At 38.6% G+C, this 276,894-nt stretch overlaps 1 protein-coding gene, 2 long non-coding RNA genes and 1 pseudogene across 4 annotated transcripts; 3 read left to right on the plus strand and 1 right to left on the minus strand.

Annotated features, from left to right (window-relative positions):
- The first annotated feature begins 3,517 nt into the window (after positions 1 to 3,517).
- LOC131424280 (uncharacterized) lies at positions 3,518 to 142,950 on the plus strand. 2 transcript variants are annotated; one of them, XR_009227046.1, is made up of 6 exons: positions 3,518 to 3,984; positions 14,599 to 14,679; positions 60,929 to 61,072; positions 69,874 to 69,957; positions 117,602 to 117,731; positions 142,060 to 142,950. It is a non-coding gene; the product is annotated as an uncharacterized LOC131424280 (long non-coding RNA). The 2 variants fall into 2 exon arrangements; XR_009227045.1 differs by lacking the exon at positions 142,060 to 142,950 and adding an exon at positions 120,057 to 123,417.
- A 28,328-nt stretch (positions 142,951 to 171,278) lies between these two features.
- LOC124094567 (uncharacterized) lies at positions 171,279 to 204,788 on the minus strand. The gene is made up of 3 exons (XR_006852274.2): positions 204,654 to 204,788; positions 174,088 to 174,235; positions 171,279 to 171,429 (listed from the first exon to the last, which is right to left on the minus strand). It is a non-coding gene; the product is annotated as an uncharacterized LOC124094567 (long non-coding RNA).
- Positions 204,789 to 218,501: 13,713 nt separating this feature from the next.
- Nabp1 (nucleic acid binding protein 1) lies at positions 218,502 to 226,443 on the plus strand. Its single transcript, XM_046447432.2, has 6 exons — positions 218,502 to 219,271; positions 219,567 to 219,705; positions 221,826 to 221,897; positions 223,523 to 223,598; positions 224,038 to 224,104; positions 225,084 to 226,443. The coding sequence occupies exons 1-6, from the start codon at positions 219,181 to 219,183 to the stop codon at positions 225,251 to 225,253; spliced, it is 615 nt and encodes a 204-aa protein (XP_046303388.1). The 5' UTR covers positions 218,502 to 219,180; the 3' UTR covers positions 225,254 to 226,443.
- A 17,721-nt stretch (positions 226,444 to 244,164) lies between these two features.
- LOC124094649 (large ribosomal subunit protein uL16-like) lies at positions 244,165 to 244,805 on the plus strand (annotated as a pseudogene).
- Positions 244,806 to 276,894: the final 32,089 nt, after the last annotated feature.

The following is a 276,894-nucleotide window of genomic DNA, read 5'->3' on the forward strand; positions in this document are numbered from 1 at the left end:
GATTGTTCTTGATTTTACTGAGATGCCTCCTTCCTCTAACAATTTACTTAACACTCTTTCAGTTTGTTTTTTACTAATTTCTGATCCCGTATTTCTACTATAATACAACCCAACAAGATAACGCCTAACAAAACTGAAACTGAGTGAAACAAAATTGGAACAACACAAAATCATTATAATAGCCTCCTGAAATGTCCATCCGTCCTTTCTCCCTATCTGTTCCTCAGATGTGAGCGGTTTTTCTTCCATCTTACACATCTCCAGGGACAGGCAACTTAAAACAAAAGTGAAACAAAATAACAAAAGAAGAATCTTAAAATGGCTACCCATCCTCTCGCCCTGCCCTCAGGGGAGAGCAGTTCACTTACCCTCAGTTGCTCCCTGTGCGAGCCACCAAATGCCGCAGTCTGGCTGGGCACAATCAGGAGCCACTTGTCAAAAGAAACTGACTTTATTTTTAGAACCACACACGCCAAACAAAACAGCCTCTCAGGAAAAACCCTCAGAGCCTCAACTGCCACCACCCGCTTTCCACAAGCCTCTCTCTCCCACACAAGCTTCTCTCCACCTCCCACAATCCTCCTGCTCTTGAGGCCGATTGGCTGGGTCACGTGGGCAGAGCCAAAAAAGTCCCCCAATGAGCAGCTCCGTGGTCTGAAAGGGCAGGGAAACAGCCCAATGAGCATCAACGCAGAGGAGCCAATCAGCTAGATGTTGCTGGGGCCGCTGTGAGCCAATCATCAGCCGGCAGCTGGAAGTTTGCTGGCAGCTGGAAGTTTGCTGGGGCCCCTTCGGCTGTGGCTCTCAACAGTTCAGAGCTCCACCCAGTACTGTGTGCAGCAAACTTTTATAGGCTGGCACAGAAGCCAAATAGAGAAATCTCCTGATTGGCTTCTGCTAACCTCTGTCTTGTCTGAACAGCCGCGCCATTGGTTATTTTCCGTATTTGGGCACGGTGATAGGCTGAAATCCACGTGCCTGTGATAGGCTGAGATTCTGCTCTTTACAATATGCTTGTAAGTTTCCCTTTGTACAGAGACAACTTTGGGCTAAGGGTCTCCTGCTTATTTAATTTCACACATGTAGAAAAGTGGTTTGTGAACCAAGCTGGACCTTGGTTCATGTGGCCCTTTCCTGAATTCAGGGATTTTTCAGACAAGGTGAGGCTGTGCTCTTCTAATTTCTCCCAAAGCAAAGAAGAGAGAATAGATACCTCCAGCTACCTGAAAAGACATATGGCATTTAGATATTTCAGCTCTTAGAGGAAAATTGTTATTTTAAATTGGTAGTGCCCATGTATCAAAGCAATAAATAGTATTTAAGCCTGTATGAAAACTAGATATTTCATGACATTGTTTTATTTTAGGACAGTTGTGGCACCTTGCCACACATACCATTTATTTTTTTAAAAATATTTTTAGTTATAAAAACGGACACAATACCTTTATTTTATTTATTTATTTTTATGTGGTGTTGAGGATGGAACCCAGTTGCTGGGAGCCTTTAGCCAAGTAGGTATGACAATTTCCTTGCCAGCGTACCCCATGTTGCTTAGTGGAAGGACTCGTGGAAATAGGACATTTTGCAGTGACATTGCAGTTAGGTGACCTTGCTCAAGGACCAGGGCGGATCCGGGATTAGGGGTGTTCCCGGTTTAGGATAATCGGGTTTAGGGCGTTCCAGGTTTAAGATTATTCCTGCTGGGAATAGGGCGTATCCTGCTGCCTGAGTTCCCCTTGAGTTCTCACGGGATTCAGACAGTATTTTTTGGGAGACAGAAGCCCAGCGGGAGTGGATTTGGGCAGAGAACGTGGATTTCCCCAGAACGTGATTGTAGACGGCTGGTGTGAGTTCGGGAATAAAGAGTTGCTGTTTGAATCTACAAGCTGTGTGGTGGCTCGTGATTGTGTGCCCAGCCAGACTGCGGCACCCAGTGCCTCACACATGCCATCAAGCGCTCTACCACTAAGCTATAACCCCAGTCCCCATATCAGTCATTTAATAGGAAGGTCAGGAGAAACAGATTGAGTATTGTGAAGCTGGCAAAGGTCAATGCCAGCTACCCCCATGAGCAAAACAACGAGGTGGTACTTGTTTGGATTTGTCCAAATTTAATAGCCCCAATATCTTTCATCTTTTAAGGAGAGAATTTTAGAATAGATTGGAGGTTCCTTCCATTAGATCCTGATCCTTATTGTAAACACACACACCTCAGACTTTCCACAGCACACCCACAGGTAGACATGGTTTGTTCTTCAAGGACAAACCTTAACTGACATTCACTCTGCCCTGTTGTTCCTCTCACTTGTTTCAACTTCTTAATCCCTTTGTGTCTTTTTGCCTGCCTCCTGCTCCATCTCAGAATAAGTACAAAGTAGGAGCCCAAGTTATTGGCATTATGTCTAACCCTGAAGTGATCAGATATTTGACGGAGATCAGGCATGCTTCTCAGGAAAAACTAGTAACTGAAAATTAAATTGTTAGAGATTAAAATGGCACACAGTGAATTGTGTTACCAATGAAAATTTGAAGAACTACTATATGAAAACTACAACTGTAACTTGCACCTTGGTTCTCTTCTGAAGAACTCTGGAGTCGCCTTCTGTCCTCAACATTGCAACAGGATTATGTCCCCCTTCAGAAAAGGGTGGGTTTGATACCTTCGTTTCTTTACCCATGTGTGGTGTGAATTCCTGCCCTGGCCAGCCTGCCACCCTCAAGGTAGTCAGTGTGCCTCTGAAGATGCAGCCTCCAGAATTAAACATGGTGCTCACCAAGGTCCCAGCCTTGCATTCTTCTCTATTTCTCGAGAAGCTGACAAGTTTGAAGCCACTTCCAGTTACAGAAAAATTAAAAACAAGCTATTGGAGGACAAAGCAAAATGATGACAAATAAAATTCACAAAAATGCTAAACTTTCAGAACATGCCTTAAGTTATGTTTGTATGATCCCATGGGATAGATCTTGTTGATGAGTCTATCCTGTATAGAATGTAGGGGTGGAGGAGTTAAGCAGGCTATTAATTTTTCATGGCCTTTTTCCTATTTTCTAGATACTTTAATAAAACAATTCTGTCACACAGAAGACGTCAGAGTAATATGATCAGGTTTGGTGTGTCCAACCAAAAATGGCTACTGCCTAGAAAACATTGTTTCAATAACTGGAGTTTAGAGTCAGAGCAGTGGGTTTAGCATCTTGGGCATGTCCTTCAGCACTTGGTGGGAATGACAGCTAAACAGAGAAGAGACAGACGGGCAAGCTGTTGCCTGAGCTCCAAATGGCTCTTGAACTTACACAGCTGGTACTTTGGATAGTAAAGAGAATAATTGCATCCACAGAGTTTTATTTACGCTTCATTTAAGATTTGTAAGGGAATGGTTTACTACTGTTCCCTGCAAAGCCTGGGAGCTCAGATGCTGAAGAAGCCAACTGCATAGACTCTCACTCCTTCTATTTCTGGTGCTTGTTTAACATGGAAAGCCTGGTTTGCATTTAAATATTAGATATGAGGTTTTTCTTGACTTAGCAGTACTATTCATAAGATTTCCATCCCATAGACATTTAAAAATAAATATATTTTCCTCTTTTAGAATGATATGCTTCGGTCTCTTTTGTGGCTCTTGTTTTCCAAAATAGTGTCCAGAATCCTCAGCTCTGAGGATGTCAAATGTGCGTGTGCACACATGCGTATGCACACGGTATACACAGAAAAATCCTAGCTATGTGCTCATTTCCTTGAACTTTAACCTCATCTTGCTAATGGGCAGATCTCCTCATCTGTGATGCATCTAACCAGGAAGTACTGGAGATATTTTTGTAACTATTTTGCAATATATTGTTGCATCTTTCTTCCTTACAAACAATGTTGTGAACTTTAAATATCATACAATTTTTTTAAAAAGCCAAAGAAGAAACTGGAATTTCATGATCCCAGATTGGATTGTAGCTGCCATCCTCAACCAAGCAAAGGCCCAGATACTGGAGGTCAGTATTAATTCCTTCCCTGCTATTGGAAAAATGTAGCTTCCTTTCTTGCCATCAGAAAGATACTCCCTTGCTCTCCCCAAAATAGAGTGGAGTTAGCCCAGGAGGCTCTAGGTCACTCAGACAGGTGGACGGCAAGGCCACAAGAGAAATGAGATATCATTCTGGAGAAAGGAAAGTGGCCAAGCTTATGAACAGGGCAGTGGGCAAAGCAGGGCTAATGAGGGTTTTGGAGTAGAGATATTATAAGTGGTTGGCTCATTCTACAAAGGCAAGAGGGCTGTTGGAGTTGGACACCTTAACATGCTCTGCAATTAATAGTGTTCAATTGTATCCTTGCACTTATCCTCCCATTAGTCTTCTAGAACTCAATTATAAAAACAATTAAAAGTTTTTTTGTCTAAATCATAAAATTAGCTTTTCAAAAAGACTCGATGTGGGATCTTTCTAGATCATGAAACATCCGTATATCTGAATGGAGCTGTGTTCTGCCTCCCCCCACCCTCCAGCCTCTCCCACTCTGGACATTGATGCTGCAGGCCTTGCCAGGGCATCTCTTCACTCCTTCCACCCTCGCTCCACCTGGGGGTGTTGCCCTAGACTCTGCTTGGTACTTCACTTGTCTTTCCCTCAGCTCAGTTTGCTGCCTCTCTGGAAAGTTCCTTCCCTTCTGGGTGCACATACACATCTTCCTTCCCTCTTGCCCCTTGGCCTCTCAGTTTTCTCAGGAGAATTTATTTCTTCTTCACTGCATTTTGAGCCAAAAATTTGTACTAATCATGGCGAAGTAACTCTTTCCTTTGGAGCATGTAGATAACTATTTATATTGTGAAATTCTTTTATGCGTTTCCCCTGCAATACAGTAACTCTATAAAAGCGAAGTCTTTGGTTTTTCTCAACTTACTTTTTTTCTATTCCCAGCCTCTCTATAGTGGCAGGCACTCAGCAATTATTTGCTGAATTATTGAATAACGTAGCAGTAAGTATTTGTTGAGCACCTATTATATGTCAGTTGCTATTCTAGGTGCCAGGGATATAATGACAAATAAAACTGGCAAGTCCCTAGGCTCCTGGAGCTAACATCACAATTGATGAACAGATCCAATTATTTCTACTTAAAATTTTTAAAAGCATTTCGATTGAAAATAGATATCATCAAGAATCTGTCCAATTAACCTCTAAAATCCTGAAAATATACATCAGGTCTGTCTCCTTATTTTTTTCTAGTTAAAACTTCTCCTAAAGTGCTAGCTTACAAATGGAAATATTTCTTACATACTTTATTTCTTTTCTCTCTCTGTGACTCATTTATAAGAGTATTCTTTCCAACTACTTGTCATTGCTAACATGAGGCATGTCAGCCATAGTATAACATGAATAGGCTTTGGGAATGAGTGTAGAAACCCACCCATCCTTTAGAACAAGTTTCATGGGAAAAGATGTTCATAGTCTCTAACAATGAACTAAATTACCTCTTGAAATACAGTCTGTGTGCTTAGAGAGGATTTCAGCACAGGTAAAACCTAATGCATTGCAGAGTGTTAATTATTATTTTTTTTAAAATATAAATATTTTATCTACTCAGTTGCCCAACAACATCATTTTCAGGAGGGTCAAACTTGATCATGACTCTGCAACATATCAGTGTTGTCTGCCTTACACAGGCTTCACCAAACATCTCTTGCCCCCAAGTGGTGGGGGAGATTATTTACCAACTAGAAAAAGTAGGCAACCTTTTCCACAAGTAACGTGGATTCTCACTAGGCACTAAAAAAGCATATTGTGAGAACTTCCTCCCCATAAAACTACTCTATTGCTTGTGCAGAATTCCTTTTATGTTCTCTCTTTTATCACTTGTATATTCATTCATTTATTCATTCATCCATCAAATAGTCACAGAAAGGAATATTATGAAAACTATGTCATAACAGCATAAAAGTGTATAATACTCCCTCAGAAAGCCTGGAAATCAAAATTGTTCCTTATGTACAAAATATGCACATATGCTACATGTCATATTGTCATTGTTGTTAAAAGACTGAAATTAACATTATAGAGGCAATGACTCTAAATTAGACTTGCATTGAAACTTTCACTATCTTCTTTCTCATTTCTTTTTGTACAACGAGTATGTCGAAAAGCAACACTAATGCTTGTCAAACACATTAATTTTTAATATAATGAAGAATAGCATATGTTCAATCAAAGACATTTAACCTTAAATTTTTTATTCATATCAATTCTGCTTAAATATTTTCAAATATTTTGATAAAGAACCTTTTAAAGACAAAATTTGTTTCCTGCTGAGGCAAACGCTTTCTTTTGAGTCTTGTTATCTTTGCTAAGAATCCTGGGGTGTGCATACAGTACGCCTGTGTAAATTAGCACAGTGTCTACTTACTAAATATGGGTATGCCAATGTCAAACAGCACTTACTACCTTGAAAACAGTGCTATTCTGAAGATTCCACTTCATTTATGAACTGGACCTTTCTATGTGTGTCCCTCATTTAAAGAAAACTGTTTTTGAAATTCTTTCTTAAAATATATATTTTTGTGTTATAGTTGTAGGTGGACACAATGCCTTTATTTTATTTATTTATTTTTATGTGGTGCTGAGGATCGAATCCAGTGCCTCCCACATGCTAGGCAAGTGCTCTGCCGCTGAGCTACAACCCCAGCCCTTGAGACTCTGACTTAATATAGTTTAGGAATAGTTTTTGTTCCACTCAAGATCTCTTCACTTTAGGAAAGAATTTCCCGTGAAGATTGCGTAGGTAGCCAACAACAGTGGATCTTTAATACTCAATTTCCAACTTTTCAGAAAGACTGAAACTGCTGAAAGGGGAGGAGACCCTCCTGGGCCCTTCAGGTGATTCTCACATCCCACTGGATCACCCTGGTTCAGCGTCTCATTGCTTTGGTGCCCCTGGCTGGGAAAGCCCGTGGGCTTTCCCTCATCAGGTGATGGTCCTGTGCTCTGAAGAATGCAAACTTGCCACTCTGTGCTTGGTGCTCGGGGCAGGTACTATGATCTGTTCAGCTGGGAGGTGCTGGCTGATTTTCCTGGAGACCAAAGCTTTCTTTTCAACCTGTAATTGGGCACGTGCCACATAAATCATCAGTCAGTGAGACCCAGGGAATGCAGCACACGCCTCCAGCAGAAATGGGATGTAAGCTGGACACAGTCCTGCCTGAGGCCGGCCTCCCCAGGACAGTTTTCACCGCACTCTCTCCCACTGTCCGGGGTATGACAAGCCTGTTAGGAGCACAGGAATCAAAGTCAGGCTGCGGGCACCGCCCCACGTGGAGGACGACTCCAGCCCGCCAGATGTTCCGAGTCACATTGGGGGAAGTGTTTGTGGTAGGATTCTGTTTGAAACTGATTGTTGATACTCTCATGAGACAGCTTGTGACAAATTGTATAATAAAAATGTTAAAAATAGCATATTTATTCCCTGGAAAAGCTGAGTTCCCACAATTCTGTGAGCTGGGAAAATTGCTAAACTTTTTGGACAAAAAGTAAATGCTGATTCTCTTATAACCCTTTCATTGCACATATGATTTTTCATTTTAATTTTTTCCCCTGAACTCCTAACAGTGCTCTAGCTAATTCTTTAAAAAACAAATAAATCAAATCATAATTTTGAAAAAAATTAAACAGCTAATAAACTGTACATATATTAATAAGTTAATTACGAAAAGTGAATTTTTCTAAAAATTCTACATTTGTACTAGTCCAGTCCACTAGAAATAATGTGATCTACAAACATAATTCACATATGTAATTTTGAATGGTCTAGTAGCCACACTGGAAAAAATAAAAAGAATCAAGTAAGATCAATTATGATATGCATAAATAATTTCATTTGATCCAAAGTATCCAAAATTATTTCAACATGAAAGCAGTGTAAAAAAAAGATATTTTACATTCCTTTTTCTGGCATAAAGGTTTAAAAATTCTCTATGTATTTTAAATTTACAGCACATTCTCAATTCAAATTAGCCCAATGCCACCTATTGCTAGTGGCTACATACTATACATCCAACCACGGCAAACATTTGAATGAAAATGAGGTAAAAATATCCTATCAAAACTTTATAAACCTTTATGAGGGTTTCCTGGGGACTTTGATATACAGAGCAGAGGTAGGATTTTCAGAGGCATAGATCTAGGCTGAGAATGTGGGATGAGGCATGAAGACACAGCAGGGAAATGCTTTATGTGGTTGTGACTGAGAAGGATTAGGATGATCAATGTTTGGAACATCTGGGTACTTTTGTTACTGTGAGCATGTCCAGTTGGGATCTAGGTCCTTGGTGAACTGAACAAAGAATTGAGCAAGACACACTGAAGTAACAGATAAAATACAGATTGATTGAAGGTGAGGTAGAGCAGAGTGGGCCCAGTGAGAAAAAGATGGAGGTAAAGATAGAGAGAGAGAGAGAGAAGCTCAAGCCCTGATGTCTGGAAATTCTTGTTTTACATGCTGAGTTGTGAGGCATTCTCTTCCCTAAACGGACCTGATTGAAGACCTTACCCAATTTTCCCCCACTGATTACTTTAAGAAACCTAATTAGAATACTGCCCACTTTACCCCCATTGGTCATTCTAAAATACCAAACCTGTGGCAGGAGTTGTCATGGTGATAAGTCCTCAGTAGCAGGAGTTGTCACGATAATGAAACTTATTGTAAACAGAGACAGAACTTGTCTCTTTGTCTTGTCTTCCAGCGGCTTCTTTCTATTACCCTGTCTCTACCTCTCTGTCCATGAACTCTCACCTAACACTTTCAGAGATTTCTAAAAGCACTTTTTACCAAAAGTGCTTTTGGCTGCAAGTAACACAAACTTAAGTTATAGAGAATTTCATGTGTCAGCTTGGCCGGGCCATGGTGCACAGATACTTGTTCAAACATTGTTGTGGATGTTCCCATGGAACATTTTTGAATGAGATTAATATTTAAATCAATAAACTTTGAATAAAGCACACTGCCTTCCAGATGTGGGCAAGACTCATCCAACCAGTTGAAGGTCTTAATAGACCAATGACTGACTGCCCCTAAACAAAAGACAATTATTTGTTATTATCATGATTCTCAACCCATATTAACTGTTCAAATTAAGAGGATTCACATGGTATTTTCATATGTGCATAGATCATGATTACTTACTCTTCTACTACCATCCCCTCCTTACTCCTCTCTCTCTCTCTCTCTCTCTCTCTCTCTCTCTCTCATGTCCCTGCCCCCTGCTGAGTCACTAACAGTCCTTCCTCTGCTTTCAGGTCAACTTTTTTTGTTTTTGATTGGTTCCAAGAATTTTTGGTCTTCAGAGAGAGATAAAAATCTCAAAGTCATTTAGAGATTATTTGCAGCAGGGAGCTATAGTGCAGGGTTCAAGGACAAGCAGCAGGGCTTAGTAAGAGCATTGACAATACCCACCACACAGATTTCCTGGAAGAGGGGGTGAATGGTATTGGGCATAGCACCTGGCACCAAGTAAGCCCTCCACACATTTTCTCCAGGTATTACGTGAGGTCACAGGTCTCTGAACCTTATTACACCTCCTCTTTGTGCTCAAGGCCCTGTGAGAATATGGGTACCTAAGCTATTCCAATCTACAAATTTCAGCCTTTCTCAGAGTGATATTTTCTGATACGAAGACATATTAACTCACTCTTGCCTTTTTTTATTGTTTTTCTTAATAAGAGTATAAAAATCATTATCCTCTATTAATTAAAGTCCAGATCCAAAGTCCTGGCATCAGGGTGGCTCCAGAATGTTCACCCAGGATATTTGGAGGCAACAATTCAACAAGAGGATTGGAAATTGTCTTGTTACTTGGGTTGCACTTTACATATCAAAAAAAGTAGCAAAGTTAACAACAACAAAACAGCTAATATCAGGTATCTCAGAATGGACATACCTGGGACCATTTGAGTAGCAAAATAAATAATGATGGCAATAAATTTTTAAAAAAGAGAATGCATTAGTTCTTACTACTATAAACATTTAATTGAATGAAGAAATAAATGGAGGGAAAAGGAAAACTCTTAAAGTAGAAGTAAAAATAATAAATGTAGGAGGAAATGTTGGCAAACTATAATAATAATTGCTTCAGGAAAAAATCACCAATGGATTCCAAAATTAGTAGGTGAATATACAATGAGAAGCAGAATATTTGTATAATTATACTTGACACATGTTATTAATAAAGGGGAAATATCACATTTATAATAAGGAAATCTGGCAGAATCACCTTAACCAAGTAATTACAGTTAACATTACCAGTAATAGTGCTAATTATGCCTCCTGATATGGTGTTATCAGAAGGACACACATACTGCTTCTATATTATCTTTGCCAAAAATAGATAACCTAAATCAGTGCTTCTTACTGGATTGATTTCCCTCCTATATCAAGGAAACATCCAAAAACTTCTGGAGACATTTTTTTTATTTATGCTTTAATGTTTTTAAATTTATTTGTAATTGGTGCATTATATTTATATGTAAAAGTGGAATTCATTGTGATGTGCTCATATATGCACACGAAATAATTTGGTTAATTTCCTTCTGAGTTCCTCCCCTTTCCCATCCCTCCTCCATCCCCTTTGTTCACCTTCCTCTACTCCACTGTTCCCCCTTCTATTTTCATAAGACTTACCTGCCCCCAGATTTTTTAAAAAATTCCTTCTCTCCACATATAAGCGAATTGAACATTCAACCCTTGACTTTTTGCATCTGCTTATTTTACTCAGCATGATGTTCTCCAGTTCCACCCATTTACCAGTAAATGACATAATTTCATTCTTTATGGTTGAGTAAAACTCCGTTGTGTATATATTTTCTTTACTCACCTATTGGGGGACACTGGGCTGATGCTATAACTTGCCTATTGTGAACTGTGCTTCTGTGAACATTGGCATGCAAGTTTCACTCTAGAATGCTGATTTTAGGGGTTTGTTGGTTTGTTTTTTATAAATACCAAGGAGTGGGATAGCTGGGTTCATTCCTTGTCTTCTGAGGAATCTCCAAAGTGCTTTCCAAGGTGGTTGTACTAATTCACTGTCCCAGCAACAATGTATAAGTGTACCTTTCCCCTCATATCCTTGCCAATATTTATCATTACTTATATTTTTGATTGCCATTCTAACTGGAATGAGAGATGAAATCTCAGTGTAATTCTGATTTGCATTTCTATGATTGCTAAGGATGTTGAATATTTTTTCACATATTTATTGGCCACTTACATTTCTTTTGAGAAATGTGTGTTTAGTTCATTTGCCCATTTATTGACTGGGTTATTTATGAGGTTTTTGTTGTTAAGTGTGTTGAGTTCTCTACATATTCTGGTTACTTGCTGGAAGAGTAGCTGGTGAAGATTTTTTCCCATTCTGCAGGCTCTTTCTTTATCCTCTTAATAGTTTCCTTTCCTTTAAAAGTTGTGCACAAGATTTTAACTTAAAGCCATCTCACTTATTGATTCTTGGTTTTGTTTCTTCAGCATCAGGAGTCTTATTAAAGTCAGTATCTGATCCAGTATGTTGGAGAGTAGGTTCTATGTTGTCTTCTAGTGATTGCAGTGGTTCTTGCTTAATTCCTAGGTCTTTGATCTATTTTGAGTTGATTTTTGTGCAGGGTGAGAGAGAGGGATCAAGTTTCATTTTTCTACATATGGATATACAGTTTTCCTAGCATCATTTTTTTTTAAATACTCTTTCTGGAGATATTCTTGATTCTCAAGACTGGAGTACATAAATGCCAAGGATGCTGTTGGCATGCAGTCAATGACATGCAGAGGACATCCTCCTACCACAAAGAATTATTTGACCAAAATATAAATAGTGCTGAAATTGAGAGGCTCTGCCTTAGATTTAATCCTGAGGAAACATCAGATCAGCTCAAATTGAGGGACAGTGTACATTTCAACTGATCAACCCTTTTAAAAAATATAGATGATAAAGAAAGACAGAAGAGCTGTTCAAGCTAAAGAAGACCACAGCGGCCACTGAATAAATGGCCACTGAATAAATGCAGTGTGTGATATTGGCTGGAGCCTGGATGCGGAAAAGAACTGTAGTGGAACAACTGACAAAATTTGAATAAGGTTCTGGAGACTAGATAATAAAGTTATAACAGTGTTAATTTCCTGACTTTGATCATTGTACTATGAAGATGTAAGATGTTAACATTTGGGGAAACTGGGTGAACAGTAGAAAAGTGTTCTTTGTACTAGTTTTTGTAATTTATTTGACAGCCTGAAATTATTTAAAAATTAAAAAAATAATGAACAGAAAATATTTTTAAAATAAAGGAGTGAAAGGAAATAAATAGACAAAGGACTTGAGAGAACATGACAAGATAGTCAAATAAGACAGAACATAATATGAGAACTTTCCTAAAATTAAAAACAAAAACAGATTTGAATTTAGATATTGAATGAACACCTATCCTGAGAATGTTGATTCTAGGGTATCAATATTCTAGAATATATCCAAGATGTAATCTAGAAAACTCATTCAAATTTAAAGAAAAAGAAGATATTCCTTGAAAATATAGAGGAGAGGAATGTGTGATCTACAAGGTTAGGGAAATTAAATTATTATAATTTTTGACATTAATGTTCTTTGAAAGAAAACTGTGGAGTAACATATCTAAGATTGCCAAGGAAACAAGTGTAAACCAAAGATTTTTTTAAATTTTTTTATATATTTTATTTTTTAGTTATTGGTGGACACAACATCTTTGTTTGTATGTGGTGCTGAGGCTCGAACCCGGGCCACATGCATGCCAGGAGAGCACGCTACCGCTTGAGCCACATCCCCAGCCCCAAACCAAAGATTTTATATCCAGCATAATCTTCGAGTTACATGGGCACAGAGAGAACCCAGGGAATATTGTGTTCATGAATCCCTCCTGAGAAATCTGTAAAGTGAGTTTCATATGAAAAAGCAATGATGCAAATATTGACTGATATAATGATTGTTGCAAGCATCAAGCATGTCAGCTCCCTAGAAGTAAGAAAGAATGCTTGTGGCTGTGCCCTCTGATAGTATAACTACTGAGTAATTGTTTAAAGTGGAGAGGGGGAATAATTTCATTGATCCTATTAGAATTGGTCTTAATATTGTTCTTCTGTTATGTGTATTATATGGAACAGAATAAATAAATCATTATGAGATATTCAATTCTATCCTTCCCTTTGTTCTTGTGAATCCGGATTCTTTATAGGGAAGAAGGTGACACTGAAGTAATAAAAGATAAAAATCAAAACTGAATGGAATTAATACAAACCCATGAGGTACTTTATCTTATTTTATTTAAAGACATATCTACTGCAAAGACCTAGAAATAACCTACACAATAGCAATGAGCATTACTAGCATCCACATTGTGGTCTTGCGATCCCATTCATCACCACAAGGGGCCAGGTCTTGTAGTGACGCCAGGCGTAAGACAGGCAATGAACAAGACCCTGGAATGTCTGTCACACAGATGGCAAAGACACTGTTAACAACTACTAGAATTATGCCTAAAGGATTCAGGAATCAACTTTAAGAGGTGCTCCCTGGCCCAAGATGGAAAATTTTGAGTTAGTAGGATAATTGCAATGAAATAAAATTCATCAAATATGTTTAAGTCCATGGTTTCATAACAATATGAACAGTAATGACTAATTTGGGAGGATGATGAGAAACCAAATCATTATCCTAAAGAATCAAGCATTTATCCTCCCTTAGTTATATGAATTGTTCCATTGTATAACCAAATATTGAACAAGGAGACAAGTCTGTATGAAAGTAATCCAAGCAATAAATGAAAAAGAAATGATAGAATTAGAATGTCACCACTTTGCAACATCCAATGAGTGACTATAGGCATAAGCATCAAAAGTTTCTAAAATCACAAGAAGAGAGGCAACTAGATATTATGTGCCTCTATTGTCTTTAAAAACACCTCCTATAGATTTGAGAAGGGGATGGAACCAGAGTCTGACCTCATCTCTAGATGTAGTTTCCAACTTGCAGGAAATATAAAGACTAGAGAGACAAGTCCGGTTCCTTAAGAGGAAGAGAAGGGTTGGGATTGTTTTGGGGCATCTGGGGTGACTGGTGATTGAAGTTCTGTTAATGACCCTGGAGGGCTTGACTTTATAATAATTCACTAAGCTATACATTGTTTTGTGTGGTTTTCTGTATTAGTGTTTTATCTTACAACAAAATTAAAAAGAAAAGATAAAGAAGACAAAACAACCACAAATTCAAGTAAATATTTCCATAACTGTTCAGTTTGGGAAAGCAATGCTTCACAGAAGCCCTGGGTTGATTTAACAGAAAATTCACTTCCAGGGACTTGGGGTTAAATTTCCTCCAATTTATTGTAACCTTTCATGAGCAGTAGGGTTATTTTTAAAAAATAAGTAAACAAAACTGTGATAAGCTTTGTCCCTTGGCCTTGCAGAAGTGGTGAGAAAATAAAGTTATGTGTTTTCTCTTGCAAAGGCATTGCTTAATATTACCTAAAACATCTGTAATGTATCAGGGCAATGGTTTCTATGATACATGACTCTGGATTGTTTATTTATGGTACCTATTATTTTATATCACCTAGGTGGAATCTTTTGGACATATGGATGCTTGTATATGGATGCTTGCGCCATAGTACATGGAGATGGTGCCTTGCATACAGAAGGTATTCAATAAATGCTGGTCTTTTGAAATGTAGGTGAATAAATCAGACTGGGACATATTGAATTGCTCCATGAATATGCAAACATCTAAGTCTATACAGTGGGTTTCATGCTGTTAATATATTTAGAGAGAAAGGTCTTCATCAAAAAGTCAAAAATGCTCAAAATGTCAGTCTTCTATATTAATTTCCTATGTCATCATGGCTTTATTACTTTTTAAAAATTTTTTTAGTTGTAGATGGACACAATACCTTTATTTTATTTGTTTATTTTTATGTGGTGCCGGGGATCGAATCCAGTGCCTCACACATGCCAGGCAAGTGCTCTACTACTGAGCCACAACCCCAGCCCCTCATCATGGCTTTAAATAAACAGATAACTACCAAGTTTATATCTGCTGTCCAGATTTCTCATCCTTAAACTCCACATATATATTCGGCCTGCTGGACAGCTCTGCTTGGATAGCTAATATACTTTTCTAACTTCTTAAGTTCCAAAAAAAAATTCCTGATGTCCACCTCTACAAACTTTCTCCACCCACAGTTTTTTTTTTTTTTAATTTTAATATTTATTTATTTATTTATTTTTAGTTTTCGGCAGACACAACATCTTTGTTTGTATGTGGTGCTGAGGATCGAACCCGGGCCGCATGCATGCCAGGCAACCGCGCTACTGCTTGAGCCACATCCCCAGCCCTCCACCCACAGTTTCCCCATCTTAATAAATGCTTACTTCTTCCTTCCAATTGCTTTGATCTCCAATCTTGGATCCTCTTGTAGGCTCTCTACTTTCTCAAGCCATTGCCAATCCATCAGCAAATTCTTTTGTTTCTACTTTCAAAATATATTCAGAAATCTGACTGTTTCTTATGACATAAACCACTACCACTGTGGTTCAAGCTGCCATCATTTTCTTTTATTTCAGTGTAACTTCAAACGTATAAAGTTTCCATAATAATGCAAAGAACCTCCAAATCCCCCTTACCCAGATGCATCAATGTGTTACATTTTCCTCTAATTGCTTTATCATTCTCTCTCATATTTTTTTCTTCTCTCAAATACTTACGCAAACACACCCACACAAACACACTCAAATACATGCACACACATTTTCTACTGAACCTTGATCACTTGATTAAAGTAGTAGCTATGTGATTTTTCAATGTTATTTCTCTCCCCTTATAATCAGTATATTCTTTATGGGGAGATGTTTTAAAACTATATAAATACGTTTTTCCTCACTAAATTTCAAGCAATGATTTTAGTTCCCATTGATGACTTTCTAATTCCACCATTCCTTCTACCTGTATTAGTTGCCAGTATTCTATATAGAAGAGCTTTCTCTTCTCCGTCATTTATTAATAAATTATGTAATTATTTATATCAGTATGAACTCGTGGACTCTTATCTTATTCAATATCTTATAAGATACCTTATAAGATATAAGATATATAATTAATTACAAATTAATTTTTGTGTGTGGTATGAGTTCAAGTTCCAACTTGTTCCCTTCTTCACCGGCTTTGGGTTTTTGACTCCAGTATCACCTTCACAGTGAGGCCTTCCCCTAATATTTTGTATAAAATTCAGAATGTTGCTCAGTGGTAGCGCACTTGCCTGGCAAGCAAAAGGCCCTAAGTTCAGTTGCTAGTGCCACAAAATTTTTTTAAAAAAGCAGAAACAATACAACCTCCTTCTCTCTCAGTATTACCGCTGGCACCCTCCCCATCTCCCTTTCTTGCTTTAGTTGTCTTGATAACAATTACCACCACCTATTATCAGTTGAATATTATTTTATATATTGTCTACCTATTTCCACTGGGAAAAAAAATAAATGCATAAAGGCAAGAGTTTTTGTGCTTTGTCCATTGCTCTCTCCCCAGTGTGAGAAGAGGGCCTAGCAGTCAGAAGATGCTTGTTACACATCTGTGTGAAGATGATTGAATAAATATGGGTCATTCCTCTTGCTTGGCAGGTCTATATTTAAGCCACAGATACAAATTCAATGATGGAACTAACTTCTCCTAATTAGAGATCAGGCAATAAGATAGGTTTCCCACACTCCTACAGTGAGTCCTTTTGAACCTATGTCCTTTTGTCCCCCAAATGGACAACAGTTGTAATAAGCTTCATTCTACTGTCCAGCTCTAAATTTATATGGTAATTTAAACACAGTTATACTACAAAGTGCATGGGCTGTGGCATTTGGCAAAAAAAAAAACTTCCTATGTTAACTACTCTGTTTTTTGTTTTGTTTTGTTTTTTAAAAACAATTCTGAGCCTCAATTTTCTTGTCTAGAGAAGATGATAAGGGCCATTATCCAGACTTATTATTTAAGACTAGATAAAGCTGAGAGTGACAGAAAAATTCTAAATCATGTAAGTTCAAACAGATGAGAATTTTGTTTATCTTATGTAGGGATTTTTTAATTTTTAATTTTGTTTATCTTAGGGAGGGAGTTTGGTGCATGCCGCAGTCTGGCTGGGCACAAAATAACCGAGCCACCACACAAACTTGTAGATTCCAACAGTAACTCTTTATTCCCGACTATCACCTGCTCTACACGCACGTTCTGGGAAAAAATACACTCCCTCCACAGGGCTCTGCGTACCAATTCTCTCAGAACCCCGGGAGAACTCAATGGGAACTCAAGGAGAGGGCACCTGAGGCAGCAGGATACGCCCTATTCCCAGCTGATCCACCCTAAACCTGGAGCCACCCTAATCCCTGAGCAGGGTCATCTTTCTGAACAATTTCACCCCAAAAATGCCACGCGTCATTTCCAACTTGGCTATGACTCTCAGCAGGTGCAGTGGGTTGGCATGCTATGCCTGTAGGGAGCAAAGCTCCTTTCATCTTGGGATTCTGTTCTTAGTATCCTTCGTTCCCAATGTCACCTGAAATTCCAATAAAGTTGCTCCTGTTCCAGCTGCTATTCTATCCTCCAGTCAGCAGCAAGGAGAAAAGAAGCAGAGAAAAAAATGTCCCAAAGTCAAGGACCAAAAAGGAAGTCATGAATGTGTAGGAGAGACCATTGGTGTAGAGGGAGGGGAAGAGAAAAAGGGAGTAGAATTGACCCAATCATGTTACATGTGGGTTTGAATAGGCTACAGTGAAACCCACTGTTCTGTATAGTTAATAGGCCTCAATAAAGAAAGTCTCAAAGTCCACTCCAAAAATTTTATCTCAATAACCAGAACTTAGGTAAAAGACTTCATACAAGGTGGCTAGAAAATGTAGTGTTTATTCTTCATGGCTATCGATCCAGCTTAAAATTTCATTACCATAGAAGAAAAGAGAACAAATAATATTTGGGGCTAAACAGTAGCTTTCTACTCTAGCTATAAATGTTCAATGTTTATGGGATTCATGATGTCTAAAATTAAACAGTTAGCTATCTTCCTCCTTTTTCTGAATTAAATCATCTCTTGTTCTTTCCCTTTGATAAAAACAAGTCAACATTCTTTAATCCATTTCTTTTGGCTCTTATTTCTTACACATTTCTGCTGTATTTTACTAAATCTTTTCAGTCTTCCCCAGCTATTATAGGTGGGGATGAAATCTAAACCTACAAATCTAAACTGAGCTGTTGTTGGTGATGCTAAGCTATTGATACCTGTTCTTAAGTGGCCTGTCATCAGGACAGGGGTATCCTAATATAAAAACCATCTGGATAGCTGATTTTAAATTGTATTGCTTAAATCAACACAATTCCTTGAGATAAGATGTAATACAGTGAATGTACAGTATTTGATTTGTATCTGTTCTTATACCTCTAGCTCTTTGCTCACTGTTGAATATAAATTAGGGTTCTAGGATGTCACTAACTGTCCCTAAAAGATAAAAAATTTAATGTTTTAATTTTTAATTTTTTTTTGTAGATGGACACAATACCTTTATTTTATTTATTTATCTTTACATGGTGCTGAGGATCGAACCCAGGGCCTCACCCATGCTAGGTGAACGCTTTACCACTGAGCCACAATACCAGCCCCTCAATATTTTAATTTTAACTGGAGAAGTTCTTTTTAAAATAAATTCTTATAAATATATCTCAAAAAGATTCTAACACAATTGTAGTTTGTGTGTGTTTGTGTGTGGGGCTGTTTATAAACGAATGGTCTACATCATCCTTCAGTCGTTGAGAATCAATTAGGAGGAGATGAGTGTTATTGATTATGAAAGGGGTTGGCAAACACTTCAGTAATTCCAGCTATATATCAGGGTCTGGTTGCCTAGCAACTCAACCCAAACCAGGACAAGCTCTGCCAGTATTTCCCCAAGAATCTGCAACTAAAAGAAGCAGAGCTAATGATTAAAAGTCAAGAAACCAATGTGCAGATTTATAAATAAAACATAAGTGAGCAAACTGCCATCAGACCCTCAACATGTTGGGAGCCCTGAGGGCAGAGGGGGCAGAACTGACAAGGAGGTGAGATCACTGGGTCTGCTTCCAGGACAAGACAGTGGGTTTGATTTCGCAACCACTGCCCCCACACAGCCATGCCTTTCCCACTTCACTGTTGCTATTGTCTTTGCATTTCACCTTCTTTTCCCTGGCTTTCCCCTCAGTTCCTGTTTTAAAAATAGTTTTTCCTGCATTTTATTAAAAATTCCATTCTTACTTCCACCTTGATGTACCTCTCCTGCTGCAGTGGTTCTCAGATGGGGGCCATGCTTGCCCCCCAGGAGACAACTGGCAATGTCTGGAGATATTTTTGATCATCCCGGCTGGCTGGGGATAGTGCTACCAGGATCTAGTGAGTAGAGACCAGGGGTACTCTATTCAGCTTGGCACAAACGTCACACTATGTGTATGAGTCAGCTCCCAATGACAAAAATTTATCTGGCCCTAGATATCAACAGTTCCAGGATTGGCAAACCCTGGTCTAATACATGTATTCCCAACAAGGACAGTAAGTTAAAAATTAAACGGTCTGTGGCTGGACCCTAATTGATAAAATCTTATTCCTTAGTTCCTTCGTGCTTAATTTCCTGGGGAAGAGTAGTGGCAATTAGGGGGAAAAAGTCTAAAAGGTCTTCTTATGGGAGCAATAATGGAAAAAAAATAAAAAGGTTGAGAAGCACTGATCTGATGCTAGAAACCTTTTAGAGTGAAGAGTCAGTTGTGTTAAACTCTTGTAAAAATGCACGGTTGCAATTCAGCAAAAGTTGGTTCTTGGCATTGATAAACAACCAAGCTCCAGAATTAAACATGAGTTCAAAATAGTTTAATCCTGATTTTCCTGAGGAGAAGGGCAGAGGGGCCAACCATTATTCAGTGATCTGATCATTCTTTGAGAAAAGCATGCACTCTTTCAGAGCCCCAAAAGCACTTTAAGATGTCTTGGGCCAATATCTTAATGATACCCAGTGACTTAGAAGAATTAATGTGCCTTTAAATGATGAGTTTTTATGTTCTCCCCAAAGGCCCTAATTTGTTTGGTAGTTGAGTACTGTAATGTTTGAAACAAAGGCAACATTTAAGGCAACATTTTGAAATCATCCCATTCCCATCACTGAAAATAAAAAAGGTCTTCTTTCTTAACTTGGCAGGTTTCTTTTTATTTAAGGGTATGTCTCCTATTCAAAGGTTTAAAGTCACATATCTTTCTGGGACATTTAATTCTACCCTGGGTTTTAGAAAACTCTTGTTATAAAATGTGCATATATGTTATATAACACACACACAAACACACACACATATTCACAACTCCAGACTCTAGATCAATAACTTCTGTTTGCTCTAACCAGTTAACATGTTTTTATTATTAATACAAATTTTTATCAAACCTGGTTGGAATCCCTTGAGATATTAAAGTTTTACTAAGGGAACATGGTGGATGGCAAGAATGTGCAAAACTTGGCAGGCTTTCAGCTTGATATTCTTTCTTGGAGGCTGTTTGGTTTCACCCAGCTCTCCCACTCTGTGCCTGGGAACAGTCTCAAGGGACAGTTTACTCCAGGAGAGAAAACTTCAAGATTCCTCAGGAGGTGGAGCCCATAGCCTCTACTGGCCTCTAATTGGTGAGAGGTCAAAACTTAAAATCAGAAAATACTCTTGCAACATTGAGGACAAAGTGTGGGGCCTTGTTGGTCAGAGTAATTAAGTGGAGGTCGTTCCAAGAATGTGGCCCCCTGGATCCACACAGCTGCAGAAGGCTTGGGAAGAGAGGCACTTCACTTCCTGTAACTGTGGGCTGCTCCATTGGGACTTCCTGTCACAGGCTGTCCTGAAGGATCCAACAATTTCCCCCACCCCCGCTAATGTTTCCTCTTACCAGTTTGCATTATCTTTAAACAAAAGAATAAGGGGAGAGTGAGCTCACTTGACATTGATGCCAAAAAAGATACTACAGAACTATTTTCTAAATGAAATCACATGTTTCAGAAAATTTTATTAAGTAACTTTGGTTATAGCATTAAAAATAAAATGAGGCAGGAACGGGAAAGAGAGAAAGAACTTTATGAAGCCAAAATAGAAGTTTTATTGGTTTCAGTTCCAAAAATAAAATCTCTAGATGCAGTTCTATGGATATGGTTCAACTTATTGTGACAATGTAGCTTGTTTTTAAGAGCATACAGTATTATCATTTTAAACTTGTTCTAGTGTTCCAACAGAGGAAATTATTTTGATATTGTGAAAGCTGGCTTTTCTGAGTCCTTTGAAAACAACTTGCTAGAGATGAAGTTTTTTAAACTTTAATGTCACAAACATTAATGTTTATTTAATAGTACATGGAATATGTATAGTCTTTCCTGAACAAATACATGATCTAAGGGTCTAGAATGGCAATCTCATAAGCCAATTGTAATGGCATAAATAAAGTGGATGTGTAATTTTGTAGTCTTATCTCTTCTTGCTTCCCAGTTAAAGTGCAACCAAGAGAAATTTCATATTTTATATTGGCAATGTGAATCATGCACAAAAAGAAGTTTTCTGGCCCAAAAGCTCAAAGTTATTTATAATGCCTTAAATGTATGGCATGTTGTAAGTTTTCAAACACTTTCTTCACATGTATTGTCTCATTGATTTTCTCAACAATCCATCATGTAGACCTGACAAAGATTATATAATAGATCTGGATCTCATACACAGTTTTGGGTGGAAGAACAAAACTTGCCTATAAATTCCATTAATTTCTGACTCTGAGTTTGTGGAAGTAATTAACTTTCTGGCCTCTGCTAGCATATAATTTTCAAAAAGCATCTCTTCTAGGTATAGAATCACAGCGTACCTTGGGTAAGAAAACTACACAAAGCCTCTTCCTCTAAGTGCAAGACTTGGGGTGCAGGTCACAACCAACAAGGCTGTTTACAATCCTCCTGTCGACCTGGGCATCTCCCTCATCTTGCCAGAGTAGGTGTCAGGGTACTTGAATACTCTGAAGTTCCAAGACTTCAGGAAAGGTGGGAGAGCAGGCACACAGCTTCTGCATGTCCACAAACATTGCCATAGTTGAGGTCCTTTGTTCTCATCTGTGTATCTCCTGAAAGCCTGGTGGCTTTCTACTATTTCTGTGACATCCTTGGGGAACAGGGACGCTAGCTCAGAAACATGTGATTCCTTCCCCCAGATGCACCATGCAGCCACTTTCCCTCAGAGCTTCCAGAAAGAGTTGTATAGGTGGCTCTCATATTCTTAGACCTCAGCTCCATCTCTCACCCTCACCTGATTTCTCTCTTCTTTTTCTACCCACATGTAGGACAGGAATCTATTCCGGGGAGGGAGATAGAGAGGGGAGAAACACTTTCCCAGACAAAGCAGACCTGCTTCTGTGCCCCTTCTGTTTCAGCCTGCTACAAATTGACAGGGGACCATGAGAAGAGGGTTGACCACTTTCTTGAAGAAAGAGAAGAAAAAAAAGAAAAAAGGAAAGAATACAATGTGGAGAAAATCAGCCACCCACCATTGCTCGTTTTTTTTTTTTTTTAATAAAAAATAAACTGCTATAAAAGTTGGAATCAGTATAAGCCTGAGCGCAGATTCTGCTGGCTCTTTTACATCACAGCATGATAAAGCAAGATAGGAATTAAATTACCAGAAAAAAAGGACAGGCCAAGTCTGGCCCCGGTTTTGAATGGACTATCAGATCAACGCAGTGAAAGAGAATGAAGTTGCTTCATTTTCCATTCTCAACTCTATCAGATAAAAGATTTTCTCTTGGGAGCCATGGAATCCAACACTTCCAATGATCTCTGACAGACTGTCAGGCAGATTGTCAGGCAGTGAAGCTCTCTGGGAAAGTGAAGCTAGATAGCTAACCTGGGTGCGTATACCTGGCTATCTCACGGCTCTTTTCCCATATGCTGAGCTTACTGAAGGCCTGGCATTCTCAGAAGAGCTGTTTGATGTATTCCCTTCCTAAAGGAGAGTGATATGTGCTTTGGAATACATAGGAAGGCTTTCTATCCTGATGGAGGAGGAATAGTGCTCTTGGGAGGGGGTCAGGGAAAATGACCTCTCCAGGAAAGAAGTGCCACCTATGGTGACACCTGAAGGCTGAATAGCAGTTAACAGGGAGAAGAGTTTGAGGGAGAAAGTAAAGAATCTACAAAAGGCCAATGGGTGAGAAGACTTGGCTTGTTGAGTGGAAGGTAGTTTGCTATTGCTGGAGCAGAAAGTGCAAGGGAGACAAGGTATAGGATTGGGGAAAGGGGTTGAAAAATGAAGGTAGAGAGGTGAGCACCAGTTGTGTTGGCTGTTCATAACAGAAAATCCAAAAAATAGGATTAAAACAAGACAGGCATTAGTGTTTCACTCATCATAAGTAAGAAGTGGCCAGATACTTGCTGGCATTGACTGGGTAGATCAATGTCATCGAGGCCAAGATCTTAGTAAGTCTCTTGGCCCTTCTTTCGTGGCTCAGGTCAGCCCTTCCATTTTTTTCAGAAAGAGAAAAAATGACACATACTTGTTGAGTTTGACTTTTAGGGAGTTTTCCTGGAAGCTTCACTCTAAAACTTCATGGCCCAGTAAGCTGTCACAATGGAGGACTATTTTTCTCCCAGGCATCTAGGGATTCACTTTGCTTGGATAAATTTTACACAAATTTCTACTGTCCTAGGTCAATATCTGTGGCCAATGCACTGACTGGCACAATCCAGGCCCTTGTTATGATTCCTCAACTACAGCAGGAATCTCTGATGTAATGCCATCCCGCCAGGCCTTTGTTAAGAGACTTCCAAGACTTTCTGTTACTTGAAGGCTGGCATTAGGGATTGTCCTCCAATATGCCTCCAATTAAACTCAACAACAAAAAATTATATTAAGTACCTACCATATGAATCCAAATTAATCACTAACAACTCCCCCTTTCAAGCTCTGTGTTCAGACAGACTGGACTAGTTGATGTTCCCCAAATAAACATGGTCATTTCCATCCCTGTTCTTGTCCCCCCTGATTCTTTCATTTATCCTATGCACCTTACCTTCTTGATTCTAGTGTGCCCTCAGGACCCTGCTCAATTCCATACTTTCCCTGGGTGATGTAATGCACATTAACTTATGAGGACTCCTTCCTCCTTTAAATTTGCAACACTCATTGTCCAACAACTCTCAAATAGCAACTAGAAATGAGCCGCCTTTTTGCTACTTGTTAATAATGTCATTGAACTTTTGTTCTCAGTTTCCACATGAGCATTTTCTATTTCATCTTTGCGTCTTCCACATAAAACCTTCAGATATGTTTGATGTTGAAGGAAGAAAACCAACAAATGAGTGAGAGATCAAAACTTAACTGCTTTGGATAGGTTCAACTGCAAATTTAAGATCATTGAGAAGCTTCCTTGAGTTGAACTTGTTCATTGTCTGCAGAACTATGCGGTCAACTTTCCACTGAGATACAAATTCAAACACATTGGAAAGAGTTAGACTCTAACACTTCCAGATCTTCTGTATATTTGTTACAATCACTTTCTTCTGCAGATGAAGAAATTTTCATAGAACCTTAAACAAATATTATTCAGGGTACTAAATAGGTGTTAATAACATGAGAGTCTCAGCAGGTTGCATCTGTTCAAGTAAATGGAGCATATGCAATTGCTAAATTACTTATTGAAATAGAAGAAATTCAGATTACACAGTTTCTATTTAATTCTGATACATAGCAAGTGGATGTCTTCAGAAAAATAATGGTTGATTGCCAAGTATAATTACACCTAAGTAGTAGTCAAATTGTCTAAGCAAATAAAACTCATAAAACTCTGGAGAGTTAATCTTGAATATAGAAAACATTCAAGTTAGACTTCTGTTGTACAAGTGCTCAATCAAGCTTTATGGCATAATTCTCAAAAAAAAAATTCTCAAAATATACAAAGCAGGCCTTTGACTTTTAGTAAAAAGCAATGAGGATCCAAAGCCTGTGATAGTATTTGCTTTAGGAGACAACAATTAAGTGCGAGGTGGATATGCAAGATTTGCTTTTGAGATGTGGTATTTGAAGAGAAATTAAAATTCTTTCCTAGGCCTGTTGGCATTTAATATATATGGACTTGTTTTTAAGTACAGAAAAATTTCTGTCATGAATCATGCCTGGAATAATTTTTTGAAAATAGAGAATATTTTGCTTTCCTACTTCAAATAATTTTGTTCAACAAGACTAGCACACACGCTACAAACTAATGTCAAAATCTTTCACAATGTGAATTAACCTCAGCATCTCTACTCTTCCTGGAACTGGGTCAAAATTTACCTTGAGGCTTTTTATCCTGCCTCTGGATAGCAGCTTGAGGCCCAGAGTTATCCAAGCCCTGTTAGCAGCACAAAATGGAGCTGACAGCAAAATGTGTCTCCCCTGGGATCAGTGGTCACCTCCCCTGCTGCTTTCTGTTTGCTTGACTCAAGAATCCTAACTCTGGACTGTTCTTTGTCCCGTTCCACCTCCTGTGACTACCTACCATCTCTGGAAATACTTGTCCTCCTGCTCCAACTAAACTCCTTCAAACTGTTCTCTTTTCTGTTTTGATCTACAAGGATGTCAAGGACCCCCTCATTACCTATGTAAGCTGGACTTCTGGCTCATCTTGACCCAAGTCTCTCCTTCCCATCCAACATGTGCCCTCATGTGACATTTAATTAATGAGCCCTCCAATGTCCACCTTTCCCTCCTAGTGAATTTGAAACACAGGATTATTAAACATAGATGTGGAATCATATTTATCCTATGGAATCAGGATTGGAAATTGGTAGGTAAACTGAAAAGTTAATTAAAGCATAAAATCATAAAAATCATATTGTATATCCTAAACCTTTTATTTTAACTAAAAGCATTTTAGCATATAGAGGAAGGGCCAAGTTCTTTTTAGGAAGGCCCAAGTTCTCTCTGATTAGACTTCTGAGTGTGTTTATAGTGTATTATCTATATTTTCTAGGTTTGGTTTCTTTATAGTAGAGGGAGAATTTGCAGATGCTTTTAAATCTAAATTATCATGATTTTTTAATCTTTTAAAGTATTCTTGCCTATACTTAAATTGATTGCAACTTAAGTCTGTGTAATACTTTGCTTTTATCAAGTCTTTCCAAAGTATTTGACTTGGTTTTTATAGGCACAGCTCTCTTTATACACTCATACATCATCAATTTATATAACACACATAATGGCATACAATTATTGTAAATAACAAAACTATAAACAGGTTTAGGAACAAATGCAATTGATTCTTGGTAAATGCATAACTCAACTGGTAGGAGTTAAGATTAAAAAAGAGAGAGAGAGAGAGTACCCTTTGTACTTACCTATGCATACCTGTGCCTCTCTTCTCTGCCCTCCCCCTTGTCACTATGAATCAATCAACAATTCACACCCCTGTCTGTAGCCAACCGCCCACTTGGATCCTGAATCCCATCTATTTTTGTCACACACAGAAAGATGGCTTGCCTGCCATTATTTCCTTTCCCTGGGATATCATCAGTTTTCCCCTTTACCCTTACCATTTCCATCAGCATTCAAGACTACTGGACTTTTTCCCATCTTGAGGAAAAAAATCTCTTTTGATGCCATACCTCATAACAGCAATTTCCCAAGTTTCCACTCCTCTTGATGAAGTTATCTGTACTTGTTGCCTCCCATTTCTTTCTTGAACCTTCTGCAATCAAGCTTTTGCTCCTATATTCCACCCAAACTTTTATTTTCAAGGCGACCAGTGACTTCTGCATGACTATTAATTCCTGTTCTCATCTTGTTTATCAGCATCATTTAACAAAGCTGTTACTGCCTTTCTCCTGCTTTGTTTCTAGAACAATCTTTAGTTTTACTGTCATATCAGAGGTTGATATTTCTTAGGTTCCTTTGTTAATGGCGTCTTACCTCTCTGACCCCTACATGTTGGGATGGCATAGTCTGAGGTACCTATACTTTATACTCAATCCTGGGATGATTCCATGAATTTAAATGTATGTATATAAACTGATGGCTTCTTGGTTTGTATCTCCAGCTTTGATTCTCTTCCTTGTATTCTAGAAAAATGCCTCTAAATTTACTTACACAACAAAGGGCATCTCAAGCTCAATATAGTCAGTTCTGCCACAACAGTTTGTTTGCAATTGTGAATTTGTTCCAACATGGTGAACACAACAGTGAATACTTTGGGCATTGCACAAATTTCACTTTTGCTACAAGCAGTTTCACCTGTGAGAGACATTAGGTGAATGCAGAAGACTTCACCCAGGTGAGCCATGTAGGAAAACACAAAATTTTCACATGCATACATCCACCAAATATCTCAGTTTATGTTTATGTTGGGATTCCTACAAAGCTGTGTGATTCTGGGATTCTAGGTCTCTCCTGAGCATGATATTCTCAAGGTTAAAGAGTTTCTGTTTCCTCAACTGTACCTCATATAGGATGTTTTCCAAGACCCTTAATCACACATGTGCCTTGTTTCACATGGATTCTGTTTTGTCAAAGCCCACTTAAAAATGTGATACAGTGGACTGTCCAGTACAATGTCCAGAATGAAGGTAATACTCCAGATATGGTGCTTTCAGAGCAGAGATCTGAAGCAAGGCCTCCTTTTACTTCCATGTTGTATTCCAATGGTGCAGCCTAGTAAGCTATTTTCCTGTTTCAGTATTAGTTCAAGGCTTTTTCACATGAATGCCTAATTAATTCATCCGTGAATCATGTATTCTGAGTTACACAATTGATTAAACCTAAATATAGGATTTGACATTTATTTATGTTCAATTTATCTTAGCATTCCCCAAAGCATCTAGCATAGTCAATAAATATTATTGAGTTGATTTTCACTTTGCTTTAGGCTGTCAACAAAACTTAACAAAAAAATTTTACATTCTATAATAACTTGAACTGTCCTTTAAAAAGTGATTTGAGATGAGAATCTTGATTCCACATTTCCTCTCACCTGTGTGCTTTCTATATATCAGGCAAATATCCTAGTTCTGTATCCAGGAAATGATATCAATCTGGTATTTGCCACTAGCTTTCTCCACTAGTGCGTAAAAGGTGCCCTGTTAACAATAGTGCTGATCAAGTAAAGATCATGGACCACACTAAAAACAAAAATGGGGTCTTTAATGTGTAGTTTCTAAAACCATTACAAATAATAACATAGTCCTTCCATGGAAAGATAGCTGATGCAAACCCTCCCTGGAGTAGGAGATGCCAAATTCCTGAAGTACTTTATCAGTTACTATCTGGTCTAGGACTCTATTAATTTGAAGTGCAGAGTTGAAATCTCAAGTTTCAATTAGGGCTATTTTGCTTTTTTTAAAAGAATTTTAAACTGGGCACTTTAGTGAACACCTGTAATCCCAGTGGCTCTGGAGGCTGAGGCAGGAGGGTAGTGAGTTCAAAGCCAGTCTCAGAGAAAGCGAGGTGCTAAGCAACTCAGTGAGACTCTGTCTCTAGATAAAATACAAATAGGGTTGGGGATATGACTCAGTGGTCAAGTGCCCCTGAGTTCAATCTCCTGTACCTCCCCCTGCAAAAAAATTAAAATTAAATTGTTAATTTAAAAAATGTAAGAAAGAATTTCTAAATTAAATTTTTCAAGGCTATTTCGGTGATCCCACAAGGGAAAGACCCTTGGCTAAAGGAACACACTCCAAGAGCCAGAAGCCAGTGTGCTTCCTTGTCACTGATTGTCCTTTTCACTCTGGAAGCCACACCCAGTCCTGGGAGGCTGGGGAAATCCTTCCACAGGTGACTCAGCGCCTCCCCTCCCCCTCAGCAGATGGAGGATGAGGAAGGAGGTGGAGCCAGGAGGGAAATGGGGCTCCAATGATTGTATTTTCCAGCATTTTTTTTTCCTTTTGATTCTGTGCTTTTGAAAAACTGTAGGAGCGGCTGCATGTAAATAAACCTAATAGATGTCTGGTTGCCATTGACTCTGCAAATTTAATCCATTAAGTGCCTTCTATAGAAAAAGTACACAATGCCCCACAATGAAGAGGGTCCACCTTAACAAATAAAATACAACCTGAGTGGGGCAGTGCAAGAGAAGAAATCAGAACCACCTCAGATGGCAAAAGGCTCTTTGTTGTTTGTTTTTATTTATTTATTTTTCCATAAAGGAAGCTAAATCAGCAGGCTGATGCTTGTGCTAATCTTTTTCTTTCGTTTTTTTTTTTTTTTTTCCCTCCTCCCTCAGGAAGAAAGCCATTCAGGCGACAAGCAGGCTCTTATCCAGGGCTCCTTATCATCAACCAGAGGAGCCTGGGCTGGAAATGAGATTCAGAGCCACAACCAGAAAAGGCTGTTTCCTTAATTGAGCGTCTCCCTTTTGAAGTCCTGTCTCCCCATGGAGCCTGGAGCTGGCTGGGTCCCCCTGGCCAACATCACTGGTGTGTAATCTCTCACACACCAGAAACAGATGCTCAATGGCATGGAGCTTTTTCGAAAGGCTTTTAATAGGATTTTTCAATCTTCCACATGTTGGGCAGGCAGAGGGAGGGACAGTTTTCAGAAAAGCCTGATCAAAGGGTTCAGGATTTTGCCACTCTGGGGTTTTCCTGCCAGATACACCTCAGTCAGGATTCTGCAGTTTGAGGGGGATTCTCAGTGTCCTGAGACCATGCTATCCCTTCTTCTGCCATCACTCTGCCTGGCTCATGAGCCTTAGGGCTACTTCTCTTTCCAGTTCCTCCAGCTCATAGAAATTAAAACCAATATTCTTTGCTTATTTTCTTGATGACTTTGGGTTGAGACACATGATTAGGTTAGGAACTCTGATTGAATATTCAAAAGATGAAGCAAACATCTCCTTTGAAGTTGATTTTGGGGAAGGGGCTATTTATAAAACAGCTAATCTCATATGCTATCTCTACGCCAAATATCCTTTGTAAGTACAGGTAATACCAAACATAAAAACAAGATTGTCTTGAGAATTAAATGATATAAAACAAGAGAAGCCCCTGGCACAAATATCCTGAAGAGCTCAGAAATGTTTATTATTTGATTGTTAAATTCAGCATAACCCTGAGGATGCTTCAGTACTTAAAACCTTATGTGGCCAAGTGTAACCTGGCTCAGTACATAGACTAACTGGAAGGGTAACTTAGAAGTGTGCTCTTGTGTTAAGTTGCTGATTCTTAGTCAGTCATAGCAACTGAACATCAGTCAGTCACTGGCTACCAGATGATTCAAAGAAAAACCATTGAGCTGGAACCAATGTGGCTGTCTCTATACTTCATGTGGTTGATCATGTTGTACCACTGAAGTTCTTTGAATTTCTGGTTCTGAAGCTGTCTGTGGCTAGAATCATGATTAAAAGCCAATTAAGATATTTACTCTAAATTTATTGCAATTTTGTTTTATGATGAGTTTATTATTTAGTTATCCACGTGAGCTGGAAAGCTCTTAGTTATCTGAGACTGAGCCTAATATAAAGAATAACAACACTAAAATACAAAGCAAGTCAAGGTTTCATGGGCTGCAGTGTTATAAGTGTACCTGGGAGATGGAACTCTGTACTGTGGTTTGGATATGGTTTGTGTTGCCCAAGGATTCTTGAATTGGAAGTTGGGTCCCTAGTACAGCAATGTTGAGAGGTAATAGCCCCTTTAAGAGGTGGGGCCTAGCTGGTGACATCAGGTCATTGAGGGTGTGCCCTTGAAAGGGATTAGAAATAGTTCTGTGAGACCTCTGTTTCATCAGATGGTCTCTCCTTCTTGCTTGCACCCTTTCTTTTCGTGATGACTTCTGTCATGAGTTCCTCACCAGAGGCAAACTGAGGTCAGTGTCATGAGCCTGATTCTCTATAACTGTAATCTAAATAAGCATCTTTTCTTTATAAAGAATCTAGCCGCTGGTATTTTGTTATTATACCAGAAAAAAGGCTACTAGTCTCTAGATTTCTTTCATCAAGTAAGTGCTATTCCCGTTAAGTCAAATGTGGCCCCTTTATACCTCCTCTCCCATTTCCTACTAACTCTTTCCTACCTTCTTCCTCTTTCTCCTTGGACATATTTTCTCCCCAAACTCAACAAAGCCCCAAAACATATCAATATAATATGTGAATTTTTTCTCTTCTGCCCTGGCTACTGAGCTATACAGAGAAAAACCCTGTCCAGATTTGCATCACTAAAATGTCATTTCCAACATGAACTGGGAATACCCCTGTACGACCATAGCCCATATGACAAAAGGGACATGCTCCTCTAGCCCTACTCACCTCCTCCCCACTTTGTCTCTGCAGATGACATGGTCTCTCTGGTGATGGGGAATGGAGGCCTCCCAGCAGAGGTCACGTGATGTGCTACTGCTCTGTCTCCACACTGACCTGGACCCAGAATCATTTCTGCCTCCTTCAGTTACACAACAGTAAAACAAGCTGTGCTCTCTCTGTTAGCACTCTGGATATATCCTTTTCTCTTGTCCTCAGGTTGCATCTTTGACTCTTACTCTTTCCTGGGGTTCCTAAATTCCTTAACTGTCTTTGTCTCGGTCTCTTTCTCACACACCCATACCCACACATATGCATGTATATCTGCCTCCATATTTCTTTCATTCTAGCTTCTACCCTTACCCTCTCATCTTCCCTTAATGGTCAGGTTTCCTGAGAGGCCTACCTATTACCTCCTGAAGTCTGTCCTCCACTGAATCTACATTGTTTCTGGGTCACATATGCTCTTTCTAGGCCTTGTGCTGTGAGATCTATCTATGTCACATTTCCTGTTAACTCCTCAGTAGTTCTTCCACCTCTTTGGTCACTCCTCAGGCTCCTTTGTGGGTGACTCTTTTGTAATTTACCTGTTCCTTTATATATCCAGTCCTGCCTGGATTCTTCTAGCTTGACACATTTTCCCTGGTTATTGTAGCTGTAGCTTTTGTCTTGTTCTATCCACGATCACTCTGCCAGGCTTTAAACACACATAACAACTGCCTATGCCTTTACCCTAACATGCCAAGGCAGCTCAAAATCATGATCTTATTAGTCAGTCCTTATCCTCTTAATGAAACCCACTCTCATCTCCCAATATCGAACCAATCACCAAAGTCAATTTACCCTAGCTCTTAATTTTCTTGAAATCCCTGTCATAGTTTGGATCTTGAATGTCCCCAAAAGACCTAGGTGTTAAAGGCTTAGCTCCCATAGTTTTACTATTGGGTCAGGGGAAGGAGTCTTTAAGATGTGGGGCCTAGTGAGAGGTCTTTAGATCATTGGTTGAGTGCCCTTGAAGGGGAGTTCAGGATGTTGACCCCTTCTCTTGCTCTTTTGCTCCTGGCCATGAGGTGAACAGGTTTGCTCTCCTATGTGCTTGTGTCCTGATGTGCTGCTTCACCACAGGCCCCAAAACAAAGAGGGCAATTAGTCATGGACTAGAACTGCCTCAACTGTGAGCTGAAATAAACCTTTTATCATCGTAAGTTAATTATCTCAAATGCTTTTTTATTGTAAGAAAGGCTAATAGTCCCCAGCCTTTAAGTAGATCAGGACCCTGTCTCTTCTTGCCTAGATCACTGTAACAGCCAGTTCATTGCTGTCTATAGTCCCATCGCAACAGAATTGCCCCCACCCTGCACTTACTTGTAGAGTCTTCAAAACTAGATTTAATAGACCCAGCTGGGTTCTTAATGACCTCCTTATCTGAAAACCCAAAGGAGTGGCTTCCTGCAACTATGATATCACTGTATGATCTCAACTTTCCCTGGCTACAGGTGACTGGATTGAAAGACACCCACGATCCAAGCTAAAACAATCAGACTCTTCTGAGAAATTACATTGAGGACTTACAAGATTTTAGGCAGTCTTAGTAGCAGTTAAGCTAAATGAGTATTCTCTAGATGATTTTTACTTTGTTCCTTTTCTTTTTTTTTTTTTGTCTTTACTAAACTAAAATAAATCAATATATTTGCAAGAAGAAAATTTAGGAGCTTTTTAAAAATTTTTAAAATAAAAACTCTTAAGATGTGGTCCCTACACTCTCAAGTCAATTCTTATTTGATTGCTGGCTTATGCTAATCATAAATGAATTGACCAGAGGCAATCCTATTCGCTGATGTCAAAGCATGCTGAGGTCAAGAGGCCTTCTTCCTGTTCTTTTTATTTTTTTCTTTTTCCTTTCTTCTCTCTTCCTGGTGGGCCTTCTGTTTAACTTCTGCGCTCCCAAGCAGGTAATCAAAGTAGTGGCTGGTTAAAAGCCTGGGCTTTGGAACCAAACCAATGTGATAAAAATCCTAGTTTTACCACCAACTGGATGCAGTTTCTTAACCTCTTCATCTCTCAGTGTATTCTTGTTTAAAAAAAGGGTAATCATATACAACCCCTCATAGGGTGTGGTCCAGTTTAAATGGTGGTGTGTAAACAGAGGAAATTACATAGATTAAGTGTGAAGTAACTAATATCACAGTACGTACTTCTCTCTGTTGGCATGCTGGGGTCATATTCTCTGCAGGTTATTGTTGACCTCTAGCCCATGGATAAGCATCTCCCCACATGGATCTGGCATCCCACCTTTGCTGTATAGGTCCTTGGTTTCAAGAACAATGGTTCCAAGGCTTGAGTTCATAAATTGCCCTTCCTTCACTGGATAAATAGGGACTGGATAGGGAATAAGGTAGGTTGAATATTTCATGAAGTGGCCAGTGTCTAGTGGCCTTAGACTGACCTCCTAGGGAGAGACAGGTACACCAAGATGGCTCTACATCATGGAGGCTCCTTCAACCCAAGCAACTCCATTTCCCACATTTTTCCTATTGGTTTACTGCTCTCCAGTCACACTGTCCTTTGCTTTTCTGTAGACCCACCATGAACATTCTTTCCTCAAGGCCTTTTCTCTGTTGCTTTTCCCTTCCTGGAAAGTCTTTCTTCATAGTCTTACCTCACTGGCTTCCTGCCAGATAGTTTCTGCTCACATATCAGCAGAATCCCCCTGAACATCATCCTAAATTGCTTTCCTCTTCCATGTAATCTTTATAACTGTGCTTTCTATTCTATATAGTGCCAATTCCTATCTAAAATTATACTACTTATTTGATTACTTTATATAAGCTAATGTGGGTAGGCTTATAGGTCTCTGTCTTGATTTTTGTCAGTGCCTAGTGTAACACCTGAAACATAAGAGCCACTTGGACATTTAAAGAAAATGGTAGCTGCTGGAGTGTAGCTCAATAGTAGATCACTAGCACTTGTGAGACCCTGGCCTTCATCCTCAGCAACACATACTCACATACACAGAAGCACGCACACACACACACACACACACACACACCCTACCAAAAATTGTGTAACTCATATGAACAATTAAACAAAAATACACAGACTTGGGAGAAATGATAGGTTTGTGCTGAAAAGAAGAAATTAGAAGGGTTGTCCTGAAATAGGAAATGTTAGGGGAAAGGCATGGATCAGAATAGCAAAGGCAAGTTTACGTGACGGTGTGGAAACTGAGCTGGTTGGAGCATACTCCTTTGAAGAAGACAAAGGGTGAGCAATGTGGTGTTGGTAGTAGTTGTGGTGGTAAACTCAAGACCACCACGGAGAGCTGAGCAGATCATATGCCACACAAAAGCATCACTTCCTAAGTGAGGTCATTCACGTTGTCATATTTTTAAGCTGTTATTTCTTCCAATACCTTTTCTGTTCCTTGCTCTCTACTTTTTTTTTCCCTGGCATGTTTATTATATGTATTTGGTGCACTTTAAGATATCTCACATTTTTCTGAGGCTCTGTTCATTTTTCTTCACTCAACTTTCTCTCTGTTCTTTGGATCGCATAATCTCTATCCAGCTATCTTCAAGTTTGCTAATTTACCAGCTCAAAGCTGCTGAGCCCATCAAGGAAATTTTTCATTTCAGTTATTCCACTTTTATTGAAGTGTTCCATTTAGTTCTTTTTATAACTTCTATCTCTTTATTAATATTTCCTATCTGATAAGATGTTGTCATCATATCTTCCTTGACTTCTTTAGGCATGATTTCCTTTAGTTCTTTGAACATCTCTATAATGGTGGCTTTGAAGTCTGCCTATTAAATCCAACATCTGGGCTCTGTCACAGGAAGTTCCTGTTGCCTTTCTCCCCACCCCCATGGCTGGGTCCCACTTTTCTCTTCCTTTGCCTGGCTTGTAATTTGTTGTTGTTGTTGTTGTTGTTGCTGCTAAAGATGAGTTTAGGCAATATATTGTAGCACTTCTGAATATTGATTCCCCTCCCTTATATCTGGAGCTTGCTTTAGTGTTTGCTCATTTGTTCAGTTACTTGGAGAGAGCACTTTAGTGAAGTCTATTTTCTCCTACAATGTGAAGCCCCTGGTGGTGCTCCTCAGAAGGCCCAACCTTGGGTGTGAACACAGTCACCCTGGGATTGCAGCAGGTTGAGCAGAACTCTATGCGACTCCCCTTCCTTGATCTATCAGTTAAGTTTTCTGTCTCAAACTCTGCTGTTAAATTCAGTTATTGGCTAATTGCTCGATTGTTTTATGAAATGCTGTGATACACAAGTTGCTATGTAGTCTGATCTAATTAAATGTAGAGCCATATTCAATGGTAGTTTTTGAGGTTCTTTATTATGACCCCATAAGAGGTCTTCTTAGCTGTTTCTCTCTTAGTCCTCTCTGCTAAATGAGGTGGTCTATGGTTTCGTTTATTACTTTTAATTAAAAGAAGCTATTATTATCAAGAGCACCATTCTATTCAAGCTTCCCTATATGTTGTTATAAAATAAGCCCCCTTTCTTTGGGGGAAAGCATTAGAGCTCCCTTTTATTATGGGTTCCTCTCTGCCTGGTCAGAATCTCTAAGCAGTTATTTTGGGTGCTGGGTGTGGTCATTACCTCTGGTCTTTTTTTTTTCTTTTCTTTTCTTTCTGGGGGTAGTGGGGATTGAACTCAAGAATCTGTGAAAGTGCTTTACCACTGAGCTATATCCCCAGGCTTTTTTCAGTTTGATTTTTAAGACAGGATCTCACTAAGTTGCCCAGGCTGGCCTTTAACCTGTGATCCTCCTGATTCAGATTTCCAAGTTGCTGAGATTACAGGTGTGCACCAAAGTGCCAGGTGTACCTCTGTTCTTCTTGGTGTCCCTTCCCCTGAGTAGAACCTCTGCTCTATCGGAAGAACTAGGCAAAGGTGGTCAGGTCTCAATATTCTTGGTCTTCCATGCCTGGGGTCTCTGTCTTATGAGTGGTGGCTGGATAACAGGAGAGAGCCCATAACCTCTCTGTCCACTAACAAGAGATTTAGGCTCTTTAACTTAGAATTGCCTGGTTAAGAAATGTTAGTGGTCTGCCCCTTCTGGTGAGGTATGGAAACGCTTGGCTGGTTGTAGAGAGGAGATCACACACCTAGCCTGAATAGAATTTTCATTAAGCTGAGCTGCAAGAAGGAGAAGATAAGAACAAGCTGATCATGGCCCAAATGTTATAGAATGTTCCGTTCTTGGAATCAAATTTTAGTAGATATTCTTAAGATTTTTCCTTATTTGCTAAAAGCTTCTAGGATAATTTCTAGACTTTAAATGTTGTTTTTAGCAGTGCTTATGCTGCCATCCAAAAGTCATGGGCCTCATTCACATTGTAGCTGTAGTAGATTTCTATCTTGATAATAAAAAACACTTTCTGGTGTACGGTTGTAAGATGTCTTATTCAAACATACTATGTTCCAATAATTTTTCAGAAGACAAAAGTGAAGTGTTTTTCCAGGCATCAGGGCACATGCCTATAATCCTAGCAACTCAGGAGGCTGAGACAGGGCATGAGGACAGCTGGGGCAATTTAGTGAGACCCTGTCTAAAAATAAAAAATAAAAAGAACTAGGAATATAGCTCAGAGGTACAGTGCCCGTGGGTTCAAAGTCAAGCGTCTTGAGGAAGGGGTGCCTTTTTCTAACTTGCATAAATTTCCTTTGGGTCAGGCATCCAGCTATGGTGATGAAGGTCAGGGGTTGGAGTGTGACAGTGATTGGAGATAGAGGTGATCATGATTAGAGTTTGATGGCAGGGCTGCTGTATTTGATTGTATATATATTGCTCATTGTACAAATGTGGGATCATCATAGATTTATATTTATTATTATAGTTATAATTATGCTGAGTGTTTCCTATTTAGTTCTCCTGATCCACCCCTTTGGCTTGTCTCCTTTTCTGTGGCCCAGGAAGTTGCCTGAATGAACTATCTCAATGGGCTGCCTTGCTGTCTGGCTTCAGGCTGAATTCGGAGAAGATCAGAGGGCAAAAGGAATGTGAGGAGGAAATATTTCTTACCCTAATTCTGTCTTTGCTGGGTTACCACGGGTTACCAACATCCCTCTACTGAAGGTCATAGTTCCTGTCAAACAGCCTTTTGCATTCAACCACCATTCTCTGGTTTGTGGTACTATGCTCTGCCCTTGAACTCTCATGCCCAGTGGGTGATAATGGCTTCCAACTGTTAGGAGTCCTGAGGTACTATTATTTGTTTCCCTAAATCCTGCCCATAACTTTGTAAATAGTTCTTTCATTAAGCTGTCCTTAAGTTACCCAATTTGAACACACCATCTGCTTCCTGATGGGACCCTGGCTGATAGCAACAATTTCCCTGCAGATGGCAGTCAAATATCATTAGAACTGGGTGCCTTTCTCTACCTTGCACCTGAGCTGGCATCCTGGGGTGTAGGATATTGGTGATGGGATTGGGTGAACAGAGCTAATGAGATGATCTCAAATGACAAAATAAAACTAAAAAAAGAAATGTGCAACTGAAATCACAGACTCTTGAACATGTGGCCAATGTTGTATAAAAATGATCATTCTGGCAGTTTGTGAGAAACAGACTGGGATGAGGGGTAGTTTGAGAAAGACAGGTGAATTTGAAAGCTGCAATTCTATCCTTGGAACAAAGAGTAAGGGCCTAGAGTAGAAAAGGAAGCCTAAGAAAGAAGAGAAGTATTGGGAAGACCCAATGCAAGGACGCAGTAGAGCTTCCTGGAAACTAGGGGTGCCGCAGTCTGGCTGGGCACAAATGCCGCAGTCTGGCTGGGCACCCAATCACGAGCCACCACACAGCTTGTAGATTCAAACAGCGACTCTTTATTCCCGAACTCACACCAGCCGTCTACAATCACGTTCTGGGGAAATCCACGTTCTCTGCCCAAATCCACGTTCTGTGCCCAAATTCACCTCCACTGGGCTTCTATCCCCCCCAAAATACTGTCTGAATTCCGTGAGAACTCAAGGGGAACTCAGGCAGCAGGATACACCCTATTCCCAGCAGGAATAATCTTAAACCTGGAACGCCCTAAACCTGATTATCCTAAACCGGGAACACCCTAATCCCGGATCCGCCCTGGTCCTTGAGCAAGGTCACCTAACTGCAATGTCACTGCAAAATGTCCTATTTCCATGAGTCCTTCCACTAAGCAACATGGGGTACGCTGGCAAGGAAATTGTCATACCTACTTGGCTAATGGCTCCCAGCATAGGGGATAGAAGGAAAGACAAAGAGCAAGAATAAAACATTACCATGGCACACATAGGTAGACTGGAGAGTTGAGGAATATTCTAGAAATGGCATTAATGAGGAGAAATAACTGCATATTAGACTTACTCAATGCTTCCTGAGTTTTGACAGAGGGTTCTAAGAGCCTAACAAATATTAACTCTCTGAATCCTCTCTTTGATTTTGTGAAGTAGATGTTATTTTGTAAATGAGGAAATAGAGGCACAGAGAGCTCCAGCTAAGCAAGTTGGTGAGCAACTGAGAAGAACCAACTCCAGAGCTGAGCTCTGCTGCCTCTCAAGATATGTAGGCAATGCTGGCGATATAGCTCAGTTGGTAGAGTGCTTACCTTGCATGCACGAGGCCCTGGGTTCAATACCCAGCACCACACACACACACACACACACACAAAAAAAAAAAAATACGTAGGAAATGGCTGAGTGGTCAGGGCACAGCTGCCCCCAATTCAACTGTCTGACTTCATCTCGACCTGAGGAGTCCACCAAGATGGTGGGAGTCTGCTTCTTGCAGTTTCCATACTTACTGAATTCTTTCTGACTGGAATGTCTTTACCCTTCTTGCCCACCTGCATCTGTTGAACATTTCTTATGTGCTGTCCCTGTTTTGTGTGGTTGACATGTATTCACTCTTTAATCTTCATGATGAGGTGGATATTGTTATTATCATTGGCTAGAAGTTAAGCTACAGGGAGAAGGGTTTTCTGTTGGTTTTTGTCACCATAAAGCTGCCTTGTACAGTGTAAAACTCCACAAAGATTTGTTGAATGAATGAGCTTTACAGATAGGAAAACTGAGGCACAGCTGGGCCTAAGATGACATTAAGCTGTGGGGCTATGCATGGGCCTCAGAATCTGGCTTCACAGCCTGCGTGGTTTCATGAACTCACTCCAGGTCAGCCTTTTAGATCCGTTCACATGTGAGCTCCCATGGGAAGTTAGAAGGGAAGTGGCTCTTCTGAAAAAACCTTCCCATTCCTTCCTGCTTCCCATGGGATGTCTTAGAAGAAACAGTATGTCCCAGGCTTCAAGCAAGAGCATCACACAGCATCTTGCTTAATCTTTGAATTGATGGTGCTTCCTTGTGTTCCTCCTCTTGTCTCTCTGTTTTCCTCTCTTGTTCTTTTCTGTGGTTCTATTCTCTGCTATAGTCATTTTGGATTCCCAAGATCATACTCCCACCCTTGGTCTCGCCTTTTTTCTCCCTTGGTCAAACTATGATATCGACACCATCTATGCAGTCACTCTCTTCCCCCAATTCCCTGGGGCCCATTGTGTTCGCTCTACAGAAGACAGCATTTGGGTTTCCATTTCTATCCAACCTTTGATCCCCCTAAAGCTCTTTTTATAGTTTGCAAATTGCAGTTCCTGCTTCCTCTCAAGCTTTGAAATTAGGCAGTGTGTAGTGCTCTATCTAAAGTAGTGCTGGGTGTAGTGCTCTATCTAAAGTAGGGTTGGTCTCAGGTTCTCCCTGACTACTCATCGCAGCAACAGGGAGAGAACTAGTAGAAGCCTAGCAAGGAGCTAAGGTGAGTGTGCCTGTGGGTGTGAAGCATGGCCCTTAGAGGTCTGCTGTTATTGCAAAGCCTTGTTTTGAGACCTTGCCAAAAGGACAAGTAGCCTCATCAGACTTCCCAGATAGGAGCAGATTGTATCCGTGATTGGATTGTGTTCAGCACTGAATTTGTTGTGACCTCATGCTCCATGAAGGAGCTGTGGACCTGAAAACTAAAGCTAAACATCTAGAATTTTCCAATTAGAGGACTGGGAATTTGTTTCTAAGACTATGAGTTTATGAGGAAATACTATGTGATATTTCATAAACCACAAATACTATTTTCTCTTTTAGGAAGAACCCTGTTCTTAGGAAGCTAGTTATGGAAGGCAAATTGCCTGTCGTGGTCTTGTTTCAATTCCTGGCTCTCAGAGTTTGTGACTCATAACCACAGAGACTTCAGCCTGAGCCCAGGCTGCAGCGTGGAGCTGGGAAAGGAGGTTATTGCTGTAGGTGACTGAACAACATCCAGCTGAGGTAGCGGAATCTGGTACTGCTAATGAGAAAAGATGACTACTGCCTTTTCTTTTCCACACATTGGAGGTTTTCTTTGGCAGATTTGCATTCTCTACATGAAATGGCTGACTTGTCTTTCCAGACATAAAGTTTCCACAGATGTAAAACTGTGGAATGGTCAAACTAGAAAGTTCTTGTGGATCATCTCTTCAGTCTGTTTAAGTTAGACACAAGGAAACCAAGACAGAGTGACCAAGTAACTTACTGGAGGTGATGTAATATGCTAAGCAAGGCCTGGACTGATGGCTCTGAGTCTAGGGTTTTTGCCGTGAGTGCTACAAGTCTACCTCCAGGGACCATCTGATTGTCTGGGAGCAGTGTCCTCTGAAATATATGGATGCACAAAGACCAATGGGTAGAGAGAGCTTGTGCAGCCATAGAGCTGACCTGGATTGGCCATGTTGGCCAGCGGGGGCTTCTTGCATATGGCATGTTTCAGCCTGTCAAGTACACATACTCTGTGTGGTGGATTGTTCTGTGTCAACTTATCAAAGCTGAGAATGTTTTTTTTTTTTTTTTTTTTCCAAAAATGTCCTTCCTTTATAAGGCTAGAGTTCCTGTTAAGTTAGAGAGATTTGAAAGGTGGAAGAAAGACAGCGATTGTTAATTACCTTCTGAAGTTCTTTTCAGGATCACATGTGGTGATGGGGGAACAAAGCCTTCTCTCACCCTCCTCTGCATCTGTGACTAACAGCAGCTCCAGGCACATGGCGAGACACCAGCTACAGATCCACAGAGGTAGCAGAGGCAAGAGGTTCTCACAGACCTCTCCAGGAATCCCCCCCCCCCAATGTCCCCCTTCATTCACTGGAATGTGACTAACTCCTCCATGTGACTGGTTGGTGACTCCTTTTCTCATCCTCCAACTCACCGTGCACACATTCACTCACTCAGCTCCTCTCCCACCTGTGGAAGATCTAATTTCTTACAGAAGTCCTTCCTGCTATTGCACACAGTGTGACTGTGCTTCCCTGATGGAACCTGAGTGATTCACGCTCAATCTTCAATTTGCTTGACTCTCCCTGCGTTTGGCAATCCACAATGAAGCTTAAGTGGCAGAGGAGGAACCAGGAAGTTCTCTTACCATGTTCAGGCAAATATATTCTGTCAGCACCTCCCTGTAAGACTCCTGAGGTAGAGGAAGAATGTTCCTGTGAAAATGAATCAAAATGGAGTCATTTGAGTTAAGCGCTAATGAATAATAAAGCTGAGAGAATAGGAAGGAGGGGATCTCATGCACCTGTGTCTTCTAACAAGAACTAGCATGAAAAACTGTCAGAACCACAGCCTTGCACAAAGGCCATCACAACCTAACACACAAAAAAATAATACTTCTGCAAGGACATTTACCCAGCAACTCTCTATACAACCTTGGACAGATGCCACCCTTTTTATTTATCTTTATACCTGAGAATTGTTATATCAAAACAACTTGTGTAATTGTCCTCATTTTGCCTTTAAAAACTTCCTCTTGGCCAACCTCCTTGAATATTCACACACTTTACTATTTCACGCCTATTCCCATTGCAATGCTATTCCTGAAAATCCTCAACACTCTTAATTCCTTATCTTTGGAGAATTTGTTTCTTTAAACATTTTTTATCAGTGCGTGATAATGATATGTAATAGTATTCACATCTGCAAACAAGATAATTTGTTCCATTTAATTTCCCAGTACCTCCCCTTAACCTCTCCTCTGCCCTTCCCATGATCCCCTTCCTCTGTTTTACTGGTCTCCATTCTGCTTTTATGAGGATCCCCTGCCCTCTGATTTTTTGCTTTCTAGATTCCACATATGAGAGAAAACATATGTCCTTTGACTTTCTGAGTCTGGCTTATTTCACTTCACATGGTCCTATCCAACTTTCACACAAATGACATAATTTTGTTCTTCTTTAAGGGTGAGTTAAACTCTACCATGTATAGATACCATACTTTCTTTATCTCTTCATCTGTTGTTGGGTGCTTGGGCTAGTTCTATAACTTAACTACTGTGAACTATGCTTCTATAAACTTTGGTGTGCACTAATCACTCTCATACGCTGACTGGTTCTTTTGGATAAATATGAGGAATGGTATTGCTGGGTTACATGGTGGTTCCATTCCTAGTCTTGTGAAAGCTTCAAAGGTGTATATGCAGCATCTTCACCAGCACTTATTATTATTTGTATTCTTGATGATTGCCATTCTAACTGCAGTGAGCTGAAATGTCAGTGTAGCTTTGATTTGTACTTCCCCGATGGCTAAAGATGTTTTTCCTATATTTGTTGGCCATTTGTACCTCCTCTCTTGAGAAATGTCTGTTTAGCTCATTTGCCTATTTATTTATTGAGATGTTGGGGATTTAGTCCTTAAGTTTTTTGAATTCTTTATGTATTCTGAATATTAATCTCCTGTCAGAAGAATAGATGGTGAAGGCTTTCTCCCATTTCATAGACTCTCACCTCACACTCTTAATTTTTTCCTTTTCAGAAGCTTTTAGATTAGATTCTTGGTTTTACTTCCTGAACCTCAGGAGTTCTATTGAAGAAGTTATTGCCTGTGCATAGACAATATAATATTGACCTGTGCATAGATAATATAATATTGACCTGAAGTTTTTTTTTTTTTTTTCTAGCAGTTGAAAAATTTCTGGTCTAATTTCTAGGTCTTTGATCTACTTTGACTTTTGTGCAGGGTGAGATGTAGGGATCTAGTCTCATTCTTCTACATATGGATAACCAGTTTCCTCAGCACCATTTTTAAAACAGGCTGTCTTTTCTCCAACATGTTTTTAGCGCCTTTGTCAAGCATCAGATGGCTTTATCTATGTGGGTTTGTCTCCATGTCAGTCTATTCTATTCCACTTATCCGTTTGTCTGTTTTTTATGTCAGTACCATGCTGTTTTGTTACAATAGCTCTGTAGTATAATTTGAAGTTAGGTATTGTGATACCTCCTGCATTGCTCATAATGGCTTTGGCTATTCTGGGTCTTTGTTCTTCCAAGTGAATTTTAGGACTTTTTTTTTTTTTCTAGTTTGGTGAAGATTTTAAGTGGTATTTTGATGGGGGGTGCATTGAATCTGTAGATTATTTTTGATGATGTGATCATTTTAGCAATATTAGTTGGAGAATCTGTTTCTTGTGTAGGTTGACATTTCTAACTCTGAGAGCAAAAGACAGTCATGGGGAGAAGTCTGGGAGTCACATATCCTAACGGCATGCCTACAGAACAGTGCATCCATCATCATCCAAAAGTGTTTTTAGAACATTTGTAACTTCTCTAAGCTTCTTTTTCTCCTCCCTACCTCTAAAATAACTAAGTTGTACTATGGGACTTTTGATATCCTCATCTAATTGATTCACAAAGCTGAAGATGGGCTTCCTTAATCTATTTCGACAGTTTCTATTCTTCTGGGAGCAGATAAGTTGTGAAAAATCAATCTTCTTCATTTCCAATTTTTATTTTTGTGAGACTGAGGATTGAACCCCAGAGCATTCTACGCTGAATTAAATCCTCAACCCTTTTTATTTTTTTAATTTTGAGGTAGGGTCTCACTAAATTGCCCCAGTTGCCCTCACACTTGTGATCCTCCTGCCTCAGCCTCCTAGATCACTGGGATTACAACCTGCACAACACCTGGCATGAAAATTAATCTTAAAAGAACTAGGATTAGCTGAATTTTTCCAGCCCCTATAAAATATATAATTTGTGCACGTTTTTTTCCCTGGTCATTTAGAAATATGAAATGAAGTGGTAAGAAGTCAGAATATCATTTGAATGAATGTTCTGATGTGTGGGGGGGAGCCCCCAAATTCAAAACTTTTAAATTCGCCATATTCTAGCTGATCTCTAAATGGTGAAGGAAGGATAAGACTGCATCTGACATTTTAATAAGAGATTCCCTGTTTTCTTCTTTTTGGGCAATGCAAACTTTCCTTTAAATTGTGCATTGATTTTGTTTTTTTTTTTTTCCTCCAATAGCTAACTCAGCAATTCCTGAGAACACTGATTTGCAGGCTGTTAAACAGATGTTACAGTGAGAAAGTGTTCTCTGCTCATATAAAGTGTGGGAAATACTGACTTCACTCAAAAAGTTAAGCGAGTGCCTTCCTGTCACTGGAACTGTGGGGGCACTGAGCAAAACAGACCTAATTCCAGCCCACATGGGGCTCATGTTCTACTACAATACAGTCAAACGAGCTTTCTTACTGGAAGATTCTGGTGGTGTCCAGGATGCTGATGTGCATGGTGAACACCAAGGGAAAATGCTGGGCCATTTTCCAAACCAATTTGACCAAACTTCTTCTTCTCTGTTTATTTATATTTGTTTGCTTTTTTATAGTACTGGAATTGAACTCAGGAGCACTCCATCACTGAGCTACATCCTTAGAACTTTTTATTGACTATTTTGAGACAGGGCCTTGCTGAGTTGCCCAGTCTGATCTCAAGCTTGCTTCAGCCTCCCAAGTTGCTGGGACTGTAGGCACACACCACTGTGTCTGGCTTCTCTCTCTTTTTAAACTTACAGAGGAAAACAAGTTAATTTTAAGGTACCTGTTTTTGAAAAGTGGACCTAAATCAAATAAAATCCTGACTATAGGTAATTTGTAAGAAACTACGTTCTACAGAGCAGTGCTAGAACTCTTGTCCAAGCTGAATCTTATACCATTTAAACAAATATAAGGAACACATGTTATTCACTTCCCATAAAGTGAACTAATAGCATTGAGATCATATTTGTTAGTAAGCCATGCAGAGATTTGACATTCCTGTACTTTCAGTGGAACAAGTGTTTAATATATCTCTTGTAGTAATGATAATTCATAAAACAAACAAACATACAAAAAACCAGTGGATTTTTTTTCTAATCTTTTATACATGACATTAGAATGCACTTAAAAAAAAGCAAAACTTGGGGCTGGGGATGTGGCTCAAGCGGTAGCGCGCTCGCCTAGCATGCGCAGGGCACTGGGTTCAATCCTCAGCACCACATAAAAATAAAATAAAGATGTTGTGTCTGCTGAGAACTAAAAAATAAATATTGAAAAATTCTCTCTCTCTCTCACTCTCTCTCTCTCTCTTTAAAAAAAAAAAAACTTTATACTTATTATTTTGGTACTGAGGATTCAACCCAAGGGTGCTTAACCACTGAGCCACATCTGCAGCCTTAAATGTTTTTGTACTGTAGACAGACAGAATGCGCTTACTTTATTTGTTACTTTTATGTGGTGCTAAGGATCAAATCCAGTGCTTCACACAGGCTAGGCAAAGTGTTCTGCCACTGAGCTACAACCCCAGCCCTCTAATGAACTTTGATGCATCATACATAGATGGAGTATAATTTCTCATTCTTCTGGTTGTACACGGTATAGAATCTCACCAGTCGTATAGTTATATATGTGCTTAGGGTAATAATGTCTGATTCATTTGATTATCCTTCCTACCTCCATACCCCTCCCCTCCCTTCAGTCCTCTCTACCTAATCTAAAGTAACTCAATTCTTCCCTAACCCCTTCCACTTTGTTGGTGTTCAGCAATTCATCAAACACTTGGGCTGCATTCCTCTTAATGTGTGCAGTATACCCTGGGTCCCCTCCTTGCTCTGTCTTGAGCCAGTGCGTATACCCATCTCTTTGGATGTACCTGTCCTCAAATTTTGGATTAGCTGCTTTCCATGTGACTTCAGCTGGGTTCAGGAAAATTATGATTTTTGGACCTTACTCAGCTTTTTCTTGTAGGAAGGGAGGTGATGGTGCTCTTCCCAGCTCTCTAGGAATGAGGCAGAAGTGTCCTCTTCCTGCCTTCTGTGACCTGACACTCCTCTCACTTTTTCAGCTCTCTCATTTCTCCCTTGTTCCAAGCTGTCAGCAGAAATGCCAAGTCCTAATTCCATTAGGCAGAGAAACCCAGCTCTCTGTCCTATTCTCACACATCCAAGCCATGCATACGGTTCCTTACTTTTCTCAGTCAAAAACAAAAGAGTACATGAAGATCTTTAATAGGACTAAAGAACTAAGTGCAACTTACAACTTCATGTGTTCAACTAAAAGTACCAGAAAATATACCAACAATTTACTAAATCTCTATGACTCTTGATTTTCGTGTTGTGAGAGGTCTGAAGGTCATGAATCTCAGGGTTGATCTGATAACTTACATTGTCCTCAGTGACACTAACCTCAGGGTCTTAATCTTCTTCAAGCACATTATGTTACCTCATGGCTACAAGATGCTGCTACAACGCTGGTATTACATCTTTACCAAACAGCACTCAAAGGAGAAAAGTAGTTGGGAGAGAAAAAAAAAAAAAAAGCCTGTGTCAGTGACATTTCTTGAAGTAGACATCTAAATTTACTCTAGTTAATTTAAGAAGAAAAGGATGTCTTCAAGTATAGTAAATAGTTGACAGAGTGTCTTAGAAAGCCAGAAAAATCATTTTTTCTAACAGAGTTGGGTACAATGCCATTAGGGACAATGCCCAGGCAAAGCACAGGGCTGCTGTGGATGAAACATAAACCTGAGATATGCCACCTACCTTCTGGCTTCTGCAGCTGAGTTACACCAGAAGCCCCTACAGCTGGTCCTGAGGTAGCAGAGCATTTCATCCCCCTCAGCCTGGTGATCATTCATAGAGCCCAACTCCTTTACATCTGCCAGATCAAACCAAGGTAGATTGACATCCCAGCTGCATCTGTCTGTGAAATGGAATCTTTAAATTCCCAAAGTGGGGCCACGTGCACACTATGAGTGATGAATAAGGAATGTCTTTCATCCATCCTCTAGGACTAGTTTATTCTCTCCATCAAAACTGAGTTTTGCTGGGCATGGCAGCATATTCCTATAACCCCAGAGACTCAGGAGGCTGAGGCAGAAGGATCCAGAGAGGATCTGAAGTTCCAGCCTTAACATCTTAGTAAAACCCTCAGCAACTTAGTGAGTACCTCTCTCAAAATTAAAAAAAAAAAATCAAAAGAACTGGGGATACAACCCAGTGGTAAAGCATGCCGGGGTTCTATCCTAGTACCCAAAACAAACAAGAACCTGAAGATTTTTTTTTCTTAGAAAGAGATGAGAGGAAATGCCCAAATAGATGGGATGCTAAATTTATGCCAGATGCTGTTCTAGTTGCCTGAGATACATCAGAAAATAAATAAAAAATTATTCCTGCCCATAGGAGCTTATATTTCATCAAGGGAGATGGGCATTATTAATTAAATACATAGTATTAAGATATATCATGCTGAAATATGATTAATGATGAGGAAAAGAGAGAAATTAGAGCAGGGGTCTGGGAGTATACAGTTAGGACAGAGCAGGAGTCAAATTGTCTTTGAGTAGGTGCTTAGAATGGGCTTCTTGGAAAAGTGAGATCTTGCCAAACACTTGAGGGAGGAGAGAAGGAGCCATGTGACTATCTGGGGATCAGCTCTCATGCTGTTTTGAAGGCCCCAAAGCAGGATTCTCCTGGAATGTGCAGAGGAAGCAGGGAGGCCAGTGTGGCTGAAGAGGACCGTGTCGGGGAGGAGCAGAGGAAATGAGCTCCTGGAATGAACAGGGAACTAGATCATGTGGGCCAGTGGTCATGTTAAGGACTCTGGCTCACCCCTTCCTTCCTTCCTTCCTTCCTTCCTTCCTTCCTTCCTTCCTTCCTCCCTCCCTCCCTCCCTCCCTTCCTTCTTTCCTTTCTTTCCTCTTTTTTAGAGACAGGTTCTCACTATGTTACCCAGGCTGGTCCCCAGCTCCTGGGCTCAAGTGATCCTCCTGCCTCAGCCTCCCGAGTAGCTGGGATCACAGGTGTGCACTGCTACCAGGACTCCAGTTTTTAGACCAAACGCAATGGAATGCCATTGTAGGCTTTTGAGCAGAGGAAACACAAGATTTGGATTTTAAGAGGATCCCAGACTGCTGTGTTATGAGTAGACAAATGGTCAAAAAACAAAACAGGGGCCAGAGTCAAAGGTGAGGGGAGCTGAGCAGTACAGTGGAGAGCCTGAGCTTGAGGGTGCTTTCATATTGTGAAGGCAGAGCCATCCTGGTTGGCTGAGGAGATAGCTATGAGCTGGGAGAGAGCGTAGGGAAAATGATTCCTCGGTTTTTTGATCTGAGCAACTGGAAGGATGGAGCTGTCATCAACTGGGTTGGGAAGGCTGGGGGTGGAACAGATTTGGGGGAGGTGGTGACTGAAGTTCAGTTTTGCAGAGGCAAGATCGAGATGCCTTTGGGACATCAAGAAGAGCTATGTCATAGGCAGTTGGGTGTGTAAGGTTACACTGTGTGTGAGAAGTATGGGCTGCAGATATAAACGATCTGGAAGCAGCACCAGCTGGCACCAGCTTTTGTTTCCAATAGGAGAGTATTTATTTCCTTCTGATATAGGGGCTCCAGATTAATAAAATCCTTTGATGTTTTCCAAAGGCAAATGTGCTTTTAGACTTTGAAACACATTTTTATTTTCTTGGGAGATTTAATCAAGATAAAATAACTAAGTTAAAACAAAGAATCTGTAACAGCATTAAGGATCCTTACTGCATTGGTTCATTGTTCTTCTGTCTTCTGGCTGAGTTCTGAGGGAACGGGGGACATTCTAGCATGAAGATAGGCCAGGGTTTGAGTCCGGGTTCCATCACTTATTAACTGTGTGTCCTGGGGAAATTATTTAACCTCCATGAACTCCAAAGTCAGGAGAAATTATGGCACCCATTATCATTACAGTGTGTGTGTGTGTGTGTGTGTGTGTATACGCGTGCATGGTGTACTGGGGATTGATCTCAGAGTCATCCTACCACTAAGCCACAACCTCAGCCCTTTTTGAGATAGGATCTTGCTATGTTACCCAGGCTAGCCTCACACTTGGCCATCTTCCTGCCTCAGCCTTCTGAGTACCCTGGATTGTAGGTGTGCAGTATGTGCCTGACAGTAACACTCTTCACCAACTTTTTTTTTTTTTACAAATTTTATAATTTTAAAAATAACCATTTACCTAGCGCCTATCAGAGTGCCAGGAAGTTCATTTTGTCATTCAGCAGCAAATGTGCCTACCTATTATGTGCCAGGCACTGTGCTGGGTAATGAGTATATGACTATGAATAATACTGGTTGTACTTGCCTTTCTGGAAATTACAGTATAGGAAGTAAGTGAGTTATCAAAGGAGAATCTAGACTATCTGGTAAACTTGTGAAAACATGCTTAATCTCATTAATTGAGGAGAAATGCAGATTAACCTCATAATGAGATATTATTTCATACTCATTAGTCTGGTGGAAAAATTTTTTAAAAATAGTTTGGTAATGGTAGGGCAGAAATGAGAGATCTTTTTCAGTGAAGATGGGAATTCAGACTGTATACTTTGGAGATCAACTTGACAATCTCCAATGGAGAGGAAAATGTGCATCTCCTACAACCAGAAGTTCCATGTCAGGACTGTGCACCAGAATAACTTATACGAATACCAGGTGACATGCCTAGGGTATTCTCTGCCACAGTGGCAGTAATAGACAAAAAGTGGAAGCAACCTAAAGATTGATTTAGTGAGGGATTCAAATGATGGAATAAGACTCTGGAGTTAAAAATTAATGGCTTAAAAGGCTGAATGTTTTCTCTGATATGCGATTCTAATCTACAATAAGGGAGGAGGGGAAAATAGAGGTATTTTGGACTAGACAGAGGGGAGTGAAAGGAGGGGAGCAGGTATGTGGGTAGGAATGATAGTAGAATGAATCAGATATTATTACCCTATGTGCTATGACTTGTGTAATTCTACATCATGTACAATCAGAAGAATGAGAAGTTATCCTCCATTTATGTATAATGTGTCAAAATGCATTCTACCGTCATGTATAACTAATTAGAACAATTTAAAAAAATGAATGGATTACATAGGTCGATGTGGAAGAAGCTTCAAAAATGTCGGGATCCAAACACTTTATCCTTTGCCTGATTTAAATATCACATAAAAACTATTATATGTTATTATATAGTAAAATGCTAAAATATAATGGGAAGGAGGAGAGAGAGGGAGTGAAATGGATAGAGTGAGTAGAGAAGGTGTAGCTGCATCTGGGATGATTTACTTCCTAAAATTAAATAAATAAATAAATAAATGGCAAGAAAGAAAGAAAAAGGAAAAGAAGCCAGGAGCGATGGAGCATGCCTATAATCCCAGCAACTCAGGAGGTGAAGACAGGGGAATCACAAGTCTGAGGACAGCCGGGGCAATCTAGTGAGACCCTGTCTCAAAAAGAAAGAAAAAAAGAAAGACAAAAGGCTGGGGATGTAGTTCAGTAATAGAGTGCTCCTGGGTTCAATCCCAGGACTTAAAAACAAACAAAAAAGGAGGAGGAGGAGGAGGAGGGAGAAGAGCAGGAAGGGGAGGAAGGAGGAGGAGGAAAAGGAGAAGGATAAAAAGAGAAGGAGGAAGACGGAATCGTGGCAAACTGTAAGCATTAGTTAAACCCAGGAGTTTACACAAGTGGCTGTTAAAATTATGAACTGTTTTGTATGTTTGAAATATTTCATAATTAAATATTAAAAATGTATTTTGGTAAAATACATATAACATAAAGTTTGCCATTTTAGTCACTTTTAAATGTATGGTTCACATCATTGTGCAGCTATCACCATCATCCATTTCCAGAATGTTCACCATCTTCCTAAACTGCAACTGCAACAATTAAACACTAACATCCCATTCTTCCCCCGCTCAGACCCTAGCAACCACCATCTACTTTCTGTCTCTTATAAATCTGATGACTCTAGGACTGAATATAAGTGGAATCATCCTGTATGTGTTCTTTTGTTTCTGCCTTATTCTCTTAGCATAATGTCTTCAAGGTTCATCCATTCTGTACCATGTCAGATTTCCTTCTTTTTAAAAGATGAACAATATCCCATTGCATGTATTTATCCCATTTTGTTCATCCATTCATCCGTTGATGGACACCTTGGTTTGTTTATGCTTTTTGGCTATTGTGATGTATTTTTAAGTCAAATTTAAATAAACCACAGAAAACTTACAAATAGAAGAGGCAAAAAATAAAACAAATTGCTACTCAATAAGAATAGGGTAGGTTTTACTGTACTAAGTCGTACCCACTGATCTAGACACTCTCCTGGTAACATGTGGCATATATGAGTGCCATGTCTTCTTTGTCATTCACATGGCACAGTGGCATCCACCATTCACACCAGCTGGCTGTATGCACTTTCAGAATCAGGGCTGGCTGTGGGGGGCAGCTGCCCTTTGCACTTGCGAGGGCTTCTGCATCTGCCCTTCCTTATGCTGCCGCCGCCACTACTTGTGATATTCTGGCTCAACCCTAACAGCTTCCTTCTAGTTGAAGCTGGCAGAAGCCAAGAAAGAACAGTCTCAGGAGATTGGCAAATGCTGACTATTGAGAAGTATTTAGAGCCTCTGTGCTAGCCAGGCGAGTGCAGTCGAGGCAGCCCCTGACCCACCCAATACTTGCTCACAGTCCCTGTGCCTTTTGGGCATAATGCCCCATCTCTGCTGCTTGTCTGAGTGTTTACAGATGCCCTCTGTCAGGGGTTTCTCAGATTGTCAGAAAGCAGCAGGCCCTCCCTAATGTTTCCTAGCTTGACATTATATTATAAAACACAGATGAAAGTAGAGCTGCCCTTAGGGGTGGGGGCAGTGTGGGCATGATACTGGGGGACCTAAACCTCAGTGCAGCTTTGGGGAAGCCCGGTTTAAAAATGGCGCATAAGATTAGTGGTTAGAAACCTCAGCCCTAAAGCACATGGATAGGGAACACATGAAGAAGAGGAGGATACTCAGGCAGAGAGGGTCAAGCTCTTCTGTGCAAGGCCAACCAGCTATTCATTCTGATTGAAGTATGTGTGTGTGTGTGTGTGTGTGTGTGTGAAAGAGAGAGAGAGAGAGAGAGAGAGAGAGAGAGAGAGAGGTATCTGCTTCCTGGATCCCCCCTCCACATTTCCATAGTGGTCTCTTAGATATGTCCTCCAGACCCTCAGGCTCCTCAAGGCATAATTTAAAATTCACTAACTTGCCTGACCTTGTTTAATCCTATGATGCTCTGCAGATTGTTATCATGCCCACATAACAGACAGTGAGACTGAGGCAAAGTCCCACGGGTAGGAAGTGGTCAGGAAGATTCTTCCTGGAGACACGATCTTGTTCTTCTGTAGAGAGAGGCATACGCTGCAGTGGCTTGTAGCAGGCAGCTTTCTGGGAACTGTGGGAATGAACCAAAAACAGATCCTTCCCCATGTTGGGGAGGCCCACTCTGACATGCAGAAACAAAGCAACTTTCAGCTGTTGGGGAGACAGGCCAAACGTGGGAGCCACGACTGGTGTCACTGCTCATCTCCTGGCATTCGAGTCTCTCCTCCACCTCCCATGCTCTGGGTCTCCTCATTCGTTTTGCCAGTTGGGAGCCCACAGTGAGTGGTGGAAAACACACACAAGAGAAGACCTGAAGAATGGGTGGTGACAGAGAGGACTGGAAGCTGGTTGCCAGCCAAAAGAGTAGATTGAAGGGACTAGGGGAGTCACAGGCCATGTTGGAAGATGGCTGTGGTCTTTGGTAAAAGGTCTACTTGGGAGCCAGGTGCAATTTCTGTGTTCATCTACACAGAACCCTTTCCTCTAACGGCCCATGAGAAGGTGAGATGTAAAGGAAAAGAAAACAAACTAACCTCCTTTACAAAACGACTCACCTTAAAAATGTCTTTGGAAATTTCAAGAAGTCCTTGAACAGAATCTTAGTTTTATTTTTATTCTGGTTTTTCTTTTTTGGCTTTTCCCGAGGAAATTCAGCATGAACCTGTCTCCCCCTTGTGGAATTAATTTCATCTCTAGGTTGGACAGTATTTAGGAGAGAGTGAAACTGTGGGAACTTCTGGTTTCCTTGTCTCTCCATTGTCTTTCTTGGCACAAGAAAAGGAAGCATTGTTGAAACTATCAAAGAAAATGCTTGCTTTAATTTTCTGAATCCGGCAAGTATTTTGACATAACCTTTTAATCTAAAGCTTTATCGTATGAAAATTCTGTCTTGCCAAATCTAGTGCTTAGAGACTAAGCATGAGTTTTAATTTAGTTCTTCAACACGAGGATGAATTTCATCTTTATGTTATGGTTAAGTAAGGTAAAGGAGACTATGACAAAACCAAATTTATGTTTCGTTTGCCAAACTTTTGCAGAATTGTTAGTGACAATGACTTATCACACAATAGTTAACATTTATTGATCACTTGCTTCTTGCCAAACGTTAAGCCAACTTCACTTACTGCACCTTATCTCACCGACCCTTGGCAATAAAATTATCTAATTTTACTAGGATATCAAGGCTTAAAGAGCTTAAGTTGCTTGCTTAAGTTCACACCACCAGTTGCTGAGCCTTAAATTGGATTAATGCCAATGATTTGAAATGGAGACCTAGGAACAAAGAATAACAGGACACACATTAAAATTGCTCTCCCAAATTTTGGCCTTTGGAAGATGAGCTGAGAGATATGTAAATAATCCATAAGATTGTTTTCTTCTGTATATTTGGGAGGATAATGGCTTATAAATAATGTGGGTGAATCATATTTTTTCATTATTTGTAAGTGAAAATTAAACTTTAAAACATACAATATTTTTGATTAATAGTAAAGAGACGACATGGCTCATGCCACAAGAGAGAGGTTGGGACCCAGCTGTTGTGAGGCAGAGAAGGCTGCCTTCTGTCACTGTGACTCCATGATGGGGGCTTCTAGCCACACCCACCCCATGGTTGCTAGAGAGATAGATATTATAAACCAGCATGAACATGACACGACAAAGCTGCGTTACTCAGCCGGAAACCCCTGGGGCTGTACAGCAAGAACGGGTGGTAATAGAGGCTCTTTTGAAACAATTCAGTCTTTTATGTATGTACCATGGCCTATTTGTCAATTTTGTATAAAATGTCCTTCTGTTATATTCAACCCAAATTTAGATCATCATACAGGAGACAGAATAAACAAAGGCTGCTAGTGACCTTCATCTAACTGTGGACTCCTGATTGCCTTGGAGTTTCCTTTCCCCATAAATTCACTTCTGGGTGAAGAGGAGCCATCCGGGTGATGTGACCTCCTTATCACAGATATAGACCCTTCTGCTTCCCAAGACTCTTTGGTATAATGAAGAAAAAACAAATCAAAACCATAGTGTCCAGTACTAATTTTTTTTTCTGAGCAGAAATAGCTGCTATTAATTGCCAGAAAGGCAATATAAACACAGAGCTATGGTTGTGAATGAGGCTATGTGTCTTTAAGCACATAGATGGAAATGAGACCCTCTGAGATAGTGACTTGCACTGCAAAAGTGTGAAACAGTGTTTAAAGAGGTTGAGTGTTAGTCAGTGGGCTTGAACACAGCATATCAGGATGACTTTGGCAGGAGAACCCCCCCCCCAAAAAAAAAAAGAAAAGAAAAGAAAGAAAGAAAATCCAAACTCAACTGGCTTAAAGAAAACAATTATTTTCTCTTAGAAAAAAATAAGTGCCGAGGTTGGTCAACTCAGAAGTAAACGAATGTCATCCAGGATGCAGAAGTTTTTGTTTCCATGTTGCCATTTTGCCCTGTCAGTTTCAACCTCTAGCTTGCTGTACTCTTAGTCACAAGAAGGCTGCTGCATCTCCAGGTGTCATGTGCAGACATGAAAACATCCAGCAGAGGAAAGGCTCTCTCTTCTTTGGGCTCTTTTTCTCTTCAAAGTAAAAGAACCACTTTCCAAGACCCTGAGCAGATATTTCCTCATGGTTTCTTGGCTAGTACCAGATTGCTGACCCATGCTGAACTGCACTGGCAAGGAAAATTGTACCACATTGAATCATGTGGAAGAGGCATACCCTCAGGATTGAAGCAGGGCTCTGCTGTCATCTCTTAAAAAGTGGGAGGGAAAATGGCTGATGTGTGAGTAACCAAAAGTGCCTATGACATATGGTTTGGAATATGTGAGAACATGTGCATGGGTTTTCTTTTTTGAAAGCCATTTCTTTGAAGGATCCTATTTTTAGTCCAGACCCCATCTCAACCATTTGGAATGTAATTTGGCAGAAATAACCACATCTAACACCTTTAGGAACTTTGAGTAAAATACCTCTGAAGGAGAAGAAAGAAACCTGTAAGAGTTCAGTCCTCTTGACATTAGGGAATTATGGCAAATAACCAGTGTTTATTACTGTCATTTTACATTCAGTCTAATAATGGCCCTTCCCCAAGCAATTTTGCCAACAGTTTCCAGAGCACTGAAGAGAAAAAAGCCCATGAAGCCTTTATTGCAAAATATGCACTTTAAATAATGTTCTCTGACTATGAAAGTAAGTTTATATAATAAGACAACTTTAATATTTACCAGACTATCTGTGCATGTATACATCTCACACACCCACACACACCCACACACACCCACACACACAGAGAGAATGAAATTGTAGTGGTAGTTATTTAAGAAAGTGCTTAGTAAGTCTCTCATCCAGAAGACAATAAGGCTCCAGGGTACATTTAGAATGAAGACAGTGAAATTGTCCTCCTTGTGAAATGAGCAGGACTGTTGGCTGGTATGGTTTGGATATGACCTGTCCCCCAAAAGCTTATATGTGAGACAGTGCAAGAAGGTTCAGAGGGGAGATGATTGGATGGTGAGAACCTTTACCCAATTAATGAATTAATCTTTGGATGGGATTAACTGAGTGGTAACTTGAGGCAGGTGGGTGTGGATAGAGGAAGTGGGTCATTGAGGGCATGGCTTTGGGGTATATATTTTGTAGCTGGTGAGTGGAGTCTCTCTCCGCTTCCTGATCATCATGAGAAGCTGCTTCCCTCTGCTACACTCTTCTGCCTTGTTGTTCTTTCTCACCTCAGGCTCCGAGGAATACAGCCTGCTGTCATAGACTGAGACCTCTGAAACCGTGAGCCCTCAAAAAAGCTTTCCTCCTCTACAATTGTTCTGGTCAAGTCTTTTCATCACATGGGGGAGGGGGAGCTGACTGAAACAGCAGCTTTGGGAAGAGAAGAGAGGGGAGAAAAGAGAGTAAATGAGAAAAGAGCACAACTGCAGGGCAGTTAAATATAAGAACTTCCTATAGCAGGACAGTCAAAGGACTTCCATAAACAACTTCATTTGAACTTGTGTTGTTGATACATAAGCCCTCTGGTCACTCCAAATCCGTGTTGTCTTCCCTCCCACCCTAATGCATCAAGTGAGTGTTTGGAGAAAATAGAAATGGCTGAATTCCACATCAGGCTCAGTGTGGGGAAGGAAGGAACCACAGGTGGTGACCTTTGTGTGAGATTGTGTTTAACAGAAGAGGAAATCTGTCATCAAAAGTGACTGTGGCAAAGTACACCCCAGAATGAGCAGAAACTGTGAAGATGGCTTCAAACTCCTTATGGGATTTGGAAAGGAGCAAAAACAATTTTATCTAAATCTTAAGGCTAAGAGGTATCAGCTGACACCCGGTTTACCATGATATAACCAAAAGTAAATGCAATGATGCTGAGCATAGTTTTATGTGTTTATTTCCATGTTTTTGAAAATGTATTCTATTTAAAGTTGAATTCTTAAAATTGTTTTTATGAGTTATATCCTATTCCTGTTTAAAAAAAAAACATGACGAAATTTTATAGGCTCTCTACTTTGGGTGATTATGGAAGATATTTATACAGTTTGTTTCATTCATTTGAGTAGGTTTGGACAAGTATTGAATTTTTATTGTCTGTCTACAAATGGCTACCTGCTGAAATAGCCATATTTCACCTTTTGAATTTTAAATAGTAAAATTGCAAGAAATGAGCTAAAACCTCAAAAAACATGTATTGATCTGTTTTTTTTTTTTCTTTTTAATGTGGACAAATAAAACAGAGGTGTGGTTTACCTTCTTCAAACTCTGCTTTTTTCTATCTTCTGATTGCTCCTTGGCTTTTGGAAGGAAGAGTGAAGACATGGGTTAAGAGTTTGCCTTATGCTGTGAGACTAGTTTATTTCTTTTCCTATGTTTCTTTTTTTTTCTTTTTAAAGTTGGTTATAGATGAATTTTTCTAGTGAATGAAAATTCTAGTTTTTTTTTTTTTTTTTTTGTACTACATTGGTCTTGAATATCACCTGTTAACACAAACAGAAGCCTGGGCTCTGATGACATACAGGGCCACAGCAATGGAGCACTCGACTGAGCACGGCTAAACGTCTACTTCCCCTTTTCCTTCTTTCACAGGACCTTTATGTCAAACATATGCAATTTGAAATGGCAACTTCTAACTCTGAGGCTTGTGGAATTTGCTTAAACATCACATAAACCAAGATCACTGACAAATCCATACCTACCTTCTATACTAAGGGACTGATGTCTCCGTGGTTCTAATATATGAAGAAATGTTAATACCCGCTTCTCTGTACTGACACCTAGTACATCCCTCCCAGATGAGTTTTAAAACTAAATCTTTTCCACCTGTGGGCTGAAGACCCCCACAGAGTCTCTGTGACTTTACAGACTGTGAGGGAATTTTATGGGTACTGAAATTGTTCCATGTATATTATGACTGATGGTCAATGTGTTGATGCTATTGTGATCAATAAAATACAAATCCATTGAAAAGCATTACCAAATTAATAGTAGTTTTTGCTTCTAGAAATCTCTTCTGTCAATGAACTACTACAAATATGACTATTATATAGATGTTTGATCACTTCTTTTTATGTTTAGGAAAGGATTTGTACCAAGAAAATAACCCAATCAATAAATGGGCAAAATAACTAGACAATTCTCAAATGAAGAAGCACAAATGGCCCACAAATATTTGAAAAAATGTTCAACATCCTTAGCAATCAGGGAAATGCAAATCAAAACTTCACTGAGATTTCATTTCACTGCAGTCAGAATGGCAATTATCAAGAATTCAGATAATAATAAATGCTAGTGAGGATGTGGGGGAAAAGGAACTCTGTTACATTGTTGGTGGGACTGAAAATTAGCACAGCCACTGTGGAAAATGGTATGGAGACTTCTCAAAGAACTAGGAATGGAACTACCATATGACCCAACTATCCCACTCCACAGTATTTATCTAAAAGAAATAAAATCAGCATACTCTACTGATATAGCCACATCAATGTTTATAGCAATGCAACTCTCTATAGTCAGGATATGAAACCAGTTCAGGTGACCACCCATAGATGAATGGAATATGAAAATGTGTACTATTACACAATGGAGTTTTGTTCAACCATAAGAAAAGAAATTATGCCATTTGCCAGTAAGTGGATGGAACTGGAGAATATCATGGCAAGTGAAGTAAGCCAGACTCAGAAAGTTAAGGGTTGAATTCTCTCTCTCATATGCAGAACTAGAATAAAGTAGGGGGGAAAAGACAGTGGAGGGGATTGATATCATAAAGATATAGGGAAGATCAATGGAGTAGAAGGAGATTGAGAGGGAGGAGAGGAGGGCACGGAAGCAGAGGAAATGCAGAATGAAAACTACACTTATGTATGTGCATGCAAAAACACAACACAGTGAAATCCTCCCTTATGTGTATCTATAAAGCACTAATTAAAAATAAATGAGAGGGCTGGGGATGTGGCTCAAGTGGTAGCGGCTTGCCTGGCATGCATGCGGCCCGGATTCGATCCTTAGCACCACATACAAACAAAGATGTTGTGTCCGATGAAAACTAAAAAAAAAAAAAATTAAAAAAATTCTCTCTCTCTCTCTCTCTCTCTCTTTAAAAAATAAAATAAAAAAAATAAATGAGTGAAAGGAAGACCAGTAGAATAAAGGAAAGTGGAGTCGGGAAAGGGGGCGGGGCACTGAGGACTGAAATGAAGTAAATTAAACTCGTATGATATATATAACTGTTATGCTCCAATAAAAGCAAAATGAACAAAAAACTTTGCATTCAAAAGAAAAAAAGAAAGTATTTGCATAATAGCAAAAATAACTGAAAAAATCTAAAAGTCCAATGTTACGAGACAGATTGAATAAAAGACAGTACAGGGCTGGGGATGTATCTCAGTGGCAGAATGCTTACCTAGCATACAAGAGGACCTGGGTTCAATCCCCAGCACTGCCCCCTCCCCACAATGAAATAAAGAAGACAGTATACTCTTAAAGTGAAATACTAGATAGCCATTAGAATTATGTTGTAAGAAAAACAAATAATGTTATATAATGTTGTAGAGTCAAATGTTGAACAACATGGAACATGTATTGGCAGAATATTATAATGAGGAAAAATGAGATTATAGGCCAGTATCACAATCAACAAACATAAATACACACACTCTTACACACATATGCAAACACAAACACACACGCATATACACAGATATAAAAACAAATAATATAGGATAAAGACCATCATTCTAAGGGTATTATTATTTATCTCTGGGTAATGAAATTACAGTGTTTGTTTTTTTTTTTTTTAATTTTCTGAGGGCTCTATAACTTCAAGACAAAATTTGAATATATTTTAGGGGTCCTCTTATTAAAGGGTTGCTATTATCCCACAAATAAATCAGTGTTGTGACCCTTGCCTTTTCAAACCCCTGGGGCTGCTGAGGTTGTTTAATATTTTGGATGTGTGAGACAACTCGGTTGAGCTTTTGCTGGAAGCCCTCCTGCTCACTCCACCGTCTGTGGCATCCTGCTAATGATGTGACTTGATGTGTTGTCACCAGACCCTGGGGAGGAAGCGCAGCTGGGCACTTCTTTCTCAGGAACAGGCTTTCCCTAATGGCTGCGAGAAGATGTGGAGCATTTAAAAGAAGTGTTGCGATTATAAAACATTCTTTCTTAGCTTGAAACCAAAATGGTGCCCCCATGGGTGTAAGCAGCATATATATGTAGATGGTGTCTTTCAATAAGGGAAAGTCATAATTAAAGCTAAGTGTGGCTCTGGGCTAGAGTGAACCATTACTGCCCCCTTTTCCGAGCTTGCAGATGGACAGAATTATGTTGCCTTAATGATGAGACTCTTAAGTGCCAGCTGTCATCCAGCTCTGCAGCCCTCCATGCTAACAAAGCCCTCATTAAATGGTTTGCTTGGAATAATTTGCCTCTTCTCCTTGCCTTGCTAGCAACTGACAACTTGGCCCATCTACCCCTCCCTCCAGACCTTCCACGGACACCCTTAATCACTGAATGAGAAGCCTGGGCTGAGTTTGATGGGATGGTAATTTTTTAATCCTATATGTCTTCATATTATTTTTTTGCCCTGTTTCAAAAGTTTTTAAACGAGGTTGGTAACTAACATCCTATGCTATCATTCATTCTGTGGCAAAATAATAATTGCTAATTTTCTTCTTCAGAGAACCAGAGCTTTTATCAGGAATAACATTATGCAAATGACTATGCAAATGTCAACCAGAGGAGTAACTGGGAAAGAAGTTCAGATAAAACCTTCAGAACATTATCCAAAGTTGGCTGAAAAAAATAACTGCACATTTTAAATGGTAAGGTCACCATGGTAGCAAAGGGAATTTATTACTAGTCAGAATTTTGCCAGAAAGCTCTGCACTCTTAAAATAAAAGAGGCAGGGTATATACATTAGTATTTATTCTAGCTTAATTTATTTATGACACCATGGCCTGTCCTTGCCCATTGTTAAGTCCCCTGGGGTGATTCTCTTCATCCTTTGTATGTCTAACAGTTCAAAATGCTTAATGTCCAACCTCCTTAGCCTTAAGAATCATTTCTTTATTTTCTCTATATATTTCTTTATATTTTTCTTCTATAAATTTTTCTGATCATCAGGAGTTTAGCCTCCTCGTGTTGAATATTATAGGAAGGATGTTCAAAGAAATATGCTCAATTTGTTCAAAACACAACCTGTACAGCATTGGTAAAGAAATTGTGACTTTAAAATTCTATGTCATCCTAAGAGAAATACCTGGAAAATAAGCCTGATTTAAATCAACAGCACAACTAGATGAACTCCAGCACTTTTTATGTCACATGTGTGATGTATGAATATATTCAATGACCAAAAAGGAGAAAATTGTGGTTTAGTAAGTTTTGTGGCAGTAAATCTGAGGTTTTAATTTTGTTCTTTTTTTTTTTTAAGAGCAAGTCTTTAAATTTAACACAAGAGTATTGGAAAGACCTTTGCTTTAAAGTCTATATAAATAAAATCTCTACATAAATTCTGCCTACATAATAGCAGAAGATGAAAACAAAACCTTTCAGTTCTATAATATCTCATTTACCCTGGCCCAAAATTTCCACTTGAAAAAAACCTCCCCATGATGTAAACCTATTGCCAGGGGACAGTGACACACTGGAACAAGAGTAAATACAGCTAAATACCTTCATCTGAATCATGCTTACTGAAAATACAGACCCCTGGTTCTCGCCCAGCTCTACCCACCAGAACCACTATGTCTGGGGCTTACGATTTGCATTTTCAGCAGCTGAGACCAGCATTCTAAAGTACTATATTAGACTATGAAAAACCACAAGGGATAATGTTAGCTCCCTTATAACCACCCCCCACCCCCAGGGAAGGAGATAAAGGAGAGGCTTATGATGGGAGGGTTGAGGGAGAGTAGAAAGGGGAGATGGGTCTCAATGAGAATTCAGAGACAGAAAGGGAATAAAGAATGGGAAATAAGAAGAAGGTAGTTCTTGAGGAAAATCTGCATGTTACTCATGCTCAACACCACGCAGCCACTGAAGTTTCTGGGTTAATAGAGCTCTATAGCAGCCAGGAGCCAAGACTTGGAGTCCTGTGGCTGGGGAGAACCCCAGCTACTAGCTGTATTAGTGACTATCTTTGAACCTCAGTTCCCTCATCTGTGAACTGGGTAGGAAAGTGGAGTTGTTATAATGACTAAAACCCGATGAAGAATGCAGATAATGGAACACAATGGTCAAGGGTGTAGCTGTTAGAGTCGGGCTTCCAGGTTGTGTTCCAGCTCCATTATTTACCTGGTGTGCCCTTGGCAGGTTATAGAACCTGTCTGCACCCTAGTTTCCTCATGTTAAAGAATTAGAATCTACCCCTTAGGGTAGTTGAGGGTTTGGTTAGGGAAATATACGTAATGAATCCATAATAGTACCTAGCATATAATAAGCAACTCATTAAATGTTACCTCTCATCATTATTTCATATATAAAGCAGCTGGCACCTGGTGGGAGTTTAATAAATGATAGCAATCATAAGTAGTAATAATCACTCTTGGCTTCAAGACAGGCCAGAACTCTATTGCCAAAACCCACTTACACAATCCTGGCTGGCCCCCGCCCCCTGCTGTGCCTTGTCCCCAGTCTGTCATAATAGCACCATTGAGGTTATTTGAGGTGCCATCTGGTTAGGACAGTTACTGTGCAGAGGTATATGCACATATAATTGAGCAGAGAATTCTGAATGTTTTATGAAAGTGTGTGGGTGGAGGGACCATGGCCTGGAGCAAGCTTCAGAGATCCTTTTCTGCGTGGAGAACCCCACAGCTGTGTCAATAACAAAGGCAGTGGGAGCCCAGAAGGTAAGGGACTCACCGCAAAAGAGAGATTTGAAAATCTAAAGATTGTACTCATTTGACTGAAAGTCTACAATCCTTCAGGAATCTGTCCTGTTGGTCCCCTGAGTCAAGCTACCCAATACTCACCATAACAATGGCAATCTCTTTTTCAAGGCCTGATACAATTGCAATAATTTTTTTCCCTCTAGGATACTGTTTTTAATCTCTTGTTCTCAAAATTCACAAACTTAGATTGTTGTTTCGTTTATTATACCTTCTTACCACACAAGCCCTGTAATCTCTGTAGAAAAATAAGAACACTGGAGAGTGTCTGAACTTTGCTTCCTGCTGGGCATGATGGGATTGGTAGTTGCATGGAATTGGAGTGGTGTGGCACTAACTGGTGACAGACAGAGGGAACAGGGAAGAAGGGAGGAAGGGTAACCAACAGAAGGAGGTGGGGTGGGGGAGATCACAGGCTACTACCAGAACCTCAGGCTGTGGTTTCACTTTGAATAAATAGGACACCAGTAATCCTTTGTGAAAAGCACTAAAAGGCACACAGACGGAGAAATCTCTCGTGTAAACATTTCAAGCCTGCTGGCCATGGGTCTACTAACCCGATTTTGCTGAAGTGACATGACTAGATGCTAGTTAACTTCTGTCTATTACACTTAAGCCTTTCAAAAATGTCATGGATAATATTGGCTAGAGACTCTTAAGAAAACTGGGGTAAATTCCTATTGCAGCTCAAGTCCTGTATTGCAGTAGGCAGAAGCAGATCGCCCAGGGACCCACAAGCAGGTCTCTGTGCTCGTACTGCCTATCATTGGTATAATGGGGGCCAGGGCTGGGTGAGGTGCTCTAAAATCCTCCCATGCAGAGTTCTTTTTTTTTTAAAAAAAAATTAAAACAGATAGGCTGCTTGTTTTCCTGGAATGTACAAAACAGACAATAATGTGAAAATTCACAGCATAAAGAATGGGAAATAAGAAGAAGTTAGTTCTTGAGGAAAACCTCAAGGATATTTTAAACCACCATGATATTTTAATTAATGAGACATATTGAAAGAGGAAAGATAAAGGGTCATTCTGTCCATATAAATAACATAAAAATAGTTATTTGCTCGGAGAGTTGTTACATGCATGTAATCCCAGCAGCTCAGGAAGCTGAGGTAGGAGGATCATGATTTCAAAGCCAGCCTCAGCAACAGGTGAGGCCCTAAGCAATTCAGTGAGACCCTGTCTCTAAATAAAATACAAAAAAGGGTTGGGGGTGTGGTTAAGTGCACCTGGATTCAATCCTTGGTACCAAAAAATAAAAACAAATAAACAACCACCACCAACAACAAACCCAGTTATTTCTTAGATTGGGGGGTTAATACTGATGTTCACTACTAAGATTTCAGACATCTTTATATTTTGGTTTAACAATAATTTGTGGACCAACTACTGTGTGTTGGACACTACCTTGGGAACAGAGCAATTGAACAAAGGCATTACAAAAACAAGCAAGCAAGCAAACAAACAAACAAACAAAAAAACAGCTCTGCAGGATCTATAACGCAGGAGCACATGGCACCTGATCGTTGTTGCTTTGTAGGCTAACTACTAGTAGTTACAGAAAAGGTAAGGTATTTTTCAAAAATTGTTGATCAAGGAGATCATTTGGAAGACTGCATCTGAGGTGAACCTTAAAGGAAGCCTAACACTTCCAAAGACGTGGAGGCAAAGTTCTCCAATCAGGCTCAGTGATGGTGGGTAGCTTTCCTTGGATTGCAGGGTCTGTGTGTAGAAGAATGAGATATCAGCTGGAGTCACATTTGGGAGTTTGGATTTTATGAAGAATCAGCAAACCATCATTTTTTTCAGTAGGGACATGATGTAGTTGAGGCAAGTCATCCTGAAAACTCAATTCGATGGAGTTGGACAGGAAGTATTGTGTCAGAAAGGCTCTGGACGCTGCAGATCAAACAGAGAGGGGAAGCCTGAGGCCAAGTGGAAAGGGATCTAGTCCAGAGCTAGGGTATAATCCATTGCAGTAGAAAAGAAAGAAATCTTACACGGTCCAATTTTATGGGTTAGGAACTAATCAATAAATGAAAAAAGGATTTGTTTACCAGCTAAGCAGCACCCAAGTAACTTTACTAGAGTCTGAGACTACAAAAAAGTTACTTCAATCAACTCAGTAAAAAAAAACTACATGCCCAACATTTTTACGGTTCTCCTTGTTTCTTTGTGACAGTTTCTAGGGACAGTGTAAATTAATACATGAATGCATACACATGCATGTTTTTTTTTTTTGTGTGTGTGTGTATACATTCATAATTTCTGAGTGGGAAGGGGGAAAAAAAACCCTGGTAATGAATTCTGTGGCAGATAAGGATTGGCAAATTGTTTTTTATAATTCCTGCCACATGTGCTGTTCTTTGTGATCAATATGATCACAGAGTAAGAGCTTTGCTTAATTCTCCCAAAGCAAGCATAAAAATCGAAAGTAAATTTTGACATATTAGCTTTAATTTATGATAATAATCAGTATTCAGAGTGAAAAAGAAAAAATTTTGAGATGTGTAGAAGGGGGATTAGGTTAAGTACATAAGACAGGCTACTTAAATATATTTCATTCCTTATTCAGTGATATCGTCTCCCCCCCCTCCTTTTTTTCTTTTTTAACCACAAAGAGTTACAAACAAGAGAAAAGAAGAGTTGACAAGAAATGCTTATCTCTTTGGTCATAATCCACTGTGGGAGCATATGCTCCATACAATATTTATAAAGGATGATCTTTGTAATTGGTGAGAAAGTGGTCTAAGATCCTGCTATGAATTAGAAGATATACATGATTATGGATCTATTTCCCTGAGCAATTATCACTTTATAGGTAAAGGTCCTGTTTGTAACCTAAGATAACTAGTCCTTAAATATGATGTATCTAAAGAAGCCACTGGTTTCTAGAGCTTTTGCTTCTCAAAGAGGCTCCATCTTGAATCCCTCAGTTTAAATATGACTCCCCTCCTACTGCACTGTCTTTACCAAGACAGCTGTAATTTATACTATACTATTTATATTGTTTATTTGCATTACTTATACTATATTATTTGCTTACTACCCTCCTCCTCCCATTAGTTGACAAGTTTCATGAGGACCTTTATCTAGCTATCCAGCTCTGACCTCTTCTTTGAGCTTCAGATTCCCATACTGGCTACTAATTTAACTTTTTACTTGTGTATTTAATGATTTCTTCACATTTTCTGTGACCAATTGCTCACCCTGAGCAAACCTGGTTCTCAATCAAACCTCTCCATCACCAGGTTTCTCAGCCAAAAGCCTAGAATTCATTTTATTTTTAAAATTTTCATGGTACTAGGGATAAACCCAGGGCCTCATGCATATAATGCAAGTGCTTTACCACTTAACTATATCCTCAACCCTTTTTATTTTGTTTTATTTGAGACGGGGTCTCTTAAAGTTGCCCAGGTGACCTCAAACCTGCCATCCTTCCTTCTGTCCCAGCCCCCCAAGTCACTGGGATTGCAGGGATGTGCCACTGGGCCCAGCTAGAAGCCCTTCTGATGCTGTTCTTTTACTCACACCCTACAACTAAGAAGTCCCTGTCAGCTTTAAACCATCAAATACATCCTAAGTCTGTCTGCTTCATATCATTTCTACTGCCACAGCCTCAGTCCAGCCACCTCCCGTCTCTTCATTAACCTCTAATCTTGCCTCCTTGTCAGTGATACGGGTAATCAAGTCAAACCATTCCCCTGCTTAAAACCTTCTAGTGACTTTCTGTTGTAGTTACAGTACATTCCAAGCTTCTTACCTGCTCTGCCAAGACCTGTGATATCTGAATACGTTTATCATTTTCTTCTTTACTCCCTTGAGGGAGTCAACTCTACTAGGCTTCATTCAGAGTTATAGACGTCAAATATTATAATCAGGGTTATCATCAAGACCCGAACAAATCCAGATTACCTGGAAAACTTAGCAAAATGGAAGAAGGAAATGTAGAAAACAAGGTCAGATCTTTTACCTAAAAAAAAAAAGTTTTGAATAAAGTATCCTTTCAATATATTATAGGAAAACATTGTATTTTAGAGATCACATCAAAAAACTGAAGTTATTTTCATAATTCTTTAATTAGAATATGGAAATATTCCATAAAACAAAAAGAAGTAATGTTTGAGAGTATGTTCCAAGTCCATTCGGTTTTTGCATAGATGACTAACAATAGCAAGTGTTTTGCATATGAGTTTGAATATGGGAAAAGTCTAGAGACACTGCAAATGATAAATAGAGCTATTCAGTTAAATTTTGAATGTAAACTGTAGTCACTGGCAAGAGCATGCAAGACCACTTCTAAATCAAGCCCCAAATCAGATGCATATTAGTTTAAATGTTGGACAATAAAATAATATACTGGCTTTGTATCCCTTATTCAAAACATCTGGGACCAGAAGTGTTTTGGATTTCAGATATTTTTAAACTTTAAAATATTTGCATATACATAATGAGATGTCTTGAGGATGAGATCCAAGTCTAAACAACAAGCTTCATTAATGTTTCATATACACTGTATACATAAAGCCTGAGGGGAATTTCATACATTTTTAGTGCACCTGCATTTATACTTGGACCTATGATATGAAGCAGGTGTGGAATTTTCCACTCGTGGCATTGTATCAACTCTCAAAAATTTTGGATTTTGGAACATTTAGGACTTCAGAGTTTTAGATTAGGGATACTCAATCTGTAATTAATCCTCCACCTTAGGCCATCTCTTTGTCAGGAGTATAATTCTCCACTCTTGTGCAAAAAGCTGACAATTGACATCTTCTGACAATTGACATGGTCCATGGTTGAAGGAAAGTTACCAATGAGCAAATCTATTTGTTGCATAATTCAACTTTTCCTCTTGCCCATTTAAAAACACATATGAAAAACCTCTATAAAGAAACATTTTGGCTTTTCTTCCCTCAGGATTGCTATTAATAAGCACACCAAAGCAAGAAAGAGTTGAGCTATTTTAAAATATGTAACCCATATTAATGAATTAATTATCATATAATACTTAAAGCTTTGATTATTCGTACAAGAGAGCTTCCATTATTAATGATTGCTTATGAAATTAATCTTTCTAATTTCCATTATGATTCAAATTAACTTGATTAGTTGGTCTCATGATTCGCATTTCTATCAACCACTACTTTTAGTTTCTGAAGCATGCAATGACATAAAATGTCTTTGGGGGAAAAGCACTTAAAATTAAGATTTTACTTTGATTCACTAAGTAAATGAATTGAATTAGATGAATAGCAATGGAACTTCGTTTTCTTTCACACACTGTCCTCTGGTGTTTGAATGTCTGCATTGCATGTTAAAATGCAAAATTAAATGTAAAAAGGTAATAACTTCTTACACTTGAGAAAGTACATTTATATTTATGTTTGGCCTAATCATTATCTACCTTATCAAGACTGTGAGTAAATGGATAGAAATTCAAATGAAGTGATAAAAATTAAATACTTTCTCATAATACAAACTAAAGGCTTGTAGAACTCGTATTTGTTCTGACAGGATAGAGACTATCTTTTAAAGTGCCCCTGGAGATTTCTTTTAAAGTGAAATCACAGTTTGTTTAACCCCACCCCCGGATTTTCTTACTTAAGACTCTTTGCTAGAGGTTTTGATAATGTGGAATTTAGAGATGGTCTAGCGTGGGCAGGAGGAGCAATTAGGCTTATCTTGGAATTCTGTGATCCTAACAAATATCTGCCAATTGCTTTAATTGAGCATTTTTTTCAACCTCTTCTCTCCCTTGATTGAACTTAAATTAAGAGTTAAAATTTTCTAAGTGCTATTTCTTTAATTTAGTTAATGATTTACATATGAATTATTTTAAGTATCATTTAGATTGGATAGAGGCTGGATTTATGGATTTGTTTTTGTTGCTTTTCAATTTTTTTTTTGAGTAGTCTTTCATCTCATTTTCTTTCAAATGATGATCATAATCACGCTGCATTTTCAAATGTCATAGATCTAATTGTATTTGCTTAGTGGAGTTGACCGAGGAAGCCCAGTGAGGTCTGTGACCATAGTACAGGAAATGATAAATGCCAGCCCTAGGGAATTTATCATTTTATGACAATATGTTCACTAAGGGCAAGTCATTCCAAGTAATTAGTGTGATGCCATCTGGGAAAATCTATTTTTTTTAAAGAAAGATGTGTTTTTGCAGGTACAGGTATTTCTCTGAAGCTGGAAGAACACTTCTCAGACATACTAATGGGAGCATTCCCACATTGGAAGCGAGAGTGGCCTAGATGACCTGTTAAGTGATTGTCAGAACTAAGAGTCTGTGACCCAGAATGTCCTTTCATAAATTTCCTGCTGCAGGGCAGTGATGAATGGCATCTGGCAAAAACCTGAATACATGATCTCCAAAATGTGGGGAATGATTTATACCCTGGAGGGTTAGGTCTAGCGATCATTTGATGCTAGTTCTTGGAGGAACATAAGGGATTTATATAGTGGGAGAGGAATGCATCGTATGGGTCACCTACATAGATATATTATAGCCCTGTGGCTAATATCCTGGACAATCTCTCTGTGTTTGAAGGCTCGTGCTTGGCCTTGCGAACTTCTGAATCCTCTGCATTTAGTAAAATGTCTGGCATGTAATGAGCATTCAATAAATATTTGTTGATGAGGGAAAGTTGCCATGGTAACCCCAAAGCATTCAAATTATATTCTTGCCCCCCCCCCCACTTTTTTTTTTTCTTTTTTCTGAGATGGGCGTTCTCTATGTTGTCCAGCCTGGCCTTGAACTCACTTGAAGCTTCCTGCCTCAGCCTCTCAAGTTGCTGGGATTACAGGTATGTGCCACCAATGCCTGGCATTCACTATTGATTTTCTTTCTTTCTTTCTTTCTACCTATCTATCATCTATCTATCTATCTATCTATCTATCTATCTATCTATCTATCTATCTGGTAATAGCATCGTTCATCCATTTATTCAATTTTATACCTAGAAATAAACTTACCTTAAATTTACAATGGACTAATATTAGTGGCTTTATTTTAAAAAATATAAAAGCTTTTTAAAGTCCTTAGCTAATGACTTGACAAAGATGTCTAAGAGAGAGAGGTACCTGCTGACTGATTGGCATGACATGGTGAAATCACTATGGCTTGAGGTCTGGCCCTGAGCTAGGCAGATTCAGAACCTAGATTTTGGGGTTCAATCATATAATGATATTATTACCTCAAAAATTGCTATTGCCACCAATAATTACTATAATGTTTTATTGATTAGTTTTTTTGTGTTCAGTGTTTGAAATAACTTACCTCATTTTATCCTTATAGAAATTCCTGAGGTGAACACTATCATTGTTCCCATTTTTTATAGATGACATGGAGCTTCAGAGTGGTTAAGTGATTTGCTCTAAATCAGACTATTGAAATAAAAACAATAATGCATTTTTAAGAATAAAACAAGTATTGCAATAATGATAACATTGATAATTGCAATAATGATAATGAGGAGGAAAAAAGATGCCAATTCATGATTACAAAAATTGAGATTTAGCTTTAATATTCAATCTTGTCATACATCTTTGTGACTACAAACCAAACCCAACTTTGTGCAAGTGAAACCCCAGTCCAATGCCTTCTCCTTTCTTCCCATGTGTTCTTGACTGGCGTTGGATGTGAATTTGTTTGAGAAGGGACAGCCCTGAATCATTTTTCCCCACAGGAAGGTCCCTGGTGGTTGCCCTCTCATTGCTCTGACTTACTTGTCTTTTATTCTGGTCTGAGGAGGTATGGAGCTTGGGCTTTGATTAGCTTTAGCAATGCTGAGAAGAGTAGCATGAATTGGAGAATGTGGCTTGCCAGATACTGATTGCATGCTTCAGCTTGGAGTGGTCAGTAGAAATATGGAGAGAATGGAATCTGGGCCTGCCTCTTTGTAAAACTGTCTTTAACCTCTGTCATTCAAGAATATTCTAAGCACACTCATCCCTTGTTTATTGCATTAGAATCTCCACAGGTTTGGAGACATTATCCTTTTAAACAAGTTCCTCCATGTCAACTAGACATAGTTTTGAAATCCAAACCTGAAAGAGTGAAGTCAAGGGAGAGAGTGGGGGCTCCCCCACAGTACCCCCACTCCTACCTAAGACATCTCCAGTTTCCTGACAGACGCCTTCCTCTTGCTGTGATGACTGACATCAGTGGGCTACCTCCCGTAGGGGAGGCTGGTGCACCCAGACCTAAAATAATCTTCGTTCAGTACAACACCGTTAACATGATGATTTCTTTAGTAATATTAATGATAATAGTAATAATAATAGTCACCAAGCACTTTTTATGAGCCAGCAGAGTCTAAGTGCTTACAGGTATTATCTCAAATAATATATTATATATGTGTACATATATTAGATATTTATACAGAGATATGAAGATTATGTAGGTATAACAACTTAGGTCAGGATAGGAATTTGCATAGGGAGAAAAGTCATTTTGAGACACTAAATAATGAAAAAGAATGCTGTCTACTTGTTTGTGTCCTTCTTTGTTTTGTGTCCCTCCACGCACAGGTCTTCAGGAACCATGAGCTCAGGGATCACATCTGTCTTATTGACTCTTCTGCCCATGTGTGTATTTTAGTGGGTGGCACATCAGAACCTCCTAATTTTTTTTAAATCAAAGACATAAGAGAAAGAGGACTGAAATGCTGACTGCCACTAATAAAAAGTATGTTTTCTGTAAGAAACTCTAAATGGGAAGGCAAGTCACAATCAAATTCAGAGTTATTTGGAAGATACTGTTTATTGACTGGTGACACATGCTAAAATGGTATCTATCCCTTTGATTTTCTCTACTAAGAAGAATCATGATCAGGATACCCTCTTCCCTGAACAGAAATGTTTTGATTTGTTTTGTTTTTAAATAGCAGTTTTATTAAGTTGTAATTTACATACCATAAATTTAACTTTTTAAGGTATAACATTCAATGGCTTTTAAGATTCTCACAAAGTGGGGTAGCCATTGTTGCTTGAATTCCAAAGTAGTCCCATCATTCCTAGAAGAAACCCTCTACCCAGTCACTCCCTGTAATGGTTAATCTGAATTGTCAACTTGATTGGATTAAGAGATGCTGAGGATTAAGAGGTTTACAGGTGTGTCAATGGGGGGTTGTCTAGGAATGATTGGCATGTGGAATAACCAACTGAAATAGTGCTGCCCATGCTTAGGGAGACCTCCCTAAGCATGGGCAGCACTATCCAATACGATAATGGCTTGAATGGAATAAAAGTTGGAAGAACAAGGAAGCAGCAGCAGATGTAAGCTCAATTCTTCTTGGACAGGTCCTTGATTGCTGCTGAGGATACTGGACTCTCGCTTCTTACCTCTTCCAAAGTGGATTCTGCCAGTGATTCTCCAGAAACCTTAGGTCCCAGATTAGAGTAGCACCATTGATTCCTCTTGTTCTGGGGCTTCAGCCTCTTGGACTGCACAGCTACTGGTTCTTCCAGCTCTCCAGCCTGCAGACAGCCATTATGGATTATTCAGCTTCTGGTCACATAAGCTAACCTAATAAGTCCCGGTTTTATAATTATACTTCCTGTTGATTCTGTTCCTCTAGAGAACCCTGACTAACAATACACTCTCCATTCCTCCTTCCCCTCAGCCCCTGGCAACTATGAATCTACTTTCTATCTCCAAGGATTTACCTGTGTTTTACATTACTTATCAATGGAATAATATTACATGTATTCTTTTCTGTCTGGCTTCTTTCACTTAGATGGTGATTTCAGAGTACACCCATGTAATAGCATGAACCAGTACTTCTTTCCTTCTAATTCCCATATAATAATCCATAATGTGAATATTCTGCATGTTGCTTGTACATTCTTTCCTTATTATGATTTTATTAGTACATTATAGGTATACATACTGGTGAGGTTCACTGTGACATTCATAAATGCATGTAATAATTTGCTCCATTTCATTACCCTGTTGTTCATCCATTCTTGAGTTGATGGACATTTGAGGTGCTTTCACTTTTCGGTTGTTATGAATAGTTCTGCTATGAACATTCATGTAGGAATTTTTGTGTGAATATATATTTTCATTATTCTTGGGTATATACCAAGGAGTGGAATTGCTGGGTCATATGATAACTATTTTTTACTTTTTGAGGAATTATGACACTGTTTTCCAAAGTGCCTGTACATTTTAAAGATGATACCAAGGAAGAGGTGTGTCCCAATTTTCTCCACATACTCTCCAACACTTCTTAGTGGTCTATTTATTGTTTCTACAGTGCTGGGGACCAATCCCAGGACCTTACACATGCTAAACAAACATTCTACTGCTAAGCCATATACCCAGCCCTATCTTTCTAATTTTATCCATCCTAGTGGACATAAAGTGGTATCTCCTGGTTTTAATTTGCATTTTCCTAATGACTAATGAATTGGACAAATTTTCACGAGATTGTTGGGCATTTATATATTGTTTTGAAGAAATATCTATTAAATTATTTATCCTTTTTTTTAGTTGAGTCATTTGTCTTTATTGTTGAATTTTAAGTATTCTTTGTATATTCTGAATGCAAGTCCATTATTGCATATATAGTTGCAAATATTTTTCTCATTTTCTCATTTTTTTTTCATTTTCTTTGTGGTATCCCTTAAAGCATAAACATTTTTAGTTTAAAAAAAGAGTATTACTTATAACAAAACACTACACGAACCATAACTATATCTCTAAGTTTGTAAATGTCATAGAATAAACATAAAAATAAAGTAATTGTTATATAGTTGTTAAAAAAAGATTTTTAGTTTTAATGATGTCCAATTAATCATGATTTGTTTGTGCCTTGATGCCGTATCATGTTTAAAAAACCAGGGCCTAATCCAAGGTCACAAAATGTATGCTTATGCTTTCTTTGAAGAGTTTTATAGTTTTAGCTGGTACATTTAGGTCTATGATTAATTTTGAGTGAATTCTTCCATGTGATGTGGATTCTTTCTTTCTGAACCTTCTCTGCTCAAAGCAGACCATTCTTTCAGTTTGCATGGTCTTCCTTCATGTATGGAGTAGACTGCAAACCTCTTTTATATCAAACCCTCATTGTTCATTTTCTGGTTCCTGCATTTCTGGAGCATTGATCAGATGAGTAGGCTGTGTTTTAAGATAATTTTTATAGATTGACAATCCTGTTTGACACGTGTAGAGTCTTTAAGAGAAAATGTGATTTCAGGTTCCTTGAGGAATGGGTAAAGTAATCTAAAAGTAGTTTCCTAAGTGCTGACCAAACAGAATAGATTGTTTTAAACTTTTGGGCATGGTAAGAGTTTGTAAGAAAAAGTAAAAGATATAGCTTTGCCTGAACTAAAGGGAAAATTGTGACCCGGAAAATAAATATCTGGGTAGCTCTTCACTTTCTGGTATCTTAGAAGAAAATTTTTCTTCAGGTAAATTCGAATTTGTAGCTGAGATAGTTGGGGGTTTAAGAAGACAACTTGCAGGAATGTATGTGCTTTCTAACTAGGTTACAAATTTACTCTTGCAGATAATTCAAGGTGATCTAGGCAATTAGCTGGTGAAGACTTACAGGGCTGGGCTTCCCAGGGCCCCCTGTTGGTGAAGACGAGCCATGTGTTCCTGTTAATTGCTCCCAGGGTTATAATCTGAAGTTAGAAGTTTGACTAGTTCTCTGCAGACAATTCTCATATGGCAACTGAGTTTTCCCAGATCAACAAAACATAAGGTCACTATCTCTCAGGAGATGAGAAAAGGCACATCTTTTTAATTAAGTCTTATTTGTTGGGAGTGACTAGAGATCAAGGACCAAATGAAAAATTTCTTTCTTTCATTTCACATGACTTTATTTTCTAATTACTATACTTGGCTGATTTACACACACAAAGGCATGGTGGTTTTCATTCTTCTAACAATCAACAAGAAGAATAACATTTTTCTTCAACTAGTATTAAAATAAGCTTCCTAAATTTATGACATCCAATTTTATATTTGTGTTTTCATTTAAAAAATCTTGTTGTCCTCTGTCATATAAGCAGAAAGTATACATATTTAAAATGGAAACATGCAACATGATACATGGTTCAGAAAATAGGAACTTGAACATATAGTTTTGATGCATCATTCCTCTATCTGGATATAGATAACTGATGAATTATTGAGTTGGAGCTCAATTACTAATTGATCAATTATTATCAAGCAGGATTATACCTAGAAACCCCTCAACCTTTCTTTCAATTACTCACCGATTTAAAAAAGTTTTGGCTTGTATGTGGATTTGCCATAAAAATCAATGAAGCTTAAATTTTATCGTCTTTCATTTGCCAGAACTCTTTCTAGGCCAGGTATCCAGTTTTATTTTTGAAATAATTTATTTGTTTTCATAAAACATTCTCTAAAATGTATAGATTTCAGGTTTCACAAACCTAGAGTCACCTGTCTGAGCTAGCTAAATCTCCTTTATTTATGTAGGCTGTTTTTAAAATCATAAAACCGGGTGATTAAATGCAAATGATTCCCCAAATAAAGTATTACTTCAAGTTACGTAAAGAGATGGTAGAGGAGAAAACTTTGGGTTCCTATATAATCCATCTTTAAAAAGTATATCAAATTATCCATTGGCTGTTTATCTTCCTGAGCTTTAAATCTACAGCGTATCATTGAAGGAGCTGCTGAGGTCTAAGGTGTTCAGTGGCCAGAAATTTTGGTTTTCTTCATGACTAGAGAAGACTCTTGAAGATAACACTCAACTGTTCTTGGTGGCTTCACATACTGTGCCATCTAGATTCATCTCACCCTAATGCCACATCCTGCCTGGGTTGTAGTCTCTGAATGTTTAAAACTGGCATAAATGGCTTTCCTACTTCAGAAATGTCAAGTGAATGTCAATGAAACAGGTCCTCTTAGGAAAACAAGATGGTTTAAACATGAAGTAAATGATCTGTAAGCTCTTCAAGGATTGGACTGTATCTATTTATCTTTTAGTCCTCAAACTTAATATAAGGCCTGGTATATAGTAGGCTCTCAGTAAATACTTGCAGCATGAATAATTAAAATATTAGCCTTTAATCTCTTCCATTGCCCTCATGTATTAGTTGAGGTCTTGCTAGCTGTAGTAATAGTAACCTCTGAAAACTTAATAGCACTGCAGAAAATGAGTTTATTGCTTATAGAAAATCCAAAGATGGGAGTAAGGAAGACAAAAGGGAATCATTGAGGGCATCAGTCTGACAGAGGCTTGGCCATCTTAAACAGATGGCTTCTGAGGTCATCATCCCCAGGGTCTGAGACAGAAAGCAAGAGCTTGGAGGGTTGCAGAGAAGCTCTAATGGACCAGGTCTGATGGCACAGTTCACCCTTCCCTCACATTCCAATGGGAACTCAGTCAGCTCCAAGCTAGGAAGGCTAGGAAGTGAAGCCTCTGGCTGGCTAGCTGCCTCCCAGGGACACTTTCATGGCAGCACACAGGTGGGCTCTCTGCTGCCTAACTGGACCTCACTGGAGAGAGAGGACAGGTGATCCAAGGCAGAAATGACGTGGCATGTGACGAGAGAGAAACAAGGACCAAAAGAATTTCCAGAATATCAGTTAGAGGGGTGAATGGGAACACAATATGGATGCAAAGTAAAAATAGAAGCAATTACTGTGGGAAATGTCCTTTGATCCTTTTGTACAATAGCAGAGCAGCATGCTTAAAACCCTTCTCTGCGTATCTCTTGCCCACATTTTTCTCTCTGGACAAACCTTTTATTCATTTTCCATGCTTCAGTCTGCCAGAGAGACTGTGAAAGCCTTTCAAAAGCTGTTTTCAGTCTTCACTTTGAGTAAGAATGCTACATAATACTAAATCTTCAACATTCGACTTATTCCAGTTTCACCTTAGTGATGTTACTCTGAGAAATTTCATGGGTGTGAAAAAAAAATGCAAGTACCACATACCTAAAAAAAAAAAAATGGCTGTCACCCATTAGCAATAGATTTTTTTTTTTTTTAAGTGCTACTCTGACAGTGACCTGGGAGTCTTCCAAATAGAATGGATTTCTAAAGAGGGAGTCCTCACACAGGGGAGGCAGAAGTCTACTTCTAGAAACAAAATTGTACTAGAATACTTGTAAGCGAGTCAATCTCAATGCGAACAAATTGCTTGAACAATAGACTTAATTAACTCGTGTTTATGTCTTCCATCACAGCAAGTGCCAAGTCCCAGGGCACCTGCTGATACACCTGAGCTCAAGCCCAGAATGGCTTCCAGAAGAGTGTGAAAAATGACTGGAGCGTTAAATAAGGCCATGGCGGTACAGTAGCTCACAGGGAAACCACCAAAGGGAAGAGAAATATAGGACTGAGTCTCCTGGAGCTTTGTCTACTGTATTTCTTTTAACTTCAAAAGAGCATTTAGTACTAATGGAAGTGCAGTTTGGTTTGGCTTGTAACCAAGGCTGTCTCCATTAGCAGATGCATGCAGCTTCTAGATGATAAAGGGGAGTGTCAGAAAGGTGAGGTCTAACTGGCATGCCTGGGGACCCTTTCTCATGTCTAACCCGAGGGAGAGAAATCCCTTGCTTCTACATGGCACACATTTGGGAAAATGCTGAAAGAGCTTTATCTCAGATTTAGTTCTCCAGTTAAATAGCATTGAACACTTCTCTCTTTGGAAATTCTTGTCCTAAGTTGGACTTGCCTTCACTAAAAGCTCTTTCTTCTTAGACTTTTTTAGTGTTTATGGTAATGTGCATTAAATATGGAAATAAAATGCCTAGGGAAAGAGTACAGAGCACAGACATAACTTCTTGTCTAGTTGTGTTTTCAAGCTTGGTTTCATTCACTAATGATTGGGTTATGAAATTCACTTGGGTTTCCTATACATTAGAAAAAAATCCAATCTACTTATTATTAATCTTACTGATGAGACCAACTGCATTCAATGTTAATGAAGCAATGCTCACTTGGTAGAGAAATAGCTCCCTCTTCCAAATTCTTTTTTTCTGCCAAAAGACTGTTACCAATTTATGACCTGGTTTTGGAGAGGAAACTATATCTAGTAGGTAGAACTTTTTGAAGATTTAGATGAATTCTAGGAGAAGAGAATAATGGAACATAGTAGTGAGGCCTTACTTTCATTTAAGACTCTGATTAAAATGCTGACCTATAATTTGATGTATTTATTCCTCAAATATCAGCAAATGGTCAAAAAAAATTGAGTATTTTCTCCATGACCAGCAGTGTACTGGGGGCTGCTCATTCAAAGATGGACAGCTACAATAAGATTAGAGGGGAAGATGATCTTACTTAGTAAATGGTCTCTCCTATCATTTTTGTAATATGTTGATTCAATGTGACTTTGGGAATAGATTTCATGAAGTTCTCTTACACTGTCCCAGGTAATAGTCAGCCTTTACAAAGTTGACCCTTTTAGCCTTTGAAGCAAATATAATACTTACACAAACTCATTCCATAAAATATTGAGACACTACTTTGCTCTAGAAGTAGTGATAGGGTGTTAAGGAATACATGGGCTTCTGCAGGAGTTACTTGGGCTTTTGGAGGGAGAGAGACATGTAAACAGTAAGTTCAGTGGGAATAGCTTAAATGTAAAGCATGAAGGAAGCACAGAGGAAGTTAGGTGATTTGTGCTACCTGGAGAGAGCTATGAAGGTGAGGAGATATTTGAAGTGAACCTTAGAAGCTGAGTGTAAATGAAGAAGAGAGACATGAGCGAGCAGGTGGAGGGGATAATAAAAAGAAAAGACTTGAAGTGAGAAAAGGCTTGGATTGCTTAGAAAAGAGTGAGAGACCCTGTGTGACCAAAGTACTGATTTCATGGCCCAGAATGTTTGTTGGGCATGAGGGCAAAGAAGCAGACTTGGGCCAGGGTGGGAATGTTGCCGTAAGGAATATTCAGAAGTATTTTAAGTTGCCTTGAACAGAAGGAAAAATCTGGTGGAGGTGGTAAGGGCTACTGATAGCAAGATTTTACAGCTCTCCAGGAAAGAGGTGCTGGGAGCCCAGGTTGGAGAACGAAAATCAAAGATGATGCAGACAGGGAAGTGGTCAGGGCTTGATGAACATAAACTTGTTAACCACATGAGTAGAGTGGCAAGGCTCTAGGAGATTACAAAGGCATTAATGACAAAGGATCAAAGTACTTGAGGAGGCCAAGGTGGGTTAGTCATATGGAACCAGTTAGTTTGGGGGAGGAGTTGATTCAATAAAGTGAGTGGAATGATAAGCTATGGAAGTTATTTAGTGGCAGTTGAGAACATTGCTTAAAATAAATTTTCTTGCTGATGCTATGTCCACTGTCAGACACAAAGGTGAATATCTGTCAAAATGGCCTGCTTTGGCCTGCCTATTTAACATTATAGAGATTGCCTGTTCATTTCTTTGAAATTTCCATCTCCTTACACATTTCACACCCCAGCTGGACTAAGGGGTACCAGATATACGTTCCCTGACAGTTCTAATATCAGAGACAATATCTTGAGAAAGCAAACTTTTGATTACTGTTCAATGCAATGCTCCCTATCATATGTATCTTGTATGTCAATTCTTCCTTGATGCTCAAAATGAACACATGGTTTACATCCTGTCTAGAAGCTGGGCTTAGGAGCCATAAGGAGCACTACATTTTAGAGTATTTGCTAACAGAAAACCCTTCTTAGAACTATTTTTTCCTCTTAATTATAATGAAAATTGGATTCTCAATTCTACTCATTTTCTAAATTTATACTGATTAGCAACCAAAGCAATCCACTTGTCTTGGCATAATGGTATGGCTGTTTTGACCGAAAGTGACAGTAATACAATTCCAAATAGTTTAAACCTTTTTTTTTAAATAGGGAATTTATTTCCCAGAAGAATTTGAAGTTAGGAGGTCTGTTGCAGGATGGTTTCTTCCATAACCAGATGCATAGAAGGAATTAGGAGTATAAGAGTATGATTGGTTGCCACACTGATGAAAGGGGAAGGAAGGAAGCAGGCTTAGACCAGGGAAGAGCTGTCAGTCTGCAGATCTGACAAAGTCTCTGCCACCCAATGGGTTATTCTGGAAGAGTCCTGCATGGAGGGGGAATGGCTAAGACCCTGGTTCCTGAATTATGCAGAGACTTTCTAGTTTATAATCGTGAGCATATTGGGCACTGTTTTTGATTTTCTAGAAAAACATAGAAATATATGTTTGACACTATACAAACTATTCCTGTTAACTTATTTGGACCTACCTAGTCAATAGAGGAACCTGTAGGCATTTCTTTTGGCTTAGTGGGTACCACACAATATTGCAGAGATACTAAGGGTGCCATGAACTGAGAAAGTTGGAAGGTCTCTGTTCTAGGACCTCTGTACCTTAAGACTCTGGAGAGGAATGTGAACTTGGCTATCACTGTTTGGCTTAGGCATTGGCTGGGGCTTCCTCAGAAGAGTGTGACCTCAGTCTGAAGGCTGGTAGGCCTTGGTGAAGCCATGAGCTGGAGGCTGTGAACACTAATCACAATCAGCCACATGCTCACAGATAACTGGTCCCTCTTGAAAACCAGCTGAGGGTTCACCTCCACACTTGCCACAGGTGGGTCTGGACTCAGATGCAGCTGCATCTAGAGACTCGCTCTTTTTGGCTTCATTCTCTCTGACTGGAGATGGGCTTTCTCCATCCGAAGGACAGAGTGAGTTTTTTCGACAAGGAGTATAGGGAGGTTTCCCCCAAAGGATGTGGAGGTTTTAGATGGAAAAAACACAATAACAGACAGCTGATTGTTCCAGGTTGGGAGACAATATTGTTTTTCTGTCTGGCCCAGCACCTTTTCCACCAGCCCAGCCATTCAAATTGCTTCAGTTCTTCATTGTAAGTAGACATGATCCTCGGTGGAATTATTAAGAGAGCTGCAATTGGTAATTCCCAACAATTTCACGGAGACTGAGGAGCTGTTATGCAGTTCTAATATACGTGATCCCCCAGAGCCCTCCTATTCTTTGACAACTCATTTCCAACTTCGAATGTGTCCCATGGTCTTAGTGTGACTATTAAGTCACTAGGCCAGGATTATGCATAAGCTTTTTTTGTGTGTGTGTGTCAAGCCTTGTATCTCACTTGCAAATTGCTTCTTATCTAGATGATTAAAAGCAATTTCAGTAGCACTTAACTTAATTGGCTTGTGACCAGAGAAGGACTCTGGGCCCTACTTATAGAGCTGTGGCAATTCTAGAAAGTTCTCATCTTGTAAATTTACTCTCCACCTTCAATCTCCCATTATTTCTGAGCTGAAAGTGGGCAGATTCTCTGCACATTAAACAAGGTTTGTGGAACCTAATCTTTCCAGTCACTGAAAGTAAGCTTTAGGCTCTCTGCTGTTGTTGAGCTTTCTTTGAAAACTGTGCTAAGTTTCTGATCTGGCCAACCTCTTCACATATTTTCACCCCTCCCACCTCCTTTATGGAGCTACATGTATTCATGATCACATTTGCATACTCCAGTTTGTGTTTACATATTTAAAAAGTATTATTCTTTTTTTGAAAAAAAGAGTCATGTTTATTTCACTGCCCACTTTGTCTGGGTAGATTTCATTTTTTCTTTACTTTTGCAAGCTGGGTTGTGATTCAAAGAGTGCGTGCACACATCACATCAACTTTGCCAAAATTTGCTACACAGTCTTGGTAGGTTCATTTCCTCCTTGTCTCCATTTCTTCACCTACAAAATGAGGAGGAAGCTTCTGTGAATTCATGCATCCCAGTATCCTAAGTTTCATGGGTGTATTTCCTGCTCCGAGGGAACATTTTCCTGCCACTCCCTGGTGTATGTGGTCCCCTTCCCCTTTCCTAGGCTTCCCCCCCCCCCCCTGTCCTCTGTATCTCCATCCTCATATCTGGCCTCTAAAAGACACTGCTCTGGAAGCTACTAGGGCAACAGTAGGGAGAAAATTTGCCTGTCTCTCCCCCATGAGGAGTTTCTATTGTCCCTGTGGGAAGTGCCTGGGACAAATGCAAAACAGGTACAAGGTCCCTCTGCCCAGCTGTAGCAGCAGACCCTATTTTTTGATGACTCTAGCCAATAGTACTCATGCTGCCTATGGGGAAAAATATAATCTACTTTCACGTGATCTGATGGACAGTAAATCCTATGCCTGGTTCCCAATAGCTCAGGGGCAAGAGAACCCTGCTGCTTAATAGGAAAGTCTGACCTGGGGGCACAGTCCAGCCCCCTGAGAGGAATAACCCACAAGAAGAAGGGCAGGCAGATTTGTGACTTCAGCTTTCACATGAACGGGAGGCTGATTAACATAAAATTAATTTTATTGTGGCTAGCAACCAGCCCTGAGTTTATTCACTGTAAAAGAATTATAGTAATTAGTGCATCCAGACAGCACAACAATACAAATATTCTGTGGCATTTGTGATTTCCAGCAGTGCATTTGCTACCTGGGCAATTCTCCTTCTGAGTATCTGTTTCTCAAGAACATGGTTCTTAATAGCTTTGACTTGACATTTATATCTTGAGCAAAACTGAAATGGGCAGCTGAAGACTAATTATGCTAAACATTCCAACAAGCATAATTACCAGTGTTCCAGCAGGGGGCACTGAAAGAAACTTCTCAGTGTCTTTTCTTCTTTCTTTCTTTTAAAAAATTTCCCCCTCCTCCTCCTCCTCCTCCTCCTCCTCCTCCTCCTCCTCCTCCTCCTCCTCCTCCTCCTCCTCCTCCTCCTTTTCCTCCTCCTCCTCTTCTCCTTTTTCTTCTCTTCAGCTCCTTATTTTAGGCTTATTTAATGGAAGCTGATCGCCCTATCTTAATGATTCATTTTTTTTTGCATAATCTACACTGTAATAACCTAGAAGCATTTTTATTTCTGCATAATTTAAAATTTTGGTTTCTGCTCTGGTAGATTCTCTCTATTTAGAGATGAAAGTGATCATATTAAAAAATCAAAATGTAGCCTGAGAGCCGGCCGTGGAGGTTTTTTTTAAGAGCTGCGTGTGCCGTGCCGTACAGTGCCCTGCTTGGTGCTGGAGCTGATTTCAGAGAGGAGGAGGGTGCGCACAGGTACTCTTGCAAATTTAGTTTCTATCAAGTCAACAGCAGAATCCAGAAAGGAGCTTTTCACTAGCAAATGCTAATTATAATGAAAAACTCCCAACCATTTACACAGGAGGAAAACAGACATCTAAGTACTGAACTGTAATTTCCTGTGGATCAGTTGGCAGCATTTGATGGCACAAGTCAAGGACCTTATAGGCAAGATTATCTAGAAAATCCCTAGCTTCAGAAGCCAAAATCCTTTAAGTCTTCAGTATTTAAATGCAGCTGTATTGCTGATTAGATGTCAGAACTAGAGCACACTGAAGTGCCCTGTTTAGTGATTAACTCAATGGACCAATTTGGCTTTCAGATACTTCCACAGAGGAAGGAAAAATTTGCATACAGATTTGGAAACAGGACTGTCATCTTTCCTGGTAATGCAGGATGCATTACTAGGGGGATGCAAAATTTGTGGATACCATAAAACCCTTCTTCCCACAATTGTCCTATTTCTCTTAGTGAATTATCTTCATCACCAAGAGTGACATAACCATAGGGAGGTTGCTACGAACAAATCTGTCTTGTTTTTGTGCTTTATTGATTAGTGTATCCCCACTCTCTCTGCTATATGGGAATCAATACTCAGGGCGAACTGTCAACTCTATACTATGGATTATAGTTTTGGGTTCTATGTGAGAGTTTCCTAGTGCAAATTTATGTTTTTTTCTCCTTTCCTTATAATTACCCGATTGTGCCATGTATACTTTGGGTATAATCTGAGAACTCCCTACCAAATAGAGAAATACCTATAAGTCTCAGCTGCCTGAACCCCAGGTATAGGTAGCCAAGGCCTCCTCTGCCATCCCATAGCATTGTGGGCAACTGAGAGCCAAGAAATATGTGTAAATTGTTTTAACTATGAAATTCAGCCTGTTTCAGCCAACAGGGGCATTTGATTGGATTACATGGGACATGTATCTGTCACTTTGGAGGCTCATCCTCAATTTGGAAACTGTATTTCCACTAAAAGGACTGAACAGAATATAGAAAGGACCAAGAGAGAGACAGTTAATCTCTAAATCCCTGAATATATGAAAATCCACAGTAAATGATAAACAGCAGGTGTTTATTAGAGGCATTAGAAGAAAGCAAATGCAGTTAATAGAGACTATAGATTAAATTTGAACTGTGAATACCTGCACACATGGATAATATTCTGCAGAGAGTAAAGAGGGATCTGATACCAGGAAACAATGGTAAGGCACACATTGGTATGGGTCAGAACAGTCCTTTAATATTTGCAGGCCAAAGGCAAGAGTACAAAGAGAGGCTCACCTACTATACGTCCAAATATTTTAATATTAATAATCAGTTTTCCAAAATGATAAATAAAATGTGCTTGTTCTACCTCTTTACTTGACAAACATAATTTCATTAAGATCTGAGAGGTCAAGTTCCAACTGAGAGCCTTCATTTTCCTTAAGCTGAAAAGCTATTGGCTCCATCCTGCATCCTGAGGGTCCTCTTGTTCAGATGATGCTAGATGTTGTAAACAAAGGGCAGATTTGTTGCCAGAGTGCTTTCTAGTATTTCCTCATTTGAATTATCTTTCCCATTCTGCCTGGAAGATTTGAAACCACAGGAGAGGAGGCAGCAGAAGACAGGTTGTTTCCAAAGGCTGAAGGTGCAGTAATGGGCACGGCTGGCTTGTTTCCCTGACTCACATGTCTGATCCATCACTTCTTGGGAGCAGCAAATGGGTGGGGGGTGGGGGGCACTGGGCTTCCTCCTAGAGGACGGAAGTTGCTGTCCCTCTATGGAAGTTTCAGCAATGATCTCTAAGTCACATCTCACTGAATGACTTCAAGGAGGGCTGAATGCGATGAGTTTGCAATGACTTTAAGAACCATGTGTGGGTGCGGTGGTGGTGCAAGCCTGTAATCCCAGCAGCTCAGAGGCTGAGGCAGGCGTATGGAAAGTTCAAAGTCAGCCTCAACAACTTAGTGAGGACTTAAGTAATTTAGTGAGACCCTGTCTCAAAATAAAAAATAAAAAGGGCTGGGGATGTGGCTTGGGAGTTAAACACCCTTGGGTTCAATCCCTGGTACTCAGCAAAAAGAATCATATGTAGTTATGTCTGACTAATTTTGTCTTGTAACTGCAAAAAATATATCTTAAAAATAATCTCTTTCTAATGAGTTGTATTTCTTACTAATATGATTTTAAGCCTTCTTTTTTTTTTTCATGACACTTTCCTTCTGCCTACTTCTCCTGTGGGCTTGATTCCATTTTTTAACAGCAATTTGGAGCCCACCACCTGCTTTCAGCTCTCGTGGCATTTGATCAACAGATAGACTAAAACTATAGACTCATCACATAGGTCTCAACCACGAAACTAAGTATAGCAGGAGTACCAAAATAGAACCTAAAATATCAAATTTGTTTTTCTTCATTTTGAGTTGTTACCTATTGCTTTTTATTAAACTCCAGTGGCCAGCAGTTTTTTTCTATTTCTCTTAAGATTGCATGATATCGGGGCCAGGGATGTGGCTCAAGCGGTAGCGCACTTGCCTGGCATGCGTGCGGCCCGGGTTCGATCCTTAGCACCACATACAAACAAAGATGTTGTGTCCGCCGATAACTAAAAACAAAATAAATATATAAAAAAAATATTGCATGATATCCCTGATTAGGGACTTGGCATGATAGAGGGGAGCATCTTCTCATGACATTTATTTTTTGAGAAAATTCCCTGAGAATTAAAGTGCCCCTGTCCTAGATGCTCACCTCCAGTGTTTGTATACCTCTGTGAATACTTACCCCTCTGAGGCTGCTCTAGTACTTTTCCATAACATACCCAGGAACTGTAGTGTCCTGAAAAGAAATGAATAATCCAGTAGGCAAAAATTCAAGATAAACCATTATGGGATTATAAAAAGTTGAAAAAAGTTGGGAACCTTTTCTATTTCTCATCGTCAAAAAAAAAAAAAAAAAAAAAAAGACCAGAAGAAGAAAAGTTTCCCTCAAGAGTTGACACAGATACATGTTTTTGTTTTTGCCCCAAGTGATCCAATAGTCTGGAGAAGACGAAACAAGCAGGTTCTCGCTGTACACAGGGTGGTTGCAAAGCTGAAGCCCTTGCTTCTGCTTAAACTTGGCTGAGGGCATTGGTGACTCTCTGCTCATTCACACACTCTCAGCTCTTTTCTCCCTCAGATGTTTAGGAATTTTACACCTCATGCAAATATGTACCCAGGAGGGAAGTCGCTCTCTAGTAAATGCTCCTTTATAGTATTGGATTTGGCTTTGGTTCCCATGGAGCAGTTTTTACCAGCTTTACAAACAGATCAAAGCTCTCTAAGCCCATGCTGCAGGCTTTGATTCCTGTGACACCTGCCTGCCTCTCCCACCCAACACACACACCCACTCGACTCCATATGATTGAATGCACGAGATTGCATGCATAGGGTCCCCGGCTGTTGAAGAGCCCCAGGGTCCAGCTATTGGCAAGGTGTGGTGGAAACAGACTTGAACTGAAAAACTCGGTCCTGTTGGTGAGGCGACAGGTTCCAGTAGGCATACGAGAGCCTGGAATTCTGCTTTATTTGCTTTACATTATAAGAGATTTCTAACTCAGAAGACCAAGATGAAAATAGGTCAGTTGAGAGACCTAAGATTTGTCTCATAAGATGGCTTCAGCGGGAGTGGCTAGTTTTCATGAATGCTAAGGCTTGTTTTCTGCCGTGGGCATCTGTTGTTTTTTCCTGTTCCTTTTCTCTTCTCCCTTCTGGTTTATGTTTCTAGTCTTCCTGTTTCCTGAATGGAGACTTCTCTCCCCAGAAGGAAAAAAAATGAGGAGGCACTAATTATCCAACTTCTTCCTTGCTGTGTGACCTTGGGCAAGTTATTCAACTTGTCCAGGTGTCAGATTTTTTATAAGTGTAACGATGCGGTTCCTGGGGTGATAATGAGCGTTAAGTAGGGCGATGTTCATGAAGTACTTGGCATAGAGCCTGGCCCTTGGTAAACACTGAACAAATTAAAGCTCTTATTATAATGAAAATGACATTATAAGCCAGTGAGGTATTGATTTACTCACCTGCTATTTAGTTATTTACCTGCTACAGGTGTCCTGGAAGTCCTTATGAAAGAGGCCATGTGCCTTAGGAACTCGGCCTCATTGGCTCAGGGAGATGGGCTGAGTACAGGTCTCTGCTGTCACTTAAGGGAGTTTGTAGGTTTCTGCTGGAGAATTGCCCCCAGCAGACACCCAAACTGAAGTCCAAGCCTTTAGTATATATACCAGGGCCCGGTGAGGATGAGGACGGCAGCTGACTGATCCATGGGGTATAGTCACCCCCATTTCTCAGTTCTACCCATTGAGTAATCTTTCTTTTTCTGCAATAAGGAAACATCCTCCACGTGCTCCTGTATTCCCTTCCTCCTTTTTTTGGAGACCCAGCCAAGGTTTAAACCTGTTCTAAAGCTGCTTAGGGAAAGGTTGGTTGTTTTTCCTTTCTTTGTCTTACAGTTTGCTGGATGGATGAGACACTTTTTTCATTTCCTTTCCATTAGGTCAGTTCTCAGAGTGTGGTCCCAACCAGCAGGCAGCATCAGCATCAGTAGGGAATTTGGTGAATATCCAAATACTGAGTGTCCCCGCCCCTGTACCATATACTTAGAACAGCAGACCTCTTAGGTGGGGCTCAGCCATCTGGGGTTTAATAAGTCCTGCAAGGATTGCAATGCTCACTGTTCTATTTCAACCCAGACTTTTCTAACACACTTCTCTGTGATTTGTACGATGAAGCCCTGAATGTGACAGACATAAATCAAAAATTGTTGTGTCTGCAAAAGCATTCATTGTTCAAGTCATTCTTGTCTAAAGACTTCTCTAGTGTGGGATGCATAATGCCATCTGGGAGGAGAGCCTATTTGTCAGTATCTGGCCCTGCCTGGACTCTGTTTATTTCTCTCCTAACTGGCTTCTTATCCTCCCTGACATCCTATCCACCCACCTCCTTTCATTTTCCAATCTCCTCTCTCAGGAACTCGGGCATTGCAAAATGAACCTGATGTTGCCTCTAATATGCCACAGGGACCTTTCTGGATTTTCCCAATCAAATCTGTCCAGATTTTTTCTACACATTTGCAACAACTCTCTCAATTATAATTCAATTAAGGATGCCACTTACAACTTTGAGGGTCTTACCAGTGTTTGAGTCTTGAGTTCTTTGCCCCATGAGGGATTACTCTGCCAGCTCTTAAAACGTGGTTTCTCTTCAGGCCTCAGAGAACCCTCTTTCCTGAATGTAAAATGAGACCTGAGAGACATTTCCTATGACTTCATCTGCCTAGTGCATCCTTCAATACTGCATTTGCTGTCTGTGTGGTCCAAGATCTCAATCTTCCCCAGAGAAATCACTGCTCTTTCCCAGCCCTTGGCTCACCTGGCTATGGTTTTTTCCCAGAACACCTGCCATGATAGAATACTGACACCTTTTCCTCAACTTTTAATTTTGGAAAATTTCAAACCCACAGAAAAGTAGATAGAATAGTACCAAAGGAAGATTTTATGCCCTTCTTCTAGATTCAACAATTGTTGACATTTTGCTACCTTTGCTTTATCTTTTCACTCACACACACACTTTTTTCCTAAGACTCATTTGAAAGTCGTCACAGACTCCATGGCACTTTTTTTTTTTTTAGAATTTTAATATTTATTTTTTAGTTATCGGCGGATACAACATCTTTGTTTTGTATGTGGTGCTGAGGATCGAACCCGGGCCGCACGCATGCCAGGCGAGCACACTACCACTTGAGCCACATCCCCAGCCCTCCATGGCACTTTAACCCTAAGCATTTCAACCTGTATTTTCTAAAGACAAAGACATTCTCTGACATAATCACAATATCATTATTACATTATATCATTATGTTACAATGATATTTATTATATTATATTATAATGAGATATATGCTTATACCTATGTTTTCTAACAGTCTCTAGTCAAATCCTGAGTATCCCAATAATTGTCTATGATACCATGTCTCTTTAGTCTCTCTTAATCCAGAATAGAATTAGAATCCAGAAATAGAATTTAGAATTAATCTGGTGCCCATTTTAATCTGAAAACTTAATCTTTTAATCTAGAAATTTAATTTTCCACCCAAATTTCATCTTCCATATACTGGCATTTTTGAAGTGTGCACATTCCAATTGTTTTGTAGAGTCTCACAATTTGGATTTGTCTGATTGGTTTTCTCATGATTTTATACAGATTAAACACTTTTGGCCATAATACTGCATAAGTGATTGTGTTCTTTTCATACTCAAATATTGTTGAGGCCTGTTGAAATTGAGGCCACAGAAACGTAGCAGAATATGTTAGAATCCAGAACCATATGACAGGACAGGATCTCTCCATCTGATCCAATCACCTCACATTGCAAAAGGGCACATCCAATCACAGGAGTCCAGGCTTGGGGCTATTATCTGTGGCCAGCACACTGTCTATTCAACTAAGATGTCAGCACCCACTTCCTTCAGCTTTTTAGGATCCTCATGAGTGTGAGATAAATATGGGCACAGGGGCCAGTTGACATACAGATGCCAGAGTGTTTTATGGCAAAGACTTTTCTTTCCCCCAATTTGAAGTCTGGCTACCCTCCTAGTGACCTCAGAGATACCCAAGAAGGAGCTAATGCTTGTTTTCAACAGGAAAGACAAATTTTATGAAGAGAGTGGCCTTCTACCCAGCTCCAGAAACACTTCTAGGTTAAGAGAAGCAGCGGCCCAGCACTTCTGAGCTATTTATGTCAATTTAAAAGGCAAGTGTCTTTCCACTGACCTGTTTTCAGTGTTATAATCCCATTACCTTGGCACTATCCTCTGGAGTTTTGCTTTGTTTGGGAATTTTAAATTCCTTTATTTGTAACAGATCAAAAGCTATCTGGCACACATGCTGCATTTGAACGTAAGCTCTTTGATGGATCTCGCAGCTTTCCTGAACGCACTTGTCCAAATAGTTCCCAGATAACCACTCAGTCCACCCACTGCCTGGTTTTAAATAGCAATGCTATTCATAGACCTTTAAATCCTCTCCCTACAGATTGATGGTAACTTTGTCAATGAATAGAAAAAATGTGACTTTGAAATGTGTTTTGTGAGACTTACCAGGTGCCTGGTGCTGTCAAGTGAGTGTCTTTATTCAACTCAGATTCCTGCAGAACGCCTTAGTGCCTGGGCATGGTAAGCAGTCTGGGTGGTGGGCTGCACCTCAGAACTTCATCTTTGTGACTTTTTACATGTTAGACAATGGAACAGTGGCTAGGCTGAGAACTATGAAGAACTGGAACGGTTCAGAGCAGGAATCGACAAACTGTGGCCCTGAGAACCAAACATGCCTCCTGTCTCTCTGCAGTCCACCACTCTGTGAAGGCCTTTTGCATTTTAAAATAGTTGAACATATGTGAAAAAGTATTACATGATGTAAAATTTAGGTGAAATTCAGATTTTATTGTTTACAAATAAATTGGAACACACACATGCTTATTCTTCTTGTATTATCTATGACTAATTTTGCATTATAAAGGCAGAGTTGAGAAATTGCTCTAGATATATGGCTCACAGAGCCTATAATAGAAATCATTCATTCATTCATCAAACACTCAAAGGCGCTTAGTGTGACAGGTGCTTAAGCATTGAAGGTTGAAAGATAAGAAAAAAACACAAGCTCTTCTCTTGGAGGGCTCAATTTATCACATAAAACAAGGCAAACAGGAAAAAAATGCATGAGATAAATGCTGTAGTAGAGATGTATGGAAAGTTCCACAAGAACACAGTAGGTGCCCTTTCTTGTGGGTGGGGGAAATGGACAGTCTTGACAGACAAGACCTGACATTTCAGCTGCTGGGAGCGGGGTGGGTGCTTAAGATTCCCACCACCTCACACAGCACTGTTCACCTTTGTGGCATTTCTAACCAACCTCCTTTCTTGTGCAAGCTTTGTAGGTTGTAGAGAAGTTTCCTTTATCCACATGGGACACAGTCCTAGACTCCCAGTGGAGGCCCCAAACTGCCTGTTTTACTGAATCCTAAATATATAGTCATGTGCCAATTAATGACAAGGGGTACATGTTCTGAGACATGTGTTGTGAGGTGATGTTGTCATTGAAAACATCATGGAGTGCACTTAGACAAAGATGGCTCTGTCATCTCTAGGCCATACACTCTTATGCGCCCACCTTTGTATGAGTGCTCTGCATTGACTGAAATGTCTTTATGTGGCACATGACTGCACTACACTGTGCTCCCGGATCTATGATAATGTTTAATTTATAAACTAAGCACAAGACATTAACAATAATAACTACTAACAAAATAGAACAAATGCAATAATATGGTATAATAAAAATTTTTAAAATTTTTAACAATTTTTTTCTGGAATTTTTTAATTTAATATTTTCAGACTGGTTGGTTGCAATATGAAACCACAGAGTGCGACACCACAGATGGGGAGACATAATTTTTTTCCTACGTAGTTGTTACCTGCTATTAGCGGGAGGCAAGATAAGGATGGCGTTAAGTGTCAGTGTTGGGATTAAACTACTTATAAGGTCACTTCACCTATCTTCGCCTCAGTTTCCTCATCTGGAAGATTAAGATCTGAGCAAACGCTGCTTGAGAGGGTTGTTGAGAAGGTTCATTGAAACAAAGCATTAGCACACTTAACACAGGACCTTCTGGGCTTTAACTACTCAGCAAACGCCCACTGGTATAGCCCTACTCCTCACAGCAACCATCGCCTGGCTCTTCTCCTGGGTGCAGGAATCTACCAGGTATGAGGGAAGCAGGGAGAATGGAAGGAATGAGGATGGAGGTCCTGGTAAAGGACCTCAGGAAATAAGGGCACCATGTGCAAGAGCACTGAGGCATTGGATCACATGGTGTCCAACACCTTCAACAGCTTTAACAGGTTCAGTTATTATTCACGTTTTACCTTATTACCAAGTGGTGCAAGTCAGATTGTAAAGATAGGCAAAATATATAACATTATAACTATCTAGAAAGGATGAAGAAATGAAAGATAAAACCTTATAAAGTAGTCAGGGTAAGAACAGTTAACAAGGATTTTTTTTCCCTATTGTATTCCTGATAGCAGCTAGACTTGATGGTATAACAGATGCCCAGTAACTTTTTTGAATGAAAAAAAAATGGTGTTTCAGGTAATGAAAAGAGTTTGGCTCAAGAGCATGAGAAAAATCAGAAAAAGGTACTAATAGATTAGGTTTGAGTTCTGTCATTGGTGAATCTGTGTTTTATGAAAGTTCTACAGTGCCATCTTGCATAGGCAGTGATAAGTCAAAGGAGCTGAATATATTTGACTGTAACAAGAGATTTAAAAAGCATTATGGAAAACCAATAGAAGGGAGAGATTCTGAAATTAAGCAGAAACAGATGCAAAGTTATAGAAATAGCCCAAGTGAAGAATAATTAAATATATAAATAGAAAATGGAAGTACAGATGAAGAAGTTGGATGTGGGAGCTATTTTTTTTTTTTTTTTTTGCCATAGAAGAAACTGGTTTTATGGAGCAAAGTGATACAATCAGTTTGGTTATGTTTTCAACTTGGATTCAGACTAAGCTAGACAGGTGGGTGTGGGCTATTCATCACACATTGGTATGATATTAAACTCAAGTGATGGAGAGGTATCCCTGCAGAGGAAGGATTGAGAACAGAAGCAAAGGACAGAACCTTGCAAATGTCTATTGCATTAAGGGACATGTGAAGAGACAATCAGCACGGAAGAGGTTCAAAAAGCTCCAAAGAATGGTTTCCGACGAATGGAAGGGTCAACAGAACCCAGAGCAGGTGAAGAGTTAATAGAATAAGAAAGAGAGGAAAACACTGCTTCTTCAATTCATTGGGCACCTTTCCAGAGAGTTGTTTCACCAGAATGTTAATATTGTGCTGTTTCAGTGACTGAATGAGTAAGAAGGAACTGAACACGCCATCCAACCTCTCTGATTGTTAGCACTGAGACATGCTAGTTAGCCATGAACTTGGGTTTAATCAGCAACATTCACAGCACCCTCTTCTGCATCCTTGCTGGTCCAGGTACCTGATGCATCACATTCTTGAAAAAGAAATCTGGATGATAATCCTATACAGGAAAACCTATTCTGAGCTATCTCAGATATGCAGAATTAGTCCATCATGTTCCCAACCAGCAGAGGTTAAACCCCGAACTGAAATAAGGAAACAAATACCGTGACTGCTCTAGGTATAATTAAGTTAAGTGTTAGGAGTTAAGTGTCTCTCTGGCTGTACATAAGGCACCACAAGCAAGATATGTTCACAGTACACTACCCCAGAGGCGTTTTTTTTTTATTGGTTGGAACAGCAAGAAATAAAGACTAAGATAAATTTAATATTTAACTCTAAATCTTTAGTCTCCCTCATTAGCTGAATTGCCTGCAGCCACGTTGCTGTGATTAAACAGCCTACGCTGGTATGTTGCCAGAATGCACATCCAGCGAAATGTTAACAGTTCTTGTTCTTATGCCTGATCAAGTTAAAAACAAAAAAGTAATCTGTTTGCCATCGGGAGAGGTCATGACAAAAAAGGGCTAATAAATAAATAAATAAATAGACTGTCACCATATTCTGGAAGTTAGAAACAGAAATCAGGCTTTCTCCTCAGCCCTAAAGTGATCTTTGTGGAAAGCAGTGAATGGAGCTAAAAACGTGAACTCTGCTTCTTTTGATGGGGACCTCATCACAGAAGAGATTCAGGGAAGCTGGCTTATGGCTCGGCAATCAAAATGTTGCCAAATTATCAATACCCAGAGGAATGAAAAATGTCTTCCTGGCAGCGGATGCTGATGAAGATAAAGTAGTGTTTTTGTACAGAATGTTGGAAAGGTCCCAGGGGCTAGATTTCTCAGATGGGGAGTCACTGTGCCAGGTAAGAGGACATCACCCTCATGTGAGTGACTGGCCCATATCTGGTTTAAGGTGGAAATGGGGTTTGGTCCTCTCTCTCATTTGTTCAATTTTTTTTTGATAGAGTAAGTTTTCTTCTGTCCATACTAATGACAGAAAACAGAGTTATGATTCAATGCATATTTATTTATTGAGCAGCACAAACTGTTTTTTACCAGAGAAGAATACAAGAGACAAGGTGCTATCTTTACTTCTAGTGCTTTCCCACATGTGTCAGAACAGTGGCACTGGAGACATGTACATTTTTCCACCTGTCAGCCTCACTTGACATGACTCTTGTGTTGTATCAGTAAACTGGGTTTTCTACACTTTGGCCGCATGCTTGGATCATCTCAGGAGCACTAATATCTCACAGTTCCCTGACCCCACCCCAAAACAAATACGTAATTATCTCTGGGGATGTGATCTAGGCATCAGTATTTTTTAATATTTTCTATATGATTCTGATAAGCAGCCAAGTTTGAGAATTGTTACACTTGTAATACTAGTCACTCATTAGATTCACTTAGGTCACTAGCTCGGACCCAGACCTAGCTTTGGAGAATAAAAATATTCTTAGACAATCCCAAGTAATTCTAATATGCACCTGAGGCTGAGAATCTCTGCCTTTAAACAGATTTTCTCCCAGTGTGATACAAAGCCCGCATTAGGAGCACCCCACATTCTTCTTATGTGTCACTTCCAGGCCCGGCCTATACTTACAGAATCAGAATCCAGAGTCCATCTATTTTTTGCAAGCTTCCCAGGTGAGTCACATCTTTATTAAAGCTTGAGAGCCACTGCTTGAAGCATCCTTTATTTCTGTTTGCATGTTCCTCAGTTTCCATAAAAAGAGCTTTTTTAAAAAAAATCTTTTTTACTGAAGGAAGAAGGAATTTATATTTCTGTAGAAATGCAAGTACCATGACATAATATCCAAGATAGAAGAGAAAAGCAGGATATAAAATAGTTGGTATAGCATTTGCTTTTTTAAAACAATAAAAAGGAATAGTCCTATGCATGTATCTGGGTAACTGGCAGGGTGGGAGTGGAGACTTTGATTTTTATCATATACACATAATTTCTGTTTTAAAAAGAGTAACTAAATATGCACACATCTTAGGGAGAGAAGTCACATTAAACTTTATTAGTATTAAAGGATAAACTGAGGCATATTAAAAATTTAAGTTTATTTGAGTGAACAGCAATTCATGAGTAGGGTAGTACCAGACTGCAAATGGTTTGAGGCTTTGCCAAAAGGGCAGGAGGAGAAGGCTCTCATTTGGTGAATGAGGAAGAAGAGCAAAGAGAATGTTTGATTGGTTAAAGTACAGCAGTAACCTTATTTGTATCATTCCAGTGGAAAGACTTAATAGGAAGCTAATTGGTGGTTTCAAATTGGTATATCTTTTTTAGTTTTCCTAGACTTTGACTATTTATACTCGATTACTTTTTTAGTTTGCTCAGGTAGGAACCCAGGGCACTAGAGCCATCTTAGCCGAATGGCCTTCATTGGCTAAGATGACTGTCCAGTTATACCCTGGACAGTTTTTGATCTGAGGAAGCACATGCAGAGTATATGTCATGAGGACTAGAAGCATCAGGAAAGTAAGGGGAAGAGCGATAGGAAACAATCTCTGATCCTCAAAGCCCTTGCTAAGTTTAATTTTTACTCACTGTCAACTTAACCTTGATTTGTAACCCAAAAGATGGAAACAAAACAGTGTGCATTCCCGCTTCCAGACACCATTGCTTAGAAAATAGAGGTTTCCTGCCTTCATCAGGCTTCCTCTAACCTAGGCTGTGCTGGGGGAGGAGAGTCCTTTATCTTTTTTTTTTTTTTATAGAGAAACAGCATTTATTATTGAACAGGTAACAAATTATTTCTTTCTAGATTAGAATGCTTGCCATTTCTTTTTTTTTATTGGTTGTTCAAAACATTACAAAGCTCATGACATATCATCTTTCATACATTTGACTCAAGTGGGTTATGAACTCCCATTTTTACCCCAAATACAAATTGCAGAATCACGATGTCCTTTATCTTTTGAGGCCTTGGCTGGCAACAAGCATCCATAGAATGTGGCCTCGAATTCTCTTGTGGCCACCAGATGGCAGCAGCGATCCAGTTTCTGGTCCACCCTGCTCATATGAACTAGAATGGCTCTCCTTTAATTAGCATACTGGTCAAAAAATTGTGGACTTTTAGACATGAAAGAACATTTCTTGAAAGTTACTACTGACAACCACAGATGTTCATATGGAAGGAAAAAAACACGTCAAGAACACTTCACAGTCAACACAATAAATTCAATCTATTGAAAGGAAGGAGGTGATAACATTTCCTGAACTACTACCTGCCAAGCACCTTACTTAATTTTGCCTTGTGTACCGTCTCATTGGACCATGGGAGAAGGACTCTAGTATCGGTATTTTACTTTGGATAAACCTAAGTTGGAATTGGCTTAAAAATTTGCCTGAAGTCACAGAGACGCAAGTAACAGAAGCAAGATATGGTCAGGCTAGACACATAAGTACGTGACCATTCCTTATGTTGAACTGGCTCTTGTACTTGGGAGTATCAGGCACCAGTTAAAATGGGCTTTGGGGGATGGCTTGAGCTAATGGAGAGTATTTCCAGCCAAATGGCAGAGTTTTGGTGGTAAGGGGTTAGGATTATTGTCTGAGGATCTTCTGTTTCATGTTTCAGCTCTGTGGTGGCCACAAGATATAAGAGGTCAAGGGTGTTTTATAAATTTGAAACATGGAGATAGGCAGGAGGAACTTCTTAGAATCAGAAGTCCTGAAATGGGGACTTCTTGTGTTGTGAAGAGGGAACAGGATATCTTTTTTTCCTCCCTAAGACAATATGAACCTGGAGTGGTGGATTTTGTCATCTGAAGTGCAGTGGTAGTATTTAATTAGTAAGAGTTTCCTCTATATGTGCTGCCTTCATAACTACATAGTACTCTTATATCTTTAAGTTTTTAGAAATTATTTTTAGTTATAAATGGACACAATACCTTTATTTTATTTGTTTATTTTTTACATGGTGCTAAGGATCAAACCCAGTGCCTCACACATGCTAGGCAAGCACTCTACCACTGAGCCACTACCCTAGCCCCACATCTTTAATTTTTATGAGGGGCTAGGGATTGAATCTGGGGCTTTGCACATGCTAGGCAAGTACTTACCAATTAGCTACGTCCTCAGCTCTTTAATTCTAAAAATATCTCTTTACTCTATTAGGTTAAATGAAGAAATTGACTTCTAATATTTTTCTGCACCCATTTCCTCTATTATTTCCTTATTTTGGTTATTAAAAACTTGTTTTTATACTGTTAAGGGTGGTGATTGGCATTTTGTTCCGGTTGTAAAAAAAAAGAAGCTGTGATATGATTGAAGAGTACTTGCTACAGAATTAAGCAGTGCAATGATTCCTAGAGGAAGGCCTGCAACTCTCTGTGTTATGGTTTGTATGCTTTTGAGGTGTCCCCCAAAAGCTCACATGTGAGAAGTGCAAGAGGGTTCAGAGAGTAAATGATTGAGTTGTGAGAGCCTTAACACAATCAGTGAATTAATCCCCTAGAGATTAACTGAGTGGTAACTGAAGTGGTAGGTTGTGGCTGGAGGAGGTGGGAATTGAGGGCATGGCTTTGGGGTATATATTTGTATCTGACAGGTGGAGATCTCTCTCTGAGTTTTCTGATCATCATGTGAGCCAATTCTCCCTGCCACACTCTTCCGCCATGATGTTCTGATTCACCTCCAGACCCGAGGATTGGAGGAGCCTTCTATGGACTAAGACCTCTGAAACTGTGAGCCCTCAAACTTTTCCTCCTCTAAAGTTTTTCTGGTTGGGTCTTTTAGTCACAGCAACAAAAAGAACTGGCTAAAGCACACTGTGAGTAGCCCTCTGTCTTTTGAGTGTACTCGGCAAGGTCAAACGAATTCTCTAACATGCTCAAAGTCAGACAATGTTTGGTGTATTTGCATATTTGCATCTTTATACTTCTTTCTTGTACACACCTATTTTTAAGGGTTCTTTTGTCTTATTTTTTTTTCATTAGAAAATTATAGGTTTCCTTTGTCAGATCATTTGGATATGGCTCCTTGACCAGACCATTCATCGGATGGCACAGGGCAGATTCTTTCTGGTTTGGCTCTTTACTGTCACTGTGAGCTTGCTCAGTATTGCACTACTTGGCTGGTTTCCCTTTTATTAAACCTCGGTCTCATCCTTCACCAGATTTGATTTTGTGCTTTGATAAAATGCGATCTAAATAATTTCAGAAATAGTGCATCCGAATTACATTTTCCAAGGGTTTGCGTGTCTGGGATGTCACTCCCCACTGATGGAAATTTCATGAGGAAAAAAAATTTCCTGCTGAACGGTTCTTAATCACTCCTATTTTTATAAGTCATTGGAATCTGTATTGGTTGCATCTTATGTAATTTCTATTGAAATCATTTTAGTGTTATCTTAATATTTTTTTTAAACAAAAGAGATAATGTGAGCAAATCATGGTCTTAAGTGAGTCTTTTTGGCTGTTTCCAGTAAAAAGAAACCCTCCCCCATTCCTTTATATCTTTGTAACACCGACTAGACATCTTTTTCTCATATATTCCCATGTTGTCACTATGAAGCCTTCTGGGTTTCAAAAGCAGTATTTCTGTCATCATTTTTTTGAGTCCCATTTTCACAACTCACTGAGAAGCAAAATATTTGATGAGAGACTGTGTGGGGCCTAAAATGAGTGAAACACCAGTCTTCAGGCAAGGTTTAGAAAATAAAGGCTTCCAGTAGATTTAAAGATGAAAAGTCATCTGCATAAAGGAAGACCCCTCCACCTACCGAGAAAAGGCCTACAGCTTCAGAACATTCCTTTTTCCCTCTATAAGAGAGAAAATGGTTAACATTTTAAATTTATGGCCCAACCCATCGCTGTTTATAGCATGGAAACCTGTGGTTCTCTTCTGATAAAACTAATCAGGTTTTTAAATAAAGGGGGAGAAAAATCCTCAGACCCTACATAATATTTGCTATGGTTACCTCTCAATAATGTGTGAGTGAATATATGCTTATTTCTTGGGCCAGATGGGTGGAGGGCCTACCTTCCTTTGTCTGTCCATCCACACGGGGTCAGAATGGTGCTGTGGTTAGCATGTGGCTCCTGGGCCCAGTGACTGTGTTCTAGTCCTATGTCAGCGGCTTCCTAGCTGAGGAACTGGGCCTTGTGGCTTAAACTCCCTAAGTCTTTAGGGGTGTTCCCTTGCTTCAGATGTGCTTTTTCTGTGAATTGAAGATGACAGTATCACTTATGCTCTAAGGGTACTGGGAAAATCAAGTGAGTTATCCTCTGTGGAGAGCTAAAAATACTGCTGGGTCTCTGGCAAGCTTCCTGTCTGCTGGCTTCATTATCATTCGGTTATGAATTAGGTTTACATAAGGCACCCTCAAAGCATGCTAGTGTCCAAAGAAAGATGTGGTCATTTAGAGTTGATGGAGAGGAGCCTCTGGGAGAAATGGGGTCCCTTTTTAAAGCTTTGTAGGGGGTGGAGAAAATGGATCTGAAATGGAAACAAATGCTGTTCACTCGACATGGTCTAAGGGACAATGGAAACAGGACTTTTTTTTTTTTAAACCCATGATTCTACCCTTGTGTGTGATGGATAAAGAGAGGGGACATTCGAGGACAGAAAGGAAATCTTTTGTAGCATTAAAAGGATACAAAGGAAAACAAGAGTAAGCAAACCTTCTAGAAAAGGAAACCTGACTTTACATTGGCACATCAACTATTCTGCCAATGCTTTAAATGGACTGATCTAGTAGGTAATTAAAAGAAAGCATTTAAAGCTGCACCACTGCTTTATCTTCAAAATAAGGCATGAAGAAGATTTCTCAGAGCTTCCGATTTTGAGTTAAGACTGATGAAAGGCAGGTTTGAATAGGTCCATCCTTGAAAGTAAGCCACCTGAAGGGAGGGGCACTCCCTCCCCGTTTTTTTTCTCTCCTCTCTGGGCCTCAGTTTCCCAGACTGTAAATCAGGGATTGGTCTCTGCTCTTCCATTGTGAAATCTGGGGTTATGAGCAGCAGTGGGGCCTTTGCCCCACCTGCTCAGTGTGTTTGAAATATACAAAGATATTTGGGGGCAGAACCAAGGAAGATTGTCCATAGAAAAATTTGTTCCTCTAATTCCAGGTTTAAAGGCTAAATAGAGGAGAAAAAAAAAAGTTTCTCCTAAGAACCTAGACTTAAAACCTGATATTACTTTGTGTTTAAACAATTACTGTGGGGATTATCTTAAATTCACTTGACCATGGGTTTTTGACATCATTAAAGTGGCTAATCAATTACTCATAGACTGCATATAACAGGCAAGTTTTGAGTAATTTCCTCTAAAACAAATAGGTAAGATGATTTCTTATGCTTACTGAGTTTTCTTTCCTGAGCTGAAAGGCACAAGGCTCAGCTGTGTGTCAGCCTAGAGTCATAAAAGTTAGAGATGATGGTTTATCTTGAATGAGATTCCAGCTGCAGGTGCAGGGCCTCTACCTCTCAGCCATGTGCAGGAAGATCTCTATTCAAGTTAGCCATGATTAACATGGGGTCATTGTACTGTAACAACAGAAGGAAAGTTAGGAGGATAAAACTACTTTTCTTGAAAGTAATTATGTCTTTCCAGAGGTTGGGAAATGGGGAATAATTTTAAGACACCTATTTGACAAAACCTGGCCTGAGAAAGGACCATGCCCACAGGGTGGGCCTTTAGCACCCACCTGACAGTATTTTGTCCTTGAAGTAAATCACTCAAATTCTTGTTTATCTACAATTTAACCAACCAGAAAGTTTAGAGTTCTTCTCCTTCATGTTTAAGAGAAAGAGACATCTAAGGTTATGCAATGGAGGGGACCTATCAAAACACAATAGGATTACCTGGGCTTAAAATGATGTCACCATTCTTAAAATTATATCAGTTTTGTATAACATTCCTGGCAGTGTCTCAAAGCACTGCAGAAACTTTGGATACTTGTGCATCCTCAGAGATTAAAGGACACACAGTGTCACTTTTCTAGTTGAATCATACCACTTGTCTGACTCAAACCGTTCTGTATTAATTTAAAGCACTTGTAATGAGCTCCAGATATTTAAAACCATCTTTATGTAGAAGTTTTTCCTGATAAAATATGACTTTTGACTCCTCCTGACTTCTGTTTGGGCATTGATAAGAGAAGACTAGAAAGAGATTGACTGTTGAAGTTCTTCTTCTTAAAGTATCCTTAGTTGTATTTCTATATTTCTTTAAAAATTTCTAGCAGCATCTTGTCTTTAGAGAAGCAAGTCTGATACTCAGAGTAACTGATAAACACATGCTATGATTTGAGAATAATGTGGGGGAATCAATGACATTTCAAGTGCTCGAGTATCATGACACACAGTAGGCATTCGTCTGAAAATGTATTAGATTTGGATTCCCTTTTAAGTCTTCTTTAGATATGTTCAACTCATTCTTTCATCTGTATTCTTTCCCCAAATATGCTTTGATCATAAGCCTAACCAGTCCAATGGTGAATGATAAATCCCTGAACCCACAGAGCAATGAGTCTACTTGACTGACAGTGACATTGCAGAGATGTTTTCCCTGTTAGGAGGGATCCAATGAGGAACTTGGATGAAAAGTGGGACACAGAGTCAGAAAAGGGTTCAAGATAACATGAGAGAGATTTATGGGACCACTCTCCTTGTGGTCCAGAGCTGGCCTTGATACCATCCTTAATGATGGGTCTTGAGACTAAGGTGAGAATAACATCTCCTTATCTCTGGCTAAATCCAGGTGCAGCGATACCTTAGGAACTGCTGCCTGAAAACATGGAAAAAAGAGCAAAACAATAACCATAACAGAATAAAAGCCTTGAAGCTAAAGAAAAACAAAATGTCATGATTTGTGCATTTTTCTACAAAACCGATTTGTTCTGTGGTGGAAGATAGAGTCTGCATTTGATTTCTACAAGATATGCAGTAATGGGTTATGTACTCCAGGGAAAAACTATTCTTAAGGGAGTGAGAACGTGATGGATTCACTTCCTCGCTGAGGTTTATAATATGTGGCAGTTTTAGTGCGAGCAGGTATTTGGTCTATAAACTTGGAGAGCTCGGCATTAGTGGTAGCTCGTTTCTAAATGAAGAAGAATGTGGCTCTCCCTCTCGCCCCGGTTATTAGTCCTTCTGGGGATAAACAGGAAGATGAAGTGTTTTCCTGATGTTGTGTTCGCCTGTCACGGTAATGTGCACACGCCCGGTTGCTAGCACCTGTACGCAGCCCGGCAGACCTGCTGTTTTTGTTGGTGGGGGCTGTTGGTTGCAAGGCCCGGGGCCTCCTTCTGTGCTGAATGGAGTCAGGGTTATTTCCGTTCCTTGTTTCAATGCTCCCTCTCAATTAGATGCTCTACGATTAGCTGCTTTGCAATTAGATGCTGGATCTCTTACTCTGTGAACATCCACATTCTTGGTCCCCAGAGGCCATTTCATGTCCTCACTCCTCCAAGCTGCTGTTCTGCCTGTTTCAGTTTAAATGGTGCTAAAGAGAGGCAGACCCAGCAGCCAGCTGGCTTCCTGGAGGGTCTTAGAGGCGACTGGTCACTGGGGCTTGGAGTCCTGTTAGGTTCTCGGCTGGCCAGCATGGAAACTCACATTGTCGCTTCTCTGAGAAGCACATTCATTCTAGGGGGTTTATTCAAGTTAACTGATCTCGTGAAAGACTGGCAGATAAAATAAAATGCCAATTTATTTATTTACTATTAGAAATGTACTTGCCAAGCCATATATCTGAGTCAGCCGTTCAGTTCCTTTGCTTCACACAATTGAAGTCTATTTGGGCAGTCAAATTATAGATCACGAGGTTTCTTGGCAAAGGGAGAAGAAAAGAAAAAAAAAATAAGACTCCTGTATATACTCACAGGAGTGTAAACTGACACCAAAATTTCTGGAAGGCAATGTTTTACTTTATGGGAACTTGATATTGAACAAGCATCTTAGGTTCTCTATTTGTGTCTCCCAACACTTGCTTAAAATTTTATTTGATGGAGGACGCTTCCCTACCACTGGTTGAGAATTTGGCTGGTCCCCTGACTTTCTGGCCTACTCTCTGGGAAGAAGACTACAGTGCAAACTGTTACTCACACTCCACTGTCCCTCTGTGCCCTTCTGGGACCTCTGATTGATGGACCACTGCATCCACACAGAGGTTTTGGTGCCTTCTCTTGATCCTCTCTTCCCCTCTTTCTACTTGGTAATTGCGTCTTCAGGCCTGGCAGAGGATGGGACATGGAGGAGGGGGAGGCTACTGAGCTGGAGGTGAAGGTCCCCATGCTCCTGTCCCCTGGATGGGGCCTTGCCACACAGACTAGCCAAAGGCATCCTCGTCACAAATCCACTTCTTCCAGGCTCTAGGTCCTTTTAAGTCTTGGCCTGAATGATTCAAAGCAGGAGAACTTCTATCCATTGAATATTTTGTTCAGGTACCTGACTTTGATGTGGAACACTACTGCAGTTAAAATCCAGGTAGATCCAAGTACGTTGGCGCTCTCTCTCTCTCTCTCTCTCTCTCTCTCTCTCTCTCTCTTTGTGTGTGTGTGTGTGTGTTTCCACAGACCACATTCCCAGAGCTGGATTGTTGTGTCCACGAGTCTTAGTATGAACATAGTCAACAGTGTGGGTTCTGGAGTCTATTGTTTTTAAACTCTGGCATCCAAATTTCAGTTTTAACATCCTGTTATATTTTCATTGAGAAGCTTAAAGATCTCTATAACAACAACAACATGCTTATTTAACACTTTCTATACCCTGGAGGCTGTTCTCAGAGCTTTCTTTGTGCTGAATTTAATTTCTTAGCAACTCCTATGAATTATATATTATCATTATCATAATTTCGTGGATAAAGAAACTGAGACAGGGGCTGGGGATGTGGCTCAAGCGGTAACGCACTCACCTGGCATGCGCGAGGCACCGGGTTCGATCCTCAGCACGACATACAAATAAAATAAAGATGTTGTGTCCACCGAAAACTAATATATATATATATATATATATATACATATATATATATATATATATATACACATATATATATATACATATATATATATATATATATATATATATATATATATATATATATATAAATTCTCTCTCTCTTACAAAAAAAAAAAAAGAAACTGAGGCAAAGCAAGACTGACCAACTTGCATGGTCACACCACTAAAAATTGAGACTTCTAGAATTTAATTCTAACAGTCTGACTCCAGCACCTAACTTTTTTATTGTGTGTGTGTGTGTGTGTGTGTGTGTGTGTGTGTTACTGGTGCCTGAACTCTACCACAGAGCCACATCCCCATCCCTATTTTGTACTTTATTTAGAGACAGGGTCTCACTGAGTTGCTTAGTGCCCCCACTAAATTGCTGAGACTGGCTTTGAACTCTTGATCCTCCTGCCTCTGCCTCCCAAGCCACTGGGATTATAGGCGTGTGCTACCACGCCCAGCTCCAGCACCTAAACTCTTAATTGCCATGCTTACCGATACCCGTGAACATGACAATTTTAGTTTTAGGAATTTAGTGTGAGGAAGGAATTAGCAGGTGTGAAAATAAGGTACCTGGATCTTACTTGCAATATTTCTAATAATGTGAAAAAACTGGATACAACCCATATGTTTGATAGAATAAAATTGATTAAACCATGGTGTATTAATATGCTGGAACCCAAAGCCTTTAAACATGTATTTTAGAGGAATATCCACATATAAAAATGTATAACAGCACTAGTAATTGGGAAAGTGAAAATTAAAATGGGAACCAGATACCATTTTTCATCCATCAAACTAGCAAAAATGAGAAGGAGCCATAACATTCATCCCTAGCAAGGCTGCAGGAACAGACCCTGTCCTGCATGATATTGGTGTGAAGCCTTCCAATTGCTTTGCAAAGAATTGGACAGAAACTTAAAAATATTTTAAAATTTAAAATTTGCAAGCCCTTTGGCCAACAATCCTATATATAAGACTCAATATTATAAAAAGTAAACCATACATAAGGCAAAAATTAGGAAATAATTGAATATCCATCAATACCAACTATTGACTAATTATAATTCATCCACTCTATTAGATTAATACAGAGCTTTAAAATATTGAATCAGATCCTGATTTGCTGACCTGAGGAATGTCTATGACATATGGTTTGAGAAAAGTTGCATAATAATGTGTATAGCAACACTCCATTTTTGTGAAAACAGACAAGCACTTTTGTTTATTTGTGTGAAGTTTGTGTAAGTGTGGAGAAAGTTCTGGATGGTTACAAACCAGGGATATTAACTTTGGCTACCTCAAGTGGGGAGCATAGAGGATGTGTGTGTGTGTGTTTGTGTACGTGCCCCTTTATTCATCTTCTGATTGTTTCCTTAGTTAAAGCAAGCATTAATATTTAGAAATTTAAATTTTTTATTAAAGAAGATATTTCTAATTTGTTTTCAAGTGAGAATTTAAAAATCTGTGTCCTGTTTTAAAAAAAAGGTATCCCAATTGTATGTATATGTGTTCATTTATGTAGTTCCAAGAGAAAAAGCCTAGAAGGATTGTAACATTCAAAACATTAACAGTGGGCTGGGCATATAGCTCAGTGGTAGAGCACTTGCCAATATGCATGAGGCCTAGGGTTCAATTCCAAATATCACCAATCAAACAAATGAAAAATTAACAGTGATTGCTTCTGAGATATGGGATTTTGTATTAGCTCCATCTGTATTTTCTGAGTATGAAGCAATTAATATATATTAACTTATAAAGAAAAAATGTTAGAAATAAAATATAGAGAAGACAAAATGAGGAACTGATTTGTAGGGGAAAAAAGTTGACTTTGGAGTGACAAAAAAAAATTTTAAGAGGTTGATTGATCAAATGGACTCAGAGGAAAAAGCTGAATGACCTTAAAGATGGTGCATTTAAGCAGTTAAGCTCCTGAACAGACTTTCTCCATTAGAGGGCGACATCTCCTGCATCATCAGCCAACAATCTTGTCACAATATCTGACCTAAAAAGATGATAGGTAGAGAGGCAATTTAGAGATTTCTTTTGTTGCATAGATGTTACATTTTCTACCTAAAATGCTATGGTTTATTTGAAAGAATGCTGATATTAAAGGGGGGTAGATAAGGAATTTGGAATAGAAGATTAAAAAAGAAGAAGACATTCAGGAAGGTTTATAGATTCATGGCATGAATGGAGTTCGGTTTCATGTGGTACAGTTGAGTACAGAGGAATCCTGCTGCAGGATGCAGTATGGCTTCATGTCCCCGTAGCCAGACACATGAACATATATGTTGGGAACATGAAGGACCAAAGTATGTGTTTTCTGTAAAGATCTGGACTTGGCTCTTCCAGTCAAAGGCAGTTGGTGTTAGTTCCATTTGTCATTTACCATTTTCAGACTTTGGTAAGGTACACTGGAGGGGAACAGGAGTGGGGTTGTATGTGACACTTACCAAACTTCTGTGCAGTAAGAGGGAGGGTGGCTTAGGAAAATCCTCTGCATTTCTTCCTTATCTTGATAATATTCAAACCAAAGCTTCAGTTCTATGGAACCTCAGATCTAGTGTTGTTTCCAAGTAAAGACGTCACATAGCTATAAAGAAATAATTATTATAAAACTAGAGAAATTAGTTTAATGAGTAAATCCTAAGATGTTTTGCCATTTTAAATTGTGTGTAAAATTTCAAGCTCTCATTGGTCAGACTATATCATAAAACTGAAAATATTCTTGCAGTGTTTTAGAGGATCCTGATTAGGAGGAGGACTATCATGTGAAAGGTGTAGACAGCAATTTGTTTTTAACTGTCTATAATGTCATTTGAGCATCTTGAACCCCAGTTGTTGGTCCATTGGTCCAGCAGACAAGAGGTGAAGAGTCTTGGGCAGAGACTACTAAGTGGCTTATTGTGGCTGTTTAGAGGTTGTATTTCCTGGAAAGCTGAGTTAATGGTGAAATGGGATGCCTTTTCCTTTTATGTCCCTTTTTGTGTGATATTTTTGGTTGTTAACTCAAGGTTGAAAGAGACCAAAATAAAAACCTGAAAATAAAAGCTGCAAGTACAACTCCATTTGGCCCATGCCAAACAGAAGAGGAAACCAGACTTCTGGCTTTTCAACACCAATGAGAGTGGGTGCTGGGGAAGATTCTTCTGAGTGGGCACTTCTGGAGAAATTCATGGCACGTAATCAAGGAATACTGTGACCATAAACCTAGACACTGATTTTTAAAAGAAAGCTTCATGGTTTGCATTTTCATTTCTCCTCCTATTTTTAGAAGTAAGTGCTCCTTTAAAAATTCACTCCACCACCTGTTCTTCTGTAGCCCAGCCCTAGCTAATCCTGATCTCTTTTTTTGTACAGTGGGAACTTTCCCTTCTGCCCACAAACACATTCTGATCTACTTCATCCTTTAAAACCAATGACCTACTCAAACCAGAAAACCTCCAGCTCTTCTTACCTCCTAGCTTAAAGTCTAAATTCGCTAAAAGTATAGTCTGAATCTTCTTCTATCGCTTCACTTCTTGTTTTCCCATCAATCATTTGCAAACTAGCTTTCATGTTCATCTCTCATCTGAAGGCAAAACCCACCATGGACCGCTGAGCTTCACTCTCCCTGAGCACTAAGCCATTTGACATCCTGATTTTTCCTCTTTCTTGACGTTCTCATGCCTCAACTTAAGCTTTTTCTCACTCCTTCTTGATGGCTCCATCTTCTGCCCATCCTCAAAAGCTGGTGTTTTCTGGTTCTGTCTCTCCTCTGGCCTTGGCATAAGTAGAGTGATATTTCTTCATTTCTGGTGCTATGCTAAAACCAGGGACAATAGCATGACTAAAACATCACCATGTATTAGGGATCCTCGGGCACATTACTCACATCTCCAAGCCTGATTTCTCATACAAAATGGATATCGGAAATACCTGAGGTCCAGGTCTGCGTCTCCAACTTTCTACGGTACATCCCTAGCTGCAAACCCAACGTGACCAAAAGGAAATGCCCCAACACCCTTTCCTTTTCCCTGCCCCTCTCTCAATTATGCCTCCCATGGTTAGTAGCAGGAACATTCCTCTAGTCTACACTCCAGCTAGACACCTGGGAATCATCTTTTGTTTCCCTTTCCCTCAACTCCTGCATCCAGTAAGTCTCCATGTCTATTGTTTGCCTATCCGAAATCCTGCTTTAGGGCTTGCATGTCTTCACCACCCTGTGATTGCCTCATTTGCCACCTGGCAATTACTACTGTAACCTCTGTTCTCCTTTCCTGTAAGTTCTGTGCCAACCCCAGATCCATCCTCCACAATGCTGCCAGAGGGCCATCTGAAAATACCAACCTGCTCACATCTTACTTGCTCTAAAATAATTCAGTGGTTTACCATTGTCTACAGTACAAAGTCGAAGGTTTGCAAAACACTTGCTATTTGTCCTTAACCTCCTTGTTCCACCTCACACCGCCTCTCATCTCACCAGGCATCTCTCATTTAAGTCACATGGATTATTTGATGTTCCCTGACAGAGGTCTCCATGCCATGGCTTCTGTTGTAGCTTCTGTTTAAGTGCTTTTCTCTTGTTCCCCCACGTGTCAACATCCTCCAGGTTGCAAAACATGTTTCAAAGGCCTCTTCTTCCATGAGGCCTTCTTTGATCTTTCTCAGGAAGAAATAGTCACTCGCTGTTCTCTGGTGTATTCAACAGAACTTTGTTCTCCCTTCTGTTTGCTGCCTTATCAGATTGTATTCATGGATGTTTGAGAGTTATCTTATCAGCTTATTGAGCAAGAACTGCACTCAGGCATTTTGCCATCCCAATAAAGCTATCGACCATGGTCATGTGGCCAGAACTCAACAAATACATGTGGCAAGAAGGTAGTAATTAAAATATATATATATATATATATATATATATATATATATATATATATATATATATACACATACATATATGTAAAAGGAGAAGAGAGAGAGGGAGAGAGTGAGTGAGTTAGAAAATATCACCAGGTCCAGGGTTCTGTGGCATAGCCAGACTTGTGTTGGTGTGAGCGTTGAGGCAATATTTGATCCTGGTCCCCACAGATTTCCCAGAATATCCAGCACTGTAACCAACCTCAAATCCTGTGACCCTCTGCCTAGAGTTCCCATGTGGACAGAGCTGCTGTCCCCCGGGAGTAGCACAGCCACTTTTACAGCCCCATCGTATTACAGGGTCTGGCCAGGTTTCTCACCCCCATTTGCAGCTGGAATGTCAAATCCAGTTTCAAACACAAGAGGTCTCACTTCTCCTTCACCACCTTCTTCTGGGCTATAGAGGGCTTTAATTTTAAGGTGATTAAAACAAACAAACAAATCACGCATAGAGGTTAACCACAAATTGCTTGCTCTGAAGCACTGGAGTAAGTTTAAATCACTCACTGGGTTCCTAGATATTGTGAAGGAACTTCCCCCACAGACATAGCACCAGCATGCACAGAGACGGGCAATGCCTTTTTCTGTAGGTTTCCACAAGTGTAGGACAAGCCCTAAGGGAGATGTATTTCATGTTCCCTGAAGTTTTATTTTGGCTAAAGACAAGAGGGCGATTGCTCCTAGTGTAGCATCGGTATCCCAAGAAGGAAACAAGGAAACTACCTCCTCCATAAGGACTTTCTTTCCAGTACATTCCTACTCTCAAGAACAGGCAGCCACAGCTGTGCCTGGGTAGCATTCCTTCCCACTTGTTTTTAATAATGCTTCTTTGAGAAAAGATTCCCAGCTGAGATTTTTCTTGCTTTCTATCTGTGAAAGTGTTTATAACTAGAAGATTCAACTTTTAGATTCTCTAAAGAAAATTCTTTCCTGGGAAAGGTAAGAGGTTAAAGAAGATGTAGCTAAAATTAGTTTCTTTCTTGGCTCTGCAAAAGTGATTGCAGCAATGGCAATAGTCAGAGGCAATAGCTTAACAAATGGCTTCAGAAATGAGCTCTTCACTGTGATTTGAAAGAGCTCTCCATGAATGCTATTTTATAATTACTGCCTGATTCTTAGGGGGCACTTTAAAGCTTGAGTGTCTCCAGGTTTCATTCCTCAGGTGAGCCTTCTGCTTAACTGTGTTCCAATTTGACGCATTGCACTGAACTCTCACCCTACAGTTTATTTGCTGATGACTATTTAATTACACCTGGCAGTCTTCAGAAATTTCAATGATTAAGAATTAGAATACTTTGTTCTATTAATCTGCCTGGATTCCTTTTCATCTGAGGAAATCAAAATGCTGCTTGTTAATTTTCCATGTATCTGAGGAACTTGGTAGTGAGTGTTAGAAGAAAATAGTTATACTGGTGGTAATTGAGCTCTCCAAGGTCATTCTAAGGCAAAAGCAATTGGGATAAGAATGTGGAGATTTGGGTGGCCTGTTTTGCATAGCCATGGTTAACTTTGACCATGAAACTAAACCACATTGTCTGCTATTACACATGCTCACCTGGTCCTTGCTTGGTGTTGGCATAATATGAGGAAACAGTACGCTACCAAAGTTGACTTTTCCTGTCTTTAAAAGGATGAGTGCACAGGAAACCTGGACCAAAGTTTTTTTTCACCAATTTCTAATTAATCTTTGAGCTCTTCATGCTTTTTAACAAAACAAAACAACAACAACAACAAAAAATCCACCAAGATTAGCAGAAAAAATCTGTGGGCAAGGCCTTTGGAATTTGGAATGTTGTATTTCTACTTTTCCTAAGAGAATCTCCACTGAGACTGCAGGCACTGTTGAAATGGAAGGAAAAGGAGAAGGAATGAGAGGAACAGGAATGATCTAGAGTCTGATTAATATTGCCACCAATTTCTGTATAAGAAGCAGTAATTTTCTATTTTTTGGTAAGTAAAGGTAATAAGATTCTACTAAGTTGATTGTTCTTGGAGTTGGGAAATAGCTGGCAGTAGGAATGGGGAGAAGGAGAAGAAAGGTGAATATGCAAATGCATGCCTCCCCAGGATTGGCCAGATGACACATGCACCTGCTAACTGAGATAAGTATTAGACAATGAGAAAATAAATAGAAGTAAATGCCTTCTAGAGAAATCAGACTCGCAGCCATGGTCAGAACCTGTCTAATATTTGTACTGTAATTAGACCTATGTATAAAATGCAACACCAGTCTTATCCTAGGAAGTGTGAAGATAATATGTATTTTGGGAGAATTTGTTCTATTTTCAGTGCTCTGGAGGATCTCTAAAATTGTTCGGCTAAATTTAGTTTGTGTCTTTTTAATTACCATACCACCATGACCATCCCATTGCTGCCTCTGAATGATGACTTGGTACATTTTTCACTTAAGGGTAATGGACTGCTTTCTTAATCTAGTTCCATCATTCAATTTTGTCCCAAGGAGTTTCTTTATAGACAATTTCCATTTTAATCAGAAGTCAATGGGATTATTGCCTTTAAAGTAGACCAACTGTGGGTTTACTAGAAATTTTTTAGCAACTTTGGTCTTTATCCAATTTAACTCTCTTCTACAGTTTCTTGTAAAGTTCTTTCAAGCCCAAAGAGTGCAGCGCTCAGGGTGTAGGCAATACTCTTGAACTCTCTTTAGGAAGGTAGAGGTGGAGAGCCAGTAAAAAGGGCAAGAGAATATGGACAGAGACTGCAATACTGCTCTCAGTTGACACTGGGGAGCTGGGAATGTTTTTCTGGAATTCTGGAAGAGCCTGGGGCAAATCTTCAATATGATTCCAGTTTGAGATGGTTTGGGTTTGTAAGGTAATATTAAATAAACTACCTCCCCTAATGGTAGTCTCAAAAGCCCTGATGCCACTCTGGGAAAAATGTGATTGGTGTGGAGACAGGTCCCAGGACTACCCAGCTCTACAGAAGGACCAGGAGACAGGTGAGGAGTATCTACAGGGGCATCAGCATCCAGGACCAATGGGTTGGACAGCAGGCAGAGCCTTCCTGCTTCCAGTTGTGCAGACCACAACATGGAGCTTTGCTTTTAGAGCTTCCAGATTATTTTTCTGGCCTTTGAAAGGGAGCAATTTAGGATGACTAGAGATCATTCTGTGTTTAGCGAATGCTCCCTGCTTTCTGTCCAGGGACTCTTGTCCTTCCTGTCCTCTAACCCAGTGGTTTTCCATAGTTCGACTTCCTGTCCAATTATCTTCTTGCATATCCAAACTTCTCCAAGCTCCTATCTATTTCTTTCCTTTTTATCTTTTCAATGACTTTATCAAGGTGAGTCTCTTATAACAAATGGCATAGACTTAGAGTGTAGAATTTCACAAGTTTTAAGATATACATATATATATCATATAAAATTTATATATATATATATATATAATTTACCTAGAGAAATTATCACCTCAATCAAGACAGTGAACATTTCCTTCAACCCCAAAGTTTTTAATGCCACTTTGTAAGCTTTCCCTATTTTTGCCTCTATCCCCAGAAAACCATTGATCTACATTCCATGAATATAGATAACTTTTTATTTTATAGGGTTTTATGTAAATAAAATAGTCTTTTTTTTTTTTTTTTGGTCTTGTTTCTTTCTTGCAGCATATATATTTTCAGATTTGTTCAGGTTATGGCAGGCACCAATGATTCCTTCTTTGTATTATTGAGGAGTAATCTAGTGTGTGGGCATACCATAGTTTATTGGCCTGTTGACCAATCTTTCCTTAGTTTTATAAAATCATGGTATTAAGGTCACCAGGAACTTATAGTTCACTCACCTAAGAATATTATTTATACACAGATAACTGAAACTAGAATACTATTTAAGGTTTTCCTTGGAGATTATTTAAAATTCTGATTCATACCTCATCCTGCCATTTGAATCTAGTGATGGGATGAACCCTGGAATTCTGCCCTTTTAACAACAGCCTCTGGTAATTCTAATCCAAATGTGAGATCTATGACACTTAGGATACTGAAACAAATAATTTGAATTATTTGTTCAGGGTCATAGACATTTCAGAGCAAAGGATGGGCTTAAATCTACAGTTCTTGATCCCTAAGCTCAGGGTTTCTTTCACTACATCATGTCAATACCAATAACACCAGACACATGGGAGCCTGACTGTCTGGTAACATAGATTGTTTTGTCTCCTAATGAAAAGGGAATGCCCCAGCTCTGGGATTCTGAGCTACTCTAATGTGTTTCCAGAAGGGGGCACTGATAGCAAATCCTTTCCTTTAAGCCTGTTACCCCTTCCTCTCCCTCCCTCTCTCTGGCCTTCATTTCTTCCCTCTCTCCCTCCCTCCCTCCATTCCTTCCTTCGTTCCTTCCTTTTGTCTCTTTTCATCTCTCTCTTTGTTACTGTTAAGTTACAAATATGAGAAGCCACAAAGGGAAGCAACCATGGTATGATAAATTATTTTACTGCAACAACAAAGAACCAAGTTCCCCCAGAGAAGTTTCTAGACTCTGTTGTACTTTAATAAATCTTGCCTATAGGTGCTGCCACTTACTGCCTTCTAGTCTTTCATTTTGTGAGTCAGCACTTTCTCACAGTGACCTTCTCAAAAATTTTGACATACATGGGGCTAAGCAGAATAGGCAAAGATACTGAAAATTTAACCAGAGTGGAAGAAACTTTGACCTTTAGGAATAACAATGACAAAAAAAAAAAGTTATTCTGGTTAATATTCTTCCCCATCTCTTTTCCTTGGGAATTTGGTGAAGAAGTTAAGAAGCCCAAGTTTGTATATTTTCCCCTGAGGTTGTCTTCCTCCAAATAGAAAAGACTGAACCCCAACTGCTACATGGTGGCTGAGCATGCTCTATGGTACAGAGAGCTAGCTAAGCATAGATATTAAGATTGCAAAGAGCAAACATAACATATCAGATGAAAGAAAAGAGGATCATGGGTCCAACTCAAGCTGTCGAAAAAACATCATTCCTCTTTGACAGTGTGGCATTTCCCAACAATGCTTTCATGAGGAATCAAGTAATCCAAATGTGCTTGCCGCCCTTGAAGATCTAGAGAAGAAGCAAGCCTTGCCTCAGTTGATGAGATAAAATTAGACAAGGAATTGAGAACTCCAAAGCTTCCTTGGGGTATGAGAAGAAAGTGCACTGAAAGGCCTTCCAGATTCCCCTTTATCAGGGATGGGCATTCCGCTGCTCTCCTTAGTAGATCCTAACAGTGAATTGCACAGACTCTTAAGTAGCCTGTGCAATCTACATTTACATTTCACATTAATTGTGGCATGAAGGGTTTTGTCTTTGAGTTACAATACTTGGTAATGAGACAGAAGATTGGTAATTAGAAGTTTGAATCTGTGTTCATCTACTTAGTGCTTGTGAGCCTCTAGGCAAGTCATTTAACCTTTATGAGCCTATTTCCTCATCTGTAAAACGGTAATGATGATAATAATATACACACTTGTGAGTGGTTGTAGGGGTTAGGGATAATATCTATAAAGTGCCTGGTCCATAAATGGTAGTTAAAGGAATGTCAAGACACGCACACATGAGGCATGTAGGTGATGGAAACTTTTCAACTTTTCCTATTGACATTAGGACTTTTCTAGGCTAATTGAACCTGGATCACCAGAATAGAGAGTGGTAGAGCCTACTGGATTAGAGAGCTTCTAGGTGTTGTGTCCTACTGCTGTGTGTCTACCTAATGCATCTACATGTCCATTATAAAGATGGAGCTTAAGTCTTTGAAGCATTTATGAGAGTCATAAAGCTAACTGGGTGGGTGTTAAATTGAGAAGGGACTCCAATGTACTTGTGAGGCTAGCTATTTAAATGTTGCTATATTTGAAACACAAGTATAGAATATACACATTTACAGAATGACAAATGATTCCCACAAGTTCAACAAGGAAATTAATCTTGTTACTTTATGGTCACACTTCTATGACAATACAATTTTATTTTGCCAAAATGTATATCTGTGTTTACACACCTATGTATGTTCTTTGATGGCTTATTTCTATATCTAACTCAAAATAAATACAGTGAAAAGTGTCTTTTTACAATCCAGTTTGTTATTTCTTACATGTGTTATGACAGAAATGCTCTCTGTGATTTCAGTTCTCGGGTAATGAGAAGCTATGATAGACATTAACAGAAGTGGCTTCAAGTGGAAAGTTCCTCCACATTTTCTCACCGCCTCCCTCCAAATTTGATCTGCTGCAATGTTTTTAGTTTTATTATTATAGCGTTGGGGTGGAGATGTATCATATTGAGAAATAAGAGATGAAGTGCTGGAATCTATAAACGAGTAAACAGCTGTCAAGACAAATTCAGAAGTGTTCTAATGCTTGGGGAAGGTTTAAGGAGTTCATTCTTGGCATTGTTGCCTATAATCAGTAATTAGTAACACACTGAAATGATATTTGTTAAGTTCCTACATTAGAGGAAAGGACTATTGAAATTGCATTAAGCCAGTGGGAAAACATACTGCAGTATTCACTCTATAATAAATTTCAGTTCCTGAAAGTAGGTAGTTTGCCTGAAGCCAATGTCCTGGGAATCAATAACCCCATCAGCCCAAGGAGACTTGACCCCTAGACTTAGTAGAGTGGTACAGTTGCTCAGACATCTGCCCTTGGGCACCCACCTTAGCGGAGGGAGAATATTTTTTGCTGTCTTTAAATTCAGAATAATTCAGAAATCGTCCTGCAGGTGCAGAGCTACTGTTTATCGGCCTTACAGCTGGAATCACTGCTGTTCCTGCCCTGAAGCATGTGTTGAAGCCTCTTTCCAATCAGTCAGCTCAGGTTTAATCTGGTTAATCCCACTAAGCACTGGCGTTCTTTTCCTGCCATAGCTTTTCCTGAGCCCAAGAGAAGGGAGGAATGTTCAGATTCATGAGAGGTCTGTTTTCCAGCACACTGCTGCAATATCAGAAAGATGTGGCAAAAAGGAAGCAATTTGTCTTCTTTCTTCTTTTGATAGAGGAGAAATATCTGCCGTTCCTTGCACTCAGGTGAAATTAGACTGTGTCTGTTTCTGCTGCCTTGTGTAACTCACTGTGAGGTGTGTTATGAAAGTTATTTGATGATGATAATCAGGTATATAATCATTTTTCCATTTCCAAAAGTGCTCAGTTTGGGAAGACACTGGGCCCAAAGCTTTAAATGTGTACAACCAGACACCAGTAAAACTTGTAATAGAAGGTTGACTTTGCCAATACCTGCCAAATTCTTTTTCTATAAATCAAAATATGTGTGAAAATTAATGGCAGTCTGGGTTAGGTCAGTGGCACAAGATAGAGATAAAGGGGTGGATTCATACACATTACCAAGCTAGTTAAGAGGATGTGGGGTCAGTATTAGTTTTATAAGGCTGCCATAACAAATACAAACTTGACTTAAAACAACCGGAGTTTGTTCTTTCATAGTTCTAGAGGCTAGATGTTTAAAATCAAGGTGTTTGCAAAGCCATGCTCCCTCCAAAAATCCCAGATGAGAATCCTTGCCTCTTCAGCTTCCTTCCAAGTGTTCCTTGCTTTGTGACTGAATAACTCCAGCCTTTGCCCATGTCTTCATGTGGACTCCTCCTCTATCTTCTAGGTAAAATTTCCCTCTGCCTTTTTCTTATATATACATTGTCATGGGATTTACAGACCATTCAGATAATCTGAGATGGTCTTATCTGGAAATCCTCAATTATATTTGCAAGGGCTCTTTTCCCAAGTGAGGTCACATTAGCAGATTTGTGAATAGGAGGTGGACTTTTTTTTTTTTTCCCGCTGAGGCCACTAATTAACTCATTACAGTCACTAAATGGACATGCTTGTTTGATTAAGGAGTTTGAGTAGAGATGAATCTCAATCCCTGGCCAGAACAAATGGGAAGATTGTGGTGGTAAATAACTATGGAGGCAACTTTAGAGGGGATGCTGTTTTTGTCACTAAATTTTGAACCCTGAGTTTAAGGTGGGGTATAGAGGAAGTAGATATGTGACTTCATTTTGTCTCATATCAACCTTGCCTTGAGATTTTTCAATCATCATGTTAATGGCTATTCAATGAGCAGTCATGAAAACATATAAAATGCTACAGTTATTGTTAGTTAGTTGGGACTGAGATTATTATATCACCTTTGTAAATTTCTGCCTTAAAAATACTTCAAGATAAATAGTATGATGTGTGAATAAAATTAATTTTTCATTTTTATCCTTGCAACAGTTAGTTAGCATTTGAAGTATCTTGATCAGGAATATACACTCCAGGCATGATTACCAAGCCCTTTAAGTATTTCTATGGAGATTTGCACATGATGATTTGTTACTTAGCATAAGAGATGTAAAAATAATTTTTAATTAATGAAATGAGTGCAGTTTAAGTCCAAGCATCTTTGCATGAAAACTTATGGGAATCTGTCAAGTTCAGCCCAGTGCCTTTGAAGAAGCCCTTAGGTGTAGAGCTCATTTGGCCCTGTGTTTCACACTTCACAGATGCCAATTGCCTGAATGTTGCCTGTTCCAACCGTTAAACATCACAGTACGTCCCTGGAGTGAGCCTCTCGTGTCAAATGCTTGTGGGTGTTTCTGAAGACAGAGTGTGGAACTTTCTTGAACTTTCCAGGTAAGGTTGACTGAAGTTGTGTCTGCTTGCTTGCAAATATTTGAATATTGGCAGAATTTGGCTTCAGACTGATTTACATCTTAGCCTACTACCTACTGAAGAAGATATGGGCAAGCCCCAGAAGACTCATTTACCTCTAATCCCCAGAGGCCACTGATGTTTACCAAAAGCCTTGGGTATTTGTTGAAAGAAGGTATTGGCTTGAGTAAATTTACAATAGAATCCTTCTTTGAGTCCAAATCCCTGCAAAGACTGTTGGCAGTACAACCCTAGGTGTCCAAGGAAAGGGAAGGTTATCCATGGACTTAGGTGGAGGATTGAGCAGAGTGACATTTTCATCCATAACTTGGTCTGCCTGGAACCAGGAGTTGTATAGTCACTTCACAAAATGTGGAGCTGAATGAAGGGATCAGGTCCTCTGAGAGAAGTTCCCAAATTAAAAATGCCTACAGTGGAGTATGGCACTATGTAGCTCCAGGGTTTGAGGAATATGTGTGTATGTAAGACACCTGGGTGAGGGCAGATAGATTTCTGGAACATGAACTCTCTGGAACTTTATAACTGATCAAAATTTGAAGACCAAGTCATGACTACTACTTGATATTTTCTTCTGTAAATCAATAATATTCTTGATAATTCAACTAATAGTTATTACTGGAAAAATAATAGCTTCCATTATTCCATTTGTCAGACCTGCATGATTTGAGAAAGTTACAGCAATACTTCAAGGGATTAGAAACTACAAAAAGGATCAGTTCTAGTGATTTAATGCTGTCATTGTTTCTGTATCTCATTTAGTCACCACTGGGCTTATACTTCTAAAGTTTTCCATATTTTATTGCAACAAGTATAAGAAATTTATTGAAGAGAGACCAATGAAAGTATTATAAATATATATTAAAGTTCTGTAAAACATATTTTGTTTCTAAGATTAAAATGTGCATATGAAAGGAAAAAATGACTTTCATAAATGAGGGAAATATGTCAGTTTTAGGGATGACTACAAAGAAAGTGAGCAATTAAGGTAAGGTAAGGTACCCACTTACCGTAACTTTTAACTGTCTTGCAAATTGATTGATTGATTGATTGACTTTTGCTCTGTTTTGTGAAGGAATTAAAGACTAGGCAGAAACAGGAAATATGCTAAAGCTTTTTATTGGAATTATTTTTCTAAAGAAATTTATGTAATAACGGAAGATAATTATATGGAATTGAAAATTTGTCTAAAAGGGAAGAAGTGAGTGTCTCATAGCTACCTGAGTCTTAACTATATTGAAACTAAATAATGGAAGAGGTTCTTAGCCAGAAAGTTTTACTTGGATGTGAAGTCAAGGGGGAGGAAAATAAAGGAGAGGAGAGGAAACAGGGCAAAAAGAAGAGAACAAACCCAGTGAGAAGATCCAATTACTTTCTTGTTATTATGGGCTCAGAATCTTAGCAGCAGCCGTCCTGAGGAGGTCAGATGGTTCTAGTCCCTCCACCCTCTTGAGCCAGTGGTCCCCAGCCCACTGCCATGTAAGGTGGTATTCAGAGCAGAACTCCCTCCCTTTGGATTTGATGGTTCCTTCTTCTGTCCTCTGGAATATATAAAATATTTCTTCTCCCTCTTTGGCCTGACAGCCTTTCAGATGTTTAAAAACAGCTTCCATCTCCCTTCCCTGTTTTAAAATAAATAGATGACCAGGGACAGTTATGAGTCTGAGGTGTAGTCTGGCAGGAGTGTTCTGGCATGGCCTCTATCCACGCTAACAAAGTGGAATGACCTAACAACCCACAGAGGAATCTCTGAGATACATTTGTCTTCATTTCAGTTTGTTTGATCAAAAAATTTAAGAATAAAAATTCTAATGCTAGGCTGGGCGTGGTGGCGCACTTCTGTAATCCAGTGACTTGGGAGGTGGAGGCAGGATGACTGCAAGTTTGATGCCAGCCTCAGCAACTTAGCTGTGCCCTAAACAACTTAGTGAAACCCTTTCTCAAAATTAAAAAAATAAAAAGGGCTGGGGATGTAGCTCAGTGGTAAAGTGTGCCTGGGTTAAATCCCCAGTACCAAAACAAACAAACAAACAAACAAACAAACAAACAAACAAAAACGAATGCTATTTTCCAATGCCATTTTGTTCTCAAGTGAAAGCTGAATAAAGTCTAATGGGCATACTTTGTAATATGATTTTTATGACTATTTTATTCATTATGAGCCTGATGTTTCACCCTGCCTTTAGGATGCAAATAAGTGAATTTAGTATAACTAAAATATCAACATAGTGGTTTGATAGTGTTTAGACTAAACAACAAGTATTTATTGAATTCTAATTTTTTTTTCAGAATCACAAAGACACAATCTAATAGAAACTTAAAATGGCAGGTGTTGAAGTTACTCAATAAGCGTTTGTACCATCCACAGTCCAGTTGTGCTAAAGCAGTGGATGGGTTGCCAAGAGACCAAAGAAGACACCCAGAGGTGGGATATGAGACATAAGCTTCAGTGAAAAGTGCTTATGTGGAAGATCCAGAGGCAATGGCTGGACAGGTGCACCTCTGTTTCACACAGTGCCTCTAGTGCTTCACCAGAAAATAGCATCTCCATCCCCCACAACACTTTGCTAGGAGGGGTGGATGAATGAGCACTTCCCTATCCATGGTGCTTTGGTCAACACCAGTTAGCACCGGGAATGGGGCTTTCTAGGCTAACAAAAGCAACTTCAGTTTAGCTTGCCTTTTCCCACTGTATGACCAGCATCCCAAGGACCTTGGGTTGCACAGGAGAAAGCAGCTTTGATGTGCATGGGAGAAAGCAGCTTGCTGCAGATAACACTAACTTGCCCTAATTCCCAGCATACCTGGGAGAAAGCCAGTGTCCTTCAAGATAACGTGTGTCTGGACATTTCAGCCGGGATGACTCACTCTCATTGTTCTCTAGGTTCTTGGGAGTAGGGAGGGCACTTCAGGGACGCAGTAACATCCTGTCCTCCTTTTCTCCAAGGATGACAGAACACCATTTGGGACATCTGCTTGTGTTTTCTGTAACTCACTGTTAGGATACCTTAATATAGACAATGACTTCATATCTGTGTACAGTATTGGTGGACAATATGAGCTGCTTACGCTTTGGAGGACCCCCACTAGGAATGCACTGTGGGAGTGGTTATGTGATGTCAGAGAGACACAAGGCAGAGACCCACATTCCCAGAAGCGAGAGCTGCTGCAACACACCAGCAGTTTTCTTAGGTTTTGCTCCATACCAGAGGTTTTCTAAATGGATATATTCTTAGAAATACATTTATGTTTAATAGAAATGATTTATAGATAAAATTGGCAATGATAAAGGTGGTTTTGCAGAGAATATTGCCCAAGTATTCCTGTTTTTGTGCATACTGGTGTAAGGACCTCACAGCCCCATGCCTGACAGCCATCAGAATGGAACCCTGGACTTTTGACTAAACCAGTAGATTCAGATTTGGAAGATTTTAGTCTTTCATTCATGGACTCATCAGAGCTCCTCAAGGGATAGAGATCTGGAACATCGTCAAGCTTACACAAGAGTTTCTATGACAGCTTCTATGGTGCCTTCCTTGTATGTGTGGCAGAATTCCATCTGAGACTTACTCACTAGGTGTCACCACAACTGGTAGCAAGGGTATGGGAGAAAAGACCTAAGCCTCTCACCTCCCTCTAGTTATTGAAATGTATAGGTTGAATTAGTGCTTAAAACTACCATTCCTTGGGGCTGGGATTGTGGCTCAGAGGTAGAGCACTCACCTAGCACGTGCAAGGCGCTGGGTTCGATCCTCAGCACCACATAAAAATAAATAAAATAAAATAATGGTATTCTGTCCAACTACAACTAAGAAAAAAAAATTTTTTATTGGTTGTTCAAAACATTACAAAGCTCTTGACATATCATATTTCATACATTAGAATCAAGTTGGTTATGAACTCCCAATTTTATCCCAAATACAGATTGCAGAATCACATCTGTTACACATCCACATTTTTACATAATGCCCTATTAGTAACTGTTGTATTCTGCTACCTTTTCTATCCTCTACTACCCCCCTCCCCTCCCCTCCCATCTTCTCTCTCTACCCCATCTACTGTAATTCATTTCTCTCCTTGTTTATTTTCCCATTCCCCTCACAACCTCTTATATGTAATTTTGTATAACAATGAGGGTCTCCCTCCATTACCATGCAATTTCCCTTTTCTCTCCCTTTCCCTCCCACCTCATGTATCTGTTTAATGATAATCTTTTCTTCCTGCTCTTCCTCCCTGCTCTGTTCTTAGTTGCTCTCATTATATCAAAGAAGACATTTAGTATTTGTTTTTAGGGATTGGCTAGCTTCACTAAGCATAATCTGCTCTAGTGCCATCCATTTCCCTGCAAATTCCATGATTTTGTCATTTTTTAGTGCTGCGTAATACCCCATGGTGTATAAATGCCACATTTTTTTTATCCATTCATCTATTGAAGGGCATCTGGGTTGGTTCCACAGTCTAGCAATTGTGAATTGTGCTGCTATGAACATAGATGTGGCAGTATCCCTGTAGTACGCTCTTTTAAGGTCTTCAGGGAATAGTCCGAGAAGGGCAATAGCTGGGTCAAATGGTGGTTCCATTCCCAGCTTTCCCAGGAATCTTCATACTGCTTTCCAAATTGGCCACACCAATTTGCAGTCCCACCAGCAATGTACAAGAGTACCCTTTTCCCCACATCCTCTCTAGCACTTGTTGTTGTTTGACTTCATAATGGCTGCCAATCTTACTGGAGTGAGATGGTATCTTAGGGTGGTTTTGATTTGCATTTCTCTGACTGCTAGAGATGGTGAGCATTTTTTCATGTACTTGTTGATTGATTGTATGTCCTCCTCTGATTGGTAGGTTTAAAAAAACCTACCAATCCTTGAGTTTGGGCTGATGTAGGACGTGCTTCAGTAAATGTGATGTTAATGTACATGACAAGACATGCTTGAGATATGCTTGCTCAGTGAGACTCACCCTTTCTATCTTCACTAAGACCCCTACAGAAGCATGTTCTGGGTAGCCCTCTGGGCCCAGAAAGATGAGAAACAGATGGAGCATACCTGGACCTACCTGCTGCTCAGAGTCTTATGTTACACAGCAATGGCTGACTGGTATATATGCTACCAATATTTACTCACCAAACCTGATGACAATGAATGCTGAAACAGACTAGGTACCAGTGACTTTAATAAATAATAAATAATGCTTTTTAAAATTATTATAATGAATTTGGAAGGTAGGCATTACTTTCCCCACTATATATATATAAAGCAGTCAGAGCTAAGGGAGAAAAACAACTTGACCTAAGTCACACAATTAGGAAGCACAGGACTGGAGTTAGCACCAATGCAGATTGTGAAATCCATCTCCTTTGACTTCTACCACATTGCTCACTCTTCCTGATTTGCTTAGAGTGAGCTGAATCTTAGCTAAAGCAGTATCCATGCACACAGCAAGAAAGAAAAACACTGAATCCCACGATCCCAGTAAGGGTCATTTATGTGCACATTTGCCTGTTTGACACATTCAATGAGCACCTATTATATGTCAGTGCATTATGGTATGTCCTGGGGATTTAGTGGTAAGCTTGATAGATACTGTTCCTGTCCTTGTAGGGCTTACATCTTATTATGGCTGTGAGATACACACACACACACACACACACACACACACACACACACACATATATATATATATATATATATATATATGCTTCAGATTTTGTTTGTGGTAATAAAATCTTACCATGTGAATATAAACAATAGCCTTAGACAAAGGAAATGATCTGTCTTTGCATGACTTTTAATGTGGTGACCACCAACTAATTGAACACAAAGAACAACTGCTTTCATAAATGCATTCAACTGCTAAGTAGATCTGAATTGTTCCTCCGTAGAGTGCACCAGTGTATCTCAGGTCAAAGAGTTTAGGATGAATGAAATTATTCCCACTCTTCTACAGGGAAACAAAAAAGCAATGGGATATTATAATTCTTGTTAATAAACATTATTAAACCCAGGCCATCTCTGAATTTTAGAATAAAAATAATTAATCTACTGAAAGAATGGTAAACCAGGAAAGATTAAAAATTATAATTAAAGAATGGGAATGACATTTGGTATCAGAGGCATCTCAGCAGACTATCTGAGCAACACACCAAACAAAGTGAATTATATCTACCATAATAACAGTGTTTACTCTAATACAATGGCATACTGGAGATCTAATTGCAACCTGTCAAGGATTTTTTTAAAAAGCATGGTTATAATGTAAAAATAAGGAAGAATAGATATGATCTGTATTTATAAAAGAACATAGCAATGCTACTATATAGTTCAATTTTCAGATATCAGGATTTAATATAATAAGAAAAGACAGAGAAAATGAAAATTGGGGAGACTTTTGAATAGGTGCTTTAAGAAGGGATTTGCAACCAAATGGAAACAGGCTGATTTTGATTACATTTTAATATGAGATAAAGTAAAGATGGAGTGAATCCAAAGTAAAACACAATTATAAGTTTCTTCATAATCCCTGGAAAAATATTAAAGATTTGATTCCGGAATTGTATTAGTAGGTCCATACAACTTTTACTATTTGAAACTACGCTCTGTACATGTAAGCGTCATCAGAAAACAGATAAAAATATATTCATAAGTCCAAATAATCATGAAGGCATTTAATAAGATACCTGGGATTTAAAGTTTTGCCTTCCTCTTTCTGAAACAGAAAACAAATCATAAATAAAACTTATAATAGAAAGTAATCATGTAAACACAAGTGGGAGTGAGGAGACAGAATGATTAGAATTCATTTCTAAACAGAAAAAAATATTGAGTGAAAAGTACTTTCTGTAGTAAAAAATCATCACCACATCATGCGTTGCACATGATTTCTTCCTACAGTGCCTTTTACATATGAGAAACTTGATGAGCTGGGCACCATGGAACATGCCTGTAATCCCAGCAGCTCAGGAGGCTGAGGCAGGAGGATCACAAGTTCAAGCAATTTAGCAAGGTCCTAAACAACCTAGCAAGGCCCTGTCTCTAAATAAAACATAAAAAGGGCTGGAGATGTGGCTCAGTTGTTAATTACCTCTGAGTTCAAGCACTGGTCCCCAAAACCAACCAACCAGCCAAACAAACAAACAAACAAACAAACAAACAAAAAACCCCTTGATGAGTAACAAGCATCTTGTGCTAGCTGCTAGGGGAAATGTTTCTTTATGGGTTATATGTTGCAGAGAGAGAGAAAAAGAGGGAGAGACTGAGAGATCAAAAGTGAGAGAGAGAAGGAGAAAAAGATCAAACTAGTACATTATAAGATATTTTTCTCCCCCAAAGTAGATCCGATATTTTTCCAATGAAATTAAAAACTAAAAAACAGAAGACATGTAGGTAGGAAAATATAAGTAAAAATTTTATTCCTAGAGGAATGTCATCTTTGAAGAAATTGCATGAGTCTTATCGATCTCAGAGTACTTTTCTGGAATATGTAATTAGATAATATTGTTATTGATTTCTATTTCATTAGGGATAAAGACATGATACTTTATTATGTTATTTTCCTGAATTTATTATTAAAGATGTTGACATTTGAGGTGATTAGAGTACTAGAAGATATAGATATTGCTATGAATTGATTATGTTTTAGAAGAATGTTTATTTTATTTCTGATTATAATGGTATTTTGTAAGGAATTTGTATAATGTAAGCAATTTGAAAAATAAGAATCGTACAAAGAAAAAATTGACAAACCTACAATCCTGCCATACAGGTTATAGACATTATTGCTTTTGTACATTTTCTTCCAGTAATTTTACTGCTCTCTTTTGAAAATATACACATTTTATACATGAAACTTTGTGTCCTACCCCCATCAACATTTTCCTATATGATTGAATTTCTCAATAAACCCCATTTTAATTGCTCTGTAATATTCCTGTACATCCATGGCTGTATTTTTAGTGTTCTGTTTATTTACATATTTATTTTTTTGTGACTTTCAATGACATCAGGATGAACATGACATAATGGTAGACACCAGCTAACTGCCAATCTCATTCAATTTTCCTTCTGGGCATAGAGATGAGCAAATTTCTCAACCTCCCTCACAGCTCTCTGTGATCACAACAATGAATTCTTTTGAAAGGAATGTGGGCAGAGGTGATGAGATGGGTGGAGTACAGTGCTTCAAGGGCTGGGCCAGAGACACCTCTGACCTGATAAGTCTCTCTTGCCTTCTCTGCTGCTGGCCTGAAGACGCAGGGTAAGCTTAGAAGACATTTGTAAAAGATAGCAGAGCACCTTTCACACAATTTCAAAAGGAATCCTGGAGCAGAATATCCCTAATTCCACTGCCTCTAAATGTTTAGATGAACTCTACTATGTTGAGCTACCAAGGTTGGGGGCTCATTCCTCTAGTACTAGCATAACAGGAACAGTGACATCTGAAAGGTGGTACTTCTACTCTCTAATCAAAACCTAAGCTATGTGGAAACCACACTGTGTAGTAAGGAAACTAATATCAGAGGATGGGAAGATAGAAACCCATGTAACACAGCAGTAAAATATACCTAATACTGTCACTAGAGATTGCCTGGAGGCAGATCAGGCACTTAGAGAGCCTGTGGCTTCAGGGAAAGAATGGAAAACAGAATTTTGTGATCCATATTGATTGTTACTGGATTCTATGAGGAGCGTATGAGAAGGAAAAAAATAAGTCTAGACATAGATGGCTGGCTTTCAAGTAGAAATTAAAAGAAATATATACAGGAAGAAATTTATGGCATCAACGACTTTGAAAGTTTTTTTAAAAAGGAAATGAAATGATGGAAAATGTCTTTCAGTGAATGCCCTCTGCTAAAATCAAATCAAGAGCATAACCTTTTCTCAAACTGAATGACTTCAAGGATGCTAGCACTAAACTGTGTGTACGTGGATGATGCGTAAGGGTGAGGAGGGAAGGGAAAAAAATCAGGACTGATAATTACGTTTAAGGAGGAAACTGGTTGGGGTTCCTGGCTTGTGGAACTGAGTAGAAGCTACTGGATTAGAAGCCTACTAGGCAAAAGCATATTTCCCAAAATATCATGAGCCTGGACTGAAAGCCTTTGACTGTTCAAGTCTCAGAATCATCCCTGAGCCCCCAAACTTGACGCCAAATGGTCAGAGAAGCTCTTACCAAAAGCCAGAATAAGGGTTAAGGAATGGCACTTACTTCCTTAAACATTGTCTTTTTTTTTTCTGTTTCCACATTTTTTATTGTTGCATTACAGTTATACACAATGATGGGATTTTGTTGTGATATATTTACATGTACACACAGTGTAATGATATAATTTGGCCCATATCACTTCCCAGCACTTCTTCCCTCACCTCTTCCCACCCCTTAAAGCCTTTTCTGTACTCTACTAATCTCCTTTGGATTTTCATGAGATCCCTGCCCTGACCCTCACCTTTCTTTTCCTTTTTCTTCTCTAACTTCCCCATATAAGAGAAAACATACAACCTTCTGAGTTTGGCTTATTTTGCTTAATATAATGGTCTCTAGTTTCATACATTGTTTTTGCAAATGACATAATTTCATTTTCCTTTTTGACTGAATATACTCCCTTGTGTATATAGACCACATTTTCTTTATCCATTCATCTATTAATGGACATCTAGGCTGGTTATGTAGTTTGGCTATTGTTAATTGTGCTGCAATAAACATGGGTATATATGTATCACTATAGTATGCTGACTTTAATTCTTTAAAAAAAAAATACCAAAGAGTGGTATAGCTGGGTCTTATTGTGGTTCCATCCTAAGCAGTGTCTTTAGAATTCTTTTCCAGGGTGAGTGCTACAGATGAGTGTTCACAATCTTTCCTATTATGAATGGGAAGATTTTTTTTTCCCCTTTTTGGTATTTATTAAGAATACTGTTTGGCAGTAAAAAAGGAATGAGGCACTAATACATGCTTCAACATGGAAGAACTTTGAAAACATGCTGAGTGAAAGAAGTCAGACACCAAAGACACATAGTGTATGATTCCATTTTTATGAAATATCCAATCAAAGCACAGTTTCAGAGGCAGAAGTGGATTAATAGTTGCCAGGCACTGGGCTGGGAGTGAGAAATGATTACAAACGGGCAGGAGGGACCATTTGAGGGTGCTGGAAATGTTCTAATGCTGTAATTTATATTAAAAAATCATTGAATCATATAAATAAAACAAGTAATTTTATGACATCTCAAAAATATTTTTTTAAAAAAAATCAGTGCTGGTAAACATGGAGGAAAACAAGCACTTGAACACACAATAAGTGAAATTTGGCATAATGTTTTGGAGACATTTAGAAACATGTATTCAAATTTCAAATGTTTATATGCTTTGACCTAGCAGTTCCATGTATAGAAATTTATTCTAAGGAAATAATTGGATTCATGCTACAGATTTATTCCTTGCAAAGTCATTCACAATATTAATAATTGAAATGTCTATCAAGCAACAATTAGTTAAGTACATTTGGATATATTTGAACATTGAAATGGCCTACAAGTATGGTCTTTCCATGAAAATTTTGAAAGCCTTTGACAGTATATGTGGAAAACTATCTAACAACAACAGAAACATAATTATAGTGTGGAATTTATGGTATGGAAACATGTGTGTCTGGAAAATCATGGGAGACCCTTTAGTTGGAATGTTTGTGTCCCCCAGCAAATTCATATGTTGAAAATTCATCAGCCACATTAATGGTATTTGGAGATAGGGCCTTCAGAGCTGATTAGGTCACAAGGGTGGGTGGGGTGCTCCTGTATAGGATTAGTGCCCTTATAAAAGAAGCCCCAGAGAACTGTCTTGTCCTTTCTCCTGTAAAGACACAGAAGGAGAAGGTGCCATTCTTGTGATTCTTAACAGGAAGTAAAGACAGAAAGAATGGGTAAATTTCCTTTGTATAAGACAGTAAATATTTAAGGAATTTGGACACCATATAGCCAGGTGACATAAATGTGATTCTAACAGCTATTTCTTATAGTATTTTAGAGACACATTTGCTTAGGAGATTTATGATATTTGTTGATAGATGCTAAAATCCAAAGTAAAGTATCTTTCTGTACATAGATCAATCAAATCTAAGATAAAAATGATGAAATATATCAGATCATGTATCAGAATTTTCTGAATAGATTAGGGTCTCTTTTGGGGGGCATACAACAGAAAAAATATCAATCCTTAAAAGGCAGTTTCACAGAGCTTCTCTGTTGTTGAGCAGCAGGAGAAAAGCTGTATGTTAAAGAGTATTGCCTTGTAGTTAATTTCAAAAAGGGAGCAAAAATAGCATATTGGTAGGGATTCTAAATTCCAGGTCATGTAGACATCCAGAGAAAACTAGGATTTTAAAAGAACCTGAATCGAGAGGTGACTGACAAATGGGTAATTAGACATTATTTAGAACCAATGAATATTCATGGCAATGAAAATACGGAGGTATTTGTGATGAAGAGAGAATGATGCATGTTTGTGAGGAAGAGAGAAACATTTGGATGTGAAGCATGGGACATTAACTGCCTGAAAAATAGGAAATACTGGGGCTATTTGAGAAATAAAGCACCAAACTCTTATTTAATATAAGAAGTTATGGTTCCTTTGAGCCTTTCTGTAAAAAGGAAGATTAAGGGTCTATCTTGCAATTTAATACAAAACTGTTCTAAATTTTTATGCAGACAGTATTTAGAATTGTATTATCATTTTCAACAGGTTACCATTCCCCTCCAGCTTCTGTACCCAACGGGAACGCTCTGTCTTTTGGCTGGGCTGTGTGTTGTAGCAGCCTATTCTTATTCCTTGGGACCAAATTCCATTTTATATTTTTAAAAAATTCTTTTATTTGTTCTTTTTAGTTGCACATGACAATAGAATGTATTTTGACACATTATACATACATGGAGTATTACTTGCTATTCTTGTGATTGTAGATGATATGGAGTTTCACTGGTGGTGTATTCATATGTAAACACAGGAAAGTTATGTCTGATTCATTCCACTGTCTTATTCCCAAACCCTTGCCCGTCCCTTCATTCCCCTTTGTCTAATCTAGTGAACTTCAACTCTTCTCTCCCCGCCACCTATATTGTGTGTTGGCATCTGTGTGTCAGAGAGAACATTCAGCCTTTGGTTTTTTGGGATTATTTCACTTAGCATGAGAATCTCCACTTCCATCCATTTACCAGCAAAAGCCATAATTTCACTCTTCTTTATGACTATAGCAGTAGCTCTGGGTGTCAGCTGTACATTAGCATCACAGGACACTTTTCTTTATGGCTGAGTAATATTCCATTGTGTATATATGTCACATTTTCAGATGCCATTTCAAAGTTTGGACTCTCAAGTAGGAGAAGCATATGTGTGAGAGGGGATCCTAGAGAGGGCTTCAGGAACCACCAAGAGGTTGAAAATCTCAGACCAGGTCACTATCTCTTCTCTGCAGCATTTACTTGCTCTCTTTCACTATTACTTTGGCCTGTAGCACAGTGGTTCACAACCTTGGCTGCATGTTGAGGTCACCTGGGGAATTTGAAAATAGTGTTGCCTGGGTTTCTTCACTGTCAGGAAGTCTAACTTAATTGGCCAGCATGTGGCTTATACCTCGGGGCTTGACCAGGTGCCCAGGTGATGCTAATGGACAGCTGATGTCCAGAGCCACTGCTATAGGCAGCAATTTTCAGAGTGTGTAGCAGAGCTATATTCCTTCAGGAGGCTCTAGGGGAAAACAAGTTTACTTGCCTTTTGTAGACACTGGAGGTTCCCATATTCTTGGCTTATGCGCCCTTCCTGACTTCCAAGACAGTGGTGTAGCATCTTCACAGTTCTCTCTGACTCTGATCTTTTTTTCTGTTGTCACCTCTCTTTTCTGACTCTCCCTCTTATAAGGATCTTTGGGATAATCACCCACTTCAAGATGTTTTTCAATATTATCTGTAAAGTCCTTTTTATCATGTAAGATAATGAAGCCAGAATTAGACAGGCAGTCAGTATAGATAGGTAAATTGAGTCAGGTCCATCAAGTGAGTCTGGGAAGTTGGAGACTGTCCCCTGAAGGATTGAAATGATAATTCCTTCAGAGCCCTTTCTCCACACTTATCGAGAACCTGCTCCAAGCTGTTGCCAAGGTAACCTGTCCCAGAAATTGCCCCTCCCTATAGGGAGCTATAAGGTTGTTACTGTGTCCTTGGCTGCTCCATCCTGCCCTTCCCCCTTCAGCACACCTATTTCCCACCTTTGGGCTATCCCACCAAGCATTCCTGGGCCTAGTCACACAAGCAGGAAGGAGAAAGATAAGGGGGAAAAGGCAGGAGAACAAAGGAAGCCTAGGATATACAAAAAGGGCAGAACACCTCACTTCTTGGGATACCAGGACACCAGCTATGGCCCCCTTCTCCCTCGCAGGAAAAGCCTATGTTACCCCTTTTATAATAAATGCTGCTTTATATTCTTGCCTTCTTGTGCTTCTCTGATGTTCAAATTTCAACATGTGGGGAAGCAAGACTTGTCACCCATAACTGGCGGTATCAACGTATTTACAGATTCTGGGGAATTGGATGTGGACACCTTTAGGGGACCGATACTTATCCTACCACACATGTGAAGAGACAAAAGAAATTGTATTTATATAGTTAGTTTTCTGCCACTACAATTAAATACCTGAGATAATCAGCTTATAAAGACAAAAGTCTTATTTTGGTTCACAGTTTTGGAGATTCTAGTCCACTATACTGACCCTTTGGCAAGGCAGTATATCATGATAGAAGTTCACAAACAGCAAAACTGCTTGCTTCATGGCTAGAAAATGAAAGAAAGGGGAAGAGATTGGGGTTCTGCAATCGCCTTCAAGGAAATCCCCCCAGTTACCTGAAGACCTCTGATCAGGCTCGATCTCTTAAAGGTTCAAACTTCTCCCAATACCACTGAGCTGGGCACCAAGCCTTTACATTATGGACTTTCTGGGGACACTCTAGATTGAAACTGTAGTTATAGGAAACATTATTTGATGAGATCCTGGGGACTAAACTGGAGTATTCAAAAGAAGTTTCATGAGGAGATTCACAGGACAGTAAATTTAAAATTGTTGTATCAGTAACATTCGTGGGGATTTGTAAAATTCCTGAGCCCTGTCTCAAACTGTGATTTAGTAGGTCTGCTTCAGCCTGGGCTCTGCCTTGATGTGTGCACCCTCTCAGCCCTTCACCAGTAGTACTCCTAGCTGGTGGTTCTGGGAAAGTGGTGTTGAGACCACACTTGTAAAAGCTCGTGTGATTAATGCAGTGAGAAACACTGGGCCAGAGCCAGCAGCTTTATCAACTCAGGGTAAACACCACAATTACTGGGAGAACTCTTAATAATACAGCTTCCCTGAGTCCCACTCTTGGATTTGTGGTTCCAGAGGTCTGGGGAGGGCCAAGGCCCATGTTTTTGAAAATCCTCCTGAGTGATTCTGACTAAGTAACTTGTCCCCACCTGCAGGGCACCCTCTGTATCCTCGGAAGTTACCTTTTCCACCTCTGGGCAGGGCAACTGCCTCTTTCAATATCCGTTAGTCCTCCTTACCTATGATTTTGTTTTTCATAGTTTCAGTTACTGGTGGTCAACCGCAGTCCAGAAATATTAGATGGAAAATTCCAGAAATAAACAATTATTAAGGTTGAAATCATGTGCCATTTGGGAGGCATGATAAACTCGCTCATCATCCCACTCCATCCCACCCAGGACATACATTTACACATTTCCATTTTAATATTTGAATACATTCCTTTCAGGAGTAAAACTGTTGGCCAATTTTTCATGGTTCCATTATTATTCCTTTTCTCACTGGTGTTTGGCAAAGACTCTGGTAGCTTTTTGGCTTACTATGAACAGAGGCTTTTAGTAGTGTTGTATTTAGTTGCTATTGTTTATGGATGTAGTTAATATTTTGTGATTATTTGAAAATATGTCTCAATGTTTCTATAGTTAATTGCAATAGATCTATCTTTGGTTCAATTCCTATATTATTGATTCTGGAACCAGCATGTATGTCAATGGAGATTTTTAGAAAATTAGATGCTGATCTCTTCTATATCCATTCACATATTCATCTATTGGAAATTTTGGCAAAATGGTTCTAACCAGCTTTGAAACTTAAGCCAGTGCAATGTTAATTTTTTGGATTCAACTCTTCCCAGATGGGTGAATAAATAAAAGCCAATTTCCTCTACACTCAGGAGTTTAAAGTTGTGTTTAAGGACAACTTTAATTAAATGCTCTTTCCAAATATGATGTAGTCAATGATGGAAGGTATAGAAATATTAAAATTTTAGAATAGATTAAAGAAGACTTTTTTTTTTTTGGTCAAGAAAGGATAATATTGAATCTTTGCAGCAGAGGTAGGGAGGTTTGAGTTGGTTGAGTGATTAGATGAGGAGGTAAAGCATAGACCCCCTAAAGATCACAGTGGTTCTCCCTTATCCCCACTTCTGCTTTTTGTGGTTTCAGTTACCTATGGTCAACTGTGATCTAAAAATATAAAGTGGAAATTTCAGAGATAAACAATTTATAAGTTTTAAATTCTGAGTAGCATGATGAGATGTTGCACAATTCTGCTCCAATATGCCAAGGACACAAGTCATCCCCTTCTCTGGTATATCTTCATTGTATATGTTACCTGCCTATTAGTCACTCAGTGGCCCTCTGGGTTATCAGATCAACGACCACAGGATCACAGTGCTTACGTTCAAGTAACCCTTGTTTTAGTTAATAATGGCCGCAAAGTGCAGGAGGAGTGATGTTGGCAATTTAGATATGCCAAAGAGAAGCTATAAAGTGCTTTCGGTAATTGAAAAGGTGATGGTTCCCAATTTAAGGAAAGAAAAAAAAAACACCATATACTGAGGTTGCTAAGATCTATGGTAAGAACAAATCTTCTGTGAAATTGTGAAAAAGGAAAAAGAAATTCCTGATAGTTTTGCTGTCTCACTTCAAACTGCAAAAGTTACAGCCACAGTTCATGATAAGTGCTTAGCTAAGACGGAAAAGGCATTAAATTTGTGGGTGGAAGACATGAACAGAAAATGTGTTCCAACTGACAGCAACATGTTGTGCCAGAAAGCTCTGAGCCTCTCTGAAGACTTCAGCAAGGGATCCCATGGGACAGAGACACCAAGCCATCTACTGCAAGTAAGGGACAGTTGCACAGATTCAAAAATAGATGTGGATTGAATAGTCTAAAAATTACTGAAGAGGTGAATTGTTATTATTTTCATTCTGTTACTGTGCCTAATTTATAAATTATATTATTTACATGTATATTTGGAAAAGACACCACTTATGTATGGCCCTGTATGATCCTCTATTTTAGGCATCCACTGGGGATCTTGGGACATACTACCTGTGGAGTGTGAGTGAGAGGTGGTGGGATTGGGGGTACTGTATTCAAAAACCTATTGTACCAGCTACCATTCTTTTTCTTTATAGCTGATTAAACTATGGATTATGTCCATTCTTTATTTTTATATCCCCAATTCCTTTTTCAGAGCCTGGCACACAGTGGGTTCCCAGTCAAGGTTTTTGGACTAAATCAGTGATTCTCAGCATTTATTTTGCATCAGAACCATCCAGAGGGCTTGTTAAAATATAAATTTTGGGGATATGCCCCCAGAGGTTCTGACTGGGAGGCCTTAGTGGACCCCAAGAATTTGCATTTCTAAGAAGCTTTCAGGGGCTGCAGGTGCTGTGATGTGGGTACCACTCTTTGAGATCACTGCAATAACTAAAGTTTAAATAGTTAAAGCTATAGCCACCCCCCATGAAAATTTCCATATGTGGTTGAGGGATTTAAAACTTTCCCAGTTTTCTGAGTTGCCCTTACTTTTTCATCATTTCTATTTTTTTTCACTTTAAAATTTTTAACTTCTAGAAATTGAAAAAGAAAATCATATTTCTCCAGTAATAGCTATCCTATAATGTTTTGTTGTTTATTTCTTCTCTACATGTGAATTCTCTAGAGACAGAACACTTGGAAATATTCGGGAAGTTCCTGTTGATAAAAGTAAACCTTCAATTTTTTTTCTTTGGTATTGTGGATACATAATCTAAAAAGTAAATAGAATTTTTTTAACCTGAATCTCACAGTGTTATTTTTGCTTGTTTGGTTAATTTATTTATTTTTGGTCATAGTCCTTAAGGAGGGTAAAATGTTTAAAAAAAAAAGGAGTTGACCACACACATGTTATGAGGCTAGTCACTGCTGGAAAAAGCACAATTAGGAAAGGTAAATATTACTGAGTGACTTGTACCATTTGCCTGAGACTTGGCAGTGGATACTTTTTATTATATAAATAAATATAATTTTCAGGAAGTTAATTTCTCTGGAAGAATAGTTGACTTTACCACCCCCTGTATTTAGAGTATCATACAATCATATTGATAAGGGATTAGTAGCCCTTATATTATTTTCCAAAGACATTACATATAGGGGGATAATGTGGACAGTATTGATACATAGAGATCCTACATAGGGCACTGGCAGCCTTTATATTTATTTTTTTCAACCAAATAAATCCTTCTTAAGATTTAAGACCGCTTTCCTTCCTTATTCATAATTACAACAGTACAGTCTTCTCATAAAACACTCCCTGATGTTTGGATCAGCCTTGCAGACAGCCTTATGCCTTTGAATCTGAATGCAGTTACAGTTTCTGGTGGCAAAGTAGTAAAAGGTATTGATTTTATTTATTGTACTGCTATGAAAAGGTTGTATAACTGGATTGATGGGTTGGAGAATTACTAAAAATATTTTTATAGGGCTGGGAAATTTTAATCTTGTGTACAGTGCTGAATTTGACTATATTGCTAGGCTGAAAAGAGGCATCTTATAAGCTAAGAACTACTCTTTGTAATAAGATCTTGGAATGAACTATTCTTGCATGGCTATTTGTCTTTAATAACATTTAGTGCTTACCATGTGTGCGTGCTGTTAGATCATTTCCTTTCTCCTCCTCCTACTCCTCCTTCTTCTGCCTTTTACACAGGTCTAAAAGATACAAATTGGTATAAGATGGTAAAAACATTTCTGTTCTCATTATCCAAAATAGCCATATTCAAAACCAAACATTTGATAAGGTTTGAGTTGCATACAATGAAATGCATGCATCACAAATGTATAATTAGACCGTCTTGACATAGGACTGCATTCCTGCAATGCATACCCTTTGTCTATTAAGACACAAACATTTTTATCATCTAGAAAGTTCTTTCTGTCAAACCTCTTTCCAATCAATCTCTCCTTCTCTCTCAAATAACCATGATAGAATTTCTTTTGGTACACACTCCCTTGCGTCTGGCTTCTTTCACTCCACCCAATACTTTTGAGGTTCATTCCATTGTGTGTGTTAGCAGTTAGTCCATTTTTATCGCTGAGCAGTATTTCCCATGAACAAGATACAGGCAGATTTGCAATGTCCCAGTGAGATTTTCCCAACTGAGTGAGAGTGGATACAATCTAAGTGCTATCCTTTAGCTATTTCTTCCACTGGTCATACTTAAAACTTAACACTTAAGCCATTTTTTTTTTTCCGTAAAGTACAAATCTTGGCCTTCCTTTATCAGGAAGGGAAGGAAGGACTCCCTATCAGATTTCACAATAGTAAATCAGAATTTAAATATAGAAGACTTGGTATTTCTAGCAAGCTCCCTTTATAGATATTATGAATTGACATTATCACTTTTAGCAAATATTTTGTAAATAAAAGAGTAAAAGAAAGGGCTTGCAGAATGCAAAAGTGCCAAGTTGCTCCCAGTAATTATGTTGATGGATTGCAACAAGCAGAGACGTGAAGCGAAGGGATAAGGTGAGCTGGGGGTCAGACATAATTAATTAAGGGGGAGCTAGGGAATGGGATTTGAGCAAGTTACTTCACTTTTCTATGGTTGAAAAGAGGGGTAGGGGCTAAAACAGAAGAGAGAGAAGAAAGCAAGCTTCTGTCAGTTTGCGATATCTCCAAGAGGGAAGAAGGTTTCCCTTTACGTAAAGCAGAACACAGGCCTTCTTTGCTTTTCTTGATCTCCATCCTCCACCTGCTGCCTCCCCAAGGGCTGCAAACCTCACCTGTGTTTTCCTTGTCGTCGCCTCCCAGCAGAAATGTGAATACAGTTCAAAACTAATAGAGCAGCATATCAGTGCTCCTGACTCACAGGTTGAAAAACATAGCCCAAAGAAATGGGATCTTTTCCCTCACATATGGTGATAAGGTGCTTAAATGCCAATGTGATAAGAACAAGATAAATAATTGCTACAAGTCCTGAGATGCACCCAAAAATATCAGGCTGGCACCACACTCTACCCAGTGAAATGTTTTGGATGGTCTGAGGGTGGGGGAGGGAAGCATATACTTTTCATTTATACAATTTATTCTTTTTAGATGCCAAACTGCCATGAAACATTTCTATCACTGTGGTGAAGCGTCTGGCTATCTCAGGCTTGCAGTTGCTGCTCAAACACTGTGCACAGATAAACATGTGTCTCGTGTTTCATCTGCTTTGTTCGGTGCATCTTTGGGCCTATCTCCTGGGATGCTACCACAGCCCACTCATCCTGGAGGGTGGGGCTCAGAGCTTCCCAGCTGTTCCATGTTACCAGGCTAATGCATCCCCACTCACTACTTGCTGAAGGCCTTTCCCTTCTCTCCTCTCAGGGACTGGGGAGGAGGAGAGATGAGGTGACTGAAGCCAACTTGACCATTGTCCTAGCCACCTGTTTTCTTTCTTTCTTTCTTTCTTTTTTTTTTTTTGGTGGTGGGGCTAGGGATTAGAACCCAGGGCCTTATGTATACAAGGCAAGTACTCTACCTACTGAGCTATATCCCCAGCCCTGTTACATTTTTAATATGCCATATTGATATTCACTTGAAAAATTGTATGTATTATATTTATAAGTAAGACTGTTGAGATTGTTAGGGATCATCATTTTCACCGTAAGAGACAGGAGACACAAGTAAAACATTTTAAAGAAATAGGATACTTTTGATTAAATTGAAACTTGAACTATTTGAATATTTAAAATTTGAAATTGACATTTGATACTGAATAGCAAATATTCGAATATATTTGAATTTTAAATATAGCTATGAATTAATGATGTTTCAAAAATGTTTTTTAAAAAAACCTAGAAGCTATGACAACCCAGTTAACACTGAGAATGGTCCTGGAATACTATTCCCTGATAAATGGTGTAGAGTAGGAAACGACAAATCAAGACTCCATCATATTATTATGCAGAAAAGTAAGGAAGCTGACTACTGGCCAAAGGTGGATGATTTGACTATCGAAACTAATAAAAATGGCCATTGATCAAAACATACTAATTAAATAAAAATCCTGGAATTTACAATGATACTCAAAAGAGAAAGCTAAAGCAAGAAACAACTCATTTTTTTTCCTTCCTGAAGGTAGTGTATCATCTCTGTGCTCTGAAAATTAGTAACTAAGAGAAAAGAATTAAGACTTGATTACTTTTCCTGTTAAAAACTTATTTGCATTACAAAGTAGCCCTGGTTGACAAGGGAAAGCTTTACTTACAGAAGTATTTTTACCTAATAAATGTAGAAAATAATAAAAGTAGTAAAAAAATCACTGTTTTTACAACATGTTATGAAATAATTGATTCAGGAAATAAATATCAATGGATGCTAAAAACTAAGAAATATTAATGAGGAACTGGACATTGTAAGGGAGTTGAAGGGTCTTGCAACAACTACCCACTCCATTGCAAAAGTCACTTCTTGTAGCAAGGGCCATGGGGAGATGACCATGTTAGACAAAGAGAGATTGCCAAGACATGTCAACATTAACAACAGAAACAACCCCCCCCGAAAAAAACCCTTTTAAATATATCTATATCTTGAATTTGCATGTGCATTCTAGAAAAAAAAGGAAAGAAAAAAAAAGAAAAGAATAAGAAAGAAAGAAAGGAATGTGGCTAGTTTGTGGACATGGTGGTGTTTCTAATCACCACTTAAGAAGTATGTAGTTGACCATGATTCTTGCATCCCTTCCCCAATTCCCAACTCTCCCCTTCCTACCTTCACTGAAATCTTGAGGGAACAAGTTTATGAAACTGAGAGCACATATCAGAGCATAAATAACCAGAAACTCAAAACAGAGCTTGTCTGAGGTAATCATGGATTCTGGGGTCATAGAACAAATGCTGTAATAAAAACCAGATAATTTTGTGACCAATAACAGTTATAGTTACATATGCTGAGAAAAAAGTAATCAAATTTCATGCTATATGATGGAAATCAGTTGCTGTACTATGCAGGATTGTGCTGCAGGGGTCAAAAAAGAAATTTCCCCCTAACTGTGTACAGAATATTAATAGTTGATTAGAGCACATGCATTTTTTTTCTCTCTCTCTCTCTCTCTCTTTCTTCCTCTCTCTTAAATAAAAGTATATCTAATAGGAACAGTGGTCCAAAATGCAAACCCCACTTAATCAGGCCCTTCTGTTTAAAATTCAGAGCATGTTTATATACATGTGTATGTATCCAACCAGTTTTATTTAGCTTATAGTCGTTCACACTGCCAGAATTAGTCGTATATATACATATATACACAAATTTTATGTGGATGATTTCATAGTGGATCATAGCTAACTGTTAGTAGTAGAGAGTAAATATTCTTAAACCTTAGGAGTAATATTAGGTCATAAACTAAATTGTATAATGTGCGATAGACTATAGTCTACCAGGTTCTGTGATTGTTCCTCCTCTTTCTGTCCTCCCTCTTCCTTCCCTCAATTGGCTTCCTTTGAGAAGCTTATGAATAGTCACGATTACCTTCAGAGAAAAATGTAAACATGAGAAAAATTAGTCCACAATTTTGGGGGGTTTTTGTTTGCTCCCCTAAAGACAACTGTGTCTTGTCTTCCAAAGGCCCCAGTAATTGCTCCTAGTCCACATGCTCTTCTGCAGTGTGACTTGTGCTACCCCATTAAGAGGGGAAGTCGAATTGTTCTTATCTTGCTTCTGGGTAATGCTGAGTCATTAGCTGAACCCAAAGAATGCAGTAGCAACAATGTTCTGGGACTTCCAAGGTTAGACAGCCTTGCAGCTTCTACCTGGGACTGGTAGGACACGTACTCTTGGGACACACCTTTTTAGAGCCAGCTGCTGGGCTCTAAGGGTGGTAAACTACAAGGAGAGATCACAAGTGGCCACCCTGCTTTGCATACAGAGCTCATGGTCAACAACTAGCATCAGTTGCCTGCTCTGTGAGGAAGACTTCTTAGACAGTCATCCCAGTGAAGCCACCAGAGGTCTTTGATCTCAGCCAACATCTGACTGCAGCTGCTTAACGAACCCCGTTCTTAAACTGTCCACGTGTGTGGAGTTCACCCAAAGCACCATGAGAGGTGATACTGATTTTCTGTTCTACAACAGGGAGTTTGGGGTGATTTGTTCCACAGCAACCAAATGGTAACACCCACCAACCCCTGTCGAGAACACACTATTCTTCATGATTTATTGAGAAAAGGAAAAAATGTAAGTATAATAAATTTGAGTTACAAATTATTAAAACACAATATTAGTTTCATATTTGTATATCTTACAAAAATTACTACCCAAATTGTTACAACATTTAGATAGGTTATGAATTTGAGGGTATTTGGTCTTTTAGTTCATTTTCAAATCAATAAGTACACAAAGGCTGGTTGTTTGTATGCTACTACCACACCTGATTATTACAACATCAGGTGTCAGTCTTCTCTGAACTTGGATGATTCTCATATTAAATACTGCAGAATGCAGCACTGTGTCTCTTTCCCTCTTGCTTCCCCTCCCTGCTCTTTCCTGCTTTCTTCTCTTCTGCCTATTTGTCCCTTCCTCACCCTGTTCATAGGCAAATAAAAGCCACATATGTTACTATATCACTCTTATATGGTCAATATTGCCAATCACCTTACCCCCCAACCAGCTGCTTAACTTTAATTATTTTTTAATTTTTTTAACCAAGTAGCATTGAGAAGAAAAACCTTTGAAAATGATGTCTCATATGCCTAGACCTGGAAATTCCACTGTTAGAATCCTTTTCCTTAGACAGCAATGGTTGCTTTAGATAAAGATGTACTTACACATCATGCTAAGTGAAATAAGCCAGACTCGGAAAACTGAGGGTTGAAAGTTTTGCCTCATATGTGGAAACTAGAGCAAAAAAAGGCAAAGGAGGTGGGTGGAGGGGTCAGATATCATAATTACATAGGGAAAATCAGTAGGGTAGAAAAAGGAGATTGGGAGGAAGGAAGGATGGGAAAGAGGAGGAAATGTGGAATGAATTTAATAAAATCATGTTATATGCATATATAAATGTACCACAAGGGACATATCTTTATGTATGTGTAGAAATAGCAACCAAAAAAATATATAAAAGAGTGAAAGGAAGGTCAGCAGAGCAGAAGAAGAAGAACATATGTAGGAGTAGAGGGAAAGTATCAGGGGGACAGAAGTTGAAATCAAATTCCATGCATTTATAATTTTGTTGAAATGAACCCAACTACTTTGTGTAACTGTAATGCTCTAAAAAGAAAGATGTAATTGCAAGGATGTTTACCAAAACATAACAAAAGAAAATTGGAAATAATGTAAATATGCATCTTTGAGGGATTTTAATAAGTAATGGTATATCCATACTACAAAATACTATGCTGCAATTAAAATTAAATAAATCTATTTATATTTGTATGGTAAGATTTTCAGAATATATTGCTCAATTTAAAAACAAAGTGCAAAACACTAATTAAAATGAATATTCATTCAATATATATATATTGAATGAATATATATATAAAGAAAACTCTAGACTATATACCATGCTGTCAACAGAGTATACCCTTGAGTGGTGGGACCATAGGGTGACTTTCAGTTTCTTTTTTCAACATTTTTATATTACACTTATTACTTTTACAATACTACCAATATTTAATACAGCTTTCATTTAAGTTGAAAGTTGTCAAGAAAGTAGGTCATCAGTGACCCACAAAATGCAAAATGGTTACTATGTGTGGTGATGTGTTAATAAATTTGATTTTCATAATAAATTTGATTCTCACTTTGCAATGTGTAAGCATGAACTCATTACTCTGTGTACTTCAAATATATGAAATTTTTATTTGTTAAATATTCTTAAAATGTTATAGAAAGAAAAGAATTTATAAATCAAATTTATAAATTTGTTGATTGGAACCACCTTCTTATTATTTCTTATTATGCCTATTTTTTTTTCTGTATAGGAAGAAGTAATGGTGTAATCTTCCAGGGAATCCATGTCCTCACCTATAAAATACCTCAAGGAATTCTCTCCCGCTTACTATACTCAATATATTCTCCCTGACACCATATCTCCTATCACTTATGGCTTAGGACTTGTGCTAGTTACTATATGTATTACTTTTCACAGATTCATGATTAGTTTTTACATGTATGTAGTCTACATCCTCAACTATATGTAAATTCCTTGGTTATTGTCTTTTCTTTCCATTGTACTGTCTACTGTGTTCAATAAATGCCAACTGTTTTTCTGCTTCGTGGTCTACATCAAGAGGTTGTCAAACCATGGCTTGTGGATCAATCAAACTTGATGGAACATTAGTGTTTAAATAGTTCACAAACTAAGAATCATTTTGACTCTTTTAAAAAACTGAAAAAAAAATCAAAATAACAATAACATCTTATAACTCATGAAAATTATCTGATATTCAAATTTCAGTGCCCAAATACAAAGTTTTATTGGAAGGCAGATACAGTCCTTTGTTTACATATCTCCCATGGCTATTTTACACTACATTAGAGTTGAAACAAATAATATCTGGACTGCAAAGCCTAAAAACGTTTACTAGTGGGTTCATTGCAGAAAAGTGCAAGCCCCTGACTTGATGTAGTAAGAGTAGGTTGCACAAGAAATGTTCTTTTAGAAACATCTGCTGCTGTGGAGTGCCCCTGTAGACTGCACTGTCATTCTTGAGTTCTTCCTGTTTCTGTGTAGCAGGATTATACACCCAAACCCTTGCGCATGTGGCAGTGCAGTGTCACCCAGTACACATGGCATAAATCCCTGCCCTGGTGACTTTAGGCTTGGTCATGAAATGCTTTGGCCAATGGAATATCAGCAGATGTGATATGAGTGAGGCTTTAAATGTGCTTGCAGAGTTTGGCCTAGGTTCCTGAGCTCCTGTGATCTGCAATGAGGTGGCAGCCATCTGTTCTGGTAACCATTGGCCCCAGCATGAGAGACATGCAGAGCAGATCTGAACTTGAACCAGAGTCAGCCCAGCCAGTGCACAGGCCTGAGAGTGAGAAATGAATGTTTGCTGTAGAGAGTACTGAGATTTTGGGATTGTTTGTTATGCAAAGACTGAATACTATGGGATTCATCACTCATTAGTTATGGTGATATTTGCGTAGTTCTCCTATGCTAAAAATATAGCAACTAGAAATCTCCTTTAGTTTAGAAAGAAGTGATATGGATTACTCCAGGTAACCCATGAATGTAATATATTTATACTGCTTTATGAGTATAGTCATAAGTTTGAGAAAAGGCTATTTATCTTTTTCACAGATCTATTCTAATGCCTTGAAATTGCTTTTTTTGGTGGACTTGTCCAATATTATGAAAGCCACTTATTTGCTGTTAAAATGAATGAGCTGAGCTCCGTTGCTTCCTCCTTCCTTCACTCCTCTTGTCTGACTGCATTGTGTGGCTGAGGAGTTAGATCAGGGGTAGAGTGCTTGCTCAGCACATGCAAGACCCTGGGTTCAGTCCTCAGCTCCACAAAAAAACAAAAATACAGGTTTGCATGGTGAGACATGGGGTTGTCTGTATGCATTTTTATATGCCATTTCTAAGTCTTGAAAGGCAAATATATTTTACTTGTAAAATGGAAAATTTTTAAACATATTATATTGGTGTTTTTCCCATGAATATTTAGAAACTGATTGATAGTAGTGAGTGCATGATTTCTTTAAAGTAAGGTTTCTTAACAGTGACACTACAACTTTTTGGTCTAGACAATTACTTGCTGTGGGAAGCTGTCCTTCGAATTTTATGTTTAGCAGTATCTCTGGTCTCTCTACACTAGATGCCAATAGCACATCCCAGACCCCTTCTCTCTCTAACTGTGCAATCGAGACCATTGAAAATATCCTTTTACATTTCCAAATATCCTCCTGGAGGCAAAATCATCCTCACTTGAGAACTACTGCCTTAATGAAGGAATTCTAATACAGTGGCTTTCATATCTGGTTACACATTATAATAACCTAACAAGTGTTATTTTTTAATCTATTATTATTTTTTATTTTTGGGGGACTGGGGATTGAAAGTAGGGGCACTCTAACACTGAGCCACACAGAGCCTCCTTTTTAAATTCTTTTTTGAGACAGGGTCTTGCTAAGTTGCTTAGAGCCTCACTAAGTTGCCTAGGCTGGCCTTGAACTCCTCCTGCCTCAGCCTTCTGAATCACTGGGATTATAGGGATGTACCACTGCATCCAGCACAAACTTTGTTTTTACAATTTTATTTTAAAATAATTTCAAAATTATTGAAGGTTGAAGTAACAGTACACAGAACCCTCACATACCATTTGCTAATTTTTACCAGATGTGTTCATTCTTTCTCTACAGATAGGCATAAATATTTTTTAATATTAGTTATGGTGATATTTGCGTAGTAAGTTGAATATAGGATACCTCCTTACTTCTTACTATTCATAGTATATATCCTAAGAACAATGACATTCTCTTATATAATCCTAGGATGATTAGCAAAACATAAAATTTTAAATTAATCTGATACCATTATCCAATCCATAGTTTGTATTCAAGTTTTACCAATTAGCACACACACAAAAATGTCTCTTGTAAATGTTTTTCACAGTTCAGGACCCAGTGAAGGACACCCAATGTGTTTTGTTGTGATTTCTCTTTCCTTTTCTTTGGTCTAGAATAGTTTCTCAGCCTTTCATTTTTTACAACCTCAATATTTTTCTGGAGTACAGGCTAATTATTTTGTAGAAGTAGATTTGTCTGAATTTCCTTGTGACTAATCAAGTTATGCAATTTTATTAGGAATACTGGTGAATAATAAGTAAACTTTTTAGCATAGCTCCCAGGAATCCCTTTCATGACATTTGATTCCTTTATTGGTAATGTTAACGTGTTATTTGGAAGGGTGGTATGTTAGTTTCCTAGGGCTGCTGTAACAAATAACCACAAACTGGGTGGCTTAAAACAAGAGAAATCTTTACAGTCTAAAAGTCTGGAAGTGAGAAGTCCAAAAACAAGATGTGGCGGGGTGGGGGTTGCTCCCTCTGGATGGTAGAGAACTCCTCCCTGTGCCTTCCAGCAACTGGTAGCCCTCAGCATTCTGTGGCTGCCTCACTCCAGTCTCTGCCTCCATCTCCACCTGGCTATTCCTGCTTTCTCTCTGTCCATGTCTTCTCTTCTTTGTCACTGCATTTAGGGTCTACCTGAGTAATCCAGGATGATCTCATCACAAGATAAAATAGCTTAATTACATCCTGACAGATCCTTTTGCTGAACATGGCCACATACACAGTTCTGAGGGTTATGACATTAATGTATTGTGTGAGGGCCACCATTCAACCCAGCACAGATGGTGTCTGCCAGGATTTTTCAGTGTGAAGTTACTATTTTCCCTTTGTTGTTTTTGTGGGAAGATACTTTGAGACTGTGTAAAAATGCTATTCCTCATCAAAATTGCCTATTAGTTAGAGCAATTATTGATGATTCTTGCTCAACTTGTGATTTTCTAATTCCATCCTTCTGTCTACATTTATTAAGTAGGCATTGTGTTGTAGGTTTCCTCCCCCACCCCCCACCTCCTTTTCTTCTTATCTGTATTGATTGATTCTCATTTTATTCAATAGGTTATAATCTACTATAGTTTTTATTTTCCCATTCAAATTTTCCTTCTTATGGACAATTGTTAGAGTCTGTAAACAAGTCAAAATAACACCTGGCATTTTGCCAGGGGAATGTTAGAGTTCGTAAACAAGTCTGGATGGTGCCTGGCAAAATGCCAGAAGGAGTGGTTTGAGAAGTAACAAAAGCGAGCCATTAAGTGTGGAGATTCCTTATTGGTTGACTGCTGTATCTAGTTTATGCTAATTAGATAAGCTGTGTGGAATGTATAAATACTGCTCTTGTCCTGCAATAAACGGCTCCTACTCCTGCTGTATCACCGTTCACAAGTTGTTCGTCACCCCCCGGTTATTTTGCTGCAGCCAGCCGGACTGCGGCAGACAATGAATGTACCTCAAGCAGATTTCTGTGTCATTTGAAATCATCCCCATAATACTTTAAGTAACATTCTACTTTCTGATACAACAAAATATTCTCAGTTTAACTTATATTTTCTTCACCCCAGCTCTATAATCAGCCATTTCTCCAAGAAGCCCTGGTTTCTTTTAATCAGGATTGGTATTTAAAAATCAATTTTTTCTATAAAATTTTTCAGTCTCATTTTCAGAGATTATAATTCACAAATCCTGGGGTAGGAACCAAAAATTGTGTGTGTGTGTGTGTGTGTGTGTAAAGTTCCAGGTAGTTTTGTTATATAACAATGTGTGTGAACACTCTTGTATTCAAACCATGATTTACACTGCTCTCTTGGGAGCACATTTTTCATCTAATGGGACAAACAACCACCTCATATCTTAATTACCAGATACCAGCAAACGAAACAAGATAAAACTTACAATATCCGACATAACTTATTAGATACCAGATGTCATTGATGGATGTCTAAGACAGAAAATGTGTTCTGTGGTGTAAAATAATTATTGATTATGAAATCAGTTAAATTCAAATCAAATCTAGATATAATTACAAATAAAAGAGAAGGTGGAATTTTTACTTTTGAGCTTCATTCTTCTGACTATAATCCCTCCCCCTCTCTTCTGTTTCTCACACTGAAGAATGCATCACTTTGTGAGAAGGGATGCTGGGAACACACAGGTTTTCACAATGGAATAGAAAAATAATCTATTTCAATATCTGTTCTTGACTGTCTTCAATAATAGATAACTCAGAGAAAGAACAAAATTACTTCAGTGAAGCCAATGGTACTATTGAATAACTATATCACACTTGGTATTGAGCATGAAAATGCATTTTTCTTATATGAAATGTGGGTTAATATTTTTTATTTCTTAAAAAATATTTCAAGGAACTAAAATTCTTTGTTTTATCTACAGATGATCAGTATGTGTGTGTGTATACACATATGTATATATCTCAAAACTTTGAATCTGTAACTTTGTCTTAGTAAAAATAAATATATTTCCTCTTTCAGATAGCAGCACTTTTCCCCCATAAAATTACAAAGGTAAATTAGAAAAAAAAATCCCCCGTTGAGTGAGAATTATAATTATTAGCATTAACAAGTAATAATTGCCATCTTTGAGCATGTACCAGGAATTACATACATTATCTTTATTTTACCAATAAAGAAACTAAAATTCAGGAAAAGGAAGTAACTTTTTCAAGGTCACATAGCTAAGAAATGGCTAAGCAAAGACTCCAATACAGTCAGGATTTGCTTCTTCATAATACAGTAACAAACAGCCCTCAAATCTCAGCCATTTTTAACAAAGGCATAGCTTCAGCTATGTGTGCATTGTGGGTAGATGGTGGCTTTTCTCAATTTCAGCTTCATTCTTTTTTTTTTTTTAATTAGTTACACATGACAGTACAATGATCTTGACAATTCATACATTTGAATCAAATGGGGTATAATTTCTGAGCTTCATTCTTGAATCCAGGCTGATAGTGAAGCCTCTGGAGTTGAACAGAGGAAAAAGGGAATGTGGCAAACCACACACTAGCTCTGACTACTTCTTTCTGACAGAAGGAACACAATTGCTTTTGAGAACCCAACTTTACAGTTGAACCACAATAACACAGCTTGGCATTGAACATTGGTATTAGGTTTTTCAGTAGCCAGAGTAAGTCAGAGCCAAATCTGATGTCAAAGAGAGAGAAAGTAAGATCTTCTGATAGGGAGGGGTACAAATAATTGTCAGTAGTAACCAACCTGCCACGGATTGCTGTGTGGGTGGTATAATTTACTTTGAATCTAGAATACTGGTCCTTTGGCCTCAGTGATTGGTCCACAGTGGTCCAATCAGAGAAAAGCAAAGAATTTGTGATTGGTGAACAGTTGACCTTGCTCTTTCTTTAACCACAATGGCGCTGCTGCAGTCATATTTCTATCACAAGAGAGGAAGTGTGACAAAAGCTGATATAAGCAGGAAGACAATCAAAAGAAATGGAACCTACAGCACCAAGTACTGCACCAGTCTCTGCACTCCTGTGGTCCAACCTCTGAACATTCCAGTGAGGAAACCCAATAAATTTACTTAGGCTTAATCCAGTTTTCACAAGATCTGATATTGCCTCTATTTCTAACAAATAATATTAAAACCCAAGGCTTAGAAATGTCCTGAAATGTCCTGGAAGAGACATTCCTATGGATATGATATTGTGTTCTTAATTTGTGTGTTGAAACAATATTGCTATATGAAGAAAATTTCCAAAAAGTAAGGACTAAAAGACTCATGATTATACTGTATTAACACACTCACTATTATTGGGTTTATTTATCCTTTTGGTTCTCCTTCACCCACCCCATGTGCATTTACTTTTATGTAGGTTATCATAGCAAGGTATTATTGTAAGTATATTATTTATATAGGTATCATAGCAAGCAAATGATTTTGTATTCTGGTCTTTTCACTTAAATGTGTATTGAAGTTCTTTTCCCACATTTCTCATAATATTTGTAAGGATTATTGGAATAGATGCAATAATATTCCAGCAATTGACTACAGAATGGTATAGATAAAAAAATCCAAATATTGGAAATTTTAATTGCTTTCACTTTTTTACTTCATAGATAATGGTGTCATGCATGTATAAATTATATGTGCATGGAGAAAAATCAGAAGGGCATAAGAAAACTGATTTTAGTGGCTGGTTTGTTTAGGTCTCTGTGCTCTTCTGGAACTTGCAGAAATAGGCAATGATTGAATGCCAGCTGCAAGTTATGGTTCTAGATACCTGTGTATGAAATACTGGTATTATTTATTGTGGTAGGTTAAAAAATGGCACGAAAATCTTGAAATGTTTGCTAGAATAAATAATTCAGATCAGGAATAATATTCATAACAAGTGATTAAAATTGAGAAGATTGTAGCTTCTGGGTGGAAGCTGGTATGATGGGAGACTTGCAAACAAATTAGTAATAATGAAACAGAAGGAAATACTATGAGATAAATCAACATGGATTATAGGCAGAAGTTAATTTTTGCCACTTTCATGAGCTATTCATGAAAGATCTATATGGCTGCTGAACTCTGAGGAGGTTACCATAAAGGGGAGGGGGGGGGCAAATTCTTTATTGTTCTGAGATTCTGTTCACTTCTACCCACGGATCTGATGGTTCTGCCAGTCTGGTCTGCTCATTGGCTTAAGATGGCTCTCAGTCTCTGATTTAGCATCTCCATAGCTTGAGCTCTTTCCAATAAACTTGAGATATTTATCTTGCTAGCTTGAGATTCATTTAGATTTATATCTATTTGCTATAAATAATTAAAAAGGGCCTAATGTGGTTATTCAAGAGTAGTGTCCAGGCAATTCTCCAAAACTATTTATCTTTCTCAATCTCATTTAGGAACTAGAAGACTGGTGGACTCTTGATTGGATATGAACTTTTTGGCCCTGCTAATCTTGGCCCTGCTACAGATCAAATACCAATTCCTCAGTCCAGGTCCCTAACACAATTTCTTGACAACTATATTTGCAAAGGCACTTAGCCCATGCCCAGAGGAGCACTGAAAACAGAGCCAGATGGTTTGTTTAATGGATCTGATTTCCTAAATTAGGGAAGAGTTCCTTGGCAGGGTGCAAGGTATAGCTAGGAACAAAACAGTTACATGTACTGGAGCCATACAGGTGTATGTTAATAACTTTTGAATGGCAAACAGTAAATGAGCCTAGATTTTCAATAGAAATGTAGTAAGAAAGCATTTGATAGTGGTCGGGTGGAGGTTCACAAGGTAAGGCTATGACATCATCTCATAGACAATGGGAGTATACGTTGGCCTAAAAGTGAAAGAATCTGTAGCATCTGATTCTAGTAAGTGGGGACAAGGATCAAGGACTACCAACCATTGGCCAGTCAGACAGAACATAATCCGTACTTGTAACCCTTACATAATTGCTACATAAATGAGCAACTGGTGCAGTTACTTTAACCGAAATGACTAATTACTTAACATATATCTTTGGCAAAAGTCCATCCAAAGATATGGGGAAGTGATGACTTATGTTTTTTATTACTGATTTTAAAATGTTTCAATTTTTCAACCAGTGATTTTTAGCATTATTTTAGAGACTGCTGTAGAGACTTCTTTTATAGCAGTTCTCTTCCAGAAAACTCCAGTATATTGCCAAGAACATTTATCCTCCATAATTCAAATTTGGTATGATGCCAAAGCTTATTATAGGATTTCATTTTGATACTTGATCCTGAATATGTAATGTGACCAACATATCCTTATTTTTTTCAACAAATGCCAAATCTTCAAAGCAGCATTACATAAGTGACTTGTTTATAAAGAGTTTGCTCCTCAGTTCATCTCAGGTTCCCAGAATGGAAGAAGCTTCCTGAGGTCAGGGCCAACCCTGGAGTGATGATTTCTCCTCAAGCTGAGTAAGCCCCTTGCTGGCTCAATAGGTAATGTGTGATAACAGCTTTCCTCTATTTTGATAGCTATATTTACTGGGAAAAAAATGGTTATAATTATAAATAAATAAATACATTTTATGGAATGAAAGAACTTGAATGAAGTTCCCATTTAGCAAAATATGTGCTTAGCACACAAACAAGATATATTGATGTTTCAAAAGAGAGACAAGAAACAGAGAAATCCATAGCATGATTTTACTTTTCAGAATTCCCCAACTATAGTATACTGTTAATATTCTCTTAAGGATTTTGCTTTGCATTCTCCAATTACCCTTTAAGGACCATTATTACAACGTGAATATGGCACTACTACTATCTGAAATAGCCCTAGTGCCTCATGATGAACACCTTGTACATCATGTCCGGCAGGCCATTTATTCTGTTGGCATAAAGATGTGCACAAGAATGGTGGATGAGGAAAGCTCTAAGGAAGGATTCAGGTGTGAGAGTAAACTGGACTGGATTGGAAAGAGCAGCTAAGGCAATTGGTGATATGGATGCTCATCAACAAAGATGATCACTTAGAACTATGTAAAACACACAAGAAGACCTACTTGTATGTTGCCATGCCCCATTTTCTGGGAGAACCATTGCACTCCCCTGCATTCTTTATGTGCTCAACCCCATTGATTGCCCAGTCAGCACTCTATAAAAGCAAAGTTCCAAGAATCATTCAGAACACCTTGGTACATAGAGAAAAGGAGCCATATTACCTAGCAATTATGCAAGGAGCTAAGAGCTTGAGATCTTTGCTTTTATTTCTGAAGAAAAAATTATCTTAAAGTAGAAATATATTTGACATGTTTATTTTAATCACTCCCTTGTAAAATGGTCATAAGTGCGCTAATTCATGACATACTGATGTTATGAGGATTAACAAATGGTTTTAAAATGTGGAATTCAAAATTATTTTAACTTGAACTAAATGAAAGGCTCTTAAGATAACAGGCACATATACCTGCATGTGTTAAACACTTAGAAATTTATTTTTTTATTTGCTAAATCTTAAAACCCCTAAACAATGGAATATTTTCCACCCTACTATGTAGGTCTAGTTATGGATGCAGAAACAATTCTCATATAAATGACTTAGTGATTCCTTGCAGAATCTGATTCATAAGGGAAAAGTACTCTGGTTATTTTAAGCACTTAGGTACATGTTCTCTGAGTGCGTCTACTGTCATAGCAACTGGTTTACCATAGGAAAAAGCATCTTAGAGCAGGGAAGCTTTTCCTTCCCCTTCATTTGGGACTCTTTCCTTGGCTCTTACAGTTAAACTTAATGACACCTATTGTGGAAAATTTCATTTAATAAATGATAATTCTGTGACAATTTTTAAATTTCTGAAGTACCCGATTTAAGATATGTTCAGATGCTGTGGTTTAACACCCAAGGTTCTGAAATCAAGCCAGAATAACAGAAAGTCATGTGACAGATGAACAGGAAAATAAACCCTGTGGTTGTGTATAAATATACCCAGAATATTCAACTGAGGAAAACTCAGGTCAATCAGAAGTTTAATCACCTGGATCATTTTTACTTTGATCCACATTATAGTTAATCAAATCTCATGAAAGATTATAAAATAGATTAAAAAAAAGTAAATTAAATAAAAATAACTGATGGCCTGTAAAGAAGTTTTCCACATTTACACACTGTCTGAGCTAAAAACAAAAACAAAAACAAAAAATGTTATCTCTTGGGGGAAAATGCATTAGTGGTTTACCATCAATGAACAGTGAAATAATTGGCAGGGGTGGGTATTTGTAATGACTTCTGTTTTAAGAAAAAAGTTTTTAAAAGGATTGTGCTTCCTAACACTGAGTTTGCCAAAGTCACAAAGTATGTGTATCAAATATCCATAGATATCCCCCAAATCAAAAAGTATGAGACTTGGGAAAACAAGTATTAGCTCTTAGAAAGTGGGAAATGCGGGAGGATAAAAGAAAATAAATCAACTTCTCTGAACCCCTCCGGGTGCAGAAGTATTTTGTAATTTAGGATTCTTTCATTCCTGAAATGGTAATAAAGTAAATATACCACACCACACATTAGATACTAGTGGGAGATGGTCAGCACCCTATAATGAAACAAATTGATATTGTTGTAGTGAAATAGGTGAACATTGGCAATGATTGTGATCATTGAAGACTAAAAATAGTCTCTGGCAAGTTCAGGGCAGGGTTTTATTGCCAAATGAAGCGTATATAGGTCTTGTCGGGCTTTGGTGTCAATGAATTATAAAAAGTTTTTCATTTATTGAGATCTCTTTGGTCTTCAAAATTGTTGGAAAAGGAATTGTGAATCTATACTACTTTGAATGAAGCTGAAAGCATGCACTGTCCAAAAAGAAAATAGATGGATCAAGAAGTAGTGGAACTAAAACAAATTAGTAAATGGAAAACAAACTGAAGAACATTTGCCTTCCAGCAGAATATACTTTATGTTTTAATAGAAACAGTAGGCTGAGTAGATGGAAATACCAACCTGAGATACAGTGCATAGTGATTCTTAAGTAATGTTGGCACAAATATGGACAATTTGGACAAACTTTCCTATAATGAATAAAAAAGTGAAATCAGGAAAAATGTCATGTACATGGGGTGTCTAGCAATAATAGAGATGGGTCAAAGAAAAAACTTGAGACATTAAATTTAACAAAGCTTATTTGAGCAAAGAATGATTCACAAATCAGGCAGCACTCACTGCCAGAAGAAATTCTTGGACCTCTGCCCAGCACGGTGAACAGTGAGCATTTATAGGCTAGAACAAAGGTGAGGTTGAGGTATCAGCTGATTGGATGAAACGCGTCTATTTAGTATACTCATAAGTTAGGTTTTGGTTTGTTTACATACTAAGTTAGGTTGCTGTTTTTTATTTAGGAACTCTAATATGGAGACAACAAACACAATTGTAGAGAGCAAAAGAATAAGGGATTTAGCATCAGTTAACAGACTTAGTTCAAATCCTGGCTCCTCTACTGGCTTAACTTATCTTAGCCTGAGTTTATCTATCTGAAGTATGTAAAGTTGAATCATAAAGTTGTTGGGAGGTACAAATAAAAAACCTGCAAAACACTTAGCATAGTTCTGGCTACTAGTGGAAGGGAGGGAGGAAGGGACACCATTGAACTGTTTCACTGATGATAAAGAAGCAAACATCCCACTGACTTTTAGTTAACATCAGTGATATCAATGTATTACATAAAAATGGCCAAAAGCCTTCACCACTAATATAGCTCTGATGAGACCTCTTGCTATATTTTGGATGTGAAATGTACCCCAAAGACTCATGTTAGAGGCTTGGTCTTCAGCTTAGTGCTCTTGGCAGGTGGTGGGACCTTTAAGAGTGGAGCCCCCTGCAGCTCTTTGGATTACTGGGGGCTTGGCTCTTGAAGGAAATACCAGAAACCTGGTCCCTTCCTCTTTTTCTCTTTCACTTCCTGGCCTTAAGGTAATTGGTTTGGCTTTGCAGTGCACTGCCTATCATGATACACTGCCTCACTACAGGCCCAAAAGCAATGGAGCCAACTGATTATGGACGGAAACCTCCAAAATTGTGGACCCAAACCAACCTTTTCTCTTTATAAGTTGATTAGCCCAAATATTTGTTATAATGATAGAAAGCTGACACACCACTCTTGTCAGAAAAATACATTTCAGAGGTTTGTTTGTTTGTTTGTTTGTATCAGGGATTGAACCCAGGGGTGTTCAACCACAGAGCCACATCACCAGCCCCCTTTTAAAATTTATTAATATTAATATGTTAATATTAATATTATTTGGGGGTACTGGGGATTCAATTCAGGGGCACTTCACTACTGAGCCACATCCCCAACCCTATTTTGTATTTTATTTAGAGAGAGGATCTTCACTGAGTTGCTTAGTGCTTCTCTAAGTCACTAAGTCTAGGTTTGAGGTCAACATCCTTCTGAGATTCTCCTGCCTCGGCCTCCTGAGCTGCTGGGATTACAGGTGTGCACTGCTGGGCCCAGCCTTTTTTTTTTTTGTTAAGACAAAGTCTCTCTAAGTTGCTTAGGCCTGGCTAAGTCACTGAGGCTGGTTTTGAACTTGAAATCCTCCTGCCTCAGCCTCTTGAGCTGCTGGGATTCCAAGTGTGTACCACCATGCCCAGCTCAGAGATGACTTTTGAATAAGATTCTTGCTACAGTTGTACTTTAATATAAGACAAAGTCTTTTTTTTGTTAAGATAGCTAACTTCCTTATTCTAGCCCCCACCCTGAGCTTTCCACTTTATTTTGTGTGATAAGGAATTTTAAATTAACCAATATATAAGCTTTAAAATTCTTTCACATCTAGGTTCAGAAAACTATTTATTTTCTTCTATGGTTTTCTGAATTGACCTTATTTCTTGGTCCAGATCTCATAACTCACATACCTCTATTTAGTGAATTTTGGGCTTTCTCTTTTTCCTTTGTCATAAGGCCACATGCCACCAAGTTAGCTAACCCTTTGGTTTCTTCATTTTAAAAAATTTTCACTGCAAAGTAATTCATGTATCTGTTAAATGTTTTTAAAATTTAAGTCCAAATAACATAAATGTGTGTATGCCGGACACATGGATGTGTGCAAAGTAATGAGTAAAAAGGGAAGATCTGTTGTGAACTTACATCTCATTACCCCAGTTCCACATCATAAGGAACGTGTTCTTCTGAATGTAAGTACTTGCATCCTATGTATTAGGAAGGAACGGTTGTCCATTTAGTGAAAGTAAAATAATTCTAAACATATTGTTACATGTGCTACATTCTCTTTCTTTTGTAGTAATTTTATTCTATAAGCATAGTCATTAATTTATTCATTCGTTCACTTAAGTAATTTATTGATCATCAAAATGAGGAAAATACTTGGAGATTGCTATGGAAAATGTAAAGCTATAAAGAGAGTTTTGCCCTTCAGATGTTTATTATGATACAGAAAGATAAATAAGACAAAGATACATAACAAGACACAAAGTTGTACAGAATAGATAAATATAGATTTTGGTATCACTGTAAGTCAAAAGTAAATTCACATTTTGAAAGGGCTAATCAGGACTGTTTTTTTTTATATATATATTTTGGATTTGAATTGAGTCTGGAAAAATGGATTGGATTTCAATTAATGTAAAGGGGGGGGGAAGTACCTTTAGCAAAATCTTGGAGGCAAAGAAAAATAGGATATGTTTAAAGGAGGGTTACCTTTTATCAAATCCAAATGCATGGATCATAAATCATCTCAATTTCAGATGTGTTTACAAATGGAGATAAATGTACAAATTAAGTCAGGGAAAAAAATACATTTTTTTTTTTTTTTAATTTGGCTAGAGTGACAGATTTCCAGAAGGTACAACTGCTAGATAAATCTAGAAAATGAAGTAGGAGTCGGATCATGGAAAAGTCTTGAGTGCCAGGGTAAATCTGAAACTGACTGTTTTGACTCTTTTCCAGATCTTTCTTTTTTCTCATCACAAGCTGTTGGAAATTAGGATGAGATCAGATAACCTAATCTTGAAACAAAGTCTATATTCTGGGATCCTTATTTAAATAATATCTTTAAAGCTATTTTAACAGGCCTTCCCATTACAGACTTTTTTTTTTTTTGTTTTGCTTTGTTTTGTTTTTTTCCTATAAAGAAATACACATTTCAAACACATGAACCTACTCACTTCCCATGTCCTGTACCTGTGCTATGCTGACAGCACAGTCAGCCTCACAGTGAGCATGTCCCACTTGACCTGCGTCCCAGTGTCTTCTGCCCTCCTCCCAGACATCACCAGTGTCAAATTTTGCTGCCCTATCAGCTATTAAAATTAGACGTCACCTGGACGTCATTTCATGCTGCTTGGTTTTGTTTCTGGTTTGTGGCTGTGATTTCCTGCTTGCCCTGCTGGGCGGGGATTCCTCACAATCCTCAGGCCTTTTCTTAACACTTAAGTGCTTCCTCCGCTTTGCTTCTGCTTAAAGCAGAACTGCTTACAAAGGAACTCTACTTACATATGGACTTTGATTTGTTAAAAATCAACTGATAATTATTTCCTAAAATTTAAAAAAAAAAGCATGTTTTTTTTTTTTTTTATTCCCCTGATGGTAATGAGGACTTAGATGCTAAATATCTCCACCACTAAAAAAATGTCCTGTTATAAACCTCTACTAGGGTCTAAGAATTAGGCATGAAAATCTGCATTCACATTTAGGACTTTTTTAGTTTTCTTGAGGAATTGACCCCTTTGCTGCTATGAAATGTTCTTCTTTATCTCTGATGTCTCTGATGGAATCCACTTTGATGTTAATATAGCTGGTGTGGTGTCTTCCAAAACGATCCCCAGTGATTTCTGTCTCCTACTACATATATTCTTATGTAGTCTCCTTTCACATTGTGCCAAAGTTGAACTGTATGATTAATAAATTGTGTCAAAAGTGATGTTATTTCACTTTTGAGATTAGGTTATAGACTGGGTTCTGTCACAGGCTCTCTCTTTCTCTGCCCTCAGGGAAATCCTGTGGTGAGCAGAACTACCGAGAACCCAGGTGGCAAGCAGCTGAACCTTCCCTCCGGCTCATGTAGATGGGCTCAGATGCAGATCATCCTGACCCAACCATGCCTACTGCCTAGACAGTGATAAACCCCGGGTCAAATATACCCCAGCCACCTAGATTCCTGACCCAGAAAAGATGAGATAATAAATGTTTGTTGTTATGCTACATTTCGGGTAATGTGTTATACATCAACTGTTAACTTATACATTAACTTACTTTTTCTTTCTTTCTTCTTTTTCTTTTTTCTTTTTTTTGGTTCCAGGAATTGAACCCAGGGGCACTTAACTACCTAGCACATCCTCTATTCTTTTCCCTTAGAGACAAGATCTCATTAAGTTGCCTAGGGCCTTGCTAAGTTGCTAAGCCTGGCTTTGAACTGAACTTGAACAATTCTCCTGCCTCAGCCTCCTGAGATGCTGGAATTGTACTGCCATGCCCAGCCTAAGTTTTTTTTTTTGATCAATGTCTTCATGATCTTTTTTTTTAAAGAGAGAGAGAGAGAGAGAGGGAGAGAGAAAGAGAGAGAGAGAACTTTTTAATATTTATTTTTCAGTTTTTGGTGGACACAACATCTTTATTTTGTTTTTATGTGGTGCTGAGGATCGAACCCAGGGCCCCGCGCATGCCAGGTGAGCGCGTTACCGCTTGAGCCATATCCCCAACCCTCTTCATGATCTTTTGAGAATCCCAAGATCACCTCAAACTTGGTGATGGCTAGAAGCACTCACAAACCTTGAAGGAAAATTATATTCACAGCTAATATTTATTATGGCAAAGGGTATAGAGAGAATTGACAGGACAGATGTTTTCACTGGGCAGTGTCTAGGGGAGGTCCAGTATGGACTTTAAAGTCCTTCCTCAGTGGGCATTTTCTTATCAGCATAGTTCAGGAACATGTGTGAAGAGTCACAACCCAAGAAATTCTGTTGAGGGCTTAGTGTCCAAGGTTTTTTGGTATGCTGGTCACATAAGTATATTTGCTAAGCAACCAGCCATCAATCGAAACTAAAGACCCCTAGAGTGAAACGTAATGTATGTCATTAATCTTGATATTTGTGCAAAGCAATCTGACAGGCTGGTATGGCAGAGCCCATTGCTCTAGTCGCACACAAAATCATCAGTCCCTGACATCCAAAAGCCACATTCCTAAGGTTGGCCAAGCATCTGTTGTAATTCCAGATTGCCCTGGAGATGTGCAAGATTAATGCAATACGACCTGTTCTGTTAATGCTTTTCTTACAAAATGTGGCCAATAGCCAATATCAACTGCCAAATTGGTAGATGAATGAGACTTTAGATAATTCCAGTTCAGACTTCAAGTCTTCTAGCTTAGTCCTCAAACACTGTGAAACAGAAAGTTTGCCCACTGTGTCCTTCTGTGACTCACAGAAACAGACAAAATAAGAAAGATTACTGTTTGAAGTTATCAATTTTGGGATAGTTTGTTATACAACAATAGATAAGTAATGTAGGGTAATATTTTCCTATTCTTTGCAAGTCTGGCAATTTTTAACTGGAGTGACGAATGTAAATCTCGTGTCTTAGGGTTACTGGATTTTTAAAATTATCATTATTAAATAGTGTTAGGATTGCTTTCATTTCTAGCTAAGCTACAAGAAATCATTAGGATCTCTTTTAGGCCATTAATTTGTTAGGGTGGGTCCAAGGTAGCCTTAATCATATAGATAATTTATCTCCATTACTTAGCTGACAATTTTTTGAGACTATTTCAGGGATTGGCAAAATACATATTTTTTGTAAGAAATCATATAGTAAATATCCTAGGCTTTTCAGACCACACAGATAATCTCTGTCGCATATGTTTCTTTGTTTTTAGAATCCTTCAAAAATATACATCTCATTCTTAGCATGTGAACTGTTCAAAAATGGTCTGTGGGCTAGATTTGGCTTACGAAACAGGCTTTACCAATGCCTTGTCTACTGGACATGCCTTGCGTTACTGATTTTTCTTACTTTAGCTGAAAGGACCATGGATTTTTCCCAGTCTTATATGAGTTCCAAACATTTTTTCTGTCTACAGATTCTCATGTTCTTTTCCCAGCCTGGGGTGGTTTCTTCTCATGCTCGTGCACAATAGTACACACAGACTTGAAAGACCTTTCTGTAGATTTCTAGGGCTCCATCTCTCTCTGTGCAGCTCTCTCCTCTCTAGTATCCATTCTATAAATCATGGTCACCTTAGCTTCTCTGAACTCTGATCTTTCTGTTATTTACTTGTATTTATTTATCGCTTTGTATTGATTTCTGTCTATATTGAACATAAATTTCTACAGAAACTGTTTAGTTCTACTTAATGTCTTCATCATTAAACATAGCACTCTATCAATAGTCAGACAGATCATTGTAAGTGCCACTAACCACAGCTGTCTCAAGGCTGTAGCCTTACAAGATTTCTGGTTGATTTTAGTTCAACTCTAATGCTTCGTAGAATTTCTCTCTTCAGCATCCCTGGTAGTGAACATGTACTTTGGAGTAACATTCTCTACATTTCCTGTTTCACTGTTGGACAGTGATAATTATCAGAAAGTGTACTTTATAATGAACTAAAACATAATTCCTCATCACAGTGACTTTTCAGTTCTTACTGAATCTGTGTATAACCTAAACCCAGAAGACCCTTTCTTTCCAGCTCCAATTAACCTTTGTTGTATGTACTTGATATGCACTTGATTCTGTCTATAAATGTGTACTGAGCTCTGTGCTGAGCTTGGAGCTGCAGAAGTGAGAAAAAGGAGGTGATGTGTGACCCTCATGCGCTTCCTAGTTTCGTGGGAGAATTACAGACAAATCTAATAAGCATGGGCCAACTTTCTGTTTCACAGTGTTTGAGGACTAAGCTAGAAGACTTGAAGTCTGAACTGGAATTACCTAAAGTCTCATACAATGTGACATGTACCACCAAGAAGTGAGATGTGAGGACACTATGTATGGATTTGATCTTGTCCAGAAAGTTAGGAGGGACATTCTTGAGGGCATCTGACTTGAGATCTGAAAGCCAAGTAGGAGGTAATCAGGAAAGGAGGTGGGAGCTTCCACAAAAATGGATTGGCCTAGGTAGTTACTGGGGCAAAAGAGCTACTGGTTTTAAATATAAATATAAGACTTTCAGATAGCCTTCTAAAATACCCAACGAACCACTCAATCTCATAAATAAATATCACTATGTTACCAAAAACAGGTTTCTGACAATTTGAGCATACTTGTAGGGAGGCAAATTTAACTTCAGTGTAAGGAGGTAGTTTTCATTGCTTTTTGGAATGGTTTTATCATGTCCATACCTCAGCTTTTGTGGGATAAGAAGCTGGTATGTTTTGGGGGCTCTAAGAAAAAAAATAGAAATTATAGATCAAAAATTAGGCATATAGGGTTTAGAAGAGACCCTTGCCAGTGAGAGGTCCTGAAATGGACATTTCAGGGTAAATAAATCTGTCTACTGTCTTGAGATATTCAGATACAGATCCATGGCTGCATGTTAGCAGTGTTATCAAGATATTTTGCATGTTGTGTAGAAATCTGGACTTGATAGATGTCTATGTTGGGTTTGGTTTTTTTTTTTTTTTTTTACATTCAAAGCTTTTGTGTTGAACAATAAATATCATGGCTTACGTTTGAGAATTGAATAGGTCAAGGTTTGACTCTTGGTAATCTTCACCCCAGGCTGGCTGGTGGAACGAATTGTACAATAGCCAAACAATGATGATGTGTTTTGGTCTGTGTGAGGGTGACTGGGTGTATCTTTCAGACTGTGAATAAAATGGATTACAAAGATAAATCCCCAGCTTTAACCCCTAGTCAGTTGTATTGTTTAACACTCACTTCTGAAGTCACTGAATCAGAACTAAAAAGCTTATGAATGAAGTCTGGGTTTGATTCCCATGCTAACCAAGGTATGTACACGGAAAACACCTCAGTGGTGGCTGAGTGACAGCAGCTCCACCTTGCCCTTGACTATTCAGCTTATACCTGATTCCTCTGCTTGGGGGACAATCCCTGCTACACACATGTGTGATGGTGCATCCATTGCCTGCACTATTGTCAGAAGGGAAGGAGGGCATAGTACACATAAAGACTCCTTCCCCACAAACACTAACACAAACAGAGCCCTGGGTGCCAGTTGTATTCTGACTCAGGAATAATACTAACAGCAACAAAATATTAATAGCACCAGTGTGAATGATCTCTTTTGCATCTCCATGGTAATTGTCTGGGCAGATTATAAAGCTCTTAGTAAACTTTAATTAGAGCTCAGAGGCTGGTAAGTTACATGGCTAAAGTTCTTGCTAGTCTGGTCACCAGAGAAGTAAAATCAGGAGAGGTTAAGTGGTCAATTTATGGACACTTGGTCATGCTCATCTGTGACTGCTTTTCCAGTCTGTCAGGTTTTTTGGAATCTGACCTGTTAGCATCTCTGCCAGGCCCCATGCCCTTGCTTGCAGGTGCTTAGGTCTGGAGATAATGTGTTTGTAATGTCAGCTCATTGCCCTAGGGCTTGGCCATGCCAAGTTTGGACCTGCTGGCTTTTTTTTTTTCTAAGTCACTGTAAAAGGGCCATCTCTGCGCTCAGGGATAGCAGTCCCTGGAGTTGGGTAGATTCTGTTGGAGAATATTGACAGGCACATGTGGAAATGAGAATAGTGTTCTTCAGTAGGAGATAACTGACTGCAAAGGGTTCCAAGTGAGTTCATTTGTTTCCTTCTATTTTAGCACTCAGAAACAGTTTAGGAGAACGGGAAGATGGCGGCGAGGGGAGTGCATTGCCTCCGTGTGCTGCTTCACTGTGTGGGAGTATGACAAGTCAGGACGGCTAAAGGATATCTTGTTAGGAATTTCCAGCAATAGTGGGGTGCTCCGGAACCTGGAGGAAGGATTTCCGTCGCACAAGGATCGGCTACGGGACTCAAACGCGAGAGGTTTGTCGCACGGAGGGTAACACTGCTTATTCAGCAAATCGCCCCGCGGCTAGAGTCTGCAGCACGCGCTGGGATAGAGACGCAGGGTTACAGCGCTGCAGTTTCTGCCAGCCGCGCAAGCACCGTACTCAGGGCTGAATTCTGGGTTCGAGACGGGGGAAGGAAGCCGTCCATCTCGGTTCTCCACACCGGTCAGACCACAGAGGAGGCCAGCAGCCACCATGTTGGAAAACTGACATCACCTTCCCTGTTTTCGACTGACCGCAGCTCATTCAGCCATAGAACAGGTAATTTCAGGCTGCAATTCGCCTGCGGCTTGCAGACAGATTGCTAGGGTTCAGCGCCTGGGTGCTTCTTAGAATCTGATCTTATCGGAGCGAACACCGAGCACAGAGCGGCCGAGTTCCGGCTCCCGGAACCGTCCCGGAACCGCCCTGGCCCAGGGCTGCGGAGCCTGCGGAGGCTGCTTCTTGGACCCTGCTACTATCAGAGCATACACCAAGCACTAAGCAGCCGAATTCCGGCTCCTGGAACTGAGCCCGCGGGGACTGCTTCTTGGAGCTTACACTTATAGGAGCTTACACCGAGCACGGAGCGGCCGAGTTCCGGCTCCCGGAACTTCCCTGGACCGGGGCTAGGAGCCCGCGGAAACTGCGTCTCGGTCCGGGTCCTGCTGAGGGCAGGTCAGGACTCACCCGTTGCTTTGGTTGCACGGCAAGGGGAACGAAATGCTGCCATTCGCATAGGATACCAACATGGCAGAGATCTGATGTCAGCAGAAAGCGGCGGAGGAGAGAACTTCATCAATACCAGCGGTGACATAAGCAGTTGGTCTCCTGGTAGGGGGGGGTGAGGCACAGTCACCCGAGTCTCCTCAATTTGTCCTCGAGCCAGAGGGGAGGAGCCGGGCCGCCGCCAGCGCCCGGAGCAGGCCCAGCGGCTCGCCAGCGTGGTGACCGCGTGACCCCAATTGGAGAGGGGGTGGAGCGGAGCCGCCACCCGCACCTGCAAGGTGGGTAGACCCGCGACCCAGTGGTACATGGGCGTGGTAGGAGGGGCAGGGCAGAGCCGCCCTTCGCGCTTGCAAGGTAAACAGACCTGTGACAGCCTGGCGGGTCAGGCCCAGTGGCCTGCCAGTGTGGTACACACGTCACCCCAACTGGAGTAGGGGCAGAGCAGATCCTTCTCCCACGCCCGGATCAGGCCCTGCCGGTGTGGTGGTCACGTGACCCCAATTGGAGTGGGGGCGGAGCGGAACCGCCACCCATGCCCGCAGGGTGAGCAGACCAGTGATCAACCTGCAGATCAGGCCCAGGGGTCCGCAGGCGTGGTAGGAGGGGCAGGGCAGATCCGCCGCCCGCGCCTCCAAGGTAGGCAGACCTACAACAGACCGGTGGATCAGGCCCAGGAGCCTGCCGGCGTGGTACAAACACCACCCTAATTGGAGTAGTGACAGAGCAGAGTCGCCGCCCGTGCCAGGAACAGGCCCAGCGTCCTGCAGGCGGGGTAGTCACGACACCCCAATTGGAGTAGGGGCAGAGCAGAGCCTCCACCCGTGCCCGAAAGGTGGGCAGATCTGCGACCGACCAGCAGGACAGGCCCAGTGGCCTGCCAGTACGACAGACACGTCACCCCATTTGGAGTAGGGGCAGAGTATAGCCGCCGCCCGCGCCTGCAGGGTAGGCAAACCTGCAACCGACCGGCGGATCAGGCCCGGTGGCCTGCCGGCGTGGTACACTCGTCACCCCAATTGGAGTAGGGGCAGAACAGAGCCGCCGCCAGCTCCCAGAACAGGCCCAGTGACCTGCCGGCGTGGTAGCCATGACACCCCAATTGGAATAAGGAGAGAGCAGAGCCGCCGCCCGCACCTGCAGGAAAGATACGCAAGCAGTATGAAAAGACAAGGAAAGAAAGGACCACAAGCAATGCAGGTCAACGCAACTTTAGAAGAGGTAACAGCTGCAGCAGATGAAATGTCAGATAAAGAATTCAGGATATACATGCTTCAGATGATCTGGAGTATCAAGGAAGACATTAAACAGCAAAATCAGACAATGAAAGATCACTTCGACAACGAATTACGCAAACAAATCCAGGAAGCAAAGGATCAACTATACAGGGAGATAGAGGTTATAAAAAACAAGCAATCAGAAATCCTAGAAATGCAGGAAGCAATAAACCAACTTAAAAACTCAATGGAGAATACTACCAGCAGAGTAGAACACTTAGAAGATAGAACATCAGACAATGAAGACAAAGTATTTCAACTGGAAAAGAACATAGACAGCTCAGCAAGACTGTTAAGAAACCATGAGCAGAACATCCAAGAAATATGGGATAACATTAAGAGACCAAACTTAAGAGTCATTGGGATACAGGAAGGTACAGAGCTCCAAACCAAAGGAATGAGCAGTCTATTCAATGAAATAATACGAGAAAACTTCCCAGACTTGAAGAATGAGACAGAATCCCAAATCCTAGAAGCCTACAGGACGCCGAATGTGCAAAATCATAAGAGATCAACACCTAGACACATTATAATGAAGATGCCCAACATACAGAATAAGGAGAGAATTTTAAAAGCTACAAGAGAAAGGAAGCACATTACATTTAGGGGTAAGCCAATCAGGATAACAGCTGATCTTTCAACACAGACTCTGAAAGCTAGAAGATCCTGGAATAACATATTTCAAACACTGAAAGAAAATGGGTTCCAACCAAGAATTGTGTATCCAGCGAAATTAAGCTTCAGGATGGAGGATGAAATTAAAACCTTCCACGATAAACAAAAGTTTAAAGAATTCGCAGCTAGAAAACCATCTCTTCAAAACATCCTCGCCAAAGCATTACAGGAAGAGGAAATGGAAAATAACAATGAAAACCAACAGTGGGAGGTAGGACAGTAAAGGGGGGGGAAATAATCAAAGAGGAAAACAAACCATGTTTAGTAACAGAAATAAACAAATATGGCTGGAAGAACAACCCATATCTCAATAATAACCCTAAATGTTAATGGCTTAAACTCACCAATTAAGAGACACAGGCTAGTAGAATGGATCACAAAACAAGACCCAACAATATGCTGCCTACAGGAGACGCATTTGATAGGAAAAGACATACATAGGCTGAAGGTGAAAGGTTGGGAAAAATCATATCACTCATATAGACTTCGGAAACAAGCAGGCGTGTCCATACTCATATCAAATAAAATAGATTTCAAGCCAAAGTTAATCAAAAGAGATAAAGAGGGACACTACATACTGCTTAAGGGAACCATACACCAACAAGACATAACAATCATAAATATTTATGCCCCAAACAATGGTGCAGCTATGTTCGTCAAACAAACTCTTCTCAAGTTCAAGAGTCTAATAGACCACCACACCATAATCATGGGAGACTTCAACACACCTCTCTCGCCACTGGACAGATCTTCCAAACAAAAGTTGAATAAGGAAACTATAGAACTCAATAACACTATTAATAACCTAGACCTAATTGACATATATAGAGTATACCACCCAACATCAAGCAGTTACACTTTTTTCTCAGCAGCACATGGATCCTTCTCAAAAATAGATCATATATTATGTCACAGGGCAACTCTTAGACAATATAAAGGAGTAGAGATAATACCATGCATCTTGTCTGATCATAATGGAATGAAACTGAAAATCAACGATAAAAGAAGGAAGGAAAAAGCATACATCACTTGGAGAATGAACAATAGGTTACTGAATGATCAATGGGTTATAGAAGACATCAAGAAGGAAATTAAAAAATTCTTAGAGATAAATGAAAACACAGACACAACATATCGGAATCTATGGGACACATTGAAAGCAGTTCTAAGAGGAAAATTCATTGCTTGGAGTTCATTCCTTAAAAAAAGAAAAAACCAACAAATAAATGATCTCATACTTCATCTCAAAATCCTTGAAAAAGAAGAGCAAAGCAACAGCAAAAGAAGTAGAAGGCAAGAAATAATTAAAATCAGAGCTGAAATTAATGAAATCGAAACAAAAGAAACAATTGAAAAAACTGACAAAACTAAAAGTTGGTTCTTTGAAAAAATAAACAAAATCGACAGACCCTTAGCGATGCTAGCGAAGAGAAGAAGAGAGAGAACTCAAATTACTAGCATACGGGATGAAAAAGGCAATATCACAACAGACACTTCAGAAATACAGAAGATAATCAAAAACTATTTTGAATCCTTATACTCCAATAAATTAGAAGATAGTGAAGGCATAGATAAATTTCTTAAATCATATGATCTGCCCAGATTGAGTCAGGAGGATATAGAAAACCTAAACAGACCAATATCAATTGAGGAAATAGAAGAAACCATAAAAAGACTACCAACTAAGAAAAGCCCAGGTCCGGATGGGTATACAGCAGAATTTTACAAAACCTTTAAAGAAGAACTAATACCAATACTTTTCAAGCTACTTCAGGAAATAGAAAAGGAGGGAGAACTTCCAAATTCATTCTATGAGGCCAACATCACCCTGATACCTAAACCAGACAAAGACACTTCAAAGAAAGAAAACTACAGACCAATATCTCTAATGAACCTAGATGCAAAAATCCTCAATAAAATTCTGGCGAATCGGATACAAAAACATATCAAAAAAATTGTACACCATGATCAAGTAGGATTCATCCCTGGGATGCAAGGCTGGTTCAATATACGGAAATCAATAAATGTTATTCACCACATCAATAGACTTAAAAATAAGAACCATATGATCATCTCGATAGATGCGGAAAAAGCATTCGACAAAGTACAGCATCCCTTTATGTTCAAAACTCTAGAAAAACTAGGGATAACAGGAACATACCTCAATATTGTAAAAGCAATCTATGCTAAGCCTCAGGCTAGCATCATTCTGAATGGAGAAAAACTGAAGGCATTCCCTCTAAAATCTGGAACAAGACAGGGATGCCCTCTCTCTCCACTTCTGTTCAACATAGTTCTCGAAACACTGGCCAGAGCAATTAGACAGACGAAAGAAATTAAAGGCATCAAAATAGGAAAAGAAGAACTTAAATTATCACTATTTGCAGATGATATGATTCTATACCTAGCAGACCCAAAAGGCTCTACAAAGAAACTATTAGAGCTAATAAATGAATTCAGCAAAGTGGCAGGATATAAAATCAACACGCATAAATCAAAGGCATTCCTGTATATCAGCGACAAATCCTCTGAAATGGAAATGAGGACAACCACTCCATTCAAAATATCTTCAAAAAAAATAAAATACTTGGGAATCAACCTAACAAAAGAGGTGAAAGACTTATACAATGAAAACTACAGAACCCTAAAGAGAGAAATAGAAGAAGATCTTAGAAGATGGAAAAATATACCCTGTTCATGGATAGGCAGAACTAACATCATCAAAATGGCGATATTACCAAAAGTTCTCTATAGGTTTAATGCAATGCCAATCAAAATCCCAACGGCATTTCTTGTAGAAATAGAGAAAGCAATCATGAAATTCATATGGAAAAATAAAAGACCCAGAATAGCAAAAACAATGCTAAGCAAGAAATGTGAATCAGGCGGTATAGCGATACCAGACTTCAAACTATACTACAGAGCAATAGTAACAAAAACAGCATGGTACTGGTACCAAAACAGGCGGGTGGACCAATGGTACAGAATAGAGGACACAGAAACCAATCCACAAAACTACAACTATCTTATATTTGATAAAGGGGCTAAAAGCATGCAATGGAGGAAGGATAGCATCTTCAACAAATGGTGCTGGGAAAACTGGAAATCCATATGCAACAAAATGAAACTGAATCCCTTTCTCTCGCCATGCACAAAAGTGAATTCAAAATGGATCAAGGAGCTTGATATCAAATCAGAGACGTGCCGTCTGATAGAAGAAAAAGTTGGCTACGATCTACAGTTGGTGGGGTCGGGCTCCAAATTCCTCAATAGGACACCCATAGCACAAAAGTTAATAACTAGAATCAACAAATGGGACTTACTCAAACTAAAAAGTTTTTTCTCAGCAAAAGAAACAATAAGAGAGGTAAATAGGGAGCCTACACCCTGGGAACAAATCTTTACTCCTCACACTTCAGATAGAGCCCTAATATCCAGAGTATACAAAGAACTCAAAAAATTAGACAATAAGATAACAAACAACCCAATCAACAAATGGGCCAAGGACCTGAACAGACACTTCTCAGAGGAGGACATACAGTCAATCAACAAGTACATGAAAAAATGCTCAACATCTCTAGCTGTCAGAGAAATGCAAATCAAAACCACCCTAAGATACCATCTCACTCCAGTAAGATTGGCAGCCATTAGGAAGTCAAACAACAACAAGTGCTGGCGAGGATGTGGGGAAAAGGGTACACTTGTACATTGCTGGTGGGACTGCAGATTGGTGCAGCCAATTTGGAAAGCAGTATGGAGATTTCTTGGAAAGCTGGGAATGGAGCCACCATTTGACCCAGCTATTCCCCTTCTTGGTCTATTCCCTAAAGACCTAAAAAGAGCATGCTACAGGGACACTGCTACATCGATGTTCATAGCAGCACAGTTCATAATAGCAAGACTGTGGAACCAACCTAGATACCCTTCAATAGACGAATGGATAAAAAAAATGTGGCATTTATACACAATGGAGTATTACTCTGCATTAAAAAATGACAAAATCATAGAATTTACAGGGAAATGGATGGCATTAGAGCAGATTATGCTAAGTGACGCTAGCCAATCCCTAAAAAACAAATGCCAAATGTCTTCTTTGATATAAGGAGAGTAACTAAGATCAGAGTAGGGACGAAGAGCAGGAGAAGAAGATTAACATTTAACAGGGATGAGAGGTGGGAGGGAAAGGGAGAGAGAAGGGAAATTGCATGGTAATGGAAGGAGACCCTCAGGGTTATACAGTGGAGGAGGTAGAGAGAGAGGAGGGGAGGGGAGGGGAGAGGTGGGGAAGGGGGAGGGTGGAGGATGGGAAAGGCAGCGGAGCACAACAGACACTAGTATGGCAATTTGTAAATCAATGGATGTGTAACTGATGTGATTCTGCAATCTGTGTATGGGGTGAAGGTGGGAGTTCATAACCCACTTGAATCAAAGTGTGGAATATGATATGTCAAGAAATTTGTAATGTTTTGAACAACCCACAATAAAAAATTAAAAAAAAAAAAAAGAAACAGTTTAAAAGCATATATTTTTCTCTTAGTGTATTCTTAGAAAATGCCACCACTTCTAAGTAGAGAGAAAGATTTTAAGGGTAATAAGGAAATAACAAAATCCCCTTGAGGTTATGTAAAGACACAACTTCCTTGTCCTGTGTGTCCTCTGTGCCACCCTATGCCAGCAAAGTCTTCTGGTTGTCTTTGTTTTGTGCTTCATGAGGACATACATGTGCTTTCCCCCTAAGGCAAGGGCTCTGGCATCAACGGTAGGTGAGTTTGTTCGTCTTGGATTCAACTTCAGCTGCTTAGGAATTTCCCAAACATTAAAATTGTCCATGAGTATTGTCCACTCATTAATATGTTGATACATATCTACTTCATGTGTCTGTGAAGGTTTTGGTCTGGCCAACAACTGGGAGAAGGGAGAATATAGGATATTACCTAGTAGGCAAAGGTTGATCATCTTTAACTTATCCTAAGGAACTATATCTTGGGACTTTGTCTTTCACACTTTTTAATATTATTTAAAATAAAATTTCACAAATTCATATTTCACTGTGGTTTTAGTCCAAGAATACTCTAATGATTTACTTTAAAGCTCTAAAATTTTTTATATGTAGAAATCCCTAACTTATGCCTATTTTTGGTCTCAGCAGCTAATTAAGTGATGTTATATAGGAAGCAGTTTACAGTGTCTCCTGGTGCTTTTCTTAGATTTTAACTAATAGCTCTGAATCCATTTTCCCAGAGATGAAACATTTTTTTCCCCTTAAATTTTTCATGATTCATGCATACTTGGAAGTTCATCTATTTGCCAAGTCCAGTGATCTCTTCCTTTCTCTTTGATGAGTTGACATCTCTGTACCTGGAAAACCTTAGGATAGCATAATCATCAACAAATTAAATGAAAGAGTTGTCTCAGCTGTGGGCATGGTGAGGGCAGCCTGTGGGTAGACTCCTCTCCAGGCACAAGATGGTATCAGGACACCACACCACAGGGAAAGCTGCTAGGGTAGTATAGTAGTCTGCTAGGGCTGTCATAACGAAGGTCACAGACTGTGTGGCTTAAACAAAGTTATTTTCTTACAATCCTGGTGGCCAGAGTCCAAGATCAAGCTATCATCAGGACTGGTTTCTTCTGAGTCCTCCCTCCTTGGCTTGTAGAGGGCTACCTTCCCTCTTTGTGTGTCTTTGTTCTACTCTCTTAAAAGAGCACTAGGCATATTGGATTTGGACCCATGCTCATGACTCATTTTTGTTTAACTATCTCTTAAAAGACCCTCTTTCTAAATATAGTCATATTCTGAGATTCTGGGGATTAGGTCTTTAATACACAATGGGCGAGGAAGAGCACACAATTCAGTTCCTAACAGGTGTCTATCAACTCCTCATATAGATGTCAGATTTCCAGCAACAGCAAAACTCCAAAACACTGCCTAAGTCTCTGCAGCCTGAGAATAAGGCAGATTATGAAGGCCCCTTTGTGTCAGGTGTTACAGGTCCCTCTCTGACTTCACAGACTCTTCATAACCCATGTAAACAAGATGCTTATCTGATTCCCCCAAAGCAGCACACCAGTGTGCAAAGTAACAGCAACCAGAAAAAAAAAAAAAAAAAAGACATATGCAGTAGGGCCAGATGTGCTGACCACAGCAGGAAGTACCTCCAGGGCTGAGAGGGCAGCAGGAGAACCTGAAAAGGGCAAAATGCTACTGTCAATTACCCTGTCACACAATGAGAGCAGATAATAACAATAACAGCTCCTGAGTTGTCAACATGACAACTCAGGAGCTGTTATTGTTATTAACAAAACTTATAATAGAAGACTGGAAACTTTCCCACTGAATATAGGTAAAATGGTCCGTGGCATTGAAGGAGATAATCTTCGATGATGAGAGTCACTCACCTATGCAAAGCTGAAACTTCCCAGTTTTGCTGAATAAGTGCTTCTTTCTGTATCTGACAGACAAGGTACTGCTTGGAAGTTATGTTTATTAGGTTTTTGTTGCAATGACCAAAATATCTGACAAATCAGATAAGGACAAATCAGGATGAAAAGTTTATTTTGGCTCGTGGTTTCAGAGGTTCAGTCTATGGGTGGCTGACTCCATTGCTCTAGACTCAAGATGAGGCCGAACATCATGGCAGAAGGGCACGGCTGAGGAAAGCTCCTCAGGTAGAAGCATCCTAGAATGAGAGAGTTGAGGTGGAAGGCGAGATTCGGAGGAAGAGCAGGGGACAAGATATAATCCCAAGGGCACTCCCCCAGAGACCTACTTCCTCCAGCCAGCCTACCTGCCCAGTACAATAGTCTCTTCAAATTATTAATCTATCAAGTGGATTAATCCACTGATTAGGACACAGCTCTCAAAATCTAATCATGAGCTTCTGAGGGACATCTCATATCTGAACCAAAACAGAAAAATCATGAAGACATTACTTAATCCCAGCTCTGAGGGCCAAGGCTTTCCTCTCATAATGATCATTAGATTTGTACTTAGTTCCCATAGAGATTTAACGAACAGTCACTGAAATTCACTAGCAATTGTCAAAGATTTTAATTTAAACCACATTCCTTGCAGTGCATGGTGAACTAATATTTCAGTGATTTCTGTAATGCTTTTATGGACAGTATGATTGTATAGCATTAAACTTTGTGTGCATGCATGTCAAAAGTAGTAATATATTTAGTAGAAACATTTTAAACACACCATGCTTTTTATATCCTTGTTTTGGCACACCAGGGCCTCAAAACTGCATGCGGTGGGCCGTTCTCTGCACCCCACAGCCCATGCCTGCTGTGTGCTCAGCCTCACCTTCCTCTGAAAAATCTCTTGGTTTGTATTTTGGGCTTCTGACCACTTTTAGTCTCACATCATAGTTATTTGTGAAACTGTTTTATCCATTTTACAGGATTGTGAGTTTAACTCCCATGGCTGCCTTCCACAGTAAATGTTAGCTGCTGTGTCAAATCCGGGGCACTCTATTGCTAACATTTTTCTAGCAAGAAAAGGTCTTACTATACCTATTCTTTTTTCCTCCTTGTTAATCCATTTGGTCCTTTGTGGTGCTGGTTGCAACGGCCTTCTGAGGTAACTCTCAGAACCCTTCCTTAAGCTCAAAAGAAATCACCCAGAATGCCTTGCTGGAGAGTGGGCACAGCTATGCTGTGCTAGTAGACCTTCTGGGTGGGTGAGGGCAAGGCCTGATGCCTAGTGTTTGCCAGTTGTGAATCACACTAAACATAAAGTTGGGGACAGAGGAACACAGCTGCCTCTTGCTACTTGAACAGACTTCGAAGGGCTCCATCCACCACAGATTCGAAGTTCAGGGTCAGTGGAAAAAGGCTATTATGCCTGAAACAGAGGAGCCAATGGAACCTTTCTTATCCTATACAAGGAAAACCTGTATTATGTATTCACAAAATTCTCTCATTTTCCAGGTTCACTTCCTTTTAGCCTTCCCTGACTAACTGCATAAGATGTTGACAAACCCTGAAATAGCTTTAAGGTCATGAGCCAAGAATCATGAATGGTTCAATTCTGAAGTTTCTTAAAGGGTTACTAATACCAGTGTAGTTCAAGACTCTTAGAATTAGCAGTAGGTAAGACTGACATTGAGGTTATAATCATTAACCCCAAATTAATTTTTTTTCCAAGAATTTGCTGAACTTCCTATCCCTTTGCACCACACATTCACTTCTAAGACACATGCCAAGGTGCTGTGACTCAGCAAAGAGGTATTAGTACCTCCCCTCCCCACCCTACCTTCTTTCCCCATCTCCACACATGGCAGTGAGCAGATTTTAAACCTCTTTCATCAGAGATTTTGTTTTACTCCATCTTCCAACCTGATGCTTTGTTCACAACATAGTCAAAACATATTGGTGAAATTAAATCTTACTTCTATAGTATATGAAAAAATACCTTTGTTTCCTCAAGACAGGTGTTCATAAATATTCATTGTATGACTGAATTTAAATGATTTCTAATTTACAAGAAACTTGTAGTTCTTAGAAAAACTGTTTTTCCTGCCTTAGACAATAGAGGTAGGTGTCTGGCTTGCTCTGCCTTTTCCTACTCAGAGCAGCAAGCATGTGATAGACCATCTTCACAAGTATGTTCTTCCCAAATGATCTCAGCTTTAAATATCTGACGTAGTTATGAAGCAAATATCAGCCATACTGGATTCTGGAACTTGAGGGGTAGGAAGACCTTGAGTCTTATTAAAAAAAAAAAAAGTCCACTAAAAAGTATATAGTTGAAAGAATAAAACAATAACAAATGTTAATTGAGGATAGAGGAACTGGACCCCTCATAAATGGCTGGTGGAAATGTGAAATGGCACATCCATTTTGGAAAACATTTGGCAGTTCCTAATAAGTTAAACTTGCCATGTGACACAGCAATTCTACTCCTAGATATCTAATCTACCCCAAATAAATGAAAACATGTTTCTATAAAGACATGTATAATTATGTTCATGGCTGGTTTATTCATAATAACCCCCAAATGAAAATAGGTCACATGTACATCAACTGGTGGGAAAAAATATGTTATGGTTTGTATATGAGGTGTACCCCCAAAACTCCTGTGTTATTACAGGAATGTTCAGAGGTGAAATGATTGGACTGTGAGAGCTATAACCTAACTAGTTTGAATGGACTGACTGGGTGGTAACTGTAGGTAGGTGGGGTGTGGCTGCAGGAGGTGGGCCACTGGGGGCATGTCCTAGAAGGGTTCATCTTCCCTACAGGACCCTTCCCTCCTCCCTCCAATTTGCTTCCTAGACACCATGAGGTGAGCTGCTTTCCTCTGCCCCACCCAGAGTGATGTCCTGCCTTACCTTGTGCCCAAAGCAATGGATTCCACTGTTACTGGATTGAGACCTCTGAAAACTTGAGACACAAATAAATGCTCCCTCTTCTGTTATTCTTCTTTTATTTTGGTCACAGCAACGCCAAGTTAACTAGCACACCATCCAATGAGATATTCTGCAGTAATACAAAGAAGTACTGATTCATGCTGCAATGTTGAAGAGCCTCAATAGCATTATGCTAATTAAAAGAAGCCAGACGCACACAAAACTACATATTGTATGATTCTAGTTATGTGAAATGTCCAGGAAAGGCAAATCTGTAATAGACAGAAAGCAGAGTAGTGATTGTTTTGGGGCTTGGGATAGCAACAGGAGTTGACTATAAATGGGTACAAGGGATCTTTGGGGGCTATGGGAAGTTGGAAAATTTTACACAACTACAAATTTATTAAAAATCATTAAATTTTATGTTTTAACATGGGTGAATTTTATGAGATGTTAATTGTACCTCACAACCTTTTAAAAAACAGCAAAACAGATAAGGTCTTTGATCAATTGTATTTAGCTGCAGATCGTCTTTGTCTGATTATGTATCCCAAAGGGGCTGCATGTCACCAAGCCATGTTTTTAAGTGAGCAGGTAAGGAAAGTGGCTCACTCTGGTGCTAGAGGAGGCAGGGGGTCAGAGCTAACAAATCAAAGGTGTATTGCCAGGTTTTTCTCCAGTTGTGGGCACAATAGTCACAGGGAAGTTCATGGCTCATTCACAGAGTTGAGCCTGTGCCCATCATACTTCCTGTCATGTAGCTGCGTCTGAGGGGACGTGTTCCTTTGAGTGGGTATGTGCTTCTGCTGCCACACAAATGCTGTTGTAGTGCACATAGGGAATGATACTACTGTGACCCCAGGAGACTGAGGACGCCTGGTTTGACAGGAACACATCTGACCTAAAAGGATGAGATTCTTTGCACCACTGATCTCTTCCCTACCAAAAGATAGCTCCTTTCTTCAGACTAAAAATAGAATAGGAAGCCCTCAGGGACCTGATATTTAACTTGGTTTTTTGATGTTGCCTGTAAAAAATATCCTGGAGCTTGCTCCAGAGCAGCCAAATGTAATGTGGCACTTCCCATGCAGCAACCAGCCAGGAGTTGGAGGAGTAGGAACTTTGGCAAGGAGCCTGTGATGTTCTTCCAGCCCCAGGGAGAAAACAATATACTATTTTTTGCATATCAATCTGGCAAAAATTATAATATACACACCATTCTGATTTGGAGCACTTAGAAAACAATGTGCCTAAGGGTCTCATCTGGGTGACATAATTTGCTTTCAACACTATCTCTAAAGACTGTTCTGCCCAGGTGGTCTCATTCTTTGATCCTGTCACTCCAGCTACTTTTTCATTTTCTTATCATTTGACTCCTTTGTCTGTACCTGATTTTTTGAAAAGGTACTCGCCTTTTTTGTTGTTTAATTTTTTTTTATTGAGGTAAGAGCACTTAACATGAGATCCATTCTTTTGACAAATTTTTGTGTACATGATGCGGTTTTGTTAACTATCCAGCACTATGTTATACACCTAATCTTTAGAGCTTATTCATGTTGCACAACTGAAACTTCTTACCCAGTAAGCAGTAGTTTCCCCATTTCCCCTCCCCCAAGCCCTGGGCAATGAACATTTTCCTTTCTGTTCCTGAGCTTGACTATTTCAGAGGCTTCGTGTAAATGAAATCATGGATGTTTGTCCTTCTGTCACTGGCTTATTTCCCTTTGCATAATGTCTTTCAGGTCCATCGCTCTGCCGCAAATGGTAAGATTTCCTTTTTTTAAATACTGAGCAATATTCCATTGTATGTATATACCATGTTTTCTTTATCCACTGATGGAAATTTAGGTTGTTTCTATAACTTGGTTATTACGAATAATGCTACAATGAATTCTTGAGTATGCAGATATGTCTTTAAGATCCTGATTTCAATTGTTTGGGTACATACACAGAAGTGGGATTGCCTGGATCCTATGGTAATTCTACTTTTAAAGTAGTGGGATTGCCTGTATCCTATGGTAATTCTACTTTTAAAGTTTTGACGAACTATCCAGACTGTTTTCTATAGCAGCTATACCATTATACATTCCCAGAAATAGTATACAGTGGTTCCAGTTTCTCTATATCTTCGTCACCACTTGTCTTTTTAAAAAATAATACATCTTTAAAAAATAACTCACCATGACAGATGTGAGGTGACATCTTATTGTGATTTTGATTTGCATTTCCCTGATGATTTATATTCACCCTTATATTATTCATACCTGGTGAGGCCTGGAATACAGCAGATGCTCTCTGAGTGTTTGTTGATTGAGTGAGTTAAGTACAAACAATGATCCTATGTGAGTTATTGGAGAGGAGAAGGAAGTGTTCTTGACAGAATAACACAAAGTCCCCAGGCTGGTAGAATGCCAAACCTTTTGTTTTTATGTTAGAAGGCTGCCACAAACTGGATGTGGTGGTGCATACCTGTAATCCCAGCTGCTCAGAAGGCTGAGGTAGGAGGATTTTGAGTTCAGAGCCAGCCTCAGAAACATAGTGAGGCACTGAGCAACTCAGTGAGACCCTGTCTCTAGATAAAATATTTTTTTTAAAAAGGGAGGAGATGTGGCTCAGTGGATAAGCACCCCTGGGTTCAATCCCTGGTACAAAAAGGTTGGGGAGTGTTGCTGCCACAAGTGGCTAGGACCTAGGGACTTGGAGTCACTTAAAGTTTACCACAACAAGAGATGTTTTTAGAAGGAGTGAAATTAAAACATTTAAACAATCTTCTTAAAATCATTATTGTCAATACTTGATGTTTTTGAGTGCTTGTATTATAGCTAAGTTTAGGATTGGTTTCTTTTCAATCCCTCCCAGACTTTAAGGCAAACCCCAAGAGTCTACCTCTTTAGTTGCCTTTGCTAAATCCCTGATTTATTGAAGTTTAAAAAAAAATTGTTTTCAATAGTATTTGTTTCCCCTTTCTTTTCTTTTTTCTTTTTCTTTCCTTTTTTTTTTTTTTTTTGGTACCAGGGGTTAAACCCAGGGGTCCTTAAACACTGAACCACATCCCCAGCCCTTTTTATTTAGAAACAGTCATTATTAAGTTTCTAAATTGCTGAGGCTGTTTTTGAACTTGCAATTCTCCTGCCTCAGCCTCCAGAGCTGCTAGAAATAACAGGCATGCACCACTGCATGCCCAATCCTTCTTCTTTTGAGTCCCCATAGACCTTTGCACTCTCCTGGTTCATTCTCCTTACTTTATTCCATCTCTGAGACATCTGTCCTGTCTCTATCTCATCCACCCTTCTCTCCACGGTAAGTTCTGTGAGCACAGCATCTTTGTTTCCTACACAGAAACAAACAGGTTCCAAACATTTGTTTACTTGGACCGAATAATCAAATCACTAGGTTGGCATCAATACTTTGTCAGGCAAGGGAGGCAACTCTGAAATGGCTTATTTTAAGTGCCATTTCATGCACTGCTTAAAATAGATCTTCTAGAAACTGATATCTATGCATATGTGTTTTGATTCAGTTTTAAAATAGAGAAACATTTTTTTCCTAAAAAACCTTCACCAACCTGGTAGATATAGAAAGAATATTTTCAGTTGACCATAATTATTAAAACAATGACTAATTCTGGGGAGTCGAAACTAGTAGAGAAACTCGACCTCTTTTTAAAATTGTTGCTATAAAGTATGTATAATTGATATTTTCAGCTTTTGAATAATATTTACAAGATGTTTTGCCCAGTATGACATATCTTGATTTAACATTATTCTATATGGTCAAGGCAATTTTTTTTTCAAGCTACCTGGACTTTGTTAGTTTCACTGTAAAAAATTTCAGTGGAAAACTTTCCTAATGTCTCTCTCATTCTCCTGTTACTAAGGGCATTTCTGGAAAGGGCATCTTGGGTTTTTTCTGTCTCCATTGGGCATAATGGGAGCAGCAACATTAATTGGGTAAAATTTATTTGAGCTAGATTCTGGTGTCGACTTTGGCAGTAAATAAATGAGTGGTCTGAGGGAACCTTCCTTTTTTTTTTTTTAATCTGAATCTATGTTATGAGGGGAGAAGGCATCATAATCTATGATCAGCAGCAGGTAGGATTTCCAACCCCTCCTCACTTGCCAAGATCCATGCTGAGAATTTGTGTTTCACTTCCTATTTTCCCCATGCATAAATATATCAGCCACTCTCAAAAGAAACCAGGACAAGTTTCTGGAGGTGAAGTGAGGACCAATCCAGGGTGGCAAGGCTTTTACCATGCTTGGGATGGGGAGTGGGAAGAAGAGACCTAAGCATGGGAAGGGGCAAACTACAGAAGAAATTTCAGTAAGAATGTATACTGCTGGCTGGGGATGTGGCTCAAGTGGTAGTGTGCTCGCCTGGCATGCGAGGGGAGCTGGGTTCAATCCTCAGCATCACATAAAAATAAAATAAAGATGTTGTGTCCACCGAAAACTAAAAAATAAATATTAAAAAATTCTCCCTCTCTCTCTCTCTCTCTCTCTCTCAAAAAAAAAAAAAAAAAGAAAAGAAAAGAAAAAGGGAATGAGGACAGAGGAAGGTAATTGGGCTAGGAAATCTGTGCCCAGGGCAATTGGATAATCCTAGCAGTTGTAGGATTTTTCAACAGGAAATTTGGATCCTTATATGATTTCCCGCCACACCCAATCCCCATATGCGCTAGGATTGCCTTCTAGCAGCCTCAGTAAAGTCAATTCTGCTTTAAAATGGACCTCCTTCACATTCAAGGGGAAGTAAATAATGCCAAACGAAGATTAGATTCTCTTGTTGGGAAAAGGCAGGAGTACGTTGGATAAAGCCCTCTCCCTGGCCTAGCTCACCAGCGGAGGTCCTGAGAATCGAGTTGGGTCCATGAAATCTTTTTCCCAGTTGGAGTCCACTAGATTCTGCTCTTCCAGGGGTTTGCCTCTGTTCTCGGCTCCAGGGGTGTATTCTAAGCACCCCTTCCCTAGACACGGCTGGACCCTAGACAGTGCTATTCATATCCTGCTTTCAACCTGGATGCAGTATCCTTTTAAACTGGGGGAAGAGAAAGATAGGAGGAGGAGGCAAATAGACAAGGTTCCACAGTAACTCCTGCTACTTTCTGAATTTGCTTGGGAAAGTTGGGCCTCCCTTCTTCTTTAACAGACTGAGATACAGAAGCCAACCAATAAACAGTGCCGGCAATGCTTGCCAGCCTGGGTGTGTCATGTGCCATGTTGAGAAGTGTGTACCATCCTTCTCCAGTTCTTTTAAAAACTTACCTGCCTCAACCCAATTGCTGTGTATAACCATAAGATAAAATTAAAAATAAATAAATAGAATATTTAAACAAAAACTACGAAAAAATAAATTTACCCACCTTGAATCTCTTTTCACCCCTAGCTAATAGCTGTGAAATCTTGACCTATCACCTCAACCTATCTATGCTAGTATTTAATTTTTTAAAGGCTTCTTCATGAAGCAGAGTGTTTAATATTTCTGTAAGCATTCTTTACTACAATCTTCTCCACAACTAGGATTTTTTCTTCTTTTAAAGAGAAAATTGTCCAAAGCGTTTTTAAAATGTCTCAAATAACTACAAAAAATCTAAGGGTTTTGTCTCCCCTGCTTATATAGTGCAGGGTCTTACATCTGAGATGCTTCTAGAAGACATTGTTTTATTTAGAGTTAGTGTGCTGTTGGGTGTTGTTAAACCTTGTATCACTTTAGTTTCATGCTGGGAAAACCACAGAAAAACTTCTCTTAGTTCTAAGTGCAAGAAGACTTTTGTTCTTTTCCTCCTCCTCCTCCTCCTCCTCCTCCTCCTTTTTCTTCTTCTTCTTCTTCGATGTAATGTGGTTCTTATAATAATCATGTTTTTATCTTGGCACAACTCAACTATAGTAATTGTAAACCCTAGAACTTGCCCTGCTATATGCACCAATTCTCATTAGTCTCATCTCTCTCTTTCTCTGCAGTTTGATTCTTCTTAACGCAGTGAAAATATTTCTCTTGCATCCTTATATTCTAGGTCGTGTTTTTTGAATTTTGAATTTGAACTGATTTTTGACTTCACAAAAAAGTTGCGTACAGAGAACAGAGAGTTCCTGTGTACTTTTCACCCAGCTTCCCTGATTTCTTTTAAATATTTTTTTTTAGTTGTAGTTGGACACAATACCTTTATTTTATTTATTTATTTTTATGTGGTGCTGAGGATCGAACCTAGCACCTTGCACGTGCTAGGTGAGTGCTCTACCGCTGAGCCACAACCCCAGCCCCACCCAGCTTCCCTTATTTTTCATTTTGCTCTGTTGAGTATATTTGTGAAGGTCACCTGAAGTTCTTTCTTGGAACAAGGCCCACAGTGTGTCTCGAATTTGAACACCCAGATGTTGTATTCCTCAGAACAAGTGAGTTGGAAATGACTAATGGAGACACCTCAAGCAGGGTGACACTGGAAAGATGAACTAGCTCAAAACTGAACTGACCCAGAATCTTCTGTTGATTTCTCAAGAGTAAATTGTCCACAGCAAATAGGAACTAAGGAACATGGTCCAAGGAAAATTAGCAATAGGATAATCTGGTTAAAATTCTGAATTGATTGACACTGAATTTTTAAAACATTAGCAGTTGTATTAATCATGGGGTTCAACTGTAACCTTTCATGAGGCTTTAAGCATTTTGTTCACACTTCAATTTTTCCACTACTTATATCTATAATAAATCTTAACTTATTTCTGACCAATAAATATTTGCTGAAATTATCCAAAGGTCTAACAGTAAATGCCTTGTATATAGAGTTTATGTAGTTAATTATAAAACATTATTATAGCATGATCCTATTTTGCAAAGGTCAGATGTGAATGTGTTCATATGTGTGTGTCTACATGAGTATACATATATGCATGTGTATATGTGTACGTGCATTAAAAAGACCTGGAAGGAAATAACTCAAGATTTCAACTGGATATGTGACTTATAATGTTCTTTTATTTTTGTAAATCTACATTTTCTATTTTTTATATTGTAAAACATTACTTTTATACTAAGGGAAAATTAATAATAATATTAATAGTAAGATAAAGCTTGTAAATATATAAAAATTCTTAGTTTTAATAGATTCCCCTATTAATTAATATTTAGGTTGTTTTAGTCCATCTGCTTCTGTTGGTTATTGAGATTGTTGCAAACATACATTATTGCTGTAGAATTCTTTTTTCTAATTTTTCAGTATTGTAAGGAGCAAAGAAGCAAAGAACATAAGTAATTGACAAAAAAGGGGGGGGATTAATTTTAAAAACCAAACAAAAATGCTTACAAAGCACAGAGAGCTGAAAGCTACCTTGTGATACAGATGCAGCAAAGTTGTCAACATTCAAATAATCACTGGCTGTGTTTATTCACTTCATGTAAGTATTATTTATTCCAATTGTTCTGTTGACCAAATCACACTTAAACTAAATTTTAAATTAAACTATACATACTTTTATATTTGGTCAAATTTTATTTGGTGAAATTTCTTTTAGCCAGATTATTTTCAGCCAAATTATCTGCTGTAGTTTGTGAAATTTGAAACATCTTGGCATTTCCAGTCAGGGCCTGATGTTCTGATGATTCATAAAAGTTCTGAAATGTGAAGCAAAAAGGATGCTTTCATCAGTCTTGGGGCCAGTCCACCTTCTGGAATGTGCTCACATACAGTATGATGAGTTACTCTATGTTCAGCAATATACTGCCCAGCACAGTAGACAAATACGGAAACAGGAGTGTGGTTCTGACAGAAGTTTGGTCAAATGGAAACTGGAACAAGAATAAGCCCTTCCCCCTGTGATTACTTTCTGAGACATGTACATTTGTGTGTAAAGAGCCTGAGGAGGGAGGGGCTTCCTGCTTTGACTGAGAGACTTTCCACCTGGTTCTAATTCAAGCAAAGAACACATTATAATCTCACTTAAATCCAAAGTAACTCTGAAACTCCTTACTAATGTGCTCCAAGAAGAAAATATTGGTTGCTGGGACATTCCTGCCACTTGATACCTCGACTGCAGCTTTTTAAAGGGTATCTGGCCTTTATGAAAAGCCACAGTCACCTCTGAACTCAACAGCCCTTCCTCTGAACATTTCCTTGGAATGAAATGTGCAGTCTTCACTCCTGTGGAGTCATTCAAGGGCTGTAACATGCTTCGACTCAACATCACACTTTTGTCTCCATTTATGTATTCACAGTTAAAAAGTTAGGTTTTCATTAAATGTCCCTGGTTAACATATGATTTTATCTTAAAACAATGTTTCACTTTTCTAAAAGTGATCTATTTCAGATCTAAACTAATTATAGACCCAGTCAAATCTAGAAAAGGTATTTTAAAAAATTAGAAACAGACAATTTCCATTTCTAGCACACACTGTAGGTTTCTTCCCAATCTCCACTTTTCTTCTCCTTTTTCCTAAGAGCCTTACAATGTGGTCCAGAATGAATACTAATTTGTCTAAATCTATCATGAGAATCCTGTACACCTAGTCAGAGGTTGGATCAGGAAAGGGCAATTCTGGGCAAATCAGCTGGGGAGTCTCTAGAAACCATATTCTTCTTCTCAAAGAGAAACGTGCAAGTTGTTGTTCTCTTTCCTTCCTGGGAACGCTGATGTATCTAGGGTGTGCCTCTGCAACCACTGCAGCTTATTGCCACCAGCTAGAGGATGAAGCCAACCACAGAAAAAGACAGCTGGTAGAATAACCCAGAACTAACACAAAACTGGAACTCCTATATCTAGATGACACTGAGAGACAATAAATTTCTTTATTTGAACCATGACCAGTCAAGGTTTGTCATTTATTTGCAGCTAAAACAATCCTAATAGCCAAGTATGCACTGAAGTCTGTGCTCTTTGCTCCTGAAACATTATGTCAGACATTTAGTTCTAGGAAACAGGCTTGTCTGATTTCCCAGCTCTAGGAAACAGGCTTATCTGATTTCCTTGTTCATGGTAGATTAGAAATAGCAAGTGAGAAATAGAGAAAGAGACAGGGAGGCAGTCATGGAAGGAGGAGACACAGAGACAGAAACTAGGGCACAAAATGTAGTATTGCAGGATTATTTAATGTTGGGGCAAACAAGTCTTCCCACTCTGTAGCCCTTTGTGGGTGTCAGAGTAAGTAGAGCTCGATGACTAATCCCCGGTGGCGGCTGTGTGTCGTCAAGAGAAGTTTGCTTTCTGTCTGTCTTAGAATGGGATGAGGCTGAATAATATTTAATAATATTTCTTCGTAAACAAGAAAAAGGTTAAATGATTAAAAGGATAAACTTATCTGAAAAGACACACAGAGAACGAGTTCACTCCCTGGCTAAGCTTAATAAATGAATGGTAAACACACACACACACACACACACACACACACACCTGTTAAAAAGTTTGCTAGAAAAAAAAAAGGGAAAGAGAAAAGAAAAGAAAATCGGGCAGTAGTTGGATGGCTACATAGAGAAGCTTTTCTCAGGGTCCCCCTGAGCAGTCCCCAGCAGAGAAGCAAAGCTGGTGAATGAGAACACGGTTTTGCTCTTCTACAAGTGACTTTATTTTGGTTCAGTGGCGCAGCAAAACTGCCTAAGTTGTTTCCTCAGAATCCTGCCAGTAGGAAGTAAATAAGCAGCTTGACTCTCTTTGTAGAAGGGCGTTGAGCACTCCTAATTAAAATGTAAATAATTCTCAGAGCCAACAGCTTGTAGACCAAAAAAAAAAAAAAAAGTACTGGAAAGATTGCAGACTGCCACGCAAAACAGGTTCCAAGTCTTTGCACAAACATGGAGCCTACCACTTGATGGCGTCACCTCGGTGAGAAATCACTCAAACCAAGTCATTTGCAATCATGTGCAGGAAGCCAGGTGGCTGCTGTACTCCACTGACGCCAGGGACTCAAATTGCAGGTGGCTTGTTTACCAAGGGTATGGCGAGTGCATGGACAACTCAAAACACAAGTGTTCAGATGAATTTATTGAGTTTGGGGCTTTTCTGCAATTGGCTGGCCAACTTCTGATCTGACATGCACAGCTCACATCCCATAGATTGGCAGACCATGCCAGCCTTGTCCTCCCAAGTCTCTCTAGCCGCCCTGCCAAGGCTCAGAAGTGAAAGATGAGCTGTCTGGGCAGGCACTCACCTACCGAGCATTGTTTTGGTATTAAAATCACCCTTTGTTTCAGAAGTACCTTGTAATTTAAAAAATATTTAAATAAAAAGGAGAAACCTAGCTGGGTGTGGTGGCAGTGCCCGTCTGTAATCCCAGCTCCTCAGAAGGCTGGGGCAGAGGATTCCAAGTTCAAAGCCAGTCTCAGCAATTTAGTGAGACCCTGTCACAAAGTTAAAAAAAAAACAAAAAAAAAACAGCTGGAGATGTGGATTAATGGTAAGCACCCCTGGGTTCAATCCCCAGTATCAAAAAGGAAAAACAAAGAGAAACCTAATACCTTTTCTATCCAGTTACTAACAAATTTATATGTGCCTTATATGTGTATACTTAAAATGAATAATAAATACTGCATTAACCTGAATACTAAATGAGGGGAATACATAAATAATTAAATAATTTTGCTAAGAATGAAACTTAAGACTATTTAGATTAGTGGTTTTCAATGGCTTTTTTTTTTCACACAAGAGTATTGAATCCACACAGATTGTGGTACCAGTAAATTATTAGCCAACATTTTGTTGGCATGGTCCTGAATTCAAAATTTATTTCATTTTATTATCATAACAGTATGGGCACAGATGGGTACATCTGTAACCCATTTTACAGATGGGGGAAATGAGGCTTAGAGCTGTAGTTTGCCTGGGGACACAGAAGGAGAAAATGCTTGGGTCACCAGTAAAACATTAATTTTTTCTGATGGGAAAGCCTTAATCACTGCATAGTTATGGACGACAGCCATGCTGAAGTTTTCCAAGATCTTCTTTTTTAAAAGACTGGGACTTGAGATTCTCTCGCCTGAATTCTGATATGTTGTTTTGAGGGATGAAGAAGGCAAGAATCACACATGGAGACTGTGGGAAATTATGTAAGTTTCTGAAGCATCTCACGTGTCTTCAAGAGCAAAGGGAACAGAGAGAACTGATTTTAGAGGTGCTTCTTTAAGGCAACCCTTTTGCAGCTGAGTTAGTCCAACATTATGGTGTTCTCTCATTCTCAATACCTTTTTTTCATCTTCTCCTGATTCTTACTTGATTTTTTTTTCAGGATGATTAAAAAACTGATTTAAACTTTTTGACCCTGTAGAATTGGCATTGTGTGGTACATTTTTTTTTGTTCATACAGTTTTTCTTAAAAGGCCCCACTTCCTTCTTGATTATCTGGTTGGGGTTCACAAGATATGTTAAGGATTGACTTTGGTATTGTCCAGATGGGTCCTACCTACACAGCATTTTGGATATATAAGAGAGTTCATACACTTGTATTTTAGAGTACTGTTTTTAACTATTAATTAAAATGAACATATATGTCCTTTTTTAACTTGTATGTTGTATATATACATATATGTATATTTATGCACTCTGCAGATGTTGCATATTACAAAATATATGCTCAAAGTTCTAGCAATATGTGTTTTCTGAAATAAAGTATTAAATAACAAGAAGCATATAAAGATGAAGTGAAAATTTTCAGAAATTTTACTGCTATAATCATTTTTAAAAGCGAAGTGTCTGATCGTCATATTTTAGGGTGACTATTTTGTGAATGTTTCTGACTCTGTTCTCCCACTTTGGTGTGATCCCCTCTTTCTTTTGTATTGTTCCTGCTGAGTTCACTTTGATTTCACCCCCAGGAGTTTCTCCTCTGTTCTAGAAGACAGCTGCTGTTCTCAAATCTACCACAAACAATCCTCAGCTCATGGTGGTTCAACTTACAATTTTTTCACTTTATTATGGTGAGAAAGCATCTTAGCAATTTGGGCTATGCTACTGTCTTGTGATGCCGAGTGGTGAGCCACAGCTCCCAGCCAGCCATGGGATCACAGTGTAACATGCCAAGCCCTGCAGTGGGCAATGTTGTTAAGCGGTGATGGTAGGTAAGTTAGGTGGATTAAATGCATTTTCAATTTACACTAGTTTCAACTTACAATGAATTTACCTAGACACAATCCCATCGTAAGTTGGGAGGCATCTGAATTTTTGGATTGTTTTGTCTCTCATCCTTCAGACACCCAGTTGCTTCCTGTGCACCCTCTGTATGGGACACTGGTTAGCCATCACCTACTCTCATATCTTGGTTTACAGGCATATCTTGCACCCAGTTTGGTTGCATATATCGTCCATGGGTTTTTAGTTTTTCTATCTAGTATGTTTTTGTGTAAAAATACAGAAAGATTAAAAAGCAGTGTCACTGCTTCATCTTCACGGAGTCCCCCTCTAATCTCAGTCTTCCTACTATGAATAACAAGAGCTAGTTACAGAACAAGACCCACGGTCTACTTAATTGGCCCCAGACTAAGAAATAATATCCTACATAAGATAATGTTGGACAACATTGGCTATATAATGGCAACATCTTGGAACTAAAAAAAAAAAAAATGCTCATTCCTGGGTCTTTATTTCCAAGAGTCTCTGATTTAATTGGTCTTGGGTGGTTTGCTCCAAGATGATTTGATGTGTAGCTAAGGTTGACAACCACTAATATGAAGAAAAAGAAAACATTTACTAACACATTTCTATTGAGAATAAGCCAGTTACTCTCTTTTCAATCTGCCCATGAGTGTAGTCCCTTCCCCCATTCTTATTCCATATGGCTTGGGTGAATTTGACCCATTCCAAGCAACTGGAGTAATCAAGCCAATCAGGATGCTCCATTCTTGTCTAAGGACAGACACATGGTCTTGCTGAACCAATGAAAAATTTCCCCATGATATTTAAGTTTTATATAAAAGAGTCATTCGGTTTTCACAGAAATTGTGAGCTTCAAGAACATATAAACCTAAAACTCCCTTTTGCCATCTTCACCCTCCAAATGAGGAGAATCTGAGAAGCAAGCCTAGAGAAGAAAATATTGTTGAGAGAGGGAAAGGGTAGGAAAGGGTTTTGATAAAACTGCTGATGGGCTTTGTAGAATTCCAAAACATAATATTTCTTTTCCTCTAAGTTCAGAACAAATTTAGAGGGAGATGCAGAAGTAATTGGAGGAAAAAAATAGTTTCATTACTGAGAAGCTGATTGAGCTCATGGCTTTTGACTGTTGCCCAAAAGACTAACACTCTATTTAGTTCATCTGATTTGCATCCAACATGGCAGCCATCTTTTGGATCTCACCCTCCATTGCAGCGTGCTTAGCTCAAGGCAGGAGAGAAGAATGGAAGACAAACAATCTGATCAGATGTAATGGAAGGTGCCAGAGGAGCTGAATCATGCCCATATGCCAGTTCCTTTCTTGGATTCCCCAGTTGGATGACTTTCTCCCAAACTATGACTTATGGTTTGGTGAGCCGGGCTTCTAACCCCTTCTGCACCAATGTATTAGAGGACCCAGATCATACCTCCTGCTCTTTGGAGAAATGAATGAAGAGTCTAAGAGAGGAGGTGAGGGTTCTCCTCAAGTTTGCTCATCTAGAGAGAGAAATTGAGGATTAAGGGTTCCCCATTTACTATTGTTTTAGTTACATCCAGCTACATATGAAGCCAGCTACACTCCTCAATTTCCAGTACATTTTTTTTCTTTATGTAAACTAGTTTTACTTAGGTTTTTGTCACTTATAAATCTCAAGTCTTGATTAATTCATCAGTTAGTTTTCTTGTGCTTCATTTAATTAATGTCAAGAGACATGCCTCCAGTGGTTATAAGGGAATATTTTTTTTTCTTGTGCCATATTAGGCTTTGAGTGCATATTAGGTTTATTGGGTTGGTTTGGGTATGATTGTCCTTTTGGGGTCTTCAAAACATAGCCTTATCCACAGGTCTTCTGCTGCTTTATCACCCCGCCCTCCGGCCTGTGGTGGCAAGTTTCATCCATAATGATCTTGGTATGCTGCACCAGCCCTTCCAGTCCTCACCCCTGCCCACACTTTTTGTAAACAAGTCCTTTGATTAACCTCCTCGAGTTATTCTACTTTAGAACTTTAAGTGTAGCATTTTTTTCCCAGTGGCCCCTGACTGATAGTGGATCAGTCATTCCAGTACATTGACGTAGTCATATCTTACTGGCATTAAAATGTCCTCAGAAGTTCTGACCTACGTACTATACAAAAATCAAAACATTTGAATATTTTACCCAAGCTCCCTACCCCAAATAAGTACAATGTTCAGCTTCTGTTTGAGAGAAACTAAGCTTAAAAAACAAATAAACAAACACTTTTTTTTCCCCCTGATCGGGTGACTAAGAACAATAAAACGTGAACACCTAGAAGAAAAGAAGTATTTTTCGTCTTAGAATTCTCCAAGTGGTGAGAAGATATTAACAATTTTATTTAGTCAACTTATACTATAAACAGGGTTTTAAATTATGAAAAAAGGAGTTTGAGAATAAAATTTTTTGAGGAAGGAGGCAGAATGTACTATGGACTTGTGTGTTCAATTCTCAGCTGAGTGTCTTATTTCTTTCTACTACCCCATCCCTTCTTTGACCAAAGTGAAATTCCTAATGTCCATTTTTTTCCTCATTGCCTAGCTACTAACTTTATTCCATATTAAAAGAGCACCAACCATAACTGAGACTGCTGTTTGGCGGGCATTTTAAATGATACTGAGATGCTGTTAAAGTGTAAATGAGTCCACCGCTAATGCTACATCCCCAAATAACCATTGGGAAAATGTAATGAGAAAAAGAGACACCCCATTCACAATAGAACTAAAGGGCATACAATATTTATGAGTAGCTTTAACAAGAAGTGTGCGGACCCAAATGAAGACAATTATGTAACTTTACTGGGAGAATAAAGAAGATGAACGATGATAATGAAAGTCAGCACATCTGCATCTTTTGTGCTGGACTCTGGGCTCAGAAATAGAGAAGCAGCGCTGACTTGGCCTGACCAGGACTTGGGCAATAAACTTTTCTGTGCTTCAGTTTCTACATCTACAAAAGTGGGAAAGAGACAATACATACTTTATAGGATTGTGGTGAGATTTAAGTAAGTCACTACAAAATGCTTAGAATAGTGCCTCCAAGTAGCAAGTACCCAGTGTATTTTGATTATTTTCACTATTTCTTGCAACAATCCCAGATGCAGGCACCCTTATAGCGATCATGTTACAGAAGAAGAAACTGATTATCAGAGAAGATAGTGGCTTTCCTAATGCCATCCAGCATGTAAGTGACCGGGATTCCTAAGAGGACCTGTGCAACTCAAGAGCTATTCTTACCTCTTTTAAATGAGAAAGTAATACTATTTGTTTTGACATTTTGCGGAGTAATTTTATTGTTCGTCTGAAAGAATAAACAAGAAAAGTTCTTTAAAAAATAGACAAATAGGAGATAAGTCATACATGATGCAGCAAAATTACAAACATTTCTATACTGAAATAGAAGATAAGGTGATCAATTATCTTGACTGTGGTGGTGGTTACACAATTGTAATCCTCATCAAAATTCTTAAAACTTTACATTAAAAAAGGGGTAAATTAATGTGTAAAAATTATACTGTAATATAACTTGAGAAAAAAATAACTAATTAAAAAGGTTTATAATCAACTAGGTGGAAATGTACACGGATATGACTGTTTATATGTTTGCTATAGCACTGACTAACGCTAGACAACTATACAACTTGTGGCCTAGCAATTCCAATCCTGAGAAATGAATGCTTGTCTCTGCCAAATAACATGTAAACCATGTTCCCAGCCACCTTATTCATAATAGCTTCAAGTTACAGACAACCCAAACTTCCATCAGTGATTGAATGGGTTGATAAGTGGTGGGTATACTAACACAATGGCAAGTCACACAGCAATGAAAAAGAATGAACTATATATGTAACATGGATGAATTTTCCAAGCATAATGTTAAATGAAAGAATCTTGACCCAAAAAAGCACATGTAGGATGTTTCTATTTATAAAAAAAGTGTTAAACAGGCTAAACTTGTCTACGATGATAGAAATTAGAAAAGAGGTTACTTGGGAGTGGTTACTGCCAACTGGGAGGAGGCACAGGGAGCCTTCAGTGATGAAAATATTCTATATCTCAGTCTGGGAGTTGATTATATGGGTGTGTATGCGTGTAAAAATTTGTTGGGCTATAATACTTAAAATCTGTACACTTTCCTATATGTAAATTACGCATAAAAAGGAACTAATCTGAATTACTGGAAGGGCAAAGAACTTGAAATCACAAAAGAAGAAATCAGCTCACTTAACTATTATAGACACATAGTCACATATGCCATGCAGGAATCAGGTGAATGCAAATGAAAAGTCTATTTAAAATTATAATACCTGTAGTTGAGGAAGAAGATGTTATGAGGAAGAGGCAGAAATGAAGATTTGTGGGCCAATGATTATCAATGAAGCTCTTGAACATGGAACCAGAAAAGGAATTGGGGGAGAGTAGAATAGGAGGAGGAAGTAGCCCAGCAAGGATGCAATTATAGGCAAAGTTTTATTCTCAGCATCACTGAGTGGGAGGTCTGGGGTGTAATTGATACTGTAGAGTTTATTCTGCCTCAAGGAGGTCATCTGGGCTTTCATACTTCTCTACTACCCAGGGGCTGGCCATCTGCTGTCCTGGGACGAGGGGAGGGACACCAACTCTCCTGCACCTACTTCTGGCTCTCAGTGCATCCTGCCTTAGGATATCCTGTAGCCCACAGGTAGTTCTTTGAAGAAGGGGATTGAACAGTTAGGTTAGGAGCTGAGTGTGCAGAGCTGGAGAATGGGCTCCCAGAAGCAATAAAGGGGATTCAGGGAATGCAGAGGTGTCTACAACAATTGTTTTAATGCAAAACTGAACATTAATAACCCAAAGGCGTCAAATTACATGGGATTGGAATGACCAGTGATGACTGTTGAGCAAGTGGAGAAATAAAGTCAGGAACAAATCACCATCTTTGCTCCAAAAGACTAGGTCTTTCCAGTAACTTTCCCATACATTTTATGTAAAATAAATGCTTTGTTTCTAAGTTTAGCAGAAGGGAGATGTGGGAGATTTATAAGCAAAGAGGTGACTGGTGGATTTGTTCAGGAGACATTCAGATCCTATTTAAATCTTAGAATCTGATGAGTCATGTCTGTGTCACAGAGAAGCATTTGGGTTATGAAACAGTGAATGTGTTCTTTCTGGCAGGCCTATCTGGTTGCCCTCCATTCTTGTCCTGCCTTACACAGTCATACACAGTCCCTTCTTTGCTACAGTACTTTGGACTTTTTTGCATTTGATTTTTAAATCTAATGAGGTAGCAGTGTCAACTATCTTTAGATGAGAAAACGGAGGCCAGATAGGTTAAATTCTTGCTTCTCAAATTTAGCATCACATCACAATCACTTGCAGAAATTTTATAAACTACTATTGGGAATGCTTGTATAAAAGGACTCATTCCTGTTTTTTTTTTTAAAGTTCCCGAGGTGATCCTGAAGTACAGCCATATTTGGGAATAGAGGGATTAAGTGGCATTTCTAGGATCTTGAAGAAAACAGTCACTCCTAAGGCATAAATTTATTTTTCATTCATCTGCCTAGTTATTGAGCATTTCCTTTATGACAAAGATTCTAGTGCAACAGTGAAAAGATAGTCATAATCCCCTTGGCCTCATAAAAGATTATAGTCTGGAGAGGGATGGGTGTCAAGTGAGGGAACCAGGTTCAGACTGTTTGTACAACATCATTCATGTTGTTTCTGCAGACAAAGCATGTGGTGAACTTGAGGGTGAGACAGAATTAAACTAATAATTCCCAAGGCAACCAAACCTCATGAGAGTTTCAGTGTATTTGGGGAATGATAACACCCACATCTTCATGTACATCTTTACAGGCAAGAAAGTCATTGGGCATTTTGGGGCACTAGCACTGTCCTATGAAGACAATCAAAACTGCTAACTGGTTATATGTATCAAATGCTCTCTTTTATTAAAACATTAAGGAAGCCCATGGGGAGGCTGACATACAGAGGAGTTCCTGACCTTTTGGTTTCAAATTCCACAAGACAGATTAAACTCTTTACTGTGAGATTCTCTTATAGTTAGCTAAACCAAAGACAATCCTGCAGAGAACTTGCCTAGGGTCCAGACAGAGACACAATTCATCCTTTGTTTTCCTTCCTCTTGTGATTCAATAGAGAAGTAGGGGAAGGCTTTTTTTTCCTCCTCAGATAAAACAGACATACATACAGCATTTGGCGAGGGTGAACACATGGATTTTAAGATCTAAAGGCCTTTGGTGAGTGTTCTTCAAAAGCAAGTGTAAGCTATCAGTCTCAGTCTTGCAGCCCATGACAGAGTAAAGGCTTTGCTGGAGCAGGACTGAGTCAGCAGCCACTCCATAGAGAATCCAGGAAAGAGATATGGGGACCCAGTTTCTAGCATGCTTTCCTATACAAAACTATTACCAACACACTCATATACACACACACTGTTTGCTTCATTAAGTTGGGTTCTTTACTTGTTTAAAAATACAACCAGTTATTCAGGAGGCTGAGGCAAGAGGTTCACAAGTTCAAGGCTAGCCTCAGGAATTTAGCAAGGCCCTCAGCGATTTAGCAAGACCCAGGTCTCTAAATAAATAAATAAGGAGCTGGGGGTGTAAGTCCTTTGTAAAGTAACCCTGGGTTTAACCTTTAATCCCAAGACCAAATATATATATATAATACAATATTATATATTGTTTATAACTACTTCTTTTTAAATTATTTATTTATTTATTTTAGTTGTAGATGGACACAATACCTTTATTTTATTTATTTATTTTTCTGTGGTGCTGAGGATCAAACTCAGTGCCTCACACATGCTAGGCAAGTGCTCTACCACTGAGCCACAACTGCAGCCCCTATACATAATCAACTTCATCAGAGAAATTCTTCAAAGGATGCTTAGCATATTTTAAGCAAATCTCAAGATTATTATGAAGAACAATTTAGTCTTTCTAAATATACTATTGGTATTTTCTCTTGCCTTTCTGATCATTGAATCATTGTGTCATCTTTTATCTTTTTTTCATGTTTTTGAGTTCATCAAATGCTTGTATTGACCATGCTAACTTCCTCATATTCTTGTTTTGTATCTTTCTCCTTATATCATTATAATCTCATATTTAAATTTTTTTTAGTTGTAGTTGGACACAGTACCTTTATTTTATTTATTTTTTTATGTGGTGCTGAAGCTCGAACCCAGGGCCTCGCAAGTGCTAGGCAAGTGCTCTACACTGAGCCACAACCCCAGCCCTGTAATCTCATATTTTTTGAAGAGCGAGGAATGGTACTAATAGTGAAGGCAGTTAATTTTAATGGTTTGAATATGTCCCCCAAAGGTCATGTGTTGGGGACTTAATTCCCAATATGACAGTGTTGGGAGGTGAGGTCTAATGAGAGGTAAATATGTCATGAGGCATCCACCCTTGTGGGTAGACTAATGCCAATATTAAGGAAGTGGGTTTCTTATGAAAGGATGGGTTCAGCCCCCTTTTATTCTATTGTCTGCTCCTTGCCATTCTGCCATGTAATGACACAGCAAGAAAGCCCTAGCTAGAAGCCAACCTCTGGATCTTGGACTTTCCAGCATCCAGAACCATGAGCCAATACATTTCTGTCCGCTATAAATTAACCTAGTTCCAAGTATTCTGTTATAGCAGCACACAAGGATTAAGACATTAAGTTTTGGATTTCACAGTGTTTCCCTGAAGATAGCATAATGTCAACAAAGCAAGTAATTAAACTGAGTAGGTGCTGACTGTGGATGAAGGGCATGTCAAGTTGTTAACACAGCAAGTCATTAAGCAAAGTGACTACTAAACTCAATAAAGCAAGACTTGCCCCTGGATAAGCTGCCCTGGGATAATGCAGAGTTGATTATGGTAGTCCAACTTTCAACCAGGAAAAAAGGTTGGAGACAAAAGATAGCAATAACAACCTTTCAGAATTGAAAAGTTGGAGGATACTTCAAAAAATGGTCAGTTGGCTGCAAGCGCTACCTTTAAAGATATTATTGACTGACCCTTCTGGGCTATATGTCTATCCATTCTATAATCAAAATAGATATGCAGCTTACTTGTGAAATAACTTATTCCAATGTTTAATGCTTCTAAATAGTTCTTTCTGCATTCCAATGAAGATTCTCCCAAATGTAAGATCATTTTTCTTTGGTGAAACTATCTGGCTTCATGAAAATAACTGCTTATCACTTTTCTCTTTAAGGGATTTAACACACAAACTCTGGAGCCAGACTGCCTAAAGTGTGAACCCCATTGCAAGCACTTGGACTCTCAACTTCTAGGCCACTTTCTTAATCTGCCTGAGTTTCCTCATTGATAAAATGGAAGTGCTACCAGGTAGCTACCTCAGGGAGTTATTGTGAGAAATAAATGGGATAATGTATTTCAAATTCTTTCTTACTACTGATGGGTGAAAGGCTCTCAGAATGGCAATAATAACAATTATTGTTATTCAATACTTCCTATATTTGAAGGTGGTATTTGAACGAATCTTATGCTCTTCTACTGAGCATTAAACAATTCAAATTTCCTTTGAAAATTTCAAAGTCTTCTCATTTTTCCTTCTGACTGATCATTAGGTTATTTAATGTAACAATTGATAACCATATATGCTTAAAAAAACTAAGAAATTTACTTTTTACAGTATTTTTAATGATAATGACCTTGAATCATCATAAGAAAAGTTGCATAATATTCAAAATACCGATTTTGAGGAATATTTCAGCTAAATATTATTTTTTCTTTGAAAATCAACTTTAAAAGGGATAATCAACTGGGAGCATAGCTCAGTGGTAAAGTGCTTGGCTAACATTCATGAAGCCCTGGGTTTGATTGCCAGCACTGCAAAATAAACGAATAAATCGAAAATAGAAAATTAAAACGGACAGTCAGCAATTAAGCATGTCCTGAGAATATAGTGGTGAGAAATAACAGATGCATTCTTTGTTAAGAAAGGCAGATATTAATCAAATAGTCATAAAAATGGAGAGCCTAATTAATAAGCGAGATAAAGAAATGAAGCATGTTTCTATATGAGTATACTAAAAACAGACACTGACCTTCATCAGGCTTCCCTGAAGAAAGGACACTTAACCAAGACCTACGGAATGAGTAAGCAATACCAGGGCCAACTGGAGGGGCAGTTAGGCTGTTGGGAGCAGCTGTTAGGTTGGAGCTCTTTTACCTGAAGGGTCCTTTGCAGTAGGGGGTAGAAAGTGGGGGGCTGGGGGTGGAGAGCATCAGAGAAAAGATCAAAACCAAGAATTCTTGGCTGGGAGGTGCCACAGTGCAGAAAGTCAGAGAGGGAGCACCACAATCCCTGCAGGTCATATAAACCTTGCTAAGGATGGTCTGTCTTCTGGGAAACAACTGAAGGTTTAAAGCAGATCACGTAGAACAAGATCCAGCTTGCACTTTGGAAAGATGCAATGACTGCAGTGTGGGGAATGGACAGGTAAGAGGCTGAAAGTGTTGCAGGACAATTATCTAGGACTGAAGAAGTCTAGGGGTGAGGACTGTGTGCTTGCACTAGGTCTTTACAGTAGGGAAGGAGGGAAGTGGACGCATACCGTAAATATTCACAGGTAGCACTTGGGCTGGGAAGAAGGTGCTTGAATGACTCCAAAGTTTCTGGAATGAATAATTGAAAAGATGAGGCAGCACTTACTAAGACAGTGCCCATTGCAGGAGAACACTGTAGCACTCATAGTTTGTAAGGTAGGTTAAAAATTTTGTTTTAGACATGCTGAGTTTCACATAATTAGAAGGTTCCAGCTGATTACTGGTGAGCATGCATGGAATCCAAACAAAAAACAATGGAAAGTCCTGATGGACATGTTTTCCAAATGATGGCTATCATATTTTTTTTAGTGACTGCATTTGTGTTTACCAGATTTAGAATCCCTTTCTATAATAGGACAAGCTCCACAAACTATAACATAGATAATAGCTTAGCATCTGCGGAAGCTCAGTTAAAGCTGTCAGATTGAACATAAGCATTCAAATCTCTTCGCTCCTGAACCCAGCCAAGAGAACAATAAAATGATTTTGAACAAGACATAAATGCACAAGGACAAAGGGAATGAGATAGAAGACAACAGCAATAAAATTTTAGAAAATGGAAAGCAGATAGATGAGTAGTAACTCAATTAGGACACCCAAGAAACTGAATCTTAAACTTGTGGAGAGGCAGCCCAACTTAGCAATGTACAGATCTAAAAAATTGGAGCATCAGGTACCTTAGGAACTAGGAACTAAGTAGAACTTAGGTGCCTAAGTAGGGATTTGGCACAGAGTCTTTGAAAAAAGCTGGTAGATCCCTAACTCACCACACCTCTTTTACAGGTAGCAGAATGACTCTCTGTCTCATTCTGCTGACAATAACAAAGGGACTCTGGATTGGTGTAATGGGAAAGGTTGAGGACTATGACACTAAGACTAGGGAGGCTGATTTATCCTGAGGTAGGGAGGGGGAGAAAGGGAGGAATAAATGAATTTGATATAGGGCAGAAGGGTGGGAGGGGAAGGGAGGGGACATGGGGATAGAAATGATGGCGAATGAGTTAGACATCATTACCTTAAGTACATGTATGAAGACATGAATTGGTGTGAATATACTTTGTATACAACCAGAGATATGAAAAATAGTGCTCTATACGTGTAATATGAATTATAATGCATTCCGCTGTCATATATAAAAATTTTTTTAAAAATAAACAAATTAAAGAGTGTTTGTAATCCCAGCAACTCAGGAGGCTGAGACAGAGGATTGCGAGTTCAAAGGCAGCCTCAGCAAAAAACAAGGCACTAAACAACACAGTGCAACCCTTTCTCTAAATAGAATAAATGACTGGGGATGTGGCTCAGTGGTCAAGTGACCCTGAGTTCAATCTCACCCTCCACACCAAAAAAAAAAAAAAAAAAAAAAGTGTTTATAAATCATGCACCAAGATTTCCTCCACTTTCTTCCTTCACTTGAGTCCTAGAACACTGTTAGCCAGGCTTGCACCTTCTTGGCAGAAGGCTGGAAGTGTTCTCTGGGAAGTCTTATCAGCCTGAGAGAAAAGACACTGGCCCAGTATGTTGACCTGTGTCACATCATCCCAAAGCAAACCCAGTGGAGAGCCACCTTCTCTTCTCAATGGCCCATTCTTGAAATAAAACTGGACAGCTGGGGATGGCTAGATATTTGAGGGGAAAAGCCTATTAATGAAAGAGAGAAAAAACAAACAGAAGAAGGCAACTTGAAGGGAATACACTCTGCCAAAAGAAAACTTTAAAAAAACAAACTATCTTGTCTTCAGAGAGCTAAGAGAAGATATGAAATAATAACAGGATTATCTATAAAAAGAATATTCAGTATGCTCAAAGAAAACCTAGACATTAAAAATATGACATTAGAAATGAGAAATTTGATATTAGTCCTAAAACATAAAGTTAAGGAAGTCTCCTAGGACAAAGAGTAGAAAGACTAATATAAGGATGTAGGAGAGCTAGGATATTATGATTGTAGGAGCAATCCAGGAGTCCAACATCCAAGAAAGGTTACTAAGAAAAAAAGAGCAGATGACAGGGAACAAAGAAATGAAAATATTTTATGATTTCAGTTTCCAGGTTAAGTGGCCCATCAACTGCTCCAAACCATGGATAAAAACAGATGTTCATCCAAGAATACCATATTAAGACTTTCATTAATATATTCCTATCCTATATAATGAAAACCACAGCATGATCATATTGAGAGAATGGGCTCAGGATGGGAGTGAGGAATGAGAAAGAAGGATGGCTAACTCCTCACTCTCTAGAGTTACATGACAAGGGAAACCACACAAAGTAACAATTAAAACACATTATTCTGGGGCACAGTGGCACAATCCTATAATCCTGGGGCCTGGGGAGGCTGAGGTAGGAGGATCATAATTTCAAAGCCAGCCTCAGCAATTGAATGAAGCCCTAAGCAACTAAGTGAGACCCTGCCTCTAAATAAAAAAATACATAAAAGGACTGGGGATGTTGCTCAGTGGTTAAGTACCCCTGGATTCAATCCCTGGTACCAAAAAACAAACAAACAAACATTATTCAGTAAAACAGAGGGAAATACCTTATTAAGCAACCCGGAGTGGGCTTGAATGGAGTATGAAAGAGTTGCCTCTAGTGAATGAAAAGTAGGTTGTTTTCAAAACAAACCTTGTAGATCTGATTCTTTAAATTATATGTATGTGTAATGTCAGTAAAATAAAATATAACTGCAAAATCAGGCTCTGGAGGTGTACTGCTGTCATACATATCCAATGCCTAACACTAATTTGTATGTTATTTAACTTCTTGAGCATCAGTTTCCTCATATGAAAAATTGGAGACAATAGCACTGACTTTCTGTGAGGTAGTTGAGAGGATTATACACAGTGAAGTGCATAAAGTTAGCAAAGTGCCTTGCTATTTTCTGGCACTTGGTGTGTGGGGGGGATTCTTTTTGCTTTCCTTCTTGCCAATCATCCTTATTTCATTTGCTTAGAATTTTCTACATTATCAAATTTCCATCACATTTCTGATCAGATCATCTTCCCAGATATTGTACCCAACTCACTTTGCTTGGAATTCTGAGTGCTCTCAAATACACTGATGGGTTATATCAATATCTGGTTAAGTGTCAAAAGAGATTCAGCATGGTCCTACCTATATGTATTTGATACATTCTTTCCAAAGGTATTGGGAAATATATTCACCTGAAATTATTAGTAATCCATTTCTCACTGTGTTCTTTTGTTTGGATTTTGGGGTGGGAGTACAGTAGAAAGGTAGCTCTCTTTGATCACACACACCCAAAAATATTTTGAAAGCTTTTCCATCATAAACTTACCATTTTCTGATTTATTTCTAAAGGTGGCTTCCTCCACTATTTGTGAATTTGTGAATTTGCTAGAGCCATGTATCTTCAAGTTTCTAGTGCCACTCCACTGATCCTCCAACTAACAGAGCAACAGTCACAGCATGTGAATGTTGAAATTACTTCAATTTGCCAATATAGAAACTGAACTCACTGACTTGTCTGAAAGTCACAACCAGAAAGTTGTAGGTTAACTTCTGTTCTACTTCTCTCAGTCTAAGCCTAGTGTTCTTTCTACCTTGTGAACTGAGTGTACATCAGTGAGTGACATCTTTATGGGCTCAGATTTGTGAAATGAAGGTGTGGAATAATCTTTAAATTCCTGCCAGCCCTAATTTCCCATGAATTGCTGAAGTATAGGAGGAGATTAAACCTGTATCATTCCCAATGATTTTTTTTCCTCCCATATAGGGGCTGTGGATTCTACTAAGAGCCAAAAAATCCATATAATTATGAAGTCCAGCTTTCTCCCATACAATTTTCACTTCCTGTCTTATTCATAAATACCAAGATACAAAATGGCTTTGGGTTTTATTTTCACTTTTGCAATCACTTGGGAATCTCATCAAGCCTGAGGAAAGGTTTGGAAATTCATTCTGCATTTCTCAAGAAGCTACAAATGTTGTGAAATCCACTGGATTCTAAGCTTCCTGAAAGAATGAGCTCTGACTGGACAAAGCAGCTCATTTCCAGTAAAGTTCATGGTAATTCTCTGGAAATATTGGAGAGGTCATGGTAGCTGCAGCCCAGTGGTGTGCTTTTGGTTAGGGCCTATATCCAGTGGCTATGTGGGGCACCCCACAAGGTTTTCTTTTCCCTTAGTTCCAGACATTCATTTAGCAAGCTGGACTCAGCCAGTCAAGAGAGGCCATAAATGATACAGCCCAGCCCAGTGCACTGTGGGAGCTCAGAAGTTAAAAAAAACCAAGTTGCTGCAAATGATAGATTTTCAAACTAGATGCAGACAGGAGGGAGAGTGGGGGGGGGGGGTGGAGAGAGAGAGAGAGAGAGAGAGAGATTGCTTTTGTTTTTTGCTTAACTCTTGGCTAGTTTGTGTAATTAACCATGTGTCCCACTTTTTCAGGCATTCCACGCCACTTGCTGACCCCTCTCAGCAATTCTGAGTGATCTTTTTCAGTCCGAGTGGTTTTAGGACTCGGTAAATAATGCCTCTGTGAAAGAACTCTTGTTCTGTGCTTAAAGACCCAGAACCAAACCTAAAAAAAAAAAAAAAAAAAAAAATCATTTGAAAAGCAAATCTCTATGAAACTGGTCTTAGAGCTGATGATATTTTTAAAAGGCCCAATCCCAAACAACACTCGTAAACACCTTAATCAACTTCTGAGGACTCTCTAATGCATTGATTAGAAGTTACTGGTCCTTGAACATGCTGCTACTTAATAAACCATTAAATAAAGTTAATTATTATCAATATATTGCAGGGTTGGAAAATCTATTCTGACTTTTGTTTTCTCATGAAGTCATAAGGGAATTTAGAATTGAGAGAGCAGTGATATTGTGATTACGTTCCAGGTACTACTCTGAATCGAACTAAGCTTTAACTTTCAACTTTGCCCTTTAGTGCCCTCTTCTTGATGGCATTCTCCCCACCCCCACCCGGTGAACACCACCTCTACAGAGCTCTCCACTCTCTTCATAAAAATTTTACCCTGTAAAGAATATAACATGGTCAGTAAAAAAAAAAAAAAAGGTGTGTAAATACTGTTCCAGTTGGCTGTGTTCACTCTTGCAAGAAATTTTTCATTTTAGTAGCTCTTAGGACAAATGAGAGGGCCCACCATCAGAGTTTACTTTGGTAGAGGGACATGAAAGGGGAAGGGGTAGGCTTCCTCTGGATCCTAGCTGTAAATTTGTTCTGAAATCTAAAGAGGCTTGTAAAGCTCTTAGCAGAGTGCTTGACAAACAGTGGATGCTCAATAAATGTTAGTTGGTATTTTTGTGATTTTACCATTGTGGATGCCATCACTAGATCCTGAGGGGCGTGACTGAGCTTTTATTGCTAAGTCATGGGGGATGGTATAATCCATATTCAATTGTCTAACTATTTAGAACTTTCTCAGAGTAAGTTGGCTTCTGCTTTGGACTGGTAACTAGAAAAGAATGCATTTGGCTTTCTTGACCCCTGCTAATGGAAATCAGCTGAAATATCCCAGGGATTACAATTTCAAGACCTCTGACAGGAAATGCGCACACAGTCTTGGACATATACAAGCTTCCTCAGAATAGCCATGAGCCTAGTGACTCTGCTGAAATGTCAAGTCAAATTGAAAGGGTTCTGAGGCCACTGAGTAAGTTGCTAGGCTACCGAGCAAGGCCAGGCAACTCCTTGCTTATCACATCTTCCTGGCATTGTTCTCAGCTTGTTTCACATGTAGTCAATGGTATTATTATTTTACATGTTCCCCAACTGCTGGTTCTGTTAACACAAGTAAAGGTCTAAGAAAGTGATGGATGGTTCTTAGTGAGGCCGTAGAGTTTCTGCATAAATTAGTATGTGGAATATATAATTTGGAAATGGTTTCAGTCTGTAACAGGAACGATTCTTTTATATTAAACAAACGAAAGATGTTAAAGTGTTTCAGTGAGTACTCCTACCCAGTGCAAAACTTGTTCTTGGAGAGGAAATGAAATTTTGGTGAAAGATGGAAAAGGCAGTAATTTATTCTACCGGCATCCTCCTACATGTGTGAAATGACATTTGTTTCAGCTATTCATTACAGCTTTGTTTGTAGTATCAAAAAATTGTAAATAACTCAAATGTCCATCAATGGAGGACTAATAAAATAAATGACAGTAAGTCCCTCATTAGAATATTATGAATTCTGAAAAAAAAAAAAAGATAGTAGGTTCTTTATGGCTATGGAAAGATTCCTAGGATATAGTATAAGGAAAACAAAAGCAAGGTACAAAAGAGTGTTGTAAAATGAGATGGAGGGAAAGGACATATATACATCTTTTCTTATAAAGGCTCAGGTTATCTCTGAAGTGGTACACAAGAGAATGGAAACGGTGGTCAAGGGGAGTGGAGAACTGGGTGCCTGGAGAGCACAGGAAGGAGAAAGAAGTCTTTCTATACACAACTTCAATATGTTTTAAATTTCTCATCATGTAAATGCATTTTCTTAACTTAAAAAAAGTGATTTTTTTTAATTTAAAAGAGAAAAATAAAGAAAAGTAACAGTAGAGCATGATCTTATGTATAGAAAACAACATGTCTACCAATGGAATGGAGACAAGGCAGAGAAACCATGTAAATCATTCTGTTTTTCTGAATCTTGGGAATTTCAAGTTTCCAGAAATCCCCTTTAGGAATGTGAAACAAGCTGGGTGTGGTAGCACAGGCCTGTCATCCTAGCGACTCAGGAGTCTGAGGCAAGAGGATTGCAAGTTTGAGGCCAGTAATTTAGTGAGGCTCTCAGCAACCTTGCTTCAAAATAAAAAAAATAAAAAGGGGGTCTAGTTCAGTGATAAAGTACCCCTGGGTTCAATCCCCAGTACCAAAAAAAAAAAAAAAAGGAATGTGAAAAAATGATGGTGTCATGAATATCTCTGGCATTCAGGATTAGGCAAACTTTTCTGTTTCACTGAATTATTTTTGCTCTGTCTTAGTAAGCTTTGCATCAGAAAATGACCTATCCACGTCATTCAACTCTACCCCTAGCGCATGTATGGTTGATTCGCCAGGGTTGGCCCAAATTAACCAAGTCACAGTACCCCACTACCATTGCCAACAATTAATTGATTCAAGAGGGGACAGTTCAGGCTAATCTAGAAAGGGCATTAGGTAAAAACTAAGGAAATCTGATTTAGATATGGACTTTCAGTTAAACATATATTGTTTTATTAATTATAACAAATGTTTTATCTTAATTTAAGACAATAATAGTATGGAAAACTGGTTGAGGAGCACATTGGCAGCTCTAAATGATCTTTGTAATTTTTCTGTAAATCTAAAACTGTCATAAAGTTAAAAAATATATTTAATATTTAACATTTATATACGTAAATATATAAATATATATTCACACAAAAAATAAACTAAAATTGGGTATTCATTATTGCCATGTCCTCAATATTTTTAAATTAAAAAAAAAATCTTTACTTTTACAAAGTTATTACTTTTGAGATGGAAGCAATGGCACACACCTTAATCCCATAAAACATACCTCTTTTCAGTGTCTGCTAGACTTTATTAATTATTAAATATTATTAACTCAGTAGGCTGAAGCAGAAGGAGCTCAAGTTCAAGGCCAGATCCAGCAACTTAGTGAGACACTGTCTCAAAAATAAATAAATAAATGAAAAGAACTGGAGAAAAGCTCAGTGGTAAAGCACCCCTGAATTCAATATATAGTACATAATCATCAGCATCATCATCATCAAAAGTTATTATCTTAAAAAATTATTTTCAGTGTCCTTAGTGGTGGCGCATGTCTATAATACAGCAACTTGGGAGGTTGAGGCAGGAGGATAGCAAGTTTTAAGCCAGGTTTGGCAACTTGGTGAGGCCATCTCAAAATTAAAACATAAACAAGGCTGCTGGGAATGTAGCTCAGTGGTAGCATACCCCTAAATTTAATCCCCAGTACAAAAAATACCCCACAATATTTGTCTTTTTAATAATTAACTACTTACAATTTTGTTTCTTATTTTATTTTATTTTTTTTTTTGTGTGTGTGTGTGTGATTCATCTCAAATTGCTACTTCCATGTTTCTTTGGAATTTAAGTGGTTAATAAGTCCAGCCCAATCAGATGAACAAACTGTCTTTTATTCCACACTTTCTAGTGCTCGTTTAAAAAATTCCATGCAGATTTTTGTGTTTTCTGTCTTATTTTGCTGTTTTGTGTAAAATCAAATAAAGAACACTGTGTAAATATAATTAATCAGAAGTGTGTAAACCTTTGTCATCAATTAAGTTCATTTATTCTTTGAAGTCACTTAATGAATGAAATATGCTAATAAAATGATGTCGATTGAGAGACTGGTTATCTGATTTCTACAATTAAACATTTTTCATTTGTCTGTCTTTTTGGTTCAATGTGAGTTTTAATTTTTTATTTTTGTATAGTTTAAAAACCAGGTTTTATAGGCCTCTCAGGTATAATCAAGCCTATATGAGATCCACACAAAGTAAATTCCTAACTGTGGTGATTTTTAAAAAATATTTTTTTTTAGTTGTAGATGGATACAACACCTTTATTTTATTTATTTATTTTTATTTGGTGCTGAGGATCAAATCCAGTGCCCCACCCATGCTAGGCAAGCACTCTACCACTGAGCCACAACACCAGCCTCTAATTGTGGTGATTTTGAATCCAGAATATTAAATAACTGATTTATAATATGGTTAAGTTTCATAGCAACCATATTATCTATGGTTTTCATCATACATGTTTTCAGTTGTTGCAGTACTTAGCCCATGCTATTTATGATGAAATTCCTTAATAAGTAAGAGATCAGGATAAGGTGAATTGACTGATTTTATAAAATACTACTCTATTTCCAAGATAGGGCAAAGTCAGCAGATCCCCTTGCAAAAATAAAACATACCTCTTTTCAGTGTCTGCCAGACTTCAGATTTCTCTTCCTGGGACACCACTGGATATGGATCAAGAAAGGTTCTATACCATAGGTCAGCACATTTTTCTGTACAGGGTCAGGTCATAAATATTTTGGACTCTTCAGATCATGTGGACTTTGTCACTACCTGCCTCTGTTGAAAGCAGCCTTAGGCAATACCACAAAAGGGTTTGGGGCCACAATTGGCTGACCCCTGTTCAATTCGCTTTGCTTTAAAATTTAATCTCTAAGCAGATCACTGTGTTTGAAGGATAATACCCAGGATGGCTTACATTTAATTAGAGTGATTTATGTCTTGTGACATTATAACATGCTCTCTTATGTTGAGACTTTGAGGCCAGAGAAATATGGTTGGAATTTCAGTACTACTCAGCAGTAGTTGTGGACTGGAATCTCTCTATAGTCTTTATTTTCCCATTTATGGAATGTGGATAATAAATCTTACTTTGGAGGGGTCTTGTAATGATTAAATGAGAATGTATGCCAAGTGCCTGACACAAAGAACATGCTCAAAAATATTAATTTCCCTCTCAGACCCTGCAACAATATCCTCCTCTACACACATGTAGAACTGGACAACACCTTCACTTCATTGACCCAATATCAAAACCTTCTCTCAGATCTTAGAAGTTTAAAACCCTCTCCATTTCTGGAAGTCTGTTCTGTGTGGTTCTTGCAACCTTTTATATATTAACTACAATCTGCCCTCAAAGTATTTACCCGAGTCCTTGATTCTGATAATTCTCAGGGAAGTAAAGAGAATCTATAAAATATACTACGGGATTTTAAAGGGCCACTATTCAAAAGAGATCTCATAAAGAGAGTAACAAATTTATCTTTTATTTGATGTTTGCTATGAGCATGTCAAAGCTTCTTAGGATTCGTTTTACTATAAAATTGCTTAGGGAATTCACTTTTAGTGTCATAAGTAGTGGGTTGAGAGAACAATACTACTTGAAATTATTCCCATTTGAAAAGTTTAATTGAAAAATATAAATACACACTGCTATTTAAAAAAAAAATAAATACACATATGAAGCCCTGATGGTAAGAAGTGCTTTTGTAGATGGAGAGTGATTTTGTGTGTATTTACTTGTGTAAACATACTTGGAGACTATAGAATGAAGTGTATTTAGCGTTAGACTTTTATAGTTGGGGAATATTTAGGTCCTTCCATAATTAAAAAAAAAGGAATTTGCTTTTTGTCACTAGGGAAATTATTATAATCAATGCTAATGTGGCTATTTTACATGTATAAAGCAATAACATCTTTAAAGAAGTAGTGTAGTAAAGAAGCAATACAATTTGGGGAAATAATAAGCGGGCAGAAGTTATTTGTTTGCCCCCTTTGGATCTCAATTGAATTTGTGTCTGACTTTGATGAACAGAATGTTACAGAGGTGACATTATGCTAGTTCTAGAGTGTAGGCCTAGGAGACCTTGAAGCTTCTACTTGCCTCTTTGGAACCCTGAGGTCATGATGATGCAAAGTCTGATGTGAAACACCACAGGATGGCCGAGCACCTGGGGAAGAGCAGAGGTGCCCCAGTGCAGAGCTAGCACCCATCTGCAGGCACATAAGTGAGTCCTACCTAGGTCCTTTGGCCTCAGGTGAGCTGTAATCTGATAGCTCACTCAGTGTATCCACATGAGTGAATATAGGAAAGACCATCAGGAATCACTCCTAGATGGTCAGCCAACAGAATCAAGAAAGTAAGTAGTTACTGTTCTTAAAACATGAAGTTTTGACAATGTTTGCTATTCATGCCTGAAAACTAATTTGAGTGAATATTTGTTTTTGTAGTATAAAGAGTCCAAGGCAAGGACAAATATAAGTGAAAAGCAACTTAATCAGGTTTGATAACTTTTAAGGAAGTAATATTCAGCTTACTTCCTTTAACATTAAAAATGTTGGCCGTGGTGGTACATGCCTGTAATCCCAGCAGCTTGGGAGGCTAAAACAGAAGGATTGCGAGTTCAAAGCCAGCCTCAGCAATGGTGAGGCGCTAAGCAACTCAGTAATACCTTGTCTCTAAATAAAATACAAAATAGGGCTGGGGATGTAGCTCAGTGGTTGAGTGCCCCTGATTTCAATCCCTAGTACGGAAAAAAAAGAGGAAGAAGAAGAAGAAGAAGAGGAGGAGGAGGAGGAGGAGGAGGAGGAGGAGGAAGAGGAAGAAGAAGAAGAAGAAGAAGAAGAAGAAAAGAAATGAGGCCATAAGTATTCAAAGTTGAAAATAAACATAAGTAAGGATGTAGTATAGGATTCTAGAAGGAAAATTGGATAGGAAATTGGCAGAACTGGATTATGGTTCTCTTTTTATTACTTGGTTTAATAATCTTAAAAAGTTGTGCAGCCTCTTGGTGTCTCATTTCTTCAGCTATAATGTCAGGACCACACAACTGCTCATTCATTTGTTCATTCATTCATTCAAGAAACATTGATCAGTCCTACTGGTTGGGAACCATTGCTTTGGGGAGGGGGTAAGATGATAGGAGACTTTAAATTTCTTCACAAAGCTTGTGTGTGTGTGTGTGTGTGTGTGCATGTGCACATGAAAGTATGTGTGTTATGCATTGCTAGAGACTGAACCCAGGGTTGCCTTGCACATGCTAGGTAAGCAGTGAAAGCTACGTTTCTAGATCTTCTACTTACACACTTCTGTATAATTTGCTTTTGAAAATATAGTTTAATTTTATAATTAGCAAAAAATAATGAAGATGTTGTTATGAGCTAAAATGTATGCCTCTAGAATTCAGGTGTTGACGCTCTAACCTCCAATGCATCAGAATATGACTGTATTTGGAGAAATGGTCTTTAAAGACATGATTAAGTTAAAATGAGGCTGTTTGGGGTGCATCCTAATCCAATATGACTAGTGGATATCCTTGTAAGAAGAGGAAGTTTGTACATACCAAGGGACAAAGGACACAGAACACAGAGGAAAGGCTACACAAGGACACAGTGAGAAGATAGTCATCAGCAAGCAAAGGAGAAAGGCGTAAGAAACCAAGTGTACTGATACCTTAGATTTCTAACCTCTAAATCAGTGAGAAAATAAATTTCCGTTGTTTAAGCCACCCACCTTTAGTATTTTGTTTTGGTGGCCCTAGCAAACTAGTAAAGATATTTTCATATTGGAAAGAGATAATACTTTTAATGAGTTCATGGTACTTATTCTTGACATGCTCATATTCAAGCAGGAGGAGAGAAATATGAACTTTTGCAGTATGATGAATGCTATACCGGGACCAAGTACACCATGGATATCTAGTGGTGGAGGGACCTATCCAACTATGGACAGGGAGATGCTGTGTCAGGTGAAGAGAGTTTAAGAAACTTACTCTGAGGGTGGGAAGCCACCTTTAATGTTGAAGGAGGAGTAGGTATAGTAACAGTTTTATCTACTGGCCCCTCTGCTGACCCTTTGTGTTTGGTTGTCAAATGAAGTGTTGGCTCCCAGTTAAGGATTTTAAGAATGGTTACCTTCTGGATATACTAATGTAATTTCTATTTTACTTAAAAAATTAAAAAAACATTCTACTTTACTTAAAAAAATCATCATCCCCACCTCATTAAATATATTTTAATATAAAAATAGGAATATTATTTCATAATAAAGGACGGTTCTCCAAATGGAATGCATTCAGCTTTAATTTCCCTGTATTATCCTTGGCTTGTGTACTGCACATGCATAATTGGACAGCCCTAAGAATTTCAAGTCAACTAAGAACACAATATTTGTTTGTTTGTTTGAATAGGGTGAATACTTCTACTTCTCCTCCAAAATGGATACCTTCTTTTTTCCATAGAAATAGAGATAAAATGAGATACATGACCACTCAGCTAGAAATGATATCTTTAACACCTTTCACAGCTGGATATGACTGTGGGGTGTAAGTTGGAGTAATGTATAACGTGACATAGTGTGTACTTTCTGGGTCATCTCTGCCTTGTAATGGAAGTCATTTGAGTTGGAGTTCCTCCGTTTTCTTTTCTATGGGTTGGAACATTGAGTGTGGATACAACCCAACTTTGACTATGAGGTCATTTTAGGGAACAATGAAGTAGAAAATGGAGAGAATCTGAGTCCTTGAGTGTCTGCATGAGACCCATGCTTTTTACCTTGAGACTATACCATGAAGAAGAAATGAACTTCCATTTTTTTAAGCCTCTGCATGCATATAGATGTATATTTGGGGGGTTTTCTTTCTTTCAGCAGCAAGCCTACTAGACGATTCAGTTATGACTTTCACAATAATATTTGCCTTCCAACTTCCCCTTCAAAAGTTCCATGCCACTCCTATTTGTCCCACCCACAAGAGATAGCTAAACAACTGAGTCACTAGAGAAAGACATTTAGGTAATATTTCCCTATGTCAATGTGGAATTCCCCTAAATAGAGAAGGATGGTTACCTTCTTACTGCTCTTGCATAGTTTCTCACACTAGTCTCTGTCTGTTCCCTTTGCCCTACTGAGATGGTTAACCATTCCCATAGGGTTTCACTACCCACCCAATGGACACAGCTCACCATCAGGACTTTCTACCTGCATCTCACTTCCTTTTCTCCCTTCTGAGTACAGCCTCTTTTACTTTCCTGTCAACTAGATGGTACATATCCCCTTTCAAATCATACAGAAACTTTTAACAAACACTTATTGAACATGTGCTTTATAAGGTATAAAATGACAACTTTTCATTCTAGTTGGAAGAAATAGACAAAAAGGCAGTGTGTACATTAATTAAAGTGAAAATTCCTCTCCCGTGCAGTGGCACATGCCTGTAATCCCGGTGAGTCTGGAGATTGAGGAAGGGATCACAAGTTCGAAGTCAGCCTGGGAAACTTATGGAGACCCTGCCTCAAAAATAAAATAAAAATGACTGGAGATGTAGCTCAATCATAAAGCAACTCTGGGTTCAGTCCCCAGTACCAAAACAAAAACAAAAATTCCTATAAATGGAATAAGTATAGTGTATTATATTGGGATAAGTATAGTGCATTATGGGAATAGTTAAGCGAGGCAAAGCATCCACTGTACAGTAGGGAGTAGGATTAACAGTGTCAAGTGAAATAAAGACTTTTAAAAAAAGGTGAAATAAATATAGGCATTAATAGCAAAAAGCCATATACCTATTAATTAATAGGACAATTTTAAAACTTCAAATCATGTAAAATGTGCAAAACAGAAACAGTTTTTTTTCTGTCCCACATCTTAGTTCTAATCTCCATAGTAATTCATTAATATTTGGTATGTGTTGTTGCATTTATATAGTATAGAAATGGGGGGTAGGGTTGTGGCTCAGTGGTAGAGTGTTTGTCTGGCATGCCTGATGTCCTGGGTTCAACCCCCAGCACAGTAAAGAAAGAAAAAAAAAAGAAATCTAATTGTAGTGTATATATATATATAGTGCAGTGTGTGTGTGTGTAGTGCTGAGGATCAAGATCAAACCCAGGGCCTCACATGTGTTAGGCTAGCACTCTACCACTGAGCTGTACCCCCAGTCTTGCAACTTCCTTTTTTTTGTTTCTCCTACATGTTCTTGTTTTCTTATCAGGACATGTATATTTACTTCATTTAGAAAATAGGCCTTGATTACCCTACTAATGATATACTAACTTGTTTAATAAACCTCTCCCTTTTGACATTTATAATTTAAAATGTTTTTTCTTCTATATTCATATTTCAAGAGAATCCATTAGCCTTATGGTAAATATTAAGAGAAAAGGACTACAGTATAACTCTTCTGTAACTACTCAGGATGTGTGAGGAATAAAATATCACACATTTTTGGATATGTGAGTATAAGAAGGTACCTTCTTTTCTTTCAGGAGAACTTACATGAGGAAACATTCCAGCAAAATCAAAATCAAAGCAAAACTTTGACCTCAAGGGGATTTAAAGGATGTAAAAACATGAGTGAGTAATCAAGCCAGTAAAATTCGAAAGACTAGAACAGGGGATCATAGCATGTTTCTGAAAGGGGAACTTGAACATTATTGAGAAATCAGTATGTCCCAAGTAATTTTTAGGCTTTTTCCAATTCTAAACAAACCATGCAAGGATTTTAAATCATGATAGCATTTTTTAAAAAATAAAGTAAGCAACAATGGTTAAAGAATGCTTGAAAAATGGAACTGGAAGTTGGTATTTGCTTATTAGATGCTAGAGAATTAGGTAATAGTTAAAGCATGTTAAATACTGAGACTAGCCAGAGAAAATAGTGACCAAGAAGAGAGCAATAACCTGGAACTTAAGTTTATAAAATAGAAAAGTATAATAGGAGAATACCTTTCAAATGGATGTAGTGGCTCATGCCTGTCATTCCAGCAACTTGGAAGCTGAGGCAGAAGAATCTCAAGCTTGAGGTCAGCCTCAGGAACTTAGTGGGACCATCAGCAACCTAGCAAGACCCCCCCCAGCAATTTAGTGAGAACCTGTGTTTTAGTCAGCTTTTTTTTACTGCTGTAAACATAAGACATGACAAAAACAATTTTGAAGAGAAAAAATTTATTTTCTGGCTCACAGTTTCAGAGGTCTCAGTGCATAGACAGCTGGCTCCATTTCTCAGAGCCTGTGGAAAGGTATAACATCATGGTGAAAGGGTGTGGTGGAGGAAGGCAGCTCAATGTGGGGGAGGGAAGGAGAGGGGGAGGGAGGAAGAGAGAGAGAGAGAGACTGACTACTCTGTTCAACAAGGACAAAATATAAACCCCAAGATAACACCCAATGACCAACCTCCTCCATCTATACCCTACCTGCCGATAGTTACCACCTAGTTAATTTTTATCAGGGGGTTACTGCACTGATTAAATTAAGATTCTCTTAACCCAATATTTTCACCTCAAAACTTTCTTGCATTGTCTCATGAGCTTTTTTTTTTTTTTTTTTTTTTTTTTTTGGTATAGGGATTTAATTCAAGGGCACTCAACCACTGAGTCACATCCCCAGCCTATTTTGTATTTTAGTTGTTTAGAGTCTCGCCATTGCTGAGGCTGGCTTTGAACTCAGTCCTCCTGCGTCAGCCTCCCAAGCCACCGGAATATACATGGGCTTTTGATGGATGCTTGATATCTAAATAATAACACCCTGTCTCAAACTAAAATATAAAAAAGGGGGGGATATTGTTCAGTGGTAAAGTGCCCCTGTGTTCAGTCTCCAGTACAAAAAAATTATACATACACATACACACACACACTCACATACACACAAACACACCCACCCACACAGAAATGAATTGCAAATGTAAGGGTAAGGAATTGTTTCTAAGTAATGCTAGTAAAATTAACTTTTTGATGAAAATTATATCAGATTATTGCATCACAGCATACATATAAATAAATTAAAGAATTAAAAATTCAACTATAACAAATGGGAAATGGGACAGAAGAACATTTATATCATCCCTTAAGAGGAAGGACTACCTCATCAAAAAGCAACAGAAAATACCATAGGAAAAGAAAACATATTTGACCATATAAAAATATAGAGTTCTGGACTTAAAGTACAGATAAAAGGAAAGGGCAAATCACAAACTAGGAAAGACTTATACAACAGACGTCACACAAAAAAGCATGTTACTATCATTTGTCAAAACTGCAATACTGGTTACATCCAATTCCCAGCCTGTCAGTCTTAAACCTTCACAGATGCAAGTGTCTGATGAAAAATACCATGTGCAGTGGTCTAACTTTAAATTGGCTGTTAATTGCCTTCAAGTGAGACTTCAGTCTGCTTCTAAAATTGTAATATATTTGCCTGGTTCATTCAGTCTCCCACATTCCCCAATCACTATTTCATACCCTCTCCTCACACTGCAAACTTCCAGCACCTCCTTCCCATCTTCACTCTAAATTGATGGGTTTGCTTGTTTGACACAGAACTTCCACACACACCTTTTACTGTATCAGCCCACCTTCCTCCAGTTCCAGAAGATCTGTCTCTGCTCCCAGGCAACCCCTCCCCAAAGGCTCTAGTTCCCATGCCTTCTACTCAAAGACAAGGATGTGTCTCCAGCAATCTGACCCTCCCCCCTCAACTGGATTATGCCCTACCGCTTACAGTCATAATATCACATTTTTTTTTCACATTCTTAAAAAAAAATCCCTTTTGTCTTACTTCCCACCAAGTTGTTCCTCCATATCTGCTCTCCTCTGCAGCAGGCTTCATGGAAGAACTGACATATACCTCCTTGACATTTCTAATTCCTGCACTTTTGTTCTCTCTTAAACTCAATCCATTCAGACTTTTGCCCTCCCCCAACTTCATGGCAACTGCTCTTGTCAAGGTCACCATAACCTTCAGTTTTGATATCTAAAATGGTGCTCCGTGTCTTTCTACAGCCCCCGCAAGTTGTTCCACTTGCAGCCTTCTCCATGTCAGTTAATGACACCATCTTTCTAGTTATTTAGACCCAAAATCTGGAAGTCATATTTGACTCATTTTCTCATACTGTGCTTTCAGTAACACAGTGATTCCATCTTCCACAGAGATCCAGATGCTGATCATCTTGTCCCATGGTCACTGCTACCACCCTTGTACTCCACATCTCAAATGGATCAATATGAAATCTCCTGATTTTCCTCTTTTTTACCCTTGCTATTTTTGTTCTTCAGCCAACAGTCAGAATGACTCCTAAGTCAGGTTAGCATGTCAGATCAGTGCTCAAAACACTCCAATAGATTCCTGTTGCAGAATAAAAATGTCCTCATATATGATACACCCCCTCTTCCTCCTCAACTTCTAAACTCTCTCCTTGTTCTCTCTTCTAGCCACAGTAGTCTTCTTTCTGTTCCTGCAAAAAAACCAGATGTGGTCACACCTTTTCAATGGCTCTCTGTCTGGACTGTCTAAACTCAGACGTCCACCTGGGTTTCTTGCTCCCTCTTTTGTATCTTCACCCAAGTATCCCCTTCTCTGACCACTCTTTGCATCTCTACCTGCAATATCTCTTTCCCCTCCCTTGCTTAATTTTCACCTTAGTACTCATCATGCTCTCTCATACTATATAATTTATTTATTTTATTGACTTTCTGCCCCCTTACAATGAAAGCTCCATGATGTCAGGGATTTTTGTATGACTTTTTACAGATGCAGTCTCAGTGCTGGCACATTATTGATTGTTTAATAAAAAATTGTTGGATAAATTAATGAATTAAGTTTAATGCCTATATAAAGACCAAATGGAAGTGTAAGTCTCTTCTAAATTCCCAAGATGTAATTTGATAATATATATCAGAAGTCTTAAATACTCAATTATTTCACTCCTAGAAATTCATCAGTACAGGTTTTCCCTAGTTAGTATAAGGGAAACATTGTTCCAGAGTATTAAGAAGTATGTGGGGAAGAAAGAGAAAGAAAATTCTGAGAAAACAAATTGCTTTACCTGCTGTAGTTCTCAGAGTTAGTTACATTATAAATTACCTAGGGAACTTTAAAATATGTTAATGCCTGTGTCCCACCTTGAGGGATTCTGATTTAATTGGTTGAACTGGTTGTCTCTCTTTTTGTGATATTAGCGGCCTTTGGTGATTATGACTGAGATCCATTAGTTCATTAGGAGACGAAGGTGGTAATCCTGTTATCTCCCGGTTTGTGTTCTTTAATACACAAAATGAAGGATTCAAGTAAGTACTTTATCTGGAAGCATCCTTCCACCTGGGACACACTTTGCTCATATAAGAAATGCTCTTAATTAGGGGTTTGTGTGGAAACATGTATTGTTTCTTCCTGGTGATTTACGTGTGTGTGTGTGTGTGTGTGTGAGAGAGAGAGAGAGAGAGAGAGAGAGAGAGCGCTTGCTAATGCTCCAAAATAAGAGAGCATCTATTTTTACTATAGAGAAACTATGATAGTAAGTCAGAATTCTGTATAGTCCTCAAGTCCATTCTAACGTGTGTCAGGCATGATGATAGGGTCTCTCACATACTTTTTGTAAGGCCTGTTAAAGAGTAGGGCTCTGAGACCATGAAAGCTAGATTTATACACTGTTTTCTTCATTCATATCTGTTCATTCCCAGTGTTCTGGGAACATCAGCACCATACAGCATTCTTAGAATTCTGCAGGACTTTTTATTCTGCAAAAACCTTTACTGCTCAGTTTGTATATGTGATATGTTGGATTTTCTACAATATCCATTAAAGTATGAGGACCATGATATCTGAACCAATTAAATAAATCTTCCACCAGTAAAAAAATATTTTGCCCTGTTAGTTCTGATGGAAATATTTTTATTTTTCATAAATGATAAATTTGAGCAACTTTTTAGAAGTATGGTACACTTGAAGAAGCTTTTGAGAATGTAGAAGCCTCTGTCATTAAAAAGATAATCAGTTGATTTGAATTAATCTGTTAAGGGATTAAGAGAAACTACAAAGTTATTTCTCACAAGTAGATTCCACTGCCTCCACACAGTCAGACACCGGGGATCACATGTTACTGAATTTGTCACGGTGATTTACAAAACCTTTGAGAAATTAAATTACCCATTTAGATAATCAAAGAAGGGACATGTTAGGACAAATAACTTGTTTTTAGAAAAAGTTATATGTACCAGTTAATTTAAAATCATACCTCCATAACTCACTATAAAATCAGAACAATCATTTTACATATTAAGTAACATATTAAGTGGTAAGTGCTTATAAGTATAATAGGCCTGGCACAGAGCAGATGCTCAGGGTGTGTCAGCATTGATCATTCTGATTTGTGTAGCTACTACTGCATTTATAACTAAACATTATTTCTGAGCCTTTTGGTTAAATCTTTTAAAGAAAATTAAGACTTTTTTTTTTACCTTGCCAATTATGTTACAAAGTGGATTATTTATGTAACATGAGAACACTGTGGTTCTTCTAAATTTTTTTTATTCTTAGTTTCACCACACTAACCATCTATTATCAAACAGTCCTTGTTGAGCTGTTTTTTTGATGTTGTAATAGTTCTAGTTCTTTTTTTGTTGGTAATGGTGTTGGTGGTGGTTATTTTATTTTTTTGCTTTTTTATTTTATTTTATTTTTTTTAGTACTGGGGATTGAACCCAGGGTGCTTTACCACTAAGCTACATACCCAGTTCTTTTTTTGGAACAGAGTCTTGCTAAGTTGTTAAGGCTGGCTGGCTTTGAACTTCCAATCCTCCTGCCTGCAGCCTCCTGAATCCCTTGGGATTACAGGCATGCACTACCACGCCCATTTCTTGTAATTGTTTTACATAAATGGATAGTGCCACGTGGGAATGATTTTAATAATTCCAGAAACTAAAGCCTGTAAGTGAGTATAGGTAGTGGGTGCTGGACACAATTTACATGAAACCTTTATCAATGAGGACTTTTATCAATGAGATATTGAAAACCTTTTAATACAGAATTCTAGTGGATGCTTTTCTGTATCATACTGAGTCTCACTAAGCAATCCCTTCATGAAAATTTATGGTGTTGAGTTTCTGGGCACGAAGTAGAAGAGGCCATCATTTTAGAATAAGTTTATTTTTGGCTGTGAAAAACAAAGAAGGTCCAAAGAACACACAAGCTTTAGAAGGCAGAAGACCAGAAGACTGTGAAGTAATAGTGTGAATATCCTAAAAAATCAGCAATATAATAATTATTACCTAACTGGGTGCACTGAGTGGCAGATCTCCTTGTTTATGTAATTGAACGTTAATATTGGGAAAGGTTGTTTGCCTAGTGATTGTTCTTCACATCCCCTTTCTCTTTTCACTAACCATCACCTTTGGGGAGTGATTTGGGAGTAGTTGAAACCAACTAGCCTAACTTAAAAAATTCCAATACTGCCTGCACTATCTTGTTTCTCAAAGCTGTCTTTAGTTTTGGTTAATGAAAAAGCATATGGTTGCCATTTCCTTTCTGAGAACTGCTGAGTTACTAGGGAAGGAAGTAGGAGATGTTCAGCTGAGCTGTATAGTGGGGGAGGGAGATTTGGGAAGGGTTGGGCCAGCAAAAGCAGAGCACTAGCTTCTGCTTTTGCTGGGCTTGGTTTCCTAAGTGTCTGCTTCCTCTTTATAAAATGTCAACATAATTAGTCTGAGCAACCCTACATAATCTCCTCTTTCTGGGGGTAAATAACTGAGAATTTCAGGAGTGGCTAACTTTCTTTGCCAAATACTTGGCCACAAATCTACTTAACATTCTTAATTGGTTTCCTGTTTGTATCTTTTTAAGAACTCATCAAACTTTTTTTTTTAAAGTTCTGATTTAAATATTGCTCATATGAGAGTGTTTTGCCTGCATTAAAAATAAGCTTTGAGGAATGTCTGATTGAAGTGTCTGTCAGATAACCATGGTGAACAGGAAGTTCTTTTCTGGATTTGGAGTCTGGGGGAGACCTAAGGTTGGACCTTAGTTCTGCCATTAACTGGCATGTTTTCATTTGATGTAGAAATCATGCTCATCATATTATTTTACACCATTTTCCAATATTACATCATTGTCTTTGGCACTCTGAGCCCTTTTGTCTGTGAACTGGAAGCTTCTGCTTCTTTAGAAAAAAATCTTGACTCTCTTACTAATGTTGTGATTATTTTTGAAACTTTTTTTAGGGTAATAATATAGCTATTCTTGCAGATAATCAGAAAGGAGAAAAAACTTGCATGTTTCTTACATACAAATTCTTTGACATGCCTCCCAACATTTCTGTTGATGATCAGTTAACTAGATGCTTATTTTTTTTAAGAATTAATTTTTAGTTGTCCTTTTGCTACCACCTTATTTCTTCCATCGTTTTAAATAATCCCACCACTGAACTTTAAATATAAAAATATTTCTTAGCCGGAGACCTCTGGAGTAAAGATTGCCTACATTCAGAACCCAGTTTGATCATTCTCCAGCTATGTGGTTTCTGGTGAGTTTTCTCATCCTTAAAATGGGGATTAAAATTAGCACTCCCTATAAAGGACCCATGAAAAGATCAGTGTTAAGCGATTACTCTTTCCTTTAATAATAGAAAATTGGCTACTAGAAAATATTGAGTATCCATCAACCATTTGCTAGACACGAGTTAAATGTTTTCTGATCCTATTTCATCCTCTATGAGGTAGGGATCCCAGGTCTGTTTTTCTGATGATTAAATTATGGACCAAAGGTCACACAACTGGTAAACAGTTCAAGGCCAGGTTTGTTTCTAAAGCACATTTTTTTCTTTCTTCAGGTTATGTTTCAGGGTTTCCCGACGCTGATATATGATTACTTTTGATTTTATAAAAACAAGTGTAAATTAAAAGAAAAGTCAAATGACGAAGGAAACCTGTCTGCAAAGATATTTAACTGCTTGTCTATCTTCTTTGTTTTGTAGAGTGAAAAGTGAAAGACCAGGTAGGATGGTCTGTGTTGAAGACCTGCCTGTTGAGCTGCCTGTATGATCTTCATCAAGCAACCCTCATCTTTCTGGATCCCAGTTTAAATATGCTTAAAATGGTGAAGCTGAGCTGATCTCCAAATTCCCTTCTGGTCCGAAAACTCCAATGTTACAACCATGGAACCATTCACCATCCCAGCCCGTTTTTCCTTGATCCTGAACACAGCTAACCATGCCAGAGCCCTGTTCTAATTCAATTGCATACTTTTGCACCCGCTGAATCCTAAACTCAATCGTTCCCGTGACCGCAGGACCAAAGGGCATGGGTTGGGGACCGAACGCTGAGTGGCAAGGAGAGAAAGGGAAGAAGACCCTGACGTTGGCCAGCTTGTAGTAAAAGCCGGCAGCAGGAAAGTTAAGCAGGGAAGAATTGACGTTGCGCAGCGACGGAGGGCGGGGGCGAAAGCGGATTGGCAGGCTGGGGGCGGGGCCAGCACTGACAGCCCCGGGGGAGGAGCTAAGGAAGCTGCGTGGGCGTCGTTGGTTCTTTTCCATCCCTTGGTTTCCCCGACCCTGCGCCACGCGGGCGTGGTGGCGGGCGTGCCGACGCCGTTTGACGTCACAAGGGGCGTGGCTGCCTGGTAGTCCACCGGCGCGCGGGCGCGTTCGGCAGTCGCAGTTTGGGACGCGGGGTGTGCGGTTGCAGTTTTCTTTCCCGTTTTGATGTCACAGCAGATCCCTTCTCCGAGTCCAGGATAGACTGGGCGCGCGCCCGCGTGTGTGTGTGTGAGCGGGACTCAGGACAGAGGTGTCCCCTCACTGTCTTTTTTTTTTTTCTTCCTTTTATCCAAAGAAGGCAGTTCTTACCTTTGCCTCCCGGTCGCCCATTTGGGAGCCCGGCTGGCGTGCGGAGTGGTTCGGGTTTTCTTTTTGTTTTCTTTTTTTCTTTTTTTAATTTTGAACTTGTGAGCGCTCCCCCCCTCCTTTTTACCCCCTCTTCCCCTCCCCCCAATTTGGGCTCAGTGCCGCCAGCGCTGGTTTCCTTGAATAACCGCATTCTGCCCATTCTCTGGCAACCCCAGCCTCAGTTTGTCCCTCCGCCCTCGCCCCTGGCCCGGGAGGGTGGGAAGCCTTGTCCCCGCCCTTCCCGTCCGCCTCTCTGCAGCGGTAGCCGCACCTGCTCAATATGAATGGGGTCAACGACCCACCTCTTTTTATAAAAGATATTAAGCCCGGACTGAAAAACTTAAATGTCGTCTTTATTGTCCTGGAGATAGGTAAGTGGGGTCTGCAGCCCACCCCACCGCCCCATGTGCGCCCCGGGTTCGGAGGGAAGGACGCCGCCGGCGCGAGCCGGGGCTCCCCTCCCCCCTGCCCGTCCTCCCCGATCCCCTCCCCCACCCACGTGGTCCCAGTGGCCCCCGCCGGCGCTCTGATCCCAAGGCGGTGTGAAGCCAGGGCTCGGCCTCTCTTCTTTCCAAAAGTATTAAAATACGGAGGAGGAATAGCTTCTTCGGACGTCCTCGTTAATCTAATACGCCCCTCTCCCTTTTGATTTTTAAATCTTCACAGGACGCGTGACCAAAACCAAAGACGGCCATGAAGTCAGATCGTGCAAAGTAGCAGATAAAACGGGCAGCATCACTATTTCCGTGTGGGATGAGATTGGAGGTCTCATACAGCCAGGGGATATTATTCGGTTGACCCGAGGGTAGGTGTGTAAAAGAGGGTGGGGGGCCGGTGAGCCTAACAGTGCAGATTCTGGATTGGCTGGCTCCCGGGATCCTGCCAAGTACTGAAGTTCCATACCTTTTCTGTGGGCTGCTCTAAAGTTTTGAGCCCCTTTGGTGTTAATATTAATGAGCTTCGTTGGAATGCAGCCCAACCTTGCAGGTAAACTCGGTAGATTTCAGACAGGAAATTCATTTCCTCTCCCTCCAATTTACAGGGTAGTTATGTTTTAAAATACTGGCCTTGGAGTCATTGAGTCTTTCTAGTAGATTGGTATAGTCCGTAATCTTTTCTAAACCTTTAATTGAGTATATTTAGTTCATTTCTATCTCCTCCTTTTTTAATGACTTGAAATCCTTCCAATAGTTTTTTTTTTTAATACTTATTTTTGTGGACAGAAAACTAATTGGAAGATTTAGTATTTTCTGTGGTACAAATTTGTACTCAGAAATTAGACAATGTCTGGAAGCCTCATTCTGTAAAATGATTTTTTTCTATTTTGTGTCCTAAGGTCAATGTGGTAAGGCCAAAATGTACATAGAAAAAGTTTGGCAGAAAGACTTCTATGATACCTTCATTCAGAAGAGTCAGGTGGCAAATTGGTGGTTTTAAAAAACAATTTAGCACTTTTTTGTTTTGGATAGACTAAGTTAAAATTTTTGCCAAATCTTTATCTTAAGAAGACAAAAGGCCAGGAAAGTGTCTTGAAAACAGAAGCTGGGAACTTTTGTGATCAATAGAATTGTAATAACTACAGGAAAAGTTGGTGGAGATTGATGTTGGTTAGTGAGTAGAATCCAAGGAAATATTTGAGTGCCCTGGGTGTAGGAGCTTAGAGCTCTTTGATACTATCTTATAGGTCTTACAACATCTTCAGGAAGTGAGGTAGAGTATCATCAAAGCAGGAAATGAGAGTCAGGACTTAGACATTTTATTCTCGCACACTGACTCATTATGACACTAATTATGTTTTTTAAACTTCCACATCCTCAATTTACACAAAAGAAAATTCCTACCTGGGAGAGTGTGGTAAGGATTAGCTTAATTGAAGTTTTTTGACCCCCCAGAATATCCTTTTTCCAGTGATTAAAACTACTTTATACAAAAAACAGTATCTCTTTTCAAGTATTTCCTATACTGTAGTCAGTCATGATGTTTCCATCTAAACATTTGTCAAAAAAGCTAAAACTCATTAGCTATACTATTTAAGGGGCCCAATGGTTAAGAAGTACAATTTATTTATTTTTGATGCTGGGGATTCAACCCAGGGACACTTAACCACCAAGCCACATCCCTAGCCCTTTGTATTTTTTATTTATAGAGATAGTCTCTTGCTAAATGCTGAGGCTAGCCTCAAACTTGCAATCCAGCCTCGACCTATCTAGCCACTGGGATTATAGCTGTGTGCCACTGTGCTGGCTAAGGAGTACAATTTAAAGGAAAATTCAAAACTAAAGAAGTTCTCTTTACCACTTCATTGGGAACTCTTCATCTTGTGGAGGTAGAAGAAAAGCAGTTAAAATTTGGCTATACCATGACAATAAGTGTAAAAGGAAACATGGGGTGTTAACTTATTACATCTTGTGGCTGAAAATAATAAAAATAACTTCATACACACACACACATACATATATAATATAAAGTTGTAGATAGACGCAACACCTTAATTTTATTTATTTTTATGAGGTGCTGAGAATCAAGCCCAGTGCCTCACAGGTATGAGGCAAGTGCTCCACCACTGAGCCACAATCCCAACCCCTAAAAATAACTTCTGCTTAAATATCTGCAATTAAAAGCTTTTCCTATATTGACTGACTACAGATGTAATTTTAAATCATCTGGGGCATAACAATGCTTGTTTTGCTAAAGGAAGTTTTCTTTCATTTCTAGTGTTGTAACTTAAGTAATTGTGTCACAATTTGGTGATATAATTTTCTTTGTATTTTTTAGTAAGTAGCAAGTTTATGCTAGAATTGTATTTGATTTACAGAGGGCCTGATTTCCACTCCTATCCCAATACAAAATACACAGTATAAAGGTTTATTTGACTTACATAGACTGAAATATACATCTTTCTAAAGAATTAACGTTTCTTTTTAGATACGCATCCATGTGGAAAGGATGTCTGACACTTTATACTGGAAGGGGTGGTGAACTTCAAAAAATTGGAGAGTAAGTATTAAAATGCATTTTGTACAATTGAATAAATTACAAATGTTTACAGAATAATTGGTAGGTATAAACTATAAATCACTTAATTGGCTTTTTTTTGATGGATACTAGTTTTAACAGCTATTAGTATAGTATCCTATGTTGAGGATATCCATTTTCCTGGCAGACAGCAGTAAAAGCGGCAATTCAGACCAGCCTCAGTGGGGCTATTTCTGGTAGGTTTTAGAAACACGCATCTTTTAGGTGTCATTTGAATTGAATTCCCTCATCTAGTGATTCATGAAAAATAGAGCAAGGCATGAATTTCTGGCCATGAGTTTACATGTTCTTTTTCTTTTTGTGTATGGGTGAATTTGTACTCATGGTAAAAGGACTTGCAGCAATGAAAACTGAAGTCCTCTATTTATCTACAGCCTAGGTATGGTGCAGGCAGCCGCAATGCGAGCTTCCATACACTGCTACCCTGGTAATGATCTCCACCCAGACCTGGAGAAACCGTCCTCTCTAGGGGTGTAAAGGTAATTCAGCCTCCGTGTTAGCCTAGTCATTTGGCTTGTGCTCATAAAATATGGTACAGGCAATGAGCCAGATCTTTTTTCCATTCTATTGGTTAATGCTTAAACATCTGCTTAATGTCCATTAAATTGGAGGATATTTAGAGAGAAGTCATAAATGGCACCAAAAAGAAAAAACTCACACTGAGAGGATGAGGTACTTTGTTGGGAGAAAATTGTTAATGATGAAAATGAGCTTACAAGCTTTTTTAAAAATCAGAGACTGAAGTAACACTTTGTCTTTGCTAGAGGAAAAAATTTGGATCCACTCATGTTTATATGTAGAGTGGTATTATTAGCACTAAGTATTATGAAAGGTTTTAGGGTCAGTATTACCAAACCTGTCCTGACCTTCACGTATGCAGAGGTATTTACAATAATGTTTGATGGTTGGTTAAATGAAGAACCACAGGAGGTCACTTAATTTCTTATGACTGCTCTTTGTCAGAGTCTGTTTAGGATTACCTAAAATGGATTCTAGTTTCTTTTTAGTGGGTTAAGGAACTAAGAAAATACATATTTGTCAGTTAGTACATATCATGTAGTCACTACAAGCTCCGATATAAACTGGTGGCTTAATATAGCCAGTTATCTGTCCTTTATCACCCAGAATCCACTCTTAACCTTGGATGATTATCTTTGCAGATTCGAAGTGATTGGTCAAAAGAGGGACTGGATGAGAGTGTGTGAATGGATCAGTGCAAATCCATCACCACTGCTGGAGAAACCACTCTGGAACCCTAAACACAGTTCACTAGCATCAGCCTGTCTGGAAAAACTGGACAAAGATTTGTTTTTGTGTCCAAAAATCCTTTGACATGATTTTTTTTTTTTTTTTGCAGTATAGAAGAATTTAAATATGAAATAGAATGTTTTATGTGTTGTAGATAGTTGGATATTTGATGTTTAATGGGATATACTGATTTTAGAGACTGGTTATAATGAATAGCATTAGTTAGCATTTTGTTATTCATTTGACACCTAAATTCTTCATTACCAAACCTTAGGAATATTAAGGAAAGGTTGATTAACTTCAGAAGTCTATTTAACTTGTCCTTTATTTTCTTTCAGATTTTGTATGGTTTATTCAGAAGTGCCAAATTTCAGTGAGCCCAACCCAGATTATCGAGGACCGCAGAACAAAGGGGTAATTAATCCAAATATAGAGTGCATTTTTATGATTGGGCTAATATGACTGTGAACTATAGTTCTGTACTGAGGCTAATCCTGTGATACCCTGAATGTAATGAAGAGAATTGTAAAAAATAATCTTTAAAGTAACTTTCATTAAAAATACTCAATGAGTCTGTTTAGGGCATAGAATATTACGGATATATATATATATGCACCATTTAGATTTTGTGGAGTGAGGAGTCATGTCAGGAAATACAGGATGTAACAGAAGCTAAAAAAAGGTTTGGGGAACATTCTTGAATCTTTTACCATTGAATGGACTTAGACAAATTTTTTAAAGAATTGTTAAAAGATAATTTTACAAAACCATTAAAACTTTAAAAAGGGTATAATAAGTTTGTAATAATGAGTGTTATTTTAATCTTCATTTATTTAAAACCTTTTTTTTTAAGGCACACAATGAACAGAAGACTAATTCCATGAATAGTAATATAGGTACAGGTACATTTGGATCAGTGGGTAAGTTTTTTTTTTTTTTAATTTGTGATTAGGTATATACATTATGGGAAGTGTGAAAGATTTAGAGGAAAAGAATATCTTTAGGCATAAGTAAGTACTAAAGGTGAACTACTAATAAAAAGGGAATCTGCAAATGTTTTCTAGAAGGCAAATAATGTGTACTTGCAAGCCAATTTACTGAGCACATTCTATAAATTTTGGACCAATTTCAGGGAATATAATATTGAATATTGACTAATACATAAGACTGGTGTATCTGTGAAGATGTCTGGTACTATTTTCCCACTTATTTTTATAAAAGTTTTGTAATCTAGTTATTTATAATAGATACAGTATTAGTGGTTATGTTGGTACATTGAAAGCTGATATTCATATTAGTAGTTCTGAAAAGTAATAGTAAATTAACACCTTAAATTTTCATATATTATTAACTGCCTTTTTGAAAGATTGGCATTTATCCTAACAGGTCCTTGTAACCCCTGTTTAAGGTTTTTTTTTTTTTCCCAAGTTTTTATTAAGGAAAAGTCATTAGATTTCATTAGAATAAATGATACTTTATTTGACCTGATTGCATATTTTGGCACAACTGATCATCACACTGTGCCGTCTAAAAAAGGATTATGTTGTCTGTTTTGAAAAATTAACCATATTTGAGCAAAAATGTTGGTACTCAACATTTTTTGCCTTTTTTTTGGTAGTATAAGCAGTGCATATGTTTTTTTTTCCTGTTCCTTTTCTAATCTTGTTGCCCAAATTGGCTTTTTTCCACTACTAACACAATATCAAGTTAATGTATTTATAGTACTGATACATTGTAAAAACCTAAAACTAGCATTTTTTTTCCAGTGTAAAAAGAAGTTTGTTTTCCCTAATATTTAAAAGCATTAATAGATATATTGGAACTTAAAATATGTGTAGTTACATAGATTATTATAGACCTCTTCTGAAGATAGTGATGATTTTTTGTATTCTTTTTTAGGAAATAGCCTTCAAACTGGCCCTGAATCAAGGGGATACCAACTTTCATATGCTGGTGGAAGCAATGTCCGGGGACCTATCAATATACAGCTACCAGGAGCTGCTAATAATCAAACAGTCATGACCACAATAAGTAATAGCAGGGACCCTCGGAGAGCCTTTAAAAGATGACCTATGCCAAATAGTCACATGTAGTTTTTAAACTACGTGCCCTACTTGAACACTTAGTGCACTTTTATTTATTGTTAACTGTGAAAAATATGTCCTTTATTGGTTTCCTTTTACGTTTTTGGTTTGTTAAGAAGAGTGGTTTTTTTTAATAGCAAAACTGTTAAGCTGCTCAAGTCTCCTGTTGAATGGGAACACTGAAAAGTAGGGGCATATATTTTTAGAGCAAAAAAGTTATTGGATATCCTCTAAAAATTGCACCCATTTCAAGGGTGAGTTATTTAAAACATCAGCTTTATAGCCTCTATGAGTCTTCTGTATGAATTTTGTAATATTTCACATAAGGCTTAATGGGAGATGTTCTTTGTCGTAAATTCAGATATTGCCAACTAAAGCAATAACCACCAAAAAAACCCCAAACAAAACAGAAACTTGGTCAATGCCAGCAATAGTTTTTGAGTGTTTGTTACTCCAAGAATGAATGATTTTGTTGAGTGACTGCCATTAAGATTTCCCAAGAAACGAATCATCTTAAATGAATCATCCTAAATTGTTTCATTACCAAAAAAGATTATCAGAATTATGGAACAGAATGCAATCTGTATTGTAATATGTAAGTTTTAGAAGAAAGCTACTTTGCTTTATTTTCAGATAGTGCTCTTAACATTTGTTATTATCGTGGATTATATTGAAAGAAAATTTTAAAAGAGGCCTTGAATATTTATTTTTGAATCTACCATGTTAAATATTGAGAAGTTTAATTTGAGAGAGTTATAAAGTCATAATAAACATTGATCTAATTATTTTTAAAAATAATTTTGGTGAACATAGTGAAGGTGATTCAAATTGAATTCATATATTAATATGCAGTCTTTAAGTTATAGATCCTAGGTATTTACAGGTACTCAGCCTGAACTGAAAATCCTAGGTGGTACTTCAATTTGAAGTTTGTGTGTATTGTCAAAAGTTTCTGAACACAATTCACATAGCCTTATTAAATAGCAAAAGTTAAATGACAAAGAAGTGATTACAGCTTTATTTAGAAACGTTAAGGTGGAATTTATTTATGTGTCATAAATGGTACCCATTTCTACTTTTTACTGTAGGGTGGTTAACTGGCAAATTTTTCTTTTGTTTAGAATTTACGTCTTCTTAAATATTTATCTCTTGAATAAAACTTGCGTTAATGTTAACAGATTTTGGAGTTTTGGAAAATTAAAGTACTGTCAGATGTGGGTTACTGTTCTTTCAGTCCTGCCCTCATTTTCTTATTTGTGATGCTGGGCTAGTTATTACAGTTGAGACCTTCTCTAAGTCTTTGATTCTACAACTGTAAAAGCAAGTAAATAATATTACTTCTTTGTGTAGTTAAAGACTGCAGTGTGAGAAATTGGAATGATTTCTGCTAAATAATAAGGAGTCAAATGTTTGTCTGATCATACCTCAGGAGTACAAAAATGCAGAATTTAGAAGTATTGCTATTTAGTGTGATGAGATTAAGTAGAAAAATAACTTAAATTTTTCTTTTGTGATTGACACTGCCTCAATAATTTAACCTTGTTCTATGATTTTATTACTTATTAACAAGTTTCTTTTTTCTTAAGGGAAGCCTCCAAAACCAAAGCAAAGTGAATTAAATCCATAATGAATATTTGCCTTTCCAGTCTTCTTGGACAGCAGTCATGAAGAAATTAAGAGGAAGAAAGTTTCTACCTTCCTTCCTGGTGCTTTCAGCTTTCAACTGTGAAATAAGTTTAAACAACACCTAGTGAAACAAAAAGCATTTAGCATAGAAATGCACTCAGCTTAAGATCAGGCCCCCTTGTCGTTTCTACAGAACAAATCTGAATTGGATCAAAACCTGATCAGAGCACGTTGTCCTTCAGGCAGGGTTGGTGGGAAGTTGCTGCAGAATAGAAACTGAAAGTTGAAATCCATGAGGTCAGATGATGATATTTAATGGTGAAGGCTAAACTTTAATAAGGTTCTCTTGTAGTGTCAAACTGTGTTTGCTTTTACACTATAGTTTTAGTAATTTGAGGATACCCTGAGTATGTGTAGTTACAAATATTTGTGACATATTTTTATTATTTAACATTTTAAATGAATGTTTAATTTGCTTGGTTGAATAATACCGAGGAATAATGCTACAAACAAGTGGATGAAGATTAGTAAAAGGTTTTAATTTATGATACAAGAATTTAAAAGTAAGTGGAGGTGGTTAGCCTTCAAGGATGTACAATGTTGAGTTTTACATCAGTCTGAAAACACTGGCAGCCAATAGTTCATATTCTGTATAAGAATCTGACAGCTTAGTTGCTTAAATGACTTCCCTTTTCAGTGTCATTAGCATAATGATTGTTGCTCCAAGCCTTTTCAGGCTGCATGTGACTCTTAAGATCTTTTCCTCTAATGTGTTTGAAAGCATTCTAGAGATCACAAACTGGAAAACCATGAGAAGTCATATTTGCAAAACACTTTGCCAAGCAATTGTGTTTTTTAGTCTTGGGATTCCCTGCCTTATTGCTGGTTTTTTTTTTTTTTTTTAAGATCTAGTTTTTCTTCTCTTTGTCTCCTGTCTGGTTGGGAGTCTGAATATATCCAGTAGAAAAAGATGGTGAATTCTCTAGAATGGCCAGTAAGGGGGCGTTAGAGGCAAACGTACTTGTGTGTTGAGTTCCAGACAATAATTACACATTAGAGTGATTAAACAGTTCCACATTTCACAAAATAGTAATGATTAACAGTTCAGGTACACTTCTGAGGAAATCTTAATTATGACCTTTGGAAAGCAGCTCTTGATCGTGTGTTATATTGAAGGAGAAACGAAAAAAAAAATTTTTACTTTCCAGATACATCTTCTGCAGATGCCTCAAATTTTGCCTTAATAAGAGTGTATGAGAATTTGGATTCAGATACTGTATCCACATTACCCCAGGTTTCTGACCTTAGAGGATTTATTGATGTTTCTCAAAGCACACACTAGAGAAAATCCCAAGTCCAATTCACCTGCTAAGCCATTAATTTAGCCTTTTACCATGTTAACCCTTAGACTTAAAGACACTAAGAACTTTTTATCCATATTAGATAGCCAGTAGGGTAGAAGAATATGAACATTTTAACACTTCAATTGGGAAGCATTTCTTTTAAACTTCGTGTAAAGTCAAAGTTTTACCCACAGTTTTATTGTGGATCCTTAATTTGAGAACATAACCAACCCGAATTTGGATGTTTTGTCTTATCAAAATTTGTGCATCTGCACATGGGTAATACAGTTTCTTGGTTCATATTCTGAATATAGAATAACATTGAACATACTTGAATAAAACTCGGTTTCTACACCTACGAGATGCCCCAAGAAGTTTCGAGAAATATGGATTGCTCCTCTGACCTAGAATTTGCAAGTGTAGGTCTGGGAGGAAGACCTGCACTTATTCTGAAGTACCCTGCATGTCTTCTGCTCTGGGGATTTCCTCATCACAATGAGATCACAAAAGTTTTCTCAGTTTATTTTATCTTTATGAAGCTATAGACTACTAAATTTGGGATTGTACGTGGAAAATAATTAGAAGGATGTTCCTCAAAGCAAAGATTCAATGGCTGCAGCAGATAGTTCTGAGAATAAGAGGTTGAGTGGCCTCTGGATATGAGCACTGCAAATTTTTGAATTAGATTTAAAGTAGAATTAAATAACATCAATGTTAAGATCAAATCTCTACAGCAGGGTCACATGGCTTCTACTGAGCCTACATGTCAAGTTAAAAGTAAGATTTTTTTGCCCTAACCTTTGGTTAAAAACTTAAAATTTTTTGTTGTTGCATATTTCAGCAAGTATATGTTCGTGGCATCTATCTACTCTTGTCCCTTAATTCCCTATTATAAGAAGTCTAACCAAACTAAAAAATAAACTGGAGCATGATATTCCTGAGAGTATCTGTAGAGCCACCCCTCTTACACCTTCAGATCTCAATCCTGTTTTGTATAGAGAAGCAGCTACAATAAATATTTTCCACAGTTAATATGCAGGGCATGATTTGCTTGCCATGTGAGGCTAATCTTAAGTTTCAAACATGGCCCTAGTAGGAGACTAAGCTCTTGACATGTTGTTGGACCACTGAAAAGAATAAGAATAGGGTAGTCTGCATTAGTGCTTCTGTTATCTGGCTTAGGGTAAACATGGAGAAAAGGTTGCATTACTGTTGGATAACAGTTTTATGGTTTGAGCGTAAGGAAGAACATTAAGTGCTAGATTGTTTAATTGTAGTTTGAGTAAACAATACTAGACATCAAGAAGTAAATTTCCCTTAAACAGATTAAGCCCTAACCTATTAATGCTATGGAAAATATTGCAAAGTTTCATACTTGTATTTGTCAATAGGACTGGTAGAAAGTGTAAACTATTTAAAACATCTTTTGATGAGTGGTTTAAAGAATTGAAGTAGAACATGAAACTGCCCTTATAAATTTTATTCTTTGACCCAGTTGTGTATTTATAAAATGTTGGCTAAATGCTGCTGTCCTTGTAGTTGAGTGAGCTTTGCAGAACATAGCATATTTTAAATGTCAGGATATGATTTGGTGAAAAGAACATGGTTTTGAACTGAGGAGATCTGGGTTTGAGACCTGGGTCTACTGTTAACTGGCTCCATGACCAGGAGCATCATCATAAAGTTAGGATATGTACTTGCAGTGTTATGAGGACTATGTGAGCCAATGTCAGTGAAGCAAGATATCTAAGGCTCAACAAATGTTAATTCCTTTCCTCTTGACCAATGGAAATGACAAGTACTGGTCATTTCTCCATGCTGTTTAGAGAATTTTTAATTTTTGAATTGATTTAGAAAATCTTCAATTTCAAATCAGGAGTGTTAAGCAATTTATATGAATTATATCTAAATTGGTTTTAAAACAGTACACCAAGGTACTCGGGTTTTACAAGTTTCTCCAGGCAAAGAAAAGCACTTATGCTGATGATTTGCCATGACAGCATGAAGGATTGAGTTTTCAATGCAAAGGTCTGCCCAATAGCTGAGTAGGCAGTGCTGTATTTGCATTCACCTTTGCCCAGAGGGTGAGGACTTGATTATGAAAGTGTGGAGAAAGAGAGAGGCCTTCCAAGGTCTGGACTAGATAGGTCAGTGGCCTAGGAAAAGGCAGAGGGCACACTGGAAGGAAATTTCTATTCCTATAGTGACATCCCTAAGGATTGCTGTGCATGCATAAGTACAGAGTAATTTTGCTTATGAAAACTAAAGCATTGGGAAACTTTCCCCAACGTTTTATGAACAATTTCAAACATGCAGTGATGTAGAAAGAATTTTAGTGTAAAACCCTTATATACTCACCACCTGGATTTTGCCATTCACATCTAACTAAATCACATATTTGTCTATCCTATATGTTCATTAATATATTTCAAGTAAACAGATAACAGTTCATATTCCTCTTTCTCAGTAGGCCTATTCATTAGAATTCAATATCTTTCAGTTTTTAGGGTAAAATTTACATATGCACCTATTTTGCATGTTCATTTGTGAGTTTTAGGACTAAACAAGCCTTTGAAACTCAAACCCCTATCATAGAATATCACCATCCCTCTGGAAATTTCCCTCAGGTGTCTTCCCAAGTCACATGACCCCAGTAGCCATCACTTCTGATACTTTAGAAACCATTTTTAGCTTAAGGGACAATTTTATGTGTCAGGTCATCTCTAGAATTCAAGTTTTTTAATTCCAGTTCCAACTCCAGTTGCCACAGAACAGTCAAGCATAGCCCCTTCATCTCAGAAATGAAATTCTAAGACCTTGGCATTTTCAAATTCTGTCCCTTGTTTCAACTTTGCTCCAGCTTTTTTCTTTTACCTTGAAGATTTACACTTGGCAACCCAGACTCTTGGGGCAGAAAGTGCTGAAATAAAAACCAGCTGACTGGAGATTTATAGTCCCAGGATGGCTGGTTAGAAGTTGCTCCCTGGGGTGCACTACTACTCCCTGAGCAGCTCCAAGCAAGTGGTAGAATCGTATGAAGTCCTCTGTTTGCAGTGGAGAGCCAGAAGCAGAAGGGAGTCACTGGAACTTGTATGTTTTCAGGGCAGATGCTCAGCTCTTAAGTAGATTTTGATTCTCAAATTCTTGATTTTCTTAAAATATAAGTTTAGAAATGCCCTCTGTTTCTTGGGATTTTGTTGTCCTTGTAGATTGGGATTCAGAGTTATCATACCCAGAATGTATAGGTGTCTTGCTAAGGAAAGACCCCTTCTCTCAATCTACAGGGAAATGTCCCTGAATGAAACACTGAAAAAAAATACAGTTGTTAAATTATATATTCTTTCCCAGTTTGTGCACACATGTGTACACAACACAGCACACATGGTCACTTCCAGCAGAGCTGTTTCTGTAATGAACACATTTCCTTTCATAGATATGTTCCTTTCTCATCAGTTACTGTTAAGTATTCACTCCTTCCACTTCTTTAATGGGCTACCTATAGTTCAGTACTAACGATAAGCCAAGACCTGTGCTGTTAAGTAACCTATATTATCTCATTTACTCTATAAAATGACTTTGTGAGGGAGGTCTTGTTATCATATGAAAGATTAAATAACTTTGAGATTGAAAGCTTAAGATCACACAAGTGGCAAAGTTCCACGGATAACATCTATACTTTTAACTGTTGACTGATACTAACACTTTGAGACTCCTGCTAAAACACACAGGACACCTTCACAGAGGTGACAGGATTGGAGTTGGTTTTAAAAGGAATACAGAGAAGAGAAATACAGAATTTGACTAACATTTTAATCTGGGGTTAGTCATACTTTAAATGTCAATTGAATATAGACCCAATTTAGTGAAATTTAATCTACAAGTAAAAGTAGGGAAGTAACAGTAGGGGAAATCAGTTATGACTAGCAACTCTGCCTGATACAAACAGTAGGAAAACAGGTGAATTTCCCTATAATTTGCAATTGGAGAAAACAATGGCTCAAAATCTAGAAACATTAAAGGAAAGATTAATAAATTTGACTACAGTTACATTTATATTTTAGTCAGCTATTTCACTGCTGTGACTAAAAGACCAGAACAATTTTAGGAGAGGAAAAGTTTATTTGAGGGTTCACAGTTTCAGAGGTCTCAATCCATGGACAGCAGGCTCCATTCTCTGGGCTCCAGGTGAGGCAGAACATTATGGTGGAGCAGTGTGGCAGAGGGAAGCATCTCACGTGCTGATCAGAAAGCAGAGAGAGACTCTGCTCTCCAGCTACAAAATATATACTCCAAAGGCCCCTAATGCCCTGTCTCCCCCCCACCCCAGCCATGCCTTACTCACCTTCAGTCACCACACAATTAATCCCATCAGGGATCAATCCACTGATTGGGTTAAGACTTTTACAATTCAGTCATTTTTTTCCTCTGAATCTTCTTGCATTGTCTCGTGACCTTTTGGGGGATGTCTCACATCCAAACCATAACACGATTAAAAGAATAATAGATAAATTGGAAAGTACATGTGTAATTTATGTCACAAAAGGCTAATATTCTTAACATGCAATTCATAAAAGTAGAGAAAATCACTATGGAAAAATGGACAAGAAATATGGACAGTTCACAACCCTGGTCTTTAAAGCATATAAAAAGATACTCAACCTCAAGATGAGAGATATAGATAAAAACAGCACTGAGATACATATTGATATGGAAAATGACAAACACCAAAATAGTGAGGCCTGTGAAAAGGGAGTGAAAAAGCAGCACATTGATTGGCATTGATCCTTTCCCAGAGCATTCTTTCCCAGTGACAGAAAAATCCCTAGAAAGCAAGCCAAAGCATTGATCCTTCCCCAAATAAATCCTTTCCCAGTGACAATACAATGGGACACTGAAGGAAGAGCAATAAGCACTGAATGCTGGCCGAAGACCCTCCATTCTTCTCCAAGTAAAAATATTGCCCAATAAAAACATTTTCAGATTCTCATAAACCTGTTTCCTGAGTGCCCAAATTGACCGCTGACCCTAGACTCCCCCATCTCACCCAGTAAGGCAGACTTTGAATTCTTAAGTGCCACAAACTGAGAAGCTCATCATTAATTAAGTCACCCCTCAGTATAACCTATATAAAGTCCAGTCCCTCCTTTGTCCAGTAGCTCATATTCCACGAGGAGAGTGGGTCCATTCCTGTAGGTGTAATCTCATTCCTGAATAAAAGGCTGAACTGATCAGTGACATTTGCATCTGGCCTGATACTTTTGTGCTAACATTTGGTTCCCTGACCGACCGAGAACAGGAGTAAGGTGAAATTTACCCTTCCCTGTCCCACTGAAGAATTTCCCTTCTCCTAAAGTTAAGTTAAATGACTGATGGGATCTGGGAAGTGGCCATTAAGTGCCTGGCACCCCCAAGAATCTCTGAGGTGGGAGAAACCCCAGCCACTTCTCATACAGCTATGGCTGAGTCCCGACACTGACTACTTCCCTTACCTCCCTCCTCACCCTCCACACCCTCTGAGTCCACTTTGGCTGAACCGCTGCCGGTATGTGACCTGTAACCAACTCCAAACCTGAGCTATGTTTTTGAAGCATTATGCTGTGTGGACAGAGCAAGGATTTGTACTGAATCTTTTTTATGGTGTTGGAGGCATCCTCTCTCTAACCCCCTTCACATTCCTTTCTCCCCTTCCCAATCTTCCCTTCCCTTACAAACCAGCAAACCTCACAGATCAGGGACCTCCTTGCCATTTTGTTTCAGAATCCATCACCACCTCCTCATCTCTCCAAAGAGGTAAGACTCCATTTGTCTGGTTTCTACCAAGTAGATAGCCCCACCTTTTGGCTAATAAGGACCTGGGTGATCCCCCACCACTGAGATTATGATAAGGACATTTACCCAATCCCCAATGGGAAAAGTCCAGTCCAAGACTGGCACATTGGTGGCAATAAGAGTGCAGAGGATGCTTTGCCCTCAACTGTCACCTCCATTGAACCTCTGCACATAAAGGAACTACCCAGGCAGTTCCCAGAGACTCCCCTTTGGCCAGGCTGTCTACCAATTTTAAGACCTTCTACTCCCAAACTGACCTCAAAATTAAACACCTCATTAGGCTCAGCACTCAAATTTGGCCACAATACAAATTAGATAATCTTCACTGGTGGCCCAAATATGAAACCTCCAAAATTTAAAAATCACCTGGTACAGGTTGGGAAAATTGTCTGAAATTTACAGAATGGCAAGGTTGTCTGAGATTCCTATCCAAGCTTTCTTTTTCCTTCACTCAATTAACAAATATACCAAGCCCTGTGTCAACTATGGGCAGCAGGGACACTGTGAACTGGACTGTTTCCAGGGAAAACCCCCTCTGGGGGCTGCCAGCTTCGAGCCACAATGTGCACCTCAACATCAATAATATGTTGGGGGGAAGAAAAGTCTAGGGGAGAGATCTGCTGGGCTCTTCCCTGGCTCCCAACAGGCCCACCGCCTAATGGGCGACACCTGGGAGGGTCTTTAAGCCTTCACACCAGTAGGACGAACTAGTTACCTGGAGAGGGTGCCCCTCCCCTTGGTACAGCCAGTTTCCCATGTCCCTTAATACATCCATGCAGCCCCAAGATAAAGGGACTGCAAATGACCAAGCAGCAGGCAAATATTCCCCGTCTGATGAGATTTTAAGGGAACAACTAGCTGGTAAATGTCCTCCCTTAACCCTGAACAGCCCAACAGCCAGTGGCAAGTCTCAGTAAGGAGCATGACATAACAGTCTCATTCCTCAAAAGTAATGGGAGATAATGTTTCATCATTTTCTGCATCCAAACCTGGCCTGATTACCAGTGGGGGGAAAAAGAGTTAAAAGCCCTAGGCAGCAATTTCCCTGGCCCCGCCCTGCCAAGCTTGCATTGGAATGCAAAGGGCAGGCTCAGTAGGAGACCTGAGACTAAAGAAAAAGAGTGTCCCTCTTACTTCTCCCTGGCTGCGACACAGAAAAATGATTTCAGTGCTCCCTCCCACTCTCTCTCTCCCCTCTGTCTCTCATGCTGCTTTACTGAAATAATTAACAGCTGTGTCATTTTTTTCTAGGACTCTTTATTTTAAGTTATATATATATATATATATATATTTTTTTTTTTTTTGAGCTCATGATTTTGATCCAGTGCACATAGGTTAATGTGTTTTTCTCATCAGATATTTTATCCAACTACAGAATTTTTTTTTTTAACTTTGCTTTGTTCAGAGACCAATTTACAAAGGTTAGTTCTAAATCTAATAAGTTTTAACAAATACCTGTAACATTGCAATGGAGATTTGCTTACAAAGCTACAAGGCCTTTGCTTTTGTCTATGTGTGCACACTTGTATGTTGTGTTATATGTACATATATGTGCATCATCCATGTGTTATTTACATGATATTAAAATTGGCATATTCATGATGAGCGCTTGTGAATTAAAATTTTTAAAAAGTGGATTCAAATACCTTTAATTCATGTGACTTAAAAAGTTCAATTTAAATTGAGTAAACAAATGAAGGTAAAGATACCTTTAAAATTACTAACTTACAAATTTCTCTAGGTGATCAAACCAATAAGATGTTTATTATAAAATGTCTAATATCTAGTTTCTAGTACTTTTCTTCAACAAGAGAAATGGCTAGCACTATTCAATACACTTGTCTGGTATCTTGTTTTTTACAGAAAAAATAAGTAAATTAAATTTGAGATGTATGAGGTTAACATAATTGTGTTTGTTAGAGATATCTAATTAATTTGCTAAGTTAAAATGCTAATTGTTGGGACTGGGGATGTGGCTCAAGCGGTAGCACGCTGGCCTGGCATGCGTGTGGCCCAGGTTCGATCCTCAGCACCACAAATAAAGATGTTGTGTCCGCGGAAAACTAAAAAATAAATATTAAAAAATTCTCTCACTCTCTCTCCCAAAAAATAAAAAATAAAAATGCTAATTGTTAAATATAACATCAAGTACTATTACCTTCTTGAATTCCATGGGATGATATACTTAAACATTATTTGTGTTTTCATGATTCTGTGTACAAAGGGTCCAAAAGTTTCAACTGTGCTTTCAATTAGAGTACTGTGAATAACATAAAGTACTTATTGTTATTAAAATGGAATAACTTGTCTAAATTCAGAAATTTCATAAGGGTTGTTTCAAATGTGAAAAAAAAAAAAAAAAAACCATGGGTCAACAGATAAGAAAGAGAAGTTAGAAGGTTCTAGGTATGGAAATATATTTAGTAGAAGGGAAAAAGTGTTTCTGGGTAAGAAGGCCTTTGTGTGATGAAATAAACAACATGGGGGTCTATGTAAGTAAAGGGCAAATTTCAACAAGTTTATGTGTAACTAAGTTGATTATATGTATGTAGAACAATCAGTAAAAGCTGATTGTTTTTCTCTAAGGTCAAATACTAATGTACTGATATAAAACCGAGGTTTAATCTATATATTAACCTGACAATGATTTCTTAAAATATTAATTTACTCTTAACATTGTGTCTGTTAAGTTTTATTCTTTAAAACAACTAGTGTTAAAGGAATTAAGATCTTGGGCTAGGGCTAGGGCTCAGTGCTAGGCCTCGCACATGTGAGACACTGGGTTTGATCCTCAGCACCACTTAAAAATATGTAAATAAAGATATCGTGTCCATCTACAACTAAAAAAAATATTTAAAAAAATCTATACATCACTGGTTACACTACATTATAGAGTCTAAAATTTTCTTTAAAAGCTACATTTAGTTATTATAAAGACATCAATATTGTAAACTAAATATGTTCATATTTTTTAGGTAAAGCAGGAAGTTTAATAGAATATTTTAACCAAGCTGATGTTCTCCAAACTAAAGTTGTCTGTAATGGTAATTTTAGACTTACAAGAATAGCAAATTTAATTAGGAATTTATGTTCTGTAACTTAACCTAAATCTTATGTTACCTTTTACACCAGCATAAAAATGTAAATGTACTTCTAAAAGATAATAAGAGCCTAATCTGTTTATAAAAGTTAATATTGTAAAACATGAAAACAATTTGCCACTTTTCCACATAAATAGAAAGTTAAAAGCTCTCTCAGCCTTTCTTTGATTCATGTTTTGAATGAAAATTTATATTATGTTAACTCATTTTCATATAGACTCAGGAAACAATATATGCAAACTTTGTAAAACATTAAGAAAGAAGCAAAGATCAGCTTTGAACTAGAACACGTTACCTAAGATTTGTAAAGAGCCTCACCTTACCTGAGATACAGCCCTTCCTCCCACCTTACTACATGTTAGAATGGCTCCAAAATAAGCCACACTCTAGCTCATTTAAAGTTGTGTTTAAAAGATTGGTTTTCGTTGTCAAGATTACTGTGATCTCAAAGAGGGGATATAATGTATAACTCAGCCAAAATTCAAGATAGCTATCATATAAACTAAATATATTTTAACTCTTGTTAATTTTATCTTGAATTTTGCTTATAAACTCTATAACTGTTGCCTATTAATGTTTTGCAGAGGTACTGCTTCAAGAACACAAAACCTGGGTTAATTTGAGACAATAAGCCATCACCTACAGGACAGACAGGATACAAGGCTAACTCCAAGTACTAATATAGACCTCAATTTAATAAAGGGGTAAATGACCGTAAGGTTATGGACATTGAAGTTAAAGCCCAGTACTCTTTATTTTAAGACTGGTGAGACTGGCTTGCTGGATGTTTAAGACCAAGGCTTAAAGATTGTTAAAATAAAAGGGCCAAGAAAGCCAATATTTGGCTCTTGCCTGCTGAGTCAGCCTGAACCAGGGAAAGAGAGAACTTCTCTAAGGAGCTTTGCAACTCTGGGCCACATGACCTCCTGATTGGGGAGATTAATGAGACCACTGGAGAATGAAAGCCAATCTGTGCATCTGTTGCAAAGAGGAGAGTCATTGGAGAAACGAGACATCCCTGATGCTTCCAAGGGAAGCCACTTCATCAAGGAGACCCTACCTAGAAGATAGCACTAAAAGAGCTAAGAAGCTGCTCTCAAGTTCCCCAAGAGTAACCCCTGTGGGAACTCAGCTGACTCTTAATACAGATAGGATCAAGGTCAATTTGACCAGCTTGGTCTTGAACACCTAGCAAAAACAGTTATAACCAAAATATGGCCATACCTGGGCATTTTAGAGGAAAACAAGTGTTCTTTTAAATAGAACTTAAGATGTACACTTGGGTTAGTCCCATATCCCTGATGCCCCCAAACTTCTAAGGTTTGTCCTTTGTGAGGCTCATATTTGCCCCTGCCTACCAAAATTAAACTGGCCTCTGTACCTAAATTTTCCTTATTCCTCAAACTGACATTTGACCCCACAATCAAAGCCTATCCATTTCAACAATAGCACACACCAGACATAGGAAAGCCCCCAAATTGTTCCCCTACTCACAGGGCTAGTAACATCCATTGGGATTAACACAGGAGCAGTGGGATTAGGAACCTTTATTCACTATAAAATAGCACAGGTTATTGTAGATATCCAACAGGTCATTGACTGGGTACTGACTTTACAAAATCAATTGGACTCCCTGGCATCTATCATCTTGCAAAACCAGTCAGGGAAGAATGCTATTTCTATGGAAACCAACCAGGAGTGGTAAGAGACAAGGTTAAATGGCTCCAGGACCACCTGGAATAGGGAAAATAGATCAATTTACTATTACTGTTAACAGGTTTATCATGCTGATTCTCGTAATATGCACAACTATGGGCATGGCAGTGGCACAGAGATTTATTGGGTCATATTCCACAGCCTGCTATTGTTCATCCAGTAACATGCTTTGATATTCCCCCTTCAATCTATCTTAATTCCACCACTTTTTTGCCTGATCCTTTGTGAACTACTGGGTCTACCCAACAATTTTTGTTTAATTACCCAGGATTGTCCTCCCGACCCCCACTTTGCATTTCTCTTGGTAACACGTATTGTTACTAAACCAAGCCTCAAAGCTGGGTTCATCATGACTCAGAAGGATAGAATCAAGAGGCCAGGCTTACTTTTCTCACAGGCAGAAGGTCTCCTGCCTGGCAGGAAGTTAATGTTAACTATTCATTAAACAGACCCCTATGCTTTCACCATAATCACAAAGACCCTCCACATGAATTGTTAAGGTGGACTAAATGTGTTACACCATATCCACAAAATCTTTCTGTTGCAGGAAAACAGGTTATAGATTGGGGATCTCATGGGGGAGTGATGGACACTCAATCTAGAGATACGGGATGGACATTCTTTCTTGGGACTGATTTACCTTGTGTTCATAGAAATAACATTGGTTCCAATATCGTAAAGTACTGGTACGATGGGGAATTATCACCTCCCCACCTGAGAAAAGAATTTGGGCCAATTCAGGACTCAATATGGAAAATAGGTTTAATTCAGGAGTCTTTTCGAGTTTGGAATGGTGAGTCTCATTATGGGAAATCAAAAACTGTTATCCATCTTAATTCTTCCCTTCATAAAGAATTCTACCTCACAGCATGTATATTAAATACCTATTTTTTTTATCTGGGCCCATTGAAATACAGTATAATGCCTCACAAAATATATATTAGGATACATATTAGGTTAAATGTGAAAACTGTATGTTGCAATACTGTATTAATTGAACCATATGGCAGAACCCAGAACAAACTGTTATGCTTCTCCAAAGACCAGTAGCTACCTGGCTCCCTATAAAATCAAAAGAACCGTGGCAGGAAACACCTTCAGTAGCGTTCATGCAAGAGTTGCTAAGACTGGCTTGCTAGATATTTAAGACCAAGGCTTAAATATTAAGGTTAAAATAAAAGGGCCAAGAAAGCCAATATTTGGCTTTTGCCCTCTGAGTCAGCCTGAACCAGGGAATGAGAGAACTTCTCTAAGTTTAAAGACGGGACCAAACAATTTATTGGGTTGTTAATAGCTGGTATTGTTGGTCTGGCTGGCATCATTGCCTCTGCCTCCATGACAGCTGTGGCCTTACACCAAGAGATCCACACAATGTATTAACTTCAGCAATTCCATCAGAATTATACTGAGACCTGACTAACTCAAGTACATACAAATCAGAACATCCTGAACAAGGCCTAGTGACTAAAAATTCTGCTGTATGACTAGGAGAACGAGTACAAGATTTATGATGGACTCAGAGACTTCAATGCCATTATAATATTACTCATTTTTGTGTTATTAGAGTTCCATACAATGACACTGAGATTCAAATGACCAAGTATACACAATCATCTAGTGGGACTTGATCCTTTTCCTAATGCTTATCTAAAGAAGTTAAAATTACAATCTCAGGTCCTGGCTATGGTTAATGCCAAACACCTGCTTTTAATAATGAAGAAATTTGGGGGAGTTTAGAAGGAATTTCTTCCTGTAACCCTTTTAAGTACTTTTCTATGCATATAGTTGGATTACTAGTCTTAACTATAGTGTTAATTGTATCCCATTTCTTGCTTTGCATAATTTGTTGAAAAGAATGGAAATGATTAAGCCATCAGGAAAATATCATTCCAAAGTTACTCATGCTTGCTCTGCTCCAAAGGAACCGAATCCCTGAAATCATGGGAAGAACACCCTAAATCTGATTGGGCCTTAATGAAAGATAATAGAGTCCTCAGCTATATTACATGCCAAAACCAATTTTCTAACACTAGGAAGTTAATCTTCACCTTTTATGCTAAAATTATTCTCTAATATTAGTAAGCTAATTAACCTTCATTTTATATTACAATTTGTTTCCCTAACCTAACAAACCAGTTAATAGTCACGTGTTGTTATAATATTTTTCTTTTCCCTATTTCAGTTTTTTAATAAAGCTCAGCCACAATTGCCATGAAAATCTCAAAGCATCTCTTCTCCCACCACTCACTGCCTGATCTTCTGGAGCAACATAAAAATAATTGACATTGCTCCCAATAGCTTCTGAACATCTCCCACACATCCCCCTCTGCATAACCCTCATATTCACTTCCAGGATTCTGAAAGGAAGACCCTCTCCCTACATCACCCTATCCCAGCAGGAAGCAGCTAGAGACCTCAACATTCAATTCCTTCCTTTCAGAGTCTGGAATATTAGATATGGAAAATGACAAACCCCAAAATAGTAAGGCCTGCGAAAATGGAATAAAAAAGAAAGTAGCACGCTGATGGCATTGATCTCTTCCTGGTGACAAAACCATCCCTAGAAAGCAAGCCAAAGCATTGATCCTTCCCTACATAAACACTTTCCCAGTGACAGTACAGTGGGACACTGAAGGGAGAAAGATAAGCACTGAACACTGACCCCAGACCCTCCAAGTAAAAATATTCCTCAGTACAAACAAATTTTAAAGTTCTCACAAACCTGTTTCCTGAGTGCCCAAATTGACTACTGACCCTAGACCCCCCCATCTCACCCAGTGAGACAGACCCCAAATTTTTAAGTGCCCTAGACTGATAAGCTCATTAATTAATTAAGTCACCTCTCAGTATACCTTATGTAAGTTCAGTCCCCTCCTCTGTCCAGTGGATCATTTTCCATCAGGAGAGTGGGTCCATTCCTGTGGTAGTAATCCCATTCCTGAATAAAAGGCTGAGATATTCCTGAAGTTTATGTCTGGCCCGGTACTTTTGTGCTAATAATGCCATTTTTTTTAAAAAAATATTTTTTAGTTGTAGATGGACACAATGCCTTTATTTAATTAATTAATTTATTTTTATGTTGTGCTGAGAATCGAACCCAGTGCCAGGCGAGCACTCTACCACTGAACCACAACCCCAGCCCCCCATTTTTTTTTATTGAAAAAAATATGAAAGTTTGAAAAAACACTCTAGGTATCAATATGAAGAAACTTATAGTTGAGTTTAGGTTGGAAAAAACCAATAGTTTGAAAGCATACTCTCAGTGACAATATGAGGATATAAGCACTTCACTTGTAGATGGAGTGAATGAAAAACTAACACCTATGTGGGCTGATTTTATATTGAATTTGCCCTGTGATCTAACAATCCTGCCTTTGGACAAGTCTTTCTGTTTCAGGCACGTTACAAGTGGTGGAGAGAAAACCTCTTCCTGTCTGCCTCTCTGTGGATAGCCTTCCTCTTCCCTACTAATACTGGACTTGTCCATGTGACCTTCTTTGATCAAAAGGACAATAGCAAACTTGATGTTCACAAAAGATTGAAAAGTGCTTGTGCTTCAGGGCTTCCTCTCCATGTGCTTGAACCTGAGATTGCCATGAGGACACAAGGGGTACTAGCTAACCTACTGAAGGATGAGAGGCACTTGAGAATCCTTGATTGACAGCCTGCCAAACACCAGACACGTGAGTGAGCCTATCTTGGGCTATCCAGATCCAGCTGAATTGCCAGCTGACTTCAGTCACATGAGGAGAATAACAGAAGGACAAAACTGAGTCCTGCCAAAACTGCTGACCTACAGAATCTTGAGCTAATAACTACCACTTTATGTCACTAAGGTTTGAGGTAGTGTGCTATACATAGTAAAAGCTAACTGTCAAAATACTAAAGATACAATGGTAAAAATAGGACAAGGCATGTTCATTGAAGCACTGCCTTTAATAGCTAAAGATGGGAAACAGTTCAGATGTCTAGCAATTCAACAATGGTTGAATAAACCACAGCACATTCCCCCAGTAGAACACTAAACAGGTGCAACACGGGTAGTAAGTATCTCTTCATGGTCTTTTGTTTGTTTGTTTTTTACAGACACAGATTTATTTGGGAAAGCAAATACACATCTCAAGGAAAAATGTTATCTATCTTAGGGAAGAGACATTTTTTTGGAGGATAAAGTAAGTAATACACATTCGAAGGAGGATGCAGTCCATCTCCAGAGGGAGAGACAGCAACTTTCTCTTCATACTTTAATGAAACACTTTTTAGAATATATTGTTAATTGAAAAAAATAGGTGCAGAATTGCACATTATGCTGCTTTTTATTTAATAATGGGAGAATTTTAATATGCATTTTGCTTTTAATTTAAAAATGAAAGAATTAACCAGAAAATAATACTGATTTCTTATGGGAAAAAGGAAGGGACACAGAAGCTAGATATGACTTTAGAACTATGCAAATATTTTGTACACACACAGTCAGTCAACTTTTCATCACCAGGACCAAAATACTGTCAGAGGTTTAGTCCATGGTCAGCCAAGTTTATTGCTTTGGGCCCAAGGGAAGACAGATCATGGCGGAGGGGCACTGCTCCATTCATGGCAGTAAAAGAAAATACATCATAAATAATATTTCCAGGAATCAGAAAGAGATAAAGGAGGAAATGGGCCACAAGGAAGATGAACCCTTCCAGGGCATGTTCCCAGTTATCCACCTTTTCTAGCCCCCTGCCTATAGTCACCACCCAGTTAGCTTACTCATACTAGGATGGATTGATTAGTTACAGCTCTCTTAATCCAATCCTTTCTGAAAATTCCTGCATTAATACAGGAATTCTGGAAGGACATCTCATATCCAAACCATAACACATAAGATAAAAAACAGTCATATATACCCAAAGTAAAAGCAAAATAAAATGAAGAAAATGAATGAAACTAGTTATGTTGGTGTCTTAACCATACAGAGAAGTATTTCAAGTATTTTAAAAACATAGCCATTTGTCTGTGCATCCTTATTGGGGAAAATTTTGGGTAAAAATAAGAAGAAATAGTAATGTTTGTTAATAATTATTATTATGAATCTATTATATATATCTTTTTTGTGTTAAATACAACACATTTTTGTTAATATATTAGAAATCAAGAAAAGATACAAATTCAAAATGCTAAATGAAGTTAATCAAGTAGAATTATAAGCTTGGGAAATATTATTATAACATATTTTCTTTTACAAAGCACATTTTTGCTCTTTGACATTCAATGTGCCACCAAAGATCCTGGTGTTTTCATGGGCCACCACCCCACCTGGTGTTACCAGTATTGTAAGAACAAGCCCTAAGAAAAGTCTCTTTCTGCTGAGGTGTCCCTGATGCCAAGATCCACATCTTTGACCTTGGGCAGAAGAACGCAAAAGTACATAAGTTTCCAGTATGTGGTCACATGGTGGGTGTCTGATGAATATGAGCATCTGTCCTCTGAAGCTTTGGAAGCTGCCCATATTTGTGCCAACAAGTTTATGGAAAAAACTTTGTTGCAAAGATGGCTTTCATCTTCAAGTGTGGTTCCACCCTTTCCATGTCATCATCATCAGTAAGATGCTGTCCTATGCTGGGGCAAACAGGCTCCAGACAGGGTATGATGGGCTGCCTTTGGGAAACTCCAAGGCACAGTGGCCAGGATTGATATTGGCCAGATCATCATGTTCATCCACACCAAGCTGTGGAACAAGGAACAGGTGATTGAGGTTCTATGGGCCGGCCAAGTTCAAGTTCCCTGACTGCCAGAAGATCCACATCTCAAAGAAATGGGACTTTACCAAATTTAATGCTGATAAATTTCAAGTCCTGGTGTCTGTGGAAGCAGCTCATTCCTGATGGTTGTGGGGCCAAATCACTCATGAGAGCTTCCTCTGTGTTGTCCCCTTCTTGATCACACTCACCAATAAATCCGTATTTTATTCCTAAAACAAAACAAAACACATTTTCTAGACCTGTTCTGTGAAGAGAGTAATGAGCCCCTAGACCCAGATTATAGTTTCTAAATGCCATTTTCCAATAAAAGGAATAAGGATTCCTTGGAGAAATGGCAAGAACTGTACAAAATGAGCTGGAAACATGTTGTTGGACCCGAAAGAAGGGAAACTATTAAAGAGTACTGGGGTCATTTAAAAAATACTCAGGAGCCAATTTGAAGAGATTCTTTCTTGCCAAAGGTAGACAATGTTGTCTAACAAGATAATAATTGCAATAAATTGAAACTTGTGCTCAAATTCATGAACTAATAAATCATACCCAAACATACACACATATACAAACTTTGTAGGATGTTAAGAAACTCATTATTCTGAAAATAGGTAAATACAAAGAATAATGGAGCATTTATGCTGCCTCTCCTATAAAAACTATGCTTTGGGGGTAAACTAATCGTAGATACGGAAAATTCCTTTCTTTGTGAGGAATTCCAGTTAACAAAAAAGTAATGAGAGCATCCTAATATCATTATGTTTTTACCTCTAATAAAATAATGAATCTAGGAATGATTACCAATACCTTCTAAAATCATTTTTGAAAAGTTGATGAGAGACTTCATAATAAATAGATCTACTTGATAATTCAGGACCCCTGAGAAATCACAAAGTACAGTTGGCTCTCCATATTGCAGGTTCAACATTCAGTGTTTCTGCATTCATGGATTCAGCCAACCAGGGGAAAAAATATTGTGTCTGCATTGAGCATTTACAGGGTTTTATACATCATTATCCCTAAACAATAAAGTATAACAATATTAATGTAACATTTACACTGTATTAGATATTATAAATACAGATGACTTAAACTACATAGGAGGGTTACCTAGGAATGAATGGAAATGTAAGCAGAGAGATGGAAATTCTAAGAACCAAAAAGAAATGCTAAAGATGAAAGTAACAGAAAAGAAGAATATGACTGGACATGGCTGAGGAAAGGATCCCTGAATTTGAGAATATCTTAGTAGAAACAACTAAAACTGGAAAATATAGGGGGGGGGGAAACTGCTAAGAAAAACAAACAAACAAACAAACAGAATATTCAAGAACAAACAATACATCTGTGGCACACAAAAGGTGTAAATAGGCATTATGAGATTATAAGAAGAAGAAGGAGGGGAACAGAAGAAATATTTGAAATGACAATGATTGGAAATTTCCTTATTTTAGTGTCAGATACTGAAACAAATCCAGGAAGTGCTGAGAACACAAAACAGAACAAATGCCCAAAAGGTTACCACCTCAGCATATCATATGCAAAATACAAAAAGTCAGCGATAAAGAAAAAAATCCTGAAGGAATCCAGAGGGGGGAAAAACAATCTAACATATAGAGGTTAGGAAAAAAAAACAAAACCCAAAACACAACAACCTAACAACATAAGAGTTACATTTAATTTCTCAGCAACCTTGCAAGCAAGAAGAAAGTTTGCTCATAAAAATCCACCAACTTAGAATTGTACCCTATAAAAATATCCTTCAAAAGTGGAGAAGAAATAAGACTGTCTCAGACAAATAAAAATTCAGGGAATTTGTTGCTGGTAGACCTGTCTTGCAAGAAATATTTAAAGTTCTTTAGGATCCAGGCATGGTGACACATGCTTGTAATCCCAGCAATTTGGGAGGCAGGAGCCAGATCAAACTGGGTAACTTGGTAAGATCCTATCTCAAAATAAAAAATGAAAAGGACTGGGAACATGGCTCAGTGGTAATATTAGTAAAGTGCCAGTGGATTCAATATGTTGGAATTTTTTTTTAAAAAAATTGTTTCTTTAGAGAGAAGAAAAATGATATAGGCCAGAAACTCAGATCTTCAAGAAAAACATTGAGGAAGGAAAAGTTGAAGGTAAAATAAAAAGTTTTAATTTATCTTATACTCAATTATTCTAACAGATAAGTTTGTTTGAATAATAGCAGCAATCCTGTGTTTGATTGTGTTTGTAATATGTGGGTAAATGAAATTAATGACAATAATGATATAAGCAACAGGAGGGAGGGGTTAGGATAATTTCTAGATCAACCATTGAAAAAAAGCTACAAAAAAAAAAGTAACTGATAGGCTAAGAAAGGAGAGAAAATGGAATCCTATTTATAGCTCAGTCAAAACCTTCTGTATCAGTTGGATTTTAGTCAGGAGACAGAAACTCCATAGTACATGGAATAGGGAGAGTTGAAAATAAAGAAGTATTAATTAGTTATAGGGCATTAACTACCAAGGGGTAAACTGTAAAGAACAGAGGAGTGGGAGATGGAAGACCACCTGCTATCTAATCAGAACACCCAGGAAGGAATAAATCTAGAGTCTTTCCCTATCCCCCAGGGGTGAGATTCAGATCTCCAGAAGTGAGTGTGTAATGGCTCACTGGTGACTGAAGTCCACTGAGGTGGCACAGGTGGGGGGGTTGCCACCCAAGTTGGGACCTGCAGCTGTCCATGGGAAGATACCAGCTGGGTACTTCTAAAGCTGGTGGGTTTTCAGGACTCACTGGACTTGCCCATGTGGGTTCTGCTGAAACTGGCTGGGAGGCTGCGCAGTCCCCTGAACTACAACTGTTTTGCACTAGAGAGACAAGCAGCCTGGAGCAGTAGAACTGGTAAATATCTCTTCCTCTTACCAAGTCCCTCTGGTGCCCTCTACTGACAAAGCTTAACATCTCGACAGTTGGCAAAAACATGTTTCTGGGATCCTGCTGATAGTATCACATTGGAGTGAAAAGGGGTCACTTGATTCTTGGAGCTGAGCAGTAATAAATTAGTAACTGACACACATACTCAAGTATTCACTGGTGAAATGATAGAATGTCTGTGATTTGCTTAAAAATAATCCTGTGGATGGAGGTACAGAAAAAAGCTTATTCATAAGATGATATTTGGTGAAGATGGGGAACTGGTATATAGGATTCATTATACTTTCTTCTATTTGTTTTCATTATAAAAATGTTTAAAATATGAGGCATATTTTGAGCTGATGATTTATACTATAATGTGTAATACTATAATCCAATAATCTAGAACTGCTTAGAATTTGGGGGAAAGTGAGTTGTCAACCTCGTGAAGCTTGAATCAGCCCTGACTGGGAAGACAGATCTATCACTCTGGCCTATTATGGGAGAGAAGAGGACTTCTTTCTATTCAGAAAGTTTGGGGCTGGGTTTAGGAGGCCAACATAGATATAAGCATGATTTTAACACTGAAAGGGTGAAATTTAGGCAAAGCAATTGCCCTAAATAAGTTGAAGTGTTTGTTGTTTTTATTATTGCACGTTAATTTCCTATCAATGAAAATCAAATAAGCACTACTGCTAGCCAGGCCTCCTCCTACCCTTACAAATTAGCATTAGTGAGACTTCATGTAAACTAGTAATTCAGACCTCGGACTCTTAAAGGAGAGAGCTGACTAGTACCTAAGAGTGTCTAGTTTAACGATTGTTCCTTATTTCTAAGGAAGGGAGACCATGGTACCTCTAGGTTCCTCAGCAACTGCAGCAACCTAGAGTCTCTGCCAGATAGATAGAATGGTGGCCACTGAATAAGGTGCTGGCAACCTGAGGTTAGCAGAGCACGCAGTTGGGCTCTGAATGGAAGCTACGGTGCAGATTGAGCTGCGGAGGACCCCAGGACCAGCAGGGCCCTTGGTCTCTGTGTAGGTACGCCTAAGGACACAGGGAAGTAGGAGAGACATCTTGCTACATGGTGAGGGGCAAGGTGGGGTTTGTGGAAACCAAGGAGTTTTACTTACCAGTGGGAGGGAGTGAGCAGTTACTGGGAATTGTGGAGGAGGTGTTTCCTTTCCTGCCCTTTAGGTGGCGGTGTTGTTTGTGTGGGTGTGTGGGAGTGTGCTCTGTGTGTGTGTGTGTGTGTGTGTGTGTGCGCGCGGGCGCGGGGGCACCACAGCATTCAGGTGTGCATGTGTAGGGACATCGGATGTGTGGTAGCAGTGGCAAAAGGCAGCTCCATCCCATAGAGAAAAAGGAGCCAAACTTCATATTTAAATCAAATATATGAATAAGTGAACATTGCTGGGTAATCAACCTGATGTATGTTTTTCCCTCTACAGTGGTTGCATTTCACGCACATTTAATTTATGGTAAACAAACAAGCCAACAACAACAACAACAACAACAATAAAAGCAAGATAGAAGTGTGAAAGAGAAAACAGAAATATTCATTTCAATAGTGCATTTACCATGACATCAACAACTGGTGCCCTCTGAGTTGTCTCAGCTCTTCATGGCTCTCAGAGTAGAGCATCTTGTTGCTCTGTGGGATTCTAGTCCTTAAGGACTTTTTTGTTTTTAATGCAAAGCAAATGTCTTATCCAGACCTCAATGAAGAATATCAGTGTTTCCCTCTCTTTTCTTAGGAAAATAAAATTTTGAAAATTATATGTTGCACATCTCTGCTATATTAAGTGGAATCACAGTCACTAATATCTTTTACTGGAAATTTTCAGGAAATAGTTGATATATGCTTTTATTTTATATGTTGACTTTAGGTCCTATGCCTGCAAAAAACATGACTTTCCTGTATGATTTATTTTATGCACATTGATCAGAATAAGGAACTCATTTGAATATGGCAAATCAGTATTGTACAGAGGCTGTGTCAAAATTCAGCATTTATTATTTCATTTCATTTAAAACTAAAGTAGCTCCTTAAGAGCAGGGTGGGAAGAGTATTGAAAAGTGAAGGTGAACTCTTAAATGTAGCAGCTGGGGAAGGAAGGGTCAAGGGATACAGGAAAACAACCCTCATTAATATCTCAGAGGAAATAAAACAGTAGGGGCAGAAACGTGATAGAGGGGCCACAAGGACAAAAACTTGGCTATGTAAATTGTGAAGTGTAAGTCTGATTTTACCTGCTCTTGTGTGACAATTTAAATTGTTTATCACTTTGAGCCATCTGTGCACACCCCCACCCTGATGTTTTTGCCATGCTATAAAATGGTGTGAAACACCCATAGATCCAAAGCAATATTGTGGTCTCTGCTCAGTAAGAGTGAAAATACTCTTGATTCTGCCCTTTCCTTCCCCCATTGCCCCCACCCCCACCCCTCATTGGAATTACCAACACTTCTGGGGTTTCCAGCTTGTCTCTGTTTAGTGTTGATTGGAGGCAGAAGAGCCCCCTGGGCATTGCTAGTGCTCAGAAGCATCTGGCAGTGCAGGACCAGCTGGTGAGACTGCCTGATACATGTGATTGCAGGGGGAGCCGAAGGTGGTGGGAAACCGGGAGAAGTGTCCTCAGAGGAAAAGATCTGTGCATGTGGAACGTGACCCAGAACAAAACCTTAGTTATCAGGGTGAGAGGAGGCCTTGAGCACAATGCAGTGACTGTTCCTAGAATCTCTCCTTGGCCCTGCATGCTGTCTGGATCCCAGGGAAGGGGACAGCTGCAGAGATAAGGGAAAGGGCTGTTGGACTGAACTGTGTAACATTTTGGAGCCCAAGGTTGCTTTCAGGTTTCTTCAACCCTGGGTCAAACACTGCTGGGCCCAAAGGAGAGGGAGAATTTCTTAAACCACCTTTACTCCCAGACTCATTTGAGAATGCATTTAGGTTGCCAAGTGGGGTGCTCACTGCTGGTCCTGAGGGAACAGCATGGCTGCTGCTACGCTCAAAGGTTCCTAAGGGGCACATGCAGAGTGGAATCTGGGACCATTGGATTGTGAGGGCACTCCCAGAATGCTGTAGGTTGGGGGAACACTTTGCAGGGAGTTGTCATGCCCAAATTGGTCCTCCAGTCTGTGTTAAACTAAAAACAATTTTTTGGTTTCGGGTTTTTCTGGCTGATGTCCTTAAGAGTATGGAATTATGCAACTTTATAAAAAGTTTCAAGTCTATTAAAGTGGAATAAATTTATTATTCCCTGAAACTCTACCTGTTCTCATCTGTGGGTGATTTAAACTTCTTGTGTTGTATATAAGCTTGAGTTTTGCGGCTTTCTTGTAACATTTTCTTTAGATTTCAGAATGTTATTAATGCAACTAATGTTTTAAAATAAGAAAATACATTGGAAGAATCCCCAACACTTTTCAAAAACAGTTTGGGAAGAAAATTAGTTTTCTAAGTTTGTTTTATGTGATTTCCACACAAACCTCCTAAAGCAAAATCAATATGCAATAAAATACGAGGCACTGGAACTATTGCTGTCAGTTTCTCACTAATACATGTATTAGAACAAATCCCCGGTCCTACTCCTGTGCTTTCCCCCCATTTTGTGTCCAGGTAGTCCTGGAGAAAATCAAATGTAAAAATGTCTTGCTGCATTGTAATTTCCACTTTGTATCCACCTTCCTTCTTGCACGTCTTTTTTCTGCTTCCAGTAGAAATTTTGCAGAGCTCGATGATATTAAAAACAAGGAAAAAATGACTTTTGAGAAGGAAGGAGAGAAAGTCAATTTACAAGAATAATTGGCTGCTTTTCCTGATCATGGAAAAAGTAGAAAAAATGTCAGCAAACAGAGCTTTCTTCTCCATGGTTTACTTCTTGCATCTATCCTCTCTTTCAGGTTGGGCTCAGGGCTAACCTCAATCCCAGAGGAGACCAACCTGTACCTGATGATCAGCTGGGCTGCTTCGAGGTCTGATTCTTTTCATACCAAAGGGGATTGGGCACCTTTCTAAAACCTGCCATGCAAATACTGCTGGTTAATCACTGGCAGGTCAGGTCTACTGACTTCTTTTTCTTTTTTCCACAATCACACACAGAGCCTCGATTCAAGCTTCCAGGAATTAATAAAGGAAAAGACAAACAGACTACCGAGATTCTAATTAACTTTGATATGGATTTATGTGTAAAGTTGGATGAGTCACTGATTTTTAATAAACGGGAGAGAAAATCTTAAAGATTAATGTAATAGCTAAGAACACAGGAACCAGAACTTTGATGCTTGCTTAATTCTTTCTCCCAGCCCATGTCATTTGGAGAAAAAAATATCAAAGACTGTTATGAAGGGGGAAAGGAAGGGGGATTATGCAAATTAAAAGTGCACAGGACTAAATCATTACTCTTGTGCAAATGAGCTTCTCCTTCATGTGCTTTTCATAAGTGTTTTAGGGCTATATTTGCTGAGACTATATTCCTGAAGATAATGAGAAATGGAGGCATGATGGAAAAGAGCCTGATTATAATACAAACTAATTGATCTTTCTATGTAAAATAAGAGGTTATAAAAAAGGAAAGGAAAAAAATAATAAAATCAGAAGTCCAGTAAGAACTTGATGTTACTGGTTATCTTTTATATAAAGTAACAATAATGAGTACATGTCATACATGCTTCGAGTTTCCCCCTTCCCAGACTCGGTTGGGGATATCAGAAGCCAAGGCCAGTGTGGCTACTTTACCAGTTGTTCTCTCTAGTATTCAAGGCTCCCTATTAGTTTCAGGGGGCTCTGCCATCCTGCTGCCTCTTTTGCCTTGGGTTGGGGGCTATGGCACAGTGTAGGTTTCTGACTGCCAACAGAAGTTGCTCAATGTGAACTGAGAATCATCAGCTCTCTGGGTTCTCCGGCCACTCACTTTCCCATTTAATGGAAAGTTCAAGTGTTGACATCATCAAGGTTAAATAATTTAGCTTAAAGCTCTCTTTGGTCTGATAGTAGACAGCTAATACATATAAAGATTTATTTTGAATGTTTGTACAGATTAAGTATTCAATTTTTTCCTAAACGATAAACTGACATCCTGATAGATTGGAAGCAATGCGCAAGGCCCTATTGTGTTTGATTAACCTTGACTGTGGGTGCTTTTGTAGCTTAGGCAGCTGATTTGAACAAACTTGTAATTTCACAGCCTTACAAAAAAAGTCATTAATCTTTTATCATTTTATAAAGTAGGAACTGAGTATGTATTTATGGATAATAAGGGGACATATGTAGATTGACATAATTTATTGATACTTTATTTCACACTTGAGTTCTCTGGACAAACACTTATAAATAACATCCTGGAATATACATCTTTTCTCACCTGTACTTTTTTTTCTTTGAATAAATCCATGAGACTATATTGTCCCTGAGGCTTCTAAGAGAAGTAACTAATAGTGGTAAAAGCTTTGGAGACTGTACTCCGACTTCTCTTACTAGCTGTGCAGCCTTGTGTAAATCACTTAACCTCTCTAAGCTCAACTTCTTGAGCTGACAGATGGAGACAGTATCCTACGTTTGTTCTGTATTAAGTGTAATAACATGGGCAAATTGCTTAGGTCAGATAGTAAAGCTTTTAATAGCATAGCTATTGTTATTATTCCTAGAAGCAGAATTGCTGATTTAAGTGTTGTATATTAAAAATATTGATGCATGCTGTCAAAGTTCATCTCAAATTTTGGAATATAAAGTTGTGGGCCTCATTAACAAGCATATTATAATAAGTAATAGGAATGCCCATGAATTCAAGAAGCTGCCCACAGTATTCACTTGCTAGTTTTGTAACTATTCTCTTTTCTTCTGAGAATAGCCCTTGATTTTCATTTGGAGAACTACTTTTCTCATATTTTCAGTCCATGCAATTCAAGGAGTTGACTCCATTCTCTGACTTTAGAAAGGTGCAGAATGTATGAGGCAGTCCTGGGTAATCAAACCATCATATTCCACACCTCCTGTACACTGACTGGCTTTGTAATGGGCATGTGACTTGAACTTGACCAAATCTCACTTGTCCTGTGAGATTTATTGGTCAATTTGGAAAGCAACACACCCTTTGGCTGGGGTTGTTAAGCCTGGAATTGATGGTGACTATCTTTGCTCCTGTATGGAAAGAATCTACTGGGGACTTGGGTATGGTGGCACACATTTGTGATCCCAGTGGCTCTAGAGGCTGAGGCTGGAGGACTACAAGTTCAAAGCCAACTTCAGCAGCTTATCGAGGCCTTATAGTGAGAACTTGTCTCAAAATAAAAGCACCATTGGGTTCAATCCCTGGTTAAAAAAACAAAACAAAAAAACAAAAAAAGAAACAAACTGGGTATGGTAGTCTATGCCTGTAATTTCAGTGGCTCAGGAGGCTTAGGCAGGAGGATCTTGAGTTCAAAGCCAGCCTCAGCAGAAGTGACGTGCTAACCAACTCAGTGAGACCCTGTCTAAATAAAATACAAAATAGGGCTGGGGATGTTGTTCCATGGTCGAGTGCCCCTGAGTTCAATCCCTGGTGCAAAACAAACAAACAAAAAACCAACCAAACAAACAAACAAAAAACCCCAAACATGGAAAAATGCAAACCTAAAATATGGAGGCATCATTATGACCACTAGGAATCAGACATGGGTGATATACACTCTGTATTATGAGAAGCCGTTAAATAGTCTAGAAGATTAACAGAGCAACAATATGCTGGGTGAGAAAAGAAGGAAAAAGACAAAAGGCAAGGGAATCAGTTATTGGACTATTGCAATAATTCTGGGTGAGATAAAGAAGTTGGGATAATAGGAATGGAAGAAAAAGATGGATGGGAGAGACTTTCATGAGGAGGATGTGGCCTCCCCAAGAATTTTGGGTACCAACAGAGAGGAGTCAAAGATGAGCATATGATTAATTAAAAGGAAAAAGATAATTTGGGTAATTGCTTTGTCTGGGTTGAGGTGCTATGGGGAGGTTGAGGTGCTAAGGGGAGGTTGAGGTGCTCTTGAGGTGCTTGATTGAGATTTTTCTTTTTGGCTTCCAGCTGTCTTAGAAGTTGAATGCTTTATGGAGAGTGGGAGATAAATATGAGTTGGCTAGGGAACTTGAAAATTGCTCTCCCAGAATTGTACTTAAAATAAGAAATATGAAGAGTAATTCTAAGATCAATAACCTTTATCACTGCCTATGATGGTATTAATATATCTAAAGAAAGAATGACTCATTAGAAAGCAGGTTGTTCAGTAATGAAAAAAAGGAGGTAGTAAGTCATGGAGATAGTTTGGCAAACAATACTTGGAATGGCATGAGACCTTAGGTCTGGTGTGATTGACAGATAGGGTTCAGTGTGTTGATGAGTGCACAGGGCTATTTAAAACTGATGCCCCTTCATTGTTTGTTCTAATTTCACCAAGTCAACCTTCTGAGCATAATTTGGTTTCTATATAGTTTCTAAACAGGAAGAAAAACTCCATTTTCATTGTCTGTCATTAAATTGTTGCTTCTGAGTTTCTGTGGTGTTGAGTCATCATCCGTACCATATGTTTAACCCTTGGGCACAGGCAAGACTGGGTTTTCCTGCCTGAACGATGAAGGACAGGCAATCTCTGCCTAATGGTGACCTACCAGGTCAAGGCCTTATACGTAGCTGACTATGGTATTTTCTGACTTTTCTGTGATCTCTTCTTATGTGTGTTCACTCCCTTGAGTCAGAACACACCAGGTAACCAAGAGTTCAACAAGGCCTCCAGTCTGCTAGGAGAGTTCTCATAGACTCCAAGAATTAACAGCAGGGCCACTTTTCCACTTGGGGAACTTGAAAGTATTTTTAAAATCCTATTTACTTTGTTCTGTTTTGTAGGTGTATATGTGTGATCATAGAATTTCTTTTAATTATAACAGAAAAAAATAAGCAAAAAAAAAAAAAAAGTTACTGTCCTAACCCAGAGGCAACCATGGTTTTCATCTTGACATATTTTCTCCTAGGCAATTTTATTTTTACTTTTAAATTGTATGCAATTTTAAAAGCCTCATTATCTGGTTCCCAGTTCCACTGTAGATTAGAAGTAGCAATTTAGAAAAAGGGAAAAGAAAGAAAAATCATAAAAAGTAGATACAACTTGTTAAAGTACATCCAGCTCTGGAGTCATTTAATAGGACAGACATGCACAGATCAATAACACATGGGCATGGTCACTGTATTGTAATTGGTACAATAATAAATTTTTAACTTGGTAATTCTCAAGTCATCATTAAATAATAAAATTTTGATTGGTATACTTCTGTCAGAGATATTAAAAAATATACTTTTTGAACCACATCATTCAAACTGGTTGAAATACAGAAGGAGTGAACTCTTAGGGGGATTGACCACATATCTTGCTCCAGAGAAAGGCTCTGGTTGGCTTAAGCTAATCATAATAATCATATTGATTCACAGTGTGAATTGCTACAGTAACTGATTTGAGAATAAACCTATATCCATGCCCTGAACAAAATCTCATAGCATTTCTTTAAGTATAGTGACCATACAGAGACAGATGCTAAACCCAATCAATCAGTCAAAATAAAACCCTTAACTTCTGTTTAATGGCCTTAAAAGAGAGGCTTCCTTGTTTTGTAATCAGATGTGCATTTGAGTTCTGGAACTGCTGTAGTCATTTTGTTATCATGTGTCCTAGTTTGAATGTTTGTGTCCCTCTAAACTTTGGGCTAAAACTTAATCCTCAATGCAAAAATATTAAAAGGTGGGGTCTTGAGGGTGATTTGGTCAAAATGGATATATTTTTTTCTGGCTCTGCTTCTATTTGCACTATAGAAAAATCCAGAATTTAAAAATTCTTCACCCATTTCTAGGGACACAGGGAGTTTCTTATGTTCATTAAAAACCACTGGTTATCAAGCAGTGTTCACCATTTGCCTCCTCTGGCTCTAAGGACACAGGTGATATTGGCAAAGGCATGGGAAAGGAAGAGAAGTCACTTCTGGAAGGTTGGATGGCTACTGGTAACTTTCCATAGCTTGTGACATTCAACCTGGAAGTGCCACCTACATCAGGGTATATACTAATCCTTAGCCTGAGAGCTCAGAAATTTTATTTTTCTGCACACAGAGATAAGACCATCCTTTTTGTCTGCCTGGCATCCCCCAGCTCTCAGAGGCTTGTGACTTATAGCCCCAGTTGTCAAATTTTAGAGAGCAACACAATCATTAGGAGATGAAAATGCTTGGATTGACAGAAGTTTGATGAGCGAGAAATCCAAGCATTAGGAGTGGTCTGATTCAAGACGTTCCTCCCAGCTAGGACAGATTGAAGTACTCTAGGGATGGTATCAAGAAATTAAAATGTTAGTATTTATTCAGAATTTTTTCTTCTAGCCAATGCTTATGCAATTATTTGTCAAAAATTTTCTCCTCTAGGATCCTGTTTTATCCTCTTGTTTTTTGTGGCTGATCATCCTCTATTCATGTCGTTTTTTTTTTTCTTCCAAACATGAGTCTGATATACTTCATTAGAATTCTACTTTTCCTTTTTTTCGAATGAGTTATTTCTCAGGAAATTCTCCCCTCACCCCCTGCTGCAAATAAACTTTTTGTTTGCCTATTGTTTCTTCTTCTAGATATAGCAAGATATTCTTAATCCCTCAATAAACAAACAGGGTCAAGTCAATGCACCAGGAGCAGATTAATGTATTTCTATCAACAAACTGCATATATTCATTATACAGAAAATTAATCCAGGGCCTAACAAAGAACCTTGCACAGTAAGAAGGAAGGAAAAAGGGAAAGAAATGAAGAAGGAGGAACAGAATAAGGAATTTAATGAATCAAGGACATAATAATTAAAGATAAAAGGCACGGATGGCACTAAGTGGTTTATAGTTTTCTCAAGATTTTGATACATTTTTTAGGGTGCATGTTTTTATAAACATAACATTCATTCTAGAGTGGATGAAGAGAAATGAGGCTATTAATTGCCAGTAGCCGGGATGTAGATGGAATATGTAACATAATATTTAAAGCCACATTTAAAGCATAGTAAAAAAAAGCATAATTTTAAGTATGCCTACGAATTATTTTGTATTTCCAGCGGTAGAAATGTCATTTCCTCAGATATTTCAGATGGCTCCATTAAGCCAGATTTGTATTAACCATTTCTGCAATCCACGTGAGAAAAATCACAGTATAGAAATTGCTTATCCAGAATGTAAGAAGGCTGCAGCATCAGCGGGAAAGTCAGTCTGCGACAGGCTTTTCACATCATTGAGAGGCAGAGCCACATGCTGTGAGACGCTGAGGCCCCTGCTGTGAAATGGTGTACTGCACATTTGCTGGGTTTGTTGTATTGCTGGGCTCTCTTCATTTTATGGTTCAAGCAATAAGCAGCAGAATATGTGAAATGAGGACAGGTATATTAAAGATACCTTGTAGCTTTTGGTTGCACATATTTAAACTGTTTAGAAACAGTAGCTCCAGGTTATACCTTCTGTCCTTTATGTGTGTTTAATCAGTTACAAAGCATATCTCTGCTTTGGAAAGCAATAACTAGGAAGGTGATCTTTGTGTTCAGGAAAAAGAAAGGGACTGTTATAAGCAGTCTTTACATACAGAATGGCATCTAAGTGGGTGCAAAGAAGAAGTTCCTGAAAGACTATTTATTTCTGAGCTGAAATCCTTACTGTAAGTTTAATTGCTTGCCCTTAAGCAAAGGTCCTCTTGTCCAGCTATGGAGGCAAATGAGTTTCTAGGGAAGGTGATGTGCATAGATGGTTTCTTCTTGGAAGAAAAGGGCTTGACCATTTCCTGCCTTGTTTTTCAGTTATTTCAAGATTTTGATCTAGATGAGAAGAGATAAGAGTGACCAAGACCTAATATAGAAATGCAGAAATGATTCTATGACAATGGATTCATGCTCCATCTGAAATTCTAAAGTAATAACAGATATTATACTAGCCACATTGCCTCTTTCAGTTATAAATGATAAATATTCAACTGGAATTGGCATAAAGAAAGAAAACCAATATATGGACTTCAGGGAATATGATCAAGCAAAGCTGGATCCTGGCATGTAAAGATTATTGTCAGAAACCTGACTCCCTCTTTAAGAAAAAGCAAGCATTGACTTTGTTTTCAAGCTATTCCTGAACAACATCAGGCTTATATTCAATTTTAGCAATACTATCAGAAAGTGTTTCTCTTTCCTAATGGATCCAGACACTGTTCAAAGGTGATGCTCACTGGTTCCAATGAGGACATAGATCCACTCCTGAATCCAATGATGCTACTCTGATGGAGTCTGGGTCACCAGTGGTCTCAGAATGAGTGAGGGATGGTTCTGTGAACTCTACAACAAACAAACAAAAACCAGGAAACTTAAACAAGTTGGAAAGACATTCTGTGTTCTTGGATAGAATAGTCTATTATACAAATGTCAGTTTTCTCAGTTATTCTAAAAGCTCAATCCTGGTTCAATAAAAAATACCAATGAATTTTTCCTCTACAGCTAGACAAAATTAATCTAATTTGGAAAGTAGACAAAACAAGAACAATTAGGCAAATGCTAAAATGAAGAACAATGAAAGAAAGCATGCTTTATTATCCCATCAATGATTTTAGTATTACCTGTTATAAATAATAGCAACTGGGCATTGCATACCTATAATCCCAACCGCTAGGGGGCTGCTGTAGGAGGATTTCAAGTTCAAAGCTAGCTTTGACAACTCAGCAACACTCTCAAGCAGCTTAGTGAGGCCCTGTTTCTAAATAAAATGTTTAGAAAGGGGCTGAGGATTAGGCTTAGTGGTTAAGCATCTCTGGGTTCAGTCCCTAGTATCAAAACCAAACCAAACCAAACCAACCAACTAACTAACCAAACCAACCCTAATAGAGCAAAGAGTATTCTCTACATGTATTCTTGTGCATATATGCAACATTTTTCTCTAGGCTATCTCCTTAGGAGTGGAATTAGTGGGCTTGAGATATGTGCATATACTAAACGGTCTCTATTTTTAAATTCTAAGGATTTAAAAGCAACTATGGAATGACTTATTATATATATTCCAAAAGTGAAGCAGCTAAAAGAGGCTGTAACAACCTATGGTCCTCAAGCACCCTTCACTGTAAGCTTGGTCGAATCCATTAACAACTTGAACATGACGCCAGCAGATTGGGCTAATATGTGTAAAGCTGTGCTAAATGGAGGACAATACCTGTTATGGAAGGTTGCCAATGAGGAATTTTGCAAGGAGACGGCTAGGCAAAATGCAGCAGCTGGTTATCCTCAAAGAAATCTAGATATGTTGTTAGGAAAGGGACCTTATGAGGATCAGCAGCAACAAATTGCATATGATCCTGGCGTATACGCACAAATTGCTGCAGATGCAATTAAGGCATGGAAGACTTTACAAGGACATGGAGGTTTACAAGGTCAATTATCTAAGGTAATACAAGGAGCTAATGAACCTTATGCTGAATTTGTAGATAGGCTTATTCAAACAGCTACCAGAGTTTTTGGGAATACAGAACAAGCAATGCCATTACTAAAACACCTGGCTTATGAGCAAGCGAATCGTTGGTGCTGATAACGCCAAGGTCGCGGGTTCGTTCCCCGTACGGGCCACCAAATGCCGCAGTCTGGCTGGGCACAATCAGGAGCCACTTGTCAAAAGAAACTAACTTTATTTTTAGAACCACACACGACAAACAAAATAGTCTCTCAGGAAAAACCCTCAGAGCCTCAACTGCCACCACTGGCTTTCCCCAAGCCTCTCTCTCCCACCCAAGCTTCTCCCCACCTCCCACAATCCTCCTGCTCTTGAGGCCGATTGGCTGGGTCACGTGGGCGGAGCCAAAAAAGTCCCCCAATGAGCAGCTCCGTGGTCTGAAAGGGCAGGGAAACAGCCCAATGAGTATCACCGCAGAGGAGCCAATCAGCTAGATGTTGCTGGGGCCGAGGAGCCAATCAGCTAGATGTTGCTGGGGCCGCTGTGAGCCAATCATCAGCCAGCAGCTGGAAGTTTGCTGGCAGCTGGAAGTTTGCTGGGGCCCCTTTGGCTGTGGCTCTCAACATATTTCTGTATAAATATTTCCCAAGTACAGTTTATATAGTTGTTAAAAACGTCAGAACTGATAAAATCTATCCCATTGGATTGAGATAATTGAGAGTTGAGTTTACTAAACAACTAATACAAGAGACATCCCAAAGCAATAGGCATTAAGATACTGTTTATTGATCCTCCAATATCTCCTTCATCAGGGAAGTCATACAAGTCTTGGCTGGCCTTTGTCTTTGATCATTTTAGTTCTTTGTGCCATTTCATTCTGACAGATCCTTCTTGAATCCACCAGCCCCTTGTATCAGTTCTTCAAGTTCTTCAACTTGAAAAGAGTTCTTAGATTTTGAGTTTTTTAAATGTCCACATTTGATTGAGTTTTCTGTTTCAAGCATCTAACACAGTGCTTGGCAAATAGAAGACCTTCTGTTCAACTGAAGTCTTCATCAATTATAGTTTATAGCTTTAACTATCCCTGACCTTATTTGCATAGCTCCATGCAAAGTTCCATACTGGAGCTTCCAATGCATGTTTGGAAATAGTATTGCCAGATGGTTCCAACAAAAATACTAGGATCACTTGAGGAAAAAAAAAATTGACCAAACACCAAAAATATACATGCATGCCATGTAGAGTGGTTTGTTCCTGTCTATCCATGTTCTCTCTGTGCTTTACATTAGATAGTTTCAATCAAATATTTTTTCAAAAACACACTTTGTTTTCAAACAGGTGAATACTGTATTTACAGAAAGCAAAGAAAGTAATATTTTTTTTTAGGGGGAGGGTCCAGCACTTAATGTGTTATGTGCTAATTGGTCTATATATTAACTATGACCAGCAGTAATTTTGTAGAGGAACTTCTTTGAAGTTCATTTTGGAACACTTTTCTGAGAATTATGCAAGCTAGGATAGCATTTTATAGCTGAATTTTATATTTTCCAGTGAATTTTAATGTTCACATATCTTTATATGTATATATTATCTATTATTGTGTAACAAACTACCCCCAAACTCTGGTAGCTTTAAAAATAAGTACTCATTGCTTCTCACAGTGCTTATTATTTTTTTGTGGATCAGAAAAATGACTTGGTGAGGTGTTCTGCTCAGGATTTCTCATGAGCTTAAATCAGGTGCAGCAGCCATGTGAAGACTTAACAGGAGCTAAAATAATCCACCTGCAAAGTAGCTCCCTCATGTGGCTGGCAAGTGGGACCTGGCTGTTGGCTTCTTGCCATGTGAACCTCTCCATGAATCAGATTCAGTAATGATCTGCAGGAGCATGATCTCCTATGGCAAGCATGTCAGAATCTCCACATTGAATTTTTTAAAAATTGCCTTCTGTCCTGAGATTCTGATGGGATACTTTACAAGTATGACATGGGAAAAATCTAAAAGTTATACTATATGTAATAAGAGGAATTACTTCTATATCATGGTGTTCTGAAATCAGAGCCACTGACATTTTTTTTTTTTTTTACCCATTTTGGGGTCTTATCTCAACACTATCTTCATGACAATCCAGTGAGGTGAGTCCTATTATTTTGTTCAGTTTACAGATCAGAAAACTGAAATGGAGTTTGCTTACTCAATTGCTTCAAGGAGCTAATATTTGAATTTAGGCAGTATACTCTGAAGTTTGAATTGAATTAAATCAGGCTATATCATCTCCTCTTTGGTCTTTATTTATTTACAAAATAAAATAATACCACTCGATTATGGAAACTCCATTTTATTATTTTGAATGTATAGTAAAAATAGAATAATTTTATGATACAACACATACTTAACACCTAATATCACTGTCAATCCGTGACTACTCCTATCTCATCTATGTCTTTCTTTCCCACATTTATTTCAAAGGAATCTCAGACATTACATCACAGTATGACCCTCTAAAAGATAAAGGCTTTTAAAATGTAAATCTTCTCAGGGCAAAAAAAATTAACACTAATTTTATATTATCCACAAATATGCAGTCATTGTTCAATTTCCAATTGTTTCATCAATACAATAATTTTTAAAAATGATTTTTGTTTGAATCATTATTTAATGTCCAGACAATATGAAAGATTATCTTTTAATTTTAATCTATGTGTTCCCTTCATTCTTTCTCCCTCCCTCCCTTTCTTTCTCTTTCTCTTTCTTCTTTTGGTCATGTATTTTCAGGATTTGTATATTTTAAGCAAAGTGGCACTATATCTCCCAGCATTTATTTTTCTGGGAACTCAAGTTCCACTCATCTATTTGAAGTGTGTGTGTGTGTGTGTGTATACTGATTTTTAAGAGTTCTTTAAGTTCTTTAAATGTTAAAAGAAATTGACTTGTTTTCTGATATGTGTGTTGCAAATGTTTCTCTCCATTTTGTAGTTTATCTTTTATTTTATTTTATTTTTTTGTGATATGCTTTCTGCTACAAAAGTTTACAATTTTTGTGTAATCAGATTAATTAGGGTTTGGCATATTCCTTAGAAAGGCCCTCTCCATGCCATTAAATTATTGCTTTAATGAAAAAAATAATTGCTTGCATATATTTATAGTAATTCATGTTTTAATTCATGTATATTTTCTTCAGTATATTTCAATATAAATGATCTAGTTTTATTTTCCTCAATGCTTGATAATAATTCTCCCATCTTTTCTTCAAACACTTGACATGCTACCTTTACCAAATGCTAAATTCCCAGGTATTTCTGCTGGCCCTCACCCTCTCTTTAAATTGTTATTTATTTTCTAAAGAAACTGGGTTTTAGGGTTTCCCCAAACTGAATTTGTATTGCATCCTTGGGGTGTCCTTTAACATGTTCTGTTTCCTCTCTTTCCTGAGAACAGTAGTTGAATCTTGAAGTTTGATTGGGTTCATGCTTGATATTTTTTGGGGAAAAATTACTTCATAGATGGTACATTCTTCTGTCACAGGAAGATAGTGTTGTTTGACCCTTCACCCCACCATGTAGCAGCCACTTATAATCAAAGTATAGATTTCATAAGTCATTAAAGGTTGCAAAGTGGTGATATTCTAAAACCACATCATTACTTTTTTTTTTTTTACTAGCTAGCTGAAATACTTACAGAGAAACATGAACACCTACTACTTAACTACCCTGTGGTGCAGTTCATATAGACAAAGTAGGAAAAATACTAGGTTATTTCCTTTTACTAGCTTTAAGATAATGACTTAATGTTTCTAAAATACAACTAATTTGATTTTTAAAGCATCATTATGAGCATAGGAATTTAAGCACGTTGTTATGTTGCAGTCCATGAAAACTACTACTATGCTGCTGAAAAATTTTCCATCATTAGCCAAGAACCTCTTCAAGTTGGTTCTAGAGTTCTTTGTTATAATCCTCACAGTCTTGAGGAGGTTTTTCTCCCTCATTTATAGAAGAAAATGCTACTAGGCTTATCTTGTACGCTTGCTGCATTTGACATGGACTCAGACATTTTTCCAGGGGTACTGTGGCAAACTCATAGGGTTCAGTGAGACATTTTAAGTTATCAAGTGAAATACAGTGGTATTCAGCATCCATAGGACAGAACAGCAACCACTGGCAGCATTATCATATTTTAAATGATGACATTTATTTTGCAGTTCTGGGTTTTTGTGGGTGCTGGGATAAACAGCAATCACCTCCTGAAAATGAAATGTCAAATGAAGGTGGTGTGTCCAACTGGAATCTAAGGTTTGGGGAGCTGTACAGTCCCTAACAGGTGCATAATCCTATCAGTGATTAAATGGCTATTGTTAAAGAATTAGACAAAAATTATTTTAAATTTATGTGTTTTATTTTTTCAAGTGGTTACTAAGTTCTTAGGAAGGAGACAATTGGTAAGTTCTTTGGACCTAACTATTCAGCAAATAAAATTCTTGGGTATGTATATATGTATTTATTTTGGTCTAGAGGTGTCATGAAAAAACCACTGAGACCAAGAACAGTATAAACAGAAAATTTGGGAGCCTCTGGGTTAGATCTCCTTGTTTTCATCTGTATGTAATAAGTCAGAGCTCTCTGACAAAATGTCTCTGCTGCCATTTTTAGAATTTATTTCTGCTTGCTTGATTAGTATCATCTTTAATACATTATTGCCTCGTGTCAACTCCTTTAACTCACTTGCCAAACATTTAAGGATTTGTTTAATTAAAACAAGATAACTGGGCTGAGGATGTAGCTCAGTTGGTAGAGTGCTTGCCTTGCATGCACAAGACCCTGGGTTCAATCCCTGGCACCACACACACACACACACACACACACCAAAAAAAAAAAAAACCCACAAGATAACCATATATTACACTATGAAAGTTGTTATAGTGTTTGGTAAAGCATAAGAATGTATCTATTCCTTTAGATTTTTAGTTAGCTTTCTCTAATGACTGAAATATGGTACTGCATTAAATTACGGGGACTGATTTCCTTATTGAAAAGCCACATCAGCAGATTTAATTTTAGATGAACTTGGCTGCTCAACCAGGCACAGGTTAACTACAATATGTTACAATATGCTGAAGGCAAAGAAAGGAACAAGTGCGGGAGCCACTGCGACTCCATGATGCTCCCACCTTCCCTCAAGACACATTAGGAATTAATGTGCATAGGGATATCTGACATGCAGAATGAGGCAGGGTGCCAGGGTCAATTGGTATATGAAATAATAATAAAGCTTAACTACTCTATTATTTATCTTTTCATAGATTATAAATGGAAATAATAGTTCTAATAAGTTGTTTTTTTTTTTTTTTTTTTTTTTTTTTTAAGAATGCCTGGGCTGTTCATCCACTTTTTGGAGACCTGTTCTCTATAGCACTTGGTATTGGTGATCATGTTTTCCTTGCTACATCTTTTCCTGAGATAGAACAAGGAAGATGTGTATTAGCAGTCATTGCCTTGGGCAAGTCAGCCTTGGCTAGGTTTGCTCATCTCCTGATACAGAGCTTGTTGGTACAAGAAACCCTCTGGCTGCTTTGTTTAGAAACTAGTTAGTTTGTCTGCATTTCTAAATTTTTGTAAAAATTAGAGCAGAATATCCTAGGTAGCAAAATACATTTGGGAACCAATAAGGTGGTTTTGATTTACCTGGGTTTGCTTTACCTCTTAAGCATACTGCTCACTGAGCTAGGATCCTTCAAGGCATCCATTAGCGCCAAACATGGCCAGATACATAAGAGTAAGGAGAGAAGAAAAAAGTTATTTATGTTTCTAAATACACTGAAAAATCCATAGTGGAACTCTGCTACTTTAAGTTTGCAAGAATCTTTGAGAAAACATTTCCTCCACCCCTGAATTCCATACTCTACTTTGAATATCAAGTTCGAATGTCAATTTTGAATGTAAAATTTATCCATTAACCATAGTCATGAGAGAATACTTCCTCCCCAAACCAGAGGAGGTATACAAATTTTCTGTGCTGAAGGGAAGGAAAGAATTTTTAAAAGTTAATTATGTGCTCAGCTCCCTTTCTCTCAAGACAGGGAGTTGGACCCCAGCCCCACAGAAAGTTTGGAGGATCCTATGGAAAAGATCTATGGCTCCTTTTCAAGGATGCAGCCCCAGGAGACTGTCAACTCCTTGGTGAATATACTGGCTTGCAGGCTGCTGGCATGGTGACCCTGCAGTGAGATGCACCGGCAAATGGGCTTAAGAAACAGTTTCCTGTAACAAGCAGGCAGAGCATTTCGTATCTCTGAAAGAGGTGTCAGGAGCGGGGCTAAGGGTGAGATGATCAATCCATCCATCGGAATGGACATCAAAGCAGGGATGAAAAGGTTGCAGAATGCACAGAATACTCAATTTGAAATCACGGTGGGTGCATAGACATTTATTGTTATTTTATTTTTCTGCTGCCTCAAAACTGTTGTTTTTGATGACTATGTACTTGGTACCTCGCCCCCTGTTGCCATGACTCATGGCATATGCCAAAGTACAGCAAAGACACAGCTTCCAGGGAAAAGTGAGAAATGCCTAAAACCTAAAAATGATTAAATTAAGATCTTAAAAAGTAAAATTGATTTCATTTGACCTGCATTTTTAAGTTCTTACAACGAGCAGGCAATTAATCATTACTGTACTGAAAATAAAGTAATGAACAAGAGAGAAAAGTCTTGCTTTCCCAAAAGCTTATATTCTTGAGGGAATCTAGATATTAAAAAGATACATAAGCAAAACATATGTGAGATTTTATGATGTGATATGCAAAGGATTAAATCCGGGAAGTGGAATAGATAGTTCTGAGTAAGACGGTGACAGGTAATGATGAGGAAGGGAGGTTGAAATTTAAAATTTGCATAGCTACTTTATTGATATTAAAATTTCCCAGTAACTTATTTATGATAAAGAAACATCACAGAAGTTAATAATACAAAGTACCTTAAATGATTTAAGAGTTAACATTTGAGTGAAGTACTGAAGGAGGTGAAGGAATGCAGAAAAAGTGGGGGGACATTCTGGATGGAAAGAACAGTAAGAGTAATGGACCCAAGGCAGAAGCATGTCTGGTGGACAAGATAAATAGCATGGAACCCTGTGTGGTGACCACAGGGTGAAGGAGGTGGAGACGGTCAAGAGAAGGACTCAGAAATGTTAGAGAAAGACACAGAGAATGACACCAGGAGAGTGTGTGTGTGTGGGGGGGTGGGGTGGGGGGGGCAGCCAGGGAGTGAGGAGTGCATCAGATATTCAGGATGCTCTAGTTTTGTTTTAAAAAATTAGATCTGAGAACTTTGTTACTAAGGGCGATACAGGAAATCAATGGAGAGTTGGGTTCAGAATAGCATGATCCAACTTAAGTTTAAGAAGATCATCCTGGCAGCTATGTAAGAACATGCTAGAGACACCTTGAATAGAAGCAAGGAGTCCAGTGCAAAGGCTCTTTCAATAACCCAGGAAAAGATGAGGGTAGTCTAGACCAGGGTGACAGTAATGACATTGACAACAGGTGGTGAGATTCTGGATGAGTGAATGAATGGGTGGACGGATGTAAGGTGTGAGTAGTGAGATATGTGGAATTATCATCTGTCAACATGGGTGGGGTTAACAGGAGGATCGGATTTGGCTTGTTGGATGGAATGCCTATGAAATATCTAAGTGGCAATTAGGAGGGATCAGAAGAGCATACTTTTAGAGTTCAGGGAGAAGGCTGACCTGGAGGTATAAATTTGGTGACTATCATCATAAGGATATCATTTTAAGCCAAGAGACTAGATGAAATCCTCAAGAGAACAAATGATCTAGTGTAAAGACCAAAGGTCCCCAAGCTTGGGAGAAAAAAAACAAACAAAAGAATGAAGTCATGTCAAAGCAACATCAGAGCCAGTTCAAAGGAACTGCAACAATATGAATAATAAGATAAATTCATAGTATTGGATTATAGCCCAAATTATAAAATAAGCATACATGGATATATACTGATAGAATTAAATGATTGAAAAAGGTAGGTAAATTTGTCAATGGAGAAGGAAGTAATCTTCCTTACAGAAGACTTCCACTTAGTATATACATGGAGTTTCTCTACCAGGAGGTGGAACTCTCTCTGCCTTGAAGGTGGGATGAACTTAATGATTTAGTTTAGAATAATAGACTCTGGGAAGAGAGAAATGGTAACTTTATAGTAGAAAAACCTTCCAAACACAATCTTAGCCAAATGATGATGGTTGTGTGGATAGGGATGTTATGATGTGGATGGTTATGGGGATAGAATAGTTATGATGTATCCTCTGATAAGTGAAACAAAAGGTCACTTTATCTCTTTGCTATGCTTTCCAAAAACTCATAATCTCAGCCTAATCCTGAGAAAAACAAGATTGGGAGATACTTTGGTTTAGATCCAGAATGTCTCCCAAAGTCTTGCGTTGAAAGCATGGTTCCCCGATGTAGTAATGAGGTTCAGAAATGGGGTTTTAGGTATTAATTGGATCATAAGTGTTCTGATAATTCATCTGTGAATTAATCCATTTGATGAATTAATCCATTGACAACTAAGTGGACTACTGGGAGGTGGGACCTAGTGGAAGGAATGGTTCTCTGGAGGTATGCCCTGGAAGAGTTTATCTTCTTCCCAGCCTCTTGCCATTCCCCTCTGCTTTCTGGCTGCCATGAGAAAAACAGCTTTCCTCTGCCATACCCTTCTACCATTATGTTCTGCCTCACCTCAGGCCAAATAATGGAGCAGGCAGATCATGGATTGAGTCCTCTGAAATCAAGAGCTAAAATAAATCTTTGTTCTTCTAAGTAGTTCTTGTCAGATATTTTGGTCATCATGATGTAAAGCTGACTAACACAGGAAACATTCACAGTGTACCTGGTCAGCACTTCTCAAAATTATATAGATCACAAAAAGTAAGGAAATATTGGTATATTTTCATAGACCAGAGGAGCCTAGGAAGACATGACAAGTAAAAGAAATTTGGTACCATAGATGGGAGAATATTCATAAAAAAACTGATGACGTTCTAATAAATCTAGAGATTAATTAATAGTAATGTATGAATGTTGGCTTTAAATCTTTGAAAAATGTACTATGGTAATGTAAGATATTAATGATGGGTGAGGAGTAGACTGAAATGGCACAGACCTGTATTATCTTTCCAAATTTTCTGTAAATCTAAAATTATTCCAAAATAGAAAGTTTAATTTAAAAAAATTAGGAGACTATGAAACATCTGCTCTTATTTATTTAGAAAAGGTCTTCTTAAGATGCTTAAGATATTCATTATTGTTGCAAATATAACCTTGGTCAGTATACTATTGTGGAACAGGTAACCAGAATCAATATCAGAATCAACCTGTAACCAAGTTGCCTTGGTTACAGGGAATTTGCTGCTTACAAATAGAGAAAAAAAATCTGTGGATTCAAGTGGCCTTGCTACCTGTGAACTATGAGGGAACAATGGGCACAGACCTACAGAGAGACCAGGAGGCTGAGGCTAAGGCTGGAAAAATGAGATATGTATAGCTGGCTACTTACCACCTTCCACATCTTTCCTCTTGATTAGACTTTTTTAATCATTTTCTTTCAAGCTTGAATTTGAATAATTTAAACACGTTTTAAGTGATTTATACCTTAAATATGTACCACCAATATCGTTGTAGTAGGTTATACTTATTAATTCCTCAATTCTTTTATATATACAGTGTTTCTATTCATTAAATAATAATAATAAACATCAACAAGGAGATTGAATATCTTATGGAAATCTGGGACTTCTGGCACTTCATGGACTATGACATGGCATCGATTATGTTAGCAAATTCTATTTTTAACTTTGCAATTGACAATATTCATGAAGTGAAATGACTTTCTCTTTCTTCAGTCTTTATTCCCAGATTTTGTTTTCATTATAAATGGTAACTTTAGGGCATGTTATGTTTCCAGCATATTTGCTCATTTTTTCATCAAGCATAAATATTTTTTTCAAAATTCCTTAGATACATAATACACATATCATGTTTTAATCTAAAATCCCTAAGGGCACTGTATACCTTGAGAAATTGCATTAAATCTTGGGATAGTGATATTTGATTCTTTTAGAATCATATAAACATATTTTTTATGTAATTTCATTTGAAAAACACAGTGTCTGTTGACAGTCAGGTGAAAGGTGATGAAGTCATCGCTGGCTTTGGAGTGTTTCCTTGGCTTAGATTATCTTTGACATTTCTAGTTTAGGGCTTCTTTTCTTTATCTAAAAAGGCATTTTTATTTGCCCTTTCTATTCTATCACTTCTTTATGAAGCTGATAGACAAACAAAACTTTCAGAGGTGGTATTTAGCTTGCATTTTTCAAGCCCTGGGCATAAAATCAGAGCTAATTTCCACAAACATTCACATTTAAATCGGTATGAATGCCCAGCTAATGTAGAAATTCAAGTTGTACCAGAGATAAGTGGTATAGCATAGTCATCTTAGTCTATCAGTTCACTAGAATAGGTTGAAGTGTGGCCTTGGTGACTTTGTGTACAATTTCTAGTAAGGGATTTTATTTTTCAAATGGCCCATATTATTGAAGATATAAATTTTTAGTGGCTTTTAAGGAAATTCAAAGGAAAAAAAATTCACCTGGAACACAGGCATGATTCAATGGTCAAATGACATGTTTGAACCTATGATTCTCATGTAACAAAAAGCATATCTGATTTCAGCATGATAGATGATCTCAGCTTTCCTTCTCCAAGCATACCCCTATATATTGATTTAATTTAGAGGCTAAAAATAATGAACAGAATCATTGTCTATTTTTCGTATTTTTTTAAAACAAAATTTCATTTATTCTGGGGGTATGGAGATGCTAAAATCTCCCCAACTTAGAGGAAACATATGATTAAAAGTTTATTAATGGGCTGGGGTTATTGCACAGTGGTAGAGTGCTTGCCTATCATGTGTGAGGCACTGGGTTTGATCCTCAGCACAACATAAAAATAAATAAAATAAAGTTCCATCAACAACAACAACAACAACAACAACAAATTAAAAAAAGGTTTACTAGTAACAGATTTTTCTAGAGACTAGTTATTTCCAGTCTCTGGAATGTCAGGAGTTAATTAAGATCTCCTTTTTACCTAACTACTAATTCCTAGAACCCTTGATCTTGAAATGGCTTGGCCCCTTTAAGGGGTAGTTTCTTAATCACAAGGATATCACTTGCCATGTAATAGAATAGGATTGGTCTCACCAAGACCCTAACTGTGATCACTCACTTGCTTCAAACAAATACTTCTTTTTATTTTCCATTTAGATGAAGTGAGGGAGAAAATAAAATCATTTGAATGTGGCTAGGAAAATGGTTTTGGATGGCTTAAGCTATCCAAATTTCATCAAAATATCTTTCTAGTATTTGAAAATGCTCGTTTATTTTAAAAGGTGAGCACTTATTAACAATCTGAGAAAGAGAGTTAAATAGGAATCATCATTTTCATTTAAAATGTTTTAAATTCAGTACTCTGAATAAGATATGTAGACTATTTTGTTAAACAATATAATTTGAATATTTCAGGCTGAAGGATAATCATTAAGCTTGCCCTTAGAATTTAAGATACAGGATAGTACAGGGTTAAAAATGAAATATAATTGAAAAAAATATATACCTTTGATATTACAGCAACCCCTAAACTTTTCAGAATTTTGACATTCTATATTTAGTTCATTCTGTTTTTCTTACAGCTTTTTTATGTCTCTATCAATGTTAAAGTGCCATGTGGCATGCACATGTATTTTAAATTAACATGGATTTGGATTACTTTAAAATTGTGTGAAGTTTATTATTCAGAGACACTTTAGGGATTGTAGAATCAAGGCGGCAATTAGCAACCAATTTTGAACACTCATTGAACCTCATCTTCCAATGTCAAATCTCCAGTTTTAAGTGAATAATTTTCGGTACTTTGAAGGAAGAATCAGTATTCCACAAATTCATGATGAAAGAATACTATTGCCTGAGCATAATAACTGTGACTGACATAAAAACTTTAAAATAAGTAACAAAACTCTCTCAACACTATCAAATCATCCTGTATTCAAAATTCAATTTGTAGATAAGAAGAATTAAAAAGAAGATGAGAAATGACATGCGTTCTAATCTGCTGTCAAAAGTTATTCAGTAGTCAAATTTCTTTTTTTGTTGTTTCATAATGTACTCTATCTCTTCTAAAACTGGATTATTTTAACAATACAGCCTTATTTTCTAAAAGAAACTGTTTCTTTTTCTCAAGGAGGCAGATTGCTCTTTGGGAAAAATAAACTTGGAAGGAAAAAAAATCAGGAAAGAAGAAAGAAGTTATAAAAGATGAAATAATTTCAATCTAACTAATTTAAATAGCATTAAACCCATTTAAAAAATCTCTTCCTTCTCCTCTTCTTCACTACAGTTGAATTAACCTATTTATTTTTAAAAGATATTTTTATTAGTTACTGATGAACATTTATTTATTTATTTATTTATGGTACTGAGAATTGAACCCAGTGACTCACACATGCCTGGCAAGCGCTCTACCACTGAGCCACAACCCTAGTCTCCAACCTATTTCTTTTATTGTGATTTTTATTGGAGAAAATTGTTGTTGAGGTTCAAAACATGTTACCCAAAGGATGGCATCTTGGCATTCTAAGTATTTCAAGTGATGGAAACTGAAAAATCCACCAAAACAAGAAAGGCATTATCTGACCTGCTCCCTACCTTGTCCCATATGCAGCTCTTAAATGACATGACAGGTGTTCTGCCCTAAAAGGGATGAAGACACAGAGAGGTAAAGAAGACTCTGAACAAAGAAGACAAAGTTCTGCCAACCTGTTACCACTAGATCATTCCTCCTCCCCCTCCTCCTCTTTCTTCTTTTTTTTTGGCGGGGGGTGGGTGGGTACCAGGGATTGAACCGGGGTGTTTAACCCCTGAGCCACATACCCAACTCTTTTTATTTTTGATTTTGAGACAGGGTCTCACTAAATTACTTAGGGCCTTTCTAAGTTGCTGAGGCTGTCTTTGAACTTGCGATCCTCCTGCCTCAGCCTCCCCAGTCTGAGGTAGGAATTAGTGATATGTGTGATGGCACCTGGCTCCATACCCTTTTCTGTCTCATCATTCTTCTGTATGACTGTCTGCTTTTCATTAAACCTAACCATAAAAATAGAGTTTTCCCTGGGTCTTTGTGTCTTCATTTCTGAGGTCTCTGGTGTCATTTCTAAAGCTTGTTAAATAAATTTGTTATGCTTTTCTCTTGTTAATCTGTCTTTTATTATAGGAGTGTCAGCCATGAACCTTACGATGAGTGAGGAAAGATATTGCTTTCTCTCTCCTATGTTGTACAGTTCCTCATCATTCTTAAACCTGAATTCCTTGCTATGCAGACTCTGTTCTGGCCAATGAGCATTACTTGAGGTTTATGAGATCATGGCTGTCTATAGAATAGCCACAGGAATTTGGAATTTCTACAGCTGCCATAGGTCCATGTGTTTTTGTGTTTTAATTTCAAGTTACTGTATGAACTCAGCTTCAGACTCAATGTGACCTTGGGCAAATTGCTTAGGGAATGTAATTTCACTCTACTAAGGTGCTTTTCTTTACCAAGACACATGCTTTGAATTAAGAAAATTTATAAATCAGATTGAAATATGAGATGCATGTAATCATTAATTAATAAACCATGTTCTTGTTTTATAGAAGAAATGTTATCCAAGCAAAATACTCTATTGCTAACACAGGATATGTTATGAGGGGCTCCACTTAGAATTAGGAGAAAGTTCTCTTTCAAAAAAGACTAGACACATTTCTAATGTAATAGAATAGAGTATTTCTCTAAAGGCAACTTTCAGATAGAAGGTTCTCCTACTTTAGTTCTGTTAAAAAAAATAACAACAAGTAATTGAAAATCTGGGAAAGGAAGGCTATGTGTTCTTTCTGTCAAACTGCAACATTGCCTAGCGGACCATGCAAGGATTACTTAATTCATTTGAGAAATGTCCTTTTGTTTAGGGGTCAGAGTCTGTGAAGTTACATGTTTACATATAGAGTTTTGTCCGGTAGAGATGCAAATGATTTATGTCTATTAGAAAACATAACTCCAAGGCCTATGGCTTTATAGCGCTGTAGAATATCCATCAGCTTTTTGTCTGACCTCAGCAATCTTATGCCAAATTCTTCCTCAGTTTCTACACCCCCTCTGTTTTCCAAGTGCTTTCTGAGCCACCTTTATCATCCTGCTGGTTCCCTCATTAATGAATTATGTAAATTTTGACACATTTTATGTTTACAAAGGTCATTGTTGTAAAATTTAAAATTTTCAGTGTTGACAATTTTCATTGTTTTTACTACCTTCCTACTGCCACCACCTGGAAGAGTAGAGAGCTGCCGAATGTAGAAAAATTCTCACTCTAAATACTGAGATTTTAGGTATTTTGATTTCGAAAAAATTTTTCTTCTTCGTTCGTGTCCTACCCTTCTACTTCATGATGTTTGTAGTAATGATTGAGTCCAGTTACAATAGATTATTGCAATTTGAGGCTTAAACATTTGTAATTTTGACTACTTTGAAGCAACTTAACATATAACAATTTGCAATTTTGCTGAGAAGTGAATTTAGTTGCAGGCTTTGCAGTACTGATGTGCTGGAATGACTAACAAGCAGGGAGGGGTCCAGCCACAGCTTCTGAATTTCAACTTGGCTGTGTTGTTTTCTACTCATTATCATGCACACTGGCTCTCCTGAAGTGATAAAAACTTTATTTTTTTTCTTTCTGTGTGTAAAATGGGCTATAAAAGAAAATCATCTGCTAGTGTTGCTAATGGTAGTAAAGAGAAAGTAAAGAGGTCCAAGAAAGCAATGATTCTAAGCCACAAAACAGAAGTCCTGCAGGCAAAAACATACCATCAATTCAGTTAGTTCAGCCAAGAGGCCTAAAAAATGTTTTTTTTCCCCCTGTGCTGATAATCAATTACTTTATTAAAATAATACATTTTATTAAGTCATAAAAATTAAAAATAATATTGGTGTTTCAAGAGTTTGAGAGGGGGTTTTCTTGTCTGAAAGTTAGAGTAATATAGTGAAAAGGTCATTGACTGAGTATTCAGAATGTCTAGGTTCAAGTTTTAGTTAGTTTTTGTACTAATTAGCTATAGAACTTTAGATTATACCTAAAACCCATGAGCTGTAAATCCCAGGAAGAATTTGCTTATGGACTTATTGAATATGTTACATGTATGTATAGGTTTGGGACAAGTTAGTAAATATTAGAAAGATCTTTGCTTTTAAAGAACTTTCATTTTGTATGCAGGAAATAGCTGGGGAGGTATTGAACAGACAATAAAGGATAAGTAAATTAGCAAATCTCTTTGCAAGAGATAAATGACAGTAAGTAGAAAAGAAAGTAATAGGGTAAGTGGAGTTTGGTAGCATGTGTTTGTGCAAGGTGTCATGCATCATTGCAATGAATGTGGTGCCGGAGGTAAGCCTCCATGATATGGGGCATTTGAGCAAGGTCTGCAGAGGGTGACAGAGTTAACCAAACTGGAAGTGACAGGAAGAAGTAGCTAAAGCATAGGTGTTAAGGGGGAGGCTGCTTGGTCAACATTCTACAGATAGGAAGGGATCAGTGTGGATGAAGTAGAGTGATCAAAGGGACAGTAGCTGAAGATGATGTCAGTCCTGTTAATTTTGTGAGCCATTGTATTTTGCTCTGTGGAAATGGGGAGAAGGTGGGAGATTTTGAGCAAAAGAGCAGCACGAGTGTTTTGAAAAGATCACTTGAAGGGCCATGTTTAAGTAAAGGGCAAAGGAGCAAGTGGGAGAACCGTTAAGAGGCTGATGCCCACTCATATATTGCTCATATATATTCTCCCACTCATATATTGCTGGTGGGACTGCAGATTAGTGCAACCACACTGGAAAGCAGGATAGAGATTCCTCAGAAAATTTGGAATGGAACCACCATTTGATCCAGTTATCCCACTTCTCGGTATATACCCATAGGATTTTTTATAATTATTTTTTTATTTGTAGTTGGACACAATACCTTTATTTTATTTATCTTTATGTGGTGCTGAGGATCAAACCCAGGCTTCCCATGTGCTAGGCGAGCGCTCTACCACTGAGCCACAACCCCAGCCCCTACCCATAGGATTTCAAATCAGCATACTAAGGTGATGCAGCCACATCAGTATTTATAGCAGCTCAATTCAGAATAGCCATGCTATGGAACCAACCTAGGTACCCTTCAACAGACGAATGAATAAAGAAAATGTGATCTATCTATCTATATATATATATATATATATATATATATATATATAAATGAGGCTGATGCAGTAGCAAGGTGAGAGAGGATAGCTTAGACCAGGTGGTAGAGAGAGGCCGCAGAAAGCCTTAAGGTTCTGCAAGTCAGATTTGTGGTTGGATTGGATGTGAGCTATGAAGGAGAGTGAAGTTCCAGAGGACTCCGGAGTTTTTCCTCTGATGAAGGGGAAGGTGGAGTTACCATCAGCTGGAATAGAGAAGGCTGAGAGTGGAGTGAATTCTGACAATAGAATTAGGTGTTTGGATTTGGGCATGTTGTGTTTAAGATGCTTATTTTATATCTAAGGACATACAAATCTGGAGTTTGTGAGTGAGATCTTGGAGATACATAGGGAGGTCAACAGCATATTACTAGTATTTAGAGTCGTAATACTGCTGTGATCCCCAAGAGAATCAGGGTAGTTAGAGAAAAGAACAGGATCACCATCTGCGATTTGGGGCATTGCAATATTAAAGGGTCAGAGAGAAGAGAAAGAAATAGCAAAGGAGATTTAAAAGGAGCAGCCAGTGAAATAGCAGGAAAATAGGAGAATGTGGCATCCCATTAGGCAAG

Source organism: Marmota monax, unplaced genomic scaffold (assembly GCF_021218885.2).
Source record: "Marmota monax isolate L192 unplaced genomic scaffold, Marmota_monax_Labrador192_F-V1.1 WCK01_AAM20220418_F8-fsc00007, whole genome shotgun sequence".
In the NCBI taxonomy this organism is placed as follows: Eukaryota; Metazoa; Chordata; class Mammalia; order Rodentia; family Sciuridae; genus Marmota; species Marmota monax.

Bases quoted from the DNA above. Each gene is read 5' to 3' on its own strand.
- Nabp1 (XM_046447432.2), top strand. From the start codon at position 219,181: ATGAATGGGGTCAACGACCCACCTCTTTTTATAAAAGATATTAAGCCC. The intron at 219,272-219,566 runs GTAAGTGGGGTC...AAATCTTCACAG, and splicing joins CTTTATTGTCCTGGAGATAG to GACGCGTGACCAAAACCAAA. The intron at 223,599-224,037 runs GTAATTAATCCA...TTTTTTTTTAAG, and splicing joins GAGGACCGCAGAACAAAGGG to GCACACAATGAACAGAAGAC.